Here is a 288,358-nt window from a genome sequence, read left to right on the forward strand (position 1 = left end):
AATAATCCCTTTTCTGAGGATGAATTGGTCTGGCAAGGTTGTGCACGAAACCTTTAAACTCATGAGTTTTGCATTTATTTAAGAAACTCAGGTAGAATGGAAACCTACAATTCCTGAGGTTGGTGGGAACATTAACCTACATAATAAATACTTGGCTTTAGATATGACAACCTTGTATGGGGCGGAGGCAGACAAAACTCCACTTGCTTATGGAACACAATTCTTAAACACCTATTTCAAAGGTCACAGGGATGAAATTTAAGCAGTGTTCTTCCCTGCAGATTAAGCTGTCTTGCTTTGCTGTAAATTGCAAAACTACTACTAATGGGAGAACATCGAACTACAATGCAGGTTTTGTCAGTCCATAGGTTCTAGATCTACCCTTGCAAGTCTGTAGGACATCAAAATAGATAAATATGGGTTTCTAGTTGCTTCACAGCTGGAGGGTTGTGCTAGACCCTGGGAGGTTGGTCAGTTGGATTTGTTTGAAGTGGTGTGGGGAAGCCTACATTGTTTACCTCAACAGCTTGAGACATTGCTAATACTTCTGAAAGACAGATGGGCCACCTCTGAAATGGGTGACTTTTAAAAGTCTACAAGTAAGTCTAAGGCATAGGGTGACACTCCCAGTATGTAAACAATAACTGCCTTCCTGTGGGGTGGGGACTGACAGTTGAAGTCACTGGGAATCTGAGTTCCTAGCTAAGCAAGACTTCACTAAATATTAGGGCTGTCAATCACGATTAATTTTTTTAATCGCTTAATTGTGTGATTAAACAATAATAGAATACCATTTATTTAAATATTTTTGGATGTTTTCTACATTTTAAAATACATTGATTTCAGTTACAACACCAAATACAGAGTGTACAGTGCTTAGTTTATATTTATTTACAAATATTTTCACTGTAAAAAACGAGAATATTTTTCACTTGCAAGTACTGTAGTGCAATCTCTTTATCATGAAAGTTGAATTTACAGATGTAGAATTGTGTGTGGTTTAAAAAAAAAAAAAATGTAAAACTGTAGAGCCTACAAGTCCGCTCAGTCCTACTTCTTGTTCTGCCAATTGCTCAGACAAACAAGTTTGTTTACATTTGCAGGAGATAATACTGCCCGCGTCTTTACAATGTCACCTGAAAGTGAGAACAGGCATTGGTTCACATGGGACTGTTGTAGTCAGCATCACAAGATATTTACGTGCCAAATACCCTAAAGATTCATATGTCCCTTCATGCTTCAACCACCATTCCAGAAGACATGCATCTGTGCTGATGACGGGTTCTGCTTGATAATGATCCAAAGCAGTGTGGACCAACGCATGTTCACTTTCATCATCTTGAGTCAGATGCCACCAACAGAAGGTTGATTTTCTTTTTTGGTGGTTAGGGTTCTGTAGTTTCCGCATCAGATTGTTGCTCTTTTAAGACTCCTGAAAGCATGCTCCATGTAGTCCCTCTCTGATTTTGGAAGGCACTTCTGAAACCTTGGGTCGAGTGCCGTAGCTATCTTTAGAAATCTCACATTGGTACCTACTCTGCGTTTGGTCAAATCTGCAGTGAAAGTGTTTTTAAAACTAACAGCGTGCTGGGTCATCATCCAAGACTGCTATAACATGAAATACATGGCAGAATGTGGGTAAAACAGCAGGAGACATACAGTTCTCCCCCAAGGAGTTCAGTCACACATTTAATTAACTTGCTATTTTTTAACAAGTGTCATGAGCATGGCCTCTGGAGTGGTGGCTGAAGCATGAAGGGTTATATGAATGTTTAGCATATCTGGCATGTAAATACCTTGCAATGCCAACTACAAAAGTGCAAATGCCTGTTCTCACTTTCAGGTGATGTAAATAATAAGCAGGCGCATTATCTCCAGTAAATGTAACCAAACTTGTTCGTCTTCATGAATGGCTGAACAAGAAGTAGAACTGAGTGGACTTAAAGGCTCTAAAGTTTTACATTGTTTTGTTTTTTTGAGTGCAGTTTTGCAACAAAAAAACCCTACATTTGTAAGTTGTGCTTTCACAATACAGAGATTGCACTGCAGTACTTGCGTGAGGTGAATTGAAAAATACTAATTTTGTTTTTAGAATGCAAAGATTAATAAATAATATAGTGAGCACTGTACACTTTGTATTCTGTTGTAAGTGAAATCAATATATTTGAAAATGTAGAAAGACATCCAAAAATATTTAATAAATTTCACTTGGTATTCTATTGCTTAACAATGCAATTAATCAGTTTTAATCATTTTTTTCAGTTAATCACGTGAGTTAAGTGTAGTTAATCGACGGCCTTACTAAATAGCCATGCTACTTTAAACAGTTGACTGTCATCTCCACTGAATGTGGAGTAAGGCATCACATTTGCCCAGAGCAATATCTGATTTCTACTTTTGCAAGTGTCCTTCCTGTTGTTGCAATCGGCATTCAATTAGAAGGAAGAATTAACATTTACCTCCCTGTCTTCTAATCTATCTTAAGAGCTTTGTTTAAAAAACAGGGCCCATGGGGAAAGCTTACTAGCACACATCTTTTCCTAGCTATTGAGTGGCTCCAAGTGGATCCTTTCCTTGGCCATTCTACAGTTTGATTTTACTGCCACCTTTTTTTCTCCTTGCTCCCATTTTCCACCGTCTTAGCAATCTGTTCCTTTCCTGAAGCTGTGCAGGAGAAGGACTTTGTTGCTTGCAGCTTGGGTTCACCCAGCATGCCCTCTCTTAGTAGGACAGAAGCAGCCTTGTATTCTATTAAGAGGCACCAGCTGCTCACTGTTATCAATACTGCTGAAGGAATGGAACAATTCTGCAGCAGCAAGGGAACTCCTCAGCATTTTTGTGGGTGTTAGTGTTTTTTTTTTTTTTTTTCCCCTTTCATCATCCCCCCCCACCCCCTGGTGCCTGGAGTGTATAGGGCACTATCTTGCCTTCAGTGGAGAGGGCCAAACTCTACTTCTAACTGTGGTGGTAGTTTATGGGGTATAAATTTGACTATATGCTACCATCTAAGCACATGATGCTCACTGATTATCTGAGGGAAATGTACAGGAATCAAGGGTGGAATTGGCTTGAATAAGTGCCAGTTAATACAGTGTCAATTGAGGAAAATATACCCACCATCACTACTTCCCTCTTTCATGTCTGTCTCCTGTTCTTCCCTGCAGTAACTTAAAATTCTTATCTCCTTGGTTTTAATCCAATCCCTTTTTCATTTCATTCACTAAGACGATTAGTGATGTCTAATGAAGTGTTTTAGACTTCAAATTTTATGCTCCAATTAACTTAATAGAAGACAGGAGCCCTAACATTGTCTGAAGCTGCCTGTAGACTCACAACAGCATCACTGCATTGGTTCATATTTGGAAGGCTTTTAGCAGCCTAGAAACTTCAGAATGTAGCGTCCATTATTAATAAAAACAAATGTCCCAAAGGCCACAAATACAAGCAGGTTGAATTTGGTTTCTGAGCCATCTGTTGGACAGTCTTGCTACAAGGATCAAGAGTAGCACCTCTCTCCTTAAAACATCTTTAGAGCAGTGGTTTGCAACCTTTTTTTTTTTTTTTTTTTCCTTTCGTGGGCAGGCCCCTAAATGGAGGTGTGGACCCCTTTGGAAATCTTAGACATAGCTTGCCCACTGTGATAGAAAGTGGGCAGACACTTGCCTGACAATTGAGGTTGATATTTGGGAAGGCAGCATGTTCACAGGCAGGCTAGTAATGGGGTTCTCCTCCTCTGTGATCAAAATTGCTGGTTGAGTCAGTAACCCTTTGCAATCTCATCAGCTGGTAGCTTGCCTACTCGTTAAGGTGGAGTGGGTTAAGTGTGTGTGGGGAGACCTTGTCTCTTACAGAAAACTTGTGACAGAGCAACATGTTCAAAGATTAGTACATCTACGTATTGCAGTTCAGATGTGCAGGCCTCACTCTCAGCATTCTAGTTGCCCACTAGTACTGTAATGTCAGCATCTCACAATTTATAAACTCATTATTCCCACCCTGTTCCCCTGTGAGATAGGGAAGTGCTATTATCCCTTGTGCTTTAAGTGACTTGCCCAAGGATACATGGGAGACCTTGCTCTTACTAAATCCTATGCTAGTGCCCTAACTACATCCTCTTCATTTTAGAAAGCTTGCAGAACCTTGGAGCTGAATTAGAATGTTATAAATGGTTTACAAATAATTTATATTAGGTTTAAAAACTGGCACAATCCCACTCTAATGAAATCCCAGTAGCCTAGATTGTCCTTAGCTGTAACATGGCTGAGCAGGTAAGGAGACTGCCCCCTTCCTGGCCACACTGCCTCAATTGCACCTTTGGCCACAAGTTGGGTAAACAGGATCCATGGAAGTGGTTCTCATGCTGAGGAAGTGGGTAGAGCTGTAGCTTTGGCATGTCTCCCCTTGTCCCTCTTGCACTGATTACTAGAATTGGACAGATAGGACAGAGGAATAAGTAGCACCCTGAAAAGTGCTGCAGTAACTTACATTACACTGTCCCAGAGTAAGAGGGGAGCAGGGGAAGAATTGACACTCAACGTCTCCTGGTAAGTTGTTCCCTACACAAAGTTGAGCCTAACTGCTTCCTCTAGCCATTGTTTAGGTTTGTGGACTCTCTTGTGACCTAGAAGAGGAAAGTTTCTTACTGGAAGATTTCCTTCCTCACAGCACGCAAATGCACAGATCCACACCACCCCATTAATTACTGCAATCAAGTTTCTCTCTTTTATGGGCTTTGCAACAAGTTGCTATAGTTACAGTTAAATGATAAATTTACTGTTTAGCCAGCAAGCGCTCTCAACTGTGGACAGTATTGCACTGGCAAGCTCTTCAGGAGGAAGCACGTCCCTCTGTGTCTCTGACTCAGATTTGATTTGTCTCCAGAGCAGCAAGGGAGAGACTGTGGGTATGTCTGCACAGCAGTTGTGCAGGTGCTTCCCATCATGGGTAGACAGACACATGTTAGCTCTGCTTGAGCTAGTGCGCTAAAAATAGCAATGTGCTGGTGGCGGCTTGAACTAGCCATCTCAATACGCACTTGGGGTCACATGGGATCGTACCTGGGTGACTGGGCTGAGCTGCCGCTGTGGCCACACTGCTATTTTTAGTGAGATGTGCTTGAGCTATCAATCGTGTCTGTATAATCATGCTGGGAATTTGCTGTGCTGACATACCGTGAGGGCAAGATTTATAAAGGTATTGAGGTGCCTAAAATTGAAGATAGGTGGATATTCAATCTGCAGCTGTAGGCACCTCAATACCTTTATAAATCTGGCCTTAAAATTCAGTGGTTGTTACATTAACCTTTTCCTTCTGATATTTTCCATGTTTATAGATCCGTGTTGGTAGCAATGGTGGGAATACTAATGTAGATCAGCTTTGATTGTTTCCCATCATAAAATGGGGATGATAATACTTATCTCACAGGTGTATTAATGCTTATGAAATGTTCTAAGATCCTCAGAGGGTAGGGTCCCAGATTTATCCCCAGATTTTTCTTGGCTCTGAATAGCCCTCTATCTCAGTGGTTCTCAGACTTTTCTACTGGTGACCCCTTTCACATAGAACACCTCTGAGTGTGACTCCCTCTTATACATTAAAAACACTTTTTATATATTTAACACCATTATAAATGCTGGAGGCAAAGCGGGGTTTCAGGTGGAGGCTGACAGCTCGTGACCCCCAGTTTGAGAACCCCTGCTCTACCTGCTATTGTCTATTTCCTGTATTGCCATTCTTGTCTATTACAGTGCTTTCCTATCTGCTTCATGTAGGGCCAAAGTGTGTTTAGATACTGGCCCAAATGAAGAGTAGCATAGATTTGCACTGCCACAGGGTGAGCACAAGACGGTACATTCCTTTTCTGAATGGCCCAAAGGGCAGGGGTTCTGCACTGGCTGCACCACGAGCGAGCTGCTGCACAGGAGGGCAGGATCACAGAGCTGCTGCCTCTCCTCCCTGCCCCTTTGTGTGGTGCTGAGTGCCCACAGAAGAATAGAGGGAACAGTTGCTACTCTCTGAAGTACTGGAATTGTATTTGTGACGCTCTCACCAGGGGCATCGTGGTTAAAACTGTTTGATTTATTATTTTAAATAGTTGAAAGTGGTTGATGGGTTTTGTTCCCTAGGCAGAACTTTCTCCATAGGGTGTGATCCTGCACTCCATTGACTTCAGTGGGAGTCGTTTCAACTGGGTTAAGATCACCCTCAGTCTTTTCTATTTATTTATTTTAAGAAGTGGGTTTAGGGGCCCATCCTTTATTCCATGTGCAGGGTGAACTCCCGGTGATTTTTGGGAAAAGCACCTTCCAGCTTTCAAGTGGTTTTGTTTGATTATTTTTTCTTCTTCTCGTTTCCTGCTAGGAAATCTGCCCTTACCTCTCCGTTAGAGAAACCATTTCTTTCTCCTTAAATGAACCAAAGTCATTAATGGTTTCTCTTTCTTTTTTCCCCCTTTTCTTGGGAAAAAAGCACTCAGGAATGCATTCTCATTACAGTGCCTGGTCTTCCCCTTAGCACTCTTTGATTTAAAAAAAAATTTTTTTGCTTCTTTTATTCAATCTTTCTATATTGTTATTTACTTGTAAATCCCTTAATGTTTAATATCTCCTTTGCTGCTAACTTTCTTCAAAGATTTTTGATTCTCTTTATACTTCCCTTCTTGTCTCTCAAAGTTGTCTTTATGTAGGGAGATTTAAATATGTATGTAAATATATGTTGCATTGCTTCTTCAAACACGATCTTCAAAGACTTGAACTGAATTCATTTTGCTGCATTCTCTATGTCAAACAGTTTCCTTAGCATTCTATTGGGAGCATTGCTATTTGGACCCAATTCTGTGTAATGCTAATTGCCCCTTTATTGTCATTGAAGTCAGTGGCACTTCTTACGTAAGTAAAGGTAAATAGGATTAGACCCTTAATTTGACATTGTGGCCTTTCTACATTTACATTTGTATGTCCCCTCTCTTTGAGCTTTTGCACTGACATAATTTTACCATCATCTAGTCAATTATTGAATAATAATAAAAAAAAGTGGGTTGTTTGCCAGGTTCCAGCCTAATGTGGAAATTAAATAGCCAAGAGATTAAACCCCAAGGATCTACATTTATAATGGAAAAAGCTGTTCAGACTTTTAACTCTAGCTGTGCAGTTGATTTTTCTGTAAGAAACTTTACATTTGCAAGTTACTAACAAATGTACGAGCCCTTTGTTAGAGACTAGTTAATTGTTCGTATAATGTGGGCCACAGTTGTTGGTTGTGGTGACAAAAAGGGGGGAGTAGGTTTTTTTAATGAATCTGCCTTTGCACATCCAGATGGCTCCCTAAGGGCTTTGTTAGTGATACTGACTGTACAAAAATGCACATGATCCTGAGCTGTGCAAAGCATGAGCTTGACAAAGCTTGTGCAGGTGTAGTGGGAAGGGAGACAAAGGTGTCTAAGTCACCTTTTATGTCCTCCTTGATCATCTGTCCAACAATGGCTAAGATCAGTCAGAATGCAATGGACTTGTCTCTGATCGTCCCTGATGTGCCGCCTGTGCGGAGGGTAGGAGAGCCAGCGACAATGACTTCAGAACACCTGAGGATTCCCATTGGCAAGGTGACTTTTTGGGTGTTCCTTTAGGACCATGGGGGGAAAATCTGATGCTTAAAGTATGTATAAATTACTTCTCTCTGCACTGAAGTGCCATTATATACCGAAGGGTTAAAGTGTGACAACTGTTTAAGAGTGAACAGCAACAACATAATAGACCAATTCAGGAGTTATACTGCAGAATTTCTGAATGTTCTACTCCCTCAACAGGCATGGAACTTCCCTTTGTCAATGGGTAGTTCCATATGGGTAAAGAAAACAGAAAGGCTTGGAAGAGAGCAGCCATGTGGAGAATTGAGTATTTACATTATTGTGCAGTGTGTGGAGCTTTTGCTCTTTAAACAGTGGCATGCTTTACTCCAGAAGTGAAAAATACTGTAGCCAGTTGCAAAAATAGGGGAAATTGGGGTAGGCAAAGAATGTATTAATTACATACATTGGAATTTTAGTAGGACCCTTGACTCACCATCTTTTGAATATCAGCTGCTGAAATTAAAGCAATGCAGGAAAAGTTGTGTTCTGGTGCAAATGTGTATGTGGTTAGTTGGATCTAAATGGTTACAAAGGGGTTCTCTGTTAGTGAGGGGGAGGGGACAGTGAGAATGCATTCCCAAAAAAGTACATTCCCAAAATAAGCAGCTTACATCATAGACCTCTTCAGTTTTCCCACACTTCTTTTCTAATTATTGTGCTGCAGGACAGCTGATCTATTTCAAACAGGAAGTTGTTTACAGATAACACTTGCAACTGTTCTGTCTGATTTGTTGAACTGTCCAAAAGCAAAAGACAACATCTTTTCAAATTAAAAACTGTCAGATTTCTGTAAACAGCAGCATGAGGGTCATCTGTGCAATTTCCCTGCAGGCAGAGTGTGCTCTGCAGTCCCCATTTTCTCAGCAATCATAAGGTAGGAGAGACTTTTGTGGTTTTACTGATTAGAAGCATGTAAGGAGGAAAAAGTCTGGATGTAAGATAGATACTGGACATGTGAGTGGCAACATTCAAAGTATGTCTGACAACTGGTGTGGGTTAGGTGCAGGATAAGAAACAAAGTTTGATGTACTGTATTCTGAGAGAGAATGTGGACCTTACTGCTTGCAAAAGCCTGATTTAGCTAAAAAAAATCGCTGTTTAACTTGGGGTTTGTAAGAGTGTCAAAGATACTTCTGAGCAAGAGAAAGTGAATTAAAATAAGATTTTTTTTAAATTTTTGTTTTGATTTTAACAACTGAAATTGAAATATATTAACTTTTCATAGCCACTGGTTCTGATTTTAGTAATTTTAGCATAGCATGTTTGTCTGGTTAGAACACACATGATTTAATTGCCAGAGTGGCAGGAGAGAACTGGCTGTGATTCTTCATAACATAATCAATATAGCCACGTAAGACTAGAAATGCTAAACACATTTCTCAGTCTCTCTGTCTGTTCTGGGGCACCAGGATGTCTTCATCTATTACGAAAGATGAGTTTATAATATAGCCCCCAAAGCAAATGTTAGAAGACATGTGGCAGTGGTGTCATACCGAAGTAGACTGTAGAGGATCCAATAATGACAGAATACACCAATGGCTAGTAAAGGGGTAACTCAGTAGAGATTGAGTCAAGGATAATTAGGACTGGGATTAATGGTATATTGTTTAAAGGGAAACTTTATTAAAATGAAAGGTTCATATATATGCAGCTTATAGATGTGGATATTGGCTGTGAGGTTTGGGAGGGGAAACGTTTCTTATAAAATTGAGTATCTAATTAGAGAAGTGAAATGCACCACTTTATTTTTCACTTCTCATACAAAGAAATAAAAGAAACTCCTGAGATTAAATGATTACAAATTACTAGTCACTAGTTACTCTGAAAATGTAACTGAAAGATAATAGCAATTTTTCCATTCTCAGCAGCTGGTTTTTGGAGTATTTTGGTGTTAGATATTTCATATTTACGAGCATGCTCATTTAAAGCAGTAAAGATATTGGAGGGTGTAAACCAACCATTGATTTAAAGAAAAGATCATCGATGTCATTTTTATTAATCAAATGCCCAATCTTTCTATGATATCACTTATTAAAAATGTCTGTAAAATTTTGATCAAGATGCCTAAATGTATATTCTTAAAAAGGTATTGCATTTTAATTTTAATGCTTTGAAATCCAACTGATTTTGATTAGAACTGAAACAGATACCAGGCAAAATGATGATATTGTGGCTCTGATCCTGTAGTTGATTCTGTGAATATTTTCTTCCATAATCTTTTCATTAATAGTAACCTGAAGGATTACTTGTAAGCTTCTGGGGCAGAGACTGACTTTTACTGTGTTTATTCAGTGTGTGACATAATGCAGTGCCGATGTTGGTTAGGGTCTCTAGACACTGCTGTAATACAAATAAGAGATTAAAAAAAAATGTTTCTGACAAGAAGTGGGTGGCTTTTGTTTGTGGGTTTTTTACGTTGACTACGTCCCTTTAAGAATGTTTGATTGTCTTTAGAAAATTCACCCTAGATGTGAACATCTGCCAACATAGAGTCACCTAAAAATAGCGTGTTCTGTATCACTAACACTTTTAATAGGAGTATGCAAGTCATAATCCAGATTCATAGCCAAACCTGTGACTTTGCCTGATGACCAATACAAAACTGCATTGTGGAAGCAGCAGAGTCCTATCACATAACTTGTAGTGGGGCTACCATGTTGAAATCTCTCTGAGTGAATTCATGTAGCTTTAAAAACTTCATTTTTACTCTACATAGGGATTGCTCAAAAGTTTTCAGTTTAAACTTTTTTTGGACAGGGGGTTTTGACACAACTTTTTTTGTAAAGTGTCTTTTCTGTGGAAAATTTCATTAGTTTTCTTTTTAACCAAAATATTTAAGCCAAAACTTAAAAGTATTTTGGCTAAAAATGGAAGTTGTAGTTTGCTGCAAATCCCCATTCTTCTCTATGGTCTGGGATCCCTAGCTGCACTACATCTCCTATACTACATCACCCTTTTGCAGAGGTAAACCTGTGCATTATGGGAGATGTAGTCCACCTGGTGACCTTGGCCCATAGAAGAGAATGGGGACACGAGGAGCATACTACAACTCCCCAGAGGCATTACATCTCTTGATTTTGCCCCAAAACTTTCAGTTTTGCCAAAAACTCAACACTTCGTAAGGAGATTGTCCACAAAAATATTTTTTTTCCATTTTTTGGTCAAATTTCTGTGTGGGGAAAAATACTCTGTTCTACTCTCCCACCCACCCTTTACCAGCCCCCAAATAACTCAGAAAATTAGCCCAACTCTAGTCATCAGCCACCTGCAAACTAGCCAGCCTCTGAAATGTTAGCAGTTGAAAACTTCATCTGTGTTTGGAAAACCATGTTTGCTCATAGGCAGTGTCAAATCCCAATGCTTATCATGGATTCACTTCTATCGAACTAAGGTACTTCTGTGGCCTCCAGATCCTATAGTGATGAGCACCTCACCATCTTTAACGTGATCTTCACAATCACCTTGTGAGCAGGGGCGGCTCTAGCTTTTTTGCCGCCCCAAGCACGGCAGGCAGGCTGCCTTCGGCGGCCTGCCTGCGGGAGGTCCCTGGTCCCGCGGATTTGGTGACTTGCCTGCAGGAGGTCCGCGGCTTCGGCATACCTGCCGCCGAATTGCCACCGAATTTGCGGGCCCGGCGGACCTCCCACAGCCAAGCCGCCAAAGGCACCCTGCCTGCCACCCTCGCAGGGACCGGCAGGCCGCCCCCCGCGGCTTGCCGCCCCAGGCACGCGCTTGTAGCGTTGGTGCCTGGAGCCGCCGCTGCCTGTGAGGTAGGGAAGTGTTATCCCCATTTTACAGAAGGGGAACTGAAGGACAGAGAGACTGAGGGACAGATTTTTAAAGGTATTTAGGATTCTAAAGTTGTAATTAGGTGTATAGTGGGATTTTCAAAAGCACCTAGGAGCCTAACTCCCAATTGTGCTTTTCAAAATGCCATGAAGGGTGAGATCCTAAAGGGACTTAGGGGTACCAATGCTGAGCATCCCAGAGCCTAGAAAATGAAGGAACAACACTGATCCACAAAGCCTGAGTTGGACATCTAGGTTTCCTATACAACACATGGGGGGGACAGAGATGCCTACCAATACCATCTCAAAAAGCCAGCATGCTAGGTGAGGGGGAACTGCCTAAATTAGCCATGGGGAAATGTTGAGGGGGGAGAGAGGCACCTAAGTCCAGACTGCAGGGAGATGCCTAGCTTTGCTTAGCATTACACGAACGGGAATGTGCCTCCTGACTCCAGGTGGCTTAGGCACCTAAGCTATTTTTTGTGGGATTGAGTTAGGCTCTCCACACAAAACGGGGAAGAGGAGGTGGTGGTCCCCACCTCTATAACTCTTAGCCTCGCAGTTAAAGCACTCATCTGGGATGTGGGGACCCAGGTTTAATTTTGCCCCCCCCCCCTTACCAGAAGGAGAGAGGATTTGAACAAGGGGTCTCTTAAGAGTGCTCTAACCATTGGACTTTGGAATATTCTGATGTGGGGGCTCCCTCATTCTCTCCTGTTGAAACCATTCCATTGTGGATAAATAATGAAAGAGCGATTGGAGTAGGGGTCCCCAGGGTCCTCTACCTCCCAGGGAGGGTGCCCTAACCAGCAGGCAACAGCATCATTCTCTCTCTGGTGTTTGACACTTTTGTCATTAATGGGGTCACTGCAAGTAACCTTCTAGACCGAATCACAGAAGAGAAGGATCTCATAAAATGCATACAAGAAGTTGGTAGGAGCATGGCAGAATTCATAGAATACCAGGGTTGGAAGGGACCTCAGGAGGTCATCTAGTCCAACCCCCTGCTCAAAGCAGGACCAATCCCCAACTAAATCATCCCAGCCAGGGCTTTTTCAAGTCAGGCCTTAAAAACCTCTAAGGAAGGAGATTCCACCACCTCCCTAGGTAACCCAGAAAGGGCCAGCTGAGAGAAGAGCCAGTACAGATATTAAAAAGGGACAGCACCCTATATAACCTGCACTGAGTGTGAGTAGAGCTCAAGGTGTTGGTTTTAACCTCTAAAGCCTTAAATAATTTAGGAGTGGGTTACCTGCTAGATCACCTCTCTGTGGTGCCATATTACTGCGCTTGAGCCCAGAACTTGAGCTAGAACTCTCTGCATGTAGAAAGGAGGAAGCTGCTGGTAGCTGTGGATGACGTTTCCCTGTGCAGCCATTTGGGGAGGATTCCAGAGTAGAAGGGCTTAGTTTATTAATATCCTGGTGTTTAAGCCATTACAGCGATATGGAAGGGTTGCCAACTCTCATGATTTTATTGTGAGAATTGAAATATTTGGTATTTTTTGAAAGCCCTGGCTCCTAGAGAATCTCAGCTTTCATTTGTTTTTTAAAGTATAAGTTTATAGTGCTTGGGGTTGTAGAGAAGCTTGTAAATATGACCTGCATGCACCCTAAAGGCTCAGAAATCAAGGACAAACTAAAATAAATTGGCCTAAAAATCATGAGATTTTTTTAAAATCATGATTCTTTGCAGCTTGACTCATGATTTTTGAATACTTGGGGTTGGTAACAATGTAGATCCCATCCAGCTGAAAGTGAATTTCACACAGCTCTCCCCTGATCTTGCTACACAATAAAGAAACAACCTTTATGCCAATTTATGGCCAATATTTTCAAAAGCGTCCACTAAATTAGGGTGCCTCACTCTCTTGGTTCCTACAAATAAGTGCAACTGGCTTCAGTACCAAGGTCACATGCAGTCATTTTTACAGGGTTAGGGCATACCTGAGACAATGAGGGGACCTGGTTTTCAGAAGCGTTGAGCACTTATAATTGAACCCTCGGGGAAGTTTGGGTGCTCAGCATAATTGAAAATTAGATCCAATGTGTCTCAAGGTGGGCACCCAAAATCATGGACCACGTTTGAAAACCTTGCTGCATGTGAACAAGTATCAGGGATCTTGTCATCTGACTGAGACCATGAGTATGATATTCTGAGAGAAATATTATGTAACATATATAGCAATCAATAACCAATAATTAATGAGAAATGAAATAAAATTATATACTTGTTTCTTTATATCATGTAAAATCTTTACATCTTCAGCTCACATTTAGTAGAATAAACTTATCCTAATAACCTCTACCCAGATATAACGCTGTCCTCGGGAGCCAAAAAATCTTAGTGTTATAGGTGAAACCGTGTTATATCAAACTTGCTTTGATCTGCCAGAGTGCGCAGTCCCGCCCCCCCAGAGTGCTGCTTTACCACGTTATATCCGAATTCGTGTTATATCGGGTCGCGTTATATGGGGGTAGAGGTGTATAATTCCATTGACTTCAGTTGGAGCACACCAGGAATACATTTGGTCCATTGTTTTAAAAACATTATTTTTCCTGAGAAACTAGTCAACCTCTTCAAGTTTTGGCAAGGGGAGCCATATATGCACCCAGGTCTGAACCTCACAAGCTCTGTGTTGGCAGAATAGCTCTGTTGAGGCAGAGTTAAATGTATCTATGGAGTAACCCATGACTTCCTATGAGGCAATTAGCCTTCCCAAACTTCACATCAGCTTAGATTTACTCTTTTGCCTTCTTCCACAAACCTTATGGTTCTTCAGCAGCAGAGTTCAAAGTGTGTTATATTTTTGACAAAACCTTTTCCCTTCTTCTTGTGTTGTAGAGTTTACAGTTAATTAATGGAGTTTACAGTTGGTTAATGACACCAACAGTTATGTTCCTATTTACAGAAATATGTAGCATTGACATTTAGATATTTATTCATGTCTCATTTTTGTCTTTGCAGCCCATCACACAAACCTTTTAAGCCAACCATTAGCATTTAATTTCCAAGCATAACTATGTATGAAAATGATCCACTCACCATCATTTAAACAATTTTACTAGTTAATCTTTTTCAATACATTAACATTAGTTGCTCTTATTTCCCTTTTAAAAATAATTACAATAAGAGACAGGTGGGAATCAAAACCCTGCATCAGAACATGTCAAATGTTAAAGCTGAATCTAAACTTTGTGTTTGGCCCCTATGTCTGCAGAATGCACCAATAAATCACTATATCTGAAATGCCTCAAAATCCTGGGAAAATTGAAATCCGGATCTGTATTTGAACTTTCCAGCTTGGGCTCGCCTCTAGTTTCATAATCAGAATGGTTGTACGCTGCGTTCCCTCTACACTGCACCGTTGTGTGGCTGCCCAGGAGTGAATCAAGGGCTGTGCACTTTGTTAACAGAGCTGTGCACAGCGGCAACATGTTCAAGTGCCCCTCCCCCTGCTGCTCTGCAGCTGCATTGCTCCTCTGGCTTGGAGCTCCTGGACAGCTGCTCCCAGTATCCTCCTGCTTGCTGTGCAGAGTAGGGGATGATGTCAGGGTGTCCCCCTCTCCCCGCTTTCCTCCTGCCCATGTACCCCATCTCCACAGAGCTGGGGACAGGGCTCAGGAGTAGGAGAGCTCAGCTGCTGCAGTCTGAGACTTCTGGTGTGAGTGCCTTAAAGAAACAATGCATGGTCTCCCATAGACTTCCCCAGCAGCCAGCACTCACACAATCTGTCCTTCTCTGTGTGCATGCGTGTGTGTGTGTGTGTCTCTCTCTCTCTCTCTCATGCATACGCACACACACTGTCTCTGATACACTGTCTCTGACACACTCACCTCCCAACACATACTTGTGTTGTTGTTACTTCTTGGTACTTTCTGCAATGCACATATATTCTCTGTAATTTTATTCTTTGGCTAGTCTATGCATTTCATAATTTTATTTCTCTCATGCTTAAATTTAATTAGTTGAGTAGTGAGTTCTAAAATGCCTAACCTGTCCTGGCTGGAGTAATTATCCCTATGGTAACTTTTAAAAAATATATATTATATCTAGGGTTTTTGCTTCTACTGGTGGCGCACACCCGCACGTTACCTCAATATTGGTGCCTATATTCATTCCACACATGGATGGAAAAATTTAGAGGGAACATTGGACTTGTACATGCTTTGGAGAACTGGATCTACGAGCCAGCAGCAATGACTAAAATGGCAAATTTGTTCACAGTTCTTGAAAGGCAGAGGACATTCATTGTAATAGGAATTTCTGTAGGTTTATGCAAACCCTAAATTCAAGAATATACAGGAACAGACAATCTTTTACTTGCCCTATTGTCCAGGCAGTGGCTCCAGTCAGCACAGATTTTATTCTAAGACTCTTAATTCTATGGCTGTCGTTGGGCAGACTCATTGTTGTCAGTTCCAAGGACAATTTAAGGCAAATTGGGACCACAGGCCCATCCTTACGTGGATTCCCCAAGGACCAACCCCATACTGTGGCCCTGTCCCCATGCTGTGGCCTCATCCCACTCTGGGATGGTAGTTGCAGGGGCCATCTACATGAGCGGTGTGACATGCTGGAACAGGGGCCCACCATCACTTTTATTTGGGTTGGTTGGGGCCTCCTCCCCTCATCCTGAACCACAACTCCCTCTCTTCAGGTGGGCATCATCCGTTCCAGAGGCAGGAAAACTCAGCTCCCACTCACTGAGGTGAGGAGAGAGAGAGTGTGTGTGTGAGAGAGAGAGAGAGAATGGGGGCATCACTTGACGCCACCCAAGTAAAAGCATAATGAGATGACAGGAACACTCACCCTTTGTTCCACCAGATTCCCCTGTTGGGATGGTGACAGTGGGGCTGCCCAAAGAGCAGCAGATTTCAGCACCAACAACCCATTTAAGATGGGTGAGAGCAGTTCACACCTCTTACATGATTTTAGGCTATCTGCGGAGTCAGGTAGATGTCACTGCCTCAGTTATACTCAGGTCACATTTCCAAGCCTTCCCTCACAGTCATGAAGGATAGAATGAAACTTAGATATCATCACTTGACTTCAAGAATATGCAGGAACAGACAACCTTTTAGCTATCTTATTGTATCGGTTGGTTCAGGTATTGACTCCACTCACCAAAGATCTGGAGTACAAAGTGCTTGTTGGGCCTTGCCTTAATCTGGCCTCTGGTAAGTTCAACAATGTTTTTGCAGGAGGCTCTCCTAATGAAGGTCTCTGCCTCCGTGGTTCTCTGATGGTCTCACAATGATCTGTTATTTGGAAACTTGAATGAGTAAAAATGTTCTCAGTGGCTGAGATAGTTTCCCTAAAGTTCCACAAGTCACAAAAGTTTTTCTAAAGTTGTGTTTGCGTCCCTGATTGTATTGCTTGGTTTTTTTCTAACTCCTCTTTTCCTATGATGCTCCAGCCTGTATTTTATTCCACATCACCCTGCTTAAATCTTTCATGTATGAAAAGTTTTTCTAGTCTACTGCCTTCTTTTTGGGGGGTGGAGGATGGTAGTGGGGAGAGGATGGGATTATTTTTGAAATAATTAAAATAAGAGGTTTAGGAAACATTACCAGTGAGAAAAGGTTGAAAGAACTGGGCATGTTTAGAGAAGAGAAGGCTGAGGGGAGATATGATAGCAATCTTCAAATACATAAAAGATGGTTATAGAACAAAGAAATGTCCAAACTGGGTCAGACAAATGGTCCACTGAACCCAGTAAACTGTCTTCTGACAGTGGCCGTTGCCAGATGCTTCAGAGAGAATGAATGGAACAGGGCAATTATCAAGTGATCTATCCCCTGTTGCCCAGTCCTATCTTCTGGGAGTCAGAGCTTTAGGGATACCCAGAGCATGAGGTTGTGTACCTGACCATCCTGGCTAATAGCCATTGATGGACTTATCCTCCATGAATTTATCTAATTCTTTTTTGAACCCAGTTATACATGTGGCCATCACAACATCCCTGGCAATGTGTTCCACAGGTTGACTGTGTTGTCTGAAAGAGTACTTCCTTATGTTTGCCTTAAACGTGCTGCCTATTAATTTCATTGGGTGACACTCTGGTTCTTTTGTTATGTGAAGGGGTAAATAACACTTACTTTCTCTACACCATTCATGATTTTATAGATCTCTATTATATCCCCTCTTAGTCACCTCTTTTCTAAATGGAATTGTCCCAGTCTTTTTAATCTCACCTCATATGGAAGTTGTACCATACCCATAATCATTTTTGTTGCCCTTCTCTGTACCTTGTCCAATTCTAATATATATATATTTTTGAGTTGGGGCAACCAGAATTGATGCAGTGGTCAAGGTCTGGGTGCATCATGGATTTATACAGTGACATTATGATATTTTCTGCCTTATTATCTGTCTCTTTCCTAATGGTTCCTAACATTCCGTTAGTTTTTTGACTGCTGCTGCTCATTGAATGGATGTTTTCAGAGAACTATCCATGATGACTCCAAGATCTCTTTCTTGAGTGGTAACAGCTAATTTAGTCCCCATCATATTGTATGTATAGCTGGCATTATGTTTTCCAATGTGCAGGACTTTGCACATCAACATTGAATTTCATCTGCCATTTTGTTGCCTAATCGACTAGTTTTGAGATATCTCTTTGCAGTCAGCTTTGGCCTTAACTATCTTGAGTAATTTTGTATCATCTGCAAACTTTGACACCTCACTGTTTACCCCTTTTTGCAGATAATTTTTGAATATGTCGAACAGCTCTGGTCCCAACACAGATCCTTGGGGGACCCTGCTATTTACCTCTCTCAACTGTGAAAACTGACCATTTATTCTTACCCTTTGTTTACTATCTTTTAACCAGTTACTGATCCATGACTTTCCCCGGATCCCATGACTGCCTACTTTGCTTAAGAGCCTTTGATGAGGGACCTTATCAAAGGCTTTCTGAAAGTCCAAATACACTATATCCACTGGATCACCCTTCTTCATATGTTGTTGACTCCTCAAAGAATTCTAATAGAGCGGTGAGGCATGATTTCCCTTTACAAAAGCTGTGTTGACTGTTCCCCAACATACTGTGTTCATCTATGTGTCTGATAATTCTGTTTTTTATTATAGTTTCAACCAGTTTGCCTGGTACTGAAATTAGGTTTACCAGCCTGTTATTGTCAGGATTACCTTTGGATCCTTTTTAAAAAATCAGCATTACAAGCTATCCTTCAGTCATCTCTGGTACTGAGGCTAATTTAACCAATAGGTTACATACCACAGTTAGTAGTTCTGCAATTTCATATTTGAGATCCTTCAGAACTCCTGGGTGAATCCCACCTGGTCCTGGTCACTTATTACTGTTTAATTTATCCCAAAACCTCCTGTGCTGACACCTCAGTCTGGGACAGTTCCTCAGATTTGTCACCTAAAATGAATGGTTCAGGGGTGGAATCTCTCTCACATCCTCTGTAGTGAAAACCGATGCATAGAATTCATTTAGCTTTTCTTCAATGGCCTTGTCTTCCTTGAGTGTTCCCTGACTTCTCACCTCTCCCAGGATATGGTAGCCCATGCGGGAGAATAAAGGGACCCTTTTGTGCTCTTATTCCTCTGTGTGGAAGTGTAACCAGGGTCAAATCTTAGCCATTAGCGTTGTGAGGGTGATTCAGACTGTATGCTCATTCAGTATTTAGCCTTGCTGCCGAGATTCCCACCAAATGTGCCAATTCTGATGGTGAATTGCATCTGTAACTGGATTGACACCACCTGCTCTTTTCACACTGGCTACTGAATACAGCAATCAAATGGCAGGGACTTTCAATTACAATCACATTAGGCTAGAATTAAATTGATGGCATGGGGTGAAAGACTTCATGTCCCATTACTGATCTTTTGAGCTGCCCCCATGATAGCTTGATATCAATTTGTTCAGTCTAGCCATAAACCTGCACACAGTGTGCAGTGCTACATAGAAGAACCTGTATTAGTGACAGACATCTTCTCCATATCTTGACACTTTGATCTGGTTTTCATTTTCTCCCTACTCCTACTATTACAAAGTGCTACTCAAAGGAAGAAATAAGGAGGACTGTGATAATTCTTTTCTTTCCTGAAAGAGCATTTTTGCAGTCCTCTCCTAGATCAGCTTTTGGTGACTAGTCAATCAAACTGTATTTCTGGGCAGTTTCTTTTACCAAAAGGTCTACCCACAGCATAACAGTATGAAGCCTGTTTCACTGACACAGTTGTAAGAGGCTGTGATTTCAATGAGCTAAGGGCTTGTACACACTACAACTTATATTGGTGTAACTTATGTCACTCAGGGGTGTGAATAAGCCACCTCCTGAGAGATGTAAGTTACACCGAACTAACTGCAGGTGTGGACAGTGCTATGTTGGTGGAGTGCTTCTCTCACGACATAGCTATCACCTCTCGGGGAGGTGGTTTTATTATGCTGCCGGGAGAGCTCTCTCCTGTCAGCATAGAGCATCTACACCACACATGCTACAGCGGAGCGGCTGCACTGATGAAGCTGTGCCACTGTAGCACTTCAAGAATAGACTAGTCTTAAGTCTCTTTCCAAAGTTGTTACTCACCTTGCTCAGATGTAGAGGACCTCCTGGATTTATTAAAGACTCTGGTGTATTTACACTCCACGATGAAATTGAAGATTTATTTCTAAATAAGGGCTCTTGCATCAACTAGTATAAAGATACCAGTGGCAGCTATCAAAGCTGTGAAAGGTAAAATTTATGCATTCTCCTACCTTGGGATGTCAACTCAGATATTTGTATCTTTCCATGTAAATCCCTGGTACATTTCTTCATTCGACATTGATGGTAACCGCACCTCTACTGGGCATCTTTTCCATTGACAGATATGGAAAATAGAAAATAAGTCTTACCTATCAATGGTCTTCTCCCCCCCCCCCTTTTTTTTTTTTTTTTGTGAAGAGAGGGGAATTTTACTCAGAATCCCATCTTTTTTACCTAATTTGTCTTCTGAATTTTACCTCAACCAGTGTAGTCTTAAAAGGAACTGCTGAATGACCATAAAACCCTATCGTACTGTACAACATATGTTTATTAGGCATACAACCTGTACACATTCTTTTCATGCTATTTAGGCTATAGTATGCACAAAAATACTCCATTCGTGGTGCCACACTGCATGCTCTTAGAAACTATTAGAAGCCTTTGGAATTCCTATGACTGTTTATTCATTCTTTTGTTTAGGAGTCAGTGACCTGCAAGGGCTCATTATGAAGAGAGATCTGTTTTTTCTGGTGACTCTAATGAGCCTTGCCTTCCTGTCACTGTTAAGATCTGGATATCCTCAACATATTGCAGAAGAGTCCTGCTCTGTTCAGATTCTTGTTCCAGGCCTCAAAGGTAATGTTTGAGTCTTTCCCTCTGCCTAAATATTAATCCCTTTTTTCTTACAGGTTTATTTGAACAAATTTCAAGTCATATGCAATTTCTAGCAGGGACTAAGATCTCTACAAGGTGCCTTACAATTGCCCTTTCCATAGTAGGATTTGAAATAATTTTCCAAACATGGCCAAGCACAGTTTGTAACATGATTTGTGTCCATTAAAACAACATGGTTACAAACTGCAGGCCTGATTCTGCAAAGTCCACTCATGAAGAGTAGCCCTGGTTACTCAGATGGGTTTTCCTGACGACTTCAGTGGGTTTATGCTCATGAGTAGTACTCAACGTACATAAAGGTTGCAGAATCTGGCTCTGTGTTCTGACTGTCTAGAAAACGGTTTATAAGCCTTTATTGCCCCTTTGAGAGGGACTACTTGGAAGTAATCAATAACTATATTTGCTAAACTGAAGTACACCTTTCTTTGTGGCAAACTCTGAGAATGCTGAGCACCTTCAACTTCCATTGACTTAAATAATCCATGCCTCTCAGAGTTTGGCCAGGTATGAGTATGAAAATAAAGCCACTTACTATTTGCTCTACATTTTGGCCAAGAATATTACCTGATACAGATGGTAAGACAAAATATTGGTCTCTTCATGTAAAGGAATACCTTGGCATCCGTAATTTAAATAGCACAGCATGTCTAAATTAATTATTGTTCTGAAGCAATAGCATGGGTTGCCAATATTATACATAATGTTCTGAATTAAGGGTGTGTGCAAAATCTTGGCCCTATTGAAGTCAATAGCAAAACTCCCATTGACTTCAATAGGGCCAGGATTTTGCCTGAGATGTATATAAGAATGTTATATGTGCCATTTCCAATAAGTGTGTATGGCAAGAGACTCAGTGAGCTACAGATCAGGAACAATTAACCTATCATCAGCTGACAAACTTGCATTGTTTAAAAACTATACAATTTATCTACATATGAAACCTTACAGTTTTTCTTGTGGTTGTGCCTCTATTGTCAGATGATGTCACTCATTTAAGATAGGTGCCACCAGTGTTAAGCCCAGTAATAAAACTCTTATTTTTACTGCACAACTGAGAAATGCTTTACCTCATGAGTTTTCAGATCACTGACCTGAGAAAAAAGGTAGTGTTTTCTTTTCATAGGCTGGTCCCTGAACTCTTAACCATGTTAACACCTGAGGTGGGGATGAAAAGTAGAGCAGTGTTAGTTTGATGCATTCAGACAATCCATGGTTTGATTGAGCCTTAATTATTTCCATTCATCTGCTGTCTTTAGTATGGATGTCACACAAATAACAGCATTATCAAATTTATTATTGCATAACCTAGTGCAGGGGTCGGCAACCTTTCAGAAGTGGTGGGCCAAGTCTTCATTTATTCACTCTAATTTAAGGTTTCGCGTGCCAGTAATATATTTTAACGTTTTCAGAAGGTCTCGTTCTATAAGTCTATAATATATAACTAAACTATTGTTGTATGTAAAGTAAATAAGGTTTTAAAAATGTTTAAGAAGCTTCATTTAAAATTAAATTAAAATGCAGAGGCCCCTGGAGCTGTGGCCAGGACCTGGGCAGTGTGAGTGCCACTGAAAATCAGCTTGCGTGCCGCCTTTGGCACGTGTGCCATAGGTTGCCTACCCATGACCTAGTGATAGAGACGAATGATCAAGTGGTCAGAACGCAGCATGGGGAATGAGGAACTTTAATCCTGGTTCTGTTGTTGACTTTCTCTGTGTCCGTGGGCCAGTTCCTTAGCCTTTCTCCTTTCATTTCCCCATTTGTCTAATCAGGATAATTCTATGTACACACATTCATCACCTCACAGTAGTTTTGGGAGGATTAGTTAGTTAATGCTTATAAAGCACTTAGTGCCATCTAAATGCTAAAATTGCTATTATTACAATGTAGAACTTTCCCAGCAATAATTCTGGCCTCTTTTTTTTAGTAAGGTAATCAGGAATCGAGCCATAAAACAGTGAGGAAGCCTGAAAACCAGAATGCTTTAGTGCTTTCACTCCACCTAATTAGAAACAGCCATTGACATGGTGAGGGTGATTGATGTACAATTTCAGTGAGGCACATAATGGCCTGCTAAGCTTAATGTAAAATCACTAAAAGCCACCAATGCCCAAACTAAACTGTCGAGGGACTGACTGTCAAAGAGGAGTGGTAGTGATATACAGAGCCTTTCATCTGTTGGCTCAAATCCAGCCCATGTCAGGAATGACCAAGATTTCCGCTAAACTGAGTATATGTATGGCCATATGCCCAAAACTCAGCTCCTGTGCAGAGCTGAATACTTCTCACAAGCAACACTTAGATATGCAATAGCTCCTCCGCTGCTGAGTTGCCACGGATATCTGTGGCCACAGTGGAGCAAAGCATCTCATAATGGAGCCCAACACAGCCAGCTGGGCTCTGACTACCTTAGAAGGATGTCCCAGAAGATCTCCCATCCCTGTTCCTTACTGGGAGCTTATACTTGGAACATGTCTGTAGTAGGCATTGGGGAGAATGGGGGAAGAAGAAAGGTTATGGGGAACAGAGGAAAGAGATGTTGGGGACCTGGGAAGTGTGGGAATTGGGATACCCTGGAAAGGGAAAGAGATTTCTAGGAGGGGTAGAAGAAAAAGATAATAAGGGAGACTTAAGAATGGACAGAGATAAGGAAAGAGAGAGGACCCAAAGAAAAGAACAATGTAGAGAAAATGGGAAGAAGAAAATGGAATATAGAGAAGGAAGGAAACTTGGAATGGAAATAAGACTGGAAAAAGAAAAAGAAGAGAATAAGAAATAAAAAATAAAAAAGCCACACACCGATTTACTCATTCATGTACTTACATCTTAGGTGTTTTTTAAAAAAATATAAACCTAATGAAATAGACGAGATGATTTATCCTTTGACTTAGATGGGATTGGGAAGAGGAAGGATACTGTGGTTCTGGGAGTCCACATGGCACAATGATGCATGCTTTAGAAATTCAGAAGTATAAGATTAATAATTAGAAAAGCATGATGGTACATGAGAGAAGAGATGGAGGATTAAGACCAACTACATTGCTCATTCAAACCTCTCATAAAACACTAGTACTTCTGCCAGGCCCATAAGAAGTGAGTTTATTATTATTATGGAGAAGAAATTATATATATATAAACCTTCTGAGCTATTCTAAGCTCTGGATTTGCCAATTTGTCCTGTCTTCTGTCTTTGAGACTGTAAACTCTTCAGAGCAGGGAAGTCTTAATATTCTCAATGATATGTCACGCACAAAAACAGTTGACATGAAATACATAAAAATAATTATAATAATCTTTCTTCCTGTGTATTCACTCCTGTGTTAATAGTTCTGTTCACATATAGGGAACGTTGGTAATGACAGAAAATTATCACCAGCTAATGGCTTCTCAGTAGCCTATGTGTTTATTATGACTATTATTATTTGTATTATGGTAGAGCCTAGAGACCCCAACTGAAATCAGGGGATCTCATTGTACTAGATACTGTACAAACATACAGTGAGACACAGCCGCTGCCCGAAATTACTTACAAGGCAAGGAAAAGATACAAGAAAGTGGGGAAAAAGGCAATATTATTATTGTTGCCCCCTTCCAGATGGTCAAACAAATAGAGGCAGAAACGGAACTCAGATATTCTAAATCCTAGTCTAGTGTCTTAACCAGTAAGACCAGCCTCTCTCTCTTTGGTGGTCTTAGTCCGCATCAGAAAACCCACAATAGTCTTAGGTGCTGACTGGCACATCAGGCAGTCTGAGCAGAAAGGCAATGACTTAATGGGCCTAGAAACTGATGTATTCTTTCATCCTTAGAAATGGTCCCTCCAGGTCAAGGTCACTGCGAGGAAACATGCTACTGCTGCCCTCAAACTAGGAAAAAAATGCAGGCAAGCACAATTCCTGAAGCAGGTGTGATCTATGTTAGTGACCCCGATGTGTGGCTTTCACTCTGGAATGACTCATGAAATAATAGGCTCTAGTATCCTGCTCTGCGTCTCCACAGAAAAAAAGACTAAAGGGAAAATACTACCAAGATTTATGTTTGGCAAGTAAGGTACCTATAATCAGCTCACAGGGGGGAAGATAGTAACATGGAGTCTGTTGGCCACTCAATGATAAAAAAACAAAAATTCTTTAATGTGCCAAAGACTACTAAAAGTCATACTAATTATACCATTTACTGTGAGTTGTCAGCAGTATTTTTGCATGGAGAGCAGGGGCCTCCCCCTAGCTTTGATTATCTGAAGGTGGCATTGGTAGATGGTCAGGAGCCTGAAGACATTAGTTGGAGCTGCTATCCTCTGGAGGCACAGGCAGCCTTAGAATTCTGAATGCAGCCCTTGAATAAGGAGCAGAGGCCTGTGGCGATTGCTGCTTTCAAGTATGTGAGACTCCATTTTGTTCTCAGCAATATTTCTTCTCTCTGCACTTCCCTTCCTTATGGTGGCTGTGGTTTGTGTTAGAGAACTCCATGACTACACGTGGACCATAAGCTTCATGTTGGCTACCCTGCTTTACATACAAGATACAGAGTTATTGGAAAACTTATCAATATTCACATTCCTGGGTCCACAGAGTATGATGGCGTCAGCTTTGCCTTTAGTTTCAAGATGTCAGTTCATCTCATTGTAGTCATTGGCATTGTTTTCTTTTTATGTTTGTGGTTTTCTTCTTTTTCACAGAAGCTTTTGTTTTCTTAGCTGGGACTTTGTTAAATTGCTTATCGAGATTCTTATTTATTTAATTAGTACAGATATTTGAATTGTATTTTAAGTAACGAAATATAGTAGCAGGGGTACAGAGCAAACCACTCAACCACAAATACACAGTTAATGAAAACGAGACGGCTTACATTTATGAAGGCTGCTGTTTAAATATGAAGAGTCTATATCTTATGCCCTGAGCTACTTGAGCATGAATAGAATACATAGGGGTTCAGACTAAAGAAATTAAGAGATGCAGCAAATTACCAGGAATGAAGATGAAGGCATTTCCTCCTATCAGTCCCAATCTATCATTACTCAGCAAAACACTTAAGCGTGCTTAATGAGACTTAATATGTGCATCACGTTAAGCGTATGCTTACGTGGTTTGCTGAAGAGGGATGGATTTAAACATGTGCTTACGTGCTTTGCTGAATTGGGATGTAATACAGTTATGCAGTCAAGATGATATAAGTTCGATGGTGCTGATGTACTACTGGATGTGTCTGCCGTGTCTACTCGTGGGAATAATCTTATTGGCTTCAGATGAATAAGGGCTGCAGAATCAGGCCTTTTGTTTAGGCTATGTCTAACTACAAATTACTTCAGTATAACTTACGTTGCTTAAGCATGTGAATAATTCATGCCCCTGAGCGACGTAAGTTATACCGACATAAGCCTGGTGTAGACAGTGCTATGTCAATGGAAGAGATTCTCCCGCTGATATAGCTACTGTGTTTTGTGGAGGTAGGAGTTGAATGGTAGGAGCTTTCTCCCATTGACTTAGTGTCTTCACCAGAAGTGCTAGAGCGGCGCAGATGCACCTAGCCTTAAGAGTCAGTTATGTATTCTCTGCCCTTACTGTAGGTATCCATGTGACTGGTTAATAGGCTGTGCCATGTTCTTCATGCAACACAGGAAGGCTACCAAAGTCAAAATCCTCAGCTTTTTCCTTAGTGTACATGTGGCTTTTTTCCAAAGGCAAAACAAAATGAAGTTCCTCCAGTCATTTATTACTGATGGCAATTCAGACTGAGATATCTACAGGAAGTGATGGATCAATATGTTTTATTCTTTCTTCTTCTTTCCTTTTATATTAATAGGGGAGGCTGGAGAAAAAGGGGAGAAAGGTGCTCCAGGGCGGCCGGGGAGAGTTGGACCTTCAGGAGAAAAAGGTAACTTGGTTAAAGAAGATGGGTTAAGAGAGTTATTCTTGATCAAAAGTTTTCCTGGTGGATGATGAGAATCCTTTCTGTCTTTGCTAAGACTAAGGCTTCCCTGGCCATTTCCTTGTGCCCTACACACTCCATTTGGAGACTGTGGCTACCACTCTTCTGATCAAAGAGACTCATTTTGGAACCCATGAATGCTGTTTCTTGATTTGCCAGAGGAATCCCTGTTGAGAAAGACATTACGTTATGTGGCCTCCATGTTATTCTTAGCTTTTGCTGCCTGGGCGATACTGCTGCATATCAGTGTGAGACATTAGCACTAGATCACTAGAAAAACAAGTTCAAAATCTGATTTTCAGACCCTATTCTCTACTTCTGTTTGCACACACACGTGCATGCCCTTTTGGCGCATTAATACCTGCAAATACAGGTGTTAGAATTTGCACAGGCAAAAAACGTTTTGACATTTGTTGTGTGACCTTGGGTGACTGGCACACTTCTTGTGTCACAGTGTAGCCCTCCATAAAATGAGTACACTAATACTTGTGGTGAATACATTTAATTAAAACTTACGAAGGACTTTGTGATCTTCAGATGAATGGCATTTTATAAATACATAATTATCAGAGCTGAGTGAAATTCAGAATTTCCATTCTATGGGAAATTCTGACATTTCAACATTTGATTTTCTCCTGAAATGGCATTTTTGATTGAAATTAAACATTTTGACATTCCTGAAATAAAAATGTTTCATTTCAGTTTATTGAACTGACCTGAAATGCTTCTTTTTAAATAATATCAATATTAAGCTGCATTTCCATCTGGTGATGTATCATGGCAGTCACATGACTCATTATGGCTATTGTAGTCAGGGAGCCTGATGCACCCATTCTCTACTCTGGGTCTGGCTCCCTGACTGGACGACCTCTCCCATAAAGCACCAAAAGTCACGTGACTGCCATGATGCACCATGAAGCTCAGCCTGCATGAAATCAGCTCATTGCCTTATGGGAGATACTGTTAGACCCTGCAGGGCTGGAACTTGGAAGTTTCAGGGCCGCTGATCAGGGCCGGTGCAACCCATTAGGCAACCTAGGCGGTCGCCTAGGCTGCTACAATTTGGGGGGCGGCGACCGCGGCGGTATTTCAGTGGCGGGACCTTCCGCTGCCTCTGTGGGGGGCGGCATTTTGGGGCGGGACCTTCTGCTGCCTAGGGCGGCAGAAAAGCTGGTGGCTCTCCTGCCGCTGATGCCTCTGCATTGCCATGGGAGGCTTAGGCTAGGCTCCAATGGGAGGACCCTGTGAGGCTGGGTTTGGCAGGAAGTAATGCTTAACAGGACTGGAGTGGTGGCCCCTTACAGCCCCCTGATTGGCTGATGCCAGTATATAAATCAGGAAGCCATGAAGGGGAACTGTCTGAGCAACAACACAGACTACCTTGCCCATTTCTGCTCCAGACCCTGATTGTGATAGGCCCTAGACTATGGCTTCTGACCCCGGTTTGTCCTCGACTTTACTATTCAATTGCTGTCTGTAATCTGGTGCCCGACCCCAATTTCCTGGTAACCTGACCCTGCCTGCCACCTGTTGCCTGAGCTCTCAGTTCACCCTCTGGCCTGTCTTGGACTCTGACCTCCCAGTACCTGATTCAGCCAGACTAATGACTCCTGGCTCCAACCACTCAATCTGACTGCCTTCGTCCTGATTGTGACAGATATAATCCTTCAGGGATCCTGGCCCATAGGAGAGAATGGGGCCTGGAATTATAACTCCCATAAAACAATTTGTCATGATAGGAATATGCAGTTAAATGTTGTATTGAAGTGATATGAAAAATAGAAAGGCAGGACTGGAAGGGACATCCTGGGTCATTGAGTCCAGTCCCTTGCTGTCTCAAGCAACCATGTTATATAATCGGTTCATAAATTTATCAAGCTCCAGCTTAAAACTAGTTAGGTTGTTTGCCCTCACCACCCCATTCAAAGGCTGTTCCAGAACCTCACTCCTTTGATGGTTAGAAACCATCTCCTAATTTCCAGCCTAGATTTCTTCTAATTTCCAGCATCAACATTTTGGATCAGTTCCGAAATCAATGTATTCAGATTTGGGTCAAAATGACCTGAAATTAAATATTTCATTTAGATTTTCCTGACTGAAAATACTAATAAAAAAACCTGTCTCAATTTTTTGGAGAAACTACATTTTCTGTTGGAAAAGTTGTTACAATAGAAAATTTCTGCCTCACTCTAATAATTATAATGCTTTCTCATTTCTGTGTGCCTCTGCAATTCTGATTTCCTGCCAGGCCTGGAGGAGGAAGTGCTGAAATAAAAATACCTTGCAGAAAAAACACCAAAACCATCAAGAGACAAAGGAAAATAAGAGTTTCATGGCCTATGTATTGGTATACAGATGATGCTTCCAGAATGACTGAATAGAGGCAAAACCTTTTACACCAGTCAAAAAAATTAAAGAGCAAGACATTTTTTTCAGCTTTCCTTTATCCAGCCAGGTTCAGAATAGATTGTATTGGACATATTCTCAGAACACCTGAAGATGCAAATAATTGGTTTTAGCAAAGTGTGAAGAGTTTATAAAACAAACTCCTGTATGAAATGGACTCTAATTAGCTAGTCTTTTCATTAGTATTTTATAGTTTTAAAAAAATTGTCTACATTAATTGCTCTCTACAAATGCTTTTTTTCCACACGAATACCGGTTGTTATTTAAAAAATAATGTGGAATACATTATACTAAAATTATTCAAGGCGATTAAAAACTCTATTTTTTGCGCCTTTCTTCCTCATTAGGGACCCTCCCCACCCCCAATATGGTATATTCAGTTCACCAGGCTTTAAGAAGTGCCTCACTAGCAAGGAAGCAATCCCGATTGCAGACAAGCACTCCCATTGCATCTGCTGTCTTGGGGAAGGCCACATCCAGCAAAAGTGTGGTCTCTGCCATCACATCCAGCCACGATCTCGTAAGGACAGATAGCTCTGACAGAACATTATCTTCATAATGAGGCGGCTCTTAGGCCCTCACAGGATCCACACCATGAGTCACCTGGCAGACGTCAGTCTTCCCCAGAGCCCTCTACAGCTAAAGGCTGTGGGTCGAGGAAACAGATTGCTGACCCCTCTCGCATGTCATCTAAGAAGAGAGCGGGAAGTCTTCATAGTGAGCCCCGAGATAGCTGTAAGCGGTCCCCATCTTGCTCAGTATCTTTGACACCATCGGTACTGAGACCATCTCAGTCCAGTACCCATGGCTCATGGAAACCAACAGTAGCCGGTACTGCTGACATGCTCATGGATCCTATGGGCCTGGGCACTGAAGGACAGGAGTAAGCACTCTGCTAACAAGGAGCTCCCTGTATGTGAGTCTACATCGGTAACATTATTATCGCCTCATCCAGAGAGAGCGGTACAGACAAGAGCCCCATCTCCCCCAGCACTGCCACCAACACCGGGATGGTCAGTGCTGGCGAACCAGAGGAGGTGGTGTCACAATACTCCTCTCAGGCTCCATATGGTGCTCAATACCAGCAAGGCCCATGCCCGCAGATGGCCCCATCACCACCACCCTGGTATGGCCACGTATGGGCACAACCACCGGGCTGTATGCCACCATCATCCCAGTGGTCTTATTGGGACCCGTGGGCAGCATATCACCAACATGCCTCTCAAGAACATGCCATATCACCAACATGCCTCTTGCCCAAGAACCCTCAAGGCAAACCACCTCGGCCGCAGCATCCAGCGCTTTGGAGCCTCCACAAAATATCATAGAGGAACGGGAAGGTGGGGGCAAAGAAGCAATGACACCGAAGAGCGTATCCTCCTTTTCCCTGGATGAAGCTGTCATGCCTTCCCCACCATTTCTGGCGGACAACTTGTCTCTTCCAGGGATTGGCAAAGAGAGTTGCAGACACTCTCCAAATACTCCTGAAAGAAATCAAGGCTATTCATCATCGGCTCCTTGACATCTTCCATGCTTCCTCCTCCTCAAAAATTGCCCTCCCTATTAATGAGGCCATCTTAGACCCAGCAAGAACCACCTGGCAAACCCCAGCATCAGTAGCACCAACATCCAAGCAGGTAGACAAAAAATACGATGTCCCCGCCAATGAAACTAAATTCCTCTTCTCCCACCCACCACCCAACTCCATTGTGGTGGACGCCATCAATTCCTGCGTCTGGCAACACCAGTCAAGGGCCACTCCCTAAGATAGAGACTGGAAGCTCCTAGACCTTTTTGGTAGGAAGGCATACTTCTCAGCCATGCTTCAAATCCATATCACCAATTACCAGGCCCTCACAGTGAAATATGATTATATAAACTATTCAAAACTGAATGACTTTATTGAGCAGATACTGGAGTTACATTGTGACCAATTTAAGGCTTTTATCCAGGAGGGCCAGTTAGTGTCAAAAACATTTCTGCAATCTGGCCTTTATGTGGCTGACACAGCAGCTAGTGGTGATACGTGGGCATCATGGTTCCATCTGTTGGCCTTCCCAAAGGAAGGACAGTCTCCAGTTGAGGACCTCCCTCCCTTTTGAGGGCACAAAGCTCTTTGCAGAGAAGACTGATGCTCCCTTCACACCCTGAAGGACTCTATGGCCACTCTCCAGTCACTGGGTATCTACACACCAGGATAAAAAAAGACTATTTAGTCCCCAATCCCTGCATAGACACACACACATCTCAATATTAATCTCAATGCCACCATGAGCCACAAAAAAAGAAAGGAAAATTTTCCAAGTGCAAACCAGCTGGACCACAATCTTCTTCATTTCAGCCCTCTATGTCCAAACACCAGTTCTGACGGGTGGGTCGAGGTGCTGTTAGACCACTTCCCCCAATTGATACAGCCGATCAATGCTTTACACCCATTTGGACACCAATTGGCAACATTCTGCAGTGCCTAGGAATTCAGAACATCAGGCCAGTGGTTCCCAGAGATCATTCAAACTGGGTGCTCCATCCATTTTACTTTCATACCCCCTCCACAACACCACTATTTTTTTTTCTGTGGGTGCTTGAGCCCCTTAGCATCCATGGAGTCAGCACATATGCTGCTCAGGAGTCACCTACAGTGGAGCACCCATAGGGATACTACTCAAAGAAGAAGTTACTAACCTTGTGCAGTAACAATGGTTCTTCGAGATGTGTATCCCTATGGGTGCTCCATAACTCACCCTCCTCCCCTCTACTTTGGAGTTCTTGTCTATGGCTTGGCTGTAGAGAAGGAACTGAGGGGGGTTAGCCCGCATGTCTTGACTTGCCTCGTGGCAGGGCACGAGTAGGGACAACGCATGTGCGGGCCTAATGGACACCACTACTGAAGTTCTTCGATCAACAGCACAGGGACACAAGCACACCTACGGTGGAACACCATAGGGACACACATTTCGAAAACTATCGTTACCGCACAAGGTGAGTAACTTCTTCATCTTCTGCCATCTGGAAAAGACTTGAGGTCATTCTGGACTTGATCCAGAAAAGTCCTTAAGCACATGCTTAAAGTTAAGCATGTGAGTAGTCCCATTGGCTTCAATGCAACTACTCCTGCATGTAAAGTTAAGCACATGCTTAAGTGTTTTTCCTGCCTCTTAGAGAGGAAGTGTGAATGGAACATTAGGACCAGCAATAGTAGGTGAGCTGCCTGTGGATTCTCTCCCTGTGAAAAACAGATGAGTTTTGTTTAATGAACTCTTGTGCCTGCTGTCATTTTTCCAGGGATTGTGTCTATTTATTATCTAGGAACAGGGACTTTAAGAAAAACACCAAATATTGCAAGACTCGTGGTAAAATCATGAGACTTGGTAACACTGAAATAGCCAACACATGGTAGTTTTTTCCAGTATTCTCCAAGCTAACTTTCTATCTAGTGCTATGAGCTGGTTATCACCTGAAGGATATTTATTTATTTCATATTATAGAAGTGCTAAAAGAGTGTGTCCATCCACATACTCTGAGCTGTTAAGTGCTCCACTATCTACAGAGCTCAACCTGTTACTGGGGCAGTAAACTTTTCAGCTCAGTCTTTAACCTCTTTGTGGGCCTGATCTCGCACCATCGGGGACCATGGATGTGTTAGATGACCATGTTCTTTAAGTACTAAGTTATAGTATAATTTTTAAGCAGATTTGTACTGAGGTTTATATTTAGTTATTCTTTTGTGACGAACAGACATTAAGTAAAAGAGGAGCTTTCAATTTTTGGGTCCTTCAATAGGGAAGACTGTCAGTCAAAATCTTTATAGCAGTTAACACTGTTAATGTTTATTATATTCTGGTTCTATTTGAGTAAATGGTGGCTGACTTGAGAAAGCGTGTGTAATTCCTTTGTAGTTTTTTCAGTATTTTCTATTTATAGTATCACTTTGTGATCTCGAACATTTCTGTAATTCCTTTTGTGCCCTTTATCTGTTTTATTTGTTGGGCAGGTTAATTTTAAGATAGAGTAACTACTATCTTTGGTTTTATAAGTGTTCAAAAATCAATGAATAAATAAATGAAATATATAAGAAATGCAGTCCTATTTCTGGCCTGATCAGAAGGAGGAAGTACTGGGAACCTTGTGAGAAAATCTCTGCTCTAGTGATATTTGCAGCCCAATTTTGCAGAGCCAAAAGATTTGGATAATTCAAATGAACAATCAGATGTTTGGTACGTATCTAAAATGAACCCAAATGCTAAGCTGTTTGATGTTTCCGTGTCACTAGACATTGGTTAAAAATAAATTCTTGTTACTTTCCTCATTGCTTTTGATTATTCTGCAAGTAGATTACCACCTATATAATATCAGCATTTTATAAAGCATTGGGTAAGATTTAGATTAAACACAGCTACTAGAACAATTATAATCAGTCATCCAAAGTAATTTAGACCACTGTATTACACTATATGGTATAAGCAAGAGGAAAATATTCTGTATAAGAAATTCTATGACTGACGATTAAATGTCATGAGCCAACTTCTGTCTTTGAATATTGACCTCTACTGAAGTTATGAAAACATTGCATGCATATCTGAAGGAGAATTTAGCCTTAGATTATGGTCCAAGAGTGAATAATGTAGTACAAAGGATTAGCCTTCCACTTGAGTTTAAATCGTGATGACGGTTACAAATGGAAATGAGTTAGGTGACCTCATCCAAGTCTCCGTTTGTGCCCATTATGAAATTACTGTCTACCTCAACACAACTGACATTCTCTCCTCAGAAGATGGATTACTGGTCAGGAGTGATCTGAATGATTTCATAGAGCCAAGAGCCTCTGTGTTAGGCCCAAACTTCTAGGAGCATGAACTCCTCAAGACAATTTAAATAAAAAAATATAGCAAAGCAAACATCCCCAGATCAGTAGAAATGCCCTCTCAATACAACCCAAGGTAGACATTTTAAAGCATTTAAAATAAGAAAGGGGCGGGGGAGAGGGGGGCAGGAGATAGGGAAGTAATGTTGGAAAGCACTGTCAAGCTAACTGGACTCTTAAAAATAAAAGTAGCCCTACAGGGTATTTTAATTTACCTACAGTCTTAAATATATGGAGATATACCTATCTCATAGAACTGGAAGGGGCCCTGAAAGGTCATTGAGTCCAGCCCCCTACCTTTACTAGCAGGACCAAGAACTGATTTTGCCCCAGATCCCTAAGTGGCCTGCTCAAGGATTGAGTTCACAACCCTGGGTTTAGCAGACCAATGCTCAAACCACTGAGCTATCCCTCCCCCTGGAAATATGCAGAATAAACACCTGAAAATATACAGAATGTATCTGAACTTTCTGTTATTACACTGCATAGATCTATAAATTAGGTTTCCTCAAAATGTTGTGGAATAACTTGAACCTATGAGCTGCTGAGCATTCTGGCCCTGATCTGGTGAAGCATGTTACCACATGCTAATCATTAAGTGTGTGAATAATCTCATTAACTTCACTGGATTGGGGTCCAAGTGCTCAGCAGTTTGCAGGATCAAGGTCTAAGAGAGAGGTAATAATATCTCAAGAGATATTTTAATATTACCTCCTGCTCATTAATATGCAATCTTCTTCATGTCTGATTCAATATTCACATGACTTTACTGCTCCCTTAGGGGTGTTGCTGGCAGAATTCTGTACAAAAGCCCTGGTGAAAGAGGTCTTGTGTAGACAATTATATATACACAAAGTTGCCATCTGATTCAAAAATATCTTCCAGTTCTACTTTAAAATACATATACAGTATATTTTGACAAAAGCGAGGTTGATGTTTATCATGTTAGATAAAAGTTTAGTTACATAGCTTCATTGGTACATTAGCACAGTAATTCAGTCTAAATTGTAAACCCCATTGAGAAGCTGCTTTGCTTTCATTATTGTGTTGGTAGTTTAAAGTGCAAAAATTATCACTAAAAGCCACATTTTAAAAAAATGTGTGCATAAGTTGTGCCCACAAAAGGTACATGTGTGTATGGCACAGACAGATAATTGATCATGCAGTTTTATGTGTTTTGCATATGCAACTGCATATTTGACATGCCTTTGTACCTCACAGACGTATCTTGCTGGCACAATTCAAGCATTCCATATATATATATATTTTCCCCAAAGGCTGTTGTGTAGAATTGTATTTTAGAGACCATGATCAGTTTTAAGAGCTGCTTTTTGACTTCCTATTATATCTTGCCATTTGCCACTTGCATGATTTATTATTATTTATTTATTTGTATTGCCATACAATAATAATGGGTGATTTCAACTATCCTCATATTGACTGGGTAAATGTCACCTCAGGGCGTGATGCAGAGGTAAAATTTCTAGACCCCATAAATGACTGCTTCTTGGAATAGCTAATTCTGGAACCCACAGGAGGAGAAGCAATTCCTGATTTAGTTGTAAGTGGAGCACAGGCTCTGGTCCAAGAGGTAACTATAGCTGAACTGCTTGATAATAGTGACCATAATGTAATTACATTTAACATCCTTATGGAGGGAATAGTACCCAAAAAACCCACCACTGTAATATTGAACTTTAAACAGGGGAACTCCATAAAAATGAGGACGCTTGTTAGATGGAAATTAAAAGGAGCTGTCAAAAGGGTTAATTGCCTGCAAGCAGCAAGGGGACTATTTAAAAACATGTTGATAGAGGCTCAGACTAAATGCATACCCCAAATCAGAAGAGACAATAAGAGGACTAAAAGACTAACATCATGGCTAAACAGCAGTATAATGGAGACCATTAGAGGCAAAAAGGCATCTTTTAAAATGTGGAAGTCAAATCCTAGTGAGGATAATAATAAGGTGCACAAAGTCTAGCAGGTTAAGTGTAAAGGCATACAAGGCAGGCCAAGAAAGAATTTGAGACGCAACTTGCTAAAGACTAAAGATAGTAAGAATTTTTTAAAGTACATCAGAATCAGGAAGCCTGACAAACAGGCACTAAAGGCCACTATGTGACCAAGGTGTCAGTCACTGCTTTCCAGGATACAGTCCCCCTTTCTGTTGTTATGGCCTGCATTCCTTGTTCCTTTGCATTTGGCTGTATTAAAATGCATTTTGTTTGAAGTGGCTCAATAGTTCACCTTTAGTATTTTCTGCCTTCTCTTGCTTATGGGAAGGATCTCCAAGAAGATCAGTTGGATTTTCCTCTTTTTTAGCTCCCTTCCAAGATCCTGAAGTCTTTTATCATCTGTGGAGTTCCATGTGATGCTGAGACATTGGTTTCAAAGAGTATAATCACCAGTAGAGACGTGCAGATGACTGTTTGTCCAAATTTGTAGTTACATCTCTTTTGGTCACTCCAGGGAGTGTGGACTGCATTCCCGCCGAGCTTCTATCCTCCCCAACTTTCTCGTGCCGCTTTTGGACTGCTCTTTTGGCAGTTTTGTAGTCTGCTAGAACGGACTTCACAGGTGGTCCCCAAATCATAGTTTGAGAGCCAATGATGTAGAGGAATCTCTCTTTAAATTGGTTACTCCATAGGAAGAAATAATTACACGGAGAGAGGCTTTCCCATGGGTAAATTAAATGGTTATCCCATGGGGAGATTAAATCACAGGGAAAAAGGGGTGTAACGCAAGTCCGATGAAGCCCTTGAATGACACTACAGTTTGCTACCAGCCAGTGAGTGTTTCTGTGAGGATGGAACAAGCAAACTCCTGTAGGGGGAGAGAGACTGTAGAAAAAAATCAAATCCAAACAGTTCTTTTAATGAGCACAGAATAATTAATATATGTGTTTCCTGGGTTTGAGATAAACAAACTCTTATTTCTGAGTAGAACACATAGGCTTCATTTTACTGGTTATTATTGATAAGTAGTCTGTTCTGTTTACATAAAAGGATGTGAAGTCACAAAAAGCAAATTAGTTGTGTTTATATATCATGCTATATTTATGGGCTGAATACATGTCTGTTTCATTTCAGATACAGCTGTTTGAAATGAATTATTAAGGACCCCTAGAACTGGGTGTTCAAACCTCTGATATAATCCTTTTATTATAACCCCCAGTCTTCCTATAACCAATTCATATCAGAGTGAGCAAGGCCACTTTTTGATAAGCTTAATAAGGTCATAATAGTCTAACACTTTTTGACACATTTGGAGTTCCTGGGAAATACATCCCCAACATTCATCACATTCCAGCAAATATAACTCTCTGCAGTTAATACAGTACCACAGACTGAATCCTTAAAGTGTTCAAGGAATCTTGAATCCACCATGTGAGCTGAGGCTATCTCCCAGACAGTACTTTTTCAACTGATTGTACAGATTGCTTCTGTTTTTCTACTGGGATCACATGCATTAGGAGGAAAATACCTGTGGTTTCATGTACAGTTTCCTAATTCCACAATGATTGTGTACACATCATTCCTTTTAGAACTTTTGGTCCTTTTCCATAATCATTTGGTGCATAGATAACAAGTTAAAGATGCCTAGGAGATACCATAGATAGTACAAAGCAACAGAGGGTCCTGTGGCACCTTTGAGACTAACAGAAGTATTGGGAGCATAAGCTTTCGTGGGTAAGAACCTCACTTCTTCAGATGCAAGTAATGGAAATCTCCAGAGGCAGGTATAAATCAGTGTGGAGATAACGAGGTTAGTTCAATCAGGGAGGGTGAGGTGCTCTGCTAGCAGTTGAGGTGTGAACACCAAGGGAGGAGAAACTGTTTCTGTAGTTGGATAGCCATTCACAGTCTTTGTTTAATCCTGATCTGATGGTATCAAATTTGCAAATGAACTGGAGCTCAGCAGTTTCTCTTTGGAGTCTGGTCCTGAAGTTTTTTTGCTGTAAGATGGCTACCTTTACATCTGCTATTGTGTGGCCAGGGAGGTTGAAGTGTTCTCCTACAGGTTTTTGTATATTGCCATTCCTGATATCTGACTTGTGTCCATTTATCCTCTTGCGTAGTGACTGTCCAGTTTGGCCAATGTACATAGCAGAGGGGCATTGCTGGCATATGATGGCATATATAACATTGGTGGACGTGCAGGTGAATGAGCTGGTGATGTTGTAGCTGATCTGGTTAGGTCTTGTGATGGTGTTGCTGGTGTAGATATGTGGGCAGAGTTGGCATCGAGGTTTGTTGCATGGGTTGGTTCCTGAGTTAGAGGAGTTGTTATGGTGCGGTGCGTGGTTGCTGGTGAGATAGATAGTACAAGACAGTTAGCCAGTAGCCCATCAATTCAGATGTCCTTTCTGACAGCAATCAACACCAGATGCATCTGAGGAAGGTGGAATCTGAGCTTCCTACCTCAGCATAATGCATTTACCAGTAGCTAGTTGTGTGAAACTTTCACCCAGGATAATTAGGAGATTTCTTCCTGACCCTATGGAGACTAGATTTTGCCTAGAAGCATGATATTTGATTGTCCTTATCTTAAAATTATATTTTTAGTTATAAAATTATCTAGGCTTTAAAAAAAATCCAGCCAAAGTACATGATTACGATCTGCAGCAAAGAATTCCACAGATCCTCAGCTGGCATAAATTGTCATAGCTCTAGTGACTTCAACTAAACTATGACAATTTATAAGCTGAAGATCTGGCCTACTGTGTATAGTAATTTTTCCTTGAATTCATCTCATTGAATGAATGGTTCTTTCATTGTGAGACAATGCATAAAATATGTTGCACGGTTTAAATTAAGATTGGATTTCCTTTGAGAAGAAGACCACATAGGATTTTTAGTGGAAACAGTTGTAGACCAAGCTGCCTCAGGAAATTCTGGGCCAGATTGTCTCCCCTGCTCTAGTTCACTTATGCAGACTCATCGGGCAAATGGGACTTAAAGCTCATGGAGCTCCTTAGCTGGTGTATAGCTGGCATAGCCAGTTGCTACACCATCCCCTGTGCAGTCCCTAGTATAGAGGGCTTACTGGTACGAGGAGGGTGTCTGACCAGAATGTGTTGTGCTCTGGCATGTCTGGCTGGGATGTACATGGGGGCATAGCCAGCGGGCATACTCTTTTGACCCCCGCCATGCCTGGTGGTGGGATGTGCAGCAAAAAACCAAGGCTACTCCCTTTTATTGCTGTTTACAAGTCAGGACAGGGACATTTCCTGGAAAGCCTACTTGAAACAAGTCAGCTGACATAGCAGGTATTTACCAGGTCCAGATTATCCCCCCTCCTCATCCCGACGATTAATGATCTTGCTGGCTTCAGAGTTACTACACTACAGGGAAAGAGCAACTTCCAGCTCAGACAAACTTAAGTATATATAGCACCTGTATATCTATTTCGATTTGCTTAGAAGAGTTGTGGCCTACTAACCACGGGTGGCCTGGTTTAAGCCAAGGCTTCAGTAATGTGCAGGAGTGCCCTGCCTATGCTATTAAAACAACCAGTGTTCAGCAACGGTTGTCAGACACTGGTCCCCCTAGCATTGAAAATGTTTTGGCTGCTAGTGTAGACAGGGCCAAACCATTTTCAGTATTCATTACAGAAAGCATTCTAGATACTGGGTAGCAGGAGATATGTCCCATGCTTTCGAATAGTGGGTTTTGAAGTCTGTTGACACTATCTATGCCAACAGGATAATGATTTCTCATATTGGTTGAAGGGTGTGACGGGGAAGAGCCACATTTGTGATTCTTGGCTTGCTTTCCTAGCTTAGACACATATGGTGGACCAAATTCCACTTTTGACTAGTGATGGTAGAATGTGGCCATTGATTCCAGCCAGTGGATCGGAACATCACTAATTGATTAAAACTACTTTAGTGATAAATGACATGACAGATACCTTCTGGGGAAGAGTTCAGATAAACGATACCAAGACCCACTCTACAGTGATTCATTGGCCAGATAACAGTGGTTTCTCTTCTTCAGCTTACTTTGTGTGATATATGATGATAAAGCAAGTACCTCTTACAATGCACTTGTTTTCCATGAGCTATCTGAATATTCTGTTATATGGTACAACCAGGAGAAAAGGGTCAAGGTCAGGTGAAGAAAGTGAATCAAACCTTTTTCTATTAGATTTTTGTGTATACATAATGGAAAGCCAGGATGAACACTGAAAGGAGAAGAGGGTAAATTATGGCAACTGTTGACAATTTATGTCAGCTTTTGTAATGTGCATATTTATCCTTTATTCATTAAAAATTGCTGAGGAAGATGATTTCAAGTGACTCATTTACCACAACTCTACTTTAAAGAACTGCATGGTATCTTCATTAAAATTAATAACACTTTACATTCCTGCTGTGAATTACTTAGACTGTGTGTGTGTGTATCTAGAGGGCAAATGAAAGGCTTTCACTACTTCTCGTTATGATACTGTAACCCTTCTGCCCATCTGAGTTGGCAGCAACAAGGGCCGGGTTCAGTATCTAGGGGTTCCGTTTCAATAACGCAATGCAAAACTGGCTCGAGCCCCCATCCAGTGACCTGGGACAATTACATACCACTCCCCCGGGCACCTCTAAGAGGCAATACTTCCCCTCTCACAAGCACGGAGTCTGAGTGTAGCAAAATCCTTTTAATAAAGGAGGGAAACAATGCGGCATTATGTTGGGGAAACACCAGAAACAGGATTCATAACAAACCATGAGCAAAAGACCCACCCCCAAATAAGTTTGGCAGTATCCTTTTCCCCTCAGGGTCTTAAGTCCAACAACCCAAAAGATCACCCCAAAGTCCCAAAAGTCCAACACCCCAAAAGAATAAGTATGCAACTGTCTCCACTGAATTTACAGAACACAAAGACTAAATTCTGCTCTCAGTTACTTTGTTGCTACTTCATTAGATCAGGGGTTCTCAACCTTTCCAGACACTGTACCCCTTTTGGGAGTCTGATTTGTCTTGCGTACCCCAAGTTTCACTCACTTAAAAACTACTTGCTTACAAAATCAGACATAAAAATACAAAAGTGTCACAGCACACTATTACTGAAAAATTGTGTACATTCTCATTTTTATCATATAATTATAAAATAAATCAATTGGAATATAAATCTTGTACTTACATTTCAGTGTACAGTATATAGAGCAGTATAAACAAGTCATTGTATGAAATTTTAGTTTGTACTGACTTTGCTAGTGCTTTTTATGTAGCCTGTTGTAAAACTAGGCAAATATCTAGCTGAGTTTTTGTACCTCCTGGAAGACCTCTACGTACCTCCAGAGGTACGTGTACCCATGGTTGAGAACCACAGCACTAGATGAATTGACTCATTATGCTTGAAGACTTTTAAATCTCTTAAATTCCATAATAGATTCAGCCTTTTGATCCACAAGTTTTTCTGGAATCTCCCTTTATTTTCAACAATACATTGGGACGACAAACTATCTGAGTGGTGTCATACAAAAACTTTATTTTCATGGCTTTCAGTCAAATTCTATTTTCATTTATACCTGTGCAGTTCCGTGAAGTCAACTGCACTGAGAAGGTTAAATATGCTTCTGTGTTATTTATGTAGCAGGCCGTGGATGAGGAAAGAGCTGGACTCCTGGAATTTGACAAACCTTGGTGATCATTCATTGTAATTGCAAAGAAAATTTGCTACAACATTTTCTGCTGCCTGCCATAGAAAATGATACTGAAGTGCTGCTGGACATCTGAATAAAGCAGACAATGTTTTTAACTTGTGTCTTTGATCTTTTTGTTATGTTTAGGGGAAATGGGGGACAAAGGACAGAAGGGCAGTGTGGGTCGACATGGAAAAATTGGTCCCATCGGTTCAAAAGGTATATTTGATTCAATCTTTTTTTCTCCTGTGGTGTCTCAACTGAATAATCAATGGCCATTTATCTTTGAGATGAGTCCCATTCTTATTTAAAATTACTCAGATTGTCTCAGAACTTACCAAAAGTCTTAGCAAGCCTATAATTTAATCACATTCTAGTCAATCAAAGGATGGAGATCTCTGGACTAGTTGTCTTACACCCTGACGCATAGCAGGATCAAGAAGTCTTAGAAACCTGACTTGTGGGTAGATGAAAGAGTTTTTAAATTACATCGACCTCCAAGTATAGGTATTTAAAGGAGAGTGGGTGGGAAGTAGGATTGTACTTTGGCAGAGGCACAGATTCAGAAGCCATGAGGTCTGAATTCCTTGGCCTTCCCACTTCTTATGTGACATTGGTCAAACCATTTTGAACAGCATTTTCAATGGAGCTGTCTAATTTTAGGCTTCTAAATCAAAATTTAGACACCTAAATAAAAGTGGCCTGATTTTCAGAAGTGCTACTTCCTTAGAGGTTCCACGGAAGTCATTGCTCTATAAAGTGCCTAAGCAAGTGCTGGGACAAATAACAAGAGCTGGAACAAAATGAAACTAGTTATGATGTTTGTCCCTGAATCCAGACTACACAGTTTGGGCCTGTCTTGATGATGAACTGACTGGGACAACAAATCCAAATTCTCCATCATTTGGGGCCCATCTCTACATTATGCATTTTTTTTTGCCGTAAATCTTAGTCATTAACAAAAAAAACCTGTTTAGAAACTTTCTGTTAATGAAACTGGTGAAGTAATCCATTTGCTGAGCAGCAAAATTGATGATTTTTTCATTTTTTAGGTGAAAAGGGAGATAATGGGGATATAGGGCCACCTGGTCCTAATGGAGACCCAGGTAAACCATGATAGATCTTCAAAGTGTATAGTTTTTTAAAAAAATGTATAAATCATGTATAGTACACATTCCTTTTAAAAATGCTGAAGAATGATGTTGGAACTTAAATTTTTGAATAACCTCTTCTGATTTATGCATTGTAATTTGGATTATACTGCACATCTACAAGGGTACTTTTACAAAACGTTTGTTGAGGATGCAATGACTGCTGGGAGTTGTACTGTAATTCCTTCTGGGGGTGGACAACTGCTTGAAAGAATGTGCAATAGCTCCCCACTAACTCAACATGGATTTAGTTATTCCAGAAAGCTAATGGGAGCAGGAATGCAACTTGTTCCCAGTCATTCCCACTGTGCAAAAAGACATCTCTGGTCATCCTACTTAGGCTCTAATTCTGCACTGAGAACCCTGTGGGGGACCCCTGCACCTTCATCAACTTCAGTGGGACATCTTATGGGCAAAAAGCTGTGTTGTGCATGTGGTTCTCAGCGCAGGAACAAGGCCTAAGGGACTTAGGGACTTCATGCCACAGTCTACAAGGCCAACAGGCTCAGACTTTGTAGAATTTATTGGCAGGGTAGGAGGGCATATTTTCATCTACAGCAGAAGTTCTCAAACTGCGGGGGCAGGTGCCCATGTGTGTGTGTGGGGGGAGGGCAGAATGTATTCTGGGGGGCATGAAATGTTTTTTGGGGAAAAGAACTTATTGCTTACCGCCAGCAATGGATAAATAACTAAGCTGATTCCTCCAGACATATCAGGTCCTCAGATGGCGCTGTGCATTTGACTCTAGATGGCGCTGTGCATTTTCATGGATTTCTGCTAAGCTTGCATAGCATTATACAAAGTCATCGCCCTCTGTACGTTAATCTGTTCTTTGCTACGACATGGTGTGTGCATTTAATTGTAAGCATCAACCACAATTGCAGTTTTTCTTTCGCTCTTATTACAATGGATCGTTGGCTCTGTTTGAATCAGTGCCTTACTGTTTTTAATATTTAGTGAGAGTTGCATGTGGATTTTTTAAGGGTATATGTACTTGTATGTTGGGGAGCGGGGGAGGTTGTAAACCACTACAAAAACAAAGAAGGGGACACAATCAAATACATTTGAGAACCACTGATCTACAGAACTGACCTTATTTTGGTTTTCAAGAATGCTGTGATTTTTGCCAGTTATGCTGGTGGAGAGAAGCTGTTTTGCAAAGCCTTTCTACACATCATCTGAGACTCTGAAAAACCATTGGATGATCAACGGGTATCTTGTTAGGAGTGTGAAAAGCTTAGAGCGGGTCTACATGTAAAACATTGCTGTGGCACATCTGTACCAGTGCAGCTGCGTCAGTGAAGATGCTGCTATATTGATGGGAGAGCTTCTCCTATCGGTGCAGCTAATCTACTTCCATGAGAGGCAATAGCTATGTTGATGGGAGAAGCGCTCCCTTTGGCATAGTGCTGTCTATGCAGGGGGGGCTAGGTTGGTATAACTACATTGAGTGCCATAGTTATACCAATGTAAGTTTGTAGTGTAGACCTGACCTTAGACTCAGATGATGGAAAACAATAGACTATCGGTGCTTTTAGGACAAAAATGCAGCACCTCCCCTGCATTCTAGTATCTTTAATAGATTTTATGTTAGATAATAGAAATGGAAAAATGGAAATGTTGTTTGCATTAATTATGTGTTGTTAGCAACCACTGAATGATACAAATGTAACAGATGTGGTTATTAGATAGTGAGTAATGAACAATCAATGTTTACTAAAACATCTGCTCTTAGGGGAAGGTTAGGAAGGAGCAAGGCTATGCAATGCCTTGTATGTGAAGAGAAGAGTCTTAGGGATAGATAATGACTTAGACTGTGCCCATGCAAAAGGAGAAGGAACCCCCCTTTCACTCCTACATGGGCTACTCAGACTCTGGTCCAGGCATACAGCAGTATGCAGCAAGGGCCTGCAAAGTACTTTAGCACGTGTGTAAGTTCCAAATGTTCTTAAGAGGTTTGCTGAAGTGGGATGCACTTAGACAGGTGTTTAAACGCTTTGCTGAGGCAGGGCTTAGTATGTGCTAGCTGCACTAGCCTAGGAATAGCCACAGGAGACACACTTCTGAGTTACGTTTCCTCCCCGGCTTTCTCTTTGCTCCATTGCCGGTTAGTAATTTACTGCTGATCTACACTACTCAAATTACTATCCATGTGTACGGGCCTACAATCTGGCCTTTAACCTCTGCTGTGTCTGCCATTTTAGGGCCAGATTCTGCCAATTTACTCACCTGAAGTAGTACTTTACGAGCAGTCCCATTTATTTCAGTAGTACTACTCATGGAGTAAGGCACTGCTCTACCTGCAGAATCTGGCTCAAAGCCTTCAGAGAGGAGATTTTTCAAAGGCTAGGTACCCAACTCACAATGAAAGTCAGTAAGTACCAGTACAGGTACATAAGGGTGGCAGAATCTAAAAGGGAAGATACAGTACAGGTTAAGGGTCAGATTCTAACCAGCAGTGAATTACAGTGCTCTGGGAGCAAGGAAGAAGCAGGGAAGGAAATGGGAGTGGGCACCAAACTACTATTTTTGACTTTGAAAATCCCCCCTAAGATGTGGAAAGCACCACATAAGTTTTTCTCATGGAATTACCATTTATTATTCTAATTCATGGGCCAGAATGCCAAGTTAACATAATGCAATTCTCTGACTTGGGTGTTCCAGTTTGCAAATGAGTGCTCAGATTGGCACTTCTTTACTATTTGTATTATTGTAGTGTCTAGCAGACCTTGTCATAGACTAGGACCCCATTGTGCTAGGTGCTGTACAAAGAGTAAATTATATTCCCTGCCCCAAAGAGCTTAACATCTGCATGTGAGACAAGCGACAACAGATAGATACAGACAATCAGATGAGGGAGTACAATGAGATGACATGGTCGGTATGATGGACTGCAGTATCAATGCACCAGCAGTTGTTGAATTTTTTTGGAGGCACTGTGGGAAAGGGGAGTTATAAGGAGGGTTTTGAAGGAGGACAATGAAGTGGCTTTGCAGATATTTACGGGGAGCTCCTCCACGTGTGAGGGGCAGAATTGGAGAAAGCACAAAAGTGCTTGTTTGAAAATGTAACAAATGGGCCATGGAGGCTGACATTACAGGCAGATCTGGGGCAGGAGCTGACTTGTCAAAAATATTGAATGAGAGCTGATAGGTGGGGGTGGGATTAGACAATTAGGTACCTAAACTGGATATTAGCATGATTAAATACAGGTTTGAATACCTATATGCAGAACTGGGTGCCTTACCTGGAACCTAGTTTTCAAAACTGGGCTCTCAGAAGTGACCTTTTTAATAATCTCATAAAAATTGCTTTTTTCAGACCATTGTAAATTTGGGATGATGGGCAGAATTCTAGAGTCTTAAGTCTTTTATTGGAAGAACTATAACAAACCAACACTTTTGAAATGGCCAGAACTGTCTTTTAGGGCTAATTATAAGTATTACATAATAGGAGTAAAACATCTGCCTCTGATCTGCTGTATAGACAGATTCCTAATGCAGAGCAAATGCAGAATATGCCATACAGATTTCCAGTGTGGAAAAGAGATCTGAAGTAAAGATGGAAGAGGAGAATTTTGCCTTATATATGCATCACTGAGAACTCAGAAGTTTGAAGACGTCCTATTTTTGTTCCTAGCAGACCGTTGTCTGCCACATGTTTGGCACTAATTGGCACCATCATTTGGGATCTCCTCAGAGAGGCCAAGGACTGAGGTGGCATAGAGAATGAACTGAACTCTTATAGGTAGACCCAAAGGTCAGAGTGAAGGCTGTTGGTGGGTCAACATGGGGAAGTTTGCACGGTTGCTGCCTATGATTGGACAGAGAATTTCAATCTCTGGGGTCATCAGGCTAGCCCCTTTTTGTGAGCAATACATTCACATAAATATATTTCATGAAACATTTTTATTTATGTTTGTATATACAATTTAACAGCAAGCACCCACCCTGATCTCTGCAGGCATCCCTTGTGAATGCAGCCAGCTAAGGAAGGCTATTGGGGAAATGGATATCCAAGTGGCCCAGCTGACAACTGAATTAAAATTCATAAAAAATGGTATGTTTATTTTGTATGTTTCTCCCTTTCCAAGTGCCCTATTTTTTTTAATGATGAAGCTGCTCTTAAAGAATATGGCCATTTCATATTTGATTTGTGTATCTATTTTTGTGGTGTGCATTAAGTTGGTTTATAGAAATGCGAGTGCTCACTTTTCAGCACTGCCCTCCCCCGCAGCTGTCGCTGGTGTGCGTGAGACAGATAATAAGATATACCTACTGGTGAAAGAAGAGAAAAGATATGTGGATGCCCAGCTCTACTGCCATGGAAGAGGAGGAACACTGACCATGCCCAAGGATGAGAATACCAATAGTCTGATTGCTTCTTACATCAATCAAGCAGGGCTCACCAGAGTTTTCATTGGGATCAACGACCTGGAAAAAGAGGGCAATTTTGTGTATTCTGATCGATCACCCATGCAGACCTTCAACAAATGGCGCAGCGGCGAACCCAATAATGCCTATGATGAGGAGGACTGTGTGGAAATGGTGGCCTCTGGTGGATGGAATGATGTTGCCTGTCACATTACAATGTATTTTGTATGTGAATTTGACAAAGAAAATGTGTGAGGATGTCTGCTCTGTCCCCCTCCCCCGTTTGAAGCAGATTGTATAACTTACCCCTTGTTTATAAAGTACTAGTTATATTTTACAAGTATATAACATCAGTGTTGTACAGCTGTAAATATAATTAGGTATTTCAAATATCAATATTTACCCTTCAGAAGGGAAGAGCAGAGTTAAATAAGACATAGTTTGTCTTGCCCTAAGAAAATATGTATCTAGATAAGGTCCATATTCTGCCCTCACTGCAATTAATGAATGAGATTGCATGACAGCAATGGAGGGCAGAATTTGGCTCTTTGTTGTTATAATGTTGTTTCTGAAGACGTAGATTCTTGATATTGTTTTATCTTAACAACTTTTTTAATTGTTAATGTTAATTGCTCATACTGGTTTACAAAGATGACATTTCTGGCTATTTCAAGCCATAAGGAAAAGCTTTTGTATCCTCGAGCTACTTAATACAACTATTGCAATAGGGTTCTGAATGGGCAGGCTTTGTACCTGTTTCTGTGACACATACACAAGCAAACCAACCATATCAGTTCTACCACTTTTGTAACATCTTCTTATTAAACTGTTTGCAAATAACAACACAGAGACACACTTCAGTGAGCGAACTCATTTACACTGCTTTGGGGAGTCTAAATGGCTCAGAATTCAGTACTAGACGGGGAGAAGCCAACTTTGTGTTTCTTCAGAAAATGCAGTGCCAGGTTCTGTTTGTTTTACACATTGTTTAACTGAGGGTGGGACTGTGCATAAACTATTTGAGTGAAAAAAGAATTTGCCAAAGGAAGCCAGAGCCTGTTCTCTAAAGTTGTATTTGAGCCCTGCTGGAACACCCTTGGATGGCATTCCAGCACTTTTTTGGGGAGCTGAAATGGCATTTTATGGCCCTTCAGAGACTTGCATTCTGGCACTTCATGAGTGCAGCACTCACTAGTCTATTTTTGCTTAAGATATTCGTGATTGATATTTTTGGTTACAAAACACAAGGAGGGCTTCCTGAGTACATCATGAGTCTCACAAAATCTTTGTTGTCCAACAGTTCCTTTCACTGGGACAAATGCTGAAGTCTTCACTTAGCTTTCACTCTGTCCTTAACTTAATGTCAGCGGAAGATTGGCCTTGGTAAGGACTCTAAAAAGGGCCAAATTCTCTGCAGGCATAAATGAACACAGCTCCATTGACTTCAATGGATTTCATTCATTTGTCCCAGCAGAGAATTTATCTCTGAGTAAGGACTTCAGGAATTGGTCCTTTATTTTGTTTTTGTGATTACTACTCTTCCTTGCTACTCTTCATGGCTATATCTTCTCAAATAAAATCTTATTTATTTAAAAAAAAATTCAGAACCCCTATAGGGATATAGTTCCAAAGGAATGCAGTAAGTCATTTTGCCCCACTTATTTGTGTATCCAATTCACAACTGCATGTGACTGAAAAATGTGGTATATTTTTGAAGGGTATAACTGGACAAAAAGAGTTATGAATATTGGATATTTGTAGTGGCCTGTTGCAATTCCTCTCGTCTTTTAGTCAACTGCTCTACATATGAAGGTCACTGGGAAACCTCTGTCTATTGTGTTTTTCAGACAGTGTGGTTATACAATGTTTTAAATATGTTTTAAGGGTAAACAACACTAAATATGAAACAATCACAAAGCATGTATGATCAATCTGGAAGAAATATCTAGAAGAAACTCAAACCAGGCTTGGCGTGTGATTTCAGATAGCTTCCACATATTAGGCAAGACCAAATTAATAAGCTACCGTACAGTGCTACAGTTAATGGAAGATTACTGACCATAGGACTTTTGCTTAGTTCCTCAAAGCATGACAACATTTGAAATTACATGTTAATTTTATTCTCAAGGAAATAAACAATTTCATCCTGGCATGCTAACTGTTGTGAAGTTGAACCTGTTATAAAGGTTTACTCATGAACTCCTAAAACTGGTAGAATATTATTCTAATATATGCAAATCATGCAGAACATAGTGCTAGAGAGCCATGACCCTAAAGAACAATTCAGATGGTGACTGGTTCTGCTTGCCAACATTTATTTCTGGTACAGGTAAAGTATGGCTCATGTGTGTTAGGGCTTTAACTGAGATCTCAAATAATCTTGGTGTGATTGTACACTTACATACAAAGGTTCTTAGTCTACAAAATCTGAGAAGGGCTAAAAATTTATTCCTGTGGGTCAATTTGCACCCAGGGAATATTCCCTTTTGAGTTTTGATATGGTTTGCCTCCTGCTAATAAAAATCCCCAGAGGCTTTTAAACCATCAATATGTTTGGGTCAAGTCATTGTAACTGTATGGTGATAAATAAGGGCAATCTAAGCCTGGGTTCCACTTGACTAGAGCTGCCTGCCTAGGATGGAACTTGCCCACATAAAGTATCTTGAAGACACTTTGTGTGCCTAAGCTGTCAGCTTTGCCCACTCTTTACCCATTTTTGCAAGATACTGATTGGTGGGTTGATTCTGCTTGTATGAATCTATACCCTCTTTGCAGATTCCTTCGGATGAGCTAGAAAACAGGCCTGCATGCCTAAAAGCCTTACTTGAGCTGGGCAGCAGGCACACCACATTTTCACAGATTTATAGAATGTTATAGAGTGAACAATCTGAATTTCTACTCAAATTGCTATTTAATATTAAACAGCAGAAAACCCATTTATTTCCCTCCATTTTTCTGTGTGTGGTGTTCTGTTCCATCAGGGGTGAGGGGGAGGATAGAGAGAGAGAAAATCTGCTCTACAGCCTTAGCTAACAGCCATATGGCTTTTAGCTCATGCAGTAGAAGCTCATGCACTAGGCTCCAGGTTCAGTTCTGCCCGCCGACGACCAGGGTCTGTCCGTGTTCCAAGTGGGGTCTCATCCGGGATTTCAACTGGGAAGTCTCTGAAGCTCGGGATATACTTCCTCAGCTAGGGGGATGTATGTAACCCACACATCTCCTAGGTGTGGTGTTCTGTCCCATCTAGTGGCACTGAGACCACTTAGAGAGAAAGAGATTAATGAGTCTGCTCTACAGCCTTACCTATCCGGCATATGGCTTTTAGCTCATGTGGTAGAGATTCATGTACTAAGCTCCAGAGGTCCCACGTTCGAGTCCGCTTCCCAACAACTGGGGTCTGTCGGTATTACACTTACACCATATTTTCAACAGCTTTTGAAGAATGAAATAAAAGGGAAACCAACTGGGTTAAGATCTTTCTATATCCTTGTTCACTATAGATTGTCAGAGCCCTAACTCCACTGTGTGGGGAGGTAGGGCTCAACATTACTCAGTCCTCATTGCTCAGGGTGGGTCTTTGGCTGTGCTGCGGGGAGTCACAACTCACTCTCTGTTCTGCTGTGGGGAAGGAGGACCTCTGTACTGCCCCTTACACAGGGCAGATTATAAAGGTACAGTCTAGCAAACTATGGCCTGCGGGTTGTATCCGGCCCACCAGCTGTTTTAAGGCGGCCATCAAGTTCCCGCTGGGGACCGTGGTCTGGAGCTTGCCCCGCTCTGGTGCTCCAGCCAGGAAGCAGGGTCGGGGCCAATCCACACGGCTCCCCAAATTAAATTAAATTAATGGAGATATCCCATCTCCTAGAACTGGAAGGGACCTTGAAAGGTCATCGAGTCCAGCCCCCTGCCTTCACTAGCAGGACCAAGTACTGACTTTGCCCCAGATCCCCAAGTGGCCCCCTCAAGGATTGAACTCACAACCCTGGGTTTAGCAGGCCAATGCTCAAACCACTGAGCTATCCCTCCCCCCAGCATGGCCCTGCTCTGCCGCTCCAGCCGGGGAGCAGGGTCGGGGGCCGTTCCACGCTGCTTCTGGAAGCAGTGGCATGGCCCCGCTCCAGCTCCTGCATGTAGGGGCAGCCAGGGGGCACCACTCTTCATGCTGTCCCTGCCCCAAGCGCTGCGCCCGCAGCTCCCATTGGCCAGGAACTGTGGCCAATGGGAGCTGCAGGGGCGGTGTGCCTACGGACGGGGCAGCGCGCAGAGCCACCTGGCTGCGGCTCCGCATAGGAGCTGGAGTAGGGACACGATTGCTGCTTTCAGGAGCTGCTTGAGGTAAGCACCGCTTGGAGCCTGCATCCCTGGGCCTCTCCTGGTGCCTCAACAGCCTGCCCCAGCCCTGATCCCCCTCCTACCCACCGAACCCCTCGAACCAAGCCTGGAGCACCCTCCTGCACCCCAAACCTGTCATCCCCAGCCCCACCCCAGAGCCTGCACCTCCAGCTGGAGCCTGCACCCCATCCCGCACCACAACCCCCTGCCCCAGTCCTGATCCCCCTCCCGCCCTCCAAACCCCTCGGTTCCATCCTGGAGCACCCTTCTACACACCAAACTCCTTATCCCCAGCCCCACCCCAGAGCCTGCACCCCCAGCTGGTGCCTGCACCCCTCCCACACCCTACTCCCCCAGCCTGGAACCCCTTCCTGCACCATGAACTGCTCATCCCCAGCCCCACCCCAGAGCCCACACCTCCAGCCAGAGCCTTCACCCCCTCCCGCACCCCAACCTCAATTTTATGAGCATTCATGGCCTGCCATACAATTTCTATTTCCAGGTGTGGTCCTTGGGCCAAAAAGTTTGACCACTCCTGGTCTAGCCCTATGGGCCAGGTCCAAAGGCTACTGAAGTGAATGGCAAGACTCCTAGGGTATGTCAACTCTGGATCTGAGCTTGTGGACTCCGTTTCCAAGCCTGTGCTTGAGCGTCTACACTGCATTATAAATCTGGGTTTAAAATTGTTGGACCCGGGACTCACAGCCATGCTAATTTGTTCATACTGCACTGTGTGGACCTTCTGACTTGGGCCTGTGGCTTGACCTGCACCCACACTGCAAAGTGACAGGGCTTGGACTTGAGTCACAGTAGGATATAGGCTCTGACCCATCCCCCTAGTAGGGGCCTAGGATCTAGGACCTGAGTTCTTACTGACCCAAGTCGGACTGATATGTGTGTGGACGGAAGTGGGGATTGGGCTCAAACCCGAGTCAGAGCCCAGGCTTAGTGTGCAATTTAGACATACCCTATTGAATTAATGTAGGCATGTGTCTGACGAAGTGGGTATTCACCCACGAAAGCTTATGCTCCAATACATCTGTTAGTCTTAAAGGTGCCACAGGACTCTCTGTTGCCTATTGAGTTCAGTAGTCATTAGATCAGCTCCTGTCACTAGTGATGGAACCAGTGACCACTGATTATTCTAATAAATAAGGGAGATGAAACAGTAACATTTTTTGGCATGGACTTTGTTTGAAAATAGTTGTATTGGTGAGATTTTTATTTTTTTTTTAGTTGGGAAAAGAAAAATGATTGGTATTTTTCATACACATCAAGAAACATACTGTAAGGCTAGGTCTACACTACCCGCCTGAATCGGCGGGTAGAAATCGATCTCTCGGGGATCGAATTAGCGTGTCTTGTCGGGAAGTGACAATCGATCCCCGAATTGACGCGCTTACTCCACCAGCGGAGGTAGGAGTAAACGCCGTCGACGGGGAGCCGCGGAGGTCGATTTTGCCGCCGTCCTCTCAGAGGGGTAAGTCGGCTCCGATACGTCGAATTCAGCTACGCTATTCGCGTAGCTGAATTTGCGTATCTTAAATCGACCCCACCCTGTAGTGAAGACCTGCCCTAAGTGTGAACTAGAAGGTCTCCCAAGAAGCTAATACAAGGTTCATGTCAATCTGCACTTGGTTGTCTTTTTTTCTTGTTCAATATTTGTCCATAAACATTAAAAGAAAATGTTTTTATCTAAGTGAGGGACATGTAGGGTGTGTCTTGGGAAACCTGTCAATCAATCTAACAGTCTTCTATGTAGTGATTTCTTCAGGCCCCTGAATCAATCCTTCATATGAAACACATTTATTTTAGTCAAAGTAATGTATTCAGTGTATTTTACAGAGTAAGGATGATTTGTTATGTAGCACCAGCACATTTGAAAATATGTTTCAAAGACACTTGACAGGTGAACAGCTCACTCACACTGTGGCTATTGTGTATCCATGAGTTATAAGCTTGTTTAGATCAAAAAGCAGAGGAAGACTAAAGATAAATCCATTGTATACCAAAAATAGAGCACTTTTATTGGAATTCTATAAGGAAAATGATTGACTCTCTTTACATAAGTTCAGGTAACACCAGTGGAGATAATAATGAACCTGTTACCAAATTGGTGGGAAGCTTTGGCCCTTGTAGGACTCTGGCCTGAACTGGTCCATGGCCTGGAGACTTATTTCATGGGGCTCTAGCTTTCATTTTGTTCCAGCCTATCAGCTAACTCCTAACTTTCCAATGCCCAATCCCATAGCTTTGTGTGTATGTGTGTCTCATATCTATTTAGTTTCCAGCTTTTAACTGGAGAGTCCAACTTTCTTTCTTTCTCTCTTTGGCCTCTGGTGTTGAGTGATCCTGTGCCACCTTGGAATTTGTAGTGAATTTTCTGTGCCTCCTACTTGCGTCAGGCAAGGCACACAGGAGGTGTAACCAGGAGCAGATAAAGCATCCTCTCCCTCTCAACTCTACAAGGGTGTCTCTGCCTCCCTGTTCCTTCCCCTCACTGAAGGACCCTGCAGCACCAAACCTATCCATCAGCATCATTCCCTGTGAAACAGTGCTCTTAGGGGGAACCCAAGCCTGCTGTTGTAATGGAGAGGTGCCTGACCACTATGAGGTATTGGAGGGAAAAACTGATTTTGTGTTGTGATGAGTTTTGACTGTTTGGGAGGGGAAATTTTTTTTGTTGGGAATTGATTTTATGGATGGAAAGAACTGATCATGTGAATGGGGAACTGATTAATTTTGGCAGATGAAGAGAGAACTGATTCTGTGTGGATGAAATCTTGGTGGACTGTGGAGGAGGGGTTTGAGGAGAGTTGCACCCATCCACCTGCACACTAAACACAATAACTGGAATTAGACCAGCGTATTATAGCTTTTGGAAGGCTAAGCAATTGCGTGCCACAGGTAGAGAACAAAAGGGACTAAGATGTACCAGTGCCAGACATGAAAGTTAGGAAAACAAACCAGCACTTCCCCTTCCTTCTGAGGTGAGTGACAGAGTGAGGAGATGAGGGATAGAGAAGAGATCAAGTGATAAAGCTGAAGGAAGAAGAACATATGGGAGAGGTAAGTGAAAATGAGTGTGTGCATGCTTGTGTGAAAGAAAAGACAAGGTGTATGGGTGGCGGTGTCTGAAAAGAGAAAGGGAGGAGCCCAACTGAACATCTGATCTCTGGCCACATGGGGGACATCTACACTTTGATAAAAGACCCGCGGCATGGGTACAGCTGGCTTGGGTCAGCTGACTAAGGATTGTGGAACTCAGGCCTTGGGACGATAAAATTACAGTGTAGATGTCTGAGCTCAGCCTAGAGCCCAGGCTCTGAAATTCCTTGAGGGAGAAGGTCTCAGACCCTGGGTTCCAGCCTGAGCCTGAACATCTACACTACAATTTTTAAACCAGCAGCCTAAGCCCCACAAGCCTGAGTCAGCTGACCTGGGCTCTGAGACTTGGTGGCATGTTTTTTTTTAATCGTACGCATAATTTGTGACTGTGGGACTGTGAACAAGTACCAGTGCCCTCCACACTAGTGATATAGTAGGGATAATAGAGAGACAGACAAAGTGGGTGAGGTAATACATGTTATTGGACCAACTTCTGCTGGTGAGAGCAGTGGTGGATTAATGCATGGGGCCCGAGTCCAGGAGCCTCAGCCAATTTGGGGGCCTCTGCAGGAGCACCGGAACTTGTGTAGAAGTGGGGGGCCACTGGCACTGGAACTGTGACCCTGCCTCGTGCTCCTCCTCTTCCCCCGAGGCCCTGACCGTGGCAAAGCCAGAAGCCAGAGCTGGGTAGTGGTAAGAGCTGCCCAGGAAGCTTGGGCTGCTGTGGGGAGCCCTGGCCAAAGTGCCCTAGAGCAGCCCCTGGCCCGTGTTCCCGCCCCCTGGGGTGCGCTGCCCAAGGCAGGCGGAGGGTCCAGGGCTTCCCACAGTGGCCTGGGCTCCATGAGCAGCTCTTACCATGGGCTGGCTCTGGCTTCTGGCCTGGCCAGAGGGCAAGGCCGCAGGGGAAGAGGAGGAGCAGGGGGTGGAGTCCCATGGTGAGCGGGGTAAGGCCCACCTCAGCCATCCACCAGGAAGTCGCTGGTGCCACAAGCAGGGATTATGCTTCCTGGTAGGGTACTTTATCAGTTCCCCTGCTGCGAAGCACCTCCCCTGCCCCTGCTGTTCCTCACCTGCCCAAGGCTATTATGCCCATGTTAAAAAGTGGACAGGCAGGCCCCTCCAAACCCACCTCCCCCTGGTTCCAGCACCTCTGAGCCCCTGGAGTGTGGAGAGCCCAAATAGGGTAACCAGATGTCCCGATTTTATAGGGACAGTCCTGCTTTTTGAGCCTTTTTCTTATATAGGCTCCTATTATCCCCCACCTCCGTCCCGATTTTTCACATCTGCTGTCCGGTCACCCTAGACCCAAATGCTCTTTGTGCCCAGGACCCCAATAAATCTTAATCTGCCTCTGAGTGAGAGAGACAAGTTTTTGAGTTTACACAGAGCTTTTCCAGTTCTGGGGTTCTCTCGGAGTATTTGGGTGACCTGTTCCATGATGTGATCCACTTTTCTGGTGGATTGTCCTCTCACCAGAAGAAGCTGGCCCAGTAAAAGATATTACCTCACCCACCTTGTTTCTCTAATATCCTGGGGCTGACATAGCAACAACAACACTGCATACTAGTAGGGATATGTTACTGTATTCACTTTACTAGGAGCATAAGCCAGTGCTGATAATTCAAAGGTTAGATACCTAGCATAGGTGCCTACCTGTTCTTGTAAGTATAAAAATATTAAGTACTGTCAAAAATTCAGCAGCTGCTAGTCTGGTGTGCAGTGTAATGGTCTCTGTGTTACCATACTATCATCTAGTGGCAGTAAGAGGCAACTAAGGCTATGTCTACATTACAGCTTATGTCAGCATAATTTATGTCACTCAGGAGTGTGAATAAACTACCCCCCCCCCCAAGTGACATAAGTTACACCGACATAAGTGCTGGTGTGAGTTGGTGGGAGAGCTTCTGCCCCCGACATAGTTACTGCTGCTTATGGGGGCTGGAGTAGTTAAGCCGACAGGAGAGTTGTAAACTCTCTAGGGTAGCCGTGCCTTAAGCTTTCTACTCTCTTTGCTTTACTGAAAGCTGATTTATAACAGGTTGGTGCCACCTACTAAAGGAAAGGTATGTGACACATTGCAACATCCACAAGTCAAATTTTATTCCTGCTTCATCCTTCAGTGCAGTCATAATCATAAGTAGGTGCAAAATTTCAGGAATAGGAGAATTAAGTTATGCATTCAATTAATTGTGTTTGTCTTTCACTGAGATAGAATGTAGCAAAATAAAAGTGCAATTCATTAACTTTATCATTACAAAAATAGCATCCTTTTCTACACATCAGCTCTACTGTTTTTGTCTTAATCTAGTTCCCTGCTGTTTTATCCCCATACATTCTATCCTGTTCCGGATACAAGTTTAGGGAAAATTTGCCCTTTAAACCAGATAAGGTGTGAAATCTCTTCTAAGTGCCCAAGAAGTGTATGTAGAGGAAAAGATTGTACCTGATCACTGTGCAAGGTATCACCATTGCACCCTGATTTCATGGTTGTTTCTTACCATGTCTTAAATTCATACATCTTAGGAGTAGACCAGAACTCCTGTACCCTTTAGTCTTGCCCTTGTACAAACATAGGTATCTGTCCAGAAGCCAGGGACAATATCAGTTGGATGTCTTCCCAGAGATGCATATTTAATAGTAAACAGACTGTGGGAGATTATTTGTCACAGGTTAAAAAGAAGAGAGAATATTTAAACCAGTAATGCAAGATCGAATGGAGCATGATTGAGATTATGTACACTAAATTTGTTGCTAGGAATATAATGAAAAAGAAGAGGACTCAAAGACAAACACACATAGGAAGCTATATTAAACAAGTAGCCTAGGAAAGAAGAAAAATAATAAAAAAAATCCAATATTGGAAGGTATTTTGTTTAGTAATATGTCATGTAAAAAGAGCTGTGGGAGAAATGCAATCATAGGGCATAATTAACCTAGTATTTCCTTGCTTTGAGTCGGTGGATATTGCCTTTAATTAGCCTTAACTCGTTTGTAATGAAGTTTTACTTGGGTGAATTAGATATTTCAGGTTATTCTCACATGTTTCTTACATCTTCGTTAACTCCTGAATTTATTGGTGGTAAATGGTGTAATCTGCTTTAACTGACAGTGCTTACTGTGTGATTACATTGGGAACATTATTGCAATAGCAAATGGGTAGACAAGCTGACCTCTGAGATGTTTTACTCATTTGAGGATAAGACGTAGTTTTGCCATAAACCCTGAGTAAGGGGCAGCACACTATTGCATTGCCCCATGAGCTGACTGGGAACCAGAGAGTGACTCTAGTTATGCCTATTCCTGATAGAGTTCTATGCCTGGTGCAGATTCCTTCCTCTGGCAGGCTGGCTTGGCTGTGCTGACCCGCATGTTAGAGGGAGGACCCAAGCTTCTTCTCTTATCCTCTCCCTCCCAGCCCACCTGCATGAGAGGGGACTAGTGCCCCCTGGAGGCTGCTTTTCTCCCTTTACTTGTGCTTGGCAATATATAGGAGCCAGTAGCCCCCTTGCTCATTTGTGCAGCAGCATAAGGCTAGTGATCTAGTCCTCTCGTTGGAGCACACATAGCTAAATGGTAGAGAGAGACAGGACACAGTGGTCAGCACAGCGATTAAGTCCCAAGAAGGTAACTTGGGTGCCCTTTGGATAGGGGGAGGATTGCTATCCTACATCCAGTGGCAAAAGCTTGAAGTAGAAGCATGGGGGCAGGTTCCAAATCCCACTTAGGAACCATAGTGGGAAGTGTTTATGTCTGAGGATTTGGGCCTACAAGGATTTTTAAGTTCTGTGCCTCCTGAGATTGGGCAGGGCCCTTATTGTGTGGACAATGGAAGACGTCGATTCCCCTGTGTTAGGCAGGTCCAGTCGTCTCCAGGGTCTCCTCCATTTACCAGGGTGCAGGCGGGCTGTGGACAGCTGCGATTCCCAGCATAGTCAGAGGCTGTGGCTGGCCCTCTGCAGGCGCTTCCCAGGCAGGTCATTCCCCTGTGGCCTCCAGCCCAGAATGAGGCAGTCTCCCTCCCTTTATACTACTAGAGCACTTGGAGCATGCCCAGTCTTGCCAGGGAGGTGGGACTTCCGCTATCAACACCTGGGGCTTAACCCTGTCTGGGCTAGTGCGGGGTAAGCCAACCCTGTCACAGGTAGAAAGAAGGAAACTCTCCTTGAGACCCCTATGGAAAGGGCCTGAGACACCTGTGTCAAAGGACCCTCTGAGCCTTATCTGCATTTCTTTTAAAAGGAGCTCTAAGAGACCCCTCTTTACGTAGACCTTCTGACAGTGAAGAGGATGTTGTATGGTGCAACCCCCTTTTTAATGCAAAAGAGAAAAGAAATCTTTGTGAATCTAAAATACAGGTGTGGGGGCCTTTCTCAAAGGGATGGAAGCTGCCAATGGAGGTATCCACAGCAGGGAGTCTCTCACACATGGCACCAGGGGAGGGATTGTGTTTATGTCTTTTTGGAACAGCCTGCAGGGAAAGGGTGCCTCCTGGTACAGAAGCTGCATGTGGACAGGAATCAATAGAAGCAGATGAAAGCATGGTTCCAGCAGCCGCAGAAGACACAATTGGTCTCATAATGCCAGAAAGAAGTGCATTTGGCTGCACAACAGAATCATCAAATGCTTTACTGTAGTACAGATATTGCAACTACTATATACCCTTCATCCTATACATTTTTAATTTAGTGGAGGGGGGAAAAAACCTTTGTCTACCTCATTCCACTATGTCTAAAGATCCAGAATTTCAGGTGCAGCCATGGAATGCCCAGCAGAACTTGGGAGAGAAGCTGCAACAGTAACTGCAAGTTTCACAATCCTAGGCAGTGTCTGGGGGAAGTTTGAGCAGCCTAAAGCCTGCACAAAGTTAAAATGGCTTCTATTGGCCCTAAGAACTTTTAGAGCAATCAGGAATTGCTGAGGTTCAGGGATTACTTCGACAGGACCCCTTTTCCCTAGTCACATCTCCTGTGCCAACAACCAGTGTGTGTGGCATAGCAGCCAGCATGCTGGCTCTGTACCGAGGGAAGATCACAGGACAAAGAGGTAATCCTCCTGTGGCTGGTTATGCCAGCTTTAGGGCTGTTTTATGCTTGTGGCATGATGCAAAGCAGCCAAGTGCAGCCAAGAAAATGTGCCCTGAGCTAAATCCTTCCTTGAATCAGTTAGGCTGACCATGGAATATGCTGCACAAGTCAAGATATAAATAAGCTGTGGCTGTACATGTTTAAGCTCCAAAAAGAACTGCACAGAAAAATATTTCTATCAGTCTAAAACAAGGAAAGATGAGCTGTTAATCTTTGCTTTTCAGAATCAATAAGTTCAGTGGCTGTTTACTGATCAGTTGCATCACTGTGCTTACTTTGGGCTGTAGACAAACATTTAAAGACTTTGACCTCTTAAAAATTTCTTATTTCTTTAGCAGACACGGGAGTGGAACAAATCATAAGGTAACATGAAAAAGCCATTGCTAATACATTTTATTTTTTGATAGGTTATTTACATTGCATGGGAGTATAAGGATATTTCAGATGGAATGCATCTTTATAAGAATTTAAGTATTTGTTTTCCAAAGTAAAGTACTTTCTAAGGTATCCTCTCAAACAATGTTTAATAACTTTTGGGTTGTCTAATTTATTTGTGATGGCATGCTTAGATCAGACAATGATGTGTCCATTTAAAAACCTAAATGGTATCTGAATTATGAAATTCTTCAGCACAAGAAAACTATAATTTTTCCCTTGAGATCTGAAGAGATATGGTTTTAGAAAATACCAGTTATGAAACATAAAGGCCTTACCCTGACCTTTCATCTTGTGTCTGCAATTGATTACAGACACAAATCATAGAATTCAGACCTCAAACTTCCTAATTGGAACTGTTAGTTGTACCTGCAGATCAGATAGTTAAACCCTGAAGTGTTTATCCACAATCAAATGTGACTATAAAATTGCATGGCACCAACAATCAATTGCAGGTGCCAAAGTAGAGGCTGTTATTGAAAATATCTCTCTTAATATTTTTATGGTAGCAATGTGACAGCTGTAAATTTGGGTGTAAAATGAAAGAGGTCCCTTTTTTGATAACAGAAATACTGAAGAATATAGCAATATTAGATATTCTATGAGCTTTTCCAAGAGACACTGCACCAAATTTTTGATATTTTTTCCATAATCCTGATCAGTGTCAGTGTAACTTCATGGTATTCATTTCTAATAATGGACAGTGTCATTTGCTCAATACAAGACATACAAAGAGTACTGAAGGGATCACTTTTCTCTAAAAAGTAAAGTATCCACTGTATAGTAAGGTTTTGATTGCCAGAGTTGTTCAGTAAATGCATGTTTAACAATAGGAACCTGTAGTGTAACCTGTTGGTGGCAGAATGTAGTAAAATGGAAGAAGTTAAATACATCAACTGGCTGCTGATTGCTCTAATTACAGTTGGAAAACATTAATGAGATAACTCAATCAGATTATAAAGAAAGCATAAAATAACCAACCATTATAGAGAAAAAAATCATATTTAGTAGGCATAATGGAAATACTGTTGAGGGCAACACGTGGTAAATTATAATAGCAGAACTGGGCTTAAGGGTGTGTCAAGATGGGGTGAGGACAGAGTCCTCTCCTTTCAGGTCCTGGGGGTGGGAACAAGATAATCTCCTCCCATTTTGTGGAGGAACAGCAGAACTGCTCCACAGCTCTGAGCTGTAGTCTCAGAGCTACAATAGCACCCACAGCAAGTGCATCCTCAAGCACTGAAAAGAATAAGTGATGAATCTGAAAATTCTGGACTACAGGCTCCTCTTCTTTCCCAGTTCCCAAACCCTATGCTATAATCACTTCCAGGGAGCTATTGCATAGCTGATATCTACACTGAACACAGGTGCAAACCTCTTGCACAGGCTCCATAAATCTTGCCCTTCTATCCAGTAAAAGCACATCAACTCTGCATCAGCCAGGCGTCTCCTCAGCTGTGGAGGAGATGGGAGGGTTTGCTTCTTAGGGTCCTTGTCAGTGCTCTGGTGGCAAATCACTTTTGAGTTCTGAGGGCAACCTAGAATGAAGCCTTCAGGGTTTTGTACACTCCTCTCACTGTCCTCCTCCTTCCTACCTTTCTGTGCTATCCCAAGGGATCTAGGGGTTATAGTGGACCACAAGCTAAATATGAGTCAACAGTGTGATGCTGTTGCAAAAAAAGCAAACATGATTCTGGGATGCATTAACAGGTGTGTTGTGAGCAAGACACGAGAAGTCATTCTTCCGCTCTACTCTGCTCTGGTTAGGCCTCAGCTGGAGTATTGTGTCCAGTTCTGGGCGCCACATTTTAAAAAAGATGTGGAGAAATTGGAAAGGGTCCAAAGAAGAGCAACAAGAATGATTAAAGGTCTTGAGAACATGACCCATGAAGGAAGGCTGAAAGAACTGGGTTTGTTTAGTTTGGAAAAGAGAAGACTGAGAGGGGACATGATAGCAGTTTTCAGGTATCTAAAAGGGTGTCATAAGGAGGAGGGAGAGAACTTGTTCACCTTAGCCTCTAAGGATAGAACCAGAAACAATGGGTTTAAACTGCAGCAAGGGAGGTCTAGGTTGGACATTAGGAAAAAGTTCCTAACTGTCAGGGTTGTTAAACACTGGAACAAATTGCCTAGGGAGGTTGTGGAATCTCCGTCTCTGGAGATATTTAAGAGTAGGTTAGATAAATGTCTATCAGGGATGGTCTAGACAGTATTTGGTCCTGCCATGTGGGCAGGGGACTGGACTCGATGACCTCTCGAGGTCCCTTCCAGTCCTATAGTCTATGAATCTATGAATCTATGAATCTATTCTGCTGTAAATTTGAAAACAGCAAATACTGTTTCTGTAACCAAATGAAATGGGTCATTTCTCATTATTGCAGGTTCACTGCAGAAATGTCACCCAAGTAGGTGCCGATGTTCTTCAGGGGCAGCATATTTATTACTACTAGGATTACAGTACAGCAGAGGTGCCTGGTGCTTTACAGATCAACTAGAGATGGAGTCCCTGACCTGAAGAGCTCATAGTTAGACAAGAACATAAACACAGGGAGAAGCTATGAGGAAACAAGGGTGGCCCTACATGTAGTTCCCCTCCCCAAGCTGGCAGGAGCATGAAGTATCTGCACAAGGAGTATGTGCGTATACCTCCTGACACAGGAACCATTGGCAGACCATGACACCTGGCCCCTAGACAGTGGTCTGGGATACAGTAATTACTCTAATATGATTGTTGGTCTAATGTTTATCTACAGACCAAGGGAGGGTTCCAACCTTGGACTAGAGTCACCCACACTAGATGTATATTTCCTTGCATCTGAACGACAAGGGGATTCACCCTGATGGAGGGCAGGCCGGCAACAAAAATGATTAGGGTTTCCTGGAGGGAATGAACAGGTAATCATCAAATGATCCATTCCCTGTCACTCAGGGAATGGCAAACAGAGGCTATGGACACCATCCCTGCCCATCCTGGCTAATAGCCATTGCTGGACCTATCCTCCATGAATTTATCTAGTTCTTTTTTGAACCCTGTTATAGTCTTGGCCTTCACAACATCCTTTGGCAAAAAGTTCCACGTGTTGACTGTGTGTTGTGTGAAGAAATACTTCCTTTTGTTTGTTTTAAACTTGCTGCCTATTAATTTCATTTGGTGACCCCTAGTTCTTGTGTTATGAGAAGGAGTAAATAACAATTCCTTATTTACTTTCTCCACACCAGTCATGATTTTATAGACCTCAATCATATCCCTGTTTAGTAGTCTCTTTTCCTAGCTGAAAAGTCCCAGTTTTGTTAATCTCTCTTAATACGGAAGCCGTTCCATACCCCTAATCATTTTTGTAGCCCTTTTCTGAACCTTTTCCAATTCCAATATATCTTTTTTGAGATGGGGTGACCACATCGGCACACAGTATTCAAGATGTGGGCATACTATGGATTTATATAGAGGCAATATATTTTCTGTCTTATTATCTATCCCTTTCTTAATGATTCTCAACATTTTGTTCGCTTTTTTGATTGCCGCTGCACATTGAGTATTTTCAAAGAACTATCCACAAGGACTCCAAGATCTCTTTCTTGAGTGGTAACAGCTAATTTAAATCCTATCATTTAACACTTATAGTTGGGATTATAAACTCTCCAGGGAAGGGATCTTGTTTGTTTTTACAGCATCTAACACAGTGCAGCCCCTCCTGATTGGTGCCTCTGGGTATTACTGTTAATAATAAAAATGATGTTGGTGATAATTAATAGAAGGTGAACTTTGATATTGTGATGCAAGAAGGTAAATTAAGAATCTACTATTTACAGCTTTGGAAAATATGTGGACTTTTTATTTATTAACATTTGGTTTAACTCTCACACCTAATCATATTTTTGTTTATCTCAGCTAGATGCATATTATAAATCAATAGAAATGGTAAAAGCGTATCCTGAATGTATGTGCAGTTATTTTTCTTCCAACAAGTAAATAACCCATTCCTGGAGTCCAAGTTTTCTCTGACTGCTGAGAAGCCAGGACAGAATTCAGGAAATGACAAGTTATGCTGAACACGCTCCTTTTAATTTCTCTTGTCTCTTCTTAGAATTGAATATAATACTTTACTTCTGCTTTTAGAGGAAAGATGACTGCTCATCTCAAAGGAGAAAAAACTCAAGTTTTACCTGACTTTCTACATCTGAATGACTTGGCGTGTGAAGCTGTAGAAGGAAAGGTAAATGTATGCAGTTCAAAAAACAAACTGTGCTTTTAGTGCAGATGATACTTGACATTTCTACAGCTATTTCCTACTGAGGATCTAAAAGTGTTTTGCAGACACCAATGAATTAAGCCTCTCAACATTTTTGTGGGCTAAGTATTATTATCCACGTTTTACAGATGGGAAAACTGAGACACAGAGAAATTAAGGGATTTGCCAAAGGACACACAGGAAGTCTTTGGCAGAGCCAGGAATAGACCCCACAAGTCTTAATTTGCAGTTTTATAATCTGAACACAAAGTCTTTCCTACTGTTCAAATTCTGAAGGTCTAGTCAACAAAATGTTGACCTATGTTGGAGCTATCTGATGAAAGAAGTTAGATATACCCTGTGAGATACATCCACTTTGCAACAGAGAAAATTGTCATCAGTGTTTGGGTTTTCTGGGTCACTCGTACTAGCTTCCTGTGTTCCAAAGAAGGGCAAGGCGGTAGTAATGCTATTGATGATGCATTATGACAAGGTTGTAGAAGGAGACAAAAAAGAAACCCCACATAATTCTCCAGTAGAGTGACAAAAGTGGTATAGATAACAATGACCATCTTGCAAGAATGTAATTCCTACAGATGCAAGACAAACAGGTGGCCAATGGTTCTTTTCCTCAACATGCTTGATGTTGCTGGCATTTCAAGTTTCATCATTTAGGTCAGTGACAATCCTGCTTGGCACCACACTTGCCCAAGATAAAGAAGGCTCTTGTTCCTTGTCAATCTAGGACAGGGATCGGCAACCTTTGGCACGTGGCTCGCCAGGGTAAGCACCCTGGTGGGCCGGGCCGGTTTGTTTACCTGTCGTGTCCGCACGTTCAGCCGATCGCGGCTCCCACTGTCCGTGGTTCGCTGTTCCAGGCCAACGGGGGCTGCGGGAAGTGGCGCCCAGCACATCCCTCGGCCCGCGCTGCTTCCCGCAGCCCCCATTGGCCTGGAGCAGCAAACCTGATAAATTTGCCAAGGTCAGCTGACTGTAAGAACCACAAGCAATGTGGAGAATGCAGTGAATTTGTATGCGCTGACAACTCCACACTGATGCTGATGTGTGAAAATTGCATACAGACTCCCATTGAATGAGACTCCAGCTAGTTCTTTCAATTTGCTATTTAAATAAAGATTTTTTACCTAAAACATTAAAGAATTGTTCTTAGTTTCTGAATGCATTTGGGGGACAAAAGTCCCCCACAATATAGTTAATGTAACTTTTTTTCTCAACATTGGATGAACGTTAAAGAAAAAGGTGCTCTGCTGTAAAATGAACCATGTCCTTAAGATTGTTCAGTTTAGCATATGTATGTACAAAACAGAAATACATATTCACAAATATGGGACTGTATCTCATTGATGGAGGTATCAGTAGTATACTTCCATTAGCAGGGCTTCTTGTCCTGCAGCTAAGGGGAGGTAAGAATCCTCAGTGGAAGGACAGCCTGGTTTGTGATTAAAAAGATTTTTTGTCCGCTTGTTTTTTCTGCATCATGTCATGCTTCTAGTTTGAAGAACCACTCAAGAAGGTGGAGGTTTTCCAGGTGTACGTATCATGAGTTATTTACAAAGAAAATGAAACAAACCCTTCCCTATGTCACAGCAGTAGGTAAAAATTTTGTAAATAAAAATGCAGAAAGACGAGTGAGGCCCTGATCCTCAAGCAAACAATTGAACTCAATGGGGTTCTATGCGGGTTCATTGGAGTATTGGAAAGAGAAATGCATACAAAGATGCAGAAAGAAGAGTAAGGTCCCGATCCTCAAACAAAGAATTGAATTCAGTGGGGTTCTATGCAGGTTCATTGGAGTATTGGAAAGAGAAATGCATACAAAGAAATCAATTTTTTTTAAATATGGTCTTATATGTATATGTCTATAAGCCTTTAGGCAACTTAATATTTTGTTTTTACTGGATAACTTAACATTTCACTAGGAAATAAAATAAAGTAGTATATATTTATAATTATTATTATTATTATTTTTTATTTGTGTAGGTTTTATTTGCAACAGATGACTTTTTTGCTCCTGCAGAGAATCTCTTAAAGGTATGGTGGGCTGACATTCACCACTTTGGAGGATTTTCATGGACTGTTAAAGATATTAGGCTTCAGAAGCAGGGACTGTAACTTACTGTCAGAGACCAGGACGTGGGCAGTCATGCCTAGTGGTTAGAGCAGGAGCCAGCTGTCAGAACCTAGGGTCGAGCCAAAGACAGAAGTGAGGAATCAGGGTCAGAGTTGGTTTACTTGGAGTGAGGCAGGGCTAAGAACAAGCAAGTACAGGAACCAAGGGTGAAAGTGGGCAGGTAGGGGCTGGTACAGTGTACCGGTAAGAAGCTGGTACTGGCCCGTACCCAGCCGATGCCCCCCCCGTTGGCGGCCCTACCGGCAGGGCCGCCAATGGGGGGGGGAAGGGGCAGCTGCCCTGGGACCAGCAATTTAAAAGGGCCAGGGGTTCCCAGCTGCCACCGCTGCTACTGCGGCAGCAGCTGTAGCCCCGGGCCCTTTTAAATTGCAACTGGAGCCCTGGGCGGCATGGGCCAGGCAGCTCGGATGGCCTGGCTGGGGGAGGCTGACCCCCAGCCCCGCCCCTTCTGCCCGAGGCCCTACCCCTTCTGGAGGCCTGGAGCCGGGCCCCCATACCAGTAAGAATTTAATGTTACTTTCACCCCTGACAGGGGCCAACACAGCCACAGGCAAGTTCTTTGAGCAGCCAATGCCCTGCTGCTGCTATTCGTCTTAAGAGCAGGTCTGCTGATCCCAATAGCCAGTTGGGAGGTTTGGCCAATTAGGTGATTCTGCTGCAGCCAACTGTGATTCAGTTGTGGGTCCTCTGTTGCTCACTAAGGAGGTGGAGTTAGCTGGTCCCAGGCTCAGCTGCAAGCAGGGCCGTCCCCAGAGGGATGCTGGGCCCGGGCGGAAGTGACGTTACTTCAGGCGGTGCCTCCCCAAACAGCCAGGCGTGGCCATGCCCACACCCCACCCCATCACCACCCTGCTTTGGCGGTGCTGCAGGACTCCAGAGGGCTGGGGTCATGCCGCCTGCCTTCCCAGGGCTGGGGACGTTGCAGTGGCACTGCCGCATGCTCTCCCTCCCGGCGTGCTCTCCCTCGGGTGGAAGGGGTGGGGCTGAGTGTAGCCTCCCCCAGCCAGCGGTTCACCTGCTGCCCATGCAGCTCGGGCCAATTGTGCCGCCCCACAGGACCCCCCAAAGCGCTGGGCCCAGAGTAGTCACCCCAATTCGCCATCCCCTAGGGACGACTCTGGCTGCAAGCCCTAATTTCTGACATTTATTTTGTTTGTACAGTGCCAAGCACAATATTGATGGATCTGAGCTGGTTGGCCTCTAGGCAGTGTCACAATATAAATGTTAAATGACAACTGATGTTTGTAATGTATCTCTGTAATTTCATGTATACATTACTTGGAAACGATTTCCATTGGCTTTATGAGAAAATTACTTACCTTGTAATTCTGCTTCTCCCTTTGCACGGTTCTCGGCTCCCTAGTTGAGACAGGCAGAACTTCCTTAGTTGTCTAAGGGCCGTGGGAGTGTGTAGAAGCACAATACACCCTTGGTCCCCATTGGTGTTGTGCGTGGAATGTAACTGTAATCCCTAGGACCTTCGAGTCACATCCTAAATTAGCAAGAAGCAAAAGTTCACCAAATAGCATCAAGGCAATCATTGAAAAATTAATGCCTTTGAAATGCAGAACAATACAAACACATCAAGAGATAGAGATGAACACCACCAGCTGAAGATGTCTGTGCAGGAAGCAAACCTCATTGTGTACACTGATTATGCAAAAACATGCTTGCATTATTATGAGAACATAAGAATGGCCAGGCTGCATCAGACCAACAGTCCATATAGCTCAGTATCCTGTCTTCGGACAGTGGCCGGTGCCAGAAGCTTCCGAGGAAAAGAACAAAACAGGGCAATTATTGAGAGATCCATCCCCTGTTATCCAGTCCCACCTTCTGGCAGTTAGAGATTTAGGGACACCCAGAGCATGGGGTTGCGTCCCTGAATATCTTGGCTAATAGCCATTGATGACCTGTCCTTCATGAACATGTCTAATTCTTTTTTGAACCCCATTATACTTTTGACCTTTACAACTTCCCCTGGCAATGTGTTCCACAAGTTGACTGTGCATTACGTGAAGTACTTCCCATTACTACTTCATCTTTTGCATCCCACCCATTAGCTGTTTTTGTCCAACTCTTGCCTCTTGTCATTAACCTCGATTGTTGTCTGGGGCAGTGACTGCACTTTTTTACTGTGTGTTTGTACAGTGCCAAGCACAATAGGAGCTAGTGCAATACAAATAAATAATAATAAATAGGCTTCCCTTCAAACTTTGAGGGAGGTGGGTGGATGAATGTGAATCCTAAATGATAAATCTTCTGAGAAGCAGAATTACTAGGTCGGAGATTTTTCTCTAAAGATGCCATCCAGGCAGGAGTCTCACTCCTAAGGTATGTCTACACTTTGAGAGGGGGAGGTTGAGGACACATACCCACTCCAACTGTGATCAAGCTATTGCAGAGGTATTCAACCTTTTTTCATTTGCGGACCCCTAAAAAATTTCGAATGGAGGTGCTGACACCTTTGGAAATCTTAGATTTAGTCTATGGATCCCCAAGGATCCGCAGACCATGGGTTGTTGAAAACCACTGTTCTGTGGTAATGACAACCTATCACAGACCCCTGAGACATAGTCTTCAGACCCCCAGGGATCCACGGGCCACAAGTTGAAAACCCCTGAGCTAGGCACTAAAAATAGATTGTAGTTGTGGAGATTTGAACAGCATGAGGAGCTAGTGCCCGCCCCCCACCCCCAAATACAATCCTGTCAGAGATGCTAGTGTGGCTAGCTCCTCCCACCATTTGCACCACCACGACTACACTCTATTTTTAGTGTGCTAGCTTGATCAGAGCTGGGGCAGGTATGTCTTCTCAAGCTTGGGACATATCCTTAGAGATTGAGGAACTTGACGGATGCACCAAGAAAAAAACACACGAACAATGAAACCACAACACGCCCCAAGAACAAGCCCAATGCTAACACCATGAATACAGCTGGCTGAAAAATGGAAATTCCTTCCCAGGAAAGATTGTATATTTTTTATTTTTTTTTTTAAAACCAGAGCAGGATAAAATGTTAAAAATTTGAAATTTTGTGCAGGAAGGAATTTCCAGAAACATTCAATTTTGGGAGAACCGAAATGGAAGTTTTTGGGTTGCTGGCTGCCTGCCTGTCAGGCTCGCTGGCTGGCGGCTTTAATGGGAGCCTGGGGAAGTGACTAGCCAGGCAGCTGGGCAGCCTGGAGATCAGGACTGCTAGGGAGTCAGCCAGGTGGGCTGCTGGGTAACTTGGTGGCCAGGGACCTGGCCACCCAGCTCTCCAGGTAGCCTATAGACCACGGAAGCCAGCTAATCAGGGAGATGGACATTGGCTCCCCAAGTAGCCCAGAGAGCCAGGAAGCTGGCTAGACAGGAAGTGGGCCACTAAGCTTTCCGAGTAGCCCATAGAACTGGCTACCAGACACTCAGCTCCGTTAGCAGTCTGGGAGCTGGGGAGCCTGGAACAGGCTAACCTAGTGAGCCTGGGAGACCTTGCTCTTCAACATCTCACTTGGTGGGCTGCTGGAGAGCCTGAGCCTGGAAAGCTGGCCATCCTGGGGAACTGTGCTGTCTGGCTTCCCTGGCTGTGTGGTGAGCTGGGTGCCTGCCAGTTGAGAAGCTGGGCAGCCTAGGGAGCCAGAGGAACTCTAGGCACTACAATATCCTACCAGGCAACCTGCCAAGCAGCTGGTGGGGAGCCCAGAGAGGCAGGTAGTGGGTGGGCATGCGGCAGGAAACCAGATGCCTGGCTTCCATCAAACATTAAGAGTGAATGGACACATTCCGCAGGAATACATCAATTCCACACAACAGAATTTTCCAAAAGAAAACATCTGATCAGTTTTAGACATGAAAAAGAAGGAATTTTTGCATGTGCATTTTTGTTTTGAGCAGAAAAGAAGGGCCAGATGCCTCCCTGTCTCAGGGCACCTCAGTCACTACCCCATGTAGTGCACTGCCTGGCCAGTCTGTGTGGTCTCTCAGTCACAAACACACCACACACTTTCACCACATGTGTATTTATTCGTTCCTTACAAAGTATCACAGGGTACTGCAAGGTTACAGCAAGTAGAAGATTCCACACAGCCTTCACTCCTCAGCCCAGGCTCACCCTCTGATTGCTATGTTCCTCCCACTAATATCCTCCCAATTACTGAGCCAATTGCCCCATTATCCCAGCAATCGCTACCCAAGTGTCAGTGATTCCCAAAGGAAATTGATTAATTGGCTTCAATTAAGCCTGTACTCTTCTCAATGCTGGAGCAACCTCAATGACCAGGGTGCTACTAATAGAGCCCTGTCACGTGCCCCAAAACACTAGGCTTAATATTATAGCCTGTAGACAACCAGAAACAAAGGATCTGGTTCTGCATTGTCTTTTCCATTATGAAGTCATTTACACTTGTGCAAAGTGACTGTAAGGTAGCTGTACAATGAGCCAGTTGGTAATAATGAAGCGTGGTGGCCCCTATTATCACTCTGACATCTTCATTGTGACCGGTGGCTCTTGCAACTTTTGATAAAGGAAACATTTGTACAGGCTTGATTATGGTTACCGAACTTTTTCATTCTTGATTACAGGTGTATTTCAATTGCTGTCTCATTACTACTGTAATAATAACTTCTGAGAGGTACTCAGGTGTAATCAGAATTCAGACATTATAGTACAGTGGAAACTTTTTCAGTGAATCAAGTGGGATTTCCCCTCTCCCCATGCTTCAACTACCATTTCCTTTCATCACAAACATTTAGGAACAACATTTAGGAACATAGGAACTGAAGAGTGGAAGGGACCTCCTATGTTGCAGAGTCCAGTTTCCTTCTATTTGCTGACAACCCTGCCATATAAACCTTTCAAGCGCCATCTTAAAACTAGTTAGGTTAACTAGTTTTCTTTGCACACATTCTTCCGGTGACTTCCCCTCTTTTGAGGAAGCAACTTTAAAATATATTTTAGCTCTGAGTAGAATTTATGATGAATTTCAAATACTTCCATTTAAAATACAAAAACTGTTAGCAAACTGTTCCTACCATCATTACACATGCAAAAATCCCACTGAAATCAGTGGGGTTACTCTGGATTGATACCACATATGTAACTGAAAGAAAAAAACTGGAACATGGAAGTCTAGCTCCTCAGCTGGAGTAGATCAGTATAAATCTATTGTTTGATGCATCTGATATTTTTCTAGAGACTAGAATGACACCTATATGCTCCTTTATTAATAAAATCAGTCAAGTAGCTTGAAACCTGCATGTTCTATGCTGGTCAAAATTCTGTGCTCAGTACACTAAGCTTAGTGGCGTAGTACTGGTATAAGTGGCCCGTTGTTCTTATTTATTTTTTAGAAAAAGAGTCCAGTTTTTAAACCAGATGAATTTACTGATTATGGCAAGTGGATGGATGGATGGGAGACCAGGAGGAAAAGGATTCCAGGTAATACACTTAATACTAGTCACTTAATAAATAGTAACAGTAGGGGATTTGCAGAAGAGGTGGGAAGAAGAGATGAAATTGACTGACATCATTATGAAGCCTTCCAGTTTTGAGAGTGGTGAGCTTGGAGTTGTTGGGACTGAATGAACCAGAAACTCCAAATGAATCTTTCACAGTGTGAACCACCACATGGACTAAAACTACTGGCTTGGGTTCGTCCAATCTATATGAATCCAGACCTTCAATTTTTGCACAGTCCTACTGAATGGCAAAAGTTTAACCAGTAGATAAATTCATGAGTTTAATGCAATACTGAAAAAGCTCCAGAAACAGCTTACAAACTTCCTGGGAGTTTGAGTTCTTTTTGTGCTTTAAGTGTACATTATGTGATGGCTTTTGTTATCATGACCTGCTCTTTTGTGTTTTGTTTTTATTTGAACTGTATATACACTTGTAGTGATTTGGAGAGACTCCTAAACCTGCCATTGCTTACTCCAAAATAGAGATGGACCCAAACCAAAACGCTAGATCCAAATACCCCTAAACTTAGATGTATTCAAAATCCAGACTTAGGTCTTTGTCTGAATTTTTAAAATATCCTCTATTTTTATAATGGTGTGAACCAAACTCCCTGGTACAAGCACACTCAAAATTCTGGGTTTTGAAATCCAGATCTGAATCCAAATTCTGTGGTCTGTGCTCATCTTTTCTCCCAAATACAAGCACATCGCCACATTTTGAGAAAAGGCAACCAGATAGCCAAGTTTGGAATAATTCTTTCTTAAAGAGTTGTCCGCTTGTCCTTTGATTTTCTGTCCAAGGCCTTAGGAAACCACACAGATTTTGACTTGCATCTGAAGAAGTGAGGTTCTTACCCATGAAAGCTTATGCTCCCAATACTTCTGTTAGTCTTAAAGGTGCCACAGGACCCTCTGTTGCTTTTTACAGATTCAGACTAACACGGCTACTCCTCTGATACTTTACACAGCTTTTTAAAATCCAAACATCTAATGCTCTTCAAAATGCCAGTATAACAATCAGCAAGTTGGTACTATTCATGTTTTGGCAAGTATGCTTAGTGTCTTTATGGAGTTCTTCAGGTTTTGATTACATGCAAATTCCTTCAAAAATTAATTGGAATGTGTTGTAGCTTTTTGATTGTTTTACACATAAGTTGATTTTATAAAATCACAGAACTGAACACCTCCACATTTTGGTGATATTGAGGACTGTATCTGGATCTAAAGTAAACAGCTTGAGCTCTTTTCTTAAACATATTTATAAAGCAGGATTGTACCCGCTAAATATTGTTGAAGTGAATTGCTGCTTTTATTCCCTGGTGTTATATTAAACTCGTTAGAAAAGCAGTTTGTCCTCTGTCTTTCAGGACATGATTGGTGTATTATCCAGTTGGGAGTACCAGGTATTGTCCATGGATTTGAGGTAAACACATCTTTCTTTGCTGGAAACTGTGCTCCTCGTATATCAATTCAAGCAGCATGTCTGACGCAAGGTAACTAATAAATTAATTTCTATCAGGTCTCCAGATATCTTAGCGGAAGAGCTATTTGCTCCTTACATTGTATTGCTAATATTAGAGCCTTATTATTATGGGGGAAAGTTAAGTACAATCAATTGTTTCTTATGGTAGATAAAATAGTTAAATTTCAGGCATTGCAGAGTTAGTGGTTGGAGTGATGTAATTCCTGGAAATATCACCTTGGGAAAACAGCACTTCTGGCAGTGCAGTGTCAGAAACACTGGGTGACCAAGGCTGTGAATGATGGGAGAATACAGCTGTTACTTTCATTGTTTTATATCACAAGTTCACATCACTTACCCCACAGTGTTGTGTGTGCTTAATAACAAAACACATTTTAGAGAATTACACATTTTTTAGTTCTTAAGGAAAGAAAATCCTCCAAAAAGGGCTAAATCCAGAGTCCAGAAAACCAGCCTGAGTTGTCAGGCTGGGTGTCAAGCAGATGTACCGTGGGAGAAATCTCACCACCCTTCCCACCAAGCTTTAGATGACTCAAGAACTACTCCATTAGAATGAATGAAGTGTATCCATGGCTCTGGACATGGCTTTCCACAGTGAATGATGGGAAAAATCTGGAGCAAATCTTTTAGCATCATTTCTCCCCCTTCTTGTCCTGGCTCTATCTCCTCCTTTCCCTGCCTGGTGCCACACTGGTTGCTTGAGTGGGTCCATTCTGCACTGATATTACATATCTCTGCTTTGTTCCTCCACTGTTTTCTATACAGCTCTCCCTTTGTACAGCAGAACTGCAGTGGTTCCACTGCCAGGGATCAATCTGGGGCTGGAGAAGATGAGGGAGGATTTAGCTCAAAGAGAAAAATCTGAACTATTGTAAAGCAAAAAAAATTGAAATAATTAAGCTAAATGACTTATTTTTGTTAGTAGAAATAATATATCAAATACACTTCCAGCATAATTTTTATAGGCATGGTCCACCTAAAATAAGTATTCCTACAAAATGATGAGCTTCTTGTGATAGCATTACTCAGCTGATCCAATAGTGCTTTTACTACTTCTGTCATTCTATATATTTTAGTATAAAAACAAAAATATTTCAGTAGCATTAGTTACTGATTATGTGTGTGTTTATATTGCTCCTGCAGTGGATTTACCAGAGGTTTGGCCAAGAGGGGACAGGATAGGAACTGCAGCTTCAGATGAAGAGTTAAAAGCTGTCAAGAAGGTATACTCCGTTGGAGGCTGCACGGTTCTTGGGATTCTAATGGGATACAGAAGCTTTTACTTCTAGATCATAGTTGGAATTAGGCCTAATTTGATTCTGCGTTAATGTTGAACTCTGATGGCTTTTCAGAGATCTATTATTAGAATGAGTGTTGATCTGAATCCAGATCCTTGTGAGTGGGTGTCCATAATACCAATTGTACGATGGCTTTAACGAGCACATTTAATTTGGCACTGTTAGCAAAGAAGGCAACAATTTAGTGGGCATGGAAACTGAATTATTCTTTCACACTTAGAGGAGGCATCTCCAAAACAGTGTTGAGACGTATCTGTAGGACAGCCTAGAGAAGTTTGCATGCCTGTGCTGTATCTCTGCCTTGAGTACGGGACTTCATTTTTTAGGGCTGGCACCTTTCAAGAGTTCTCAAGTCACTTATTATGTTTTAAAAAAATAAACAGGCCATTAATGTGAAGTATCTAATTGACATGACAGTTTAGTTGTCCTGTAGAAGGCTTTTCTTCATTTAATTCCAGTTTGTTCCAATGAATCTTGCTTACTTGTGGCCTCATGTTGGATGCCTCAATTTTTAGGTGTCAGACCTTAGATCAGGGATCGGCAACCTTTGGCAAGTGGTCCGTCAGAGAAATCTGCTGGCGGGCCAGGACAGTTTGTTTGCCTGCAGCATCCTCAGGTTCGGCCGATCACAGTTCCCACTGGCCGCGGTTTGCTGTTCTAGGCCAATGGGGGCTGCGGGAAGTGGTGGCCAGCATATTCCTCAGCCCACGCTGCTTCCCGCAGCCCCCATTGGCCTGGAATGGCGAACCACAGTCAGTGGGAGCTGCGATTGGCCGAACCTGCGGATGCTGCAGGTAAACAAACTGTCCCGGCCCGCCAGCAGATTTCTGTGACGGGCCATGTGCCAAAGGTTGCCTATCCCTGCTTTAGATACTTTAAACATATTAAGCTGGGTACCCAAATTTAAGGCACTTTTGAAAATTGTCACGTACAGGTCACATAGGAAGTCTGTGGAAGAGCTGGGAATAAAAATTCAGTTTCCTGACTCCTAACCACAAGATTATCCATTCTTCCTCCGTTGAATACCATGGGGTATTTGCCTGAGTAAGGACTGCAGAATCAGACCCATAAAGTCTGTATTGCATTGCATATGGATTTAAGGTTGTTCTAGGAATATATACTAGAGTTACACTAGTGTAAATCAAAAGTCACTCCACTGAAACCAATGGAGTTACTTCAGACTGACACCAAATGTAACTGAGAGCAGAATATGGCCCCTTAACTCTTTATTTCATATGCATCCGATGAAGTGGGCTGTAGCCCACGAAAGCTTATGCTCAAATAAATTTGTTAGTCTCTAAGGTGCCACAAGTACTCCTGTTCTTTTTGCGGATACAGACTAACACGGCTGCTACTCTGAAATATTTCATTTTTGTTTTGCAATGAAAATCTCAGCTTCAACATTATATTAGCACCATGTATTTATTTATTTGTAAATAAAACACTGGGAAAATAAAAAATACTTCCCTACGCATTTAATCAAAGAAAACCCCACCTTCATTTGAATGGTCAATCCTCAAAAATGGATGGTTTATTTCAAACTTTCTTAGATAACTGATGAATTTCTTTGAAAGTTCAGCTCAAAGGTAATTATTTTGGAACTGTATAAACTGCTGAACACTGGGGCTTAGAATGCAAATACCAACCCTACCTGTAAAACACAGGTGATTAATAAAGGAACTCTAGCGAGTATGGGGTAGAGAAATAAGGGCTCAAATATATCAGAACATACTGAGCTGTATTAATTCTAATTAATAAACATATGGACTAAAGAAGAATATCCGTCACGTTGACCCAGACGACTAATTAATTAATATTTGTTATCAGATGAAGTCAGATGAATGGACTCTTCTGGTTCCTATGAAAGAGTTAAAACCAAGATACCTTGATACTAGCTACAATTATTTTTCTTCCAGTTGTAAGAGGAAATGGACTCACATAAGGCTCAATATCTATCCAGGTAATTTATTTATATATATATAGATATACAGAGAGAGAGAGAGAGAGAGACTCCTGAACTATGGTATGTAACAACTTCTTGGCAGGTTCTGTCTCTATCCAATCCCACTTACTGCTGCCATCAGAACAGGAAGAGAGCAACTAGTTTGAAATAAAGTAACTAGCAAAGTGCTGGGCTAGGTATAAGACTTGGTATGATGATTAGGTTTTTGTTGCTTTTGGTTGGATAGTGGGATGATCAACCAGAAACAAGACACAACAATAGGCAGTAAAGTCTATTTGCAGGGCATAATCTTTATAAATAAAAAGCAAACAAGTTAACAAAAGCAAAAGGATTACAAACAATTTTTTTCCCAGCTAAGAGGTTAGCCTAACCTTCAGAGTCTGGGTAGGGAACCCTGACTTCCCCCAGGTATTGTCCTCTTCTCTTCTTCCCTTCTTCTTTCTCTCCAGCAGCCCTTCCTTTTTCACAGGTGTTCAAAGGGCATATGGAGTTTGCCCCTTGTGTACTGGGGACTAGATTGTGTTCCTCCATCCTGCCACACATGGGATTCAAGATTCTAAGTCAGTAGACTTAATTTGCTTCTCATCAAGTTCACTTGATGTTTTGGGGTTCAGAACCAGAAAATGTCCTGTGAAATTCAAAGTGAATGCAGCAAAATGTGCAATGAATGCTAATATTTTAGGCTTGAGTCTTTTTTGCCTTAAATGTGCTGAGGTTTCTTTATCTTTGGGTCACAGGATAGGCAACCTGTTTCAGACAATTGCTAGCTAGTCAATAGTTCCAAAATGAACACATCAGCTAACAGGGAAATAGTGGAAATCTATTTTGGGCACATAATCCTCTCTATGACAATTGGATTGCATTTAGTGATGCAAAGGTGATTTTAATTATATGAGATAGATTTCAGTCCTTAGGAGACTAGCCTGCCCTGAGCAGTTTTATACCTTCAGGGGTCTGGCAGTTTTCCAGGGCCAGAGCACTAGACTGTGAAGGAAGGAGGACCTGAGATGAAGGAGGTGCCAGAACAGGCCTTCTGAGCAATGTCAGTCCTGGCTAAAGCTGTTGTTTCTGGTAGGAAACATCATTTCCCTGATGCTGATCTCACTTATGTATTTATGGGTGAAGCATGCACAGGAAGCAGTATGGGGTGAATAGGTGAGAGAAACTGGCTGAGGGTGGAGCAGAACAGGGAGACAAAAAAAGTAGCTCTGTACATAAAAGTTGGTGGCAGGGAACAGAAAGCTCATTGCCAGTCAGAATGGGGACTTCTTGCAGCAATTATGAGGGACCAGAGGTCAGCCAGAGAAGCCTCTTTGTGTTATGTGCATATCTTGGGATTTCCAAATTTGTGAGTTTAATTCGTTTTTTTGTGAATTCAATTTAAAAAATATATACACCACTGCCTGGCAGCCATTCACACCGTCGTGTAGATCCTGTGGAGATAAACATCACAAGAAGTACCATGTCAGAATGACAGCTTCCTCTTTGGCCCCTGATTGGTCCAGGCACCCTATTTAAGCCCAAGAGGCGTTCCAGGAATTGCATGTGAAACAAGGTGGATTCTATTGCCACTGCTAGTTGTAGTGTTGGGCCTGCCTCTCTTGCTCTTGGACTCCTGGTTCCTGACTCTAACTCTGCCTTTGGTGCTGTTCCTGGCCTCTGCCTGCTCCGACCACTAGGCATGGCTGCCCAATCCCCAGTCATGACAGTTGCCTGATTGAAATTTCCTAATGCATTAGTATACATCTGGCTAAAGGATGCACTGTATAACAGCAGCTTCTTTTGTAGAAAACTGTTCGATTGGAATTTAAAATAATATTTTGGCTTTTTAACAAATTTCTGAAATGCTCATGAGAAGTAACTCTGGAGCAATCATAGAAATGTAAGGCTGGAAGGAATCTCAAGAGATCACCTAATCCATCCCCACCACACTGAGGCAGGACCGAGTATACCTAGAATGCACAAATATATCCAGAACTGTGTTGTTATAAAACTTGTTTGATGTTTCTATCAGTTTTGCCCTTTGATTTTCAGTGTGAATTTTATAAACTGCAACTCTACACAATGGTTTAAAGGGATTGACAGTATTCTCAGATTCTACTGCACTTTGGATTATTAGTGCACTGACGTGTTGCATGGATATCCTACTGGTCTTGATGTTTATTAATGACATCATAAACTACAGAACACCTGTGTGGAAACGTGTCGTGATCAGCTTCCACTCTGAAATCCAAGCTCTTTCCTTTCATTCCAAAGTCTGTAGATTAAAAGGAATGTACATCTTGCATTTGCCATCTGTGCTGTACTCTGCTTCTGAATATGTATAAGCATGGCCCTCATGGTGCTATTCATTCTTAAAGATAAAATCATTCACTTTAATTTTATTTTTTTGACAGATGGTGGGATTGCACGTTTCAAAGTGTATGGTGTTGTTCAGAAAGATTGGTCAGCTTCTGGCCCAAATGACTTGGATGACTTGGTGGCAATGGAGAATGGAGGTATTTGTGTTGGATTTAGCAGTGCTCAATTAGGCCACCCAAGAAATATTCTAGGTAAGTTAAAGGCATTACTATTTCTGGTTTTAAATACTGGAAGTAAACTGTATTCACAGCATAGAATCAATGTTAATCATTCTCCTATGCAGTTTAACAAAAACTCCCTCTTTGGTCACAGTAGTCACAATAACTGGTTTAAAGTAACAGAGTCCTGTGGCACCTTTAAGACTAACAGGCACCCTATTTAAGCTATGTATTGGAGCATAAGATTTCGTGGGCATAAGCTTTTCTGACGCATGCGTCTGACGAAGTGGGTATTCACCCACGAAAGCTTATGCTCCAATATATCTGTTAGTCTTAAAGGTGCCACAGGACTCTCTGTTGCTTTTTACGGATCCAGACTAGCACGGCTACCCCTCTGACACTTGGTTTAAAGTAGAATTTACTGAACTATGATTCAGTCCTGTAGTCTTTTCTCAAACAAAACTCACATGAGATGCAGGTCTGGGCCCTACCCACATAGCTATATGAACTTACCAATTCAGTAAATTTGTTTTGTTGACTTAATTTATGATAGATGAGATCTTCCATAGGGGCCAGGATTTCTAATGCCATCTGGTCAGTAGTAAATATAAATTGTTACAATTAGATGGCTCATTCTGTAGCCAGAGCCCAGATTATCTTCTCCTGTGGCAAAAACTTTGGGAAGGAACTTTTTAAAAAGAAGACCACAAGGATTTCCTCATGGAGAATCCCCTGTAGAATGTAGATAATACAGTTTTACTCCTTCTGCTACAGAAAAGCTGCCCCAAACATGGCAGATATCTTGGAATCAGCAGGATACATCCATATAGACGTTCTGAACTACCTGGCATGCTCTTTCCCCATACCCCTTAGCTCCCTGGCAGTGAGACTCCACTGGAGCCATGCTACCAGGGACTCCCTGTTGGCCTCAAGTGGCTCGCAGGGACCCCAGTGTGTTCTGGGAATGGTGGAGGGCGTGTTATGCAAAATAGTGAATAGTCTGGGGTGGTATTAACTCTTTCAAGGAAATTCTACTGGGCTAGGGCAGGGGCTGTAATGTTTCCACCATTGGTCTGCTCCTTCCCAAATTCCATCCTCTCTCTCACATAGACCCCAGATCATGTGAAGAGGAGGTCTGGAAAGTCAGGGAGGGAGAGGAAATGGTGCTTTGGAGGTGCCAGAGCCTTCCTTCCATATGGAAGAAGGGAGATCCATGGGTGGAGCACTCCTCCACATGTGGCTCTTGGGGGATATGATCTGTCCTCTCTTTTGATGCTGTCAGTCTATATCCCTGTGTAGAAATGTTCACATCACAAAACCCACCACCACTGGCAGTCTCAGCAGAAGCAAAGGACTGAATTGAACATAGTAACAACTATTCTGGTCCATCTAGAAATGGTCTTGCCTGGTTATGGTTGTGGTTTCTTGAGCACTGAATTCAGAAGAAACATTGAAAGCAGAGAGAAACCACAGCTGATTTATAGAGAATACCCTCCACTGTGTTACTGTGACAGGGTGCTCTTAGTAGCTATAAACTGAGCCCTTTGGAAGCCAGCACCCTGGTCTCGTAGAACACCCAGAGCACTGGTTGTAGTTAGGGCTAGTCTACACTAGACGTGCTACAGCAGTGTAGTTGCACTAATGCAGCTGCACCACTGTAGCATGTCTGGTGAAGACGCTATATGCTGACAGGAGAGAGCTCTGCCGTTGGCATAATAAAACCACCTCCATAAAGGGAGTAGCTATGTCAGTGGGAGAAGCTCTCCCACTGACAGAATTGTCCATACTGGTGCTTAGGATGGTGTAGCTTACATGTTATATCAATATAACCTGTAGTGTATAGAAGCCCTCAGAGTAGGAGGGACTTAGTTTGGGTTTGAAAGGGCAGAAGAGATCACTTGCACCCGTAGGAAACATGAGAAGCTAATGAGGTAATTAGCTCACCAGCTGGATAGCTCTGAGAAGAAAGCAAGCAGTGAAAAAGGCTGAGCCAGGGAGAAGCATGGGGGCTGGGGGCCAGCTGTTGGTGAGGTTGGGAGAGGCTGAGAGCTGGGCTTGGAACTCAGGGGCAACTTGGGCTGGTGGCTGACTGGCTGACCATAGCTGGAAATACAGACTGAAAGTGAAAGTCTGGAACTTATGTTGGAAAATGAGGGAGAAGAAGTAATGGGTGAGGAATGGTTTCAGATTAGGAAGAAGAAAAAGGAATAGAAGCATTTGTATCCTAAGAACAGGGAGCAGAGAGGGATGGATATATTCTTACACGGCTGGATAGAATATAAAGATGACATATTGAATGAAAATTTCAGCATAGAGGAACTCAAAAAAGCTATAGACAAAAATAAAAACAGTCTCAGGTAAAGATAGTATATGTAGTGAAATGCTTAAGCATTTACCAGAAGGGAGATTAAGAGTTTTACTGAAATTATAGAATAATATATGGGCACAAGGAATACTATTGGCAACAAGCAAAACATGGCAAATTATGCACAGTACTTGATGCGTATAGGCCTATTGCCCTCACATCACGAGTGGGCAAAATTATGGAACATAAGAACATAAGAACGGCTGTACTGGGTCAGACCAAAGGTCCATCTAGCCCAGTATCCTGTCTACCGACAGTGGCCAATGCCAGGTGCCCCAGAGGGAGTGAACCTAACAGGTAATGATCAAGTGATCTCTCTCCTGCCATCCATCTTCACCCTCTAACAAACAGAGTCTAGGGACACCATTCCTTACCCATCGTGGCTAATAGCCATTAAATGACTTAACCTCCATGAATTTATCCAGTTCTCTTTTAAATGCTGTTATAGTCCTAGCCTTCACAACCTCCTCAGGTAAGGAGTTCCACAAGTTGACTGTGCACTGTGTGAAGAAGAACTTCCTTTTATTTGTTTTAAACCTGCTGCCTATTAATTTCATTTGGTGACCCCTAGTTTTTGTATTATGGGAATAAGTAAATAACTTTTCCTTATCTACTTTCTCTACATCACTCATAATTTTATATTCCTTTATCATATCCCCCTTTAGTCTCCTCTTTTCCAAGCTGAAAAGTCCTAGCCTCTTTAATCTCTCCTCATATGGGACCCTCTCCAACCCCCTAATCATTTTAGTTGCCCTTCTCTGAAACTTTTCTAGTGCCAGTATATCTTTTTTGAGATGAGGAGACCACATCTGTACAGAGTATTCAAGATGGGGGCATACCATCCGTCTTATTCTCTATCCCCGTTTTAATGATTCCTAACATCCTGTTTGCTTTTTTGACCGCCTCTGCACACTGCGTGGACTTCTTCAGAGAACTATCCATGATGACTCCAAGATCTTTTTCCTGATTTGTTGTAGCTAAATTAGCCCCCATCATATTGTATGTATAGTTGGGGTTATTTTTTCCAATGTGCATTACTTTACATTTATCCACATTAAATTTCATTTGCCATTTTGTTGCCCAATCACTTAGTTTTGTGAGATCTTTTTGAAGTTCTTCACAGTCTGTTTTGGTGTTAACTATCTTGAGCAGTTTAGTATCATCTGCAAACTTTGCCACCTCACTTTTTACCCCTTTCTCCAGATCATTTATGAATAACTTGAATAGGATTGGTCCTAGGACTGACCCTTGGGGAACACCACTAGTTACCCCTCTCCATTCTGAGAATTTACCATTAATTCCTACCCTTTGGTCCCCTGTATTTTTACCAGTTCTCAATCCATGAAAGGACCTTTCCTTTTATCCCATAACAACTTAATTTATGTACAAACCTTTGGGGAGGGACCTTGTCAAAGGCTTTCTGGAAATCTAAGTACACTATGTCCACTGGATCCCCCTTGTCCACATGTTTGTTGACCCCTTCAAAGAACTCTAATAGATTAGTAAGACACGATTTCCCTTTAGAGAAACCATGTTGACTTTTGCCCAACAATTTATGTTCTTCTATGTGTCTGGCAATTTTATTCTTTAAAATTGTTTTGACTAATTTGCCCGGTACCGACGTTAGACTTACCGGTCTGTAATTGCCGGGATCACCTCTAGAGCCCTTTTTAAATATTGGCATTACATTAGCTATCTTCCAGTCGTTGGGTACAGAAGCCGATTTAAAGGACAGGTTACAAACCCTAATTAATAGTTCCGCAATTTCACATTTGAGTTCTTTCAGAACTCTTGGGTGTATGCCATTTGGTCCCGGTGACTTGTTAATGTTAAGTTTATCAATTAATTCCAAAACCTCCTCTAGTGATACTTCAATCTGTGACAGTTCCTCAGATTTGTCACCTACAAAGGGCGGCTCAGGCTTGGGAATCTCCCTAACATCCTCAGCCGTGAAGACTGAAGCAAAGAATTTGTTTAGTTTCTCCGCAATGACTTTATCGTCTTTAAGCGCTCCTTTTCTATCTCTATCATCGAGGGGCCCCACTGGTTGTTTAGCAGGCTTCCTGCTTCTGATGTACTTAAGAAACATTTTGTTATTACCTTTTAAGTTTTTGGCTAGCAGTTCTTCAAATTCCTCTTTGGCTTTTCTTATTACATTTTTACACTTAATTTGGCAGTGTTTATGCTCCTTTCTATTTACCTCACTAGGATTTGACTTCCACTTTTTAAAGGAAGTCTTTTTATCTCTTACTGCTTCTTTTACATGATTGTTAAGCCATGGTGGCTCTTTTTTAGTTTTTTTACAGTGTTTCTTAATTTGTGGTCATTGACGGGCATACTGTTGGCACAGTGTTAATTGCTTTGCAAACCTACACAACCATGATGCCAATAGTGGACTTTACAACCCCTCATTGGTTTGCAGCTGACAGGTAACTATCTGGGGTTGTTGGCTTCCACAAGGCAATAGTCACTTGGTTCTGCACTAGTATGGCTTCTCTGAATCGAGTGTTCTGGTGTGGGAGGTTTGGTGCAAGCTCATCGCACATCTCCATGAAGGTCTGTTTCATAACTTAGAAGTTCTGAAGCCACTGCTGGTTATCCCAGATTTCCAAAATGATGTGATCACACTACACCATGTGGTTCTCCTGCACCAGAAGCGATGATTCAACCATGCCAATAGTAGCATTCACCATATCTGTTCCATGGGACACAAATGGATTCACCTGGATAAGGGATGTATGCCCAGCTATGACTGTTATTCTATCCTATCTGACTCTTTATTAGGTATAATGGTGATTAGAAGGGGAGCCACATAAAACAGGAATGACTAAATCAATGAACTGTTGTTCATAACTACAGAGGTAGTACAAATGGGTATACACATTGTAATAGCATGGATTCCGGTGCATGTTGGGATACTGGGCAGTGAAATGGCAGATAAAGCAGTGAAAAATGCCTTAAAATGTGGAGGTTGATATACAGATCTCTTTGAGTAAACAGGACATAAGAAGTTTGATTAAGAGAGAACTTAAGAAGCAATGGCAAGAACTATGGGCCAAAGAGAAAAAAGAAAGAAGGTTCTATGAAATATGTTCTAAACTTGAGGATATTAGTGTACTTAATAACTATGACAGAAGAAATTAATTAACTACATTTAGTGTGCTAACAAGTCGCTGTGATCTGAATGGTAACTTATATTTGTTAAACAAGCACAAAGATGGGTTGTGTGATGCATGCAAAGTCCAAGAAAGAGTTGAGCATCAGCTGTGGCAATGCAAGGACAATTACATAGAGAAAAAGTTAGTCATAAAGAATCTAAAATGCCTTGGGATGAAAGAAGATAGTCCAAAAGGACTGGTGAGAGTACTGGGAAAGTGGGGCAACATTAAAAAAGCGTCACTTCGCTTTTTTAAGGATACAGGACATTGATGTTTTTGCTTACGTGAAAACTGAGGTAGGTGATTCTGATAGTCTCACATGCTGAGTCTGCTGCACCATAAAACGACAGGAAAAGAAAGGAGAGGGGCTACACATGACTGCTGCTATGTTGTGATGTACTTGGAATATAAAAATACCCTGCTGGTCTGTATGTGCTGCTTAATTCACAAAAAGGACTTACCAGCCAGGGTTTCCAGGACCTGAAGGGGGAGCCTGTTCAGTTACCTATTTTTGTAGGGCTAGGAAGAGCAACATCCATGGAAGATGGTTGGGAAACAGCAAGAAGACCGGACAGGCCACCAGTTTTAAAAGTAAGGAATAAATGAGTTACAGTTCTGATTTTAGATCTGTTTACAATTCTTTTTTCCCCAAGAGGTGTATATATATATTTGTGTGTGTGTGTGTGTTAATGAAACTTGAGAAGATTTAAAAGAAATTTCAAAATAATGTTTTCTTAGAGTGTCTTGTGTTCCCAGGAGGTAGCAGCAACTCATATTGTAGGCATTGCAATATATTCTCTAGGTCTAGTTCAAAGCTATTAGGCCGTATATGGTCTGTCTTTTTCTCACCATCTCTGTCTGGATTCTTAACCTCTTTTGATAATGAAATGAACTACACCAGGGGTCGGCAACCTTTCAGAAGTGGTGTGCCGAGTCTTCATACATTCACTCTAATTTAAGGTTTTGCGTGCCAGTAATACATTTTAACGTTTTTAGAAGGTCTCTTTCTATAAATCTCTAATATATAACTAAGCTATTGTTGTATGTAAAGTAAATAAGGTTTTAAAATTTTTAAGAAGCTTCTTTTAAAATTAAATTAAAATGCAGAGCCCCCCGGACTGGTGGCCAGGACCCGGGCAGTATGAGTGCCGCTGAAAATCAGCTCACGTGCCGCCTTCGGCACGCGTGCCATAGGTTGCCTACCCCTGAACTATACTAATGTGAGAGATGATTATTACTGCAGCTCTATCATCTTTGGGAATCCAGGTTCTTAAGAGAGACAAATGGATTAAAATAATAAAGTTAAAGGATGTAGTATTTATTGAGAAATGTGCAAGCAGGTTTGAAGGGAGCAAATTATTAATGGCCTAATCCTGCATCCATTGCAGTCAATAGAAGTTTTGCCACTGACGTCAAAGGGGGCCCTAAATAATGGAAAACAGGTTGAATGCTTATCATAAGAATTACATATGATGTGATACACCTCTACCCCTATATAATGCAACCTGATATAACACAAATTTGGATATAACACGGTAAAGCAGTGCTCCGCGGGGGAGGAGAGGGGAGGAGGGGGGCTGCGCACTCCGGTGGATCAAAGCAAGTTCAATATAACGCAGTTTCACCTATAACGCGGTAAGATTTTTTGGCTCGTGAGGACAGCGTTATATCGAGGTAGAGGTGTATGTGGAATGATTGGAATGCTGGCACCTGCAACTGGAAAGGGATCACTTTGTTTACTCCTTTAGTTCACTTTTCTTTATTGGAACCTTAAGATTAGGATGATTTTGGCTTTCAGAGTCTAAAAATAGGATTTCTTCTTGAAGAGAAACTACTCATCATCTTACAGCTATCCATAACAAAACATACTGAATCTCTTGTGAATTCTCTTTAAATGCATTATATTTGTATTGACCTGCAGATTCCATATCTTACTCAGTCCTATTAATAGGGCTCTAACCCATTCCGTGAAGGTAGCTTTACTGGGGTAATATAGTTTTTTTGCGGAAAAAATTCTCATTGTCAGAAGGGAGGTGGAGGATCCAGTGTTTAATCAGATTCATTCAATAGTTTGAAAGTAAAATGTACTTTTAAGAAACCAAGTTCAGCTAGTAAATGCAAAAATGTACCATGCCTTGCTTTTGCCTTTTTGATTTTTGTGATTCATTGAACCATGTAAAAGGTTTTTCCCTCTTATTTTCAGGCTGATGAGAAAGGTATCCTCCTCCTGCCAGGGAGTGAATGGGCAGTTTTCCGGTTGGCACATCCTTGTGTAATAACTCACATTGAAATAGACACTAATCGCTTTAAAGGTAAAACAAATGCTTCTTGTTTGTCCCCTGTATTTTATTGATCATACCAAAAATATATGTTGTACCACAGAAATATTGTGCAGGACCATTGGTTCCTGGGAAAGGTGGAATTAAACTGTTTCAGCAGTTGATGATCAGCTAAACTTAGGGGCACCTAGGGTGTATCTCCCTTCTGCTGGGCATATCAGCACCAGGACTGGGTACCATAGAAGCCATTATAGCTGCCCTAAGTCAGGGGAGGATTCCTCGATGCTGGGGGAATCTTTGAGGGCAGTCACTGGGTGAAATCCTGGCTCCATTGAAGTCCGTGGGAATTTTGTCATTAAAATCCTGATTCCATTAAAGTCACCCAATTGAATGGATTGGAGAATCTGAGCATTCTGTATCAATTGTTACAAAGAGTCAAACCATATTCCTTCAAGCAGTAGGTTTAAATATTTGTAGAAAATATGTATTTTATTGAACAAATATAGTATGATGAATGTGGAATTTATGGAATAAATTATGTGGATGTTTTCCATTATTGGTCCTGGTGATAGAGGTGGGTGCATAATTCACTAATATTCATGAATAAATACAAGCTTTGTGATTTTTTTTATATTAAAATATTTCTAAATAGCTTTTTAATTATTTGTCCAGCTCTACTTATTTTTTCTAGCCATAATTGCAGTACAAAGGTAAAGAATCAAATCTGTGTTTTGTGAAATTAATTACTCTGTGTTTCAGCTCTGAAAGCCCAAGTTTAGTTTATAAAATAAATTTATCTTAAGAAAATAATTATAATGCAACAAAAATATACAAAAGCATGTTACTGTTTGCTATCAGGTAACTTTCCAGATACTTGCAAACTCGAGGCCTGTGTTTTGAACACACAAGAAGAAAAAGATTGTATAACACAGAAATGGAACCTTAAACAGAATCCAAAATGGAATCCTTTGCTTTCTGTTACAAAGGTAAGGCTTTTATTTCTAGATCATATAAGCACTGTGGACTGTTAGCCTATAGCCTATTGGCTGTGTTGAAATAACGCTTTAAAAAAAAGCGTTTTGTAGGTTTTTATATGAGTAAATCAATTTCCAAACATTACAAGGATAAAACTATACAGTATAGTAAGCAAAAGTGGACACACATCTTGTTTTCATGATCTTTTTCTTTCTGTTTTCTTGGGGGATGGAGAAGCATTATACAGTATATCAAATGATAAGGAGATTATTTTGGATTCTTGAATTTTGTAGCTTCTTCTCTGTGTACCTGAATTTCATCTGTAGCTAAAGTTTTAGTGGACATATGCACCCTTCTGTCTATATATAACACTTATTCTGTTAAAAGGCAGTATTTAAGTATGCCAGTTTTACCTTACATTTTTGTTTTAGCTTAAGCCTAACAAGAGGCATTTCTTTGACGGTACTGCCCTGCAAATGCAGGATGTAATCACTCATGTGAGACTCGTTATTGTTCCTGATGGAGGTGTAAGTAGGATGCGTCTCTGGGGTTTCCCACGGACTCTGTTTTATACAAGCAAATGAATGAAGAGGATTTTCTAAAAAAGGCTTTAAGGGTTATAGAATGGATGTTCACTTTCCCCCCCGTTATATAAACTTGAATATATTAATTGAACGGTACACATGCATTAAACTAAGCATGACTTTTCCCCAGCAATAATTCAAACATAACAATTCTGTATGTATTATGGCTGTACAATAATACAATGACTTCTCTACTCCTAGGAATATAATGAATGTAATATATTTTTGCTGAAATGTATTTTTTGGGGAAAATCAATCAATGATAACACAGTGCACTCCTGGGTGATCATAGCTCATCTTTGTGAGAATCAAAATTGAAGGCCTAATTATTTTAACCACTACGTAAATCCACTAATTACCCTAAAATGCACTGCCTGCAGTGTCTTACTGGTGAAAAGAAATGGCATTTTTAAATAAAAATAAATCAGAGACAGGCTCTGCTTTATTGTTATGTCTGTCTTAATTATAAGCCAGTCAAAAAGCTCTACTTATGTTCTACTGCTTTCACTCATGTCAATTATTTTGCCAAGATTCCAAACCCTAAGAAGAAAGACAGGTTGTCTCTCTCTGTCAACCTCAAGTTTGTGTGTGTGTCAATATATTGGTGGAATTTGGAAACGTATTTCTTTATGAAAACACACAGAATGATTTTAACCCTCCTTTTCCTTGCACTTTTTTGCTGTAACCTAACACCCAAATATTGTCTGTTTCTCTACCAGCTTAGGCTAAGATTTTCAAAACTGAGTGCTTAAAGTTATGTTGCTAAATCTATATTTAGTGATCTAAATCAGTGACCTGATTTTCAAAAATGCTGAGTATCCCGGAGTTCTCTTTGACGTCAGTGGGAGCTATTGGGTGCTCAGCACTTAAAAAATCAGGTCACTGAATTAAGTGCCTAAATATGGCTTCAGAAGCATAGCTCTAAGCACCCAGTTTTGAAAATTGTGACCCTGGGCCTAGATTATACTGAATGAGGCAACATTTCTTTTGGAGAGAAAAAAGTGCTCAGCATAGGGCTGATTCCACGTGGCATGGCGAGGCTTTTTGTGTGATGGCACATGATCATGATATACTGCAGATAGGAAAAGGTGGCCCTATGCACCTCTCATTTGCACCATTGCTTCTGAGGGGAAGTGGTGTGATGGTGATGGAGAGTAGTAGTTGGGGCCATGGGCAGGCATCCTTATGGGTGTGTGTGTGTGTTAAAGTTTTTGTACTCAAGCTTATATTGTAGTAATTAAAATGCCGCATGATATATATGAAGGCAGATACGGCAAACAATTTTCTGGAATTATGCATAATAATTGAATGTAACATAGCATTGTCTGTAACAATTATGGAGGCACTTGGCAGTGATTCTATAGTTAAAACTGAATTGTCCATGAAATGGGGACTGTTTTGTCTTTATATGTAAGTGGTCTTTCACGATGAAATTTGATATAATGTATATTTTATATAGGGTCAAAACTGGGTATTATAGAATTGTGTCTGACTTTACTTGTTTAATGCACTGTATTTGGGAGCATTCAAAATATGTTGTGGCATAACATATACTGTTTGTAATCTATGCTTTTGATTTACACCTAATTAATATTTCTGACATCATTAGTATTATGTTATTTATCACTCTTATGAAGTGTCAGTGAAAAGTGCTTACTCTGTAATACTACAATCTATCCAAGGTATTTGTGATCCCCATCTTTAATGTGTTTCTCCTCATAACACCCTGCTGGGAAGGGAAATGCAATTATTCCCGTTTGCAGATGGAGAATGGAGACACAGAGAGATTAAGCACCTTGCTAAATGTCACACAAGAAACCTATTGCAGAACAGGGGATTAAACCCACAAGTGCCAGGCCAGCACCCTCCCCACTGGACCATCCTTCCTCTCATGAGTCATCTAATATGTGTAATGTCTTGTTCTAAGGATGAAGCTTTTCTCCATTTTGTTTCTTAACCCTTATAGCTTACTTTTGTATTCTATCCTTTAGTTTGCATAATAATTTGTGGCCATGCTGTGTGGTGCTATAATAAAGAAATTCCCATTTTCTATTGTCTGCTTTGTCATGTTGTGGGTTTCCACCTATCTACCCAGTCCCTCATAGACTTTAAGGCCAGAAGGGACCATCATGATCACCTAGTGTGACCTCCTGCACATTGCAGGCCACAGAACCTCACCCACCCACTCACTCCTGTAATAGACCCATAACCTCTGGCTGAGTTTCTGAAGTCCTTAAATCATGATTTAAAGACTTCAAGTTACAAAGAATTCACCCTGTATACTAGTTTAAATCTGCAAGTGATGCCTGCCACATGCAATCCTGCCACCCCGGGTCTCTGCCAATCTGACCAGGGGGAAAATTCCTTCCTGACCCCAAATGTGGCGATCAGTTAGACCCCTGAGCATGTAGGCAAGACCGTGCATCCCGACACCCAGAAAATAATTCTTTGTAGTAATTCAGAGTCCTCCCCATCTAGTGTCCTATCACCAGCCTTTGGAGATATTTGCTGCTAGCAATCACAGATCAGCTACATGCCATTGTCGGCAGTCTCATCATACCATCCCCTCCATAAACTTATCAAGCTCCGTCTTGAAGCCAGTTAGCTTTTTGGCCCCTCTGCTCCCTTTCTTCAGTTATTGTAAGATTGAATCCTTTTTGTTGTCATATTGTTTTCTATATAGCAGCATGACATACAGGTTACCAGTTTTAGCTTTTCTTTTAGTAGACCACTCCCACACAAGAACTTTCAACATCTGAGCATCCTTTTCTGTGCTATTAGAAACTGAGCACCACCCTTTTTTAACAGAAGGTGAAGGAATGGGTTAAAAGAACTCAGATAACCAAAACAAGCAATCTCATAGGGAAAGAAAATTGAGATGTGCAGCAAACGAGAAGTAAAATATCATACATATTTTGGCTAGGTATTAATCTCATTTGGAAGGAGAGAGTCCCTAATACTCAATAAATGTTGAAGCAGTTTTTAAAATCTGCCCCATAATTATGAGATTTTTTTTTAGCACCACATTTCAAATTTCTACCTACAACTATTCTGAAATTTCCCTCATTCACAGTGTCACGGCATGAGAATTTCCCACCAATAAATCCCACACAAGAGAAGCATGACAGAGTCCTCAATGAGCCTGAAAATAATTCTAAAACTGGTAACAAATAATCACAAACTGAAATGATGTATTTAAAGCAGTAGCAATCAAGCTTTTGCAGTTGGAGAACCACAGAAGTGATTGCATTATTTTTTAAAAATTGCCTCCCCCCCACCCCCAGGGACAGCTGCCAAAATGTTGTCAAGGAGTCCTATGTGACCGTATTGCAATGTGGAACCAATGGCTTTGAAATGGGTCTTCAACCAGTTTCCTCTTTAACTAGACTGGGGTGTTTTCTCTGACAAAAATTCTGCCAGTTTGCTTGTTGCCAAAGGGAGCTCTCTGGGCTTTTGGAAGGGCTACAAAGCAGGGGCGGGAGCAATGACAGTCCTGAATTTAAGATGGCATGATGGGAGAATAGTAAGTAGCAGGAAGGGAAGGAAGAGAGTTTAAGGAAATTTTGTGCTAGGGAGAAAGGAGGAGAGACTGAGGGGATTTCTGCAAAGGGGGTGAAATGATTGAGGGTCGGGAGGAAGGAAGGGGATCTGATGGGGGTGGGAGAAGGGGGTGAAGTGACGGGATGGGGGAGGAAGGAAGGGGATCGGATGGGGGTCAGGGAGAGGTGACTGGGAGAGGAAGGAAGGGGATCTGATAGGGTGGGAGAAGGGGGTGAAATGGGGGAGGAAGGAAGGGGATCAGATGGGGGCCGGGGAAAGGTGACTGGGGGAGAAAGGAAGGGAATCTGATAAGGGTGGGAAAAGGAAGGGGATCGGATGGGGGCCGGGGAGAGGTGATTGGGGGAGAAAGGGGATCTGATGGGGATAGCGGAGAGGTGACTGGGGGAGGAAGGAAGGGATCTGATGGGGTGGAAGAAGAGGGTGAAGCGGAGGAGGAAGGAAGGGGATTGAATTGGGCCCAGGGAGAGGTGACTGGGGTAGGAAGGAAGGGGATCTGATGGGGATTGGGGAGAGGTAACTCGACAAGGAAGGATGGGGTAGGAGAAGAGGGTGAAGTGGAGGAAGAAGGAAGGGATCGGATGGGGTAGGAGAAGAGGGTGAAGCGGGGGAGGAAGGAAGGGATCGGATGGGGTAGGAGAAGAGGGTGAAGCGGAGGAGGAAGGAAGGGATCGGATGGGGTAGGAGAAGAGGGTGAAGCGGGGGAGGAAGGAAGGGATCGGATGGGGTAGGAGAAGAGGGTGAAGCCGGGGAGGAAGGAAGGAAGGGGATCTGGCGCGGGGCAGACTGAGCGCGGAGGGATCTGAGCGACCGGCGGGGATGTGCGGGACGGAAGTCGCGGGCAGGAGGCCATTGACGAAGGAGAGACTGGGGGAGACCAAGGCGGGTTGTTCGCCCGCCTCCTCTGGCCGCGCTGTCCAGATGGCGGCCCAGTGGCGTGCCCCCGCTCGGCAGGTTGCCGGGGAGACAAGTCTATGCCCCGGGGCCCGGCTTGCCCCCTGCCTGCGGGGACGGGGATCACAATCCCCGCGGATCACGTCAGCCCCATGCCGGGAGGGGAGCGGGGGCCGGCTCGGGACAGCTGCTGCGATCCGGGGGTGGGGGCGGGGCCGCGCCGCGCCGCCTGGGGACGCTATGAATTAGGAGGCCTGTGGCGCAGCCCCCGCTGGTGCCTCGTACAGCTCAGCCCAGATAGCGCCTGTGACTCGCCCCCACCGCTGCCCTGGCTGGGGGCTGGGTTACTGTGTGTATCAGCCTCACCTGCCCCTCCCAGCCCGCCTTCCCCCGGGGCCATGGTGCCATCGCCACGGCCCCGGGCCAGCTACAGCCTGACGGGGGTGACCCCGGCCAGCACGGTGCTGGTGTACCGCAACGGGGACCCCTTCTTTTTGGGCAGGAAATTCGTGATCCACGATCGCTACGTGAGGACTTTCGAGGCGCTGATAGCCCAGCTGAATGAAGGGGTGGAGGTGCCCTTTGGGGTGAGGACTCTATACACCCCCCAGGAAGGGCACCGCGTCCGCAACCTGTCCGACCTAAAACAGGGCGGGAAATACGTGGCCGCTGGGCGGGAAAGGTTTAAAAAACTGGAGTAAGTATGAAAAACTGGCTCAACATTAAAATTTTGTAAAAATCTTTTATTATTACCATAGTGCCTAGAAAACCTAATAGAGATCACGGGTCCATTGCGTTAGGTGCTGTACAATTACATAATACCAGACAGTACCCAAAGAGCTACCTTTTAAATAGACAAAACAAACAAAGGCTGAAAGGGCCTGACACATTGCACAAAGAATTGTTACCTAAGATTACATAGTAAATCTATGGCCAAACAGGAATGGAATACTGTTTTCCTGAGTCCTACACCACTGCCCTCCATATCCACTGGGCTACATTGACAAACCTAAGCCAATAGAAGTGTTTCCAAAAGTTAAAATGGAAAAAAATTATATCTAATGGAAATAGTTGGTTTTAAACAACTCTGCAAACCCTGCAGAGAAATGTAATCAAAATGTTGCTACACTGAGAACCTGAAACTGACTGAATAAATGTGAAACTGACTACATTGAGTTTTACTTGTCCAAGCTGAGAAAAATGCAAAAAGCAAACAAAGTATAAATAGTGAAAAGTAATTTGTCTTGTTAAAATGTTAACTTGTTATGATTACATATAATTACTCATTTCTTTACCCGTCTTTAAAGTGTCCCATCTAGTGATGACAGTTTCAAAGCAGGTGGTACCAACACTTAGGCCTTGTCTTCACCAGGAACAAAGGTGTGTTTTTTAATTTAACTAATACATGGTAAAATCCTAGTGAAGACAGGGCAGTTTGTAGGTTTAACATGAGTGAATGGGTTAAAGCTCAATTACACTTAAAGAGAATCTCCAGTAACAGAACAAGGACAAAATTTGGATTCTACCCCAATGAGGGCAGTGGTACTGACAGGAGTTGGTAAATTACAATAAGAAGGGCCATCATGCAGATACTACAGCTTCTAGGATGTTATGCTCTATATTGAGCTTGAATGGAAATGATGGAATTGTGATTCGAGGTGTTCAAACAACTCCCCTGCCTCTGCTGTGTCTCAGAGTTTTGCCAACGAAGAACAGAGTGAAATTAACAAGATTCCAGTCAGCTTCACTGAAAAACTGTAAGCAGCACAATTTCATGCACCAGCTGTGGTTGCTGCTGCTGGTTGGGGAAACTGGAAGTTATTCCTGAGTAGATTTGGGCTCGTTAAATGCTGCAAAGCAAGTGTTCAAGAACATTTATTTGAATTCTGAATTACTGTTTGATTAGACCATGTTTATGGCCTTGATTGTGCTTTTCTTAAAACATTTGTGAATGTATTTTTTTTGCAGAAACCCATAGAGGATAGGTGCAGTTTATATAAATACCCATATTTGCCTGGGTATTTGTGCATGAACAAAATTTCATTATTGTTTGTTGTTCCAACAGCAAGTAACTGAAAGGGACATAACTGAGCACTACTGATTATTTTTTCCCTGTATTTGGAACGTGAAACTGAAATTCAAATAGTAGTTTTTAACGGAAATCAATTTATATAGTTTCTTATGAAGTCCAAAGATCTGATGTTGACACAGTTCTGGGAAGAGTGTAAGATAACTGCTGCTATAGTGCCATCAGTGGGCCCATGAACATTTTTGTTTGTTCCACATAACAGCTGCTTTTTGAACAAAACTTGGCATTTGAGATGATAATGTAATAACACAAAACAAATCAACAAAATATCACAAAACAAATAAAGAACATTATATTTGGAATCCATACGGGATTTTATAACAGTTTTAAAATAGAGTAGTTCAAATTTAGGGCCCAATCATACAAGCTGCTGAAGAATCTTCCGGAGAGGTGTTGTGCATTCTCAACATGGACTCAAGATCATGGAGAGGATCTTCACAGGATACTCAATAACTCAGCAATGGTCCCTTAAACTTACAATATCAGCATCTTAAAAAATAAAAAGCATCCAGAGACCCCAAATGAAATTGAAGCCCCATTGTGCTTTGCACGGTACACACACACACACACCGTCCCTGCCCCTTAGAGTTTACTATCTAAAATAAATAGACAAGACGGACGAAGTCTGGAAAGAGGGGAGTATTATTTCCTCTTTACAGACGGGGAGTGAATGTCCAAAGATTAAATGACTTGCAAACAAGTCTGTTGGAGAACCATGGAATAAAGCTAAATATGCTGAATCCAGGACCAGTGCCTAAACCACAAGCTCATCCTTCCAATTTATAAAATATACTAAAACTGACCAACATCTGCAATATTTTGTCACTAATTAAGGGTGTTACAACTAGGTTAAAATATTTTATGAAATTACTAATCTATTGAAACAGATGAATATATTTTGTCTAATTTTCCTTCTTTCCCCCCTCCTGCAGTTATATTCATATAGGCATAAAAAAACCACAAAGACGAAAGAAGGTAGTGGTGGTAAGTATATAACTCTTAAAACTACCCTTTTAACGTATTGTCAGGAGTTAGGCCATTAATTGGCTGTATCTTTGCTTCTTTCATAAGGGAAATTTGGAAGCCAAAAAAAAAAAAAAAAAATTGCACTCCAATACTCTTTAATCACTGGGAGTCCTTGAAATCTCTCTCGCCACAATTTCTCCAATAATTAACACCATGCAGTTTATATATGTGTTTCTCTAAACAAAGGTTCACTATTGTAATGATTATTGTTTTATATCCAATATTTACATGGCAAGGATTTGTAAACCTGTTAAAGCATCCTAAATAAATAAGTAGTTAAAAAAAATTTCATTTGCAATGTTATAGTAGAAGATCATGTACAGTCATGACACTCATGAAGAACAAGATATGTGTCTGAAATTAATTGTCCCAAATTTTAAATTCCTGCACTTACCTTTGAGATACACATCACACTTGAAGTTTGTCATGGCTTTTCTTGTTGATTAATACAGTGCTTTATAAATAATGTAAGCAATATCTAGCTAGAATATAAGGGATATTCATTTCTGTTACAAAAATAACCCATAGACATAGGGTTAAGGATTTTGCACAAGAAGATGAAAATAAAAAGGCTTAAACCCCCATATCCATATTAAATTTTTATTTACTATGGATATGGTTAATCAGGAAGACCAGGGCTACACAGGAAGGCTTAGAAAGCTACACAGGAAGGCTTGAAGGCTACTCAGGAAGATCAGGGCTTTAAAAAGTCCGCTCCTAAGCAACCAGAGGAGCTAGCGAACAGGAGCGGCTAACAGGGGAATTTTGCGAGGGAGTTTACAGGGGGAGAGTAAAAGGGGGCTAGATACACTTTCCATTTCGTAAACTTCTTTAAACTTGAGCCAAAAACCACCCCCGATTAAAAACAAAAAAGGAACGAGCTGCAGGAGTAAAAAGAGAATGCAGGCAGAAGTCCAGCAACAGAGCGGGGGCTAACCAGTTTATTGCACCCAATGCAGCATGTATGATTACCTGCCCTATGAGCAGGTAGGATATGTGTGCATTCGATGCAAGGAGCTACTGCAGAGAGAGAGGTACATAGATGAGACTTTCCGGGACACAGTAGAACGGTACTACCCCCGATCTGACAGTCTCTGTGCTGTTGTGGAGGATGAAAGTCTCAGGGAAGGAGGACATCCAACTGGAGCAGAGGGAAATGATCCCATAGTTAAAACAACGCGGAGTCTTTGTGGCACCTTAGACACTAACAAATTTATTTGGGCATATGCTTTTGTGGGCTAAAACGAAAGCTTAAGCCCAAATAAATGTTAGTCTCTAGGGTGCCACAAGGACTTCTAATTGTTTTAGCTGATACACACTAACACGGCTACCACTCTGAAACCTGATCCCATAGTTGGGATCCTCCTTCCAGATGATGTTGTGGTATCCTCTTTCACTGAGGATATCAGTTATTAGGAAGAGACAGGTATTAATAATGGGCGATTCGATCATTAGAAACCTAGATAGCTGGGTTTGTGATGACCGGGAGAACCGCATGGTGACTTTCCTGCCTGGTGTGAAGGTTGCGGATCTTTTGAGACATCTAAATAGACTTATGTGTAGTGCTGGGGAGGAGCTGGTGGTCATGGTACATGTAGGTACCAATGACATAGGAAAGGATAGGAGAGATGACCTGGAGGCTAAATTTAGGTTGCTAGGTAAGAGATTGAAGTTCAGGACCTCCATGGTAGCATTCTCTGAAATGCTTCCAGTTCCATGCGCAAGGCCAGTTAGACAGGCAGAACTGCAGGGTCTCAATGCGTGGATGAGACAATGATGTAGGGAGGAGGGGTTTAGGTTTATTAGGAACTGGGGAAACTTTTGGGAAAGGGGGAGCCTATACAGAAAAGATGGGCTCCAAGTAAACCAAAATGGAACCAGATTGCTGGCACTTAAAATTAAAAAGGTCGTAGATCAGTTTTTAAACTAAGGGCTGGGGGAAAGCTGACAGGTGCGGAGTAGCACGTGGTTTGGACAGAGACATCCCTTAGGGGAGGATCTACTAACGGAGATTCTCTATGTCCTAAGGAGGAGAGTATGGAAGATGATAAAATACAGGTAGGATCTGATGAGAAACAGTCAAATGAAAAAAAAGTCTCATTCAATTACAGTAACTCCTCACTTAACATTGTAGTTATGTTCCTGAAAAATGCAACTTTAAGTGAAACGATGTTAAGTGAATCCAATTTCCCCATAAGAATTAATGTAAATGAGGGGGTTAGGTTCCAGGGCAATTTTTTTCAACACACACACACGCTCTCTCTCTCTCTCTCTCTCTAAGTTTTAAACAGACAATTTAATACTGGTACACAGTGATGATGATTGTGAGGCTTGGTTGAGGTGGAGGAGTCAGAGGGTGGGATATTTCCCTTACTGCTAAATGATGAACTAGCAATTGGCTGAGCCCTCAAGGGTTAACTCTTTCACTCTACAAGGCAGCAGGAATGGAGGGAGATATGCACATTTCCCCTTTAAGTACACTGCCTTGTTAATTAGATCAGCTTGCTGAGACTGCAGCTGCTGCAAGCTCCCTCCGTCCTGAGCCCTGGCGTGTCCCCCTCTGCTCTATGGAAGTTGAGGTAAGCGGGGTGCAGGAGCGGGGGAAGGTGGACACCCTGATATTAGCCCCTCTCTTCCTTCCCTCCCCCTCCCCTCCAAACAGCAAGCAGGAGTCTCGGGGAGCAGCTCCAAGGCAGAGGGCAGGAGCAGCACATGGTAGTGTGGGGGGATGGGACAGCTGCAATTGCTAGCCTGCTGGGCAGCTGCTGCACAGGGAACTTAGGGGAGCGGGGAGCTGATAGGGAGAGCTGACAGGAGGGCTGCCGGTCCACTCTGGTTCCAAGCCCCCACCAGCTAGCTGCAATGGGCTGCTCTTCCTGCAAACAGTAGACAAAGCAGGCGGCTGCTAAATGACGTTAGAAGGGAGCATTACACAACTTTAAACGAACATGTTCCTAATTGATCAGCAACGTAACAACGAAACAATGTTAACCGGGATGACTTTAAGTGTTACTGTACATCATGTAATGGGTGACAGCTAAAAAGTGACAAGTTTTTAAAGTGCTTGTATACCAATGCTAGAAGTCTAAATAAGATGGGTGAACAAGAGTGCCTCATATTAAATTAGGATATTGATATAATAGGCATCAAAGAAACTTGGTGGAATGAGGATAATCAATGGGACACAGTAATACCAGGGTACAAAATATATCTGATGGACAGAACAGGTTGTGCTGGTGGGGGAGTGACACTATATGTGAAAGAAAGCGTAGAACCAAATGAAGTAAAAATCTTAAATGAACCAAACTGTACCATAGACTCTCTATGGATAGTAATTTCATGCTCAAATAATAAGAATATAGCATTAGAGATATATTACCGACCACCTGACCAGGATGGTGATAGTGACTGTGAAATGCTCAGGGTGATTAGAGAGGCTATTAAAATAAAAAACTTAGTTGAAATCCCCCATTATTACTATCCCCATAGTGACTAAGTACATATCACCTCAGGATGGGATGCAGAGATAAAGTTTCTTGACACCTTAAATGACTGCTTCTTGGAGCAGCTGGTCCTGGAACCCACAAGAGGAGAGGCAATTCTTGAGTTAGTCCTCAGTGGAGCACAGAAGCTGGTCAATGAGGTGAATATAGCTGAACCGGTTGGTAATAGTGACCATAATATACCATATATACTTGTTCATTAGCCTGTTCGTTTATAAGCCGACCAAGATGGTTAGGTAAAAATAGCAAAAACTGTATGACCCTTTCATAAGCCAACCCTATATTTCAGGAGTTGGCAAACTTTGGCTCCCGGCCGTCAGTGTAAGCTGCTGGTGCGTCGGGACGTTTTGTTTACTTGGAGCATCTGCAGGCATGGAGCCCCTCAGCTCCACTTCCCGCAACTCCCATTGGCTGGGAACGGTGAACCGCGGCCACAGGGAGCTGAGGGGTTCCATGCCTGCAGACGCTCCAAAATGACAATGTATTAGATATTCAGTTTTGGTGTAGACCTATTTATAAGCCGACCCCTGCTCTTTGATGCGTTACTTTTTTACCAAAAATATTCAGCTTATGAACGAATATACAGGTCTGTCGCATCTTTCGCGCATTTAACATGCGCAATTTCAGCTTTACGCGGTCGGCAAAAACAAAAACAAAAAAAAAGAGAAAAATAACAATTTTAATACTGTACTTGTAGTGTGGGCGATTCCGTCCGCCATTCAACTCAATGACAAGTTTCAGAGTAGCAGCCGTGTTAGTCTGTATCCGCAAAAAGAACAGGAGTACTTGTGGAACCTTAGAGACTAACAAATTTATTAGAGTATAAGCTTTCATGGACTACAGCCCACTTCTTCGGTAGTGTAATCCATAAAAGCTTATGCTCTAATAAATTTGTTAGTCTCTAAGGTGCCACAAGTACTCCTGTTCTATTCAACTCAATGTAATTTTGACTATACACAGTTTTCGCTATACACACTAACCGCGGAACGGAACCCCTGCGTAAGATAATACTCACCTGTATACGGTAATTAAATTTAACATCCCTATGGCAGGGAAAACACCACAGCGGCCCAACACTGTAGCATTTAATTTCAGAAAGGGAAACTACACAAAAATGAGGAGGTTAGTTAAACAGAAATTAAAAGGTGCAGCACCAAAAGTAAAATCCCTGTAAGCTGTATGGAAACTTTTTAAAGACACTGTAATAGAGGCTGCTCAAATTAAATGTATACCCCAAATTAAAAAACATAGTAAGAGAACCAAAAAAGAGCCACAATGGCTAAACAAACAAGTAAGAGAAGCAGTGAGAGGCAAAAAGACATCCTTTAAAAAGTGGAAGTTAAATCCTAGTGAGGAAAATAGAAAGAAGCATAAACTCTGGCAAATGAAGTGTAAAAATATAATTAGGAAGGCCAAAAAAGAATTTGAAGAACAGCTAGCCAATGACTCAAAAAAAATTTTTTTTTAAGTACATCAGTAGGGCCACTGGACAATTGAGGTGCTAAAGGAGCACTCAGGGATGATAAGGCCATTGTGGAGAAACTAAATGAATTCTTTGCATCAGTCTTCACAGTTGAGGATGTGAGGGAGATTCCCAAACCTGAGCCATTTTTTTTTTTAGGTGACAAATCTGAGGAAATGTCCCAGACTGAGGTGTCATTAGAGGAGGTTTTGGAACAAATTTGATAAACTAAACAGTAATAAGTCACCAAGACCAGATGGTATTCACCCAAGAGTTCTGAAGGAACTCAAATGTGAAATTGCAGGACTACTAACTGTAGTCTATAACCTATTATTTAAATCAGCTTCTGTACCAAATGACTGGAGGATAGCTAATGTGATGCCAATTTTTAAAAAGGGCTCCAGAGGTGACTCCGGCAATTACAGGCCGGTAAGCCTGTCTTCAGTACCAGGCAAACTGACTGAAACTATAGTAAAGAACAAAATTGTCAGACACATAGATGAACATAATTAGTTGGGGAAGAGTCAACATGGATTTGTAAATGGAAGTCATACCTCACCAATCTACTAGAATTCTTTGAGGGGGTCAACAAGCATGTGGACAAGGGGGATCCAGTGGACATAATGTATTTAGATTTCAGAAAGCCTTTGACAAGGTCCCTCACCAAAGGCTTTTAAGCAAAGTAAGCAGTCATGGGATAAGAGGGAAGGTCCTCTCATGGATTGATAACTGGTTAAAAGATAGGAAATAAAGGGTAGGAATGTATGGTAAGTTTTCAGAATGGAGAGAGGTAAATAGTGAGGTCTGTACTGGGCCCAGTCCTATTCAACATATTTATAAATGATCTGGAAAAAGGGGCAAACAGTGAGGTGGTAAAATTTGCAGATGATACAAAACTACTCAAGATAGTTAAGTCCCAGGCAGGCTGTGAAGAGCTACAAAAGGATCTTTCAAAACTGGGTGATTGGGCAACAAACTGGCAGATGAAATTCAATGTTGATAAATGCAAAGTAATGCACACTGGAAAACATAATCCCAACTATACATATAAAACGATTGGGTCTAAATTAGCTGTTACCAATCAAGAAAGAGATCTTAGAGTCATTGTGGATAGTTCTCTGAAAACATCCACTCAATGTGCAGCGGCAGTCAAAAAAGAAAACAGAATGTTGGAAATATTAAGAAAGGGATAGATAATAAGACAGAAAGTATCATATTGCTTCTATATAAATCCATGGTACGCCCACATCTTGAATACTGCATTCAGATGTGGTTGCCACATCTTAAAAAAGATATATTGGAATTGGAAAAGGTTCAGAAAAGGGCAACAAAAATGATTAGGGGTATGGAACAGCTTCCGTATAAGGAGAGATTAATAAGATTGGGACTTTTCAGCTTGGAAAAGAGACGATATGATAGAGGTCTATAAAATCATGACTGGTATGGAGAAAGTAAATAAGGAAGTGTTATTTACTCCTCATAACACAAGAAGTAGGGGCCACCAAATGAAATTAATAGGCAACAGGTTTAAAACAAACAAAAGGAATTATTTTTTCCACACAACGCACAGTGAACCTGTGGAACTCCTTGCCAGAGGAGCTTGTGAAGGCCAAGACTATATAATAGGGTTAAAAAAAGAACTAGATAAATTCATAGAGGATAGGTCCATCAATGGCTATTACCAGAATGGGCAGTGATGGGGTCCCTAACATCTGTTTACCATAAGCTGGGAAAGGCAACAAGGGAATCTTGAGGATTACCTGTTCTGTTCATTCCTTCTGGTGCACCTGGCATTGGCCACTGTCGGAAACAGGATACTGGGCTAGATGGACCTTTGGTCTGACCCAGTATGGCCGTTCTTATGTTATGTTTTCTTTACCTTGCACCTTCTATGGAAGCGAGACAGAAATGAGAATTGAAGGCTAGAAAAATTAAAGGCGAGATTATGCAAAACTATTAAATGTAAACCTGTACTTGACTAATCCTTAGTTTCTACCCACTATTTATTATGCCTTTAAGATAGTGGAGTTGGAAATATCACAGCTGCTGTTTCATGTCTTCATCATTCTGGTGGGCCAAGTAGCCTTAGTAATCATTTTGCAAACACATGTAGCCCTGTTTCCTGTATCTTGTATTTTGAATTTATCATGCTACTGTATTTTGCATTATGGGCTCTGGTATTGCACACAGTGCATAGTGTGGTAGCATGCTACATTCAGACACAATAGGGCAAGTAGTGTTAACTCAAACTGACACATGAATCCCCACCTCCTGGACTTCTTAGCCCCCTCTTCTCCAAAAATAGTTGCCACAGTTGGATCTGTGGATAAGTTCTTCTGGGCCATGGATCCATGCCAGCCAGGACACAGATGCAGAGATCAAGGGGATCTGTGATTAATTTGCCAGTGCTTGGAGGGCCTCCAAGCCTTAGTCTTCTGGGAAATTTCCCTTAATCCTTGGGTGCCATTCAAAACATGGTGAGAAAGGAATACTCACAGGAGAAAGTGGTAGGATCCAGACCATTGTCACAGAGTTTTTTCAAGGTGTACACAACTTCTGTCACATGCAAAGAAATGCCGGAACATCTCTAGCTTTAGAAAGTGTGCTTACCTTGACTTTGACTAAAAAATTCAAAAGTCCAATCCACAGACAAATTAAATGGCCTGGTGTATATTAAGTCTCTCTTCACTTCTTCAGTCCCTTCATCACCTTTGCAACAGAATTCCAGAGCATCCTAACATTCTAAACTCCTCAACATGCTGCTTACCTCAGAATCATAGAATCATAGAATATCAGAGTTGGAAGGGACCTCAAGAGGTCATCTAGTCCAACCCCCTGCTCAAAGCAGGACCAATTCCCAGCTAAATCATCCCAGCCAGGGCTTTGTCAAGCCGGGCCTTAAAAACCTCCAAGGAAGGAGACTCTACCACCTCCCTAGGTAACGCATTCCAGTGTTTCACCACCCTCCTAGTGAAATAGTTTTTCCTGATATCCAACCTGGACCTCCCCCACTGCAACTTGAGACCATTGCTCCTTGTTCTGTCATCTGCCACCACTGAGAACAGCCGAGCTCCATCCTCTTTGGAACCCCCCTTCAGGTAGTTGAAGGCTGCTATCAAATCCCCCCTCATTCTTCTCTTCTGGAGACTAAACAATCCCAGTTCTCTCAGCCTCTCCTCATAAGTCATGTGCTCCAGACCCCTAATCATTTTTGTTGCCCTCCGCTGGACTCTTTCCAATTTTTCCACATCCTTCTTGTAGTGTGGGGACCAAAACTGGACACAGTATTCCAGATGAGGCCTCACCAATGTCGAATAAAGGGGAACGATCACGTTCCTCGATCTGCTGGCAATGCCCCTACTTATACAGCCCAAAATGCCGTTAGCCTTCTTGGCAACAAGAGCACACTGTTGACTCATATCCAGCTTCTCGTCCACTGTGACCCCTAGGTCCTTTTCAGCAGAACTGCTACCTAGCCATTCGGTCCCTAGTCTGTAGCAGTGCATGGGATTCTTCCGTCCTAAGTGCAAGACTCTGCACTTGTCCTTGTTGAACCTCATCAGGTTTTTTTCTGCCCAATCCTCTAATTTGTCTAGGTCCCTCTGTATCCGATCCCTATCCTCTAGTGTATCTACCACGCCTCCTAGTTTAGTGTCATCTGCAAACTTGCTGAGAGTGCAGTCCACACCATCCTCCAGATCATTAATAAAGATATTAAACAAAACCGGCCCCAGGACCGACCCTTGGGGCACTCCACTTGAAACCGGCTGCCAACTAGACATGGAGCCATTGATCACTACCCGTTGAGCCCGACGATCTAGCCAGCTTTCTATCCACCTTACAGTCCATTCATCCAGCCCATACTTCTTTAACTTGGTGGCAAGAATACTGTGGGAGACCGTATCAAAAGCTTTGCTAAAGTCAAGAAATAACACATCCACTGCTTTCCCCTCATCCACAGAGCCAGTTATCTCATCATAGAAGGCATTTAGGTTAGTCAGGCATGACTTCCCCTTCGTGAATCCATGCTGACTGTTCCTGATCACTTTCCTCTCCTCTAAATGTTTCATAATTGATTCCTTGAGGACCTGCTCCATGATTTTTCCAGGGACTGAGGTGAGGCTGACTGGCCTGTAGTTCCCCGGATCCTCCTTCTTCCCTTTTTTAAAGATGGGCACTACATTAGCCTTTTTCCAGTCATCTGGGACCTCCCCCGATCGCCATGAGTTTTCAAAAATAATGGCTAATGGCTCTGCAATCTCACCCGCCAACTCTTTTAGCACCCTCGGATGCAGCGCATCCGGCCCCATGGACTTGTGCACGTCCAGTTTTTCTAAATAGTCCCGAACCACTTCTTTCTCCACAGAGGGTTGGTCACCTTCTCCCCATGCTGTACTGCCCAGTGCAGCAATCTGGGAGCTGACCTTGTGCGTGAAGACAGAGGCAAAAAAATCATTGAGTACATTAGCTTTTTCCACATCCTCTGTCACTAGGTTGCCTCCCTCATTCAGTAAGGGGCCCACACTTTCCTTGATTTTCTTCTTGTTGCTAACATACCTGAAGAAACCCTTCTTGTTACTCTTAACATCTCTTGCTAACTGCAACTCCAAGTGTGATTTGGCCTTCCTGATTTCACTCCTGCACGCCTGAGCAATATTTTTATACTCCTCCCTGGTCATTTGTCCAATCTTCCACTTCTTATAAGCCTCTTTTTTGCATTTAAGATCAGCAAGGATTTCACTGTTTAGCCAAGCTGGTCGCCTGCCATATTTACTATTCTTTCTACACATCGGGATGGTTTGTTCCTGCAACCTCAATAAGGATTCTTTAAAATACAGCCAGCTCTCCTGGACCCCTTTGCCCTTCATGTTGTTTTCCCAGGGGATCCTGCCCATCTGTTCCCTGAGGGAGTCAAAGTCTGCTTTTCTGAAGTCCAGGGTCCGTATTCTGCTGCTCTCCTTTCTTCCTTGTGTCAGGATCCTGAACTCGACCATCTCATGGTCACTGCCTCCCAGGTTCCCATCCACTTTTGCTTCCCCTACTAGTTCTTCCCTGTTTGTGAGCAGCAGGTCAAGAAAAGCTTTGCCCCTAGTTGGTTCCTCCAGCACTTGCACCAGGAAATTGTCCCCTACACTTTCCAAAAATTTCCTGGATTGCCTGTGCACCGCTGTATTGCTCTCCCAGCAGATATCAGGGTGATTAAAGTCTCCCATGAGAACCAGGGCCTGTGATCTAGCAATTTCTGCTAGTTGCCAGAAGAAAGCCTCGTCCACCTCATCCCCCTGGTCTGGTGGTCTATAGCAGACTCCAACCACGACATCACCCTTGTTGCTCCCACTTCTCAACTTTATCCAGAGACTCTCAGGTTTTTCTGCAGTATCATACCGGAGCTCTGAGCAGTCATACTCCTCTCTTACATACAACGCAACTCCCCCACCTTTTCTGCCCTGCCTGTCCTTCCTGAACAGTTTATATCCATCCATGACAGTACTCCAGTCATGTGAGTTATCCCACCAAGTCTCTGTTATTCCAATCACATCATAGTTCCTTGACTGTGCCAGGACTTCCAGTTCTCCCTGCTTGTTTCCCAGGCTTCTTGCATTTGTGTATAGGCACTTAAGATAACTCAATGATCGTCCCTCTTTCTCAGCATGAGACAGGAGTCCTCCCCTCTTGCGCTCTCCTGCTTGTGCTTCCTCCCAGGATCCCATTTCCCCACTTACCTCAGGGCTTTGGTCTCCTTCCCCCGGTGAACCTAGTTTAAAGCCCTCCTCACTAGGTTAGTCAGCCTGCTGGCGAAGATGCTCTTCCCTCTCTTCGTTAGGTGGAGCCCATCTCTGCCTAGCACTCCTTCTTCTTGGAACACCATCCCATGGTCGAAGAATCCAAAGCCTTCTCTCCGACACCACCTGCGTAGCCATTCGTTGACTTCCACGATTCGACGGTCTCTACCCCGGCCTTTTCCTTGCACAGGGAGGATGGACGAGAACACCACTTGCGCCTCAAACTCCTTTATCCTTCTTCCCAGAGCCACGTAGTCTGCAGTGATCCGCTCAAGGTCATTCTTGGCAGTATCATTGGTGCCCACGTGGAGAAGCAGGAAGGGGTAGCGATCCGAGGGCTTGATGAGTCTCGGCAGTCTCTCCGTCACATCGTGTATCCTAGCTCCTGGCAAGCAGCAGACCTCTTGGTTTTCCCGGTCAGGGCGGCAGATAGATGACTCAGTCCCCCTGAGGAGGGAGTCCCCGACCACCACCACCCTCCTCCTCCTCTTGGGAGTGGTGGTCGTGGAACCCCCATCCCTAGGACAGTGCATCTTTTGCCTTCCAATCGGTGGAGTCTCCTTCTGCTCCCTTCCCTCAGATGGGCCATCTAGTCCACTCTCCGCATTAGCACCTGTAGAGAGAACATGGAAACGATTCCTCACCTGTATCTCCATTGCTGGTGCATGGACGCTCCTCTTTCTTCTTCTGGAGGTCACATGCTGCCAAACCTCCTCACAATCCTTCTGTCCCTGCTCCGCCTGCTCTGAATCTTCAGAACATTGTGGCCGTAGAAGCATCTCCTGACGTCTGTCCAGGAAATCTTCATTTTCCCTTATGCAACGCAGAGTCGATACTTGTTTCTCCAGCCCTCGAACCTTCTCCTCCAGTATGGAGACCAGCTTGCACTTTGTACAGACAAAGTCGCTTCTGTCCTGCGGAAGAAAGACAAACATGGCACAACCTGTGCAGGTTACAACAGCTGATCGCTCACCTTCCATATCACCGTCCTCTTAGGAGCTTCCTCAACTGTTGCAGGAATTACTCGGAGAAACCTGCAGATGAAAGCCTCAGTGCGCTCTCCCTAGGCGAACTCCCGCTGTTAGCCTCTGCTGTTCGCCGCTCAGCTGGTTCGCTGCTGACTGCCCTTATATACCAGTCAGGCCCACTCAAGGCCCAGCTGGAACAAAGCACTCCCAATTCACACTTTTCAAACAAACAAGCAAGCAATCAAGCACACGGTCAAACTGACCAACTGTCCCAGCAGCAGACACTCAGATACTCACCAACACAGCCCCCCTAATGCAGCACTTAGCGTACCTCCTCTCGGACAGCTCCCAGGCAAACTCCCGCTGTTAGCCTCTGCTGTTCGCCGCTCAGAACCTGCATGAGCCTAGCAAAGTCTACATCATAGAGAACACATAGAGCCCAGGTTTGTCACTTGGTGTGTAAGTGAGGGAGCCCAGTTCTTCACTGGGGCTGTTAAATATGCATGTAGGTTTTGATTTAGATTGTAAGACTTTTTGGGTGACGGGACTTACATCTTTCTTTTTCGTTTTATGCAGTACTGAGCCCACTATCTGTGCTCAACAAACACTTACAGGAGGAGCTGGTATAAAGTTTGCCTAACATTTTAAATGATAAAGGATTCTTGCAACCTTTTCTTTGAGAATTGTTAACACTTACTAGTACTATGTTGCATGTAGAGGGTTGGAGAAAAAGCGAGTTTGGGTTCCCTTCATGACACACCCGGACCCAGCACATGGCCCCAACAGCCCAGCACATGGCCCCAACAGCCCATCACCCTGTCCTGTGGGTACCACATGGGCAAGGAGACCCATGAGGTGGAAAAGCGAGAGCTAGTTACATATTGCCCCAGCAACCCATCCCTTCATCTCTGGGATAAGAGGCTTCCCCTGTTGCTAGCTTATGTAATTGGTCCTGTAGGTGTATTTGTTTGTTTTTGTTTTGTTGAAGTGGCAGTTGTCTCTCCTGAAGCCTCAGGGTTCAAACAGTGCTGCTAGTGCATGATGGGAAGGTTGTTACAGTTGTACAGAACATAATTTGTTTTAATCTTTGTCCTTATGCCCACCCCTCACAGGAAATTGCATTTAAAAAGATGTGCGGGGGTGGGGCGGAGGGCGAAACATGTTTAAGAGATGTTATTTAGGTTGCAAAGTCAAGCACTCAAAAGTTAGGAAATGCCAGATTTACAGTTGCCTATGCAGCCTTAATTTGGCCCCTTAATGTGTATGCATTATGACATTTAATTACATTATCCCATCCTTTCCCCTCTTTCCCCCCTCCCCCACAGAACCCCTGTGTCATTCAGTGCACAGGTTAGATAGATGTACAAGTGGGCAAAATTCAAGTTGCATGTAAAAGTGACTTTTCCTAGCTTTTGAGCACTTGATTGTGTAACCTAAGTAAATGTTTTTGTATGCAATAGATATAACAAAATAGGCATTTGAGACCAGAGTCCACTTGAATATACAAATGCTAAACTGGACACCCTTATTTAGGTGTACAGCTTTGGCAACTGGACCTATAGCATACGGTATATATTTGTGTTGCAGTCTGCATCTACCTCTTTGGACTTCTTATTTTGCCTTACTCATAATAGGTGATATTTACACCAGTATGGAGAGCCCACAGAAAGCCTGTGCACCATTTAATTCCCAGGTTAGCCCTTAAAGTAGGTCTTAAGTGATGCATAGACCTTGTATTGGAATTTAAACCAAAGTAAACAGGATTTAGCCTCACAAAGATCAAATTGGAAAGGTCCAGATAAACATCTAAATTTTGAGATATCATTGGATTTAAATTGAAAACGAAGATTTGCAGTAGTAAATTGTTGTATTCATTGATACATTTGCAGTGAAATGTAGTGAACATGTACTAGTTTTCTTAAAATTACTGGTTTAACTGAAAATGTGTCTTTTCAGTGAAAATGAATTGGAAAAATTAAGAGGGAACTCCAGGCGACCTTTATGTAAGGAAGAAATTCCTTTAAAATTAATTTTAAAAGCACAGTATGCTTTTAATATAATCTATTAAAATCAAAGTCTGGAAAGCACCATAGTAAAATACATTTAAAATCACATTTTATTTATTGGGAGGAAAAGGTTTTCAGTAAACTCCCTTGGGATCCTGAAGCCACATATTCAAGTTTGTTTTAATGAGAATATCTGAGTCTAATTTGGACAGCAGCACTTCTACTTTTACAGCTGTTTGTGACATATCTTTTATTCTAAGTGAGGTTTGACTGCAGAGAGACTGATTAAAAAAAACACAGATGAGGATGGTGCACCCCTTGCTGAATTTTCTCACTTTCTTTACATTAATAGCCAAGGATCCAAATTCTACCTATTCAGGCATGCAGAGGAAGGCAGAGATTGGACCCCACTGCAAACCTTGTGTAGTCAGCAATGATGACAGAACAAATGACTCTGTTTAAAATGTGTGGGCCAGATTCAGCTCTTGGTTACATAAGTATAAAACTGAAGTAAAACCATTGGCTTCAGTGGAGTTATTTTGGATTTACACTAATGAAACTGAGATCAGAATTTGGTCCTATCACCTTTAAAATTTGGGAGTTTATGGAAGTACAGCCCATGTAAGAGACTGGGAATGTCTTACACACAGTAATAATACACTTTTTGGCTAATTAAAGAGCAGCGTTAAGCTCCAAAAAGAATCCTTTTCAGCCAGAAAGATGGTAGCTGCCATGTACCTTGAACATGAGGGGATTAAAAAGTGGGGAAAAAAAAAATCACTGCAGCAAGTAGTTTACGTGTGCCCAGTGGTTCTCAAACTATTGTACTGGTGACCCCTTTCACATAGCAAGCCTCTGAGTGCGACCCCCCCCCTTAAATATATAAGCAAGTGTTTTTAATTTATAACACCATTATAAATGCTGGAGGCAAAGCGGGGTTTGGAGTGGAGGCTGACAACTCGCGACCCCCTATGTTATAACCTTGCAACCCCCTGAGGGGTCCCGACCCCCAGTTTGAGAACCCCTGTTCTATACCTTGGGCTGTGATGGCACTCATTGAGGCAGTGGGGAAGGGGGAAAGGGAAGGCTAAATATGACACAAGATAACAAAGAAATTTGTGGTTTCTTACACATGGCCACCCCATCCCTTTAATATTGTTTGTTTAAAGTCCTCTGGGAGAATCCTTCAGTGAAGAAGCCTGTGCTATAAATGTTTATCATTAAGGTTAAGAATCCGTCACGGGTATTTTTAGTAAAAGTCAGGGACAGGTCGTGAGCAATAACCAAAAATTCATGGAAGCCCATGACGAGTCCCTGACTTTTACTAAAAATAGGCTGTGGGGGAATAACAGTTGAGCACTGCTGGGGAGCTGATCTCCGGCAGCTGCTCCAGGCCCGCTGCTGCTCCTGCAGCCCCAGGGGAGCTGACCCAACCCCAGCTGCTGCTTCAGCACTGGGGCTGTTGCTCCAGCGGCCAGGGGATTGCTGCTACAGAGGTCAACCTGCTCGCCAGCTGCTCCGGCAGTCCCAGGGCTGACTGCTGGCCGCTGCTCTGGCGGCCCTGGGGACTGCTGCGCTGGCAGGTCTGGGGCTGGCTGCTTGCCAGCTGCTCCAGCCCCTCTGCTGCCCCGCGGCAGGGGCTGACTGCTGCTGCTCCAGCCCCAGAAGGGCTGACCCAATCCTGGGTTCTGCTTTAACCCTAGGGCCACTGCTTCGGCGGTCCTGGGACGGACAGCTGCTCCAGCCCTGCCACTTTGGAAGAAGTCCCGGAGATCCCAGAAAGTTACAGCATCACAGAATTGTACCCTTATTTCTCATCATAGGCTTTTCTATGTTGCCAGTCACTTTCGTATCAATTAAGGGGACTGGTAAGGGAAGTGGATTGGGAAAACGTATTAATGGATCTAAAGGCAGAAGAAGCTTGGGATTACTTCAGGTTAAAGATGCATGAGCTGGCGGAGGCCTGCATTCCAAAAAAGGGAAAAAGATTACAAAGCAGGAGATTTAGACCGAGCTGGATGAGCGACCGACTCAAAGGGGCAATTAGGAAAAAACAGAAAGCGTACGAAGAGGGGAGGGATTAGTAAAGAAACTTACCTTAGCGAAGTCAGAGAATGTAGAGATAGAGTGAGAAAGGCCAAAGGCCGTGTAGAGTTGGACCTAGCGAGGGGAATTAAAAGCAATAGTAAGAGGTTTTACAGCCACATAAATAGGAAGAAAGCAAAGAAAGAAGAAGTGGGACCGCTGAAGACTATTGCCGGAGAGGAGATTAAAGACAATCTAGGCATGGCGCAATATCTCAATGAATATTTTGCATCGGTGTTTAATGAGGCCAATGAAGGTATTAGGGATACTAGCACCACTACAGAGGGGCATTCAGGATGGGGGATTACCATATCTGAGGTAGAAACAAAACTTGAATGCCTTAATGGGGCTAAGTCGGGAGGACCGGACGATCTTCATCCGAGAATATTGAAGGAATTGGCGCGGGAAATAGCAGGCCCATTAGCGATAATATTTAATGAATCTGTAAACTCGGGGGTGGTCCCGTTAGACTGGAGAATAGCTAATGTGGTTCCTATTTTCAAGAAAGGGAAAAAAAGTGATCCGGGTAACTACAGGCCTGTTAGTTTAACATCTGTAGTGTGCAAGGTGTTAGAGAAAATTCTGAAAGAGAAACTAGTTGAGGACCTGGAGGTTAGTGGCAATTGCGATAAATTACAACATGGTTTTACGAAGGGCAGATCGTGCCAAACGAATCTGATCTCCTTCTTTGAGAAAGTAACGGATTTATTAGATAAGGGAAATGCGGTGGACCTAATATACCTGGATTTCAGTAAAGCGTTTGATACTGTACCCCATGAGGAATTATTGGTTAAACTGAAAAACATGGGGATCGATATGAAAATCCTGAGGTGGATAAGGAATTGGTTAATGGGGAGAATGCAGCGGGTCGTATTAAAGGGTGAACTGTCAGGTTGGAGGGAGGTTACTAGTGGAGTGCCTCAAGGTTCGGTTTTGGGACCTATTTTATTTAATCTATTTATAACTGACCTCGGAACCGATTGCAGGAGTGGGCTGATAAAGTTTGCGGATGATACGAAGGTGGGAGGCGTTGTAAATTCGGAGGAGGATAGGGATATCCTGCAGGGAGACTTGAATGAGCTTGTGAATTGGAGTATCAGAAATAGGATGAAATTTAATAGTAAAAAGTGTAAGGTGATGCATTTGGGGATGACTAATAAAAATTTTAGTTACAAGATGGGGACGCATTGGTTAGAAGTAACGGAAGAGGAGAAGGACCTAGGGGTCCTCGTAGACCACAGGATGACTATGAGTCGACAATGCGACGTGGCGGTGAAAAAAGCCAATGCTGTCTTGGGATGCATTAGGCGAGGTATATCTAGTAGGGATAGGGAGGTCCTGCTTCCGTTGTACAAGGCGCTGGTGAGACCTCACTTGGAGTACTGTGTGCAGTTCTGGTCTCCCATGTTTAAAAAAGATGAACTCAAACTGGAACGGGTGCAGAGAAGGGCCACTAGGATGATCAGAGGAATGGAAAACCTGTCGTATGAAAAGAGACTAGAGGAGCTTGGGTTGTTTAGTCTGACAAAGCGAAGGCTGAGGGGGGATATGATTGCTATCTTTAAATATATTAGAGGGCTTAACACGAGGGAGGGAGAAGAATTATTCCAGCTTAGTACTAATGTGGATACGAGAACGAATGGATATAAACTGGCCGTGGGGAAGTTCAGGCTTGAAATTAGACGAAGGTTTCTGACCGTCAGAGGGGTGAAATATTGGAACGGCCTTCCGAGGGAAACGGTGGGGGCGACGGACCTGTCTGGTTTTAAGATTAAGTTAGATAAATTTATGGAGGGAATGGTTTAATGGTAAAACATAGTAGTCAAGGAAAACCAAGCAATGGTAGGTAAATTGTATAATGGCTGACAGGGGTCAGGCTGGAGACTCTTGCCTATATGCTCGGGGTCTTACTGATCGCCATATTTGGGGTCGGGAAGGAATTTTCCTCCAGGGCAGATTGGCTGAGCCTCTGGAGGTTTTTCGCCTTCCTCCGCAGCATGGGGCAGGGATCTCTAGCAGGAGGGTTTCTGCCGATTGAAGTCACCTAAAACAGGATTGGGGACTTCAACAGCAGAGTCCAGGGAAGGGGTAGGGACGGTTTTATGGCCTGCAGCATGCAGGGGGTCAGACCAGATGATCATAATGGTCCCTTCTGACCTTAAAGTCTATGAGTCTAAGTATCTAAGCCCAGGATCCTTGAGTGGAAGAACTGTCTGCGCCACTCCTGCTTTTGGCACTTTGCCAGCAGCACTAGTGAGAGTGGTAGGGTAGAACTGATGCAATTCTACTTGGGTTTTAATTTTTGCTTCTGCTGTGTCCTCAGTGCTGATCATATGCTATTGTCAGGGCAGAGGAGGAAGGGGGAGGGAAAGAATAACTAGCATTCCCAGAAGCAGGAGTAGGATCATTCATGTGCAGCTCCAGCATAGTGTGTCTCGCTATGGTGCAGTTGGAGAAGTTGTGAAACTGAGTAGGATAATGTCAATTATTGCTTTTTGGTGTAATGGAGAAAAGTAATAAAAATACAACAAACAGTTGCTCTTACTCCTGTAGGAACTGAAACACCAGAGTTCAAATTAAACTGATGAATTCTCTGAATCATGCGTCTGACCTAGTTTTTAACAGTTAATCTAAACTGTTATATTTTCTGTATCTTCTGTTTGTCTCCCATTATGCTTTGCAAAATCTTTCCTAGTTTATAGTGTTTTCTGAAAGTGAAACCACTGTTCAAGCTCCCTAAGGAATTGAAATTCCATATACAGGTTTAGGGCCCTGTGAAGGTATAAGGGTTATTATTTCTCTGAGGTTAGAGGCCAGCAGGGGGCTGGCTGGCTGATTAGCTCCTCCTGCTGCACCTGCAGGAAAAGACCTGCAGCTTAACTTGCTGATCCTCATAAAAGGAATAGCAGGGAATGGAGGGGAAGAACTGCAATACCTACTAGAGGCTGTAGCTACTGCTGGGAAGAACTGGTCCTAGAAACAAAAATGAACAGAAGGGAGACTGGGGAAATCCTGTTATCAAAAGGCTCTGAGGTAAGAGCCAGGAACTTTGGACTGAGGAACTACAGGGTGTGAGGGACAGACCTTGGAAAGTTTTGATCTTGTTTGTTGAGGGGACTAAAAGAATCATAGAATATCGGGGTTGAATATCCTATGCAATACAAAAGGCTGCCATCATGGACCACCCTGGTCTTTCTACAGAAGCTTACTGGAAGATATTTTGGTTGGAGACATTCCTTAATGGGGCATGCCCCTGGGCAATAGCTCAGTGGCTCTGGGACTACCCAATGGCTAAAACTAGAGGCCGAGACAGTGGTGGGGCTTATTGACAATTTTGGCCTAGAACAATACCCACCCATTCTCTGTATGGTGGTACAAGCCTGGGTTCAATGGTTTTGGCCTGCATCCATGGCAGAGGTGGTCGAGACAACTGAGGGATTCATGGAGGCTGAATTACCTACGGCTGGGAAGGCCAGACTCTTGGTCAGCTAGCCACATTTAGAAAGGCAGTGAGAGAGAACCTACCAACCCAGCGAGAGTCTACCAAAATTTTACCCCATCCATGGGACCCTACACCCAGAACAGGGGCCCCAAAGTTCCAGGCTTCCAAGGAACTACCATTGCCCTCCTGTGAATGGCTCTGGTATGTTATCATTGCAGGCAACCTGGGCTCATCCAACAGGGAATGTCCCATGATGGAATGTGACAATATAATAAAGGGGCTAGAGCCAGGGAATTCCAGTCTGGGGACCGAGTGCTCCTACTTCTTCCCAGCTCAGAGAGTGGGGTAGGGACAGACCTGGGAAAGTTTTGATCTTCTTTGTTGAGGAGACTTGGAATAAAAGGAAAAAGAAACCACAACAACTGATCGTGCTGGAAACTACTTTCCCTGGACTCGACGAGAAGGTTCCAGGCTGAGTTCCCCCAGAGAGGGCCCTGGCTCAGCAAGAGCCAGCCAGGGTCCAGTTGGAAGAGGGTACTATAAGACAGGCCTCAATCTTTTACAGGCCCAGTCCACCAAACCTTTGCATGAGTGGTCCTTACTCATGTGAGTAGTCCCATTGTTTTTGCAGGAGTGATTCCTTAGTGACTTCTGGTTTAGGACTTTGCCCTTAAGGTAATGCTAACCCAGAAATGATTGTTGGAATCAATGTTATAAGTCGAGCACCATGACATTGTTTTATAATTTTTCATTTTATTTTTTGGGAATTACTTGTTTTATTGCATTATATTTACGTGAATAAAATAACTCAAATGACCGTACATAAATAAAACTAGTGTATAAATCCATGTTTATGTATACTACATCATTTTATTAAGCACTATTCATTATTCCATGCCTTCAGGCCTCACCAACCCTATCATAGTTAGTCACCCCAAAATACTCTGGACAGCTCCTGAACACTGGCCATAGCACTGCCCCAAAATAATTCCTGGAGCATATCTTTTAGAAAAAACATCTAGTCTTGATTTAAAAATTGCCAGTGATGGAGAATCCACCATAACTCTTAGTAAATTGTTCCAATGGCATTACGTTCACTAATAAAATTTTACACCTTATTTCCAGTCTGAATTTGTCTAGCTTCAACTTCCAATCTTTGGATTGTGTTATAACTTTGTCTGCTAGATTGAAGAGCCTATTATCAAATATTTGTTCCTCATGTAGGTACTTGAAGAATGTAATCAAGTCACACCTTAACCTTTTCTTTGTTTAAGCTAAATAGATTCAGTTCCTTGAGTCTATCACTATAAGGCATGTTTTCTAATCTTTTAATCATTTTCATAGCTCTTCTCTGAACCCTCTCCAATTTGTCAACATTTTTCTTGAGTTGGACACTAGAACTGGACACAGTATTTCAGCAGGGGTCACATTAGTGTCATATACAGATATAAACTAATCTCTCTACTCCTACTCAAGATTCCCCTGTTTTATGTTTAAGGATTGCCTTTGTCCTTTTGGCCACAGTGTTGCACTGGGCTTTTATGTTCAGCTGATTATCCAGCATGACCTCTAAGTCTTTTTCCGAGTCACTGCTTCCCAGGTTAGAGTTCCCCATCCTGTAAGTATGTCCAGCATTCGTTGTTACTAGATGTATATCTTTACATTTGGCCATATTAAAAGCATTTATTTTTTGCTTGCACCCATCTTACCAAATGATCCGGATTGCTCTGTCTTAGTGACCTGTCCTCTTCATTATTTACCACTCCCCCAATTTTTATGTAATCTGCAAACTTTATCAGTGATGATTTTATGTTTTCTTCCAGGGCATTGATAAAAATGTTAAATAGCATAGGGCCAAGAAGTGATCCTTGTTGGACCTCATTAGAAATGTACCCATTTGAAGGTTCCCTGCTTACAATTAAATTTTGAGACCTATCTATTAGCCAGCAATTCAATGTGTGCCACATTAATTTTGTATTGTTCTAGTTTTTTAATCAAAATGTCATGTGGTACCAAGTGAAATGCCTTAAAGATGTCAAAATATATTACATTAACACTATTACCTTTATCACCCAAACTTATAATGTAATAAAGAAAAAAATTCAAATTACTTTGACAGGGTCTATTTTCTATAAACTCATGTTGGCATTCATTGTATTACCTTTCTTTGATTCTGTATTAATCTTTCCATTATTTTGCCAGAAATTGCTGCAGGCTGATAGACCTATAGTTACCCGGGTCATCTCATTTATCCTTTTAAAATATTGGCACAACAGTTATACCAATGTTGTTAAACTGATATAGTTATGCTGGTGGTATCCCCAGGTGGACACACTTATCCCAGAATAAGAGTGCGGGTTTTTTGGTTTAGCTTAAACCTCTTCCAAAGTGACACAAGCTAAACTGAAAAAAGGCACTTTCATGCTCGAGTGTCCACATAGGGAGTTGTTATGTTGTAATTATATTGGTTTAAATTCACACCTTTTTTCACCTGCCTCTGCAGATGTGGGTCACTTGCCAGAATTATCTGGGTATATCTCACTTAATCATTTCCCTGCCATATTAATAAATATGCTTTGATTGCGTGTGTATGTGTAAGTAAGTATACTGCTATGGTCTGCACATTGAATCAGTTTTTGTCTTTTTTGTCTTTTCACTAACCTCTGGAAGAAAAGAGCCAACTTCTGCAATGGTTTCTAATTCTAACCATCAGAGGGGTGAGGTTCTGGAACAGTCTCCCAATAGGAGTTGGGGGCGGTGGGGGGAGGGCAACTTAACTTGTTTTAAGAGAGAGCTGAACAAATTTATGAGTGTGATTGTATGATGCGGTTGCTTGAGATGGTAGAAGGCAGGGACCAGCAGCCCTGGGCTCACTTCCAGTTTGTGTCTTATGTCTTTATCTCTTATGTCTGTGTGTATGTGTATGTATATGTGTATATATATGTTTAATTTCCTTCCTCTAAAGGATGCATCAGGGATGGCCATGGCTGGAGATGAGTCTCGGGGTGGGGGAGGCATGGCTCTGAGGTGGCACCAAGAATTCTCTCTCTCAGGTGCGTGGCTGGCTGATTCTTGCTCATATACTTAGGGTCTAACTGATCATCATATGTTGGATCTGGACAGAATCTTCCCCCAGGTCAGATTGGCCATGGTCTTGGGATTTTTTTCACCTACCTCTGCAGATGTGGGTCACTTGCCAGAATTATCTGGGTATATCTCACTTAATCATTTCCCTGCCATTGTGGGGGCCTTGATCACGGGTGCACATTGGTTCCTCATGTTCACTGCCTGTGGACGTAATAGTCTAGTCTCCTATAGTCTATAATACTTGGGTCTAATTTTGGCTATTGGGTTTAGTAGTGTTGTAGCCTTTGATATACAGGAGGGTAGTCTAAATGATCCGGTGGTCTCTTCTGGACTTAAACTCTATGGCTCTGTGACTCTCTAACATTTGAACCTGGGTCTGCCACGTATATATCTGAGCAGCACTTTTAAGATTAAAATGTTTTAAACATCCTGCATAATGTGTTTTATTTTTCTTGCAGATTAAACCAGTAGTTCATAGTAAAATACGTGTGCCTTCCAGGTGGCAATTGATCAGTAATAAGCCACGTAATATCAAGTAAGTATGTTGTGAATCAAAACTCTAGATTTGGTTTTAAATATTCTGCACCTATAATATATACAAAACTCCATATGTCTAGTTCAGTGGAAAGAGAAGTGTTTATAATACATTTCAGGTAAAACAAACATAATTTGAAAGAGCAAATTCAGTCTTGATTTACGCTCCTATTAATTTAAGTGTAATTTATATCATGTGTGAGCCAGAGCAAAATTTGGCTCCCTCTGTCATTGTAGAGGGAGGGAGGGGCAAGAGAGAGGGCATTGCATTCATTATAATTATATTGATTGAATTTTTTGGCATAAACTATTTTTTGGAAAAAAATTACATATTCTAGGGAATTACGTGATGTAGCTTTTTTGTGTCTCAGATAATATTGTAAAAGGACACTTTAGATGAAAGTCGTATTTAAAAAAACAATCTGTATTAGAATCACTAAAATAGATTTTTAAAACAGTGAATTGCCATGAATGGAGGGATCAAAAATAAGCAGATTCTCATGGGGGTACAAAAGGAGGGAGTTGCAAAGGGATGGTCACACTTGATATTGGTCTGTGATGAAATATACTGCCCTCCATATGTTGTTGATAAGGAAGCATGTTGTATGGCTGCACTACCTCCAATACAAGTTTGATGCTCTGCAGGCAGTGGAAGCAGTGCAGTTCTGTTGCACAAGAAGTGGGGAAGGAAACACTGGATGTGGAGGAGAAGAGCCAAAAATGCGTTGTGCTTTAACATATGATGCCACTTTAAGTTTCATTTGAGAGAACTATAGTGGTAACGCTCATAGGTTATTTAAAGTGATGAGCATTCCAAGAAGAGCTCTTTTCAAAGTTTATGTATTTTATTTACTTATTTTTTCAACTTTTAAAATGTCCATTGTTCCTACTGGATGCATGTACAAATATTTAAGTTACAAGAAGTCACAAAATCCAAGAGACAATAAGATTATCTGAATCCCAATTAATCATTCAGCCTCTGCCATCACCCCTGCCAACAACTTATCTTTCCTAGTTGAAGCTTTGGAAAAATAAATGAGGTTGCACCAGACCTAAAGTTAACAGATTTGGGCTCTTGCAAATGTAGAATTCATTTTACACCTCCATTTGAGGATCCTACTCTAAGAATGGCCTGCCTTCCATACTCCATGCAATTAAATAAAGAGGTGTTTTTTAGTCCAGGAGTTTTGTATAATCTCAGCTGTTATAGTATCATGTGGGGAAAGAGGTGGTGTCTGATGTAATCATGATCCAATCCATTCAAGACTTTTGAGGTTAAAACCAATAACTTTTAAATTGCATCCAGAAGTAAATAGGAAGCCAGTGCAGTTTTCAGAATCCAAAGGTATTGTGCTTCTGGTGAGAAATGTAACTAACAGGCCAGTGCTGAAATGTTTAATCTTCCATAGCCTTAAAGCAGTTTAAAATAATGTCAGCGTCAAACTCAAAAAGAGTTGAGATTCAAAAATGTAGACTAAAGAGTATTTATGACATCACGTATGATTTGACTAGCTTCTTCAAAGAAAGGAAGAGGGTTTTTATTTATATACATAACTCTCAAATACTGGATGTTTTCCATGAGTAAATTAAAATAACTTAACTTAGAGATAAAAAAGATCCATTAAGTCATCTAGTCTATTCCCATGACAGTCATGGCTTGCTCCCTACAATATGTTTTCTAGTGCTTTGTCTAATCTGGTTTTAAATGTTTGGACCCTCCAAATCATCTGTTAGGGGATTATTCTACAGTTTGATATTTCTCACCGACAGGCACTTTTTCCTTTGTGTAGGTTATTTTGTTCTTAATTTTATTCTATAAAAATTACATCCATTAACATAGTTCAGAAAATAATGGAATTTAAAATGTACCATAGCAACACTTTTTTTGTAAATCGAATTCACTGTTTTAATCCATGATCTCTGTGTTTTATATTAATTTACTGAAAATTCCACTAGATGGCCCCAAATATCTTCCAAACCAAGCCTTCATTATTTTAAAATATTGTTTTAAAGTGGCATCCAGACACAAATATTTGCTCTTGGCTGAAATTTGACATACTGTACTATTCAGCTCAGGAATTATGATTATTATTATTTTGTATACTTTTTACGAGTAGTGTTCATGTTCATGGGAAGCATTGACCATACAACAGTATTAACCGATACAGGGAGTGGTACTATGGTACAGGTAACTTCAGTGTGTATTTACAAAATATAGTGCACAGATGCTCTTGAGGAAAATTAAAAGTCAAAGGGATTGGTGGAAGCCCAAGTGCATAGGGTATTTAAAGCTGAACTGAACAAAGCACTTATAAATTCATAATTGGCAATTAATTTTTACAGTGTTCAGATATGTGCTAGGTGCCCTGAATTACATGTAACTAGTACCTGGTCCCTGTTTCAAGTGACATATAATCTAAGTTCCCATGTGATGTAATAAAACAATGTTGGGATGAGGAAGGAGAAACATAAAGGTAGATTCTCACGGGCATTGCAACAGCTTTTCACCATTTGGGTAGCATAAAGTGGCTGAATTCCAGCCATAGCTGGCTAGTGGAGAACTCTCCTTGCACAGCAAAATTCTCTGCTGACATAAAGCTGGCAGAACTGGCTCCTTTCCCAGACCTCCCCTCTTGCCCCAATGTAGGGGCATGTCTCCAAAATGCTACATTCATTTTGCACAGATGCAAAGTCAATTATGGACCTTACAAGAATGGTGGGAGTTAGAGCAGGCTCTCAGCTACTATATATTGGTGTAGGATCTGGAAGCTGTAACTGGTGAAGACGCTCTGAGCTGATGGGAGAGAGCTCTCTCATTGACTTAATTACTCCACCTTTGCAAGAGGTGATAGCTATGTTCTCCCACCGACATAGCACTATCTACACCGGCACTTAGGTTGGTGTAACTTGTGTCGCTCAGGGGTGTGGATTATTCACACTCCTGAGTGACGTAAGTTATACCGAAGTAAGTGGTAGTGTAGACAAGCCCTGAGTTGAAAAGGAACAAAAGAAGGGAAGAGGAAGAAGGGAAAAGGAAACATGGTTTTAATAGGACTAACATTTATGGAGCTGGTATTACTGTGAGTGAGAGTTGCAGCATATGACCCTGAACATTCAGTTGCTACATAAAGGCCATATACTATTTGTGATCTTTATGCTAACTTCTGTTCTTGGGTAAATCTGCTTTTACGTAGTAAACAGCCCCAAGTGTATATTCCAGTCCAACAACTATACCTACAAATGGAACTTAGCCCTCCCCACAGGAGGAGTTTGACAGCCCTGTTTTAGGGCTTTTGTGTAGGCTGCAGTCACCTGATGCCAAGTCTTGTGTAGAACCTACCACATGGTTATAGCCTGGTTCTGCCTCATGCAGTTTTGGCATTTTGGATGTGCCGTACCATGCTAAGCAGAACCAGGTAGGTAGCACAGTTTGGTGCTTCAGTGTAGGCAGGTCCACAAAAAATGTAGTCAGTTTTGGATTGTTGCACTACTCCTTTTTGTTAATGGGATAAAATCTCATTAGAATGTTAGTGGCATCATGAAGAGTAATAAGGAAATAATAAAACATATTCAGACATTGTTCAAATCACCACCTGTGCATTATAGAGACGAGAGGGTCAGGTTGACTAATAGACCAGTCTTAGTCTTTTTAATTTAGCCGGTTTGAAGCAGAGAGGTGCTCTCTCTCCACTCCCTGGTTTAGCCAAGCTGTGCTCCCCCACAGCTGGTCTTCCTCCTTGGTGAGGAGGTCAAAGCTTTTCCTCCTGTTTCAATCTACTTTGGACTGCAGGATCCCTCACCCTTTCTAGGGAGATAAACCCTATTATCTCCTTGAAATTGCTCCCCATGTAATCAGCACAAGGGTTTGGGGGTGGGATAGCAGAAACTGCTTGTTCTTCTGAGAGAAAAGAACACCTATGCCTCAAAAAAAAATCTGGATGGAGTGTGTGGAGGTAGGGAGAAATATCAATGTACTAATATGTGGCTATTCAGGGGAAACAGGAGGGAGCTCATTTCACACTGTATATGTGTGACCTTGACTGCCCCCTCCTCCATCACCAAAGGAGCACATCCTCTGTCATTCCACAGAGTTTGTCCATTTTGTGTGGTAGGGATGCTGCTTTTCTGCATGTGAAGAAGCACAAATGCTCCTTCCCCTCTATAGCAAAATGTTCTAGGGCCGCTGGAGTTACTGGAAGCTGCACCAAGAGCCTGAACATTCTCTGCAGTCAGCCAGTGCTTACTCTTGGACCTGTCCCCTGCTGCTGATATAAAATACCACCCTCCCAGCAGAGGGTGAGGCTACTTTTGTAGAGGGGCCTATAGGGCTGATGGCCCAAATAGCAAAATTATTTTTAGAGAGACCAATACTGCTCTATTATTTACTGTGACTCCTAAGAAGTGAGGTGAGCCAAAAAGTGATTCCAGCCACTCTTAAAGGTTGAGTAGGAACAGCTTTCTAATATGGGCAGCAGTGAAGAAATCAATTGATTCTATTATCGCTTTTAAAGGATTGTACATTATTTCCTCTGGGATTTGTGAGGACATCTTTGGACAATATGGAGAGAAAGTAATTGAATTTTCAAGGGCTATATTCTTCTTGGCTTCTCCAAGTGGACATATTTCACTGACTCTCCCATCATGTCAGACAGAAACATATTAAAGGATACAATTCTGTCTTTATGGATGAGTTTTCATGTTTTATGAAATGGACTAAGATTTAAAACGTATTATTGAAATCTACATGGCTACACTACTAATGATCCAGATTACATAAAGTTGTCAACTGATATTTTTAGTTTTTTTGTCTGTCTTTCACTACTGAAAAAATATGGCTTCTTTTGTCTTTTGGCAGTGTTTTCACAAATGGAGATATGCTTATACCACCTATAAAATTTATCATACCCAGGTTTACTCTGAAAAACTGGAATTGCGTCCTTGCACTAATAAATGAAAAAATCTTTCCTCGCTCCGGTGGTGTTCATAGGTAAGAGTACAACTGGTAATTTAATACAGCTAACAAAAGTCCTGAGTCTGGCAATTTAGGATTCTTTTTGTATTCATATGCCACACCAGTTATTAATGACAATCTAATATTTTTGATTAGTTATGTATGAAAGAAAACGGAATATCCAGGGCAGGACTTTTTCAGGTTTCTGAGAATTTGTGTTTCCTATTGCATTTAGTTCAGTACCTTTTTATATATCTATATTTAATAAATGTTCATAGCAATTAGTTTGGTTCATCAGGACACCATTGTATGTACCTTTTTGCTTTAAAAACCTGGTGTTCTGTATTTAGTACAGACATTAATGGAGAAGATTACAAGAGTAACATAAAATACATCTTTTCTACTCTTGAAAAGGAACAGTCTTTATGGAAGGGCTGGGGTCAGGAAGATAAAATGGACTAGTGTTAACATAGTTGTGAAGATGAGATTAACCTATGCTTTAAGTGTGAAATACTGGGTCAAATTTATAACTGGTGTAACTTCAGCTGATTTCCTGTTTGGCTAAGGTTGTTGTTGTTTTATTAGTAACTGTTTATTTTTGGTAGTGATTGGAGTGTGCTATGTGGTTTCGAAGCAGAAAAGAAGGCACGAAGGAAGGGAGAAAAGAAGACAAATCATACCCTGAGGAGTTTGCAGTGTATAGACAGACAAATGAATGAGGGCGAAAGGAAGGGGTTCAACATATATGCCCAACTTAGATTTTTTTGGGTTCAAAGCTCTTGGATGCCCTTCAGATTAATGGGAAGTTTATTTTCTTTTCTGCTCACAGATCCTCTCCTTAGAATTTAAATAAAACGTCCACACTATGGGCAGACTTCTGTCCCTTCCTCAACGTAGCAGTTCAGAGACAATCCATACTGTTCAAAGCACCCACTTAGGCCTGGTCCACACTAACCCCCCACTTCGAACTAAGATACGCAACTTCATTACGTGAATAACGTAGCTGAAGTCTAAGTACCTTAGTTCGAACTTACCGCGGGTCCAGACGCGGCAGGCAGGCTCCCCTGTCGACTCCGCGTACTCCTCTCACGGAGCAGGCGTACCGGTGTCGACGGCGAGCACTTCCGGGATCGATTTATCGCGTCTAGACAAGATGCGATAAAGCGAACCCAGAAGATCGATTGCTTACCGCCGGACCCGGAGGTAAGTATAGACGTACCCTTAGGAAACAGTTTTAAACTGTGAAACCATTCTAATAGTTACACCAGAAAATATATTATATCCTCACATATGGTAATTCAAAAATGGCTCAACCATTCTTTCTCAAATTTTCCGGGAAAATGTCCCATTAGGTTAAGCGTGTAAAGTTTTGGCACTGTAAGCAGTTTCATTCAGTGCCTCCTGGTGTCAGAGCATGGTATTGCAGGGTCTTTGCCTCTAGTGCCCTCTGTTGATCTTTTGGCTCTGTTCAGCCTGTTTCTCTTCACACCTACCTCTCTTGCTAAGTCATGTATAGTCTGGACCCCCTTCAGGGATAACAAAAATCCAAACAAAAGTTCACATAAACAAAAAGTTAAGACTCACAGACTTTAAGGCCAGAAGGGACCATCATAATCATAGTCATTGCAGGCCACAGCACCTCACCCACACTCTCCTCTAATAGGCCCATAACTTCTGGTTGAGTTACTGAAGTCCTCAAATCTTGGTTTAAAGACTTCAGGCTACAGAGAATCCATCATTCACTCTAGTTCAAACCAGCACGTGACCCCATGCTGCAGAGGAAGGGGAACCCCAGAACCCTCCCCCCAGGATCTCTGCAAATCTGACCTGGGGGAAAACTCCTTCACAATCCCAAATATAGTGATTAGTTAGACCCTGGAAAAGAATTCTTTGGTAACTCTCCATCTCATTTCTCATCTCTGACTGCTGGAGATATTTGCTAATAGAAGTTGCATATGCCATTGTAGGTAGTCTCATACCATCCCCTCATAAACCTATCAAGGTCAGTCTTAAAACAAGTGAGGCTTTTTGTCCCCAATACTACCCTTAGAAGGCTGTTCCAGAACTTCATTTCTTTGATGGTTAGAAACCTTTGTCTAATGTCAAGCCTAAACTTATTGATGGCCAGTTTATATTCATTTGTTCTTGTGCCAACATTGCCCCTTAACTTAAAAACTCCTCTCCCTTGCTGGTGTTTTTTCCTCTGATGTATTTATAGAAAGCAATCATATTTCCCCTCATCCTTCATTTTGATTAGGCCAAACAAGCCAAGTTCCTTAAGTCTCTTCTTGTAAGGTAGGTAGGTTCTCCATTCCTCTGATGATCGTAGTAGCTCTTCTCTGCACTGGTTCCAGTTTGAATTAATCTTAAACATGGGATCCCAGAATTGCACACAGTTTTCCAGATGAGGCTCACCATTGCTTTGTGTAGTGGTAATAACACTTCCCTATCTTTGCTGGAAATACCTTGTCTGATGCATCCTAGAATTGCATTAGCCTTTTTTTATGGCCACATCATATTGACGGCTCACAGTCATATTGTGTTCAACCAATAGACCCAAGTCTTTTCCCTACTCTGTTGCTTCTAGATGATCTGTTCCAAGCTTTTAGCAAGAATTCTTAGACCTTCCTTGGGCTCCTCTTCAGCCTACTGTCCGGACTCTCTTCCCATCCCTTCTTCCAGACACTACTTCAGGGACTTCCACAGAAGGCCAGGTGTGGTTCCTCCTGCAAATAGTCTTCTCAGCCCTTTCATGAGGCCTAGATGTTTCAGGCTGTTACCTGATCCCAATTAGTTCTTCCCCTTCTGACTAAGATGCTGTTGATTATTGTGGAGGTGGGCTGATGGAACAGGTCTAGCTAGCGCCATGCCTCTTGACCCATAAAGGAACAGGTCAACCTACTACAAGCCTAAAATGGAAATGTTTGTCAAAGATATAAACAACTGAAAAATCTATAACTGGTCTGTTTTCTCCACTACCTTATTTACACTTCTGTTCATATGTCAGGAAGTGTGCATATTCAGATTTAGTCCGTACTCACTACAGTATTTCAGATATTCATAACCACAAATTAAAAACTTTTTTTTCTGTTAGCAAATGCACTATTCACAGAGGACTAATTCCATGCTAACTTTGAGTTTTCTGCACCATAATTTTGAAGTCTGAGGTCCATACACAAAAATATATGCAGGTTTGTGCCTTTTGATTTTGACATCCACCTATCTGCGATTGGAAATCCTGATTTGCACATATTGCAGTAATTGTATGCAAAAATGTAGGTGAACAAATTAATGCACTTTTTTTGCAATGGAACTTGGGCCTCTCCCTTTAAAACTAGAGTGCAAATCTTCAATAATTTCCAGTCCCTCAACTCCCATTGGCTCAGTTCCTTGCAAGAGGTTCCAGCACCTTCGGGGAAGTAACTTGTGGCCCTCAAGGTTCAGCTGTTTTTGTGTTACAGTATGTGCATGAAAAAAATCTTGGTCAGAATGCATGTCATTTTCCCCATCTTATTATAGCTCTAAACTGACTAAATGGATTTTCCCCTGTTTCTATAGGAAAACCCAGCGTTCAGAGACAAAGCATGGATATGTTCAGCCAAAACATGACATTTTTAGAAAATTTGACCAGCTCCTCAGCTGGTGAAATTGGGCATAGCTCCACTTAGCTACACCCATTTACATCAGCCGAGTATCTTGTCCATTGTGTCTTCATTTAATAGAAACCAGTTGCAACCTTAACTATAGCTTTTGCTTTATAATTGTAGCTGTTTCCTTTTCTATTGCATCATCACCATCATGGCTGAGCCCAAAGGGACATGGCCTTCTTGCATATCAAGTGCCACTTGGATTGATCTCTGGCTGCATCCCTAACCTGAACTGACTGAATATTCAGATTATGTCCGTTACTGGCAAACTTGTCATTCCATAGCAGCATTCCTTGATATATGCACTTTGGAATTCAGTGGTCTTCCATTCTAATGATATGTTCATACCAAGAAAGCTGCTGAAACTGAACCAGAACTGATGGAGGTGATTGCTGGGTTTGGCTTCCAATATCCTAATTTCTGATCTTGTTCTGCCGCTTGATATGAAGCAGCTGACAAGAACTGAAAATGTCAACCCAGTGTTTTTCAGCCTTCCTCAATTCCCATGTTTCATTGCAATGCTGATTTGCAACTTCATAGCAAGCTTAATGTCACAGGGACCCCAAGAGGTTGCTGAAGGGTCCAAAACATGTCACCGGATGCTGCTTCTATAAGGCTATGGCTACACTGGCGCTTTACAGCGCTGCAACTTTCTCGCTCAGGGGTGTGAAAAAACACTCCCCTGAGCGCAGCAAGTTACAGCGCTGTAAAGCGCCAGTGTAAACAGTGCCCCAGCACTGGGAGCCGCGCTCCCAGCACTGTAAGCTATCCCCTCGTGGAGGTGGAGTACCTGCAATGCAGGGAGAGCTCTCTCCCAGCACTGGCACGCAACCACACTCACACTTCAAAGCGCTGCCGCGGGAGCGCTCCCATGGCAGCGCTTTGAAGTTTTGAGTGTAGCCACAGCCTAAGTGTCTATATCTTTTGAACATCCTCTAGCACTATGTATGGTGCTCCCAAATACATAAAATATCTCTCTTATTTTATAAATATTTAATTTGCTTTCTAAGACTTAGCAATAAAATGTTGAATTGTCCTCCAGTATTAAAATAGTTACTTAATTTATGTGTATAATTCCTCTGTTCTCTGGAATCACAGCTGTGTGGGGCATTGAAAAAACCCTGAAATTTGCACTGCAAGTCTAAGTATTGCATTATACTCTATTCATTGTTATTTCATAATCTTTATTTCAATTTCTTTTGCTTAAGGCTGTACACATTGGATGGTCATGCTGTACGTAACTCAGATGGCTTAGAAGATAATCATTATTATGTTGCAGTGGGCAAAGAGAAGTTTAAATCTTTGCCATACTGGCGTTCTTCCAGAGTTTCACCAGAAGTTCAGCGGTAAGATCTTTCTTAATGTAATCTTAATTTGGAGGGCTTGATCATGCAAGATGCTGAGGACTTTGACAGTGAACCAGCAAAGAATTTAAGCATGTGCTTAATTTTAAGCATATGAGTTGTCCCATAGGACTTCAGAGTTTGGCTAGTTCAGAATCAGAGTGCTCAGTGGGATTAAAGTCCATCATTATCGTTTCTGACAGTTTTTTGGATTTTCTGGATTCAATGCATTGTCTCATATTTCTTAGTTTGACTGTTGTACCAGTAACATTCATTTCACTGACAACGAGGAGTCCAGTGGCACCTTAAAGACTAACAGATTTATTTGGGCGTAAGCTTTCATGGGTAAAAAGCCCACTTCTTCAGATGCATGGAAGAAGTGGGTTTTTTACCCATGAAAGCTTATGCCCAAATAAATCTGTTAGTCTTTAAGGTGCCACCGGACTCCTCGTTGTTTTTTCTGGATACAGACTAACACGGCTACCCCTCTGATACTTGGATTCATTTCACTAAAGTGTTTCAGTCCTTGTCAGTGTTTCTTTGTTTTGTTTTTAAATATTGAAGGCAAATGGTGACCTGACCTTGTTAACGTTCGTAGTGACTACTGTCATTGCTAGTTTGTAGATTATCTAACATATAATAGTAAAGTCAGGGCATGTGCCGCCTTTGGGAAACTGAGACATGTTTCTGCATAACCAGCCTTATGCAGCTTCACCATTAAAAGATCTGCCATTTCTATACTGGCATATATTGGCATTTATTTCTGCAACAAATGTTTGCCAAAGAGTTATTGAATGTGATACTTTTAAAACACCCTTTCATAGTGCACATTGTTATTGTGATGTATTCTCTGAATTTCTTAAATTCTGTGTATTTTAAATCCCAACCTTAGAACTGCATTCTCTCTCTCTCTCTCTCTCTCTCTCACACACACACACACACACACACACACACACACACACACACACACACACACACAAATATATATTACATTGCATTTTCTTATTACTTAAACACAGTTATCATTCATATCTAAGATGTATTTTCAATTACTGTTCCAGAGTGTTATTGCTGGATCTTTTACTTTTTTAAAATAAAATCTAAAAGTATAATTTTATTGAATTTAATTATTAAATTGGTTTCTTTCTTGGAATTTCTACGAACTGCTTTCTAGACTGTAGGAGATGTCTGTTAAAAGGCACCGACAAAGGCATTGCTGAACAGTGACTAGTTTTCACGTCTTTCAGGAATTGCTGAGTTAAGCAGTTTCTGTAAAGTGTCTCTATGGGATGTGTGTTGTTGACTGCTCTGAACTGATTGCTATATTGAAAATACGGTTGAAGTATCAGGCAATATTTGTGGGTTTTCTAGCGATCTTTGCTAAAGCTATTTTTCTGTCAAGTTTTTTAATGGTCATTATTATCAAGAGAAGAAAAATATCCATCATTTTCTCTCGGATAGTGGAACTGGATGCATGGTTCAGACTGTTAATCTTATTCATATCTGGTATGTTATAGCTTCTGCTTTTTTGTTTTTGTTGTCCTTTCAACTTCATTTTTATTTTTATACTTCACAAAAATACTACAGGCATTATTTTGAAATGACTAATTAATCTGCCGAATGCATGGATTCTCACTTTTTTCTGTAAATTGCCTTTTGTATATAAAGTGCTTCATATCGGTTTGATATTAGAAAATTGATATTTTTAGTGGGCTTGTTCTTACCAAGCTTTCTTTTATTAGTTTTTGAACTAATGTCATGAATGTTAGAACCTAGACCCAGTAGGAGTATAATTGATGTTAAGTTACATGTATCTTTTGGTAGTTTTGTAATTTTGAAATATACAAGGGCGTAATAATTTTTTTTACAGTATAATGTAAAATGAGAGCTCTAAATATTAGCTTCCCCAAAAACCCTAATAGTGAAATTCAGCCCTGGTGGAGATAGACAGCTCAAGGTTCTCCACTTTGCAGAATTCATCTTTGGGAGCACTCACCCATGAGGGTCTCCGTGCTGGTCAGATGTGGTAGATTCTCTTTGTAGCGATAGTCACAGTCTATAAAAATATATTTGGTTGATTGGTCACTGAAATACAAATTAGGTGGTGGACCTCTGCATTTTGAGTCTGTCAACTTAATATCTTTCTTTCAGACCTTAAATTGGATACACAAGAGAAGTTTCAGCTTCCGTTTCAGTCTATTGCTCTTGCTTTTTTGGGAATCGTTTGAGACTCCATTAAGTCAGCAGCCTTCCTCCTATTTCTGGGAAGTTGTTTATCCAGCATTCAGATTTCTTTCAAATGACTGTGTTGTATTAGAATGTTAGAGCTCATAACAGGGTTAATCCTAATAGATTTGGCCTATGTACAGTATGCACACATTTCATTAGTTTATGCCCACATCGTTTTTCTTCTTCCAGGAGAAATTGCTTGATCAAGACTATTCATCTTTTTCCAGCTGTAGTGAAATCAGTTAAGTGGTGGGTTCAGCTAATTAAATACATGGTAGGATTCCACTATATCAACATTTCTCTAAGGTGATGGGCAGTTCCAATACTACAAATCATTTGCTTGGTATCATTTGCTTGGTACTTTATTGCCAGTGCTCTGATACGGGTGATAAACACAATAAACAACTTTGATCATCTCATCATTCATAAGCGGTTATAGTTGAAATGTAAATGATAGATGATCAGGCATCTGCTGTTCTGGAAATTCTGGTGGCAATCTCTGAATCCTCCCACCTGTTTATATAAATATTGTGCTTGAGTTATTGTAGTCTCAATCTGTGAATCCAGCTCATCTTTACTTGAACTGTAAGAAGTCTTTATAGAAAATGGTCAGTGTTTTGAATTTCACCTGAAATTGAATTGGCAAACAGCACAGAATATGGAGCACAGAGATACTGTGGCTATCAGAATGGGGGCCGGAATATACTCTTCTAGCAAAGGCTGCTTAATGATTTTGAAGAGTAGACCCACACAGACATTACAGTGGCCTAACCTTGATGTGACAATTGCAGTGATAATTGTAGCAAGGATTGCATCTGTGATGAAAGGATGCAATCTTTTGTTGAAGAAGAAATAATCAATTTCTGGTAACCCACTGTTATCAGGAGCAGAAATTACACCAGTAAAATCCTGACATTGCAAACCACTTCGAAAATTTGTAGACAGAGGCCCTCATTTTCAGGTATTGCAGCAACCTCTGCCAACTCCACTTCTCTCTGCCAAAACCTCCTTATCTCATCTGAACTGACTCTAGTTTCACCAAGGTTCTTATCTCAGCCAAATACTGAGAACACAGGGAAACAGTCATGTTCAGGGCTGATATAACTCAGCTGTAAGCATCCTTTACATCAGCATATTCATAACACTGTAAACCATAATGCCTTGCAGTCTCCCCCAGTTGCTTTAAATATACATTGAGTAAAAGGGGTCACAACAAGATTTTCAAACTGTGTGAGACTTCACAAGTGATAACACTCATGGAGGATCTGCCCAACTCAGACTACTGGGCTTTCCCAAAAGGAATGTGTAATCACTTTAATAGCTCTGTCCACTCATTCCTAAATGTGAGTTCTCTTGAAGCCAAGAAATTCCTTATCTATAAAGCCTCTTCTCTTATACTTGCTTAGATGGGTGGTATCTGGTAGATTGCTTCTTGTTTCTTTATGTGTATTGGATTTCATTGACAAGTCTGGGTTGAAGACTAATCCATCAAAACTCACCTAGAATTGCTTGCAATTGATCTTGTAACTATTGAAGTTCTCCCTGTGAATCATAGGTCAAGGCACTTTCTAAAAGGCCTTGGACATATTTATCTACCAGTTTGGCTTCTGTGCATGATTTGGATCTAATTTAGACTTGAATGAGTTAGAAGATCCTCCCTCTGAGCCTATTAATGATTGTCATTTGCATTTCATATTCTTTATTTGAGGCAATTACATTGACTAGATGGGGAAGTGAGCTTCAAGCCCTCATAGGCCTTTTTGTTTTTTTCTGAAGACAAGGTAGGTAGTAAGGGCCCATACAAAGCCTGTTGATGGCAATGGGAGTCTTATTTTTATATGAACCCCTCTTCTAGTGTTCATTCCCAAATCTAATCTCTCCAGTGTGTAGCTGTTTATCATCCGAAGAAGTGGGCTCTAGTCCACGAAAGCTTATGCTCTAATAAATTTGTTAGTCTCTAAGGTGCCACAAGTACTCCTGTTCTTTTTGCGGATACAGACTAACACGGCTGCTACTCTGAAACCTATCATAAGATTGGTGTCAAATGAGCTCTTTGCTGCTACGCTGATGATTTGAGGGACTTTTACCAATCCCCTCGTCTCCTTTTGACTTATATTGGGTTAAAGCTGAGGGAAACTCATTTTCAAGCAACACTTGTCAGAGTGGATAGTTGAATGGACTTCCATTTGCCTTGATTTAGCTCAGATGCCTGTTCTTAAAGGTCAGTGAACTTATTTTACTGGAATGCTTCTTGTGCAGTCTGTATTATCAGATACCTATAGCTGAGTTCCATGTGGTGGAGTTCTTACTACACACTTATTCAGTATAGTGACTTGATATATTTCCTGAATAGATACTTTTTTTAGAAGACTTATTCTTTGTTTAATAAAGAACAGTTTCTTCTGATAGCTTTGACCCTTCCTGGGGGTACCCAGAACTGTGAGGCATCTCACTACGACCTGTGTATGCCATGGGTCAGCTCCTCAGCTCCACTGGCCACGGACAACACAAGCACACCCCTATAGATCTATTCAGGCCCCAATGTCTCTTTGCAGGTTAGCAATAGGCACACTCCAACCTCTAAGCATCTCCCTGGAATATCCAGTCCCTGATCCATTGGACATTAACAGTGGTCACAGATTTGCTGCTCCCAAAGAACCAATACACCCCAGCTTATCAGTTCCACCTTAGATCACTGCTCTGCTTAACAGACAGCACTTATATTTGTTTTAATTATAACCATATCTAAGTTTATTTAACAAAGGATAGAGATTCTGGTATTAGCAAATAGAAGTATTGGAAACAAATGTTTACATATAAAATACAATCATAACATACATTCCAGACCCTAGACTTATTTAACTAGATACTTTTATGTCTTGCAGAACAATGCTCACTCAAAGTCCTAGCAGAATTTTACAGCCAGGCTGGGCTGTGATCCCACTTTCATGAGGCAAATACGCATTTTCAGCTTGCTTCCTAGGTGATGGTGTCCCCTCTCCTTTTTTGAAATGCAGTTACAGACTATTGTCTGAGGGATAGCTCAGTGGTTTGAGCATTGGCCTGCTAAACCCAGGGTTGGGGAGTTCAATCCTTGAGGGGGCCACTTAGGGCTCTGGGTCAAAATCCGTACTTGGTCCTGCTAGTGAAGGCAGGGGGCTGGACTCGATGACCTTTCAAGGTCCCTTCTAGTTCTAGGAGATAGGATATCTCCATTAATTAAATTATATAATTAAAACTCCAGGAGGTCCCCTTTTCAGAAACTTATCTTGGGGTTCCTTTGTTTCTGTAAATTCTCAGGTCTGCACCTGGCTCAGATAGGAAACATAGCCTGTCTCCATGGATGTTTTTTGTTCTACATGCTGATTAAGTTAGCTCTGAGGTTCACCTCAGGTCACAAGCTTTGCTTCAACCGTTTTGGAACCTGATATTTTATATTTTACATATTTCTTGAACCATTTTCTATACAAACGTCTTGCAACAATTATGATGACCAGTGGGCTACTAGCTTTTGGCAGAGACCTCACATGCCATAATTTGGTGAACTAATATACATATCTTTGACCTTGTAAAACTGTATGCACCCCCTGTGCCCTCTGTCAATTGGCACCAGGAGGTCCCTGGGTCATAACAGTATTTGTGGCTCTTTGACAAATTGTTTGCATAGATATTCTGTTTGATGTGTGCACCATTGGTGCATAAACTTGGACCTTTTTGGAAAGCAGTGTCCACTGGTATTGGATGTGCACCCTACTTATGCCCTCCTCTTCCCCCTGAAGATATCGTTTCCTTTCACTAAATCAAGAATCGAGTATAAGATTGAAATAACAGGGACAGCAGGTAGCATAGATCTATGTAAGCAGGCAATCTTTCCCAACCCCCCACAATTTAACTTGGTAAGTAACAGTTCTTGTTCTTCAACAATTCCCCACTATAATTGATTAAAAAACAATCCCCAGACCCAAAGGAGGTGGGTCTTAGGAGCCTTACTTGGACAGATTGCAAGAGTGCTATCCCAGACCGAATATCTTAGACTCAAGGGTAGTCCAATGCTTCATGAAGGTGTGAGCCTTTTATATCTCAACAAAGGGGGCATTTCTGAGACACGCAGTGAAGGCTCCTTAAACCTGGTATAATATGCCTTAGCACCTGTTGGTACTGGAATACAAGAGACTATGCAGAACCTAATCCACTTGGACAATCTCTGAGTGGAAACTGACTGCCCTCTATTATTATCTCCTGTATTACAAACAAACTAGGTGTTTTGTGGAATTACTTGGTTTTGTTTGAATAGTAGCTAGAAAGTGTAGCCTATCTTCTCCTAGTAGAGAGGATCTTGGAAGAAACTACTGGGAAATTGATTGGGACACAGAGATCACCTTTCACATGAATGTGGAGTATGAGGGAAGGACCAGGTTATCATTATAAAACTGAATATGGCAGGTCTCCCACTAGGGCCTACATATTGCAAACTCTCCACAAATGCAATCTTAATTGAGAGAATGCAGGGTCTATTCTGGCAGTTGCTCAGAGAATGGTTCCATTAATTTGGCAATCGCCACATTTACTTATATCCGAGAAAGGAGGCAATTCCTGAAAAGGAGGCAACACTTGAAATTAGACCTTTAAAAATAACTTAATATGAGATGAAAGAAGACACAAGAGTTTTATAGTGGTTTTTGACTTGTGAAATCTCTTCTAAATGCATGAATTGTGGGAGAGACCAGATTATTTTAAAATGAAGAGATAGTCCAGATTAAAGAAAATGGAAGACTGGTGAGGATGAGATCCTTTTTGTTTTGCCCAGATGAAGAACCACTTGAATTTCACAGAGCAGAAGACTTTCTAAACTCTCTCAGAGCCATCGCAGTCCAAGTTGCACAGCCAGCTGGCATCTTTGTTCTCAGACTTGGGCACCGTGGATTGAGGTGTAGAATCTGTTCCTGGGATAAAAGTTCTGGCAGGTTGAGCAGAAGTACTGGAGTTTATGCTGCCTGGACCAGCAGGTTGAACCATCAAAATTGATAGGCCCATTCTAGCCCTGTGAGTAGTAGCATCTGTATTCTGTCTTGTCTGATCTTCCTCAGCATTTTTGGATGAGAGAAATAAAAGGTAACACATTGAAAAAACATCTGGTCCAAGAGGAATCCATCTATTGGAGACCAGGATTATTTAGAGCAGGATTAGTTGCACTTGATATTGTGTTCTTTGGCAACCAGGTCTTCTGAAGTGTTCTCCAGATTGGGAGCAGAATGTTGATGAATGACTCTTTGAGAATTCCTCTTACTGTGCACTGTATTTTCAGCTGAGATTTTCCATTAGGATTTTTACTTTTACTGGAAGACAGAGACTTGTGGTTGTGATATGGTGATGAGCATAAATTCCAAAATACCAAGCTCTTACCACATTAATGCCTTGATGGGGGCAGTTTTGCAATTTATGCAGAGTAACACACTTTTGCAAAATGATTGTACATGTACATTTTGCAAAATGTGCTGTGCATCTTTGCATAATGTTGTGATTGTCTTCACATTTACTGGAATCAAATCTGGTCTTTGTGGTTGTCTTGTTATCTGTCTTTATATCTTGGTTGTATTCTCCATCATTGGTTGTAATCTCCGTCATTGGAGATTTTAAAGAGCAGGTTAGACAAACACTTGTCAGGAATGGTCTAGATAATACTTGGTCCATCCATGAGTTCAGGGGACTGGACTAGATGACCTCTCAAGATCCCTTCCAGTCCTATGATTCTATTTTTAATTAGGTGTGATCAGTTCTTTCATTGCTTACTAGCATTTTCATTTGTAAGGCATAGTTTTTGCTAATTCTGCAAATATCTTATGTTTGCAAAGTCAAATCCGTTTCTCTCAATAACCTTGCTTTGACCTGGTTATTGGTTACATTGCAAATAATGTAGTCTTTAATTAGTGCATATGTTAACTGTTCAAATTCATATGGACTGATGTGCTCAGTGAAAAGTATATACATTTGTTTCATCTTGGTATCTCTTAATATATTTCCAGAAGCAATTTATGGTGCCATAGTAATATCCTGTGGTGTTATGGCACCATGAATGGCTCCCTGAGGCCTTTCAAAGAACCATGTGGAAAATATAAGCACTAATACAATGAACACAAATACCTCCACTATAAATACTTCTGAAACATTCTTATTTTTTTATATTTGAATAACTGTAGATTATATTGTAATTTAAATAGTTTGTAGTTTTGTTGAAAACTTGATTTTAAAAATATTTTTGTAAAGCTAATTTTGCAAATAATATGTAGATAATCTCTATATTTTTAAAATGTGCATTGCTGTTAGGTTTTAAGGAATTTTGACATTTTATATTTGAGTATTGTTAAAACTGTCTACCTCAGGTACTTCAAGTACCTGAAGAAGAACTCTGTGTAACCTTAAAAGCTTGTCTCTCTCACCAACAGAAGTTGGTCCAATAAAATATATTACCTCACTCACCTTGTCTCTCATGTACTTAAAGCAGTCTTTTTTGGAACTTGTTGAATCTGCTGTCCAGTTCAAAAGAATCTACGAAGAGAATTCACAATATTATTGTGCATTGATAGGGATTAGATGATTCAGGGGGATTTGCACTGAGATACAGAACCTTTCACCTGTAGGTAGTCAGTTCAATTTAGATCAGAGTGGTAATGACTAGGAGGGACCTAAGTAAAGGGAGTTAAAGTTCTAACTGTAGTTCCTAGTGGCCAGGTGTATACTTCACAATAATTCCAAATGCACTAACAGAAATCCATTTCAGCCTTGGAAATTGAATGTTTTCACCCTCAAGTCAGGGTTTGAAGCATATTGAGGAATCTTGTGCCATGAGTTTTTGGGCAGAATTCTTCTTTACAGGGTTCTGTGTGGACTTCTGCTCAAAAAATGATGGCATGGTATGGCCCATGAGCATGGAGCTGTATGGGATTTTTCACTGCTGCTTTTGATTCTTTGGCTTGACTGACTTTACAGTCATCAGCTACACTACAAGTTGTGATGACATGGACTCAGGGTTGCCAGTGAAGATTAAAATTCACTATGTTCTATGCCAAAAACCACATAACCCTATAACTTACAAAATGAGACTTTGATTTTGCAAACAGATGAACTGATGCAGACCCTCAGGCCTGCACTGAGTCCTAATAAAGTCAGAAAATATTAACCAAAGGGATTCTGTGTGGGACTAAGAGTCAGCACTGATACATCTGTTTGCAGGATCAGGGTCTAAATAAGACATCTTATGTTGCATTAGTATTCAGGTTCATGTCCTTTGTATGCTAACCACTAATGGAAGACATGATCACAAACATGTGAGTAGGTCTGAAAGTCCAGCTAAGAGAGTTCAGTGGTACACATAAAAGCTATCCTATTTCAGTACATTACAAACTATGTTGTAAACAAGTTCTTGGTTCCCAGCAAAAAGTTGCCATTATCTGAAAGTTGCCAATAAGCGAAAGGCCCCCATTTTCAAATGGATGTATACATGTACTGGTATGGAACAATGATGTACTATAGTCATATTTTTATATTGTATTATTGTTCAATACAACGTTAAAAATAAACAGGAAACATGAAAAAGCCACACATACAAAATTGTTTCCTTTAATATTATAATGTTTCTCTGTGTAGCTTCTGAAGTAAAATGGTAAGTTAAGTAAATGAAGTAAAACAGTCAGACTGAATCCTCCCTCCATACCAACTGTTTATGTGACAGGCACAGGTAAATTAAAGAAATTTTGGTATACTTACAGTCAATGCTTCAGGTGTGTCACACACAATAAAATGTCACACAGTTTTTTAGACCACGATTTGTCCAGTGTCATCACCGTTCTTTAGAATCTACGAAACAACAAATTTAAAGACCCCACACTTCTCGGCTACTCACACTAGCTTCTTCTGGACTCTCATAGGGACTCTAGAACCTGAGCTTTACTGGCGAGAAAGGTCCACATGTTTGAAGTTGTGACACAAAGCCGAAGTGCACAACTGTGCAGCACTATGAAGTGTGTTATGAATGTTGGCTAAAGCATGTACAGCAGTAATGTGTGTGCACTGTAGGTAGGTGTGACCAGATGTTCCGTTTTTAAACGGACAGTCCCATCTTTTGGGACTTTCTCTTATATAGGCACCTATTACCCTCACCCTGTCCCATTTTTTCACAGTTGCTATCTGGTCACTCTAACTGTAGGCCCGGGAGACACACAAACAGTCACGTACTGTCTCGCATTTGGAGCCAGCAGATTCATTACAAGTGGAACCTCTTCTAATAAAGCCGTCGATAAGTGGCATGAGAGTTGCTCATATATGAATTCTGTTAATACTAAAGTCAATGGGACATGATTGGTTCTTGGAAAAATGTTGCTAATAATTGAAAGTTGTCTTTATCAGGATTGCTAATAACTGGCACCAACTGTGTGGTCTCTTACAATGTGTTATACGCTGCCCATGTTGTATCTATTCAATAAACGGAGGAGTTCTGTCTTTAGGGCTGTCATAAGTAGTGCATTCATTTAGAATAGGTTTAAAATAGCAAGAAATGGATTGTCATGGATAGTAAATTTTTTTAGTTTAAAATTGACAAATACTCATATTAGGGTAACTGTATTTTATTTTTTAGCAGATATGGTGAGTCTCCAAAAAGGCCCAGAAAGAAAAAGGCAAGAGTAAGTGAAAAAATAAAATTAATAATTTTTATACTTTTGCTGCAATATATTTTAGTGTTGTTGTTTTGTACAATCAACACTGTAGAAGTAGTAAAATATTTTAATGTTAACAGTTTGATAAAAATAACTCATTACATAATGGAGAATGGGCAATCTGCTTTAATTTATATTTCAACTCAAATGGTCTTAATTTTAGGCTTTTGCCACATCAAGTAGATAAAATGCAAATATGAAAAACATATTGATACATTTTAAAACTGGGCAATCTTTTTTAAAATTTTTCATTCTAATCCAATTGAAGAAAATTGTTACTAAATCCCTATTTTGGCTGCCCTCCCCATCTTGGCTTTACTTGTTTTTGTAAATCCTAGTGGAAAATTCAGTAGTTTCATTATTTAAATTTAGAGAAATGAGATATTTTATGAGGAGAGTATTCATGCTATGGAATAGGGTTAAAAAAAACCCCAAATGAACCAAAAATGTATTGCTTCCTTTATCCATAGCACTGTCAATTGTCTGTTTAGATTGTGAGCACTTAGGAGCAGTGACCATTTCTATCTAGGAGTTACATTGTAACACAGGGACTACTTGAGTGAGTATCTGCTCATCAGTGGACTTATTTGTATTGCAACAAAACTAATTAGTGTAAGGTCCTATTGTGCTCCAGTAAGCACAATAGGACCGGATACTAATCTTTGTCAGGAGATTCTGGGTTTGTTACCAGCACCCCACAAGAAGGACCTGAACATGGTGTCAATTTTGGTAAAATAAAATAGGAATGTGGATAGGGAGGGAATTCATAATAAAAAGGATTCTGGGAAGGGCATTCATTTTGATTATTTTTTTCCCCAAAGGGAGAGAGGTAGTACCTGCCATCTATTTAAATCATGATTAATAGGGGCTTGACTATGTTTTTAATTTAATTAGGGAACAGGATGTCCAAATATCTGAGGTGCATCTGTTGCCATCTAAATATCCCGATAGGAGAGCTACTGCCAGCTAAATCCAATAAGATCTTCATTGTTTCTGACTTATCCCAATTTATCTTGTAGCCAGATAATTTACCAAAATTATCTATTGTTTGTACAATATTTGGACTAGCTTGATCTGGATTTTTAATTAATAGGAGGATGTCATCTACATATAGAATGATTTTTGTCTCCGGAGACCCTGATTTGATCCCTTGAATCCCTTGGTTCCCTAATTAGTTCTGCATGTGGTTCTAATGTTAAATTGAACATGGTGTGTGGGGGGGGGGAGGGTGAGGGGCATCCCTGTTTAGTTCCCCGAATCATATCAAAGAGGGGGGCTTTTGTGCTATTTGTTAGAATATGAGAGTTGGGATTGGAATATAACAGTTTGATCCATGAAATAAAGGATTTCCCCAAAAGAATTTATCCAGGGTAAGAAACAGATATGTCCAGTTCACTCTGTCAAAGGCTTTCTATGTATCAAGTGAAATGATTGCATGGGAATTTCAGGAGTCTTGATGGAATGCCGTAACATTAATCAACAGATATGTGTTGTCTGCACTATGTCTTTTTAATAAAACACAGCTGATCGGGGTGAACCAAATCACTCATTATTTTTTCAAACATCTTAGCCAATATTTTTAGAGTATTTTCATACCAGTATTGATTAAAGAGATGAGTCTATAACTGTAATACATTTGTGCAGGTTTATGTAGTACAGTAATTAGGGCTTCCCTCACAGTAGGGGGTAATGTACCTTTCCTTAAGGCATCTTTGTAAATGTTGAACATCTTAGGTGCCAGAATATCTTTGAAACTTCGATATAATTCTATCAGAAGGCCATTAGGGCTGGTGGTCTTGCCCCGACTTTTAATAAGGTATATATAGTGTAAGAGATCTTAGCCTTCACCATCAAAAATCTACCTTCATCTTTATTTACTCCTAATATTTGTAATTTGAGTCTTCTATGAAATGAAATTGCTACACTTTTGGCAGTGGATGAGAAATTGTTAAACATCCTTTCCCCCAGCCCCTCCTCCTAAATTTTCTGCCTCCAAATCATTAAGGTGGGTTTCCTGTAGGAAGATATCTTTTATTTGAATAATTAGTGCAAAGGTTAGGCATCAATTATAAAGGCTGAGCCTTTATAGTGAAGGAATGAGAAATGCCCTGCTGTGAAAGGTATACGGTTGTAAAAATATGGATCAAGGTAAAAAGATCATAGTAAATTAGGGTAGGCATACTACAGTTTGATTATAAATAGTGCAGGAAATTGATGGTGCCAGGAGATGCATTGTAGCTATTTTTATAATGTAGGAAACAAATAGAATGTACATAAGCCTGTGGTATTTTTCAGTTTAATAATAGAATTATTGTCATCCAGCTATAGTGAATTGGGAGAAGACTTGAAAGAGTAGCAGAAATGTGACCTTACAACAGTGTTAGTGATTACAGACAACATAGGGTATCATAGATGAGTGCAATGTGTTAACGTGTAGCCTGATTGCTTATTTGATTCAGATGGATGAATATCTGAAGTTATATATCGAAACCAACCTTTCAACATTCATGTGCTGTACAGTTGACTTGTTAATATGAAAATTTCTAACATAATGAAAAAAGATGTGGACAATAGGTTATATTTTGTGTTATTACACATGCAATAAGGATTAACCATGTCTAATGTGTAAGAGTGTAATCACTATTCCAGCTGCTAGAAAGAAAGATTTAGTAAGATTGTAACTACTGAATGCATAAATTAAATGTAATAAAGCTTGTTAATATAAGACTTCTGTATTAAAAACAACTAGTCCATTCACAAAAATTGCTGAAGAGAAAAATTATGTAACCTGTGAAAAATTCAGGTAAGGGTAAGATTTAATTTTTTTGCAATTTTTTGTGTACATAGCAGGGGCACTGCACCTTAATAAATTAAGGCTAAAATATAAATAAAGTTCAGTGAAGGACACATGCTTCTTACTTGACATTTTAGGTTAGTAATTTCAGGGACAAGGCAGTATCTTACGATAAATGTGAAACATTCCCATCATCAATCAACATCATAAAGAAGCAACACCAGAGTTCAAATGTTAGCAAATCTTCCATTTTAATACATGTTCAGATTAGATGTGTGTTCGATGATGGAAAACAAATACTCCTCTGCTCTGATGAAACAGCAAAATGTCTTTTGCATGCGCCTTCAGCCATTTTGTGTATGGAGATGGATTGACTTCAGAACAGGCTGCTACTGTTCTTTGTTTAGGTGGCTGTATAGTTCATCCAGGACTGTCTTGGGAAACTATTTTTGTAGTTTCGAGTATTCTAATCTATTACAATAATCCTGAAATGTAACTAGGTTTCTTGAAATAAGTGTTATTAATTATAATAAGTATAGTATTTGTAATAGAATGTTGCATGTTTAGCGCTTTCTTTCCTTTTCTGTAATTGTAACTTCTGAATACGGATAGGTTAAATGGGGTTTATTTTTAAGTGAATTAAGAACACCTAAAAGATGCCAGAGCAAAAGCTGAATGACTGGGGATGGGTCATTTGATAAATTGCCTTGTCCTGTTCACTCCCTCTGAAGCATTTGGGACCAGCCCCTGGCGGAAGGCAGAACACTGGGCTAGATGGACCCTTTATTTGACCCAGTATGGCCATTCTTATGTTCTTATTTAAAGAAATGGAAACTGAAGTCCTCTATGTATAAAATAAGCACAGTGTGGATAATTACAATGAAATCTTCCATGTACTGCCTCTACTAGTTTAATTCTACCCAACTGAGAAACTACATCTAGAAATGAGAAAGTAGTTCAAATCCCATGCTGATTTATGTCTTGGATTATGGTTGCTAGCTAGGGTGACAATTGGCATAAACTATGATACTTCACTAGGAACTATACTGAGACTACTTGCTAATTTCAGATAGGCCATGGAACAGACATCAGATATTAACAACATTCAGTCATTTCCAATCCAGTATTGACTGAGAGTGTAAGCAAGAAGTGAAAGATTCTGTATTCTAACTATTTTTATGGATTGTTATGGCAATATAGGTTAAACCTAAAAGACACATGTACTGTATATAAATCTCCTGTAAGTTTCCTGTTCTGCAGTCACTTACTACTGGGCATAGTGCTTACTATTGTGAGTTGTCTCCCTGACATCAGTACAGGGACAGGTCTGTTTGTAGAAGGAGTTCAGTGGAAGCTTGCCTGTTTACAGTAGAGCTGAACTTGACCTCTTATGTGATTTTTGACATCGTACCTGTAACAAAGTTAAAAGTAAATGTATCCTTAGGAATTTAGACTATAAAAATTAAAAATATATTCTAAAATAAAATATTTGACTTTCAATTTCTTTTCAGTTCTCCATGCACATTGCCCTAGCCCATTAGCCGAATATAATAATCTGTACATTATTTGGTCTGAAATTAAATGAGCAAATGTACCCTGCACAACGTCGTTAGTCGACACTATCTTTAGATGACATGTTGTTGCCCCATTTTGCAGCACTTACTAATGTGAGTAGTTCCAGTGACTTGAAATGACTGATGGTTGTCATTTCACAAGTATTATTTGTTAGACAACCTCTTAAGTGATGCTGATCTATACAGTAACAATGGTCAATGTAACAGCAGCACTGATGATTCTAGGAGTAAAAGAACTATGTATTTATAATTTAGATTGGGTAGATATTATAAAATCTGCATGTGGATAGTATTTGGATTCATAGTAGCAGAAGTAGCCAACATTCTCTATTGACATTTCTCTTTTATATTATGTTTGAGAAAGATACTTGTTGCACTACTCTATGGGCTGAAGTGATGCAACTTTGAAATATAGATGCAACATCCCCCCCCACATCCACACACTCCTATAATACATTGCAATGACAAGTTTCTGTTGGAAGCTGATCTAGTGAGATGAAAATTCCTGATGCAATAATAGAGAATATTTGAACCACCAAACTGAAAAGAACTTTTTAAGGTGTCACTCTTGGTCACAGTAGTTTTCTATAAAGAAGTTCCTAGTTAACTTACCAACTAAGCATTCCCCCCCCCCCCCCCCAAAAGATAAAAATGATGTTGATACAAACATAAGAAAGGGTAGGGAACAAATTAAAGTAGCTGGCAGGATGTTGTTACATCAGAGATCTAAAGTGCAACCTCTAGAGCAATATAACACATTTCTACAGAATGCTTAATATATTTTACTATCTTTTGAATCTGGTTTGAATGAGTACCTCCAGATGATGTACAGTCCATTATCACTAATACATATACAATACTTCACTTTTTCTGGATCTGTTCTCTAATATGTATTTTTAACAAATCATATATTCTCAAATTTGCTTTAAAATACACTAAAATTATATTTGTAGATTAATATTTTTCATATCTAATTAAAGCAACAGTATATCGGTTATGCTAAAGGTATAGAGGTGTTTCTTACTCTACAGTGAAATCCCTAACTTAAGAAATCAGATGAGAAGAAAATGTATACTTTTGTTTTAAATGTTGTAATTTAAAAAGATTTCTTTTAAAAAAAAAAATCACAGCTCACCATAAATTGATACATACATATGTGAATGCCACTTGAAAGAGGAAACGTGGTCATCGTAAAGTCAATATAGCAACAGGAAAGTAAGAGGTTCTGTTCTGGCTCCCAAATCATCAACCAAATCATTAACTGAGGCCAAAATTTTCAAACTTGAGTCCTTAAAATTAGGCATCTAAATCCATGTTTAGGCACCCAAATAAAGTGGCTTGATTTTCAGTCTGCCTTCACTGCCAAGAAAGGTGTATTTTTATAGTTAGTTACCTTGAATTAGCTATTTTGCTGTAAAATCCTAATGGAGTCAAGGCACAGGTAGTTTTTATTTCAGTGTCGCTAATCAAGGTCAACCTTGTATCCCTCATCTGGAGTTTACCTCGACTAGGTCCATACAGGTAAAAGCTACAGTATGTTGTGACAGGAATTGTGCAGCAAGATATCTAACTCAAGTTAAAACACCATTTTTGGTAGTGAAAAAACCTCCAAGTACCAATCACTGGGAACATCTATGAAAATCAGGCCACGTTTTTGGATTTGGGCACCAAAGTTTGAAAATTTTGACCTAAACTCCAATTGCAGGCCCAATTATGGCATTATATTGGTTACCATTGGTTACATCCTACTGAAAGCACTATTTAAAGAAGAAACCCCCAGCCTATGAAACCCCAGTTTGAGTTTTCAGAGCTAGGAATTACAATAACCATATTTCTGCTTGCAAACAAAGTGAATTTAGATCATAGAAATGTAGGGCTGGAAGGGACCCTTGGAGGTCATCTATCCAGCCCTCTATGCTGAGGCAGGATCAAGTATAGCTAGACCTTCTCTGACAGTTTTAGTTTAATCTGTTGTTAAAAATCTGCAATGATGTAGATTCCACAGCTTCCCTTGGAAGCCTATTCCAGAGTTTAACTACCTTTATAGTTGGAAAGCTTTTCCTAATACCTAACTGTGGTGGGGTATACAATCACCAGACTGGAGAGCAAAGGGTTATGGTGCTCCTCTGGGCCCAGGAGGCCCTGCCCTTCTGCACCTGCAAAACCTGCACAGGCTGGAGGAGGAGCTTAGAAAGGGGAACAGAGTACCTCAGTAGCAGGCAGTTAGTGGAGGTGAGCTGACTTACACTCTGAGCTCTTGGGAAGGAGCTCCACAGGAGCTTTAGCTGCTTGAGACCTGGCTATAGTGATGTGAACAAGCCTACAAAGAAAGGACCTGTAACTCTTTTTGAAGGTTAGAGACTTTATCTTTGTGTTTAATTCTTTACTTTACCCTGTGGGAAGAGGGGTCTGGTAGGAAGTGAACCAAGGAGGTAGCTGCGTAGCACTTGAAGGTGCAGGACTTAACTGCCTAATATTGGGCTCTGGATTAGTACCCAATGGAAAGGGTGGGCCTGGGCTCCCTTACCAAGCCCTAAAGAGGGACAGCTAAGGAAATCCATTTCTTGGTGGGGAACCTAGTTGGGAGAAGACCCTAAAGATGCAAGACCCCAACCCAAAGGGGAAGCTCTGAATCGCTTGCTTAATCCTGGTGACCTCTCTGTTATGGGACTCTCTATATATGCACCCTGAAAGTGGTGGACTAGAAAATGTGACCTGGCTGGAGAATTAAATCACTAAAAGGACAGATCACTGCAGGGTAGAGCAGTAATAAGAAAGGTGAATGCTGGGGAAGAAGTCAACCTGCCACATCCCCTCCTGATCATTAGGCGGCATTGGTGGTTAGTGTTTCCCTTCACACTAACCAAAATCTCCCTTGCTGCAGATGAAGCCAATTACTTCTTGTCCTACCTTCAATGGACATGGAATACTGATCATCGTTGCCTCCTTTGTCGTACATACACCATTTGGATTGATACATTAGTTTTTTTCTCAACTGCATCACATTGTTGACTCATATTCAATTTGTGATCCACTATAACCCTCAAGTCCTTTTCAGCAGGACTGTTGCTTATCAAGTTATTCCCCATTTTGTAGTTTGTTCATTTTGATTTTTTTCTTTGCACTTGTCTTTATTGAATTTCATCCTGTTGATTTTAGACCAATTCTCTACTTTGTCAAGGTCCTTTTGAATTCTATTCCTGTCCTCCAAAGTGCTTGCAGTCCCTTCCAGCTTGGTGTCATCTGCAGATTTTATAAGTATACCCTCCACTCCATTATCCAAGGCATTAATGAAAATACTGAATAGTATCAGACCAAGGAGAGACCCCTGAAGGACCCCATTACATACATTTCCCCCAGTTTGATAGCAAACCCATTGACAATTATTCTTTGAGTTTGGTCTTTCAACCAGTTTTGCACCTACCTTATAGGGTTCATCTAGGCCACATTTCTCTAGTTTGCTTATGAATATGTCTTAAGGGACTGTGTTAAAAGACTTACAGACATTGTCGTACCATGTCTACAGCTTCTGTCCGATCCGCTAGGCCAATAACCCTGTCAACGAAGAAAATGAGTTGGTTTGGCACAATTTGTTCTTGACAAATCCATGTTGGCTATTACTGATCATCCTATTATCATTTAGGTGCTTACAACTTGATTGTTTAATAATTTGTTCTGGTAACTTTCCAGATATCAAAGTTAGGCTGGCTTGTCTATAATTCCTTGGGTCCTCTTTGTTCCCCTTTTAAAGATAAGTACTATGTTTGCCCTTCTTCAGTTCTCTGGGACCTCACTTGCCCTCCATGTATTCTCAAAGATAATTGCTAACAGTTCTGAGATTGCTTCAGCTAGTTCCTTCAGTACTCTAAGGTGAATTTTGTCAAGCCCTGTTGACTGGAATACATCTAACATCTAAATAGTCTTCACATATTCTTTCCCTGTTTTGGCATGTGTTCCTTCCCCTTTGTTAATATCTGTTGACAAGTCACCTTTTTAATGAAGACTGAAGGAAAATAGTCACTAAACACCTGAGCCTTCTTGAGGTCATTCCTTATTAGCTCTCTTTCCCCAATAAGAAGAGGACCTACACTTTCTTTTTTCTTTCTCTTGTACCTAATGTATTTATATAACCTCTTGTTATTGCCTTATGTCTCTTGCTAGGTATAACTCATTTTGTGTCTTAGCCTTTCTGATTTTGCCTCTATATACCGGTGCTATTCTTTTGAACTCATTCTTAGACATTTGTCCATGTTTGCACTTTTGGTAGGATTCCTTTTTGATTTTCAGGCCATTAAAGGGCTCCTGATGGAGCTATATTGGCCTCTTCCTTTTCTTTCTGTCTTTCCTTCACATCGGGATAGTGTACTGTTGCTCCTTTAATACTGTCTCTCTGAGAAACTGCTAGCTCTCTTGAACTCCATTTCCCCTTAGATTTTCTTCCAATGGGGCTTTACCTAAAATTTTCTGAGTTTGTCTGCTTTTTTGAAGTCCATTGTACTTATTCCACTGTTCTCACTCCTGCCTTTCCTTAGAATCATGATTCTGTCATTTCCTGCTCACTTTCACCCAAATTGCCTTCAGATTTGCAACTAGTTCCTCCCTGTTAGTCAGAATGATGTTTAAAATTCCTGTCCCCCTTGTTACTTCCTCCCTTTTGAAACAAAAGGTTGTCCCTAGTACATATCAAGAACTTACTGGACATTTTGTGTTATGCTGCATTAAAGTCTCCTATTACTACCACGGCTTGTGTGATTTTGCTATGGAAGTCATTGGGTGATTTTTAACATGGAACCTTCAAGACCATTTTCACAGTAGCTTTGCAGAGTAGTACCACACCTTAACTCTTATTAATAAATGTGCTATTTTGTTTGTTCTTTTACTAGTGTTTGCTTTAGCAAAGCTAACCCAGGGTAAGCTGATGGGCTGTCTGTTTAAAGTGGCAAAACCAAAGGGGTTGCAAGTACAGCTGGTTGGGAACTGGAATTTCCATTCTGTGGGAAATGCCAACATTTTTAAAAGTATTTTTTTCTTCCAAATTGGAACAAAAAGCAAAAGCTAAACTTTGAAGTTTCCTATGAAATGAAACCCCCCAAAAATGTTTGTTTGGAACTTTTGAAACATTTCATTTAGATAAAAACATGTTACTGCAATAACAAAATGTTTCATCTTTTCATTTTGACTCATTTAATTTAGACTTTAATATTAAAAACAATGTGCATACTTATATTTCATATAAAAGTCTAAATGCAATGAATCAAAATGATAGTTAAAACAAAACATTTTCACCTTATCAAATGAAACATTGTGACCTCATGAAACTGAGAAAATCTAAATTGTTTTCACTTTTTCCCTGTTGAAAAACTCATTTAAAAACTATGCATTCTCACAAAATGTTTTCTTTGACAGAAAATTGTTCTGTCAAATTTTTCAACCATCTTTAATTGCAAGTCTGATTAGTCTTTCCTGGTACCTTCATGCTATCACTACATAAGGACTGCTGTATTAGAAGTCTCATAAAGATATGTTTATTGTCTATACCAGGGATCGGCAACCTTTGGCATGCAGCTGTCGGGGAAATCCACTGGCGGGCTGGGACGGTTTGTTTACCTGCAGCGTCCACAGGTTCGGCCGACTGCAGCTCCCACTGGCCGCAGTTCACCGTTCCAGGCCAATGAGGGCTGCGGGAAGCGGTGGCCAGCACATCCCTCGGCCTGCACCGCTTCCCGCAGCCCCCATAGGCCTGGAACCGCGGCCAGTCGGAACTGCGATCGGCCGAATCTGCGGACGCTGCAAGTAAACCGTCCTGGCCCACCAGCGGATTTCCCTGAGGGGCCGCATGCCAAAGGTTGCCGATCCCTGGTCTATACATATGTAAGTACAACTTCTCAATATTATGTCCCTGCCTACTGTGGAAATCTAATGAGCATCCTCAGTGAGCTGACCCACACACAGAAACGTAGCAGCTTCTTTGAAAAAAGCATAGTCATAATTTTTAGACACGTGCATCTAAAATTACAACTATAACAGTATGAAAATTTACATTATAACAGCAATAATCATGATTTGGATTATTTTTTTGCCATTGTAAATTATAGTCATGGTCTGGTCATGGAAAAAGGCTTTATAGGCTAATAGAAATATCTTTTATAGTGCAGTAAAAATTGATTAAAAGCCATTTAGTAATTTTTAATAGTATAAAATCCATTTAACCTCCCGAGTCCAGCTGTTGCTCCTTGTTCAGCCCTCTAACAGCAGCAGTGCAGGAATGCAAGTGGAAGGGCTATTTTTCTTTTCCAGCCTTTGCAAAGTCAAAAGGCCGTCTAAGAAACTAAAGCAATAAAGCAGATATGTGTGAAGGATGCTGAACTGCATTGTTGTTAATGCTGAATGTTCACAGTTGCAAACAAATTATGTGGGCATAGTTAACAGTTAATATAAAAGAGATTGTTAATCATTTGGATGTTCTCTGTTTAATGTTTCATTTAGTCAGAGAAACACAGTGCAAGTCAACCTTCATGCAAACATTCAGCAAAATCACAAAAAAGTCCCAAACCAGCAGATGGAAAAGCACCCTCAGTTTTTTATGCCAAAGAAAGCAAAGAAGTCAAGAAGGCAAGACCTGAAAGGACTACACCCCTGGGATCTGATAAGGGTAATATGAAATGCTGTTTCTGTTGTGTAAGGCAATTTTGTTTAAGAATTTTGTTTTGATGAACTATTTCCATTTTTCTGTTTTTTAAAGTCTATGGAATGGTTGCTGAAATGTTTCTATTAAATACTGTATAATGTATGAGGAGCAGAGAAGTGAAAAAATTTATTGCTCCTTTGGAAGTAGTACAGAGAAAACACACAAGCCAACATTTAAAAATATAGGTGCATGTAGACAGGCTTCTTAATCCATTATTTCCTCGCAATGTCCAAGTCATTTGGTCAGCCATTTTAGAAAGGATTATGATTAACATAACAGTATCAAAATCTATCAATTTATAATATTTATATCACTTATTTCTTGTATAAAATCATACTTTAGGAAAAAAACTAGCAGTTGTACTGTATACATACTATGTATATTTGTGTGTATATTTCTAAACATTTCTTAGGCTAGGTCTACACTACCCGCCTGAATCGGCGGGTAGAAATCGACCTCTCGGGGATCGATTTATTGCGTCCCAATGGGACGCGACAATCGATCCCCGAATCGATGCTCTTACTCCACCAGCGGAGGTGGGAGTAAGCGCTGTCGATGGGAAGCCGCAGAGGTCGATTTTGCCGCCGTCCCTACAGCGGGGTAAGTCGGCTGCCATACGTCGAATTCAGCTACGCTATTCGCGTAGCTGAATTTGTGTATCTTAAATCGACCCCCCCCCCCGTAGTGAAGACCTGCCCTGAGATTGTAAGCTTATTAGACTTGGATGTCAGGACCGCAGCTATTGGGGTGCAGGGTTGAGGCTAAGGCCCGGGTTGGAGGGGACTTGAGAAATTGGTCTGAGGTCAGTCTAGAGGGTTAAGGCCAGAAGCAGCAGTCTGTACCAGTGTCATGCCATAGGATCAGGTCGTAGTTGAGGTCAATGAGCTGCACCGGGTTGAAGTCAAATGAGCCAGCCAAAGTAGGGTTAGTGGAACCAAGGCAGAGGGAGGCATTAGAAGTGGAGCAGGGGATCAGGAACTGAGGTGCCAGGAGCAGAGCAGGGGTCCAGCAGCGAGGCCAGGTGTCAAGAGCAGGGTTAGGGTCAGAAACCAGGAGCAAGGTAAGGTATCAGGAGTGTGCAGCACAATCTGTTTGCAGCAGCAAGCCAGGGACCCAAATAGTTGTGCAGACAGCCTCCAGGTGTTTATCCTAGACCTTAAATAGCATTCTTGTGCCAATCAGGGAACACAGTAGGCTTTGCCACTCAGGACTTCTATAGATGGGACATCCTGTATGCTTGAACCTGTAGGGCTCATAATCTGCTGTTCCATGCTTCACTGGATCTGTTGGGTAGCAGTGTGGATGGAACCAGCAGACCTGGATTCCAGAGTCCCAGCTCCTCACATGGGGATTATGTCCACCTGCCTACCTCTGTTTATATGCAAGTTTCTTCTAAACATCTTAGGTTGTAAGCTCATTAGACTGGGGGTTGTCTCTACCTGCCTACTTATATTTGTACAAAACCTAGCACAGTAGGGCTAATCAGGGCCTCTGTATACTTTAATATTAAATTATGCAAATTGCTGATCTTCATCCTGCCTCAAATTTCTGAATGTGTATTCTTGCTTTTTATTAAGAAATAAAACATAATAAATATAAATTAACAAAGAGAAGACAAGAAGAAATTATGTTTTGGCTATTTGATTGCCCTTTATTCTTCTAGGACATGAAGACTGATAATTCAACATTTTTAGTCTGTTTCTGTAATAGTTTTAGTTTACTAGACATTGATATTTGCACTACTACATAACCCTTTCTTGGCCAAGTGTTCTGCACAACACTTTCTAGTAAGTCCTTTCAGGCAAAAATAAAATATTTCAACAGGAATACATTTTTTTCTTTGAAACTGATTAGGTTGTGCAACTTTTGGAAATAAAGCCAATAAGATGAATGCTTTTTCTTATAGAATTGATTCTTTTCTTACTAAGAAAAATAATGAATTTTAATAATCCTAAGCATGAATTTGATGAACAAGGAACTGTGACATGTTCATGGAGGTATACAAAGAGTATTTTTTTTCATTACTTTCCAGCACCAAGTATTTTTAAAGCTGGTAAACCCCGAGGAGAAGTTCAAGGGGCAGCAGAGGTACAAGAAGACAAAAATCTGAAAGTGGAGATGCCTATCGATCAGGTAAATTCAGGGCAAACTTATTGCCCTCTAATAAATTTATTGGTATAAAATATTCTTGGTCCTTTAACATAGGAAGAAAGAATTTAATTAGCATATCCCTTCTCGCCCTCTGTCTGTCTTTGACAGGAATAAGGTAGAAATAGATTTCCTGGAGTCTCTGGGCAAAAGCAGCTCTTTGTTTAAATTACTGTAACTATTATATTAGAAAAATTAGTGAGACCTGACTAAGCTATTAGTCTGTAAAAATCCCATGGTTGAAATAAAGATAGAAGTGAAACAATTTGTTGTATGATCTTTCTCTTTCCTTACAGCTTGCTGAATTATACATATTAAAGCATATGTCTTCTCTATTAGTCTTAATGGAAAAAAATCAGCAAGCTTTAAATAAGGCCTTGTCTACTTGGGGTCTTAATTTGCACTGATTTTTCTTGCACATTGATTGGTGCATATTAGACAGTCTACAATAATTGTGCATCCACTGTAAAATATTTTCTGCTTCAGTACGGATCGGTGTGTATACATGGCATGGACTTTGGGCAGAGTAGGTGAGCAACATTCTGTGCAAGTATCCCAGTGTGCTTTGCTTTGCTGCTGTTCTGTATGTATTCTTTGTGGGGGACGGATAGCTCAGTGATTTGAGCATTGGCCTGCTAAATCCAGGGTTGTGAGTTCAATCCTTGAGGGGGCCATTTAGGGATCGGGGGGAACCCCCCCACCCCAACAACAACAAAGAAGTCAGGGACAGTACTTGGTCTTGCTAGTGAAGGCAAGGGACTGGACTCGATGACCTTTTAAGGTCCCTTCCAGTTCTATGAGATAGGTATATCTCTATGTATTATACTATTCTGTGACTTCTCTTGCTCTGAGTTGTGGGATATTGTAGCACGGCGTGCACTCACCGCCGCAGCACCTCCTGCTGGTCATCCAGGAATTAGCTCATCCCAGCCTCCGAGCACCTCCTGCTAGCATCTCTCTACTGATACCTGCTTCCTGGTCAATCTCCACCACTTATAGTACTTCTGACCCCACATCCCTCACCGGCCTGCAGTGCCCCTTCTCCTGGGTACTGCCCACGACAGTACCCCCACACTCAGGGCTCCTCCCTTCCCCAGGGAACCCCAACTCCTTAAGCCCACCTTGCCTCAGTGACCCACTCCCAGTCTTTATCTAGCCCCTTCCCTCACGGGCAAACTGTAGTCTGAAGTGGCCACTCATCATCAGCCAGGGGGTTGGACCTGCTGCCTCTTCCTTCCCTGGCTGCTCCCCACAGCTCCAGTACCTCCTCAGGCCTAGGAAGCAAAGCCTCAGCCTGGGAGTTCGCCAGGCTGGAGCGCCTCCTGTTCCTCCCACCACTACGCTGTCCAAGGTACCCCCTTCTGCTTGCAGGCAACCAGTCTTTCCCTCTCCAAGGCTGGAGAGAGACGGACTACCTTCTGGCCCTGCAGCCCTTTGATGGGGCCCACGTGGCCCTGATTGGCTACTTCCCAGCCTTTTCTGATTGGCTCTAAGCCCCAGCCCTTTCCAAGGGCTGGCTTTTAACCCTTTCTGAACCAGAATGGGATGACTGCCCCGCTTATAGATACATAGCAGAAGTTAGCTGGGAGTGAGTAGAATTGTGGGACTTGGGGATAAGCTCAACAGTGCCCGTGATTCCTCTCCTGCCATCTCATTCATTTCTTGTGGGCAAGCCTGTTCCATTTTCAAAACATCCGGCATTTTGTGTCTGCTATCCTGGAATAGTGCTCCAAGTTGTGATGCTGCCAACTGCCAACACACAGAGACTGGTGACATTTATTTGAGATCTCATCGCCAGGTGACTGTGGCTTTGGATGCTATATGCTGAGCACTTTTGGCAGCTGCAACAGTGGCTGTACCAGCAGCAGTGGAAGGAGGAAGAGGAGGATGACACAGAGCAGCTGCTTTGGATGAACTTTTTTTGGAGCAGCTATACTCAATGCAATGCTGTTTCTGGGCTTGAGAAACAAGTGCTGACTTGTGGGAAAGGATTGTTTTGGAGACCTGGGGTGATCAGCCGTGGTGGCAGAATCTGAGGATGACAAAGGGCACTGTAATGGGGTGCACTTCGTCCCTGTTTGCAGATACCCCAGGAACCTCTGAGACTCTCCCTATTGAGTGGTAACCTCAATTGATTTATTTACATTTCCAGCACCAATATGGTAATGCAATACAATGCAGCAATATTATAAACAGTGCTTCTCTACATTTAACCCTTTTCCACCAGGCCAGACGTCTCCCTTCCTTGAGATCTCAGGTCACACTGGAGTCAGCTAGCCCAGGTCCTCTCCTGACACCTTCTTGTGTCTTTCTTATACCCCTCAGCTGATGGGCTAATTGGTTCATCAGCCGCCTAGCCTGATCGGCTAATTAGCTTGCATATCTCCAATCAGCCTTTTCCAAGGGAACTGATTAGTGCCAAAGTTCAATGTAAGCCCAGAGTTAGCAGAACTTGAATTAACAGACCATGGGCTTATTAACCTAGGGTTTGAGCATCTACACTCATTTATAACCCTAGATTAGGAATTGGGAAACTACACTGCATTATGTGGGCCCAAGTCCCAACCCCCTATATCCGAGACTTCCTAGTGCCCTCCAAAAATGTGACCACTTCAGTCCTTTGTTTGTGGTGCAGTGAGGGAAAACTTGACTATCCACCAAACTTAACTGTCCAGAGGACAATAAAGTTGTCCAGTGGAATTGTGGAATACTTTTGGTGGGGTCCCCGAGCATGAATCCAGCGGGTCTGTGTTTACACTGCAAAGTAAAAGGGCTCAAGCCAGGACCCAGGGTTCAAGCCCTATCTCCCAGCTTGACTCAGGCTCAGACCTTTCTCATCTGTGGGGTCCTGGGACCCTAGGTCTGAGCCCTGGGTTAGTGTAGTTTATGTGTAGATAAAGAGGAGTTAGGCTTGACCCTGAGTTTGAAACCAGGGCTTATATTGCAGTGTAGACATACCCTAAGTGATTAGAGTGCTGGCTCACCTGTTAGTGTCCAGCATTCTGCCACAGGCACTTTCCTGAATCTGCGCTGGGCTCATCCCTGAGCTGCAGCTATGACACTTTGTCATGAATACTCCCAAAACCATTCAGAAGCATGTGGCCATCATCAGCTGGAAGCTTGCCACCCCAGACGGCTACTGGTCAGTAGCAAACCAAGTAGTCAGAATTACAATTTTCAAAGTTCCTGTCCTGTTTCTCCTTAACAGACCAAATATCAGTCAGTACAGCTCTCTTTTGGGCAGCAGGACTGGGCTTACTCGAGAAAATTTATATGTGCACCAAGCTATGGTGGTATTCAGCACAGGAATAGAAATGTAACTTGTTCTTTAAAAAAAAGAAACATTTCACTCTGTAAACTCTGGCACTTCGAGGGTTATTAAGAACATAAGAACAGCCATATTGGGTCAAACCAATTGTCCTTCTAGCCTGGTATGCTGTCTTTCAACAGTGGCCAGTGCCAGATGCTTCAGAGGGAATGAATAGAACAGGGCAATTATCAAGTGATTCATACCCTGTCATCCAGTCCCAGCTTCTGTCAGTTGGAGGTTTACGGACACCCAGAGCATTGGGTTGCATCCGCGACTATTAATGGACCTATTCTCCATGAACTTTTCTAATTCTTTTTTGAACTCAGTTATACTTGTGGCCTTCACAACATAACCCTGGCAACTAGCTGAACAGATTGACTGTGCATTGTGTGAAAGTACTTCCTTATTTTTGTTTTAAACCTGCTGCCATTGGTGACCCCTGGTTTTGGGGATTTATATAGTGGCATTATGATATTTTTTGTCTTATTACCTGTCCCTTTCCTAATTCTAAGCCAGCATTCTGTTAGCTTTTTTTGACTGCTGCTGCATATTGAGCAGATGTGTTCAGGGAAATATTCACAATGACTCCACAATCTTCCTTTAGTGGTAAAAATTTAGACCCATCATCTGGTATGAATAGTTTGGACTACATTTTCCAATCTGCATTACTTTGCACTTATTAACACTGAATTTCATCTGCCATTTTGTTTCCCAGTCATCCATGTTTCTGAAATCCCTTTGTGACTCTTTATAGTCAGCTTTGACATTAACTATCTTGAATAATAACTTTGCCACCTCACTTTTTATTCATTTTTCCAGATCATTATTGAAAATGTTGAACAGCACTGGTCCCAGTATAGATACCTGGGGGACCCTTCGATTTACCTCTCTCCACAGTGAAAACTGACCATTTATTCCTACGCTCTGTTTCCTATCTTTTAACAAGTTACTGATACATGAGGGAACCTTCCCTCTTAGCCGATGAGTGCTTTCTTTTCTTAATAGCCTTTGGTGTGGGACCTTGTTAAAGGCTTTCTGAAAATCCAAGTACCCTATATCAACTGGATCAGACTTGTCCACATGCTTGTTGACACCCTCAAAGAATTGTAATAGAATTGGTGAGGCATGATTTCCCTTTACAAAAGCCATTTTGACTCTTACCTAACATACCATGTTCATCTATGTGTCTGATAATGCCTGGTTAGCCTTACTGGCCTGCAATTGCCAAGATTACCTCTGGAGCTGTTTTAAAAAATCAGCGTTATATTAGGTATCTACCAATCCTCTGGTACAGAGGCTGATTGAAGCAATAGGTTACATACCACAGTTAATAGTTCTGCAGTTTCGTATTTGAGTTCCTTCAGAACACTTGGGTGAATACCATCTGGTCTTGTTGACTCCTTATTGTTTAATGTACCAGTTTGTACCAACACATCCCTCTAACACCGCAGTCTAGGACAGCTCCTCAGATTTGTCACCTAAAAAGAATGGCTCACATCCTCTGTAGTGAAGACTGATACAAAAAATTCATTTAGCTTCTCTTCAATGACCTTGTCTTCCTTGTGTGCTCCTTTAGAACTTCGATTGTCCAGTGGCCCCACTGATTGTTTGGCAGGCTTCCTGCTTCTGATGTACTTCAAAAAAATATTAGTTTTTTATTAGTTATTTCAAATAAGGTAATATTTTAACTTCTGTGTCTCCAGGTGACTGTGTATAATCAGGGAGCATTAATAAAATGCATGTGCAGCCCATCAATTATGTTTATGCTTTATCCAGGCCGAGAGCCTCTGGAGTGGAGATTCCCAATTCATTCAAAGTTGGTCTAAGTTCCTGGATAACATAAGAGTAGATTTCCTTGTGAGGGCCTCCCTTGTCCTTTACAACTTCTAGGATGCGGACTGCAATAGCAAAGTCATTTAACCATCTGCATGCTCTCAAAAATTATTAGTTTTTAGCTGCTCTTCAGATTCTTTTTGGCCTGCTTATACTTTCGCACTTGACTTGCCAGAGTTTATGCTCCTTTCTATTTCCTTCAGTAGGATTTAACTTCTAGCTTTTAAAGGATGCCTTTTTTTGCCTCTAACCACCTTTTACTTTGTTTAACCATAGTGGCACTTTTTTGGTCTTTGTTTTATAAGTTGGGGTATACATTTAATTTGAGCCTCTACTATCGTGTTTTTAATAACATGCAGCTTGCAGTCATTTCACTTTTGTGACTGTATCTGTTAATTTCCATTTAACTAGCACAGTCAACTTGTGAAACTCCTTACCTGAGGAGGTTGTGAAGGCTAGGACTATAACAGCGTTTAAAAGAGAACTGGATAAATTCATGGAGGTTAAGTCCATTAATGGCTGTTAGCCCCGATGGGTAAGAAATGGTGTCCTTAGACTCTGTTTGTCAGAGGGTGGAGATGGATGGCAGGAGAGAGATCACTTGATCATTACCTGTTAGGTTCACTCCCTCTGGGGCACCTAGCATTGGCCACTGTCAGTAGACAGGATACTGGGCTAGATGGACCTTTGGTCTGACCCAGTACGGCCGTTCTTATGTTCTTAACTAGCATCCTCATTTTTGTGTGGGTCCCCTTTCTGAAGTTAAATGCTAATGTGTTGGGCTTCTTTGATGTCCCCCTCACCATAAGGATGTTACATTTAATTACATTATAGTCACTATTACTACCACTATTACAGAGCAGTTCAGCTATAGTCATCTCTTGGCATTTAGGACTAAATGAACAATTGCCTCTCCCCTTGTGGGTTCCAGGACTAGCTGTTCCAAGAAACAATCATTAGTGCTATCTAGAAATTTTATCTTTGCCTCCGGTCCTGAGGTGACATATACCCAGTCGTTATGGGCATAGTTGAAATCCCCCATTATTATTGAGTTTTCGGTTTTTGTAGCCTCTCTAATTTCCCTGAGCATTTCACAATCACTATCAGGTCAGTAGTGTAGTCCTACTGCTATGCTCTTATTATTGAAGCATGGAATTTCTATTCATAGAGATTCTATGGTACTGTTTGGTTTAAGATTTTACTATAGTTAACGTCAGGCTTCTTTCACATATAGTGCCACTCCCCAACCAGCACAACCTACTCTGTCATTCCTGTATATTTTGTACCCTGGTATTATCGTATCCCATTGGTTATAACATAAAGTTTCTGTGATGCCTATTTTATCAATATCCTCATTTAATACCAGACATCAAGTTCACCCATCTTAGTATTTAGACTTCTAGCATTTGTATACAAGCACTTATAAAATTTATCAATATTTAGTTGTCTGCATTTGTGTGATGTATTGAATGGGACTCTTTTTTTCTTTTGACTGTTTCTCTTCAGTTCCTACCTGTACTTTATCAACCTCTGTCCTCTCATCTGTACGAGACTATAGAGTATCCCCTTTAATAAATCCTCCCCTCAGTGATGTCTCTGTCCGAACCATGTACTCCTCTGAACCAGTTGGCTTTCTCCCAGCCCTTAGTTTAAAACCTCTTCTAAGACCATTGTAATTTTACATTCCAGCAATCTAGTTCCGTTTTGGTTTAGGTGGAGCCCATCTTTCCTGTATATGCTGCTCCTTTCCCCAAGGGTTCACCAGGTTCTAATAGACTTAAATACCCTCTCCAAACACCATCGTTTCATCCATGCACTGAGACCCTGCAGTTCTGCCTGTCTAGCTGGCCCTGTGTGTGGAACTGGAAGCATTTCAGAGAATGTTATCATGGAAGTCCTGGATTTTAATCTCTTACCTAGCAGCCTAAATTTGGTCTCCAAGTCCTCTCTCTCATCTTTCCCTATGTCACTTGTACATAGCTGTACCATGACAACCATCTCCTCCCCAGCACTGAATGTAAGTTTATCTAGATGTTTCGAGAGGTCTGCAGCCTTCACACTTGGCAGGCAATTCACAATGTGGTTCTCCTGATTATCACAAATCCAACTATCTATATTTTTAATCGAATCCCCTATTACTATTACCTGGCTCTTCGTAATAACTGAGGTCTCCTCCACTGGGAGGGGATGAGAGGATGACATCATCTGTAGGAGAGTTCCAATTATGGAATTGTTTCCCTCCATTCCAGCTTGATGTTCTCCTTCCCCCAGACTTTCATCCTCCTCAACAGCACAGAAGCTGTCTGAGCGGGGGTAGGACTGTTCTATTGTGTCCTTGAAAGTCTCATCTATGTACCTCTCTGTCTCTCTTAGCTCCTCCAGTTTATCTGATCTCAAGAGTGCACTGAATGGACACCTACACCACCTGCCCACAAGGCAGGTAATCGCTCATGCTGCATTCAATGCAATAAAAGACATTCCAGAATGCATCATTCTGTTCTGTCTTTGCTGTGGTATCGACAATGTTTTCAGTAAATCAAAAAGTTTTATGATCTGATAGATAAGGGTTGTCTTGATACCATTAAGTTTTTAGAGGAGCATGTATTGAAGGCAGCCACATAAAACTTTTTCCTCTGCTACTTAAATACGGTTCCTTAAATTTTTAAAGCATCAAGGTAAGGAAAAATGCTAAAATCAATTTCATTCATTCATCTACCAAAAAACTATAGGCTAAGTATTTGCATGTAACTCAGGGATATGAACCATGGATTTAAATTGCAGTATATAAACTATAAAACATGTATTTATAACATTTTAGTCCCTCTGATGATAGAAATGAAAGAAAAAGCTGCAGCCTTTGAATTTAAAATAGCCTTGTAAAGGGTCGCAGCTTTTTACTTGCTCCCTTGCACTACCTCCTCCAGTGATTCAAAACATAGCTTCCACTTTATACTCCTGAGCAAGGGTATGCCTTCTAATCCCTGACAGACGCTGGATCTGGGAGATGAGGTATGGATACTTGCTGAAATTCTGTGTCCTCTGGGAGAATACTCTGATTTCCCAGTGTGTATATTAAATTTTTTTTTATCTGGAATCTATTAGATTCCCTGGAGATAAACACTGTCAGATTTTGTGTCTACTTTCTGCACAGCACATGTAGGAAGGGGGATGTAGCCAGTTTTATTGGCAAAATGAGAGCAGAGTGGGGACTTGGATCTAGCTGAACAGCATATCAAGTGGCAAGATTCTTCTAGTACTTACACCCAGTTACTTTGACACAACTGCACCTACAGATGTACAGACTGACACAGTCAATTGCATATTATTATGCAGGAATGCAGACACTCCCAAACAATATAACAACACAATATTACAAAAACTTACTACTGGACAGTTGCTGAGCACAACTGAGTGTGAATGCATTATTCATTTCAAGTGAATTTCAGCCTTTTTTTGTAGTATGGGTAAGAATCATTCAGCCTTTACTGTACATGTGAAAAACAAGCTTTATTGTCTATAGAGGAAGGGATTAGACCAGTTCCGTGTTTTAAACATCTGGATAACAATACTTGCACAGTACCCCAATAGACTGGTTAAAACACCAGTGTTGCTGATATTTTAAAAATGAAGCAAGGAGAAGTGTTTACCAGTCAGGATCCATAATATAGGCTACTTCATCTCTATCTTGATCTTCTCCAAATACAAATAATGGCTTTTATGTTTTTTTTGTATAAACATAAACAAATCTGATTAAAGAAACCATCATCTTTCATTTTCAGGAAGAATGAGAGAGAGATTGCCTAAGGGCAATGAACTATTACCTCCTGTCAAATCTCTCATTCAGTTCATTTATCAGGTCAAACCACTTGTGACAGCAAAATCTTTGTTTGTATTTTAAATTGAATTTAGAGTTTGTGAAAGGTGCCAGATGGACAGCACAGGGAAGTGAAGTCATCTGTTTATTCATGGAACAGATGCTGCTCAGGATTGAGCAGTGGTCTGCTTCTTACTAGCCCACCAATATGTATGAACTGGTTTGGCGTGATTAGCTCAGGTTAGCTTGCTTCATGACCTGACACTTCTTTGCCTCTCTGTTCATATAAATTCCACTCATATAGAGACTGGTGTATTTATGTCATACTCCTCCTTAAGACATCCCAGTGCCAGCTGCTGTTATAAAAGGAGACATAGTTTCTTCTAATTTCCCCACAGGGTCCCCTAATTCTAGTAACAACTGGAAGTTACTAGAGTAAGAGATAAATTTGGTCCTGCCTGCACTCTAAGCTACATAGCGTTACTTTTGGAGACTGAGAAAAAGACAGCTGTTTGTTGAGGGCATGCTAGGAGCTTACAAGCTTTCTCTTCTGTTCTGTGACTAGTTTTAATTGGCCTTGGAAAGGAAGTGGGTTCACACACTCTTGCATAGAAAATGCTTTATCATCACCGCTCTCTGAATTTCCCTGGATATTTCACCGGGCACTTTTTTTGTAGCTCTGTATATAGGTGCAGAATAAAACCTGACTTTATAGGTTCTATTAACTAGGCTTCCCATATATTAGTGCTCCATTCAGAGCCAAACACTCCATCACCAACCTGGTAAAAAATGGCTTTTGTACAGACCCATTATTTACTTTTAACTATCAGTCCATCTAACTGCTAAGTAGATCAATAAAAAAAATTTACCAAAATACTTTTGGTCTTCACTGTGAATACTTAAGCACAAGAACCATGTGCTCATTGGTTGAGAGACAAAGATCATACCTGTGTTGTTCGCCTCTATGATAGTAATACTAAAAGAAGTCTGTAGTGACTCTTGTTCACAATTTGCATGGGTATGCATATACATTTCAGCTGTCTATTCATGATGTTTTATTAACTCTACTAGCCATATAGAGATTGGAAACTGGTCAGCTATTGTAAGAATTTCTTTGCTGCCATCTTTGAACTCATATAATATTTCAGAAACTGGGCCTGCCTGTTAAACAGCTTCTTCCTGATATCACAAGATAGACCTCAACCTGTTATATATGAAAAGATTATCCTGAAAATAAACTGGCTTCATCTGTCTCTTTTGCTAAGAAATTAAATACAACTTTGGAGTCTCTCTAACTGATACTATATTTACAATGCTGAAAGTTTTTGAAGATTTCATTCAAGAGACTGGCAGGGAGTAAGACTGCATTTCCATTATTCTACCATCAGTGGACACTTTGAAATTATATTTTAGGGCAAAAAATATGGGTAAGTGGAATTATGAAATCAGAAATATTAAACTCTGTTTCTTCACCGTTTAGCCACACTAAATCATTAGGTTGACCTAACTACAATGCACAGGGTGCAAAATGTTTCACAGGCCTGAGAAATGTAGCTAGGTAGATCCAATTTTTAAGTGAAGACTAGGAATAAGACTAGCAGGAAAAAAAATTCAGCTAAAGAATACAAATATCATTCCCACTGAAATAAAACCAAAAAGTGAAATGTAATCACCAGTCAAGAAATTTTGTTGGATAATACAAGGCTTTGGGACTTGTGGTAAAATTTGCAATGGGGATAGTTAACACAGAACCAACCTAGCTTGGTAAACATGACCTTGTGGAAAGATGGAAACAGAAAGCTTATCTGATTTCCAAATCTTGCTGCAATCTTAAAAGGTGTATCTTGGAAGCCCTCCAAGCAGTCTTTCAGAAGAGAGTCTGTTCAGTTTTGCTGAAGATATCAATGCAGAACACCACTGCAGACTTTACTAGAAAAGTCAGACAGGCTTTTGACATTAGAATGCAGTTTGCCCATAATTAAAGGGACACCAAAAATTTAAAAATCAAACTTATTTCTGAAGACGTTTTGTCTATTGTTGATACAAGCAACCCCTAAAATCAGTATAATTGAAAGAGTTTAGGAAGAAAATACCCCACAAAAATTCTCTTTATGTTGTGCATTTCACAGCCCGTTGTCTAAAGTTAATTATCATTGTCTCCTCTGTATAGTCCATTAGTTGGTCACTTCCCTCTTTTTGTGTGTGTGAATCTTTTACACAGCAACAGGGAAGAGAAATGTATTTTTAAAAATAAATAGGGCTCTGAAACCACAACTGGCAGGGTACTCGGGTGCCCTTGTAGTACCTGAAACAACTTTCAACACATTTTTTAACTGAGAATTTCAAACTGATTTTGTGCCTCTAGTGCTAAAGTACTTGGGGTCAAATCCTGGTCCACTGAAGAAAACAGGATTTTTGCCACTAACTTCACTGGCATCAGGATTTGGTCCAGTGGTGAAGATGAAAAGCTTTCAGCAATCAGGTTTGGGACTCCTGATGTGTTAGGCTTTGTTTAAACACTTAGGAAACCTTGGTCTGCGGCCTGGTCTACATTTAAAAGTTTTGCCAGCATAGCTATGCCAGTTAGGAGCACAGACACAGTGATAATGACCCAAAGTCCTTTTGCTTATTTTTTCCAGGGAACTGGTATAAACTATACTGGCAAAATAATTAAAATAAAATAGACTGTATCTATACTAGGAGAGGTTGCTGGTATAACTCTTCTGGTATAGATATACCAGCAAAGCCTATCTAGTGTAGATAAGACCTATGTTTCAAAGAGTTTATAATATAGAGCAGCAAATACCAACACTCCAAACTACTTTATATTTTTAAATAATCACATGCAGTGAGCATGCATTTCACTATATTTAGTCATAAAGACTTTTAATCAAATTGCATGGCTTTAAATATTAAAATATATTTTAATTTTAGATCATATTTCTGAAAAAAAAAAAAAGTATTTAACAGGGCAGGTTGCCATTATTGAGGCCCTGCTCCAAAAAGAATTTCATGAAGTTAACAGTCTCAGTCTCTAATTTTTCATTTTTGGGGAGGTTATTGTAAAGATGTTTTTTGAATAGCTCCGGTTATATCTTGAACTTGCAAATGTTGCAGATCACCGTCAGTTTTGTTTTAGCTGTAGGTGCAATGCACTGGTGATTTTGTTGATATCTCTAGCAAGAGTGTACAGGCTGATGAGGATCAAAAGCTATCAGCAGCCTTTGATACTAATAACTACTGGGCTTTGATGACTTGCCTGTGGGATCTTTCAGGAAGATAACCCTTCAGTGGACTCTTTTCTTCCTCTTTGAAAGGTGCTAAAGGGTACAATGAAAGCATTATTTTAGTTCCCCAAGGTCTTTTACAAGCAGAATACTGCAGGGTTCCAACTTGCCAACCATCCTCTCCAATATGTATGTCAAGACTTCAGGGGAAATAGTGAGAATTTTGTTTTGCAGTGTCATCAATCTGACAAATGTGGTGAAGTGGTTGGGAGGAAACTGGTTTAAAAGGAGCCCAGATAAGATGGAGGAGATGCTGATTTGAGGAAGAGGAAATATCTAGAAGGCATGGTCTTGGCTTTGGGCAGTTTTCTATTTGAAGTGTCTTTGATCTTCATTATTCTCATTCTTGGGGAGGAGGAGGGAAGTATTGGATGCATCTCTGCTCTTGGTGATATGCGATGCTATTTCAGATACAACTAACCTGGACTGCCATCCTTTCTTTCTGATTGTTTGTAGTTTCATAGAATTTAAGGGAGGGGTTCTCAAACTGAGGGTCATGACTCCTCAGGGGGTCGCAAGGTGATTAGTTGGGGGGTCATGAGCTGTCAGCCTCCCAAAGCCCGCTTTGCCTCCAGCATTTATAATGGTGTTAAATATATTTAAAAGGGTTTTTTTTTAATTTATAAGGAGGTTCGCACTCAGAGGCTTGCTGTGTGAAAGGGGTCCCCAGTACAACCACTGGTTTAAGGCCAGAAGGTACCATTAGGTGTCATTTAGTCTGACCCCCTGTATATAACAGGCCATTACGTTTCATCTGGTTACCTAGCATTGAACCAAATAACTTGATTTGACGACATCCAGAGGTGGAGAATCTCCACCACTTCCTTTGGTCAGTGTACCAATAGTGAATCACCCCCATTTAAAATCATCAGGCCCAAATAGCTTGCACTAAAGAGTCTTAAAAGAATTGGCTGAAGAAATCTCTGGCACACTGATGTTAATTTTTAATAAATCTTGGAAGACTAGGGAAATTCCAGAACACTGTAAGAGTATTAATGTTGAAAGTGGCAATACTCAAAAAGAGAGCAGGATGACCCAGGTAAATATAGGTCAGTTAACCTAACATCAATTCCAGAAAAATAATGGAAAAGCTGGTACTGGATTTAATTGATAGAGAATTAAAAGACAAGAATATAATTGTCAGTCAACATGATTTTATAGGAAATAGGTCTTTCTTGTCAAACAAAGCTGATTTCATTGTTTGGTGAGACAGCAAATTTGGCTGATAAAAGGTAACTGCATAGAAAGCAGTGACTCTGACAAGGATTTAGGGGGTTACAGTGGACAAGCAAATCAACACGAGTCCCCAGAATGATTAGATGGCAAAAAGAGCCACTGAGATCCTTGGATGTATAAACCAGGGGGATAGAAAGTAAAAGTAGGCAAGTGATTTTGCATCATGTACAGCATTGGTGAGACCAATATTTGAATATTGCTTATAGTTCTGCCACCCACATTTTAAAAAGGATGTTGAAAAAAATCAGAGAAGGTACAGAAAAGAGCGACAAAACTGATTCAAGAGCTGGAGAAAATGCCTTAAAGTGAGACATTTAAAAAGTTCAATCTCTTTATCTTATTTAAAAAAAATTGAGAGATGAGTTAATTACAGTTTATTCATACTTTCATGAGGAGAAAATACCAGACTCTATCAGAAAAAGGCATAAACAAAAACTAATGACTGGAAACTGAAACCAGTCAAATTCAAATGAAAAGTTAGACACACATTTTTAACTGTCAGAGTGATTCACTATTGGTACACTTACCAAAGGAAGTGGTGGAGATTCTCCACCTTTGGATGTCGTCAAATCAAGTTATTTGGTTCAATGCTAGGTAACCAGATGAAACGTAATGTGCCTGCTGGGGTTCGGGGCTTCAGCAGGAGCAGGGCTGAAACCCTGAGCCCCGGCAGGTGCCTCCCAAGGTGCTGAAGCCCTGATTCCTGGCAGGTGTCCCCTGGCTCACAAACTTCTGAAAATTTTTGTATGCTGCTCAGGGGTCTGCAAGTTTGGCCACCCGGTAATATACTTAAAAAAGCTCCTTCCTATTGTCCTTAGTGAAAAATCCATGCTGACAGGGCTATGTGACCGGAGTCACATTGGGGGCCAGCTATGGTCACTCAATTAGGGTGAACTGCAATGAATGGGGCAGACAATCCCCATAAAGCTGGTGGATATTGCAATACTTAGATTTACCAACACAGCATAAAACAGTCTCTTTATTACCTTGCTGGTTACTCAAGTCCAAACAACACAGTTCCCTTAAAGTGATCCAGCCTCAGGCCTCCATCCAGGTATCTAAGTCAAATATGATGATTTCTGAAAATTTTATTTCATCATATAAAAGAAAAGGTTCTACCAATCCCAAAGGAGTGGACACATTACCTCCCAGGTTACTGGATATTCCAGATCTTGCCCAAATATACGCCACAGCCAATTCTTATTAACTCAGAGGTTCTCAAACTGGGGGTTGGGAGCCCTCAGGGGGTCGTGAGGTTATTACGGGGGGGGGTCGTGAGCTGTCAGCCTCCACCCCAAACCCCACTTTGGCTCCAGCATTTATAATGGTGTTAAATATATTAAGTGTTTTTAATTTATAAGGGGGGGGGGGTCGCACGCAGAGGTTTGCTATGTGAAAGGGGTCACCTGTACAATAGTTTGAGAACCTCTGTATTAACTAAACTTTATTAAAAACAAAAGAGCGAGAGTATGGTTAAAAGATCAATATACATACAGACATGAGTTCAGTTCTTAAGATTCAGATTCATAGCAGAGATGTGAGCTTTGTAGTTGCAAAGAGTTCTTTTGGAAATAATTCGTAGGACATAGTCCAATGTTCAAATCTCATATTCAGGGCGTACCAGCATAACTGGGACCTCAGTCTTGTGATTCAAACTTCCCCAGATGACGCTTAAGCAGATCTGAGATGACAGAATCAGGACCCAAGGAGCTTTTATACAAATTTCATGTCCTTTTTGACAAGTTGGAGTTCAAAAGGTAATTAGGATGATTTTGAAGGCGGTCCATCACCGGTACTTAGCTATAGAATTAACATGAGGCAATTCGCTTATTTCTCCACCATTCACAGATTATTTGCTATAGATCTCAAAGACAGATGTATAAAGAGATATCCCATATTTAGAATTAATTTAAATGCTAGGATGTTCTTTTGTTTTCTGAATTATCAGAATACAGCATAGACAGGGACTGTTGATTACATCGTTGACCCTATTCATACATATGTAAATATACAAAAACACAAACATTCTCTCCCCACATGTCTTGAGGGTTATTTATTTTACAGGATGTTTAACCCTTTCCAGCCTTGCATCACACCCTAATTCCTTCAGCTTCCCGTATCAATTTTCCACACTTCAAAATTTCTAATTTATATTGATTGCTATCTCTTCCCCCCTTTTCCATTTGGTATATATTGCTTTTTATTTTTCATTGCTGACTTTATTTTGCCACTGAACCTGGGTGTGCTTTTCGCCAGTATTGTCCTCTTTTATGACTGTGGAATTGTGGCTTTTTGGCCTGTAATGGGTTAGCGGTGGATCCTCCCACTCTGGATCAGTGGGAGGCCACTCTGCCTCACTACATCAGTGGGCATTGCCCACAGTCAGGGATTTAGCAGAAGAGTAAACATTTGAAGGCTCTGGTCCTTAGGCAGGGCAGAGCCACAAAGGCATATGGCTTGGGCCATTGGCAGGGCAGAGTCCTAAATGATCTAAAAATTTCCAGCCCTCAAGCACGGCAGACAACAGCCAGTCATTGGTTCTGGCCCTCAGCTGGGGGCAGAACAACTGGGCAGTATATGAGCTCTGGCCCTTAGGCAGAGCAAATGAGCAGTCTGAGTGCTGGCCCTTAGGCAGGGGCAGAGACGCAATTTAATCTTGGGACCCAGGCCCTCAAGCAGGATGGAGGACCAAAGAGTCTAGGAACTCAGGTCGCTGGCAAGGCGGACAACCAAACAGTCTAGAGGCTCAGGCAGGGGAGTTCTCTGACCTCTGAGGCAGGCAGAGAAGTAGGCAGTCTATTACCTGGTGGGTCCCAGCCCAGGGCAGAGTGTTCTGCTGCTGGGTCAGTGGGGAATCCAGCTGGAATATGCTGACCGCATTTCAGGCAGCAATGCAGTCAGACTGGTGTCAGCTATCCCTGGACCACTTCCTCCCCTCCCCTTGGGATGTACCTGGATCCGTGAGGTCCTCTGCTTCCCCAGGGTAGATAGGCAGTGGCAGTCCCGGCCACTCCTCAGTGCCTCAATTGGCTGCTGGCTCCCACCGGTCTGGCCAGTCTTCAGCGGGGTAGGATCCTCCTTGGGCTGCAGTCCCCGGAGCAGGCAGAAGGCATCTGTCTCCTCCTGCAGCTCCCGCCCTACTGAGCTGCAGGTATCCTCCTTTATACTTCCTGTCCTGCCCCTTAACCAAGCCTGGCCAGACTCCACCCACCTCAATTCAAGGGGCATCAGTGGGAGGCCACTCCACCTCACTACATCGTCATCCAAGAAACTCATCTTAAAGAACTCCCAATTTTCCTTCATGTATTTTGGTCTAAATTTTTCCTTCCAATTAGTTTTGCCCATAATTTCCCTCAGCTTCGGAAAATAAACCCTTTTGAAGTCTCCACCACAATAATCTATGCCTAAGTAACTATAAGGCTAGAGTGCAATGTGCTTTACTGGGGAATATTCTTGGAAAAGGCATACCGGTAGTTAGGCTTCTAGGAAATGGTGCAGGATGAGTGAGAGAAGGGCAAAGGGTAAAGAAAGACAGCTGTGGAGAGTTGGTGATTCAGGGAGATGTGTGATGGAAAGAGATCAGAAGATATGGGGATAGCCTTAGGGGGGGGAAAATGATAAAGGTCCTAAGGAAAAAGAGAGAATGGGACAAACGGAGGATGGGAACAGAAATAATAAATGATAGAGAGGAAAACAAAGAAATGAAATATGATACAAAAGAATAGAATGTGTGTGTAAATGAGAGAATGAGAGAGAGATAGAAAAAAGAAATGTGTATTTACTGCTATTTGCCAGGTAGGGTTGCTCCCATTATAGATATGATTTTATATTTGTAGTATAAAATTCAGATGATTTATTTTTGTTTGGTTTGGGGAGATGCGTTGTGGGAGGTGCAGCAACATTTTTCTTTGCCTGAAAAAAACAATACATCTAAGGTTATCCCTACTCTAAAGCTACTTTGCACTACTCTGGCTGTTAATTGTTTTCCTTCTCTTATATATTTTTTTAGAATGTATTTAATCAGGTAGTTTCCCAAAATTTATTTTACTCCAAGCCAAAATGAAATTCCTCTGCTTTCTGCAGAGCATTTGCAGCTTTCTGCTCTCACAAACCCTCCTAGATAAGTTCTCTCTCTGCCCCAGTCCCTTTCACTCCCCATGTTCTGTTAGTGTTTACAGTTAGTTCTTGTTTTAAAATTCCAAAGCACCTGCTAAGCTGGTACTTGCAAAGTTAAATACCTATGTTTCCAGGGAGAAGGTGGTGGTATAACATTGAAAAGGAAACTAAGGTGTCCTGACAATGGATCAAGTGCTGCTTGCTTTACTCACACAACTAGTCCCTACATAGTCAATATAACTACTTATGTGAGAAAGAAGTGCAGATTGTGTCCCAGTGTGTTTAATCTATATCCTCATTGTATAGCAGGAAAAAATGATTTACTTTTCTTTGGGTACATCTATACTTACCTCCGGGTCCGGCAGTAAGCAATCGATCTTCTGGGATCAATTTATCACGTCTTGTCTAGACGCGATAAATCGATCCCGGAAGTGCTCGCCGTCGATGACAGTACTCCTGCTCCGTGAGAGGAGTACGCGAAGTCAACGGGGGAGCCTGCCTGCCGCGTGTGGACCCGCGGTAAGTTCGAACTAAGATACTTCGACTTCAGCTATGTTATTCACATAGTTTGAAGTTGTGTATCTTAGTTCAAAGTGGGGGGTTAGTGTGGACCAGCCCTTTTACTTTACTTTTTACGGTATACTGTGGAAAAGAGATTTTTCCTTTTCATTGTTAGAATTGTTTCCTGAAGTTTTTTATTCCATATTCAGTCTAGTGTGGATTTAAATTTCTGTAAACTTTATAGAGATTGTCATAACTATGCTATTTTGTAAACTTCCTTAAATGACCTGTTTACTCAGTAACCTTCTGCTAAGCTAACAATTAGCCATTTCAGCATAATGGAAGGAGGTTTTGGTATAATGTTTTTGGTATTGTAAATGTGACGCTCATTCCTTGTGGTTGTACTAAATCACTTTCAAACATCAATGTTAATTATGAGTTCATATAAATTATTTATGAACTGACTTTCTTTTACTGATATGAAATACACATTTCGTTATTTAAATACTTTGAGCCAAATCCTTCAGCCATAACTTAGGCAAAAGTCCCATTGAAGTCCATACTCAGTCCTAAAGTCAAAGGGAGTTTGGTCTTAAGTAAAGTATGCTGGATCAGGGCTTCTATTTCTTAACAAGTACATCATTTTTTGTGTGTACACATTCTGAAGCATGAATTATTAAACTAGTATTTCTCTATTATTACTTTTTCTAGTGTTGTGAATATAGGGGGAAGGGTAGCAACCTTTATGTATCCTTGGCAGCTGTATTGGATTGCCTTACCTGTAAAGGGTTAAGCAGTTCAAATAACCTAGTTGGCACCTGACCAGAAGGACCAATGAGAAAAGAAGATACTTTCAGATCTGGGGGGAAGGATTTATTTGTTGTTCTGTGTGTTGTTCCCTCTTTGGACAGAGGGAGAAACCAAGCAGGTACAATATCTCCTGGAATAATCCATCTAAAACCTCAGAAACTGTGAGTAGGGCAAGGAAATGCGTTAGGTTATCTTCTGTTTTGGCTTGTGAATTTTCCTATTCTACAGAGGTAGTTTCATTCCTGTTTTTGTAACTGTGAAGCCGAGCCCAGAGGGGAATGCTCTGTGTTTTAAATCTTTTTATTACCCTATGAAGTTACTTTCCATCTTTATTTTGGAAGTGTTTTTTTACTTTTTCCTTTATAATAAAAGTTCTTCTTTTAAGAACCTGATTGATTTCAGTGTCCTGAAAGCAAAGGGTCTGGTTGTGCTCACGTTGCTGAAGCAACTGGTTGGTATTTTAGTTTTAAGCCTCCCCAGGAAAGGGGGTGAAGGGGCTTGGGCGGGGGAGATATTGGGGGGAATAGGAATTCCAAGTGACCCTTCCCTGAATTTTTGTGTAAATCACTTGGTTGTGGCAGCAATACCAGTTCAAGGACAAGGAAAGGGATTTGTGCCTTGGAGAATTTTTAACCTAAGCTGGTAAAATATAAGTTTGGGGGTCTTTCATGCGGGTCCCCACATCTGTAGCTCAGAGTCAGGGGGAACCCTGACACGTAGACTAAAATTTTCTTTTAAAATGTATGTTAAAATGAAATTGAAACCAAAAGAATGTAATAGAAAAGTAGTTAGTATCTAGGATACAAATTCTGTCTGTTAATTGATTTTTTTCCCCCTAGGTTCCAGCTCAGATTGTTCAAGAAGAAGAAATTGTGGCACCTTCCAGTACTCCTGCTGATGAGGTTAGATTTATTTGTTTTCTCAGTAGGGGGGAAAGTGTATAAATCTGTAAATTAAGAGTGGACTAGAATTGGAATCCTTGAATCTAACCTCTTTTTGAATTTCAGGGTTGAATGTGAAACAATTATATTTGATTCTGAGATTCAAACCAACTAATGTAGCTTTAGTCCTATGTTGGATCCCAAACTGGGCTGGATCTATTTTCTTCTTTTGGTTTTGATGCCACTGAACTCTTACAAGAGCATCTGATCTTATGAGATATACATTATTCAAAGATAGTGGAAATCTTGCAGGATCATCTGAACTAACTATATTTCTGTCGTTTGGGGCTGCAGCTTTACAATATCCGTTCATAAAATTTCAGTTGCTCTTGAACCAGCCTTGACTGAGACTTGAACCTAGCCTATATTTGATCATCACTTCCTTAACTCATCTGCACCATAAGTCAAAATGCATACATTTGTAGTAATGTAATATGTCCTTAATTTTCAAAACCAACCCTAAAGTTAGGTTCATAAGTCCATATTTAGGCACTTAAATAAGTAGTTTGATTTTCCAAAGTGCTGTGCATCCAGCAGCTCACAGAAGCCAAGGGAAGTAGCTGGCTGTTGAGCACTTTTGAAACTCAGGCCATGTATTTTTGTCCCTAAATTTGGATTCACGAACCTGACATTTGGCACTTGTTTTTTAAAATCCTGGCCTAGATTTTTATTCATATTTTATTTAAAAAGATTTTAAGAGAAAGTATTAACTCTAAGCCTTGTGCAGTACAGTGTGGCAGAAACCCTAGCCCCATAGAAGTCAGTGGGATTTTGCCATTGCTTTCAATAAGGTTAGGATTTCATCCAGTAAGTAGTTTTCATTCTGAGGGAGTTGTTAATCTGCAAAGCATTGCTCCTGTATCAATGCCTTCCCCTTTGGGCACTATACAATGAAAAATGGAGTCAGCATGGTCTAGTAATTAGAACAGAACACTGCTCAAAGGATACCAAAGTTCTCTTTCTAAGGACAGCTCTACACTACTACTTAAGTTGATCTAACTTACGTCACCCCTGCCCTGAGCCACACAAGTTTTGCACTTTCCACAACAGCGCTATGTCAGTAGGAGATGCTTTCCCACCAACATAGCTTCTGCTTCTCACAGAGGTGGAGTAATTTATGCCGACGGGAGACCACTCTGTCAGCATAGCGCATCTTCACCAGATGCACTATAGTGGTGCAACTGCACTGATGTAGCACTGTAGTGTAAAATTGCCCTAATTCTCCCACAAAGTATGACCATGGACAAGGTCTCTGTGCCTTGCTTTAGCCATCTGTAAAATATATGTAATAGTATCTACCTCACAAGTATGTTGTAAGGTTTGCTTAATTTGTGTCTTTAATGTGCCTTAAAAACTGACAATCGTCAAAGAATGCTCAGCACCTAGAACCTAATGCACACAAATTCCACCACTTTCAAACCCAGAGCAGCTGTGAAAGACAGTGTATGCTGGCTCCAAGGTACACTAACCTGTACAGATGAAAGGTTGGTCTGCTACAGTTGTGATAACTACAAGATTTTGGTAGGATAGCTTTACTTTTAATTAAGGCTCAGTGCACTCAAAAATAATATTCTTTATTATAGGCCAAAGGAGTGTGGTGATGTACAAGACAGTTTTTTCTCAGATTAATTAAACTATATAAAAAAAGGAGTAAATAGAAGAAAAGTGTTTTGTAATCAATATCGTTTAATCAAAATGGTTCAAGCCTGTATTAAACACACATTTGCTTCTGTTTTTATTTCAATGCCACAAGTAAGCCAAAGGCTGGTTTGTAGGCACTGTGCCCTTTGCAACATAAATAATAGGTAATGGTTCAGTAATGGAGTAAGTAGCTTTGATCCCAGATTCCACAGGATAATTAGAAACAAACCTTTAAGATAATTATTTGTAAGAATATGCCCAATAATTATTAATCACTAACACACATACCCTTCCATAGACTTATAACCAATTTAAACCCTGTAGCTAGAGAACTGGACATACTGTTAAAATCTGATACATTATTTTAAAGACCTAATGCAAATCTAGATATTATTCTCATAGTGCTTTCCATTTTCAAATTACTTTACAAACATCAGTTAATGTTCACAATGAGCCTTTGAGTAAAGCATTATAGAATCATAGAATCTTAGAATATCAGGGTTGGAAGGGTCCTCAGGAGGTCATCTAGTCCAACCCCCTGCTCAAAGCAGGACCAATCCCCAACTAAGTCATCCCAGCCAGGGCTTTGTCAAGCCTGACCTTAAAAACCTCTAAGGAAGGAGATTCCACCACCTCCCTACGTAACCCATTCCAGTGCTTCACCACCCTCCTAGTGAAAATTTTTCCTAATATCCAACCTAAACCTCCCCCTGCAACTTGAGACCATTACTCCTTGTTCTGTCATCTGGTACCACTGAGAACAGTCTAGATCCATCCTCTTTGGAACCAGGCTCGTAGAGTTTATATGGAAGAAACAAAGATGCTAAATGATATGCCTGAAACACAGAGTTAATCAGTATCAGAACAGGAATTAATAGTATCACAAATAATAAACAATTAATAATTCTATGAAATAACTGTTCACTTCCAGCAATTTTTTTTCTTATAGTGGGGTTTGCAGAATGAGCAGTGGGGAGGAGGTATTTGCAAACCACAGTGATCACAAGGAACAGTGGTGAAAACTAAGGCCAACTATGGTACCTGGATCCTGAAACCTTTTGTTCTGAATGTGTTTGCTGAAGTTATATGTGGTAGATACACACTCACTTTTTCCTAGCTGGAACTGGAAGATATATCTTTTTGGTGGAAAAAAGAAAAGATTATGGGTGAGGCAGTTACTACTTGTAATGACTCAGCAGCTGGGAGATGCATTGCCATCTGCTGCTAAGGCAGTTTAATGGCTCAGTCCAAGATTTTAAAAAAATGGGTGACTAAGGTTAGGGCCCCATAATCCTTATTTGGGTGCCTTAATATGGATTTAGGAGCCTGATATTAAGCACCTTATTTTGCAAATTTTGGACTTAGAACTTGAAGTCACTGTCAAAACTGATCAGGCCCAAGTCATATGAAGGGAACATGGAGCTAGGAGTTTGGATCTGCCTACATAAAACTATTTTGGTTTTATCATTTCAAGTGTGAAGGACGCACACAAATGAAATAGAGTGTCTCTTATTTCAGTAATAACTCCAATAAAGTCAGGATATGGGAGTTCTTTACCAGTATTGTGTGGAAGGAAAGGGGAATCTAGATTTATTGTGGCATTGCCCAAAAAACCCAGATACTGGGAAGAGGAAGCTAAATATAATTTTAAATACAAATCTACTGAGAGATCTGATATCAAAGGAGTGCTCTGATTAGCAAATCTATAAATGAATAAATCTGAAAGTTGTTAGGGATTTGTGTCCTCCAAAACAGTTCTGAGTAAGAACATCTTCATTTGTGAAAAGAGCATTTGCAAGAAACTGAAAATCATCAGTCTGAACATTGAGGACTGAAATAATGAAATGAGTGACCTTGTGGCATTTGAAGGGACACTGTTTAAGAGGAAGAACAAATAATTTTGAATAAACATTGAGTGTTTTTGCACCTTTATCTGACCTTTAACAGTCATAACAGATCAAATCCAGAAGTATTTACAGTTTTGTCTGAGAAAAAAAATAAGTAAAAGCTGAGTAAGGACTTTAGGCTCTGTCTGTCTGATCATACTTCCAGTGTACTGTACTGTCACTGTTGTACTGCTTCTAATATAGTTGTAACGGATATTTTTAAATACCCTTTTATTCCAAGTTCTAGTTTTACATTTTTAGATCCATATTGCAGCTTTAAGCCTTTCTTAAGGTGCAGTTTTGCCAGGAGTGTCAGGGGAGCAAAGTGTGGCACTTGTTATACTCTTTGAAAGGGGGTAGTATATGTTCCACTCTGCAGTCTTCAGCTGCCTAGCTCCTAGCTCTTTGCCACTGTGGGGAGAGAAGACTTCTCCCTAGTCCCTTCCAGCCCCATAATCAGGGGCTGAGACACAAGACTCTAGCAGGCTATTCACAGGGTGATCGCAAGGTTGAGATTACAGAATGCTTCTGCTTGAGAAGAAGATGAGCTACTTGTAGCTTTCCTTCTCTTTTTACAGTTATGCACCTTCAAAGGGCTAGTCCCAGTTTTGCCCTGAGGGCCATATTCTGCCCTTAGAATTGAACACAAAGGGAATTGTGCCTGCATATCTGAAAGCAGAACTCAACCCCTTGTATTGTGATTAAAAAATAAAGTAAATGACAAAACATGTATAATTTGGCATATTGATCCAAAATGTTAGGATACCTGAATGCTTGTGATCATGTCATTATATTCTTCATGGAAAAAAGATTAAACTTGTTTGTCTTTGTAATTCTCCAAGCACTATGTCTCTTGGAAAATTGATGCCTATAACTTACTTTTAGTAAAAATGTACAAACACTGTTCAGGTCATTAAAATACAGTAAAAAAGTCAACTTGAGATTTAATAGAATTTACAGTAAAGGAAAAAGGTATGCATGTCAAAACTATTCTTTATACATTTTCAGTGTGTGAGATTAAAACTGAGAGCAAAGAAAGAGTGATAAATGTTAGTAATGTGATTGCAACTGAAAGTGCAAGGGACTGATTGTTATATCTTTTTTTTATAGGTTGAGGAAGGTGGCAGTCCCTATGAGGATATTGAGAAAAAGGTTTGTATAAAAAAGAATGTCAGGTTACTGTTTTTCTGTATAGGAAAGGAAATATGAAACAATAAGCTGAGTACAGTACTGTAGGTTAGAAGGAAATTTATATGTATTTCTAACTGTTTGTTTGAGCAATAGTTCAACTAGAAAACAATACATCTCAAGTGCAATAGCACTCCTAATTACTGTGGGCTAGATTGTATTGATGACCACATAAGTAAATGAGTAACCATGGACTATTCATATGAGTAAGAACCCACCATAAGAACGGCCATACTGGGTCAGACCAAAGATCCATCTAGCCCAGTATCCTGTCTTCCAACAGTGGCCAATGCCAGGTGCCCCAGAGGGAATGAACAGAGCAGGTAATCATCAAGTGATCCATCCCATAGCCCATTCCCAGCTTCTGGCAAAGAGACTAGGGACACCATCCCTGCCCATCCTGGCTAATAGCCATTGATAGACCTATCCTCCAGGAATTTATCTAGTTCTTTTTTGAATCCTGTTATAGTCTTGGCCTTCACAACATCCTCTGGCAAGGAGTTCCACAGGTTGACTGCGTTGTATGGAAAAAATGCTTCCTTTTGTTTGTTTTAAACCTGCTGCCTATTAATTTCATTTGGTGACCCCTACTTCTTGTGTTATGAGAAGGATTAAATAACACTTCCTTTTTACTTTCTTCACACCAGTCATGATTTTATAGACCTCTATCCTATCCTCCCTTAGTTGTCTCTTTTACAAGCTGAAAAGTCCCAGGCTTATTAATCTCTCCTCATACAGCATCCGTTCCCTAATCATTTTTGATGCCCCTTTTGTGAACCTTTTCTAATTCCAATATATCTTTTTTGAGATGTGGTGACCATATCTGCATGCAGTATTCAAGATGTGGGCGTATCATGAATTTATATAAAGGCAATATATAACCATGCAACAAGGTTGGGACTCACCACCGCAGCACCTCCTACTGGTTATTCTGGGAATTAGCTCAGTCCAGTGGAGCGTCCGCTCTCAGTGGTATCCCGCCCATTGTCTTGCCCTTGGTTGACTTCTGAGCCCACGTCGCTAACTAACTCACGGCGTCCTCTTCAGGACCACTGCCCTCCGGCAGTGCCCCTTAGTCCTTACACACCCCCTTCCGGGGGGGGGTGGTGGTCAATCAGCAGTCTCTATGTCCAGCCACTGTGGTCAACCACACACCCCAAACTCTAATCCCTCCTGTCAGTGATCTGGTGTGGTCTATAATGGCTGCTCCCTATGACCAATGGCTGGGCGTGGGGGAAGTGGGGGGGACCCAGGCCCACCCTCTACTCTGGGTCCCGGCCCAGGGACCCTCTGGCGGCAGTCTCGCTGTCCTCCTTCTCTCCCCTCCGTCTGTCCATTTCCCTGGGCTGCTTCCCCTACGGCCCCTTACACCCGCTAGGCCCTTCCCTTCAGGGCCTGCAGCCTGGCAGGCCTAAGGCTAGAACTCCTCTTTGCTCCCCGAGCCTGGCCAGCACTGCGCTGTCCATGGTGCTAGTCTCCCTGCTCTGGAGACTGACCTTCCCCTCTCAAAGGCCCAGGACAGACTGACTGCGCCCTTCTGGGGCAGCCTTCTTATAGGGATGAGCCTGGTCCTGATTGGCTGTCTCCAACCTTGGCCCTGATTGGCTCCCAATAAGCACTTCTCCCATTGGCTGTGCGTTTTCACAGGCCCACTGGCCTGCCGCAGCCCATACTCTCACGGAGTGGGGCAGCCGCCCCACTACAAACCACCATAAGTTTCCCCTTCTGAGGCAGAAAGACAGCTTGATTGCTTATAGATTATAAGTTCTTTGGGACAAGGACCATCTTTTTGTTTCATTTGCCAAGCACTAGCACATCAGAGTCCTGGTGTATGACTAGTAATACAAAGTATTATAATAATAATAGCAGAGGCAATGCTTGGGAGGCACGTTGGGTCATATGCCCCCTCTCCCCCGACCCCGATTTGCGGCTTGGCTTGTACTGAGCATGCTCACACAGACTGAGCATGGTCAGTAACACTGCTGAAGTGGGCTGCCCTCACTCTGCCCCTCCCCCGCAACTATCGGCAGGCATGGGTCCTCTCTGAATAATAGATTTTCAAAAACTTTTGTAGTGTACGATTATCTTTACCACATACTAAGATAGACTTATCAAGTCCCAATGGAAGATTATGAAACTGTATGAGCAATATGCAGTTACTGCTGAAATTCTGTGACAGAGTTTCTGGTAATATGGGGAAAAAACATGTATATTCAAAAACATAATACAACTTTTTGCAATGAGAAGACATAACTAAAAATTGTATTTTGAAATGAAATGTCAAATTGTTTCGTTTTGATGGCAAATGTCAATATTTTTTCTTTTGACATATACTCAGACTTTTTGGGAATATTTTGATCTATGGATTATTTATTATTTCATTTATTTATTATCCTCATTGATATTTTGAGTTTCTGTTCCAGTTTAGAACAGAAACTAATTTCAAAATGTTGAAATTTCCCCATGGGACAAAAATTCCATTTCACATCCAGCTCTAGCAATAAGCAACTAAAGTATCGTTCCTGTTGTTAGCAGCAGTGTGTTTAGTTCATGGAGGATGGGTCCATCAATGGTTATTAGCCAAGAAGGTCAGGGACTCAATCCCATGCTGAGGGTGTCCCTAAACCTCCAAGTGACGGGGAATGGATCACTTGAAATTGCTCTGTTTTGTTCATTCCCTCTGAAACACCTAGCACAGGCCACTGTCAGAGACAGGATACTGGGGTAGATGGACCATTGGTCTGACCCGCTATGGCCGTTCTTACGTTGTTATATTTTTCACTCTGTTTTTTAAACTTGAAGTGGGGTTGTACTCTGAAAAAATGGCACCATGGAGTTCCACATTTACTGCCTGTCAGTGATTTTCAGAATCAATTTTCTCATTTTACAAATAAAAAGGAGGCTTATCTAATTGCTAGTTCTGTAAACTTAGCCTAATATCTGAAAACCAAGCTAATTTTTGCAACATCATTAAAAATAAAGATTCTGCATTTGGAATTCAAGGCTTGATCCCGTAAAACCTTAATCATGTGATTACGCCTCACTCATATGAGCAGTCATGTTGACTGAAATAGTATTACTTTTGGGGGTAAAAGTTTGCAGGAATGGGCCCTAAATTAGAGATTCTGCTGATATCCATAGAGCAAAATAAAGTCCAGGCCCTTCCCCATAGCTCTATTGGCTTTTCAGTACTAATTAAAGTAAAAGGTAATACAAACTTAATTTTGTCACACTAAGCAGTTATGACTCAAGTTATAATCAAGGAACAGATATATTGAGTAAGATTATGCTAGGTCAGATTTTCCACTATGTTACACCAGTTTTACATCGGTGTTACTCTATCACATGTCTTCCCATTACAAAGCAGATCAGGTGGGCTAACACAGGGGCTGCTCTATTGGAGAGAGATTTAGAGCACACTTCTGATCTCCTGATTTCCAGAGGATTTTCAGGGGCATGATGAATCTCATTCATGGCTATGGAAAGGGTAATGTTGCAGGCAGCAAAGAAACTGGGTTTTCAAATAGGGGTAGAAACAGAGGTTTTGTGGGGGCAAACCCTAGGAATAAGTGAAGCTTAGGAGAAAATTTAGGCTGAAATATACCGTTAAGTTAACAATAAAGGCAAATCCCAGGAAGGTGAGTTTGGACACCAATCCATTGTGCATGTGTGCTGTGAAACAGGGATTTTCCCATTTTACATACATGGAGGATTCAAAGAGACTTTCATCTGTCACTTGTGTCCCCTGTGCACCAGCTGGTTATAGTAATCATTCCTCTGCTCTCTTCTTGTGCCCCAGTGGTCACCAGGAGGACAGGAAGTGGCAGGGTAGGATGAGCCTACTACACTTGGTTTAGGGGTGTAGCAGCAGGTGCACGTCCCCTGATCACTGGGAACTCCCTGAGGCCTTTCTGTGCTTCCACTGGGTAATGGGGCTCCACTGTTCAGATACCACAGTTTGTTATACAAACTTAGACCAAAGGGTCATACGCTTCCTAATTGCTGTAGGCTGAGTTGTGCACCCAATGAGAGAGAGCAACATATGAAGCTGCTGCCTTTGACACATATAGGCAACTTCAGGGTGGGGCAGATTCCTTTGTCTGCAACAGTTTGGTGAGGGGGATGGGATGTGTAGGGAGTAGTGTAGGCTGGGGACCAGTAGTGGGCAATGCTACAGATTCTAACAAGTGCCCCTTCCTGGCCACCCACTAGGACTGCTGTGAGGGGAATCCAAGCCCTTTTGCTCTGGATCCCCAGGGTGTTTCAAGTTCCTGGAGTCTGAATGCAGTCCAGCTACTGCTCTCAATCTTAGGCGCACTCTCAGAGTGCAGACCTTCTATCTAGGACCCCCTCCACATGTTGGAATCTGCTGTGCCACTGCCTGGCCTCTCTGGGCACAGCTCTGGCCCTTCAGACTTCCCTGTACTTAAACACACCACTCTTCCAATAGTCCTCTGAAGAGGGGTGAAGCTTTTGGTTTACAGTTTAACACTTACAGAGGCGGTCAGTAGTTAATGGAATGCTTTACGAAATTGCATGTCATCCTTAGGCAGGGACCATGCTAATCTTCTGTGTATCATTCCAATTTTAGTATATGTGCTGCTGACACAAGCAATGGTTGTGAAACAGACAAAACACACACACATACTGTGTACAAACTATCACCTCTATGCTTATTACTTAACTGATAAAGCACCGGAGAGAACAGATCATACAAAATAATAAAACATCCAAAAAGCAACGTCCCTCTGTTGGAATTCCTTGGGGGATCATCTGTGTTCCGGCCAGTACGTAAGCAGGCAGGCAGCATCCTCCATCTCCTTGACAACCCTGGCCCTGCAGCAGCCTCCCTTCACCTTAATCTGGTGCAAAATGGTTCTTAGTCTCAGGTCTAGTCCACCCTACAGACTGTTGACCCGTTCTTTCCCCACTACCTAGAACACACAAGTTCACAGACTCTTGAGCTGAAGAAATATGTTGATTATTTGCTGCTTCAGTGAGTGATCACTCCACTGTGTATTCCACCTATCACCCCCACAGGCTATTCTTGCAATTGGGGATTTGCTGCTACGCAGGGAGGCCTCGGCTATACCCCTTTTTTCCTCAGATATAAGGGTGTTGGTCTGTTATGTATGGTGGTTCTGTGCCATCAGAGGAGACCCCTATACAGAAAGACTCTTCCACTGACCAGATCTGCCAGCTTTTAGGTAGCTGTGCACCAGGAAAAAAAGCACAAAGCTACCTTAATGGAATTTGTCTCAATTTTTGTTTTTTTGTTGGAATGGGCACAAAGGCCAAAAAACTACATGACAGGTTTCATTTTAACCAATCTCCATCCAGCTGATCCACTGCCTCATATTAGGACAAACTTTTACTTTTCAACAGGGGTTTTACAGTTCAGGGCAATTGCATCTGTATTCCCCTTCTCTGGTCCCTTGAGGGCACCCGCTGTAGGCTCCAGGCTCCTCAGCCATTACCTCTCCTGAGAGTGTCTCTCGCTTCTGACTGGGGATTTCTCCAGGCTGCACAGCTGGCTGCCTATACTGTAATGTTCCCAGCAAGATAGGCTGCCTAAATAGGCCAGCGTCTTAACTTTGCTTTTTCTTTGAAGACGATGGAAAGTTGTAACTGCCAGAAGTTATAAGTTACCACACAGCTCTTTATAAGCAAGCACATTTATTCTTAAGGTGAAATCATTGCAGAGAAATCATGTTTAAAACAATAAAAGAACCTAAACACATGCTAAAAAGCTTACCAAAGGTCACCCCAACTCTAGCCTCAGGCTCTGACAGGTGTCAGCTCTTCTAACACTTTCCTAAGAATTGCCCCTTCCTGCAAAAGGTTCTGTCTGTTTGCTGAATCAGACAGAAAACACTGTCAGTTTAAACTCAGGCATTTATCGAAAAGTCCTTTCTTTGTCTGTTGGCCTGTGGAGAATCCACTTTGAACTAGTGTAGGTGAACCTCCCCAGTAGGTGGTACTTTCTGGAGATGTTACAACCTGAGTGAATTTTCTGGACCCCCCCCGCACCCTCCCCCCACACACACTGTTCTTAGTATCTGGAGGACTGTGGTTACTCTCCCTCAAGGAACTACATACAATCCCTGGCTCACAGTGACAAAGTTAATATAATAAGATCTCCTAGAGATATTGCAGGAAATTGTCATATTTGGCACAAGGGCTCTCTCTAAATACACACAATAATACTTAGCATTATACAGAGCTTAACATCTTTGCTTTACAAACATTAGCTAATACATGCATCTTTTTTTCAAATTAATTAACAGTAGTAGATTTCACTGTGCTATTGACTACAGCCAATCACGTTTTAATGACTAGGTGAAATAGATTATATGTAATACTTGAATAATTTTTATGAGGTGCAGTGCATCAACATTTGGAAGCCTTATCTTGCATTACTGATGATCAGCATCAGGAACATACTGTAGAACTTGAGCTTGAGTGTGACAGGGTATACCAGGCCCTTTGAGGTCCCCTGCTGGAGGCCTCGCGGTCCTATCACACCCCGCCCTAGAAAAGAAGCAGTGAAGGTGAGTCCTCCAGTCCAGCCTAGACAGGCTGCAGGGAAGCAGCCAATCAGACAACAGCAGGCTCAGTTAAAAGGAGCTGCAGGGCCTGAGCAGATCAGTTGCTGGCTGGGACCAGAAGGGTAAAGAGGAAGGGGTTATGTGGGAAGCGGCCCAGGGAATAGCAGCAGCAATGGAGTCAGCTAGCCGAGAAGGGGCTGAGGACTGAGCCCAGAGACAGGCTAAAGACTAACAAGGGCACAAGGATAGGAAGGGATTTGTTTGTGCATAGAGACTGTGTGTGACTTGGCAGAGGCTGGGCCACTGAAGTCCCACCTGACAAGGTTAACATCCCACAGGGGGTGTCGGAGTAGAGAGAGATAGATTGAGTGCAGGTTCACATGGAACCGACAGGACGTGCTCACAAGAAATGAGTGCGTCCCATCACAGTGAGTTGTCATGATATGTCATGTTCCAGGAATGATTTGTTTAAGTCTATTCACTGTATTAGAAACATGATCATACATGCTGTCCCCTATGGGAATTTTGGCATTGAAACTTGGCTAATGCTTAGGAGAAATGTACAATTACCCATTGTTAAGAGGTAATATCTTCCTATAGTATACAAAAATCACTTAATAAAACTCATTAGGATTAAAAATATGATAGAGAAGCTGTCAAACATTTGTAGAGTTCAGAGTGAAAAATTTGTGTTTCAGAAGTAGTAAACAAATTAAATATATATCCACCAGCCCATTAACAGTCACCAATTCAGGAAAGCATCTTGATTCAGGAAAGCATCTTGATTCAGTGTACCACTTAAGCATGTTCTTAACTTTAAGCAGGTGCCTGAGTCCCATTGATGTCAATGGGACTCAAATACACACTTAAAGTAAAGTATGACTATAGGTTCGGTCCTGACTAGGGACAGAGTAGAGCACATGCATAAGTTCTTTCCTGACACAAGGCCTTAAACAACTTTATGTTGGAGTAAAATGTTATTAACCTGAGTAAAATAGTTTACATCTTTTACTTCTGATTCTAATGAAGGGAATGTGTGTGTGTGTGTGTGTGTGTGTGTGTATCGCTAATGTATATTTAGTTTAGTTTCATGTGACACCAGTACTCTAGTTTAACCTACGTCAGCATGATTATCCTTTAGTAGTTACAATTCATTATGTCCTGTGGACCAAATTCTGCTTTCAGCTATACCCTCTATCATTTATGGGGTTTGGATCTGTGCATGTTACTAGCTTTTAAGAATTCTAATTCAGATAATCTCTGTAATATGTTGTAGAACACATTATATATAAAATATTATTAATTTGCAAAAACAACAGATATAAGATACATAGATGCTTCAAGGAAACTCTAAGGGAAAAGTGGAGAAGAGTTTAATGCTCAGAAAGGGAATATGATAACAATTGTACACCTCTACCTCGATATAACGCTGTCCTCAGGAGCCAAAAAATCTTACCGCGTTATAGGTGAAACTGCGTTATATTGAACTTGCTTTGATCCACCGGCGTGCACAGCCCCGCCCCCCCGGAGCACTGCTTTACTGTGTTATATCCAAATTCGTGTTATATCAGATCGCGTTATATCGAGGTAGTGGTGTATTTGAAATGTATATTTGAAATAGGTTTGCGGGCATGTAACTTAAAGCAAAACTTGATTTTTGGATGTTTAAAATCTAATACCCAAAATAATTTTATAGTTTGTTTGTTACAAATCTTCCTTTATGAGTATTAAACTCTTCCCTATTTTTTGTGTCTAAAAATATGAAGGTTAATGTTTGTAAAATGCTTTGAGACCCTCAGCTAAAGGTGACAAGTACCATGGAGAAATTATTATTTTTCCCTCTCATGAAAATTTTAAATTGAAAATTAGATATTTGCACTGGCTATATTATCAATGTGTACAGCTGTTTACATAGGTTTAAACAAGTTATGGGACTTGAGTATATGCAAAAAACTATAACAATAATTGATTTTTTTGGTTGCTTTATTAGTATAGTAGCAAAGGGTTTCACTTTAATTAATATTGTTTGAACTGCCAATAAAACTCAGATTGTTTGATCAAGTGTCTCTCGCATTGAAATTTTGTGATTAAAAAAATCAAAGCCACATTGATTCTGTTTATTGATTTAATAACATGTTGCCCTTACAGTATCTTAATTTTTTTTCTCCACTTATTTTCTTTATACTGTTCTGTGGCTACATTTAAGTATTTTAATATTTCCCACCTAGACAAGGTCACCATTGATCATCTAGAAGTCGTATAAACTAAGAATCAGTTATCAATAATGCTAAACAGGAAAACAATGGAAAGAACATTCAAAACTGAACTTTTAAATGTCCTATCCATCCATTTAGGTTTTTATCCATATTCCTTAGTGAAGGAACAGAAGTTCGACACCATGTTGAGTCAAGCACAAGGGTTTATTACGCACAGCGCTGGCGGAGTGTCACTTTGCTTATTAGGCTCAGTGAGACACTGCTAAACAATTGATTACAATAGATTATATAGGGTGCCAATGGGCGGAGAGAAGTGACGGGGTGGGAGTTCTCGAGCCCCTGCATAGGTTCTAGCAGCAAGACAAGATTAGCATAATAAGCCAATAGTCTAAAAGATTACATAATAGCTCCGCCCATAGGTCAGGTCAACATGTTTGCTAATACACAGGTGTTATTCCTCAGAATTCTCCTCTTGCAATGTGTAAGTTAAATCCTGATTTCAGGTCCATAGCGATGACAGCAGCTCTTTCCAGACAGGTTGGTCCACAGGTACATTTCTGGAGGGTTTAAAGCAAAAAGAACAGTAAACAGTACACAACTATACACAACTGTGTGTGATTCACCCTTGCATTTCTACAAACTAGGATTGGCATCTGTGAGGGAGGATGCATCTGTGAAAGGGAGGATACTATAACTCACGCTATCATGTTAGGCCTCTCTCTGAACTCTGGTTGGCATTTGGGGAGTATGTACCATTACCTTCTTCCTGAACCAGGGAGCAGACTTTAAGGCTCTTCTCAGTCAGTTGTGTGCCTGTACCTCCTGATAGGCCCCCCAATTACTGCTCTCCATCTGCGATTATGCTGACTCAGCTTATCTCATGTATAGTTGAAACAAACAAGGTTGTCTCCTGTTTATCCCAGCTTTCTTTTAGCCATGGTCAGGCTTGACAAAGCCCTGGCTGGGATGATTTAGTTGGTGTTGGTCCTGCTTTGAGCAGGGGGTTGGACTAGATGACCTCCTGAGGTCCCTTCCAACCCTGGTATTCTATGATTCTATGTATTGACCATTGTTAACTAGGCCTCAGACCAAGCCATTGAATTTAGGCCTATGTGAAAGATTCTTACAAAGACTGTGGTCAAGATCTTACATACGTATTATTGGGATTTTGGATCTTCACTTAGCATATCATCCATCTGTAGAGGAATATCAAGTCATTAATGCAACAATGAGTTAGAGCAGTCACAGGCGCCGGCCTCTATTTTTCTAATGAGCAGTGGTGCGCAAACTAGGAGGCACACCCCTCTTGCAGGGCACAAGAGGTTCTTTGGGGAGGCACAAAGGAACTGGGATCCTGCAGGACTCGCTGCCATAATAGCAGGACTTGGATAAAAAATAGAGTGGGTATTGCAGGGTGGTACGGGAGCAGGATTAAAAAAATATAGTCCTCCCATGCCACAAACAACATGAATGTCCCGATCAGCAGCCGCACCTCTCCCATCACCCAGCTATGAAGGCAGCACTGCTGCCAGCAGAAGCAGCATTGCCACCCTTACTTCTGCTGACCTTCAGAACGGGCGATGGGGGAGTGTGGGGACAAATTCTGTGAATCGTAAGGGTGGCACAACTCCAAAAGTTTGCACACTCACTTAGGAGTTCTTTTACAGCCTAATGCTGTAATAGCTCCCCATAAGGAAGTTTTTCACTATATCTAACCTTCCTTGATTCCATCCAATTACTCCAAATTACACCTAAGTAATTCTCTTTTATCTTTTGGGACAAATTCTTCCTTGGAAATTATTCTGGACATTCCCACTAACTTTGGTGGGAATTGCATTTGTATGTCCAAGAAAATAATTTAAATTGTGTTTGAATTTGGTTTTTTGTATGCTTCAGATATTTGTAGACTGCTAGCAAGTCTCCCCTCATTTTCTTGTAGCCATTCTATCCACGTTAGCTGTTTTAATTTTTCCTTATAAGTCAATCCGTCACAGTCTCTGAACCTGTTGCATAGAAAAATATTGATTATTTTTATTTCAGGAAAAGAAGAAAGAATGGAGCTTCAAAAATATGTTTGGATTCTTTCTCAAAAAGCCTGGAGAAGGTAGGTTATGCAGTTATTGATGGATTAGAAAGAACTCCTGCACAAGACAAATTTACAATGGAAAACTAATACAATCATCCTAATTTTGTGTTAGATGTAGCAGACTTTCACCTTCCTGCATAAACACTCCCAGTCAAATCTCTGATTGTAGGTTTCATACACTGAATGATGTCGATTAGGAATCTCTTGAATCAGCAGATTTGAAATTTGAGCTGCAAGCCAGCATGTATAAGTGTATTGAACTGGCTGATGAGGGTCTGAGTGAAAAAAGGACTTAGCAACAGTTTTCCCCCTGCTGCTAAATTATGAATTTGCTCTTTGTCAGATTATTAGCCAACTTTATTTCAAAGTTATTTTTATGCTGTCTCATATAGCTAATAGGTTGGCTAGTACCTAGACTCTGGCTGTCAGCCTTGGTGTGGCAGCAGCAGCACAGAAGTAAGGGTGGCAATGGGGAGTTAAGTTTGCTGTGAAAAGTGATATTGACAAATATCAGTTTTCACATTGCCTCCCTTACTTCTGTGTTGCTGCTGACAGCGGCGCTGCCTTCAGAGCTGGGTGCCTGGCCAGCAGCCGTTGCTCTCTTCTCTGCCTTCAGAGCTGGGTTGCTGTATGTGTACTTGGTGTGTGTGTGTAAATGACGGCAGACACAAAGAAAGGGGGCCCAATCAAATAGTTTGAGAACCACTGCTATAGAGGGCTCATGGAATAATTCCACGTTGACAGCTATAGCCTGAACCCTAACTCTTGCCAGTTCTCTTGGGAATGCGTGCCACTGGAGCACAGGTGAATGGAAAAGAGCGTGGATGGTATGACACAAGCCATCACCACGGAAAATAATTCATGCCCTGATCTGATGATGGAGGAAAGTTTTACAGTGAGGGGAAAGGGCAAAGCCACCGGTATAGTGATGCTGGTGGTTGTAGTCACACATCTGAATGTAGGTGGCTCACAACACCAATTATAAATGTTTCATGGAATATTAGGACTTTATGCAACAACTCTACCACCAGCCGACCTGAGAGAGGCACAGCACTTGTAAGGAAACTGGCGAGGATTAGGATTGACAGTGCTGCACTTGGTGAAACCAGACTCTCTGACAAAGGGCAACTGGCAGAGATCAGTGCAGGGAACATATTCTTCTCATGAGGTCACCATCCTCAGAGCCACAACAATTGGGTGTTGGCTTTGCCATTAGCAACTCCAGTGCTTCCAAGTTCGAAAGTCTATCTAATGGCATAAGTGATAGTCTTATGGCTCTGTGGTTGGCATTGAAACATAAGTGGTATGTTACTATCATTAGCGCTTGCACTCCTATCATGACAAATGCCGACAATGAGAAAGAAAAGTTCTATAGTGACTTAGACAAACTTATTGTGTCTACATCAGTATCAAACTGATTATCATGGAGGACCTTAATACAAGGGTTGGCAGTAACATGGAAATCTGGCAGCCTGCCATTGGACAGTATGGCACTGGAAAAGAGAATAGCAATAGAACTCTGCTACTTAGTGACTGTTAAGTGGCAATTAGTGATCACAAATACGTTTTTCTACCTACCAGACAAAAAACAAAAACAAAAAGAGATCATGGATGCACTCAAGACCCAAACAATGGGATCTTATTGACTACCATCCATCCATAAGATCTACAGGATGTACAAATCATTGCAGCCATGCGTAGGGCAGACTGCTAGACAGACCATTACATGATCTGCTCCAAACTATTACTAGTAAGTCGACCAGTGTGTCATAAGTCATCTAAGCCAATCAGACTACTTAACATAAAGCGATTACAAGATGAAGCTACACAAGTGGAGCTCTGTAATAATATTACTGCAGCTTTGTCTGATTGTGCTGGCTTGGCTACTGCTGCTAATGTAAACAGTGGGTGGGCTACTTTTCATGACATGGTACATCAAGCTGCTCCTGACAATTTGGGTGTAGCAAAATGACATCATCGATTAGTTTGACAAGAGTGGTCCAGAAATTCAACAGCTACTCACTAAAAAAACATGAGCTGCATCCTCAAATTGTTGCATCCCATGTCCCTGTAGGTAGTTATAATATACAAGAATCTGTGTCATGAGTAGGGATCCTGATTTTCCATGTTAAAAAACACAAAGTTCTCCAATTAAAAAAAAAAAAAATCTTCATTTTTCTGTGATTAAAATGAAACACCGAACTTTAGTTTCCCTAGCTACAATATATAAGGTATCAGTTAAACACAATATTTTATTGATATATTTACAATTTTTAAGCAAGTTTGAAGCCTACTAGTGCCATCAATCATAATAAAATTAATAGAATTGCAATGTATATTTGTCTGCATTCAAACATAATCTACAGCCTTGCTGTATATGGTATAGAACAGCACATTAACATCAATGTGAAATTTGTCCTTGCCAAACTCAGTCTTTAGGGGTGATTTTTAAAGTTTTCAGCATCTTTTCATAACTTTAATTACTCATGTCTGGAGGCTGAAGTGAAATTTGAGATGCATTAAATTCCTATATGCTATGGAATAACCTTTATACACTGGAAGCAGTTTATTGGTGTATGTTTAGCCATGTAAATTTAAATCACATTCAAAAATCAGCCACAAGAGGGGGAGGTTGCTCACACTGAATAAGTGACACTGGTACTTTCAGTAAAATTTAGTTAATAGATGTTTTTATTTTTTCACAAAATGTAAAAATTAAAGATTCTATACAAATGCAAATTCCACATTTTTCTGTGAGAAATGGATTTCTAGGATCCCTGCTCATGAGAGCCAATCTAAGCTTAGAGACATACAGAATCAATGGTGGAATGCCAAGACATATGAAATCCAGGGCTATGCCAACCCTCCTGAGAACAAAGACTCTGTGCTGTTTTGAGGACATATATGTTCCTACACATACCACTACAGTGCTCGGGGGTGGTCCCGTTAGACTGGAGAATAGCCAATGTGGTTCCTATTTTCAAGAAAGGGAAAAAAAGTGACCTGGGTAACTATAGGCCTGTTAGTTTAACATCAGTAGTGTGCAAGGTGCTGGAGAAGATACTGAAAGAGAAACTAGTTGAGGACCTTGAGGTTAATGGCAAATGCGATAAATTACAGCATGGTTTTACGAAGGGCAGATCGTGCCAAACGAATCTGATCTCCTTCTTTGAGAAAGTAACGGACTTATTAGATAAGGGAAATGCGGTGGACCTAATATACCTGGATTTCAGTAAAGCGTTTGATACAGTACCCCATGAGGAATTATTGGTTAAAATGAAAAACATGGGGATCGATATGAAAATCCAGAGGTGGATAAGGAATTGGTTAATGGGGAGAATGCAGCGGGTCGTATTAAAGGGTGAATTGTCGGGTTGGAGGGAGGTTACTAGTGGAGTGCCTCAAGGTTCGGTTTTGGGACCCATCTTATTTAATCTATTTATAACTGACCTCGGGACCGATTGCAAGAGTGGGCTGATAAAGTTTGCGGATGATACGAAGGTGGGAGGAGTTGCAAACTCGGAGGAGGATAGGGATATTCTGCAGGGAGACTTGAATGAGCTTGTGAATTGGAGTATCAGAAATAGGATGAAATTTAATAGTAAAAAGTGTAAGGTGATGCACTTGGGGATGAATAATAACAATTTTAGTTACAAGATGGGGACGCATTGGTTAGAAGTAACGGAAGAGGAGAAGGACCTAGGGGTCCTTGTGGATCGCAGGATGACTATGAGTCGACAATGTGACGTGGCGGTGAAAAAAGCCAATGCGGTCTTGGGATGTATTAGGCGAGGTATATCTAGTAGGGGTAGGGAGGTCCTGCTTCCGTTGTATAAGGCGCTGGTGAGACCTCATTTGGAGTACTGTGTGCAGTTCTGGTCTCCAATGTTTAAAAAAGATGAACTCAAACTGGAACGGGTGCAGAGAAGGGCGACTAAGATGATCAGAGGAATGGAAAACCTGTCGTATGAAAAGAGATTAGAGGAGCTTGGGTTGTTTAGTCTGACAAAGCGAAGGCTGAGGGGGGATATGATTGCTATCTTTAAATATATCAGAGGAGTTAATACAAGGGAGGGAGAGGAATTATTCCAGCTTAGTACTAATGTGGACACGAGAACGAATGGATACAAACTGGCCGGGGGGAAGTTTAGGCTCGAAATTAGACGAAGGTTTCTGACCGTCAGAGGGGTGAAATATTGGAACGGCCTTCCGAGGGAAACGGTGGGGGCGACGGACCTGTCTGGTTTTAAGATTAAGTTGGATAAGTTTATGGAGGGAATGGTTTAATGATAAAACATAGTAGCCAAGGAAAACCAAGCTGGTACATGAATAGCGTAATGGCCAACAAGGGTCAGGCTAGAGACTCTTGCCTATATGCTCGGGGTATTACTGATCGCCATATTTGGGGTCGGGAAGGAATTTTCCTCCAGGGCAGATTGGCTGAGCCTCTGGAGGTTTTTCGCCTTCCTCCGCAGCATGGGGCAGGGATCACTAGCAGGAGGGTCTCAGCCAATTGAAGTCACTAAAACACAGGTTTGGGGACTTCAACGGTAGAGTCCAGGGAAGGGTCTTGCGGCCTGCAGCATGCAGGGGGTCAGACCAGATGATCATAATGGTCCCTTCTGACCTTAAAGTCTATGAGTCTATGAGTGCCTTTGAAGAGTGTGGACAGCCTAACACTTAAGCAAGTTCTTAAATAAACTTCTGAATCAGGACTTGAGTTAGCTGTTTCATGCAGCCTTTCATGTCATATCACAATCATATCTGATTTATAATACTGTGTGTATATCCTTCATAATTTCATAACATAACAGTAGGACACTGTGCCGATGCTTTCTTTTTGCAAAGTTATATTGTAAAAGTATTACAACATTTTGACCTTTTATTACATGAACACACCTCACTGGAAGGCACATCTGGAAATAGTTTGTTATTAACTGTATTGTATTTTAATTATATGAATTATAAATTACATATTTTGGGTATTTTTAGATGCACATTTTTAAAGAAGTAGTTACATGTTCACCTGGCTGGTGTACATCAGGTGCATGCAGAGTTGTGCCTTTAAAAATCTGTTCTGTAACTGCTTTGTGATAGAGAAATTTGCAGAGACATAGGGTCATATATTATTTTATATTCAAAATAACAATTTGTTAACATTTGCTGACTGTGGTTGTGGTGCAAAGATTTATTTCCTTGTCAAGGCAGTGGACTCAGGCTTTTACTTACAGCAAGAGGGCTGCTTTAATGCTTGTCCCAGATAGTTATTTCATTCATCTAATTCATTCTGAACTGTCTTCTTCTTTTTTTCTTCCAATAGTGTGATCTTTACTACTACTACCGTATTCTAGCCATTAGCTATTCAGTGTGAGATAGACCTTCACTGTTTCACCTTTTCATGAGAATAATTATTTTTCCTACTGTCAAGGCTATTATGAGCCATTTTGTCAATGGTGAGGGTGTATTAATTTGGAAGGACAAGGAGTAGTAATAATATCTTGATCATGGGATATTTATTTCTAAGGCTGTGGAGAGGTTATTAAATATTTCTGGCCAAAAAAGTCAGTTCAGAATATGAAAATCTTGTGTGCAATACTAGCTCTTTGCTGATGTTCAGAGAATTGTAATCCTTCGCAGACATTTCTTCATCCAATCATTCTGATTTTGAGGGTGACTTCGACAGTCTTAGTTTGTATTAGGGGATGTTTGCATGGATTCATAGACCAGTTTGGGAAGAACAATGTTTACCACACTGACCACAGAGCCATTGCCTGGTTGTGTTGACAACTGCATGTTGTTTCTGTACCTGGTGCTGTGCTTCCAACTGTGCAATATCTTCTCAAAGTTGTGGACACCCATCCTTACAGCATGGTGCCATGCTATGTGGTCAGCTGCCAGTTGCTCGAAGATCAAATCAGATCTATTCATCGTGTGCAGATTTTGTTTTGAGTATATTTTGAAGCATTTCATCTCCCCTCCACAATTGCCAGAGCTTAATTTGGAATATAGGATTTGTTTTGATAGACAGGTCTCAGGCATATGAATTATATGACCAGCACATCACAGTTGGGCATAAATCAAATGAGCCTCAATACCAACCAAACCGGCTTTTGCCAAAACTTCTGTGTTGGACACCCAATCCTGCCATTTGATGCCCAGCATCTGCTGTATGTGTCACAAATGGAAACTGTCAAGCTTCTTAATGTGCCGTTGATAACAGGGTCATGTTTCACATCCATAGAGCAATGTTGTGAGGACAATAGCATTATACACTGTGATTTTTGTCTGTAAACAGGTTTTGTGTTAACTTCCAGATTTGGTGATAAAGGCAACCATATGCAGCACTGGCTTTCTTAATTCATGGGTCTGCAAAGATGTACTTACAGGCTTATTGCATTTTTAACCCTGATAGAGTCCTACTTTATATACTCTATGGGAGAGGGGGCGGGTTACATTAAAACCTATTGTGTATCTTTCTGAAAACCCCTTAATACTGCTGAGTTGGTGTTTGTCATTTTCCATACTGTTTTCCAGTCTCTTTTGTTGAACTGGAGTTTTTAGTTCATTTGCCTGTTTGATTTTTTTACATTTATGGCAACAGATTTGATAGAATTCAGCTATCAACATATATTGTACATAACCTGCTCTATTTCCAAAACTCTTTCTTGTATGGAACTCCTAGAGGTTCTGAACCTGCATTCTTTATACATCTAAAACTTCCACTGCTTCCAGTGATGGTTTTTGGTGCTGAAGGAATGCAAGATTAGGCTAATAGTAGAGCTGTCTGAAATTTTTTGGCTGAATTAAAAATAAATAAATGCAGATTTGGTGACATGGAAATGTTTTGCAATTTCACTGAATTGTTCATGTGGAAAACAAAACAAAACTCTCCCCCTCCAAAACAAATTTAAACATTTTATTTTATTTTGACATTTCCAAAACAAAACATGTAGATGTTTTTTGGTGCAAAACAATTCTTTAGAAATTTCTTTCAAATTTTATTTAAAATACCTTCAAAGCAGCTCTCCCTTCCACTTGAAATCTAAACAAAAATTTTAATTTGACCTTTAATTTTTTTTTGACTATTCACTTTGCTGAAAATTTCATTTTCAGTGCAGTCTGAAAGATTTTTTTTAAAATTGTCAGCAAACTGAAGAATCCATTATTTGCACAGCTCTGGCTACTAGTGGTAAAATGGGTTAGTTTTCAATGCCCTTCCAATACCATTCGTTCTCTATGTTGGCCACCTTACTGATGTGCAAATACTGTATTACGGAACATACATCATTGGCTGTTCTTCTCAAATGTCGATTTCATACGTCTTCAATCTTTGGTTGACTTACTGTGAGTAGATGACTGATGAGAGGAATGTGTCATGAATGTAGTAACAAAATAAAGTGTGCTTTCATTGATTTTTTTGTAAACTGTGAAAGCAGAATCGTATATGCAAACAGTATATGTCCTGTGTATATATTTTTTATGTATGTATACATATTACATATACAATGAACTCTATATATTTCATATGCCTGATGAACATATAATGTTTTTAGGTTTTGCTTTTTTGTCTTCCCTTTTTATTTTAGTTTTATATTATTTTCATTATTAGCTTGGATATTTTGTATCAACTATGATCAACTATGCCTAGTTGTTCGACTTCTTTAGGTGAATCTGCCTACTCTCTAAGCGTGCAAGTGAATCACTTTAACATGCATTAGTTTTGTTGTATATTCTTGGTTGTTACTTGGCAGATCTTCTGCAGCAGGAAAAAAAAATCACCTCTTGCCATTTTCTTTCACAGTAGCACAGAACACACAAACAATGTCTGCTCAAACTATCATTCAGGTATCAATATCAATAAAAACTCCTCCCAACTTCTGACCTGCAAAAGGTCATACATGCTGTGAAAGATTACATCTTGCCTGGGCCTATGCACCATGAAAGGACAAGAGTTGTTACTGAAGCTGACCATATAAATAACTGTCCTTAAAGAGATGATAAGAGAATGGACTAGATAGACAACCGTGAATTAGATGACTAGATAGCAGTGGTTATTCATAGCTTTTAGGGGATTTATCTGTTTGCTTATTAAATTGTAAATCCTATTTTTGGCATCTATGACTTCTACTGGAAGTAGCTGTACTTAGGCTTCCCCGCTCTTGGAATGCAGTGGAGATGTGAGTAGCCTCCCCCTCCCCCCTTAATTTCATAGATAAAAAGACCCTTGTAGCCCAGAGCCCCTACACTGGCCCCTCTGGAGGGGAAGAGAAGAAGCCCCAACTGCTCTTTTTTTTTTTTTTTTTTTTTCTAATTACAAAGCAGGAAGACAGAAAAAACATAGGCAGGGGAGGGGCTGCCAATGAAGAGTGAGAGGAAGAGATAAGATAATCCAATCACCTTCTGCACTCAACTGGACATGTGGATGTCTCACTGAAATCAATAGGAGCTCTATGTACATATCTGGGTACAGAATTGAGTCCATCATATCTAGTGAACATTGACACATGGTTATTTAACATGGAAGTTGTTTTCACTTTCTCTTCCTGGAGCTACAAATGTTATTTCTTGAAAGGGTACTAGTTACTTTAATGAAACCACAAATTAGTATTTATATAGTATTTTACATAGTTTAGGAAGACTATAGCTTATTGCAGTCAAAATCTGTATTATTTTAAAGGAAAATAAAGAATCTGATTATAAAATGTTTTATAACATTTATTCATTTTTTAGACAAAACGGGAGAATCCGAACAAAACCAGCCTGCGGAGGAACCCCTTCCAGAACAAATTAATGAAAAAAAAGGAACATAAAGAGATGATTTCAAATGTCATGTCATGTGCTATAGAGGTACGAAAGATGTTAATACTTAATTTTCCCCTTATATTCTTCCTTTCTGATTTGCAAAATGAGCTGGATTGAAATGATTGACTTTAAGATTTTTTAAAAAACAATAGAAACTAAAGATTAAACATCCCTGATATAGAAAATGTCTCATTAATGTGCTGGAATATAAGGCCCATGCCTGCACTATGAACGTACACTGGTATAACTAAGTCGCTGAAGGGTGTGAAAAATCCAACCCCCAAATGACGCAGTTATACTGACCTTACCCCACTCTCACGGAGATGGATTAACTATGCCTATGGGAGAAGCTGTCCCATCAGCATAGTAGCAGCTTCACTGAAGCACTACAGCGGCACAGCTGCACTGCTGCAGCGTTTTAAGTGTAGACCTGCCCTAAGACTCTGGCATTTGTCCAAGGATCAAATGAAAATGTTCCTTTATTCCTAAATTGATCTGGGACACAAATTTTTTGAATGCAGTTTTTTAATTTCACAGTAAATTTATAGATTTTGAGGCCAAAAGAGACCATGATAGTCTAGTCTGACCACCTGCATAACATCATAGAACGTCACCCCACTCATAACTTGTGGCTGAACAAGTACATACCTTTTAGAAAGCCATCCAGTCTCGATGTAAAGATTCCAAGTGGGGGAAAGGTTACTGAATTCCTTAGTAAGATGTTCCACTACTTAATTATCCTCCCTGTTAAAAATGTCTTCTTTCCAGTTTGAACTTTTTTGACTAAATGAAGGAAATATATTTTGCCTAATAAATATAATACTTTACTTTGTACCATAAATGTAATAACTATCTGATATAAAATCATGGTGTTTGATCCATATTATTATTGCTGAAATTACTGCTTCAGGGCATGGATTTCCCCTACCCTTTTCTTGAGGATACCATCATATCTGGTAGCATCCATTGATTCAGCGTGTCTAGTATCCTGTTTGCAATGCTGTTCCTGAGGATGGGAAGGTGAAACAGTCATAACTGTGCTACAGTCATCTCACAGTAGCTGCTGGACACTGGCCTGATCCTCAGGGCTGGCCAAGTTCTCCTGGACACAGAACCTGAGTGGGGGCCTGAGGGTGGCTTTATGCTGTCCGTGGGTTTTCAGGAGGAGTTTAAGGTACAGGTTTTGATCTATAGAGCCCTAAATGGCTTAGCGCATACTGACCAAAGAAACCACCATCCCAGCATGCCATGCATTTGTGTTGTAAATCAGTAAAGGTGCTTGAGCTGATGCAAGAGGCCTCAGGGCTTAGGAATCTCCCTTGGTCTATAGTAGCACAGAGGTAGGGTATGCTGCAAAGCTAGTCTTCGATCTTTTTTGAAAAAAGCCGGAGGAGAATTGTGTGAGTGGTGAATTATTGGAGAGGGATGGTGATTTGAAGTTTTAAGTTGTCTAGCTTGCTGGTTATGGGATATACTGAATAGGACTGCTGCTATTTAAGGATACTGAAGTGTTATTTTAGAGGTGGGGTCTCTAATTTATGGGAAGGACTCCTAGAGTATATGACAGCTCAAGTGCCTCTGCTGACATCCACTATGGTAGTGTGGGGTGGGTTTTTCAGGTAGGTACATCCTAAACCATTAGCTTAAATTCCATGGGAAAAACCACAGGCAGCATAAAGCCACCTTTTTAGTTTGTGTATAAATGCAAATACATTAATAAATAATTCTTAAAAGTGAAACTCATAAGCAGATGTGGGGGGGAGGAGAGAAGGGAATGGAGATAAGCAAACCTGATTTAAACATTAAGTAGTTAGTCCTGATTGAGTGATCATAATAGTGCATCTCTATATAACTAGTAAAGCTCGCTACAGTGCTTGCAAATTCATATGGCCAGTGAGAGAGACAGTGTTGTCTAGTGATAACAGTATTGGACCGGGAGTCTAGAGACGTAGAGTTCTACTACTGATTCAGCCACGGACTTGTTATGTGAACCTGGGTACGTGTGCCTCACTTGTGTGTAAAAAGACGGTAATAATTATACCTACTTTTGTATATTATTTTTAAATCCTTGAATGAAGGAGCTTATATAGGTGCCAATGAGTTTTATTTATCTGTCAATGAACTCTATCTCAGATCAGGATTGAGCTTTAAATGTCCAACTGTTTTAGATTGGGATTTTAGTAGGTAAAGTGGCGAACTCTTCAGTGCTTTACAGTGATAGTTTTTGTTTGCACACTTTCATATACATTTTGTTAGTCTCCTAACCTGCAATTTATAGTGTGATGCACTGTTCCAGAGCCTCACTGACTTCAGTGGGGCTCTGTGTACGTGTAGCCATTTGCTTGTCTACTGTCACCTATAGGACCAGAGTCTTAGGCCCCAATCCTGCAAAGACTTTTATGCCTGTTTAATTTTATGCACTGTGAATAGTCCAACTGAAGTCAATGGGACAGTTCACAATGCATAAAGTTAAGCACGCTAGCAAGATTGAGGCTTTAGATTGTAAATTGTTGTTTGTAGGGATTGTGTCTTTCTGTATCATATTTTGGGGGACTTCAGTACTAACAACAAACAACAACAGTCATCTATGTTTTGACATTATCTTTTCATTTCTCTGTTTCAGGATTTTAATGTTGCAGGCCAGGATGTAGTTTGCAACTCATGAAATATCATGTTTACTACAGGGGACTATCTTCCACACCATCAGTTAAGACAGTTCCTCATAAAGAAACAAACAATAAATTCCTCCATCTTTCTTGCACAATTAGAAGTGTAAACCTTTAGTGAGTGGTTATGTGATCTTTACTCATTCATTGGGTATGTATACATGCTTCCCATTAAGCCTTGGCTAGTACATTTGAGAATGAAGGAGTTTAATTAGTGACTGCCAAGTACTGTAATCTTTACTATACATGTTGTTGATGATTAATTCTTTTTGTAATTTTCTGATGAGTTATTTCTCTGTTTGTGCCTAATCAGCAGGCATACTGTGAAATATAATTGCACTTGCAAGAAAATTACTGTCTCATGAGATGAATACGTTTGATGATTAAATTAGGTAGAATAAAGTAATAACAGTCACATACTCAAGCAGAATGACATGCGGATACTTTGCTGTGGTTTGATGACCTTTATAAAAAACAGAATAGCATTTTAGAAATAATCCAATCTATTTCAAGTCAGTCCCAACATAACAAGGAAATGTAAAGAATCCTCAATCAGCTATATGCTTTTGGAAAATGAAGGAATTTCCCCTTAGTTAAATTAAAAATACCAGCCTTGATTTGAGGTCAACATGACATAAATCACTGAGGTAGCAAAAAATTCTCAAACCTGATAAGAAAACATATTTGCTGCTAAATTTAATTACTAAACTTGATCAGAAATGTGCTTACAGCTTAGCATTCATATCAGCAAGAGACAGACTTCTGTGCAAACAAAATGAAATATCTGTTGTTTCCTGCATATAAAATAAATCCTTTCCTACCCACATTTCCCCTAATGATAAGCACCAGTTTTTAGCCATATCTTTGCACAATGTAGTATACATGAATTCGTAACTGTTCTTCCATGAAATACAAATGTTTGATGTAGGGCCAGCACAATTCTGATTGAGAACTAACATGCAGGAGATGAAAGATTTGGAACAACTTTGGCAATATTATTCCTTGAGCTGTCTGTGAGTAAGGCCCTGATTCAGGACAGTACTTCAGCAAATGCTCATGTGCTGTCCTGAACCATGCTTTCCTGAATCAGGGCCTATATGCTTGGTGTTTGGAGAACAGAGTGAGAGAGCATGTATTATGTATTCACACCCAGAAGGAAAAAACAAATTTATGGCATCCTTGAATCTCAGATTTGTTTCTGGTGTGATGGGATGTACAAACTCTGCACTAGAATTGAAGGGGTTAAAGAGCAACTCCAGGCCCAGACGACCCCATCCAGCCACACCTGCAGAACATGCTCCAGCTGGAGGTGGAGCTAAACAGCTCAGAAAGAGGCTGACAAGGAAGGGAGAAGGAGCTGCCCTGAGAACTCCTAGGCAAGGGTGCTGCAGAAACCATCTCCTGGAGGAGAGGATCCTACCTGCTGAGCCCAGATGGACTGAAGGTTCAATCAGCACCTTGTTCTGTTACTGTTTTGGGACAAAATGCAGGACTTGGACAACAGCGTGAGTGGTAGGAAGTGGCCTGGGGACAGCCTTAAGGTGCTCCTGGGTACTGGACATTTAGTAACCTTTATAGGGCCCTGGGCTGGAGCCTGATTGAGTGCGAGGGTCCAGGCTCCCCTACCAACCCTCTCCCAAGTCTCATTAAAAAGGGCCCAAAGCCCCTTACATTCTAGACTCTATCCTGGTGGGGAGGAGGGGAAGGATAAATGTCTTTTGAAACCCATAGCTGGGGTTGTATTCTTGGGGGGGGAGTCAATAACCAAGCCCCTATCTTCCCAGGTACTCTGCCACACTGGGAAGAGATAGGATTGAGTGGATAACTCGACCAGAGGGTTGACTCCATCCCAAACAAAGACAAAGACAGACTGGCACCAGATGTGAATATGATCCAGGGGGAAGACTAGGAATGTGGCGACTAAAGGTCCGACCCCCCCCTAACTACTAGCCAAGGCTTCCAGTGAGCACCTGGCCATCACACTGGGATTCTAATGGAAGGAGAGAGTATCAGTGCAATACTGAGGGCTGTGAACTGCCATTTTTTTATGTCCAAAGGGCAGTTCAAACTCCAGAGTGAAAACCCTACGATGGCTAGGCTGCTGGTGTGCTGAGACTACTGCCCATCATGCTGACCCAATATTGTCATCTTGTTCCCTGTCAGTCTTTTTGTATCCATATATTGTAAGCTCTTTGGACTGTCTTTCTCTTCTGTGTCTGTACAACTGCTAGCATAATGGGGTTGTGGTCCATGACTGGGGCTCCTTGGCATTACGATAATACGCATAATACATAATAGTAGAGTAGTGCTTGCACTAATTAATTCTCTTCCCAAGAAGTAAGACAGGAAATGAAAGAGAGGTCTTTGTAGGGTATTGGTTTGGTTTGGCAACCTTTGATGCAGGAATTATGGTGGTAAGAGCTGTTGCTTTGAATTAGATATCCATGGCTGCATACATGTATCATTCATATGAGGAAGAACAGAAGCTAATCCACCCCGCATTCTGTGGAGAATCATTTTGGTGAAAAGGCTGAGGTCAGTGTACAGAGTTAAAGGAAATCAAGGTCCACTTTGTTCATTGTATTCCACAAACTCTTCTACTATAGAGAGGCTAAGGGGAAAGTGCTAGCCCTAAGGGACCTTACGCTAGTGGAGGCTCACCGTAGTGGAACAGAATTCCACCTCAACATCCTCCCTCCCTCAGCTCCCTCTACACTGCAATCAGGACAGCTGGGGGCAGGAAATGTTTCTGACAGCATTCCTCCAGTGAAGAGTTCGCCTCCTTTATGGAAATTCTTTGCTGGTGAGTTATGGTTAGAATTTGGTTCCTTTGTGTAGCTCCAGGTGATGGGAAAGGGCTGGAGTGTAATGCAAAATCTAGCCTTCCACTCACCCACATGTCAAACCAAACTGTGCTCATTACATTGATTTTTGTTCATCCTGTCAGATAGCTCTTGTGTGTTTGTTTCAACAGTGTGTTTATGGGAATTTTTGCTTGCTGTGTTGTCAGGAACTTACTGGATGGTTGTAAGGGGGACCCTGGCAATTGGAATGGAGGGATTTGGGTGTGGGCTCAACTACCAGTACTACAGAGGTCCTAAAAGCCAGGAAAATTCTTGGACATTGTGCTTCCAACATAAGGGGCCAAGAGTCGGAGGTATTTGATGCTGTCTTTACAGAAGTTATTACAGGTAAGCAATTTTCTTTTCTAATAAGCTGAAATGTAATTTGAATGTAGAAAAACAGTACTAACTTTGGGATACACAATGCAGCATAAAGTACAGATATTGGTCTAATTAAGTTTGTTTCCCATTATAGCATAATAAAAATAGCTCTGAAACGACAAGCTAGTGCAACTCTGAACTGCATAGCCTCCTTAAGTAGCTGTCAGACCTTGCATCTTTGGCATGAAGTATAGGACAGTTCCCATTCTAACTTGTGAAATTTGTATTTCTGTAGCTTTTACTAGATTTAACCTTCATAAACTCAGATGGCTTAAGAAAATGGAATAGAGGGTAATATCTCATGTTCTAGACAAATTTCTTTAAATCACAAGATCACCTCATGCCTCAGCAAATTAAAAAAACTCAAATTACAAGAACAAATTAACTTAAGGAAAAGAAAGGTACAAATGACATAACTACAGAGCACTGAACAGGAAAGCATTGTTGTGTAGCTTCTGGATGCCAAGTATATGTTTAACACAAGATCTTGCATGGAAAAGCTGAACCTGCAGTTTTTTGGTAAGAATCCATTTATCGGGAGGGTGAGAGAAACTGGGTACGCTATTGACATATTGACTGAAGTAATGTAAACAATGAGATGTTGGTCTTAATACTATCAAAGATGAGAAGAGCTCTCAAGTTGCAGGTAACAGAGAGATGAACAAGATATCTACTAATTATGCAGAGTTTATTTGACCCAGATGTGAGATCTTTTTTTTTTTTTTAAAAGAGCAATCTCACTTGATACTGGTAGCTAGTGTTTGATATGGTTGAATAAGGCCAAGATACCAGCATGGAGGATATTATATTTTGGGTATGTTTAATGTGATTTAAACATTTTACACATGTACCCCAGCCACGTTAGAAACAGAACACATTAGCTATAAATAAAAACCTCATGAAAACCAGATTTACTTAACATTTAAAATGAGTGTAAAAAGATACGATTAGGGCTAGCACGGTCACCTTCCCAGAGTTCCCATAAAGTGTCAAACATCCTTGAAAAACAGGTTTAACCCTAGTGCCACTGCTTGCACTGCTAGATTTGTCAAGAGATGTTGGAGTGGGGCTCAGGATCCCCAAACTCTTCTGCAGAGGCCATTGTCAGAAGCTAGCATGGCAGAAAGGAAGGCAGTACATGCCATGCCTTGTTTCAGAGTACAGCAATGGCTGCATGGTCTTCTCCCTGACAAGGCTACTGTGCATCTCTGTGAAACATCAAGGCAGTTGAATTCCTCTGGAATGATGTCAAGGAGAAAGTGCATGAAAATTGGAGATAACTTGTTCTTAGCTGAAAGGAATCCAGCTGGGTCCAGCATTCCAGCAGAAGCCTGAGAAAGACAACCCAATATCTATCTTAACGCTGTCCATTTTTCAGATATTGGATGCTAATCCTAGATTCAGAGCCAAGGGTATGTCATTTGACAAAACATGAAAGACAGGCTAGGGCCAGTGGTGTGCAGAGTGAAGGGGTGAAGAAATAGAATTACTCCTTTTTGAGAAATGGGCCAGAGGCTCAGCTGGTGTAAATTGGTGCAGCAGCAAATAAGTCAATGCAAGTAGGCCAATTTACACCAGCTGAGGATCTGGCCGCATAACTCTGCATTTCCAATGTTAAGGCCTGTACTCGTTTTAGGGCGATCTTAACTTAGAGTGTTTTTGGATTTCAAATGTTTTATTTTTAAAGAAGTTATAACTCTAATTAGAGATAGGTCCAAGCCAGGCCATTTGATCTGAGCATCACTGAACTTTTGTAGGGGAGGGGTGCTAGATCACATATTCAAACTATAATGGATGGTTCCATTCTCTACGACTGGCTAAACCAAAACTCTGGAACCAAACACTCCTGCCATTTGGGAGTTTTCAAACTCTGGATCTGAATTTCATAGCTCTGGCTCATCTATTGATCTGAAAGGTTTGGATTATTTTCCTTATATTATTGATACAAGTTTAGTGTTAATCCCAGTTTAGCAAAATCTTTTGTCTAGGGCTGAGACCCTTGAGTCCTGATTCCCAGTCCTGTTAAATAATCAGTAGATCACAACAAAGATAGACTTTGTTTTCATTCCTGATTCATATGAATTACATCTGTTCCTTGCCATTATAGCCAGGGCCGGTGCAAGGATATTTTGCACCCTAGGCGAAACTTCCACCTTGCGCCCCCCGCCACAAAATAAATCACATACATTATACACAATACACTGTCACAGAATAACATGTTATAATTTAGAATTTATGTTTCCGCGCTTTAAGTTTAGCAAATTTAGAAACAAGTTCCTCCAAGTCAATGCTGTGAGCAATGTCATGTTCTATTGACAAGATAGATAGCCCAACAAGTCTTTATTGCAACATAGATGTTCGCATGTATGTTTTTATCAACTTGAGCTTCGAGAAGCTTCGCTCACCACTGGCCACAGAAACTGGGAGAGTCAAGAGGATGTGAAGAGCAATAACTGTGTTAGGGACACTATCTGTCAGCTTATTTTCCCATATGAAGTTCAATACATCTTGCGGTGATCAACTCCTTTGGACTTGTCTTGCAATAGCGTGCAATTCGCTGCACAAGTCAAAGGCATCAATATCTTTGGATTCACCATGTTGCAAAGCTTGCTCCAGATTCAAACAAAGTTCCATAATTTGCTTTGGTGTTTTATTTTGCAAACTGTGAACATCATATATGAAGCCAAATACTGAACTAATTTGCTGCATCAATGTGAATCTTTCTTCAACTGAATGTATTGCTGTGTCACTGACTGCAAAGTAAAAGTTCATTTTGAATTTTTCTTTCGGATTATAAATAGGTTTGTCGTCTGCTTCATATGTGAACTGCTTCCTCTTCTTTCTCATATGGATTGGATCTGGTTCAAAAAGTGTCGGTACATCAAACTCCTCCGCAAGTTCACCTGCATCTACCAATGTTTTCTCAAAGGCTGCGTCACTTCTGCGGCCCACAAGAAACTTCTTGGTTTCTCCAAGTTGATTAATGGCATCACATATGTCGAATTCTTTTGCCTGATGTTGTTTGCTAGTCATGTTGATCTCAAACAATATGTCATACCACAAAACAAGAGAAACAAAAAACTAGAAATGGCTTTTGTAAGAGCCTTTGCATCAACTCGTGACGTATTGCCAGATGATCGTGTTAGAGTAGTGTCTTCATAGATGTCTATCAGAGCATCATAGATGTCACCAAGCTGATAGCGAAGAGGTTTCAAGGCATCGATTTGACTTTCCCATCTTGTTTCACTCAATGGTTTAACTGTGAGATTAGATATGTGGCGTGTTAGAACTTCCCAGCGATGTGTAGAAGCTGAGAAATACACACACACACGTTGAACTAAATCAAAGAAGGCGGTTGCCTCCAAGCAACACTTTGGAGCATCATTAACAACCAAATTCAATGAATGTGCACTGCAAGGAATGAAAAAGGCTCGTGGATTAATATCCAAATTCTTCGCTGGACACCATTTTCTTTCCCTTTCATATTGCTCCCATTGTCGTAGCCTCGACCACACAAGTTTTCTATAGGCATCTAGAATGACATCATTTCTATATGACATCTCTTCTAACAGGTGAAGAATAGTTTCTGTCATACAAGCTCCAGTTGTCTCCATAAGCGACACAAATCCCAAGAAGTGTTCCTTTATGCATACTGATTCAGTCTCATTCTCCGTCTCTGAAGTAGGCCTATCCACAAACTGAATGATCATGGTCATTTGTTCAATGTGACCTGCATCTGGTGTACAATCTAGAATGATCGAAAAGTATTTTGCAGCACGAGCAGATGCTAGGATTTTTTGTTTGATGGCATTGGATAGAAGCTGAATAAGCTCATTCTGTATGTCTTTCCCTAAGTAATGTACATGCATCTCCTGGTCCTTAATCCTGCGAAGATGCTCATCCATAAGCGGGTCAAACAAAGCTAGATATTCTACAAATTTGAGGAAGTTCCCATTTTTTCATGTGTTCCCCGAAAGGCCAGGTTTTGCATACCAAGTATTCTGACCAAAGCAATCAGACGTTTTAGTATTTGCTGCCAATACTTTTCTTCTTGCTTAATCAAGCGCAAATGTTCTTCATCAATTGTTCTCTTGTATTTCAATCACAGTTCAAGTTCCTTCCATGTTTGAACATTCGTCCAAATGTTCACTGCTTTTCTCTTGCCATGAAAGAATTGCAGACATGTTTTTCCAATCCCTTGAGCCTTTTTCAGAAAGAGATGATGTGCCAATAGTACTACTGCCAAACAACTTGCAGCAGAAGCAAAAGACAGAATCACTTGATGTGGAATACTGCAGACACTGACGGTGCATTTCTTCTCCATTAACAAGTCTACATTTGTAATGAATTGTCGAGAATTTTCTTTGCTTACTATCTTTGGGAAAATCGAACTGCTGAACTTGTTCCGGCCCATGTTCCACCAGAATTTGTCAGACTTGATCATCGCATTTGGCCCAAGTAGCAGGATCACTAAAGCTCAAATTCAAACGAGTGACATTTTAGCTTTCACGGTCTTCCAAGTTTTGATCTTCGCGTGTCTCATTTGATTCATCTTCAATATTCAGATTATGTTCTTCAAACTCTTATTCAACTTGTGAAACTCTCATCCCCACCTCCATCTCTGCTTGATCCTTTGGCATTGAACTACCTTCATCTCTGGCCAGTGGATGGAGATATTTCAGAAACGAACTTTCTTGCTTTCTTTCTTCTTTTTGCTTATCAGCCTTCTGCTTACGAAATTGTGCCCCAGACAATTTTTTTTTATCTGCCATGAGGCTGCATCAACTGAAAACGAAAAAAAATGAAATTTTATTCCTATCAGTTCTTTTTCTTGTTCACTATTAAAAGTAAAGGATAGAGAATACATGTCACTTACTATAAGTCACTATTTGAATTTCATCAACTGTTTGACGTAAATATTAATTAAGAGATCAAGATGACTTTCCCTTAAAATTAAGCAATGTTGATTGTAATCAGATATACACCCTTTTTAGTCATGTATACTTCCTTCCTTCATATCAAAATCTGACTGGGAGTGCTGCAGAACCTATTCTGTCCAACCAGCCATGCACCTCCAAATGATTAAAAACATCAAATGGTACAAACTCAATTTGAATGAAAAGTTCCATTTTCTAACTAAATAGGTCACACACTCTCAAATGGTTGCCAAGTGCTCTCTGTGGTGGTATGCTCATCTGCTCTAAATGCCTACTAACTTCCCTGTGAGAATAATCTTTGACTTTGATCCAATGAAAGCAGGATGGAAAAGCCCCCCCCCCCCCAGAAGACCTAAGACATGATGGCTGGATGACATAAACAGACACCTGTCCCTCATGGGCACTACCTCATAACATGCCAATTTTGTTCAGGACAGAACATCATAGAGGAATATTATGCATTCAGTGGTCTCTACTCTGGCCAAGCAACAGCATGACAACTAACCTAACCTAACGAGAGCATCCAACTTTTTTGACTGCTTCTTGGGCACTGGTGAGGGGTAGCAGTGCCAGACTGAGCCTGGTGACAGGGGTGCACTACAAGTCTACAAACCGAGGCGAGGTGCTGGGCCTAGAGTCCTGCTGAGACTTCAGTCCTGCGCCAAGTGGAGCGCAGCCTCCATGAGGAGAGAACTCAAACAAATATCATGCTCCTTCTGCGTGATTCCTCCAAGCACTTCTTCAGGCAGCTGCTATGGGGGTCACTCACAGGCTTAGGCCTGCCTGTTGCAGGCATAACACAGCAGCAGGGCTTAAAACCGAGATACTGGGCATGACAGAGGCTGGGGCAGGGAGAGGGGGGCACTGGGGCAGCTCAGCTCTGCAGGCTGCCATCCTCTCCAGCCAATCATGCACAAGGAGAGCAGGAGCACGGACCAACCACGGACCAAGGGGAGCAGGAGCACAGACGCCTGAGGTCGAGCAGTGGGGAAGCGCTTACCTTGCCCAACGCACGGGTGTTGGGGTCCTCTTTCTTCCTCCACCAGACTGCCACCCAAGGCTCTTTTGTTCTCCGTGCCCCCTGCTGGGGCTGACTGTGGAGGCTGAGGCAGGAGGCAGCCGCCCGTTTCCTTGCGCGAAGCCCTGCTGTTGCGCCCGTCGCCGGGCTCGTGCCACATGAGTGCTAAGCGGAGCTGCAGAGCTCTGCCCAGCCGCCGGTGCCCCCGATGACAATGGCAATAATTGCATGGAGCAGCCGCTGCGCTGGGAGAGGGAGTCTGAGCCGCACATGTCAGCCCGCCGCCGGCAGCCCAGCCCAGGAACGCTGTAAAAAAAAAAAAAATTGGGGGCACCACTTTTTGGTGCCCCCAAATCTCGGTGCCCTAGACAACCACCTACTTTGCCTTAATGGTAGCACCGACCCTGATTATAGCTACTATAGAACTTGGATTCTTTTTTTTAATACATGTAGTTTAAAGACAAACTGATTATAACAAAGATAACAATGGGAAGAGAGGAGCATCTTTTGATATAAAAATATTGAAGAATTTCCAAATATTAAAAAATATTCTTTAAACTCATAATAAACATTAAGCTCCTACCAAGCAAGCTACAGGAGAACGCTCGTTCTTTCTGAGCTGTGATGTTAATAAGCTATTGTCACTCAAGGCGCATAAGTGGACAGTGAATTATGAGACACTGCTTTATTTGATAAATGACATTTCCAACTAGTATTTAAAAAATCAATTTCTACATAGTAGTTGTCATGTTTCACCTTATATTTGAACTGAAGTGCGTGGATGCTATGGTGAAACTCATGAGAATGCAGATTATCAATCATTTTAACCTTCTTCACAATTTTTTAAACTCCCAGTTTAGCAAATATTGAAGATAGTGGCAGATAAGACCGTAAGGATTAGGTGGAAAATGTGAAACACGTTAGCTGATCTTTACATATAAACTCTGTTGTTGCAAGCCCCACACACCTTTGAGCTGCAAAAGAAAGTCATAGATTCTTGTGGAAATAAGAAAAAAGTCTGTCTGTCACACACACACACACACACACACACACACACACACACACACACACACGCGCCTTTTGGAATATCCTCTGTGGCAGTTGCTAATAAATTCTGGACTATAATAAGTAACATAAAACACTTTGAATGAAAACAACTGTAGATACAGGTTGATTTATTTTATAGTTGCTGTATCTATTTTTGAGCAGTGAGTGCATTTGGAGAAGAAGGGACCCAATCATGTGAATGCTCAGCTCCCAGTGGCTTTGTGGAGGTGCTCATCCTCTTACAGGACTGGAATCAAAGGGGAAATTTAGTTTAGGAAGGGAAGGAATTTTGCTTTGTCATCATTTAGACTGTAGATAGCCTTATTAATCTTTGAAGCCACGAGGTATTTAAAATATAGTATTGCTTATGAAAGCCCAACAATTGTAAGATAGCGAAAATACATGTTCCTTTTACAAGTGGTAAATATATGGGCATAAGTAGGCCAAAGAGCTAGCTATGAATATGACAAGATACTTCTTGTTAATGAAAAAATAGGACTAAAACTATACTTTGCTGAACTATATCTGGACTCATTCTGAAAATTAAGCTTCAACTTTCATGTGAGTGTCACCTTAAATTGATCTCTAGGCTTTTCCAATCAATCTTCACACATTAGATTGCTAATTCTGAGTTATAACATCCATTTGACAGTCTACACTATGGATTAAGTGTGAAATCATGCAAATACAAGTCACAAATCACAAAAGAAGAGGTTAGCCTCTGGCATGCTTAGCTGACATCTCTTGAGAAATTTCTCAGAAACTGCTTATAGTATAGATCTTTGCCAAGATCGAAGTGCAAGATAACAAATCCCTCTGGTCCAGCCTAACTCTTTCTACCTTAGTGCAATAATTGCCAGCAGGTCAGGAAAATTTGGTTTCTATGGGAAATAATTTATTGAAACACCTTCAAGTGATTTCCAAAATGGAATTTGGAATTATGACTCTCTGGCTTATTAAAGTATTGATAGTTGTGATATTGACTTGCATCTAGGAAGTTTTACGTTATATTGCTAAATAACACTATAACATGTAGAAGTAAAGGACAGACAAAACAGAAATTTGCTGTTTTGGTTGCAAAACAGCTTTGTTTGAACTATTGATTTCCCCCCAGAATGAAAACACAGCAGTCCAGATGCTCAGCTGCTGAAAATCAGTGCAGCTCCATTGTCTTCAGTGGAGCTATATGTCAGTATACCAGTTGAGTATGAGGTGTTTTAAATAAATAATACAAATACATCCTAAGTAAGCTTCCATTTTACATTGTGCTGTCAGCCTAAAGTATCCTGAAAGTCTTCACATACTGAGGGCGAATGCCTACCCTGTGGTGCATTAGTGCGCAAGGCTGGGCAAACGGGAAAAGGGAGCCCTTCCCACTGCACACACAGCCCGGCAGCTCCCTCCATAGTTCACAGGAATTGTGCTTGGTTAAAATGCTGGAGGATGCACCATGTCCCCAGGCTGTGCCTTGCCAAAACTGGCCTCAGGTGCAGGAATTCACTGGCAGATGGTTGGATATGCTCATCTCCCTTGCTCAGAGAAGCAGCAGAAGATTCCAGCCTGTGGATTCTTGTCTTCCACCCAGAACTGACCTTGGATTCACCTTTGAAAGAAGTGTTTGCTGCCCATCCTTGCACAAAAACTAATGGTAACTAATTCCTTTTCACCAGAGTCCTACTGCTATACACAGGGCTGGCCTAAGGATTTTAAGGAGGGTGGGAGAGATGATGCGTTGGAATACATATCAAACGTAGTAACTCATTTTTGTTACAAATGTGTGTCTTCCCAGCTTTCTGCTGCAGAAATGGAGCCCAGTTACTTTCCCCTTTCAGTCATAGGGATCAATTCATGTCAGTGTATATTTATTTATTTATTATTATTATTTAGGGCTGTCTTCACTTACTTAAAAAAAAAAAAATAACAAAGGGAGGGGACCACAGCTTCTGCTGTCACAAGTCTGAAGGCCAATGCTGAGCATCCCTGTGCCAGAAGATGTGCTGGGTAGCATATATTAATTTCATTTACTGAACTAGCAATGTGTGGTGCTGCACATAAGGCACTGGACTGGGAGGCAGCAGACCTGGCTTCTATTACTGGCTCTCCTGCGGATTTGCTGCGTGACCCTGGGCAAGTCACTTCCCTTCTCTGTGCCTTCACTGAGGTCAAACTAGGTGATCTAGTGGCCCCTTCAGACCTTAAACTCTGTGAAAATGGACAAAGTGATATTCAAGCTTATACATATTTATGTATAAAATATATCAAAAAGACACTTATGTACTCCACGGCTGCCCCTCTCTGCACAGTTGTTCCATGGAGCGGATAAAGTGCAACCTGTTTTTGCTCCTGATCACAGGGCTGTGATTCTGGGGAGCCATTATATAGCTCAACCAAGGTCAGCTTTATTCCTCTCTGCTTCCCTGCACTTCCCTTGCATAAGGCAAGGGCACAGTCAAGCCTCAAGGCTTTTGGAGAGGGAGGGGCTTGATGGAGGTCAAGGCTTGAGTGAAGGTTGGGAGCTTTGTAGTCATTGATTGATGGGTGTCTAGCTGGTATTTATTGTTAGTTTCTTTGAATCACCTGCCTCCATTGATTTTCGTGGGGCATTGCAGCTTCTATGCCAGCCTTTACTTTGGCCTGTGCTTGGACACAGCACAAGAACTCCCTTGATAAATAGCTCTTGCTGCATGCTCTGCAGTGAGCAGGTCTGGGCTCAGACCAAGGAGGGAGCTGGTCCATAGCTGACAGTCCTACATAGAGAACATTTTGCTAACAGCTCCCTGTCTTTTAAACTAAGGATGATCGAACTTGAGAGCTTCCACTTATTTGTGGTAATATGGCACAGGGAAAGAGGCATTGCCTCAAGTAAGAAGACCTGAAGCCATTTAGGGATTTAAGGGTCAAAATCTACACTTTACACTCCATCTAGAAACTAATAAGCAGCCAGCGCAGACCATAGAGCACCTTGGCAAATGTCAGGAAATTTGTCTATAAGAGGCAAAATAAATGTTGTCTTTGGCAGGTTTCAAAGTCAACAAAGCATGCGCTTCACCCATAGAGGGATGAGAGGATTCTTGGCATTTATCAGACAAATTTGCAAGCTTGAAAATCCATCAGGAACTGGCCACTTGCCTACAATAATCTGTTTAATTACACTATGAACCTTCTAAGAAAGATAGGGTATAAAGCAAATCTTGGTTAAGCAAACTGCTTAGCTGAATACCCAGGCCACCTTTCTTCAGGTTTTTAGTTTCGATAGTGTAACTGTCCTTAGCAAAAGCATCCAAAAGTATAGGATATAAGGAGTTAAAAATAGTATTGGACTACAATTTTGCTAATATAAAAAAAATTGGTCGATATGATAACCATCCGGGTTTTCAGAATCAAATAACACAACCACAATAGACAATAACTGCTACTTAACCACTATTCTGGGAATGGATTTTGTTTAGGCTTTTGACTAAACGTCCCTCAAAATAGGACCTCACTTGTGTCAATTTAATTTGTTATGAGCTCTGCTGTTGGTAACACAACAGAGGAAAAACAATCCAAAGTTAAAGCATAAGACAATTGCTTACATACCAGTTCACTAAAGTCTCCATCCCAATGGGTCCACAGAAGTCAACCCTTTTAACCTACTTCCCAACAAGTTACATTAGCCCCAAGATCTTATTAACACATCTAGACACAAAGAACTTGAAAGGTTGTCTGTGTCAGGCACTGCAAGTCTGAAGCTCAGGCCCCTAGAGCTGCCAAGCAGGTGCCTGATCCTCTGAGCCATGAAGCTCCAAGGACTAGTTAAGGGTACTGCTGCTAATACACGATCAGGAGAAGCTACAACCACTGACTTAGCAGGGTCAGATGACTAACAGCAGACTGCTGATTGGCCTCCACTTCCTCTTCCTGTCCCATCCCTTGTCTGAGCAATTAGTTGTGTGACCTGTTCCTGTCCAGAACTCTGAGACTGAGTCCCTGGTTCCTGCTACCATGCCTTGTCCCTGTCACTATGCCTGATTCCTGTATCCTTGCCCTGACCATAATTGTTGACTCTGGTATTAACCCTGGGTGTGACTTTGGATCCTGACTCTCTGGCTTTGATCCTTGGTGTGATTTCTGTCCCTGATTCCACTCCTGGCTCTAACCAAGTTGGTCAGGCAGCCTACATTATGGGCCCTAGTTGTCCTCTCACCATCCAGTCAGGGAACGAGGCATCACCTTTGAGTTCCTGCAACTGGGGCTAGAATTTTCCAGAGTCTTTTCCAAAACATCTTGTCACCCCTCTTGTGTCAGCCACATTAGGCGATAGCTGTTGGTACAACCACCTTAGGCCATACATTGAACACTGGCTGGTTTGCTTTGGTCAGCAACTTATCTCTGTAAGTACTTTTCATGGGCCCCTCTGCAGTGCATCAAATAGCCAACTTTGCATGAAATTCTTGGTCAAGTTGCAGTGTCTCCAACAACACTCTGCTAGTTGCTGAAATGTCCAGTTTAAAGTTCATATAGTTTATACAAAGTTCCTCCACATTCTTTGAACTTGTTTTAACAGTCCATTATACAATGCAAAGTCACTTCAAGAACTGTTGTTCTCCATCAGGTTGGAACAGCTGTATAAATATTCCATTTCTGTTCTCCTTGTTTTAACAACAATGGTGGGACCTTTTCTATGTATGGCTGAGTTGTGTCTGTGCCTTATTGATCAAACAGTTACATTTCTGAAACAACGAGGAGTCCGGTGGCACCTTAAAGACTAACAGATTTATTTGGGCAGAAGCTTTCATGGCTAAAAACCCACTTCTTCAGATGCACGGAGTGAAAATTACAGATACAAGCATAAATATATATTGGCACATGAAAAGAAGGGAGTTACCTTACAAGTGGAGAACCAATGTTGAAGGCCAATTCACTCAGGGTGGATGTGGTCCACTCCCAATAATTGATGAGGAGGTGTCAATACCAAGAGAGGGAAAATTGCTTTTGTAGTGAGCCAGCCATTCTCAGTCCCTATTAATTTCAGTTCATTCATTTCTATTCATATTTCAATTCATCTGCAAAATTAACACCATCAAGTTGGGCTTGAATAGGGACTGGGAGTCCAGGTCTTCAAGGGATGAGAAGAATGTCCATTTAATGCCTCTTGGCATGTCTTCTGTTGTACGCCGCATTACCCAGTCGATGACAATGTTGAAGATAATGTAATATAATTATAATTAATTAATCTTAATATTTTATACCAATATTTCAATTCCTTCATTCAATTCCTTCATTCCCTCAATTCCTGAAGAAGGAAAGTCTCTTCAGCTGCCCTAGTAGTACATTCTTGTGAAAGGCTGCAGAAACTCTGAGTTTCCTTGGTCTATTTGAAAAGTCTGATGAAACCTTGTGTTAGATTAGATTTGATTATTTTTATTCTCTCCACCCTCTGTCCTTTCTTTTCTAAAAAGCCTGAATGCCTGGGTGATTCAAAAATAGTAATAGCTAATAATTTTGGGTCCTTAGTTACTACAACCTCTTCTGCATCAGGTCTATCTATGCTTTTCTCTAGGGCTGAGATTTTGTGCTGGACCTCTAAGCGGTGTAGTATAGAATTCTCATCACAGTGGAGGGATAGCTATGATGTATTTAAGCCATCACTGTGCCCTCCTGATTCTGGGTTGCTCTGGGGACTAGAGCTGCCCTGATGTAACTACAACTTTGGGGGACTTTCTAAGTTATGGCAGCCTCCCTGGAGTTGCCTTATGGGCCATAACACTTCCTGGAATCACTGTAGCACTGAGTGCTGTGGCCCCTCCAACGCTTCCTGCCCCTGCCTTTGGGGCTTGTGAAGGGGTCCTTGGACAGTTCCTGGACTGGGGCATCCTTATCCAGCACTAACTGGGACATCTCAGGTACATTTATGCTGCTCTGGCCTTCTTAGGTGGTGTAAAGGGCTGCAGGGATGGGATTGATGATCTCATCCAAGGTCTTTAGAAAGAGTAGGTAAATTCACACATGCTGATCTGGTCTTCATTATTTTGCCTTTCGCTCATATATAATGAGGTATAAAAATTCTCAGAGACTGTGTATTTCTTCTGTTTAGAGTAAACTTTGCCTTTACTACCCCTTTTTGCAAGTATGTTTTTCTTTTTGTTCTCTAGCTTCAGTTTATAAGTTACTATTTTATGAGATTTAGTACCCAACATAATTAGGTGACTGCATGAGCATTATTGCTCGACTTGAAGCAGTCAGCACACCTGGTTTCAGAAGTAACCATTTTTTTCCAGACTAGTTTGGTTCCTCTTCTTTTATCTATATCAGGGGGACGTTAGCAGGTTTCAGGGGGTCTGCCAAGCCGGCCAATGTTAGACTCACTGGGACCCAGGTCAGAAAGCCGGAGCCCCGTTGTGCAGGGCTGAAGCCTGGGGCTCCGAGCCCTGCCACCTGCGGCTGAGGCCAAAGCCTCAGCAACTTAGCTTTGTGGGGGCCCTGTGGCATGGGTCCCTGAACAATTGCCCTGCTTGCTCCTTCTAATGCTGGCCCTGGCTTTTATATGCAGAAAAACAGTTGTTGGGGCACTGGTGAGCCATGGACTCTTTATAGCATGTTGGGGGGCCCTCAGAAAGAAAAAGGTTGAGAACCCCTGATCTAGATAACATGTCAAACCCATAAGGTTGCAGAATGAAAATGTAATAGTAATGGCATTTTTTATTTTAAAAGAATTTCTGTTTAATATTGCTGCAGCAGCATGTCACATTTGAAGAGGTTCCTGCGTTCCATACAGAGATGAAATTCATACTGGTAAGTACTAGCATGTTCAACCTCTTAGTTTCAGTGGCTAAGAAAAAATGCAGGCATTTGGAAGCTGCTGCAATATAGGCACAATAGAAATGATGATGGTCTATTGCAGTACCTCTCAACCTTTTCAGGTTGGCAATCCCTCATTCCAAGTCAAATGTTCATGACCCTCTTACATTTACTGTAAATGTAAGAAAACACATGTGTCAATGACAGGCCTATCTAATTTATTTGTGTGTGAGTATTTCAAGAGGATGACAGCGTATTGAACCTTGAAGGATAAAGGTCTGAGGGGAATGGAAAAGTGAGATTTTCTTTGCTCTAGAATGTAATAAAATTTTCAACACCATTTAGTGGTCGCCTGGGGGTCACGATCTACTGGTTGAGAAACACCAGTCTATAGATTTGTTAGCTGATCTGTGCATTCTAAACTATTGGAGATTATTAGGTAAAGTCTGTAAAGGTAAAATAAGGTGTACTACCATTTTATTTTAAAGCAAGATTTTATTTAGAACTTGTCTGAGTGCCTTACTTCCTACAAAATATGATATAGTTTACTTTAAAATTCATGTTACAACAGAATCTCATTTGACACAGCTCTTTCCCAAAATGACAAAACTTAATTTCAAGGGAAGTTTGAGCTGTCTATCTTTGTACTTTTCAATAATAGCCATGTTTCGCAGACTCTATTGTGTGATAGCTCAGTTTTGGTGTACCGCACAGAATAAGAAAAAAGGTAATATAACGGAGAGGAATTTATATTTCTATCAACCCATTTCTGACATGCCTCATTCGAGAAAATGATTGTTCATGCTTCGCAGCTTGGTCTGTGTCCCTATCAGGCTGGGAGAACTGCAGCGTACGATAATAATTGGGATGACGATTGTGGGGAACTCTCTCTTTGACCCATGCTTTAGCAAAGAGGCTTCTATTTGTCACTCCAGTGTTCAAAATGCTCATTTCTGATCTCCCAAGGTGCACATTTATTTAAAAGATTTTAGTACAGGTATAAAAACAATGCTTTATCTGCAGATTTAGTACACCATCAGCTGGTGCAGCCTTCTTTTGGGATTATACATTTCAGCAATCACCATTCTCTTCAATGAGACTGTGTATAATTGTTATACCTTGGGAGACAGGCCAGTCCTCGCCTACAGACAGTAATTTTCTCAGGTGCAGGGCCAGATGTTAAAGGAGCAGTGCAGATCTTAGGAATTTGGTTTGTTTATACGTTTAAAGGGGAAAACTGGCAGTGTCTGCATGCAATTAAAGATCTTCTGATATGTTCCTGCCCCCGCAAAAAGATCTGCTTCTTCTCCATTTGTGAGTTATCAGAATTTCTCAAATGGATGTGGTGTGAACATGTGTCTGGAATTAGCAAATCTCCCCTCACTCTCCATTATTTGGTGTCATACTATCAAGAAAAAAAGGCACATTTTGTCCATAAATTACATGCAACGTTTAATATTTGTCTACATCATGTGGATTCACGAGACACTCTGGAAACAAAGCAGTGGCCTTGATCCTATGCTACGGATGAGTAGCCAGTATTGCCAACACCAGGTGCTCAAAAATCATGAGTCAAAATTGGAATTATGGGAGTTGCTCTGTACACCAAACTCCTAAGATTCCAGGTGACTGCTGGTTCTTGTGTTATGTGAAGGGGTAAATAACACTTCATTATTCACTCTCTCCACACGATTCATGATTTTATAGACCTTGATGATATCCCCTCTTAGTCATCTCTTTTCTAAGGTGAACAGTCCCAATCTTTTTAATTTCTCCCCAAATGGAAGCTGTTCCATATCCCTAGGCATTCTGTTGCCCTTCTCTGCACCTTTTCCAGTGTTAATATATCATTTTTGAGATGGGGTGATCAGACCTGCATGAAGTGTTCAAGGAGTGGGAGTATCATGGACTTATATAGTGGCATTATGATATTTTCTGTCTTATTATCTGTCCCTTTCCTAATGGTTCCTAACATTCTATTAGCTTTTTTTGACTGCTATTGCACACTGAGTAGATGTTTTCAGGGAATTATCCATGATGACTTCAAGATCTCTTTCTTGAGTGGTAGTACCTAGTTTAGATCCCATCATTTTGTATTGTATAGTTCGGATTATTTTTTCCAAAGTTCATTACTTTGCACTTATCAACATTGAATTTCATCAGCCATTTTGTTGCCCAGTCACCCAGTTTTGTGAGAGACTTCGTAACTCTTCACAGTCAGCTTTGGACTTGACTATCTTGAGTAATTTTTTATTGTCTGCAAATTTTGCTACCTCACAATTCACCCCTTTTTTCAGATCATTTATGAATATGATGAATAGCACAGGTCATGGTATAGATCCTTAGGGGACCCTGCTATTTATCTCTCTCCACCGTGAAAACTGACCATTTATTCCTACCCTTTGTTTCCTATCTTTTAATAGTTACTAATACATGAGAGGACCTTCATTCTTATCCCATGACTGCTTAGTTGGCTTAAGGCCTTTGGTGAGGGAACTTGTCAAAGGCTTTCCTATGGAAGTGTTGCATAGTTTTTTAGGTCTGAACTTAGACCCAGTATTCCTGCTTTCCCCTCACTTATCCTATAGCTCACGATAAACTGTTGCCAAAAAATGGTGTGAATAATAACTTATAAAAGGGTGAACTTAAATCTGAAAACTCATATTTTTCTACAGACGTGAGCTCTCCCACATTGTTTTTAAGTGAACATGAATGTTCAGAAATGTGGTCTTATATGAATGCAATTGATAAGCATCAAATGTCAAAATAGATTGAAATTGGGGTTGGAAGGATGGGCAAGCTGGAGCTGCAGGGAGCTGTTAGCTAGACACTCCTTCAAGTATATGGAACGCAGACCTCTTTCAGCTGTTGTTCCTACTACCAAGTCTACTTTTTCAAAATCTAACCATCATGTATTGTTAAACTTTATATTGTTTTAAGAAATACACTGAAAGTGACTATATTTTTAATTCTCCATTTTCAGCCCTCATCTCCATTTCCTGAATTGAGATGGGGGTGCTGCCTGGATGACCTCATAACCAGGAGTCTTCAGAGCAGAGAGATTTTTCCAGTCTTATGCCACATGCAGCTTGGCTGGACTGGAGGATATAGGCCATATTTTACTAAATGTATAGTAAGGATTTTAAAAGTAATGTAGTCCTATGATAATCTTTAGGTGTGTCAGAGTTCTGTATGTTTTCTAATTGTGTTCATGGAATAGAAGTGTAAACCCTATGGCCAGAAACTCCAGAGGGGAAAGCACTTTTTACTCCCTCTACTGGTGAAAAGAGAAAAATGCTGCCATTGAACATATTATATGCATAGGCTACCTACCCACAATTCCTTTAGTGAGGAATCACCATAACTGTACATAAATTTGGATTTTGGGGGTAGTGAGGAAAAAGCTGTGAGAGTGAGGAATGATGTGGAGGAGAGTATCAGAGCTGAGTGGACTCTGGTGAGGTCCTGTTTCCCCAGCACCTTAAATAAAGCTTAATCACTAGCTGGGTTAGGAGGTGGTGCTTCCAGGCAGACCGAGCAAGCCGCTCCTTTGGGATTGGAGACAGAGCTGTAAAGAGACACTTGCACTTCTGCTACTTGCTGATCCAAACAGTGAGTTCAGGTTGGTGGATGGGTGAGGTCAAGGGACTATCACATTCTCACCAGTGAGTGGGAAGAGAGTTAGATTACTGCCATGTTACTGGAAGGGGCATGGTATTTTACTCTTTTTTTACATATATTTTGTTACTGGGTTTTCCCAAATTTATTACTCTGTTTCCTTTCCCTAATAAAGATTTCCTTGTTTGTCTTGGAGTGCTTGAGCATGGGGAAACCCAGAGAGGGCACATTTAGTTTTGCCAGGATTCTGGGTGGTGGGTCAAGCCAATTTAGCTATTTGTCAAAAGGGACCCTCGATATATTGAACAAAGCCCTTATTTGCTGCTGTTAACCACGTCACAGAAGGGTTATAGAAGAATATTTTTATGAACAGAATTGGAATGATTTATCTGTATGATGTTATGAAACATGTACATTACATGGTGTTTTAGCTTTATTTAAGTGTCTATAGACCTTGCAAGTTTGTGGTTTTTAACTATATTGTGTAGAAGCCTAGCTTCAGCCTTAATTTTGGAATGACTAATTGAACTAACTTCATCCCTGGCAGAAATCCATTGTTTTCCACAGTCGTACATTACTGCATAAGATGAGTTTGGCTCTCAAACTCCAAAAAAGATAAATGAAACCCTAAATTCAAAGGAAAATATCGCTTTCATTTGCTCAAAATAGAAAACATACAAGAAAATCTTTTCAGTTGTATTTATTTTTGCTTTCAGTGTCAGGGAAATGTATTTAATGTTTTGTATGCCTTAGCGTATCCATCTTAGCTAAGAGGCTGGAGGGTGTATGATTGATCCCGAGAACAAATAGAGCTCTGGATTTCAGTGTTCAATTGCATCACTGAGATCTTCCTTCAAAGTGAACTATGCGGAGATACTGGTGTCTGCATTCTGAGGAAAAAGAGGTCTTTTCAGAATCCTTACTGCTGGGGTTCTCAATTGCTATCAGAACTTATCTGTAGAGCTACTAAGTTTCTGCTAATCTTAATAATTTTTAAGGACTTTCAGACTAATTATTATAGTTTGACATTTAGGGTATAGTGCTACTATTGTAGTTTAGAATATAGTACAATGGTTTCAAATTGTGCCTGAGTATATATTAAAAAAGAAACCCCAAAGACCACAATGTGAGGATACGTGCACTGTTTCTTTAACAGGAATCTAGTCTGGAGGGGCTAGGGATGTTTCTAAGGAGATGCTGGACAGAGTAGCTTTAGGGGTAATACTGTTTTCCTTATTCTAATGCAGTCCCTTGTTCAGTGAAAAAGTTCCCTTTTCTGTGATTCTTTGTCATCGTCACATGAGGCTGCATGGCTATTCCATTCTGAGGCCTTGTCTACACTGGCAAGTTACTGCACAGTAAAGCAGCTTTCTGCGGTGTAACTCCCGAGGTGTACACACTGCCAAGCCACTAAGGGCATGGCTTACACTTGCGAGTTAGAGTGCATTAAAGCAGCCCTGTGCGCTCTAACTCATGATGCATCCACACTGGCAAGGGCACCTGGACTCTGGCTGGAGTGCTCCTGGTAATCCACCTCCATGAGGAGCATAATGCTTGCTGCGCCCCGGCTGGATCCAGTGCCCTTGTCTATTAATGTGCTCTGATTGGCCTCCAGAAGTGTCCCACAATGGCTGATCTGGCCACTCTGGTCATCACTTTGAACTCTACTGCCCTGCCCAACCATCAGACCCGCCTCTAAATTCTATGGGAATTTTGAAACTCCCCTTCCTGTTTGCTCACTAAGGCGTGGAGTGCTCTCAGTGAATCTTTCCAGGTGGTCAAGCTTCCATGCACCAGGCAATCCCCAGTATGGAGCAATGGTAAGGTGCTGGACCTCATCAGTGTTTGGGGGGAGGAAGCTGTCCAGTCCCAGCTGCACTACAGCCGTAGGAATTATGATACCTTCGGGCAGATATCAAGGGACATGATGGAAAGGGGCCATGACCGGGATGCACTGCAGTACAGGGTTAAAGTGAAGAAGCTGCAGAATGCATACCACAAACCGCCATTCTGGTGCTGACCCCGCAACCTGCCATTTCTACAAAGAGCTGGACGCAATACTTGGGGGCGACCCCACCTCCACTGCAAAGACCACCATGGACACTTCAGAGCCCAGTTCAACAAGGCAGCAGGAGGAGGAAAGCGGGAGCGAGGGTGCTGAGGAGTGGGGAGACAGCATGGCATCCCTAGATGCATGCAGCGAGGAGCTGTTTTCAAGCCAAGAGGAAGGTAGCCAGTCACAGAGGATGGTGCTTGGGGAAGAACAGACACCAGAGGAGGTGCCCGGTAAGCGGCTTTTATTTTGGGAAGGAAGTTGTTCAGTGCGGGCTCTTGTGGTGAGGAGGGTTACAGCTGCAGGCATGCTTAGATGCAGAATAAGGCATTGATGTGCTCTCTCACATCGTGGTAATCGGCCTCAGTGATCTCTTCAGAGGTCTCATGCAGAAGCTGGGCTATCCACTTGCACAGTTCCTTGGCAGAGCTACTGTGCTCCTTGTCCCAGTAAGGCTAACATGTCCACGCCACTGTGCTGTGACGGGCGGCGGGAGCATTGCTGCACACAGGCAAACTACATATGGGCCAGGGCGGAAGCTGCATTGTAGTAGAAGACCCTCCCTTGCTTCCCAGGTCACCCTCAGCAGCGAGATATCTTCCAGGATGAACTCATCCTGTGGAAAATGTGGGGACAGTGTTCAGTATAGGGGCCCCCTGCAGCTGTTGGCTCTCTCCAGGGCACAGAACCCCAGAGGACAGTACGGCCGTGAAACAATTAGTCCCCCTTGTCCCTGTGCTTACTCACCATTTTGGGGCTCCTGTGGGTTATGTGTGCTCGCTTTGGGATAGGCAATTTCTGCTATTGTGTACACTGTGCTCATCTTTAAGTACAGTTGAATCATTGCTCTGTCTGGTGTGAACAATGCTGCCTCTGTTAAGTGTTGCATTTTGGCTTTACAGATGCAACCTTGAGATCCCAGCGGTCCTTGTTATCAACAGCCGAAAGACTCCAAAGAATCACTTCAGGCTGGCTAAAATGCATGGTGATGGGGGTTGAGTGCAGTGGGTAAGGGTCGTAATTTGCAGGGCTGGGTGGTGAAGCTACAGGTGTTGGAGGCAGCTGGTGGTGATAAGAACAGGAGTTTGTTAGTCTCTAAGGTGCCACAAGTACTCCGGTTCTTATCACCACCAGCTGCCTCCAACACCTGTAGCTTCACCACACAGCCCTGCAAATTACGACCCTTACCCACTGCACTCACCCCCCATCACCATGCATTTTAGCAAGCTTGAAGTGCAGCACTCATTGCAGGGCACTCCAGACAGGAAGGCTGAGTATGATAACAGGACATATGCAAATCTGTGATTGTCCCGTTCCCCACCCTACCTCCTTCCCTCATCTCACATGGCACAAATGTCTCATCCCTTTTCCGTTTCCCAAGCAGTTGTGTTTCTTTTCAATAAATGAATTTTTTGGCTTTGAAAACATTCTTTATTATTGCATTAAGTAAAAAATACAGTAGCCCAGGAAAGCAACAGGCACTCCAAGTCAGTGCATCACAGATGTAGCAAACACAGATTCCTACTAACATTGGAACCACTGCACTTCACTCCTGGACAGGGCACCAAACATTACTGGTGGCTCTCAGCATCAAATTGCTCCCTCAAGGCATCCCTAATCCTTGCAACCCCGCGCTGGGAACTTCTATTAGCCCTGCTCTCTGGCTGTTCAAATTCAGCCTCCAGGTGTTGAACCTCCGAGGTCCATGCCTGAGTGATCTTTCACCCTTCCCTTCACAAATGTTATGGAGGGTATAGCACGCAAATATAACCGTGGGAATGTTGTAATCGGCCAGGTCCAGCTTCCCATACAGACAGTGCCAGCGGTCCGTTAAACGGCCAAAAGCACACTTCGCAGTCATTCAGCACTGACTCAGCCTGTTGTTGAACCACTCCTTGCTGCTGTCAAGGCTCCCTGTGTAGGGTTTCATGAGCCATAGCATTAAAGGGAAAGCGGGGTCTCCAAGGATCACAATGGGCATTTCGACTTCCCCTATGGTGATCTTCTGGTCTGGGAAGAAAGTCCCGACTTGCAGCTTCCTGAATAGGCCTATGTTCCGAAAGATGCGTGCATCATGCACCTTTTCAGACTGCGTTAATGTCAATGAAACTCCCATGGTGATCCACAAGTGCCTGGAGAACCATAGAGAAATAACCCTTACGATTTATGTACTCGGAGGCTAGATGGGCTGGTGCCAGAATTGGAATATGCATCCCATTTATCTGCCCTCTGCAGGTAGGGAAACCTATTTGTGCAAAGCCAGCCACAATGTCATGCATGTTACCCAAAGTCATGGTTCTTCTGAGCAGGATGCAATTAATGGCCCTGCATACTTGCATCAACACGATTCCAACGGTTGATTTTCCCACTCCAAACTGGTTAGCAACCAATCGGTAGCTGTCTGGAGTGGCCAGCTTCCAGATTGCAATAATCACCCGCTTCTCCACTAGCAGGGCAGCTCTCAATATCGTGTCTTTGCACCGCAGGGTGGGGGCGAGCTCAGCACACAGTCCCATGAAGGCTTGCATCTGAAGAAGTGAGGTTCTGACCCACGAAAGCTTATGCTCCCAGTACTTCTGTTAGTCTCAAAGGTGCCACAGGACCCTCTGTTGCTAGTCCCATGAAAGTGGCTTTTCTCATCCAAAAGTTCTGCAGCCACTGCTCGTCATCCCAGACTTGCATGACTATGTGATCCCACCATTCAGTGCTTGTTTCCCAAGCCCAAAAGCTGTGTTCCACTGTCATGAGCATGTCTGTGAATGCCACAAGCAATCTCGTGTCGTATGCATTATGCGAGTTGACATCCTAGTCGGACTCCTCACTGTAAGTTTGTAGCTTAAGGAGTAACTCGACTGCAATTCGTGATGTGCTGGCGAGACCCATCAGCATATTCCTCAGCAGTTCGGGATCCATTCCCGCAGACCGAAAGGGAAAACAGAGCGCGCAGTATAAAAAACATTGAAAGATGGTGCCAAATGTGGACGGAAGCACAGGGATTGCTGGGATGCGAAGCGATGCATCACAAGGCATTGGGACAGGACCCAGAATGCCCCCCCCCCTTCCCACAAGCCAAAGCACCAGAATGGGAAGAGGTGATCTGTGGGATAGCTGCCCATAACGCACCGCTCCCAATGCCGCTGCAAATGCCGCAAATGTGGCCACGCCAGTGGGCATACAGCTGACAGTGTGAACACACTGCAGCGCTTTCCCCGCTGCAGTCTCTGCGGGCTGGTTTAACTCACAGCACTCTACATCTGCAAGTGTAGCCATGCCCTTAGTGCACAGAAACGCCTCAGTTGTAGCATTGCAAAAGAGTCGTAAGCCTTACAGCGCAGTGGGTCCAGCATTATATGTAGCGTAAACTCATTACAGTGCAGAAAGCAATCAATTGGCCTCCAGAAGTGTCCCATAATCCCTTAAGTGTCTACTCTGCTCATTGTTTTGAACTTGGCTGCCCTGGAGACATGCGCCCCTCCCCTTTCAAAGCTCCGTTTCTGACAGCCCTTGCGTGCTATGCTGATCTGCTCCGGGACACAAAGCAAAGCATTAATGTGAAATGCTCGTGCTGTTGAACACAGAGGGGTGTGTGTGGGTGTGGGAGAGAGAGAGAGAGAGAGAGAAATTGCTGTGCAGAGAGCTGGGGAGGGAGCTGGGGGCTGACGTTGGGGTTTCCCCCTGCCTCAGGACTGGTTGCTTCCTGACGCTGTCTGAACTTACAAGACAGCATGCTGACACACTCTCTGTCCCCCAAAACACACTGTCTCCACACACACACACACTCTCTCTCTGCCTCTCTCCCTCCACTTCAGTTGAAAAGCTGCTGGCAATGTAGTAGGATGCATCATGTGATGCTGTGCCTGTCCCATGAGGCATTGCAAACCCTTCCCATAGCACGCTGCCAGTTGCACAGTGGGATAGCTACCACAATGAACTGCTCTCTTTGCCATTGCAAGCTCTACTAATGTGGATGCGCTCCAGCGTCACAAGGGGCACAGTGGGGACACGTAACAGCGGTTTAATTCCAGCACTTTAATAAAAGTGGTATAACTTCTTGTGCAGAAACTTGCCAGTGTAGACATACTTGTAGACATACAAGTCAAAGACTTATAAGCAAAAGCTAGAGATTAAAAGCGATTCTGACAACCTCTGGAACTTCCCTGGGGAACCGATGTGATAAACTGGGACATTCCTCAGATCCATAATATTCAATTAGCGAGGGGAAAAAATAAACATATGAGTCACCAATTACCAAGTTCAATTAAAGAGCAGCGAATGGTATGAATACAAAAAGGGAAACTGGAGATATTTTCATTTATTACATTCACTTCAATAAATGGTCAATTAATCTTAAGAATGATAAAACTAGTAAAGGGGAGCAGATGAGAGGTATTGCTCAGTGATGTGTGCATTTCACTTTAACCCAGTTCAAATAGAGGCTACTTCATGACTGATAACCCTGTCAGTTTGTGATTAGGGACAAATACATCATCACATACTTATAACAAGATATCTAGCCCAGTCACAGACAAAACAAACATTCCAGATTAGACCAAACCAAAATGCTATTGGAGACAGATTAATAAAAAAGCTCAAACCTATGAGAATCTTGAAAAAATGTCCCTTCTTCTCTGGCAATGTTTAAAGTGCAGTAGGAAGCAATTGGTGCACATTTCAGCAGAGAGGGACATGTTCTCAAGAACAACCGGCCCCTCTGGAATAGAGTTGAGAAGTATTCATGTGGTCATTTGGGCAGCATTTGCATGGCAGGATCAGGCAGCATCTATATCGATTAGGAGAAGTCTGACTCCAGGGCTGTCATGCTGAACCCTTCTCAAGCACTAAAATAGACTTTCACTGAAAATTGTAAAATGGGGAAATGCAGAAACGCTCGTCATAGGCCCAGATTTTTAAAGGTATTTTGACACTGCACTCAGTGCTGCAATGCCTAATTTATTGAGTAGCCTACATCTTATTTTCAAAAAGGCTTTAGGCGCCTAAGAACCTAAATTCCTTTTGAAAATGAGATTTAGGGCTTGTCTACACTGGCACTTACAGCGCTGCAACTTTCTCACTCAGGTGGGTGAAAAAACACCCCCCTGAGCGCAGCAAGTTTCAGCGCTGTAAAGTGCCAGTGTAGACAGTGCACCAGCGCTGGGAGCTACACCCTTCGTGGAGGTGGGTTTTTTAGAGCTTTTTAAAGAGTTATTTTAGAACTCTCTCCCAGCACTCTGGGACTACACAAGCCACGTTAAAGGGCTGCCGCAGCAGCGCTTTAACGTTGCCAGTGTATACTAGCCCTTAGGCTCCCAAATCACTGAGTGAAGCAACACCTACGTATCTTTAAAAATCCAGGCCACAATCACTGAAGCCCAGGTGTCCGTAATAGACTTGGCAAATGGACAAAGTGCTGGAGTTTCTCTTTCTGAAACCTAATTAGATGGTGCTAATTCCATTTGGGAGCTCTGTATATCAATTGTCTTTAGTTTCAGGCACCAGTTAAGTAATTCTGCTATACCAGTGCCATGCCTCCCTTCCAAAATTGACATGTGGGAAGCTGAGGGACAATTTATAAGCCAAGTTTTTCATACTTATCTATAAAATACCAAGCAGCTGCAATGATGGACAATGCAAGCATATATTTAATTGTGTGTATAATTCTGATTTCTGCAAGCAGAGTGAATTAATAAACTCTCCTACTTACTAAGAATATTAGCTAATTCATAATTTATAGTCTGGGGCCTGACAAACACACACTAGAAACCTGCTTCTGACCTCAGACTGTCCATGGAAAAACAAATCCAGCCTGTTTCATCATCTACATGTCCAGTATATGTTACAAATCTGGTCTTACCAACAAGGTAAAAATACATGCAGGATTTTTAAAAACAGAGAGAAAATAAGTAATCATGGTAATTTGGATTTCTCATACATATAACTGCTCCTTTGTAAATAATACATATCTAGCCCCTGATCGTGCAAACACATGCTTCACTTCAGTTACATGAGTAGTCCCATTTTCTTCAATGAGACTACTCATTTGCCTAAAGTTAAAAGCACGATCTGTGTAGGAGACAGAGCTTTCACAGGGGCTGGTGTGAGACTGTGGAATGAACTGCCCTGGGAACTAAAGAGCATCACAAACCTCACCATCTTCCGTTCTGACTGCAAGGCATAATTCCCCATTCTTGTCTACTCTAACAAACACATACCAATATTTACACATTCAAACAAAAAATACAACCTCCAGCCTACTAAGGCAAAACACTGCAATGCACACACAATTCTCGCCCTGGGAAGAGGATACGAGAGAATGAACCACATGTGACAGATGTTAGTCAATGAATATTAACGTGCAACTGGAAAGTGTTCAGAAACTATGGTGATGAGGGCAGTATAAAACCCGATCTAAAATAGACGTATTTTTAGGATCAGGGCCAAAGATTGCTCTTTGAGGGAGAGAGAGAGATGCTGGGGCCAGATTCTGATCTCTATTATGCCAGTGTAATTCTAGAGAAATGCCATTTACTTTAATGGCATTGACAAAGATTAGATGAGATTAGAATCTTGCCCAGTATTGCTGCCTCAAGGAGCTTGTAATCTTTTATTGTTCTATGAAGTACTACACATAGCTGTGGTGTTGTATAAATAAATAATAGTGCTTTGCATGAGATGCTTTTCACCCTTCTTTTCAAAGCACAAAAGAATTTTGAATCTTCAGATCTGTTACATGCTAATTTATCAAGCTGTATATACACTTTCTTTAAATAGTCTGCACCTTTTCCCACAAGATTTCAATGCCATTTCATTGGTGTGGCAACTATTTATCTTAAGTCTAGCCTCTGTGTACAATTATTGCAATATTTGTTTATTTTAAAAATCTGATTTAAGGAAAACTGAATTCTTATTCTTTTAGCTTAATACTGCAGTATTTATAAATGACCCCCCCCAAAGAGCACAACCTTCCTGGTGATTCATATGACCTATGACTTTTGCTCCTCACTCTGGGAATTCAGTGACTGTGAAAACTAAAAAATTAGCACACTTTAAAAAAAGCAGTGGCTTTTTTAAATTAGGCTGCAGGCTGCAGATTGTAAGCTTTAATACATTTGCTGAAATAAATGGTTATCTTTAAGCTGTTTAGATTTACCTTGTAGTGACTTCATACATGGGAAAATATCAGCTGAAATCTCTCTTGTTAATTTTTAAGTGGTTTTATCTCTTAAACTTTACTAGCCTATTAAATCAATAGGTGAACCTTGGATATGAGACTAGTGTAAAATTCCCATGTAGATGTTGGGTTGGTGGAAGAATTCATCATATGCGTCAATATAAGCATGTCTCAGAAATTCACGGTTGTAATTTAATTTTATGGGGTGGGAATCATGCAGCTCTTCTTATTTCTAAATTTAAATTAATAGGTCTAATCTCCAACTTCCACTTCCCAGTTTCAACTGCAAAATCAACATGCTTGAAAAAAACCTCTGAAATATATTTTATCACTTGTATAGAAACTGTCATTTTCCTCTTTTAAGACCAACAGGCAGTAGCTTGTGCTATGTAACTATACTGTGGTTTACATTCACTAGTAGTAATGGAGATATATACATCAGGGAAAAATGCAACTATATATATACATACCAAAAGGTAGGCAAGCCTCATCAGGAGTATTATTCTTGTTTATTGTAACATTTAATATTGTGCTAGTGCACAGAATCAGAGCCTCATTGTGCTAAGCACTTTACAAACCTAGGTCTCCATCTAGGGTGACCAGATGTCCTCATTTTATAGGGACAGTCCTGATATTTGGAGCTTTGTCTTATATAGGCACCTATTGCCCCCCACCCCCATCACACTTGCTGTCTGGTCACCCTATCTCCATCTTGCAATTGGATCTTTGCAGGCCCTTGTGTCCATGTTGAGAGCCCATTCATTGACTTTAAGGGCCATTCCTCTTTAGTGGTGACTAACTCTAATGCTTGAACTAAAAGACTCGGGCCTGTTAGCCATGGCTGTCTACTAGCGATCACTATGTGGTGGCCTACCCACCACTAGAGGGGACAGTGTCACACCAAGCTGGTGTGGGTTACATAGCATAAAATCCTTTGTGTTTAAAAGTAAGAATGTGTTTAAAAGCTTAGGTTGTTCTGCTCTCTTACATCTGTGTTGGATTATTTTTATTAATTTTGTTCTTGGATAAATTTCAGGGGAAATCCTATTCATCTTTCTCTTGTGAATAGTTTAATGGACTACTTGTCTGAGATATACAAGGGAGCAAATCCTGTTTACCTAATTTTTTGTTTAGATAGCAAAGACTTTTTCTTTCCTAACATGACTCTAGTCAGGTCATGTGAGCTAGTGAGGTTATGACCACCAGTTAAAGCAAATGCATGTCCACTCAAATGTAGATGTTAACCCCAGTAAGTAGAGTGGCTCATTGACACAATTACAAATCATCACGCCCAGCCATGCTGGAAAATAAAGAGACTTTCTATTATATTTCTCTGTAAGACAGACCAAGATCCTGAAGGCTAATCATTCACATGTGCAGCATTCAATGAAATATTGTTCTCTGCTATTCTGTAAAAAATGGAGTGGAAACTGCAAAAGCTGAAGGCACCATTATCTTCATTATTAGTCATATTTATACTACCGGGGTGCCTAGGGGCCCTAATTGGTATCAGGGTCCCATTGTACTGGGCATTATACAAAGACACGGTCCCTATGCCAAAGAGCTAAAAATGTAAGAAATCCTGGACTAGCATGACATTTTAATGCTTGATGATTTTTAGACAGTATCTATCGGATTTAAACATCGAATCCCTAAAACTTTTTTTTTTTTGGGCCAGTTTATGGGCTGCATCATACTCTATCGTTTTAGCTGGAAGCAGAAAGCAGGCACAACACATTTGGCATTACTGAGTTAAAGTGTGAGATAATTGTTTTGCAACCAGTCATTCCACCTACTGAAAACTTGAAGCAAAATGCTCAGCTTGATGATTCTTTTGTCTATCAGGCAAGCTGTTTATAAATCTTTTAAACTGCGGGTAGAGTAAATCTTAAAAAAATCAATGTATATTTGGTTAGTGAGCTTAAAACACAGCCTTAAAGCAATCTATTAACCCATCTCAAGAGGAATGTGTATATTTATGGTTACAGTGTGACATAAAAGCATTGGGGAGAACAAAAGCCATGCTGCATGTGGAGGCCCAGGAGAAATTCTGGCTGACTCAGCCAAAATTCTTCCTGGTGGACAGCAAGTTGAAGTGGCAGCTATGTCACTATTTGAATACTTTGTACTGCTATGCCTGACAAATGCAGGTGGTGGATGCATGTCTAGCAAACTCGTCAGTGTGTTGCAGCTTCTCCTCTGTGCTCAGTGCATAGAGGATGGTAAAGTCCATTACAGCCCCCAACTATAGAGGCTGGCTCTTTAGCTCAAGCTGTAGCAGTTGATGCTTTCAGCTCTGGAGACATCTGGCTCAATCCCTTGTGGTGACTGGCATATAAACAAAAGGCTCTACTCTTATTCAACCCTGCATCAGGAAGTTAGCTCCACCAGAGAGCAGTGGTTCCACTCCCAAGCCATAGTATGGCTGGACACTGTACAGTGTTGATGGAGGTGGGCGCAGGGAAATCTCATTGTGCCTGTCTCCTGCATTTCTTCTGCTCCCCGTACACCTGCACAGGGACAGCCACAGTCTTGGCCCACATGTACAGCATGTGTAAGGCTTAATGTTTGCAATTTAACATTTATTTCCTTCTGGATTCACTTAGACATGTTTTAACGTTCAATATATTTTCCTGGATTTAAAGTGTGTCTTAGTTCTTGATGGATGTGAAAGAAAAAAAACAGAGAAAAATGTGTGAGTGGAAAAAATAGAAATAGCATGTTTGTGCAATCTATGCTTTGTAATCTACTGTGGGGGAAAAGGTCTATTTGAATTCAATATCTCATTTCAGCTCTCGTTTCAGCTGGTTGTCCATAATGACATTCATTTCACAGCCATTATTTTGTCCTGTTAGAGCTGCTGTTTCAAGTAGATGAGTACATGTACTTGACCAAACACCACATTCATCCAACCCTGAAGATGCTAAAGTTACCTCTTAGGGGACAGTTCAGCCCTTATTGCTGTCTTACATCTCTTTGTAATTCAGAATAATGATCATAACTGTCACTTTGATTGTGCCTTTCATCCAAGGCGCTCTTGGGGTTGGATTGTCGAAGCTCTTAGTCACACAGGGGAACAAGGAGGAGTAAGGTCTACCATACTCTCTCACATGGTCCTGCTCAGAGTGTCTCTGGCCATAGTTGAAAGCATACACCTTTCTGTGAGCAAGCGGGCCGTGGAGGTGAGGCGGAGCCGTGGCTCTGTCCTCCTTACTAGCTGGTCAGGGTAGCTGGCTGGGTACACAGCAGGGAGTAAGTTGCCCCATGAAAAAAAAATGAAGGAACTTACTTCCTCTGCAGAGCACAGGAGGAAACATGACTGTTTGTTCTCTGGCCTATTCCTGGGGCACTGTAGCTACGTGTGCCCCTCGCTCACGGAAGAGTGTAAAGCTACAGTTTTGTCCTAATTGTTAAAACCATTAATTAGGCCTCACAGAAACCCTGTGAAGTAGGTCAGTATTAGCCATGTATTAGAGATGGGAAAACAGAGAGAGACTTACCTAAGGTCATGCAGCATGGCAGAGATTGTTATAGGGGGCTTAGAGAGCCATGCACCTGCCTTCCAGCCCTTTACCCCTCTGTCAGGGCAATAGAGGTATCTGTTCCCAACCTTAAGCTGGGGATTTTCGGCTTTCCCCCCACATCTGGGCCTAGGCCCTTAAGGAGTGGAGTCACTGCTCTCAGGGGGAGCTAACTTCCTGATGCAGGGTTGAATAAGAGTAGAGCCTTTTGCTTATATGCCAGTCACCACAAGGGATTGAGCCAGACGTCTCTGGAGCTGAAAGCATCAACTGCTACACCAGCAAGGTCCTCCCTGAAGTGAGTCTTAATTGCTTCCCTGGGCTACTTCCTACCCATAGATCCCTTCAGTTTGGGGCATAGCCCCTTAGTCCAAACAGTCAATCATCTTACAATAAAAGAGACAAAGGAAGCAGGACCCTGCAGGACCTACTGGTTCTCAAATGTGGTGGTGGCTAGAGAAGGCTCCGTCTATGGGTCTTACTTGTTCAGTGATCCCTTCTCAGGCTCACTCTTCTACCTGGCTTCCTGAAGAAGGATTCCTCTTTGTTCCAGCCTGTCCACCACCCTTTGCCTCGGCTTCTGAGCCCCTTTTAATCCGCTCCGCCAGTCAGAGCATGGTCAGCAGGTCTGGAGGCACATGGCTATGTGGGCCCATTATTGCCTTTTAACCCCTTAGGGTCCAGTGTAGGGTTTGTATATCACACCATACACCCTCCCCCTCAGCCCCTGAGTTGCTGTGTCACAGGGCTGATCTGGGTCTCCTCCATCATATTTGCCATGCCTGTGTGATGGGACACTGGAAAGCTCTCCCGCTGCAGTGAGAGGTACTACTGCAGGATTCGTAGGTTATGGTCTTTCTTGGAGTTCAGCCATCAGAGTGGTGCACGGTCAGTTATGGGAGCAGCCCTTCTGCCTAATATGTAATATCAAAGAGCATCAACAGCCCATTTTACTGCCAAGGTCTCTTTCACAATGACCAAGTATGCTATCTCCAAGGGGAAAAACTTTCTGCTGAGAGAGAGGATGGGATGCTCTTCTCCTCCTCCAAATTCTTGAGACAGCACTGCTCTGAGTCCGATGTTGGGCATGTTGATCTGTACAATCATTGGCTTTGTGAAGTCTGGGACAGCACTAGTTTCTGGCTCAAACTGTCTTTCAGTGCTTTGAGTGCTTTTCATCCAACAGATTTTTTTGGTCACCAAATCCTTTACCAGGTCCATCAAAGGGGCAGCAATGATAGTGAAGTTCAGGATGAATCACTGATACTACCCCACCAATCCAAAGAAATGGCAAACCTGCTTCTTGGTGGAGGGGACAGGGCAGTCATTTATGGCTTAGACTTTGCCCAGCAGAGGTTGTAGCTGTCCCCCTCCCACTGTATACCCCAGATAAGTCACTTTTTGGGCGGTCAGGTGGCACTTGGTCAGGTTGTCCATCATCAGCCCTGCTTCCTTAAGAGCATGTAGTATCACAGTAAAGTCACTTATACAGTGAAGGGTGGGCTGACCATATATGATGATGTCCTTGATTAGGCAGCTGCATATGCCCCATATGGTCATAGTATTCTACCTATCAGCTGCTGAAAGGTGGCAATGGCCTTGTGGAGCTCAAAAGGCATGGTCTTGAATTGATACAATCCAAATGGGGTGGATAAGGTAGTCTTCTCTTTAGACTTGGGTGTCAAAGAGATCTGTCAATACCGCTTCATTTGGTCAAGAGTGAATATATACTTGGCCACCCTCAGACAGACTCTCGTGCACCTTTCATATGGATTTGGTGTCAATATTGTGGGACATCAGAGGCATTTGACTTGGAAACACAAAGAATACCTTTAGAAATGAGGCAACCAGCTGACAAACTTGTTGCTCCTAGTCAGGCTGCAGATGTCACCCTACCAGTACAGGAGTAGGATCTTGGGTCATAGAAGCCTGTGGGCCCCAGTTTGGGGTTAGGGAGGGAACAGGGTGTTGAGGAGACCCACCTGGTCCTTCCATGCCTTCAACAGGCTGACATGATAACCTGGGAGGAAGAAGCTGACTCGGGTATGTCAGACCTCATAGTCAACTTCCCCCACTCATCTCACCATCTTGAAATGGCAAGCTATTGGGCGAATAACTTTGATTCGAATGTCAGCAGCAGGAGTAACACTCAGTCTCCTGGCTGGTACTCGTATTGATGGGCCCTCTTGTTACAGGTCTGTTGTTCAAAACTCATTTCCATTTCACAGAAAATTCTGATATTGAAAATTTGGTTTCATTCTGAAGCATAATGAAAAACCAAAATAAAAATGGAAAGTCCCTTCAAAATGAAATTTGAGAAAAAAAATCATTTGAGGTAAATTGAAATATTCTATTTCAATCAAACAGAAGCATTGTTCCTATTTTGACTTTTCTTATTATAATTATATTTTGAAACAAAAAGCTATTTTGATATGAAAAATCAAATGTTCTGTTCCAATATGGTCAAGATGGAATGTTTTGATCATATCAAAATATTTTTCAATTTTTTTTAAAACAAAATTTCATCAAAATTAATATGTTCAAGCAAAAATTTTAGAGTTTGACAAATTGGATGTTCTTTCATTGGAAAATGGAAATCGGAAAATTTTCGACCAGTTCTAGTAATTTTATATATATAATATAATATAATAAATTATTTTACTTTGTCATTTGAACATCAGATAGATCTGAATCACAACAACTAGAGCTGGCCACAATTTTCATACAGAACTCTTTCCCATTGAAAAATATAGTTTTCTCAAAGTAGAATTTTTTCACAGGAACATGTCAATTCAACAAAATTTCAGTTTTCTGGCAAGAAGTATTGAAATGAAGTTTTTCATTTAATTGAGATTTCAAAACATTTGTCATAAATATCACTCTGTTTTTCAGTATAAAAAATTGACCCATTTTATTTAACTGTCTATACACAAAAAAAAAAAAATTAGTTTCAATTTAAAACTGTTGACATTTTTCATTTTGACATTTTTGATTCAAAACTCTTCAGAATTTTCATTGCGACTTTTTTTTTATATTTCAACTTTCCATTCTGATTCTGAATGGTAACTAATTTTTGAAATGTTGAACTTTCCTACAGGACAAAAATTCTATTTTCCAAAGAGCTATAATTATAATTAGGGCTGTCAAGCAATTAAAAAAATTAATCGCGATTAATTGCACTGTTAAACAATAATAGAATACCATTATTTAAATATTTTTGAATGTTTTCCACATTTTCAAATATATTGATTTCAGTTACAACACAGAATATATATATGCATCCATGCTGATGATGACGATAACGAGCCAAAGCAGAGCAAACTGACACATGTTCATTTCCATCATCTGAGTCAGATGCCACCAGCAGAAGGTTAATTTTCTTTTTTGGTGGTTTGGGTTCTGTAGTTTCTGCACTGGAATGTTGCTCTTTTAAGATATCTGAAAGCATTCTTCACACCTCATCCCTCTCAAATTTTGGAAAGCACTTCAGATTCTTAAACCTTGGGTCAAGTGTTGTATCTATCCTTAGAAATCTCACATTGGTACCTTCTTTGCATTTTGTCAAATCTGCAGTGAAAGTATTCTTAAAACGAACATATGCTGGGTCATCATCTGAGACTGCTATAACATGAAATATATGGCAGAATGTGGGTAAAACCGAACAGGAGACATACAATTCTCCCCCAAGGAGTTCAGTCACAAATGTAATTAAAGCATTATTTTTTTAACGAGCATCATCAGCATGGAAGCATGTCCTCTGGAATGGTGACCGAAGTATGAAGGGGCATATGAATTTTTAGCATATCTGGAACATAAATACCTTGAAATGCCGGCTACAAAAGTGCCATGGGAACTCCTGTTCTCACTTTCAGGTGACATTGTAAATAAGAAGCAGTCAGCAGTCTCTCCCATAAATGTAAACAAACTAGTTTGTCTTAGCAATTGGCTGAACAAGAAGTAGGACTGAGTGGACTTGTAGGCACTAAAGTTTTACATTGTTTTGGTTTTGAATGCAATTATGTAACAAGAAAATTCTACATTTGTAAGTTACACTTTCATGATAAAGAGATTGCACTACAGTACTTATATGAGGTGAATTGAAAAATACTATTTCTTTTGTTTATAATTTTTACAGTGCAAATATTTGTAATCAAAAATAATAATATAAAATGAGCACTGTACACTTTGTATTCTGTGTTGTAATAGAAATCAATATAATTGAAAATGTAGAAAAACATCCAATATATTTAATAAATTTCAATTGTTATTCTATTGTTTAACAGTGCAATTAATTGTGATTAATTTTTTTGAGTTAATCGTGTGAGTTAACTGCGATTAATTGACAGCCCTAATTATAATCAAATGAAATAACTTGTGGCATACCTCAATGAGCAGCACTGAATTTCTCAGTAGACAGACTTCAGATGGACTGTTTATATAGTAACTATAGAAACTACAGTTACCAGTAATGGAGGGAAATGAATCAAATACTTTGAGAATAGCATATAGAAATTGCCTACCACTGAAAACCATCTCTCTGCTTGTCTACATATTTTGCTGGTCACAGGGCAAATTCAAAACAGATGAGTTTGACAAAGAATGAAGACTGCATCACACTGACAATGCTTTTGGCAGAAAGTCCTGAATTTCCTCTCTTGCCCCTGGAAAATTATACTATCATGCAGTACAGCAATAACATTTTTCCAAGTTAACTCCCTTACTGTTGTGTAGTTGGAACAATATACGAATAATATCTTCTGCTTGCAATAATAGCAAAGAAAACCATGGACTGACGCACTTTACAAGATGCCTTGTTTTTTGTTAGCTTATTTTGGTTGTTATTTTTAATTTTATTTAGGGGCAATCTGCAAGAAACAGTTTACATCTTATCTAGAAGTCCCAATCTGTAGTTAATGGAGAAAGATTAAAAACCTACCTCCTAAATCCCCAGCTGATGCCCTGCTGTCCTCAGGCTGTTGGAATGGCCTGCTGGGGGATAGGCCACCAAGTTAGAGCAGCTCTGAGGCTGCTGCAATTTATTCTTGAGGCTGAATTGTTTCTATTACATGGAACGCAAAGAAGATGTAAAGCTGCATTTACCCATTTCCCCACTCCAAACTCTTTAAAGAGGGCAATTTCAAATTATGTGACTAATTTGTTGTGTGGAAAAGAGAGCAAGCAATATTATAACGCTTTTACATCATCTTGTATCATTCATAAATACAGTAGTGTAAGGGACCAGGGTGTAGGCAGCCTGGCCTAGAAGTCACAGTTAGGCTAGTGACTGGGAGGGATAGCTCAGTGGTTTGAGCATTGGCCTGCTAAACCCGGGGTTGTGATTTCAGTCCTTGAGGGGGCCACTTAGGGATCTGGGGCAAAATCAGTACTTCGTCCTGCTAGTGAAGGCACGGGTCCCTTCCAGTTCTATGAGATAGGTATAGTGTCTACGGGTCAAGGACAGCCAGAAGGCAGTAGTCAGCAAGCAGGGATCAGTGTAGTTGCTAGAGCTGGGATCAATAAGCAAGAGTCAGGCCTGGGTTGGAGAGCAGAGATAGTTACCAGGCAGGAATCAGAAGGTCAGGGTTAGAGTCCAGTTGGGGTCAGAGACTGGTGATCAGAAAGCAAGGTGAAGTCTGAAGCTGCAGCAGGCCCAGAGTCTTTGTTGTTGCCCAGACAACTGCCTGGGCCACTCTCCAGGGTTAAATAGTGAGCATGCCCAATTAGAGGGCATCAAGGTGCTATCACTCTAGACCCTTTAGGTGGTACTTCCTGCAGTGCCAAATCTCCACAATGTTTCTCGGTTGCACCTCTGTATGACGTTCTGGTGGTGATACACAAATATCACCTATCCTAGGCTCTACAGACCTGGGTTTTAGTCCCACAGATCCTTACAAGCAGGAACAGATAATCTCACCAGATTGATAATAATGTTTTAAGATCTGCATACTGTGCATGATTTCTTCCAATGACACAAACAAATTTTCTGTATAAATGTCTTCATGCCCATTCATTCCCTTAATATAGCTGCACTAACTGCACACAACCTACTGGACACGGCAAGACCATTTTACTGCTCATAACATCTCATTTTAATTGATAGTTTGATGCCATTGAAACTGTATCTGCCCTGACCTGTCATCATAATTTCTTCAGTAGCTTCCTTTGAACAGCCTGTTATCAGAATACAAAACAGATCATTTGGGCACCTTACTGATGATTGAAATTGTAATAAGAATAAGGTTGGTGTAGCGAGGAGGCGTGGCTGCCCTCAGAGGTGGATGCAGAGGGAACACCACAAGCCTCCTGGTGTGCACAACTAGGAGGGCCATGCCCCGCAGACCAGAAGCAGAGGGGCGTGACAGGAATTGGAAGTATAAAAGGCCGGCCCAGCAGCTCAGTTGGAAGGGAACAACTGAGGGAGACAGATGCTTTTTTCCAGCTACTGTAGTGGGATGCTGAGGAGAACCACAGCTCCCCAAGGACCTGCCTGAGCTTCCAGAGAGCCCTGCCACTTCCAACGCTGAGGAACTGCTACCGCTACCCTTGGCGGTGTATCCCGGGGAGACTGAGGACGACCCCTAGATCCAGGTACATCTGAGGCTGAGATTAGGAAGGAGCCCAGGGGAACCAGACTACTGTCTGGTGTGGTGCCTCTGGAAACATGGTCAATGTGTTGTGGCTGGATTCCCCGCTGACCCAGTGGCAGACCACAGTGGAGTTAGGCAGACCCATGTTCCCCTACTCCTGACACACCACCCATGGAGTGGCAGTACTCCTTCTCCTTATGCCAAGAGGCCTGCGTTTGTCTTTCACTCACCAGAACCAGGATGACGGACTGTGCTTGGTGCTCACCCTGGCTAGAGCCCCATAAACTGTTCTTGGTGCTCACCCTGGCTGGAGCCCCATAGATTGTGCTTAGCAACAAGGAGTCCTGTGTCACCTTATAGACTAACAGATGTATTGGAGCATAAGCTTTTGTGGGTGAATACCCACTTCGTCAGACGCATGTGGATTGTGCTTGGTGCTACAGCTCTACGTGACAGCAGGCCAGAGTTCTGTATGCGACCCCGCCTTGCTTGAAGGTGTCGCCTGACAACTACTGCTAATTCCCCCCTTTTCTTTTGTTTGAGAGTACTCCAGCAGACCAGACTGCGAGGCGGCATGGCTTCCCTCAGAGGCAGACACAGAGGGATGGCCACACTCACTTACAGTTGGGTAATTGGATGAGGAGTTATACTTTCCGTGTGGATACACTTAACTTCCATTTCTGCTGCATGCAAGCTGAAAATATCATTGAAATTTTAAAGGCCACACTCCCACTGAGCAGTTTTAATCCTAATCCACAGAGAGCAACCCCATTGCAGTCCTGGAGTGATGAGTACAACTACTTTCCAGCCATTAAGAGATATTCAGCCAGGCTGTGGGAGTTACAGATCATCCTAACCTCTCAAGGGCCTAAAATTCCAGTAATAATGAATCAAGATTTTTATATTTCATATAGTTTAAAGCCAGAAGGCACCATCTAATATGACCTCCTGTATATCACAGGCCATTAATTTCATCCATTTACTCCTATATTAAGCCCAAAAACTTGGGTTCAGCTGAAGTAGGTGAGTCCTCTGGAGACTTAACTGTTGTGTGCCACAAAGAACAGAAGAGACAGAGTCGTGCATGTTAGAGACCCATACGGGTCTCTAATACAGAGCAATGAAGACACTCTCAGCCAGAAAAACATAGGGAGAGACATACTTCCTAAAGGTGGTGTTATTGCTGTGGAACAATTACCATCCTCAACACTATCCACCAGAAATGTCAGGAAACAGTCCCTGCCCCACACCTTGTGGTAGCCATCCACAGTCTTTGAAATGTTGATTAGAAATGAAAATTTGCATTACAAAATTTCCCCCATGGAAACATTTTTCCCCCCTTCGAATTGACATTTTCATGCAAAAATTTTTGGTTTCAATTAAATGGCAGTTTTTCAACAGGAAAGCTTTTCACACACACAAAAATTAACCAGCTGTAATAAAGATCAAATGAATTAAAGTGTTTTTTTATTTCAATCTGAATTATGTAAACCCTGATATGTATCCTCCATCCACACTTTATCTACTAATTAGGTTTTGTGAGATACCCTGGTAATTTTCTAGATGTACTATTCAAGGCCTGATCTGTAAGGTCCAGACACCTCCTCCAAGATGCAGAATACTCTCAGATCTCAGTGACTCATGGAATGGGACTTGAAGGTGCTGGTCATCTTGTAGAAGTTGCTCAGCACCTAGTGGGATTGGGCTTTACGTTAGGCTTTCCGGGATGCATAATTTAACTTCCCCTGTCAGGGAGTCTTACTCACTATGTTCCTTGAACCTCAAGTTATATAAATAACTGAGGAAGAAACATAACTGTCACCAATGCACAAAAGAATGTTCAGAAAAGGACAAAGATCAATTATTCCCATTAGCAAATGAGGGTTGAAGAAGAAATGTTCTTAAGCTGCAGAAGGAAAAGTGCAGGGTAGATATTAGATGAAACTTCAATAAAAATTAATTATAACCAGAAATTCAATGAGAAAGAGAGTGGAGGTTACAATGGAGTACAAGGTTACAATAGATACTCAGCTTTAGGGATGAAATGCTGGTCTTATACAGTGAGTGGGTAGATTAATGACCAACTAGAAGTTTCTTCATACCCAAATGATTCTAGAAATTGCATTAAATCTGGTGACTATAGCACATGTTCACAAACATGTCTGTGGTGCACTTATAATAAAGCCAGCTATAAATAGCTTCCAACGGCAGTGAAAGCCAAGATCCAGAATCTAAAGAATGTCAGTCTTTCTGCTACCTCCTGCAGCTGAGGCAGATCATGTATAATGACATTCCATTTGTTTGCATGCTCTTTGCTTGTACACTACCACTAACAAACTTCATATAGTAATAGGTTCAGAGCTGTGCTTTGTGTTACATATGATGCATGGCACCCCATATTTTATGCCACAGAATGTGCTGAACATGCTCCCCATCTATCTCTTGCCACAGATTCCTCCCTCACACATGTGACTCCTGCCTAAATGAGGAGTTGACAAATGGAATCTAAAAATAGCTGTCTGATACCACCTCTCCACTAAGCCATAATATATGCATTTGAGAGCATCCTCTCTCTCAAAAAAAGAAAAGAGAAAAAGAAATGAAAACATTTCTGTATATAAGTACATTTAATTAGAAGGATCAGGCCTTACTAGAGAACAAACTGTGTCTTAGATTAAATGCTGAGAGGACAAGTCAGGCAGTACTACAGCTTTCTCAGGTACCTTCAGTTATTTAGTTGGAAGGACACCAGACAAGATCATGGTTCAATGCCAAATTCACTTTACTCCTAGATAAAGATTTGGGCATTCATTACTCTGGCTTATTGGGGAGATTTACTATCAACCCTATTACCATTTATTAAGCTAGTGATTTTCAAAATGTGGGGTGCACTCCTCTGAGGAAGGGAGTGAGCTAAGGACTAGCTGAGGGTATGTAGACTGAGCTCTCCTCTCAGCTGCTCTCTGGAGCCTTGGCTTTCATTTAATGAAAAATTAGTCTCTGGCTGTAATGATTATGAAGAAAACCTTCAAAATGTGACCAGAGTGTAAATAATGCAACCTGACTTTGCAGAGAGCCTGAAACAATAGTTCTCAGGTATTGTGATGTCCTGTCTCTTTAAATATTTGGACTCTGTGCTCACTTAGACAAGAACATCACTTTAGTTTTCAGTTTTGCTGCCAGAACAATAAAGCTATCACAGTAGACAGCTGTGTTTCTATCTGCCCCCTCTGTGTCTATCTCCTTCTCTGCTGGATCCAAATATCACATATTGACAACATGAATCTTGTATCCCAGAAGTCTCCTGTGTTCCTAGTGTCCGACTAGGAAGAAGAAACAGTAAGCAAATAATATATTAAAAAGGGAGGAAAAATCACCTAGAGGCACAAGGTGGCAGACGGCTGCTTTTTATGCTGCAGGGACAATGGAGAAATAGGCAATTAAAGGCAAAACAAAGGAGGTGGTTTCTGCCATTGCTATCCAATTTCTGGAAAGACAAAGCAATGAGAAAGCAAGCAGCCATCTTGGCTGACCACCTGCAAACCTGCATTAAAGGGTCTATAGCCAGCAGAAGGAGCCCAACTACAACCAAAGGAGTGAATCTGCAGTTTGCAATATAAGCACATTGACAGCAGAGGGAAATCAAGCACAGGTAGCACTTACTTAAAAAAAAAAGTTTCCCTGTGCCAGCGAAGACATCCAGGAGGCCCAGAGTCTGACAAGAGCGAAGAGAAAAGGCAACTTTTGTGGACAAAGTTGATGAAAACCGCAAATCATAGGTAGTATACTTTGAACATTTAGAACAATTTGTAGCTTGTGATTCTGCTCCAGACAGACAGTTTCAACATTGCTGACAGTGATGGGTTCGAAGGCATATGGACTGCTGCATGAACTATTGTCTCCAACTGTGTCTGGAATTGCTACATACACCACAATTATTACAGCAATACAGCAAGATTTTTCTCTGATCCCATCAATGAGAGTGGAATGCTATTGGTTCCATCAGCAATATCAGGGAAGTGGAGAATCGGTAGCATAGTTTGTTGCCACTCCAAGGAAGTTGTCAGAATATTGTCAGTTTGATCAAATATTAAGTGATGCCCTGTGTGACCCATTTCTCTCTGTATTATGCAATGACCTGATCCGGAAAAAGTTACTCACTGTATCAGTGCTTACATTTAAGAAGGAGGTTGAGATAGCTATTTCCATCATAGAAACCACAGAGAAGGATTCTCTGTAATTTAGTGTGAGACAAGAAGTTCACTTCCTGAATTGGTGAGACAGAGGACTATGGGAATGTAATGATTTTCCCTGTGGCGATTGTGCACAAACTATGCATACGGAGAAGGACTGCTAGGCATATTAAGTCATTTGCAGAAAGTGTCAGAAGAAAGGACACATCACAGTGACCTGCCAAAGTTCAGTGACCAGCAACACAGAGTAATTGTCCTTCCAGGAAGACACCTATGAAGACTGCACCTAAGGAATGATGGAACTTGGGAATTCATAATGGGGAAAAAGACAAAAGCCCTAGTGACACTGACCAAGACCTAGCACTGTACATGTTATTAGAAGCTGGAGTCAGAGATGGCATCTGGGTCATACCCTGGATTGAGGGAGTTCCTACAAGAATGGAGCCTGATACTAGAGCTGCTACTTCATTGATTTCTGAATCTGCCTATCACCTGACCTTGTCACAAGTTCCTCTGGAAGAACCCTCCATGGCTTTGAAGACTTATTTCAGAGAAAAATTGGTCCCAAAAGGAGTATTCCAGGTGAAAGTTCAACTAGATGAATAATCATTCATTTTACCCTTGTATGTGATTGAAGGAAAGGATTCACCATTATTTGGCAGAACTTGGCTTGAGAAGCTTAAAGTGAACTGGATTGATATCAGTGTGATCACAAAAACACATCAAAATTTTCAAGGAATACTGGACAGACACTCCAAAGTTTTTGAAAAAGAACTTGGACAGATGAGTAACATGTCAGTGAAGTTCACTTGTAAGTTTGACAACCAATCAAAATATTGACTCATATCCAGCTTCTCATCCACTGTAATCCCCAGGTCCTTTTCCGCAGAACAACTGCTTAGCCAGTTGCTTAGGCTATGGCTACACTGGCGCTTTACAGTGCTGTAACTTTCTCGCTCAGGGGTGTGAAAAAACACCTCCCTGAGTGCAGCAAGTTACAGCGCTGTAAAACGCCAGTGTAAACAGTGCCCCAGCGCTATAAACTAATCCCTTCGTGGAGGTGGAGTACCTGCAGTGCTGGGAGAGCTCTCTCCTAGTGCTGGCGCGTGACCACACTCACACTTCAAAGCACTGCCGCGGGAGCGCTCCTGTGGCAGCGCTTTGGAGTTTAGAGTGTAGCCCAATCCAGAGTGAACTAGACAGTCAGTCAATTTAGCCACTGAGGATTTTCCAGCAAGGAGTGCACAGGGTCAACTTCCCCGCAATCAAATACAAAAAGAACAAAGGAATGAACTTAAGAATTAAGTACCAACTGTATAAGGATAAACAAAACATAAATTATAACGACTAGAATTTAATTTCTCCAATGTAACATGGCTACTTTATAATCCATAGACATTATCCTCGCAGTTATACATAAACATAAATAAAGAAAACAGATTAAATCTAAACAGGTCAGTCCTTACAGAAACACAGTGAGAAGAAACTCAGAGTTCCCAAAAGCTTAGGTTGAGTTCACCTGAGTCTCAGTTACAGTCTTTGATCACCAAATCTATACAGTCTGCTCACTTAGTCAAAAGCACTGCAACAATATCTTCTCTTCTCTTGTTTGTAGAAACCTTGAACTGGGATCCATGCAGACTCTTCCGCCTCCTCCACTGAAATCACTCAGTTTAAGTATATAGATTAAAAAAAATCTGGTGACAAGGAAAATGCAAACTGAGAATAGCAAAGTATAAGTGAGTCCCCATCATCACATGTTAATAGGGGAAAAGTTGGTGAATCATACTCGTTGAGACAATTTAACTAAAACAGTTTGGCTGAAATCAAATGTTCAAAGTATAAAATTTAAATCAAAAATTAAGTTTTCCTTATCACTAACCTGCTGCAAAATGCTTCAGAGTTAGGGGGGAAATAGCCTGCTTTCTGCTCCTGAGGCTCAGTTTCTCTGACTCCACACTGGACACATGGCCTTTTGCAAAGCAGCTGCCCTGACTGCTTGCTTCATGGAGTCTGAGTCCACCAATAGGGAACCTATACAGCATACCCAAAACTATCACAACTAATTCCAAAACTTCTGAGTGTGGAGAGCTAGTTGTGCATCTGCCTAGCAACAATGAACCAGACCCAACTCATTCCTACCCCTCAAATAGATAGCGTAAAGAGATTTCTCCCTATTAGGCAGGGGGCTAGATATGCTCTTTTGTTGATGCCAAAATATTTCACAGAGATGAATCAATTTTGACAAAATGTTTGACTTGAGGGTTTTTAAGGTCCTGGGTGGACTCTCTCATCTCTTCCAAATTGGAAGGGGGGAGAGAGAGACCCAAATAAAAAATCTGACCTTTTTGATCCCAAATGGTCATTTTGATACAATTCTATTTTGTGAAAACATTCCAAAAGTTTTGTTTTTGTTCCAATGTGGAATGAAAACAAACATCAAAAGTTGCTGCAAAACATAATGATCAGTCTCTGGCCAGCTCCAGTGCTTTGTTTAGAAATAGGAATCAGCTTCAGGTGCTTCACAAAACTTGTTTAATTTGTTGTGACGTTTTTGCAACTGTTTATATAATACACAGTAGTTTCGTTTCTTTAATGAAACAAGTAGCTAGGCAGGCAGCTTTTTTCTAATATGAGATAATCATTAGTGCCACTGCTGTTTTCTGGGGGGAAAAATTCCCACCAAATATATATAGTATCTAAGAACTTTTAAAAACATGAATTATTTGACAGACTCTTACTATGTATCCTGTAAATAAACTAGACAACTTTTTAAAGTTACCTGATAAAATGCAATAAATCTAAGGAAACTTTATTTCAATGCATCACATATAGACATGGTTAAGGTCTTTAAACAACAAAATAAACAACCCATGTGGCTAGTCAAAGTTCAGGGCTCTGGGGATGTTCCACTTCGAAGTAGAAATTGATGGAGTCTGTTATTTTCTTTGATACTATCTTGCTTATTTACAAAGAATGAACTATGTTTTTTGAATGCAGAAGGAACCTAGAACAAAAGGAGCATTTCTTAGTTTATAGCCCTTAAGCATCTTTAGCCAATGCCAGACCCAAAAGCTCTCTGTCTAGCCTTTTTCCCCAGTGTCATCTTGTCCCTAAAGGCTCCTGCTTGGTTTTCTGGCCTATCCCTCTCTCTTCCTAGCTGTTATCTGTTTCTGTGTGATGTCTCCCCCCCGCCAACCTCCACGCCCCCTCCCCTCAAAAAACCCAACACCAAAACAAAACCAAAAAAAAAACAAAATCAACCCAAAGCCCCAACAACAATATTTAGCCAAAAGCTCCTGGGTGGGTTCATTCACACCTTTTGTTTTAGGTGTGGGCTTATGTTTACAATTATGTTAACTGAAGGATGAATTCACACCTATCAGTCTCAATGGGGTTTTAATTCAATCTATAACAGTGGTTCTCAAACTTTTGTACTGGTGACCTCTTTCACATATTCACAGCGCTGCCGTGGCAGTGCTGTGAAGCGCGAGTGTAGTCGCGCCACCAGCGCTGCGAGAGCTCTCTTGCAGCACTGCAAGTACTCCACCTCTCCAAGAGGAATAGCTTGCAGCGCTGCGAGCGAGTGTGCAGCGCTGCAGGCGCTGATTACACTGGCGCTTTACAGCGCTGCACTCGCTGCGCTCGGGGGGGGGGTGTTTTTTCACACTGCTGGAGGTGGAGGCTGACAGATCGCGACCCCCCATGTAATAACCTCACGACCCCCCGACTCCCACTTTGAGAACCCCTGATCCATAACAAGGTTTCACCCGCCTCAGAACAATAACATATTATTTACTCAGGGGAGAACATCAGCTGCTTCAGAGCTGTTCCAGTTTATTACGTTAATCCTTGTAAAACAACATTTGACAACATTGTTACCAGGAATGGAGTCAACTATAACATTTTCTACATAATGGAGAAAAACGTGTCTGACATGATGACTGACTTTGGCTCCATATAATATCACTCCTTGGTGTGGAATCATTAAAATTAGTGCAAAATGTCAATTTTTGGGAAAAGATATATTTTTAAAGCATTCAAAATGAGAAATCCACCCCGACCCAAAAAAACCACAACACTTTAATTTTTATGTCTTCTTCCAATATATGAAAAATGGCCTAAAATTCAAAAGATTTTTAAAAAAATAAGTAACATTTTGAAATGCTTGTAGGCTGAGGATTTGTGTAATCCAAGTTCCAATACACAGTGATTTTCTTTTAATGGAAGAGTTAGGAACCCCTAAAGATGTTTTATAAGTGAAATGCTGATAGACTGGTAAGGTGAGTTTAAAGCTTAGTGAGCCACTTAAGGCTTTTATCATGTAACTGCTTCATTGGCTTTCTGTGTGGGCACAGGGGCCGAACTGCACAGGTTAGATCCCAAGAGCCTGGCTCCAAAGTGCTTTGTTTTCCTTGTACATTATCACCTGAAATAAAGATCTGAGAATCTACTTAGTCAGGTGTCCGGTGTGAATATTGTGTTTGCAAATTTGAAGATAACTCCCTCTGAATATTATCCAATCCTCACTTATTATTTTCACAAACAGTCCTGCCAGGAAACTTATTTGCTAGAATATTTGAAAAAACAAAACACAAACACAATGGGAAGCAAATTTGCTTACAAATCTGAAGGAAAAAAAAATCTGTGGATTTTTTTTGTAAGTACTCAATCAATTCTGTTTATTAATTTAGGTCTGATTAAGGAAAGCACTTAAGCAAATGCTGAACCCCAACCCTATTCAAGAAAGAATTTAAGCTTGCACTTAATGTTAAGCATGTGTTTAAGTCCCATACCCTTCCTTAAAGGAATGCTTTCCTTTATTGGGGTTTTAAACTCTATTTCCAGCTGGTCAGTGATTTGACTATTTTGGCAAGTATATTTAATTTATTTTATATCTCATTGATCTTACAACTTTATTTTTTCTCTTACTTTTCCATTGTTGCAATTTTCCAACCTGAGCACTGTTGCTGGTGTTTTTTTTTTTTTTCCAATTTAAGCACAAAACATCTGTGTTTCTGGCTTCTGCTTTTAAAGCTTATGCCATGACATCTCTTTTTTGCAATATTTTCCTGCTCCTTTCTGCCTGCATCTACAGAGGGTTTTACTGGTTGACTGACATACCAATTATATTACACTAGGAAGTTGGTGAGAATTTTTTTTAGCATCTCTAGACCTTTTCCATTATTGTTCTCTCAGAACCATTCAATATATTTTACAAGAATTTATTTTAGGAGTGCTGCATGTTCTGATACATCACATTTTCACAGATTGGTCAACATGCCTAGAAACCTATCCTATTTTCAGGCAGTGGCATACTCAAAATTGCATCAATTTTACTTTTATCACATTTCAATCTATCAGAGTGTATGACCAAATTATGGTATTTTACTTCTTTGAGATCTAGCCCATTTTTTTTATTCATCTGAGAGGGACACAGTCAAGGTTGTCAGGCCTAAAACTGGTCCTATTTTTTTTATTACTTATCTGCAAGGTCCATGTAATCAGTGATATTACTTTTCTTCTCCAAAATAAGTACACCAATTCTTTCCTTTACTATCTCCCTCGCAAAAAAAAAAAAAAAAAAAAATGATGTTAATAGTTCAGCACTCACAAGCAGATTTCAGTTTCAATTGTAGGTATCTAGAGACTTAGAAGCATGTGCAGCAGGTACTATAGGCTGGGAGAGCCTGTGCCTCCCCAAACAGCCAGGCATGGCCCTGCCCATGCTCTTCCCCCAGCCTCCGCCCCACTTGAATTTCCCGCTTTGCATGCCGTGCCACTCCAGAGTCCAGTAGTCCCCGTGTGGTAGCCCCAGCTTGGGCTGGGGCCATGCCACCTGCCCTCCTGGTGCTCTGGGGCTGGGGAGATTTGGGCCACATCACCCCCTCCTGCCGCTCTGGGGCGTGGACTGGTGGCTCCGGTGGGGAGTGTGGGACGGCTCTGGGCTCCGGTGGGGATGGTGGCGCAGAAAGGATGGGGCCTTGAGAGGAAATGGGGAGGAGGGGCGGGAGCTAGCCTCCCCTAGCTGGCGGTTCACACACCACCCATACTTAGAAGGACAGTGAGATTTTTTTTTTTAATTATGAAAAGTACCTCAAAATCATTTCCCCTGACTTAGGTCTCAATTCAGCAGAGCACTTAGTAAGCATTGGTTTAATGCTAATAAATATGCTTAATTTCTAATGGACTCAATGAGACTTAAGTAGATTCTTAAAATTAAACATGCTTAAATGCTTTGAGGCCTGATCCATAGCCCATTGAAGTTTATGGGAATCTTTGCATTGACTTCAATGGACTTTGGGTCAGGCCTTTGATGACCTGGGATCAATTTAAGTATGACTTTAATGTTAAGCATGTGTTTAAGTGCTTTGCTAAATTGGGGCCTTATTCTTAATTTGATTTATTTTGGGCTTATGATGCTTTTCAACATTAAGGCTTCTATGCATCCCTTGTGTGCTTTTTTCTCTCATATATGTCCTCACATGGTTGAATTACTCTTCTGTGAAACCATTTTGAGTCTGAATGGATTCTAAATGGCAGGTTTATAAGAAGAGTATACTGTCCAAATGGTGTAGCAAACCTATAAAGTCTCATATGAGAAACATTTGGACATAGTATAAATAATAACAAATAAGAATAGTAATAGCAATTGTTAGAACGTCAAACTTGCTTCAAGGTGTTAGCATTATTTAACATTTAAACGTTTGCTTGTAACACTGGTCTACAATTTTTGAGAAGTCGTCTGCTTCAGAGATAAAATGTGCTATTTATTATGTATTTTGATGTGCTAAATTCAAATATGACAATTAAAACAACTGATTGGCTACTGTTTATAAGATATTTAAGTTTTTACACTTTATGTCTATGTATATTGTATAGATAGTAGAGTTTTAATCATAAATTGTAAACCTACGTCTTTTCATGTGTTTATGGTTGCTTTACATGATAATATTTCACCTGTCCCATTTATGTAACACTTTAAAAATCAGCAAAAGGGTTATATAAATAAAATGTATTATGAAACAAAAGGCAAACAACTATTCTGTACATAGTTTAGTCCTATTCAGTGTCTACTCGGCGCTTCTTGGCTTGTCTCTTGTATTCATTAAATGGAGCATCTCTTGTCACTCTCCAGCAATAGTCTGCAAGCATTGATGGGCTCCATTTGCCCTGATAGTGTTTCTCCATTGTTGCAATGTCCTAGTGAAATCGCTTGCCATGCTCGTCGCTCACTGCTCTGCAGTTCGGTGGAAAAAAATCTAGATGAGAGTGCAAAAAATATATCTTTAGTGACATGTTGCAACCAAGACTTTTGTATGCCTTGAGGAGGTTTTCCACCCACAACCTGTAGTTGTCTGCCTTCTTGTTTCCGAGAAAATTTATTGCCACTAACTGGAAGGCTTTCCATGCCATCTTTTCCTTGCCACGCAGTGCATGGTCAAATGCATCATCTCGAAGAAGTTCACGAATCTGAGGACCAACAAAGACACCTTCCTTTATCTTAGCTTCACTTAACCTTGGAAATTTTCCATGGAGGTACTTGAAAGCTGCTTGTGTTTTGTCAATGGCCTTGACAAAGTTCTTCATCAGACCCAGCTTGATGTGTAAGGGTGGTAACAAAATCTTCCTTGATTCAACAAGTGGTAGATGCTGAACACTTTTCCTCCCAGGCTCCAATGACTGTCGGCGTGGCCAATCTTTCTTGATGTAGCGGGAATCTCTTGCACGACTATCCCATTCATAGAGAAAACAGCAGTACTTTGTGTATCCAGTCTGCAGACCAAGCAAGAGAGCAACAACCTTCAAATCACCAAAGCTGCCACTGATGTTGGTCATAGTTTATGCACCTCAAAAGTTGTTTCATGTTGTCATAGGTTTCCTTCATATGGACTGCATGACCAACTGGAATTGATGGCAAAACATTGCCATTAAGCAGTAAAACAGCTTTAAGACTCGTCTTCGATGAATCAATGAACAGTCTCCACTCATCTGGATCGTGAACAATGTTGAGGGCTGCCATCACACCATCGATGTTGTTGCAGGCTACAAGATCACCTTCCATGAAGAAGAATGGGACAAGATCCTTTTGACAGTCACGGAACATGGAAACCCTAACATCACCTGCCAGGAGATTCCACTGCTGTAGTCTGGAGCCCAACAGCTCTGCCTTACTCTTGGGTAGTTCCAAATCCCTGACAAGGTCATTCAGTTCACCTTGTGTTATGAGGTGTGGTTCAGAGGAGGAGGATGGGAGAAAATGTGGGTCCTGTGACATTGATGGTTCAGGACCAGAAGTTTCATCCTCTTCCTCTTCCTCGTCTGACTCAAGTGAGAATGAGTCTGGTGCATCAGGAACCGGCAGTCCTTCTCCGTGGGGTACTGGGTGTATAGCTGATGGAATGTTTGGATAATGCACAGTCCACTTTTTCTTCTTTAACACACCTTTCCCAACTGGAGGCACCATGCAGAAGTAACAATTGCTGGTGTGATCTGTTGGCTCTCTCCAAATCATTGGCACTGCAAAAGGCATAGATTTCCTTTTCCTGTTCAACCACTGGCGAAGATTTGTTGCACAAGTGTTGCAGCATATGTGTGGGGCCCACCTCTTGTCCTGATCTCCAATTTTGCAGCCAAAATAAAGGTGATAGGCTTTCTTAACCATAGTGGTTATACTGCGCTTTTGTGATGCAAAAGTCACTTCACCACAAACATAGCAGAAGTTATCTGCACTGTTCACACAAGTACGAGGCATCTCTGCTCACTTTGGCTAAACAGAAATGTGTCCCTTTGCAAAATCAAACACTGACAAATAAGAGAGCACGACACTGTATGATTTCTAGAGCTGATATAGGGCAATTTGTTCAGCAGAGTGATGTAAGCTTCGTTATGATTGCATCATCCATGACTTCTAGGAATAACATGATGCAGTTCATATCATGTATGATGCAATACCAGCTTCAGATTGCATCATTCATTGTTTTGCCTAAAAAGCAAGTACAGTCCAAACCCAGTCATAGATTTATTCATAGATCCAGTCAAAGATGTATTTTAGTCATTTCTGGTTTAAATTGAGATCCCTTCCCTTTATAACTCACTTATCCTCTGCCATTCCCAAGTCAAGGGTCGTATATACTGACCCAATAGCATATCTTGAAAACTAGAGCCAATCAACAATTTTAAGCATCATTTTCGTTCTCAGTGACCCAGAATTAGTAATGTTTGACTACATTTATTTCAGAAGCATTTCGGCTGTAGAGCAGTGTAATTTTTCTTGTACTCAGCTGTATTTTTAGTTTGGACAAATATGCTGCAGTCTCTTGGGTGAAACATCTTGCCAGTTCTGTTTTATCCCTGCAAATATAATCCCTGCCAATTCATGGGACACACTGGTCTTTGTATCTGCTGTATCTTTGTACTGCTTGCTTTCTGATGGCATGATTCTTTAAGGCACTTAAAAAAGTTTTGCTGGCATAGCTATGTTGGTTAGGAGTGTGAAAAAAAACATCCCCTTAACCAGCAGAGCTATATCAACAAAAGCCTTAGTGTACTGTGCTTTTGCCAGTATAGCTTATTTCATTAGGGGTACTGGTATGAGCTATCGTGCCAAAAGCACGCTTTTGCCAGTATAAGTTGTGTCTACACTAGGAGAATTTGTTGGTATGGATTTACTAGAAAAATAGCTTTACCAGCTTCCCTTGTTGGTGTAGACAAGGCCTAAGTCCTTGTGCGGCGCACTGCACTGTTTCTTTGGTCTGGTACACATGTAAGTGGAGGCTATAGCTGGACACTAGTGGGGTTAAGTGCTAGACGTACAGTCCAACAGGCATCCTAGGGGTATGGCAGTAGGGTTTGCCAGCAGCCCACAGATAACAAAGGGGGGACTGTGATTCTCAGCACTCAGGGGGAAGGGTGGAAGCCCAGGTCTCTCATTCCTCTGAGACCCGCCTCCCCCAAGGGATATGGTATGACCTGGCAAAATCATTGGCACTGGTGGTTGATAGATTGAGCAGCCTTCCTAACAAGAGTGGGCCCCTCTCTGATGAGGAAGTAATGATGTTGCAGGTTTGGGGTGGGACTGATATCCTGCAGTGGAACATGGAGCAATCAGGGAGGATCACCCTCTACCCCATTGCCATGTCGCAGCATTCCTAAAAAACCCCAGCAGGAGACATGGCAGATGATGCCCTAGAGCTTATGTGGGATCCAATCGCTTGCTTGGGAAGCATCTAACAGGGTTAAGGATAAGATTTGGAAAGGGGTATTTGTGGATTTATTTACCTTGCTGTTCAGGGAGGAGGAAGGGGGGGAAAGGACAAAAGAAGGAGGGCAAACCCACAGACCTAAGGTGTCTGAAACTCTTGAGAGATGGCCTGCAGCCTTTTGCATTTATGAGAGTATAATTTGTATAAAGGTGTTATGGCGTTTGTTATTAGACAACCCCAGGAAGGTAGCGTATTTATGGAATGGATTTTTGGCTGGTTTCAGGTGTCATTCCTGGGCAGAGAACTTGAAGTCTGTTAAAGGCTTTGAGCATGTAGTAAGGGCAAAGATTGCCTCGGAGGTGGCAGCAGGGAGAGTGGCAGGCCTCTTTCCAAGGCTTCCAGTGCTGGAATTGTGCATATCTCCCCTGGGTGAGGTATCAAAGAAGGCAATCCATCATCTGTCCTACCCCCAGGGCTCATCAGTAAATGACTTTATTGACCCCCAGCTGTGTTCAGTGAGATACTCATCTTTTGATGCGGTGGTAGCTATTGTTGCATCCAGTTGCTTCTAGTGTATCTCAAGAATTTTAACTTGCTTTGGACTTTCAGTTTGAAGGCCCCTGTTATTTTGATAAAGCCATGCCCATGGGGTGCTGGATGTCATGTGCTGCTTTCAAAAGATTCATCTTCATGTTGAAGTGGGCAATTGTGAGTGAGACTGGTCTACATCTCAATAACTTCTTATATGCAAGAAGATTGGTGACAGGCAACGGTAAGTACATGTTTCATGTGTTTCAGAACCTAGCTGAGTGTCTCAGGGTCCCCTTTGCCACAGAAAAAACAGAATGCCTTGCCCAAAGTTTAACCTATCTGGGCATTGAACTAGGCACAGTCTGGGGTGTTTCTATGTTACCCACAGAGAAACTGGAATTGGGAAGGACACTGATATGGGCTCTCAAAGGGGCAAAGAAAATTTCACTGAGGGAGCTACAAGTGGTGCTGGGGCAGCTAAACTTTGCATGGCGGGTGGTGGCTACAGGTCAGGCATTTTGTGCCCATGTGGTGTGTGGCTCCTCTGACGTGCAAAAACCCCACCACCTTGTTAGAATGACGAGAGAACTGAAAGAAGACTCAGAAGTGTGGGAAAGATTCCTGGAAGAGTTTAATTGGGTTTGTATATGGCATTTGGACCGGTTGCTCAAGACTGAGCTCCAGGTGCAATCTGATTCCTCAGGAGGCATAGGTTTTGGGGTTTACTTTTAAGGAGAGTGATGTGCGCAGAGGTGCCCAGAAAGCTGGGTGGCTCAGGTTATTACAAGGGATATGCCCTATCTGAAGTGTTTGGTGGCAGTCTCTATTTGGGGAGAAAACTTTGAGAAACAAAGTCTGTTTCTGGTGTGACAGCCAATTTGTGGTACATATTGTGAACTGACACTTGGCTAAGACTGCTGAGGTAATGAGGCTGGTGAGGGCCTATGTTTTACACTGCCTGCAATTTAACATCCTTTTTCATATAGTGCATGTACCAGGAGTGGATAATGGTATTGCCAATGCTCTAGCTTGATTTCAGGATGACAAATTCTGGGAACTCGCCTTGCTGACCCTCAAAGATCCATGGGCAATGCCCCAACAACTCTGGAACCTTGGCTTCTGACAGCTGTGGGACTAGTCAAGCACTTGGTAGCTCTGTGGACTCTAAGAGCCTATAAGGCCAGTGCTCAGAGTTGGTGGAATTTAGGGCACAGGAAGGGTTTCATTGGGGGGTGGGCCATACCCACACCAGGTGGTGCAATGTGTAGCGTCTTTGACCCACCACTGGTTGACACACTCCACTATCTCTAGCTGACTAGTGGACCTGTCCTACTGGACTAGGTTGGTGGGTTTCTAAAACTCATATGGACATTTCATAGTACAAAACCCTTAGAAGGTGGTCATGGAAAGGCAAGTGCTAGAGGGACTACAGGCTACTCATAACACAGGAAACCCTGTCAGGGTTATTAAAGCCTCTATAGTGGGTCTGCAGCTGTGTGAGGGAGGCCATTTTATTTAGGGGGGTGTATGTGGTACTGAAGGAATGTGCAGACAAGCACTTGTGCCCTGTAAAGGTGATACAAGCCTTATTAAAAGTCCGGGGCTGCAGCCGGACCCACTGTTCACACACAAAAACCTTGAGCTACTGTGGTCTTCACCTGGGAAAATTTGGTTCTCATTCTTGTAGGATCAGGACAGCAATGTCAGTGGCTACAGAGAGTTTGGCCCATGGCAGGTGCAGGCACGAGGGTGCTGGAAATCAAGGTGTTACAGGACTTAGGTCTGCACCAAGGAAAAGATTGCAGGGAGCAATAAAACGTAATTAACCCAATGTGCTTGTTTGTTTCAGAGGGTACCCAGAGCGTACATAATGTTTGGATTTGTGGGCACTCTACAGTGCACTGGGCCCACAAGAGGGAGGCCAGGATGGCAACCAGGTCTCAGCTGGGCTTCAGGGCTGAAGCTATTTGCAGCCAATGATTCAGCAGAAGAGGCATGCAGTGTGATCTGCTCATGCCACTTGTGCACTCACTGACGAACAACGAGGACTCACCTCACATCCTGGCTATTCACCTTGGGGAGAAAGATCTCAAGGGCTGTACAAGGGTCAGCATAAGGGACAGAATCCAGGGAGTGTTAGCCAGATTAGGCAACCATGGCCAGAGGTGAGGTCAGTATGGTCAGAAATGCTTGCTGCAAGAGAGGTTTGTCAGGGAGCCGCAAACACAGCCCACGTGGACAAGGCTGGAAAGAAAGTGAATAGGGAGGTCACCAAGATGTTCCTGGAAAAAGGGGGTTCAGTGATATAGCATAAGGATACTCCTATAAATTGGCCTGAAGTTTTCATAGAGGGTAGCATACCTTTGTCAGATGGAGGTGCTAACATATGGCAACGGAATGTGAGGGAATGGATTGGAAGGAATTGTGACATGAGGCAGTGTGGATGAGGGGGAGGGGAGGTAACCAAGCTAGTCACTGGCAGCCCTTGTGGCTGGTTTCCATGTGGTTAAAGGTATAAAATGAACAGTTCCCACAGGTAAAAGACCCTGGGATTTTGGTGATGGGCCTTGGACTCATGAGATAGGAGACCTTGTGGCCTTGGCAGGCTGCGGTCCCCACCCTTCCATACTCTTTATCTCCCTTGCAAGTGGAAAGGATGCTAGGACTCAGAGTGAGCTGAGTCCTGGGCATAGGCTGAGGAAAGCCCGCCATGGGCTGTGGATTAGATAGTACGGAGCCCTGCAACCACCACACTGGAACCAATTAAATGCCTGGTATAGGAGAGTATGGGTGATGGGCAGGTAGCGCCTCTCCCTTGTGCTAAAGTTTAATAAAAGTTGCAGCCTGCTGCTTAATTCCATGCATGTATCCTCATTTCACCGCTGTGTCCCTATTAATAGATATTAAGGTCTACCTGCTCATAGGTCAGGTTTTCTAAATCTTTTAGCATTTTTGTCGCTCTCCTCTTGACTCTCCAATTTGTTCACATCTATCTTAAAGTGTGGCATCCAGAATTGGACACAATACTCCAGCTGAGGCCTCACAAGTGCTGAATAGATCGGGACAATTACCCCCTGTATCTTATTATGACATTCTTGTTCGTACAACCCAGAATGCTTCATTTTATGAACACTTTTTGCCTTTCTTTCTATGAGATGAACATAGGTCTGCACCTTTGACAAATAATTGCCTGGGATAATATTCGGTGAGTCTTGGCACTTGAATATATACCTTTGTTATTAGGGACTGCTGATTTTTCTGCTTAGATCTACTCATATGTTCCTTGTCAGTGTCACTCATCATTTGCATTTAACTTAAGGTGGCTTTATCTGTCCTGGAAATATTCATGATTTAGTCAGGTCTGAGATGACTTTTTGTAGGGAGCGGCTGACTTTCCCACAAACAACCCAGTTCTATATTGAAGGCTACTCCAAACCTCCAGAAATCAGAGTGCAGAATTTAACAAAGAATCCTTGAATGATTATTCAGAAAAAACACAAGCTTCCTCACAGGTAATAAGTCCAAAATATTTGAGCAATGGAAAAGACGGGGGGCATGTATGGAAGTGGAAACAAGGACTTCAGATACCTACAATTCTGATAGGAATAGCTGCAAAATTTAATATTATACCCTTCATCTGCCATTCACAGTGAAACTTAATAGGCTCATAACCAGATTGGAAATAATTAATATAACAAAACTAAATCAATCCTTCTGGTTGCTTTCCAATAAACAGGAACAATATTTCGCGAAACTTGAGACTTATATTGCACACTCATTAGTGCACTATGCTTGGCCAGTTCTTTCTGCCACACTGAGCCCTTCATTTTATTGTTTTCTGTGTATTTATTGTCCTGTATTGCAGTAGTGCCCCTAATCAGGATCAGGGCCCGATTGTATTAGGTGCTGTAAACACATGCAGTATAAAGATGTCCCTTACCCCCAAAGAACTTAAAATTCTCCACATCTCTGTATTTTTTTCCCATGTTGACCCCTATATCAGGAGCAAACTTTCTTATTCAGTATACCTACCCACTTTGATCTCCTCCTTCCTGGCCTTCCAGGCACTCCCTTCTTTCACTCCCTTCCAATATCTTCTACCACTAATTATCTTCTCCTCTCTTGCTTAAAAAGTAAAAAAACAAACAAACCCGGAAAGGGTCCAGCAACTACAAGACGTGCTCAGATACTATGGTGATGGTGGCCATATAAATACCTAGATAAAATTGACTACAACAAAGCATATTCAAGTGTTTTGGGAACATCTTTTTCTCTCTTCACCTGTTCTGTATAGCACAGACCTTGACTTCATATGTTTATGTGTGCAACACTACATACTATGGTAGTGGTGGAAAAAGACAACAATGTCCCATGCCCTAAAAGGACTAAAGATTTAATGGCAGCTAGCTGGAAACAAAATCAATATTATCATTTTCATGGATGAAAAGCTAAGTTTACCCAGAAGGAAAATGTAAAGGGATTGTAATAAGCCAAATTCGCTATACTCATTAGCTCTAATTAGTACTGACTTACACCCCTATAGAATCCCATTCAGGACAATGGGTTTGTCATTACTGAATTTCATACATTATCTAGAGATGCACTAGCAATTTTTAGTGCTCTGCTGCTGTTTCTTTTATTCCACTCACAAGGATTTTTTTTTTCAGATACAGCCGTACCTGAGTATTTCATGCTCCTTTGATCTCCCCCAGGTTTCAGACTGGTGCTGGATTCCTGAAGGAATGTTTGATTAAAACTAGATCTCCTCTAGAATTCTGAATCAAGGTCCGATGGAAACAATCTATTTTTACTGTTTGAGGGCTTGTCAACATGATGCATTATTCCGCACTAGAGAGGTATAAATTCTAGTGCGCACTAGCATGTTGTGTACTGACTGGCCTGGATGGCCCTGCTGGTGCACACTAAGAGTTCCCCATGTATTCATGTAGAACCGCTTGGAAGGCGACTACATTAACTGTGCTAGGGAATGTTTAGGGCACACCAGCAGGGTCCACACACGCCAGTTCGTGCACAACATTCTAGTGTGCACTAGAATTTACACCTCTCTAGTGTGGACTAGTGCAAAGTGAAGCCAAGTCCTGAATCTCATTTTCCTTAGAGAAAATTGTGTGTCTGTTCCCAGCACCTTAGTCTCCTTCATGTGTCTGTTATGACAACTGTCATGGACATTTTGATGGACTGGACTGTATGTTGAAGACAATGTATTACTGTATGTTGAGAGCTGAATTTCATTTGCTCTCTGAAAGAGAATTCAAGCTTTTTCCCAAGACCATAAAATACAAAGGCTAAGCTGTGTCAATTTTGAATGCTTAAGTCTGGAAATGATACAGCTAATATGGGTGTGCAGTTGTATTTGTATCAGCCAACAATTTAAACAGGTGGGAGCTTAACTGAGAGTCTCAGAACAATTTGAGATGGGCGATAGTCATCTATTTAAATGTAAAATCAAATTACGCTCATAACTGAGTGTATTCAATTTTATTTGAATGCTAAAAAAGTTCGTTTTTTATTTCAGAAATAAAGGATGGTGACCATATTGTCCACTTTATTTCCATGAAATTAGCAGAAAATGACTTTAAATTCAAGAAGCATTCTTATATTTGCAGAGGTCAATTCACAAGGCTCTTTGCAGAATTGCAACTTGCCGATCATAAGCATGCAGTTTCCTACGAAATTCTTTGAAAGCAGACACTTGAGTGTTTTTGATTAAATATGGAAAAGCTACATTTAAAGCTTGGAAGTGAAATTTAAAAGGATTTTATAAGACACTTTCATACCAAAAATGTTTATTTCAGTGATTAAATATTTTGGGGTTTAAAGTTAATTCTATAGCCAGAAAAAAATAAAGACTAATCCAGGGAACATGAAAGAGATTACCTGCAAGGAAGCTGATAAAAGAACCCAAGGGGGGGGGGAAAAAAACAAGTGGGAAATGTAACAGCATCCTGTTCTCTCTGTTGTGGAAACATACAACAAACGCTGCATTAGGAAATAATATGTTACCTATTGTGGTGGGGCCAGGCTACCCCGCCTTAACCCAGAAGGAGTTAAGCCCCAGGGGACTAGCAGCGGAAGTCCCGTCTCCCTGGGCGGACTGGGCATGCTCCAAGTGCTATAGGAGTATAAAGGGAGGGGGACCAGCTCATTCTGGGCTGGAGACCGTAGGAGAAGGACCTGCTGGGGAAGCTCCTGTGGCGGACCAGCCACAGCCGGTGGCTGCACTGGGAAGAGATGCCGTCCATGGCCCACCGGCGCCCCGGTGGTTGGAGAAGACCTAGGGGACGACCGAATCCGCCGAGTACCAAGGACCCGATGACTCCTGGAAGACCCCAATGGAGAGCCTGGTAGGAAGGGACCCCGGGAGGGTGACAGAGTGGTACCTTCCCCCCCGCCGCCGGGGGGAAACTCAGCGTGTTTTGGTCAGATCCCCCCGCTGAATTGGGGGAAAAGCACTACGCTACTGTTAGGGCCCTGGGTCAGGGCCCCCCTACTGGGGCAGTTGCACCCCAATGACCTGGACTCTGGCCGCTAGGCCCTGCTACCTGCCACCCGAGGGTTGCTTCCTGGACTCTGGCCACTAGGCCCTACAGCCCTGTAACTGAGGGCTATGTTACAGACTCCTGCCATCAGGCAGCATCTCCTTGAGGAAAAGGGGACATCATAGACTCCGGCCGCTAGGCCATACTGCCCTGGACTGAAGGGCTATTTGACGGACGGTGGTGGATAGTCCACGCCGCTCGCAACCTTAGGGGCATGGACCGTCACACCTATACTGCAGCTATAGTGCATATACATAGCAAATCTTTTCCAAGTTTATGATGATAGCTTGGGCCAGCTGGAAGAAGCTGATTGAGGGCCACAGCTGCCCTGAATTATAATTCATCTCTGAAAGGAGGGCTAAGAGATTTAAGCAGAGGAAGCCTACCTGATGGTGACACAGGCCCCAGAAGGAGGGCTGTTGGACTGCTAAACTTAGGAGAGGAACCCTGTCTGAATTATCAACCAGGCCCCAAAGGCAGGGTTGGATTTGATGGACTAAAGAAGAGTTTTTTACTCTGTAAAGGAGTTGACTAATAAGCCCTCAGCACTCAGGTTCAGGAGTAAATTACCGCTGGGCAGTTTGCCTGCAGGGCCATGCTGTGCCACAAGGGAGCAGCACCCTGTTACACTGACTAAAAGACACTGAGCCTTTCAATTATTATAAATAAAATAAGAGGATTTGTGACTTTAAAATTCCAGGGCATTTTGGAAACCCTAATGGGTGAATAAAAGTTTGGCATGCAGCTACTGGCCTGACCATGGAAATTTCTGTGAAGGACTGTGGCTCACAATGGCACAATCCCTCCCTGAGCACCATTGTCTTCAGGAGCGCTGTGCTGTTTCTTTGGACAGTGCCGCCTGCTGATAACCCCACTGTGAGCCTGGATGGAAGAGGGAAGGCCATGGCCTTGTCTCCCACAGGCCTTCCTGATCCCTTTGGAAAGTAGAAGCGGTCCCTGAGCATTGGAATCACAGGCATGACAGGTACTTGGGTGGGCTGTGCGAGGGTATGTGTGTGGAATTCTTTCCACACATCCCCCACACTCTGTCCAAGCACAGTCCTCTTACAAGCTGGCCCCCAATACCAGCCCATACACTGGGGCTGCTATCTGCAAACTTGCCCCATTCTTCTCCTTCAAAACCCTCGTTAGAAACTTTCCTTTGCTGGGATGCTGACAGAAAACTTGACAACAGTTAGGTAGCTGGTGTGCTGAGACCACTGTCTATCTTTCTGACCAATATTATCTCATTGTTTCCTTGTGCTCCCCTGTCTGTTTCTATCTGTAGTTTCTTGTCTTATACTTAGATTGGAAGCTCCTGGCTGCAGGGACTGTCTTTTTGTTCTGTTTGTACAGCACCTAGCATAATTGAGTCCTGGTCCATGACTAGGGCTCCTAGGTGCTACAACTATACAAATAATAATAATGCATCCTGCCACCCTTACCGATATGAGTATTCCTTATTCACACAAGTGTCCTTTTGACATCAACAGGTTTTGTAATGTGAGCAAGGATTACTCACATGAGGAAGGGTGGCAGGATCTGTCCATAGCACTTGTTAATCTATATGCATTTAATAGTGCTAAACAAAATAAAAATAAAACCCAACAAATAACGCCTCCCCCTCCTCCGTATTCCCCATTCATTGATGGGTGAATTACTAAACTGGAAGTCGAAGTCCAAGCCTTTGAACAATGGTTCAGAGAACAATGCTAAAAGCAACAGAGTCCCGTGGCACCTTATAGACTAACAGATGTATTGGAGCATAAGCTTTCCTGGGTGAATGCCCACTTCGTCAAACATTTAGTTCTCTAAGTGCTTTTTAGAGCTATTTTATTCCATTGTAACAATAATTATAATGGATTACTTCTGTCCCAGTTCAGACCAGAGCCTTCACTGGTGAATAGCCCAGCAGTCTCTGGGATGGATACAAAACCTAATGGGTGAATAAAAAAAGAAGTGCTGAACTTGAATCAACTCCACGTTTGGTAAAGTTCAGAAATGATTTCTGCATTGGCTTGGCATATAATTACCTATGTGATCAGTGACTTTATGATCCATGAGGATCAGAACTTCTGTTACTGAAGTAATGCAGTAAAATATATATTTATCTAGCTACATGAGATGCTATGCTCAAAAACTTTCATCCAGTAAACTATCGTTTGTACTAGGAACTGTTTCAAACCACTAGAAACAAGATTCATTTTTATCCAAAGGGCCCTTGATCTCAGACAAGGCCCTTAAGTGCTACAATAATAGAAATAATGACACTAGACTTTCTTTTTAAACATTGCTTGGAATATTACAAAGATGTAGTATTATGATTTTTTTACTAGGTTTCAGTACAGGCAACAATCTCATTCCTTTTTGGTAATGGTACCTGCACTGACTAGACTCTGTATGCTGTACATATTCTTCAAAAGTATCAGAAGTTCCACTGATAAGTAAAACTTTGCTTCGGGCCTAGACATACCTGGTGACATAATCCATCCCGTTTAAACAAGGTCACTATAGCACATGCTGCAGTCAAGCTACAAGTACTGTGTTCCATCTCTTTTGAACTTTAAGAATATTTCACCTTCTGTTCCCTTATATCCAGCAGGGACATCCAGCTGGGTCGAATTTATACAGAATAAACAGGAATTTTAGGAAGGTGGCAATTGCCATACTGGATCAGACCAGAGTTCCAGTATCCGGTCTCCAACAATGGCCAGTATCAGATACTTCACAGAAAGGTGTTAGAATCTTCAAAACAGGCTGCTCATCAGGTAAGGTTTTTTTAATGACCCCTGTTAGTGGTTGGTTTATGGTTGAAGCATAATGGCTGATATATTAGAAATGACAAAACATAGCAGAGATAAGTGTGGATATTCTCATTATTCATGTGTCAATTTTTTTTTAAAATCCTGCTAAGCTCTTGGACTCATCAGAGTAGTCCACAGGTGGATAATGAGTTGTGAGAAAAGATCCTTGTACTAATTTTAAGTTTTGCATTTTCACTGATTTCCCTTTATTGTTGTATCATGAGAAAAATGGTATCCTGACTTGCCTTCTCTAGACTATTCATTATTGAATAATTATCTGCCTTGTCCCTCCTGATTCATCTCCCCTCATAACTACATTTCTAGAACCTGATTCTCCACTGCTTTGCACCATGGGCCATCATTTTCTCCTGCGCAAAGTGAGTAAAGAATTCTGATCTGGTAGCATTTAACATTCAATTTGAACATAAAGATGTTTGTATAAAAGACTCTCTTCATAGGGAAGTCTCCGGTCCTGTAATATTTTTGTTACTTCTCTGGTCCCTTTCTATTTTTCTGCTAGATTTCTTTTGAGATGAAATGAGATGACCTGAACTGAACATAGTATTCAAGGTGAAGGAATACTATCTAATAGAATATTTAATTCCATTACCTGCATGTTCAGCATTGTAAAGGTCCCATTCTATGAAATTTTTCACGTGAATAGCTTAATATAAGACAGGGAGAACATCTGAGGAAAATTATAGAAGAGTACTAAGGGTTATAAAATATATATCCCAGTATTTCATTCTTCTTCTTATGTGGCATCTCTTATTACTGGAAGTTTGCAACCACAGTATCCCATTCTGCATGATCCACTGCTAATCTCTTTGTGGATTAATAGTCCTTTTGATCCACCCAGGATATCACATCATCTATGTGAGATATTTGTTTTTTGCCTCATATTCTTCTGCCATCAATTTTCCCTTTCAGAGCTGGTGAACATGCATCGCCCGCTGAACTCCTAAAACATGCCCTGCAAATCAAATCTTTCTTTTCAGAGGATCTCTAACTAGTGTTCCTGAGTTCCAATCATCTCCAGTACTTTTTCATTGGTTACATGGCCTATCCATAATCTTTTTGGAATTCTTCTATAACACCATCATTTGAAGGGCTGTAGTTTCTTTATTGATTTTTTTTGAATGTTCATGTCCCACAGCCAAATTTTAACACAGACCAAATGTAATGTTTTAAGAGCTGGAATTTAGTCTTCAAATTTATTCCCTTCTCATCAGAAGTTTAGTCTTCCAGAATGTCTCTTCCTCTCTTGCTAGTCTGGTGCTGAGTTCAGTGTCTGATCTTCGATCTTCTGTAATAAGAAGTTGCTACGTAGCAGCAATTTCTCACTTGCTGTATGACTTAATGTTTTCTTCAGTTCATGGGAATCTTGCATGTTTTCCAAGGATACTTGCATACCACAATTTTTTGTCTTGTCCTCTTTTAACTGTAGATCATATTCTTTCATATATTCATATTCTTAGGTTGGGAACTCAAATATTACCAATCTGATTTTCAATTTTTAAAATTCAGAATTCCTCAGAAGCTAAAACTAGCATGTGATCAGATCTGATAAATCTCTTTGAGAACTTTTAAGGCCTTTTCCCCCCATGCTGATGCTTGTATGATAGAATTTGCATTATGGCTGTTTCAATGAGATGACAAAAGTCTCATTCCTTAGTTTTCTGAAATTTCCCTCATTCCAGCTGTTAGTTTGACTGAATTACAGGCTCTGTTATAGACCCTACACTGACAAACGCAATTAATGGTATAATCTGAGAATACTGTTTTCATGCATATACTCTAGAGCCTGTCTGAACAGGAAAGTGGAAATTGCTGAAGGAAGATTGTAACGGGGGAGAAACTAGTTTTCCACAAGAAAAGATACAAATAAAAATGCTACTTAATGCTAACTCGTGCCCTGTTAAATATTGGGAAGTGTTGACCTTTGATCCATGACCTGATCTTGGAACTTTTCATATAAAGGCATTTTATATTATTCATATGTTAGAATAAGCTAAGTTGCTTCAGGAGCTGCTATGCAAATAAAGGAAAATATTATTTAAACCATTTTTGGAAATAGGCTTTGCCATGAGCGGAAGGTCTAGTAAGGCCTGACAGCATAAAATGGCATAAATTAGCATGACCTCGGTAATAAGGGCTGCTTGCAATATTATGCCTTGTAATAAACAAGTAAACCTCAAAAGAACAAAGACAAGCTTAAAATAATGGATTTTTAGGGTTATTTTGGCATAAGTAACTACGAGGTTAACTGCATTAACGTGTTGGAAATATTGGGAAATGTATTGATGCAAATAACTTGCTATCAACAATTGGAATCCAAGTTATAGTTCCCTGGAATAGAAGGATGGGAGGTAATATAAATATGGCCACTGGACATGTGTGACTGTATGGGGAAAAAGGGGCATAAAGTAATGTGTATTTTTAACCTCTAGTAGACATATTGGGGTGATGGGATGGCAGAATCCTGGATCATCCCTTACCACTTATGGTGTTCTCCACTTAATGATTTCTTCAGTTTTTGTTTCTAACAGTCTTCACAATGTTGCATGTTAATATTTAGAGTGGTCATATTCTGCATATCTATTTTCTGTGTGCTGATGCTTATGTTTGGACTTATTTGGGTGCTAAGTTTCTATATATGTCCCATCAATCTCATTCTTCATAATAAATACAGGTAGCAACCTAACTGAAGAACCTGTTACTAGTGACTTGTGCAATTTGCATCTGACTAGATCAAAAGGCTATAGAAGTGTTGTACATAGCAGGTACTTTACTTATGACTCATTAAAAAAACCTCAAACCAACAACAAACATGGCCCCCTCCCCCAAATACTACAGAATACTCTACCATTTCTTCTCCCAATCATTTTAGAGACAACTTTCAGTATTTACACACACTGTGCCTATCACAACTATTATTTTACTACTAGCAGCTGAAAGCCCATGCTGTCCACCAGTTGTGGTGGGTTGGCATAGTAATTCACCTTCTGTACAGTCTCCATCCTATGATCAATGAAACTGTTGCATATAACTTAGCTGTAGGGTAAGGGCGGTGATTGATTGAGTTACGTCTGATATCAAAATGGTCTAGGACTCTTGGCCTGACATAGATACATGCCTTCCTGTTGCACAAGTTAAAATGGCCAAGAACTTAAAAATCAGATGGTAACAGACTGAATCCCAGAGTTGAGTGAGCCTAGTAATATTCTGAACAAAAACTGCTTTCAGCTATACTTGTAGCTGTTTCCATCACTTCACACAGACTCAACAGGCATCCTAGACTTCAGAGTCACATCAAAAGTGACAATCTTTGAATCCTTATATAGAAGACAAGTGGGGTAACCAACTTTCATTTCCAGTATTCCTACTGCTTTGGTTCAAAAACTAGCAGAATCACCTTGCTTGGTTGGAGGCTTTATTATGTCCTCAGGTGGAGAGTTTGCTTTCTTAGCAAGATCCAAAGGCTCAGTGGGTTTGTCAGCGGACAAAGGAGAGGTTACCAGCTCTCTACCTTGTCCTTCACTTCTGACGTCCAGAAAGAGCAACAACGCCAAAAGGAAAGATAGACTGATCATCAGTCGGAGAGTCAATACAGTGAGAAGCATGGGCAGGTAGTCAATTCTCAGCACTTCACAGCAGTGCTGATAATTAACAGGACTCTATAAGGGTCTTTCAGCATGGGGTGAGGGCGTTTTCTCACTGATGGACCTCCGTGTCTTTTGGTTTCAGCGACTGGCAGGGCTGCTGTATATAAAAAGACCTAACACATTTCATTAGTGCTTGACTATTGTGTAATTTATTAAATGACAGTCTGTCTGAGCCAGGGCCAGCAAGGCACTGCCGGTAGTCGCATCAGGTGTCCTGGTAGAAATTTTATGAGGGCTGAGTCCAGTCTTTTGATTGGGAGTGGCTTTCAAAGGGCCTTTGGCCATACTGGATCTGTGAAGCCGCACATAACTTTTTTTTTTTTTATATACTCAGTCCAGATATGCCAGATTGTGATACAAAATCCTTAAGCAAAAGTTTTACAATAATTTTGGCATTTGCCGTTTTACAAGGAAAATACATTAGTAAAACTAACACATACTTAACTCTGTAGTTACTGAAGGAAATTAACTTTTTACTTTTTCTTTCTTTTAACTTCCTTAAACTGCGGTTGCCTGCTTGTTTGGGCCTAATCCTTTTTTCTTGCTGCATTATTTCTTTTTACAGGCACAGGCATTGTTTTACTATCAATTTAGCAAGGAGGGTGGGCTTTTTGGCTAATCCCCCTTTTATTTATTTATACTTCAGCTAAATTAAGGAGGTGATTAATTCCTTCCTTGGTTTATTTTGAGAGAGGGTGCTACGGCACTTTGGGAAGGGGTTTTGCTGGGTCTGGGTAAATTTCAGCTGGCTGGGCAGACCCAATGTGCGCAACCAGGTTGGCATGATCAGCCCACAATAAGGGGGGGGGTGTCTTAGCCAGCAGTTCCTGTTGCAACAAGGAAGGGCTGGGGTCAGTCTCCCCCTCCAGAGTGTCTTTGGCAAAACTGCCAGGACCTTATTGTAAGTGGGATCAGGCCCATCCAGATATACCCCATTTGGGGTACAACAGATTGTACAATTCTGTGGGAGACCAAGGTGCATGGACAGACTCCAAGATCTCCTGACCCAAAGCGCCAATGTCCGGGAAATGGCGCAAGGGGAACATTTCCTCAGTACGGGGAGACACTGTTTGAGGGGTACATGTAAGGGCTTTCGATACTTAAGGTGCTTAATCTTTCTTGCCCTTGGGCCTGTGGGGGCTGGACAGCAGCTCCCTGCCCAGTTCCGTCTGGGGGGGAATTGCAGGCTAGGGTTATTTTTAGTATTCTTATTCCAAATTTGTATAAACTTGCAAGTTGAGGTACCATAATTTGAATACAGGCACGCGGCAGGAGTGCCCTTTTCCGGCATGGGGCCCTGCTTGGAATTAGAGGATCCCATTGTAACGCCGGATGGACCACCTCCTTTACTTAGCTAGGTCCCTCTATGATGAGTTGGGTACAACCCACCTCCTTTCTTTAATTGCTATATTACCACCAAGAACCACATTAGACAGGTTACACATAACACGTAACTAGCGCTATTAGCCCAGGCCTTCCTCTTGGCAAGGCCTTTTTCAAGCCCAGGTCTCCTCATTTAGGCGAGACTAAATTTCCCAGGCCCCCTTATCAGGTGAGGCCAACAACATTCCCACCAATGGGGAGGGCTTATAAGGGAGGTCCTCAAACACACCCCTTCTGGCAAAGAGCACCGGCCCGCCTTCAAGAGAACGGGACAGGATACTCTATTGCCTCCAGTATGGCGGGCGATTTCCAGGGACACACCTTGTCTCCGAGCAAGGGGAGGGAGCCCACCACTCCAAGCAGAAAATCAAGGGGGGAACTTGGTTGCAGGCCAATCAAACAGAAAATTAGGAAAGGCATGGTCCCTGCACACCCCTCCCTTAGCAGAGAGCACCGTCCTGCCTTCGAGAGAACGGGGTAGGTTATTCCGCTGCCTAGGAGTTTGCGGGCAGTATCCCAGGGCCTCCTCGCCCTCCGGGCACAGGGCATCAACCCGAGGCACCAAGAGGGAAACCAGGGTAGGGCCACCGCATGACCCACACTTACATGACACACTTAGTCTGGGCACCAACCCGGATGCAGGCACCAACCCGCACGCGTCACTCTGGGCACCAACCCAGGGTCTACAGTCACCATTCTTCGCCCGTCGGGGGGACCAGTGCCCGAAGTCGAATACACGTAGCAGACAAACAAAACCCATTCAATACAAAACACACTACCATCAGTTACTCTACCTATTACAATACCAACAGACATTCACTCTTATAAGACAGACAAGTGACAAGACGAACACTTATTGACACAAGACAAACAGGCGTCGGGCAAATGAGTCTAACAACAAAGGTTCAGATCACAGCGTGTCCTCACCTAAACCCAGAGCCTATGGGCAGCTTCCCACCAAAGCCCAAATAGAGACAACCGTCTCTTACCTGGCGCCTGGGGTTGGTGTGGAAGTGGTCTGCGGTCCTCCAGTCCGGGGGGACGTTGAGTGATCCCGGACGAGCACCCAGATTGTCGTGGAAAAAGTCACCCACGCATCATTTTGATCAGAGATTCAAGCCTGAGGCCCGTTTATTGCAATACATACCAACGCGTTGGGGGTAGCAGTTAGAAACCACTCCCCCGCTTCGGAGTACGCTTTGCCTTTTTAAAGCCAAAAACCGCAAACATATTACACATAGCAGAGTCTTCTTGGTGGTTTCCGATACTGTCATTTCTTTACATCATTTGGGGTTTCTGTTATTTAAGTGTTCCAAGCAGGGTACAATTACATAATGGGGTATTTAATGCAATTGGATTGGGGGGGGCATGGGTACACAAATAAAGAGGGCATGATTAGTCAGTTTAGCTAATTACTGCATTGCTTATTGCTCCACACAAGCGGTTATTATATTTCCCAAGCCATAAACACACACTTTATTATTGCTGCTGCTGGGGCTTTCCATTCTTTTCCTTCCCGGCCTCCCCTCCTCTGGTCATAACCTTTGATTGTTACTGGCAGAGAACATGACACTTAGTTTGGTTCAGGCCTGTGTCCTGCAGGGCGGGCCTATGTCGATTTAAAGCCTAAACTAATAGGGCTGGCTAGATTTTTCCCCACAAACCTTAAAACTAGAGATGGAACCAAGTCCAAAATCTGACTCTGGATCCCAGCTTTCACAGAGGTCAGGGATGGGTCGCTGGAGTCGGCTGGATCTGGGGTTCTGCTTCAGCTCAATCTGTATGTGAAGTTCCATTAAAGGAGTTGAGTTTAGTTTTCTCTATTTTGGGGTTGGTTTTTTTTGACTGACTATGCAAATGTTTAAAGTACATACGTATTTTCAGTTTCACTGTATCCTTTCAGGGTAAGTGTGTATATTTTATAGCCAGGGAAACATGAGTGGTTGACTGATCTGGCCACTGGATGTCACTATTTCTCCATGGACACACCACTTAAAGATCCTTCACCTGGACATAAAAAAATAGCTCTTGAAGCAAGTCCATATATGTCTGTCTCAAACAAGCCCGTTCATCATTCAACTATGGGGAAAAAACTAAACATGCTAATTTACTAAATTCAGAATATAGTTGCTTTGTTTTTCATTCAGAACTGAAGAGAAGGTTTAGATCTTTAGCTGGACAATACCACCCCACTTGAAATTTGAAACGGAACATGATTTGTTTTTGCTTTGAACAGTAAAGCAGCTCAGAAATTAAAGCATTTATTTACAGTTTATTTTGCCATAGTATGCATTCAAATTTGGTAACCTCAATACAATTATTTGCTTATTTTAAACTTTATGCTAGGAGGAGAGAGGAGATGTTTGTAATAGACCTGAAAGTGCAGCAGATCTTGGTAAAAATATAATAGAAGATTGCCGCATCAAATTTCAGTCAGTCAGTCAAAGATAAACTTATATTGCTTATAACAGCCCATTGCAGCGATGGGCATAAACTCACCTAAGAAATTAACTTTGACAACACATAGATGTTAACTCTTCTCCTGGCTGGTAATAAAGTTTCTGTGGCGAATGGGGAAAAATATTACAACTAGTAAGTTCAGCCCATGAGAGAGATACTCCTCTCATGATTTCCCAGAAGATATGGATGATTGCTGCCCAAAGTTTGATTAATGCAGCAAATGTACATCACATGGCAAAACAGACAGTTCTTCATGCAGCATTCTGCATTCCATGGTGTATATTTTAGATGGGAGTCAGAAGATTGTGACAGGCCTGTGGCCACCTTGGACTTCATGTTCATCACCGGGTTGCACACCATGGCTGCTTGGAATGTCACTGCAACAGTGAAGATAGTTTTCAGATCTCCAGCTCCACACAGCTGAGATTTTGCATTATAACCAGTAGAAGACTGTGGCACACGTATACCAGTCAGTAAACTACAGCATATTGAATTCAAAACAAAGGGTTAAGGGTCAACATATTTATCTGTGAAAATGGAGGGGGGGGGAGAAAGCTGAATCTAGGGGACCCTCTGTACAACTTAGTTTCACAGAGAGAATTTGCGCACATTCTTGTTACGATGTTAGTAGCAACCACATGTTGTAGGTGCACCTTCAATTAAAATGTCACATTGTGTTTATTGATCATCCTAGGGTTTGCATTGATATAAAGTAAGAAAAATATCATGGGAGTAAACTCTACTCAGTATTGATCAATAATGGGCACTGGAAATGAGTCAACATGGACTGAAATTGAGGCACAGTGCCCAAATTAATATAGATATGAGATTACATTTCAAATATGGGTAGAGGGAATTACCTTTAATAAATAGACACAAGAAAACAAAATATTCATAGTTAATTTTATTTAATTAGTTACCAACTTTGTAGGTTTCAAATAAATTAAACTTTCCTCAAAATGTTGTTGCAGGGACCGTTAGTGGGCAATTCTTAAACATGTTTTTATAAAGGTAGGGACATTCATAGGGGAAAACAAAGAAAAAAAAACCAAGACCCACAAGCAAAAAACAACTTTAAGAGTGGAGTTAAGTTGTAAATATGTATCAGTCACTTAAAGAGAACCTTACAGGAACCTTGTAGCAAATATTGGAAGGCCAGGGAATTCTAAATCAAGATTAAACTGTTAAAAATGTTGGAAAGCAGTTCCACCTCATTTATGTCCCCTCTAGGGTTGAACCCAATGCTATCCAGCGAGATCTTACCCTCATACTACTTTCTTCTTTTCCAATCCATTTTAGAAGAGTGTGTGATTTTCTTTCTTAATATTAGTTCCTTGGTTTACTAGGAATAGTATTTAGACCTAATGGACAGTCATTACCAGGACCATTCTTTCCTTTTTAGAAACTTGGCACTACACTCACTTTTCTCCAATCATCTTCTCCCCAGCTAATGGTAACTTTTCATCATCATCAAATTCCTTTAATACCCTATCCACCCAGAGTCATCAGTTTGTATTTGTTCAAATTGCCCTTTCTCTGCTCATTTCCAGTAATTATTTTGTAGGTTCTTCCTTTTTGCCTTAATTGTGCCAACTTCTTTTCTTTATTTTTCTTGTTAAAGATAGCTCTTAAAGAGTTCAATGTCTAGAATTGCCATTAATTCACCTCCTTGTTTATTAATGAGCTTTCTCTAAGTATTCGTTCCCTGACATGTTAGTATGAGTCTTATTTGTTATAACTGTTGAAAATATCAATTCACAAATTATCATTTTTCTCCCAACATTGTAGTCACTGAACTTCCCGAAACTAAACTTCTACTGTTGTCATTATTAGGAATAGAATAGACCTGCTAGGTCACCTAGTTCCTGTCTCTGCTTTGCATCCTCAAGTCTTTTGTTTTGAATAACTCCAGACTGTGATGGAACTTCAATGACATCCTATAGGATATTAGTCCATTGTCTAATTGACTTCAATATTAATTGACTTATCTCCAGCCAATGTTTTCCTTTACCTTATTTCATGCCATTAATTCAAGGTCCTCCCTAAACCTTTATTAAGCTTGACTCCTTTCAATAGACAGTTGTAAGGGGGTCAAGCACCCACCTCCCATGAGCACCCCCTCTAGTTGGGTGTGTGTACATTCTTTCAGTTCTGGTGACCCCTTTCAGTGGTTCTCAAGCAGTTTTTTCCCCACTGATTCAGTCCTCCTGCCAAATCTCACCTACTGTATGTGAACCAGAACAGACCCCTTCTGGGATACACAGTCCACCAGGGCCTATCTCCATACCCCTTTGGTTGTGTCGCTCTAGCCCTCCCTGGACCCAGTCTTCATGTAGTCCCAGACCCGGTATGGGACTATGTCCCCAGGGCTTCTTCCTTGGAGATACTGTCTTCCTGCATCCCTGCCCGGGCTGAGTCCCCATAGCCAGCCAGGAGCTCCTTCATTGCTCTCTCAGTCTCTGCTAGCAAACTCTTTAGCTCAGTCTAGCAGCCAACAGCCTCTCGCTCCCCCTGTCTCTACCAGGGGACTATCTTTAGTCCTGCTACTTTTCCAACCAGACACACAAGCCTTTTTTCTCCAGCTCTAAGCAACAACTAGCTACTACACTATTCTGCAGCTCCTTTTATATAGCCCTCCTAGCCCCTGATTGGCCGTTCCAGAAGCCCCTCTGATTGGTTGCTTCCTCACAACCACTCTAGGCTGCATGGAGGACCTCTCCGCTGCTCTTTTCCTGGGATGGGTGTGGCAGAACCCTGGGGCCTTCAGAAGGGGGCCTTTGGGCCAAGTCCACTGCATCACACCAGTATGAAGAGGGACTTCCTTTTGACTTTTGGTATACCTCTGTGAATCTTTTCCCATACAGCTTTGGGTTTTTTTGACACTTGTCTGCTTTCTAACCAACAATCTAACTAACTCCTTTGTTTAAGATTTTTCTTGCCCATATGTATTATTCTTTTTTTCCCCTGATAACACTCACTTTATTAATTTGGATACTTCACAATTGTCTGTAGATTTGCTTATATTTTCTCTTCATGTTGTTTTTTGATTCAGCCTCTCCTACCTTAGCCTGGTATTGTCTGTAAATGTAATTCTTGTTCCTTTTACTTCCTCCTCAAGGACATTTATGAAGCTGATAAAGAAAGTAGGGCCCTTCCAGCTTCTCGCTAGATACTTCACCCCATCTAAATGCAATGCAGTACTATTTGGACCTATTCTATGTTACAGTCTGTTAACCCATCTGTCAACCATTCCTTGATCCATTTCAGTTTATTGTCTCCAATATATCTTGTATGGCACTATGACAGGGTAGCTTGCCCCTTGAGGACTGGAGGGCCTGGGGCTAGTCAACTCTAATTACTAAAGAGGCACACCTGGGTTGGATCAGGTAATTCCCCATAAAGGTCAGCAGGTGGCTACACTGAAGGGGTAGGCTGTGAAGTTGTATAAAGAAATGCCCCTGCAGGAAAGATCCTGATACAAGGGGGGTTGTAGGTACATAGCTAGAAGCCTGAGGTTCTAGCCTGGTTGGGCCTGTGAGCAGAGTGGGCTGACAGGAGAAGGAAGCTAGTGGGTTGAGCCCTGGCTAGAAAAGGCTGAGGCTGGTGGCTTTCGGTGGAGTGAACTAGGACAGGAAGAGCTTTTGTGTGGTAGAAGAACCAGGGCTGACTATGAACCTTTGTGTTATAGTTATAGGCTTTATTTTGGGGAGCTGAGGATTGTTTGAACCATTTCTATAACTAAACTAGTTCTGCGTGGGCATGCTGTTAGCTATGAGAGAGATGGTGGTGTTACTAAGGGGCATGCAAGAGGCTAAGAGGGTCAGGGTGCCTGCAAAGTGACCCCAGGCTATGAGGGGGTGCTCAGTTAATGACAACCCAACTACAGGCGCTGTGCTGAATGCTTTGCTACAGTCTAGAACTTAATAGGTTATATCTATTGCAGTCCTTTCAGTCACACATTTTATAATGTTAACAAAAGGCTTTGAGATGGTCTGGGATTGCTTTTTTAAAAGCAATTTATTTCTTATGTTGCTGTTAACCTAAAAGATCTGTGTGATGAGGTTTAAAGGCACTTCAGCATATAAGGGGTTAATGGGTTCCTAACTACCGTATCACATGCCTGCTCAGGCTGTGTTACAAAAAGAAAGGGGAAGCTGATACAAAGGAGGCTACCCTGGGTAAAGGTATGCTTTCTTCTCCCCGAGTTGGCTGACTCTGGAAAGGTTGTGGGTGGTTGGTATTCAATGGTCTGGATTGACTTGTTCTGGTTTTGAGTTTGGGATTTGGAAACAAAGCAAGTCCTGAATAAAGGGATGTCAAGAGAGTTGAGCCTTTACTCTCCTATCCCTAGCTGGTCAGTCTGCATGCTGGCTTACAACTGTCACCTTGCAATGAGCACTCCATGAACCTTCTGCCTGCATAGAGGCCAACTGATTCCAGTGAAGCTGTGTGGGGTTTGCCTGTATGGCCCTTGTTGCAGGACTTGGGCCTGTGTTCTTACTAACATTTTAATCTTTTTGTCATTTAATTGCAATTATAGATCCTTAATGTCTGGGGATGGTGGGATGGGGAGAAATCACTAATCAAATAATATAGCATTATTTAGTTACTCTTGTAGCCCAGCAGCAGGTGCTGGCTATGAGTCATGCTGATGACCCATATGTGGTTCTTATTTCCAAGGGCTCTGATGGATTCTTCATTGCTTGAAGTCTTCAACACAAGACTGGATGACTTTCTGACATCTATACTCTAACTCAGCCTCAGAGTACTGGCCTTGATGTGGGAATTGAGGTTCTATGGCCTGGGTTATGCAGGAGGACAGACTAGATCATAAACGTCCTTTAAAATCATGAATAATTCTTCTGTTCCAAAACTCAGCAGTACAGGGCCCCATTCAGAGGTGATGTAAATGGTAGTGCAAGTTACGCACTGATAAGTCTCTGAGGGTGTGCATAACAGACTGACTGCCCACTTAACCTGGGCTCTCCTGCTAGCTGCTTTTTCTGCTACATGTGGGTATGTAAATCATTCCAGCTTACAGTGCCTTTCATGCACTTCAACTGAGACACCTGGATGTTACATACATGGCCATTTGTGTCACCCCTGAACTAGAGTTTATTTTGTTATTGCTTCCTTTCTTCTGTCTCTGTTCAATTGCCTTCAAATTTTTAAACTGCTCAGGAGAACCCTAAACTCACACCAGAGCTTTTATAATGGTGGTGTATTATCAGCCCAAAGGCTCGGTGTTCCAGATGGCGTACCAGAGTGACAGACGCATACTCTTTGTAGTTCATAGTGAGATTTGTGCTTGTATTTCCACATGTGGCATTGAAAATTTGTCCTAGAGAGTTCACATATCTAATCTTTAGTCCAATGTTTGTGAATTAAACTTGAAGGCAAATTGCAAACTAAGTTATCAAAATATGTATTAAATCTATGTCCAGTCCTTACACTAGCAGTTCCCTCCCACCCCCCGGAAAATAGGGTTACAGTACACTCTTATGCCATGATACAGAAGTGGATTATTTAGTTGCACCTTAAATACTTCTTGGGAAAGATTAAATGGTTAATAAAGGAATCCATTTGTTTCCTTGTTTGTGAAAAATGTGAAGCTGTAAGCCTGGAATTCAACTTGTATTTAATCACTGTATCTGAAAGGTAAGACATGTTGTAAAAGTGGACATTAGGCCAAAAATGTTAGAAGCTGCTGTAGATCTTACTTCTAGACAAAACTTAGAGAGGTGCAGAAGTTGTCACACACCTGTTCCTACTGCATGGTTTCTGGGAAGCAAGCATCTTCTGTGCAATCAACTCCTCACTTCTCTTAACACAAAGTCACCAAGAAGGAAAGTGTGAAGACCAAAATGTTCAAAACAACTGCTGCTGCCTTAGTCTGTATGGTATTAGTTTTGTATAAGAGACTACACGATTATGCTAACCAACTAAGCCTTACATTGTATAAATTAGACAAGTAGGGCTAGTTTGTGATCTTCCCAGAATAAGGGGAAGGAGGAAACTGTGGTAGGTCGCATTGTGTGCCCCAACATGCTGGCTTAGCTAAGCCACTGGGCATGTTGGGGGTGATGGAGTCAAGGCTCTGCATGCTCCTTGCTGCCTCCTGCCCAAAATGTGGGAAATAGTTCTGCAGCGCCTGCTACCTCCGGCCTAGAAATGGGTGAATAACTGGCTTCAGTTCAGTGGCAGTTCCAAAATGCCGAGACCTCAGTTTGGGTTGAACTGAAACAAACTTCAGAATTTTTGGTGAATTAGAGAAGTTGGGGGAACTTCACTTCAGGTTCAACAAAACACTTTGTTCAACCTGAAATTAAACACTTTGTGTTCAGGCATTTCTCACCTCTAATAAAAGCAAAGGTTATGAAAGGTTAGCTGCATCGACAACAGCCCTGTGTTGTAGATGCTTAGCTGGCATGGGGGAGACCTAGGTTTGAATCCCCACTCTGAAACAGGGGTTCAAATCCCTGTTTCAATCTCCTAGGTGAATGCCCTACCACCTCAGAATAGCCAACAGCCTGGTGACGTTTTTCTCAATGTCTCCTGCTGAAGCTGTTCCACCTGGTATGTATAAATAAATAAAAATTGGGACAGAGAGTGACCCTCTATCTGAGAGGAAGAGCCCTCAGGTTCCAATCCCTGCTCCAGTGATGATTTAAATAAAGTGGAACAGCTTCCACAGGGACACCGAGAACCCCACCCCAGAAAGGAGGGTGAGTAAAAGCTGAGTAACAACTTCAGGGTTTAAAGGCCCAATCTGGCAGGTACTAAGTCCCTTTTGAGGGGTGTAGAGCACCCTCAGCTGTTTTTCCTGCCCTGCCCCACAAAGTTCAGGAGAAGCTTTGAGAGTACTTGGCATCTCTCAGAATATGATCCTGTAAATATTTAATTCAAAGCAGCTGATGCTAGCACAAAATCTCTCTTCCTGTTCTCTTAATAACATCTAGACTTCTGTTAAAGCAGGGATGATCCCCATAAGTTGAAAGCTGCTCCTCTAAAGATATCAGACAAAATTTGGCTGTTAAGGATATCTTGGAATCTCTTAAGAGAGAAAATGGAAGCTATGTAGAGTATATGAAACATGTCATGGCATGAATAAGATGTAAATGCAGTGCTTGGATGATTGTAACAGTCAGTGTTATAGCATATGACTGATCCAATTGTGAGAACAAGTTCCAAGTGTCCATATTCTATACTAATTTCAGTCTTGGCTGAGAGTGGAAAGGCCAGTGTTTCATTTTGTTTTTAAATCTTTTAACTAGATTTCTCCATAGCTCACTGATACCAGGCAAGGAATGTAACTTTGGAAGACTGTGGGAACACAGGGAGGGGATGACGCAAAATCCAACAACCCAAGATAAAGATAGTGTGAATTTATTTTTGTTTGTCTCAGAGCATTACTGGTTGATCTTGTACAACTGCAAGATGTTAGATCAAATTATTCCAGGGAATCTGATGTTCTCAGTCTTTCCTCAAGAAAAAAGCAGCTGGAACCAACATCCTGGTTTCAATTTATCCACTAACTACTCACTATTTTTATCTACATGGTTTACTCAAGCATGTGAAGAAAAGTAAAATATAGTCTAATATAAAGGGACAAAGACCGGACTCCACTGTAAAGTGGCTTGAAATGTATTTTTGAATGGGCATTCCATGTCCTAATTTTCTAACTGACATACTATTCTCTATTTTAGCCACTTTTCTGGTTCTGTGGGGTGGTAGTTGGCCATTTGGTGAAGTATGGGATATGACTCCCTCAGAGCCCATTGAGGTTCCTCCTTTGTGCACTGGGATTGTTGCTTTGGAGCAATGTGAGGAACTGCCACAAATGGTAAATACCCTGCCTTCATCGCACACTCATATTTTACTGGGCACGGGAGGAAGTCCAGGAGTGGGGATAATATGTTTGGTCCTCTGCATGGCAGCAAAGAGCACTATCCCAAGCCCATTGGGCTGATGCAATGTGGGTGTGGTTGAAGGTCCGATCTTCATTACATTAAACATTTTTAAAAGGCTTATGCTAAAATGGTTGTGCCGGGGTGCAGATAGCACATAGGTTTGTTTAAACACGGTAACAAAGACTACCTTTTTTTTTAGAAACTCAGTGTAAAAATAGTTTCCTCACATGGCAGTGTAACAGGCCAGAACCGTCACCACTGTAAATAGATGCAGCTCCAGGGCATCAGTGGAGCTATGCTTATTTACACCAGCTGAAGAGCTGGCCTGTTGTATAGCTGGGGCTTTGGAAGTAAAGGTATTTTTCAGTCGCAGGCGGAGAGGAATGCACACACTGTCTCTTTAAATGTAAACCTTGTGCTGCAGTAATCTGGACACAGATGAGACCTTTGCAATCACAGTAAGTACTTGTGGTTTCTGACCCTGAAGCTATAACCAGCTGCATCTGCTATTTGAGCGTGACACTACGGGAGCAATTATGCACTAGCCCTCCATGTAATGGTCAGTCTAATGGCCACTCACAAGGAACATTACAATTTTACCCTATGATACCATGTATTAAAATAGGCAGGAAACATTGGCTTTGATTGCTGTTATGTTTAATGATTTGTGAAATCATTAGCCACAAAAATTGTCCCTTTTATCCAGGCAGCAAGTTGAGATTATTCCTTTTTATCCATAGTTTGGCCTTTTACTTGTTCTATTAGAGACTTTTCAAGCAATGCATTTGGATCTAATACCCTAAAACTCTTAGATAAAATTGTTTTAACCAACGTTCAATGCAGAGCTGGGGAGGAGTTTTGAGCTTAAATGTTACGAAGTAACAAAACAAAGGGTTTTTTTAAGCAGGAATTGGGGTACTAGCTTCATAGACCTCTTGCTGATAGGTTCTGCTGCCAACAGTCATTTAGCTTTCAGATAATACAAGCTAGAGAGAAGGCTCATGTTGCTAGTGAAACGCTTCCTATTCCAAATGTAAATAGCGATTTGCAAAGCTCACATCTGGATCATGGTCCAAACTCTTCCTTCAAAATGTAAAAGCATTAAGATCCAAGGCCTCAACTGGGGTTAATCTCTCACTAAATGTGAACTGGAGTCCTTAATCAGACTGGAAACATAGGGGTCAGATGACAATGTTCTGACCTGGCCTAATGTCGTCATACAGAAAGGGTTGACTTTCCCCCTTTCTTTTCTAGTTAAGAATGCTTAGCAATTACATAAGACTCTCCATCCATAGATCTCAAAGCACTTTACAAGGGCATGTAAGCATCATTATCCCAGTTTTACTGATGGATAAACTGAGGCACAGATGTTAAGTGTCTTGCCCAAAGTTACACAGTAGATCAGCAGCAGAGTTGGGAATGAAACTTAAACCTTTTGATTCCCAGCCCCATGCCCTATCCACCCAACCATGGGCTTGTCTGCGTGATGAGATAATGTGCTCTATTGGGCTTTGATTTCTAAAGCGCACTAATGTGTTGTGCATAAATTGGTTGATGCACAAAGGTTCCCTAGTGTGTGACATAGCACAGTTTCAAACAGCACTACTTAAAGTTTACCAGTAGCATCTACAATAGGGTGGCCAGATAGCAAGTGTGAAAACCCCTCACCCCCATCCCAATAATAGGAGCCTATATAAGAAAAAGACCCCAAAATCAGGATTGTCCCTATAAAATTGGGACATCTGGTCACCCTAATCTACAAGGACCACTTAATTTGCAACACCTCTGTACCACTAGAATGGATATGCTGCTTGTGTGCATGTGTCCAAACTAGCTCAAAGTACACCAAACACTCCATCTTCCTGCACTTCAGCTTAACTCAGTGTTGAAGCACAGGACAGGGTCTCTCAGAAAGTATTACACAGAGTTAAACCTTAGGGCTATTGTATATAAAATCCTGACAAGTAGGTGTTAATAGTTCCCAGTCAGTTTAAGAGTAGCATATAATTTAATACACACAACATTGTAAACAGTAATTGGAATACTATGAATAACTTTTAAACAGGCAGTAAGTAGACTATTCTTTATACAGACATCCCCACTTTGTAGCTGTTATATTTAAATATAAGGCTCCAACATAATATTTATATTTTTGTACATTGGCGTCAGGGCTGGCTTTAGGACCTGCGGGGCCCGATTTGAATACCCGGCGGCGGTCTGGGTCTTTGGTGGCACTTCGGTGGCATAGGGTCCTTCAATTGGCTCCGGGTCTTCTGTGGCACTGAAGGACCCCTCCCCCGTGGCCGAAGTGCTGCCGAAGACCTAGAGCGGACTGCAGCCAAGTGAGTAAAAGAAATTAAAAAGGCGCCTAAGGCAAGGGGACCTCTTAGGCGCGGGGCCTGATTCCGGGGAATCGGCCTAAAGCCGGCCCTGATTGGTGTGCACAAACACATTCTCCTTTGATTTACTTTCAGAGATTTGTCAGTCTTTATAGTGACTGTAGTATGTAGTGTGTCACTTGGATTCTTCAGAGTTTGAGGAGAATAGCAACACTTCAATCCTTTCAAGTACTTCAGAAACCCAACAGTCTGGGGACGTCCACAGCTAGCAGTGGTCCAGCCATAGGTTAATAGTTGACTGGTCCCCAGTTGCTGGTGAAGCTGAAATCTGTAGCCTATATCCAAAGTGGTACAGATGTTGGGATCCGTAGACACATCTCTTGGTCCTGGTCAATCAGCGGTTGAATAGAGGGATGCCTTTAACTGTTATTTATAACCTTCCTCCCCCTCTACTTTTGTTGGGCTGAGCTTTGTTGGGCTGCAACGCTCCTTGCCCACGATGCAGCCTTTCTATGCAGTTTCAGAAACAGCTACTGAGTATGACTAGTAACTGCCAGACCCCTACTTCTGGATGTTTCTGTGCCCTTCTAGCTGAGTTGCCCTGCTCTGTGCACATGTGCAGAGACAGATTAAACCAAATACAATCCATCTCTCCTCCCCATGGCTTCTGTTTCTTTGGGCCAAAGTAAATGCTACAGAATAAATCATATGGGTTATTCTATGCTGAGTGCTAGAATTTCCATGTTTTAGTATATGCTAGAATATAACCGTAGTATGAGGGCTGTTTCTTATCCTTCCTTTATATAATAAGTATTGTACAGTTACGGATTTGAGATTATTTAACATTGAAAAAGGATAACATTTAAATCACACTCAGAGGAACCTCACAGTTGCAACCAAAATACCTTTCCCTTCCCATGTCTTGTGGTTACAGCTCATTGCATAAGGGGAAGAGCATCTTCAGAAATTCAGGATTTCATAATCTGAGAAAGCAACTAGATTTCTTGTCTATGGATACTACTACTTGCAGGGCACAGTTGCATATACAGCTTTGTGTTGCAGACCTACTTTATGACTCTGATTATGCTTTATTTTCTCTCTTTCGTATCATTTGAGAGGCAATAGGATCTAATGGATGGGGCACTGGATGTGGAGTCAGGAGACATGGGTTTAATTCTTATCTCTGTCATAAATCTTCTGTATAACCTTAAGCAAGTCATTTCTCCATATATCTATTTTCCTTCACACTGTTCATTCTGAGACGAGGACTGTTTCAGGACTGTATAGGGCCAAGCACAAAATGGCCCTGACATCCATGTTTTTGACTCTCCCAATGGAATAAATCTCTTGGGAGAGCACCCCTTCACTCTTTCTTTGATTAAGCCCACCTCTGCGGTTGTTACTGCTAACCAGTCTCATAAGAGTTGAGATCTGCAGAGGCAATCCTTTCTGGCCAGCAGTGGAGCTCTGAGTATATGGCCCTTACATTTCAACACTCACTTTCCCATTTCTTTGGAATCCTTCAATAGAGTTTCATGTCATTGAGTGGCTCGGGATGCTGACTTGTATGTAGTATTGCATGATCTGTTTGAATGTGTACATGGGTGTGCTCGTGTGCCTCATTGATTACCACTCTCAGTAGAGATGAGGAGCTTCCATGAAGTAGATCTGGAGGAAAAATATATTCCAAGAACTCCAGTTACAAGTGAGTAACTGCTGTTTAATCAGTATATGGTGTGGCAGGAACAAATTGCCTATAAGGAAGCACTGGGAAAAGCTGGCACCAAACTTAACAGTACTCAAAGGAATAACAATAGAATGAGGGTGGGCTTGAGCACCTTGGCAGGAGCCCAGGAGTAGGTTCCTGGCCTTTTGGAGTACATCTACACTGTAATAAAAGACCTGCAGCATGCACAGATCTGACTTCGTTTTTCAGGGGTTGGGCTACGGGGCTATAAAATTGCAGGTTTTTTTTTTTATTGCAGTGTAAACATACCCACAATCTCTTAATCACAAATTGGTGTGAAAAGTGGTCTTCCTGGAGCGAGTCATTACAAACATTCTCTACTGATGGCAAAACTAGAACGCGAGAGAGAGAGCAGGATGAAGGCCAGTCTTTGAGACAGCATTTAGTATAAATAAAACTTTCTGGTGACAATAGCACCTACTTCTTTCCTCTGCCATAGTTTTTTACCACATTTCTGCTCACAAGTCTTGGTGCAGATCCTCCACTAGTGTAAATTGGAATAGCTTCATTGATTTCTAAAAGCTGATTTAGATTTGAGGTCAGTGGAGCTATATGAATTTACACTAGATGAGAATCTGGCCTTTTAGTTTGAAAGTAGCCCTCTATGTATTTAACAGATCTGCAGTTTGTACTTTAGCAGACATGAAAAAGAGGTTGACAAGCCATCTAAAATTAGAGCTACACCCTTTGTGATACGAGACAGGATTGGCCACACTGAATACTTAACTGGTTGAAGAGGACTGTTCTACCTTATAGATGGAAAAGACCTGTTAAGTCATCTTATTCACACCACTGCCAATGCTGGGTTGTTTTATACAGTATGTTCTCTACTAGTTTGGTCAGTCCAGTCCCAGCTGACCCTGGAGATTGGGTTTTTATTCACTTCCCTTCATTCCATAGTCTGATAGGACTTTTCCTGATATCTGATCTAAATGCTCCTCTTTAATTTTATCCCCTTATTCCTTACTACACTTTCTAGGGCCTTCCTCAATAATTCCATTAGCTCTTTGGTGTTTGTCCTTCAAATGCTTTGATGCAATTATAGTCCCCCATAGAAATGAGTCCATAAATTCTACAGTGGTGTGGATCAGTAATATAAAAACTTCATTAAAAAGAACTGTCAGGGGTTTTAGCTTCTGGGAACAGCAGCCTAAGATATGGCAGCTAAGTTTATTTTTTCTTTCTTTTTTTGTATGATTGTACACTTTCCAGTCATTATTGGGATCATAAATGTAAAGCTAGTTATTAACACTACTAAGCTCATGTTCATGCTTTCTGTAAAGTTCCTTGTTCATTTGAACACACATTATCTGTAAGTGGCTTCTTTAAAGTAGCCATTGGGTGCAGTCCTCAGTCTAGGGATATTTATTTCAAAAGCAATATTACAGACTGTCTCTGCAGTATGTAACTTGACCTTGTTTGAACTTACTTATGAAAGCTTTAAAGTAAACAGATCCTTCTTGTCATTTTCTGTATAATTCACTTTAATTAATCTGTAGAGATGGAAAAACTTGTTTCCAATGAGGACAAACTGTTTTCCAGTGAGGAAAAACTCTTAGACATGCCTGTCTTTGCAGCAGTGTCCTGCTAGTAGTATAATCCACAATATAAGGAAAATTATCCAGAGTAAACCAAACTGTTTGCAATTGTCTAATAGATTGGGGCTAGTGGCACCTGGAGCCTGATTGTTCCAGAATCCTGACTAGTGCTTACCACTGCAATTGAAGTCAAAGGGAGTTGAGTACCCAGCACTCCTGGAAAAATCAGGATCAAGGCTTCCAGAAACTGAGGCACACAAAAGCAGTGTCCTCTTATGAAATTTTTGTCCTTAGTATTTAAAGAATTGATGAGACTGAACTAGGTCTCTTACTACAGTTCTTACTGAGTTCTTAAAATAAAACTAAGAATTAGCATAACCAATAAATCTTCACTTAAGAGAGGTAAGTAACCAGTTTTAATTAAAGTGGGTCATGGCGTATGATTGCTTACTAATCATTATTCTAATTCCTGAACTACTTTTAGTCTCCTCCTCTGAACATTATGCAGAGGTAGAATTGTCAAAAATAGCCCTGACCTAGCAAAACATTTAAGCACATGAATAGTCCCATTGACCCTACTTGCACATTTAAGTATGTGAGTAAAGTGCTATGCTGGATTGGGGCCTTTGGATATGTCCTAGGTTTTATTTTTGTTAATTAATGGAGATATCCCATCTCCTAGAACTGGAAAGGACCTTGAAAGGTCATCAAGTCCAGCCCCCTGCCTTCACTAGCAGGACCAAGTACTGATTTTGCCCCAGATCCCCAAGTGGCCCTCTCAAGGATTGAGCTCATAACCCTGGGTTTAGCAGGCCAATGCTCAAACCACTGAGCTATCCCTCCCCCCACTAAAGTAAATGAAAATCTTTCCACTGATGTTAGTGAGAACTAATCACACTCTAAATGAACAGAACTTATTGCATAATTGCAGGGACAGATCCATGTGTTTTCTGTGAAGCACCTCACACAATGGTGGGCACTATAAAAATAGTAATTAATAGCATTGACTAGGAGAAACATTTAAAACATAAAAAGAACACAAATAGTGACCAGTGCCAGTTCACTGGACTCAAAATACTGAAAGTTTATGGAATTATCACTTCTAACCATTTTTCTAGATTTAATAGGGATGTGATTAAACATACCTGTTACAGCGCCTTCTCGCACAGTTAGTCTGTTCCACTTCCCTTAATATATTTCAATGCATTGCCCCAAATATATATTCAGCACTACACAACAGGATACAAACATAACCAAATATTCACGTTACAGCTTATGACTTTCCTTAAGTGATTTCCCATTCTAAAAATGGGACAGGGACCATCTTTTTATTGCATGTCTAGATAGTACCTGGCATAACAGGGCCCTGATCCTGACTGAGGCCTTTAGGCATGACCGTAATACAGGGGTTCTCAAACTGGGGGTCAGGACCCCTCAGGGGGTCGTGAGGTTATTACATGGGGGGTCGCAAGCTGTCAGCCCCCATCCCAGACCCTGCTTTGCATCCAGCATTTATAATGGTGTTAAATATATTAAAAAGTGTTTTTAATTGATAAGGGGGGTCACACTCAGAGGCTTGCTATGTGAAAGGGGTCACCAGTACAAAAGTTTGAGAATCACTGCCATAATACAAAATAAAGTTCCCTGACCAACCTATATCTAACCATATTATGCAATAAATTCGGTTCATTTAGGATGTGATTAGCTCTCACTGACATCAATGGAAAGATTTTCATTTACTTTAGTGGAAGCTGGGACTTATCCAAAGGTCCCAATCCAGCAAAGCACTTTACTCACATACTTACGTGTTCAAATAGCATCACTGAAGTCAATGGGACTATTCACATGCTTAAAGCTTGAGTGGCCACTCATTTTAAGCATACACCTTTTCTCAGGGATTCAAACATGGTCCATGAAAAGGATGCTTTGGTGTCAAAATAATACAAAGGCTGAATAAAAGGAGACCCAAAGAAGCAAACTTGTGGAAGACTTGAGACCCAAAGAGAAAGGGTGGTCTAGGGAATAGGATGGTGGTGTAGGCCTTGGGACACAAGTGTTCAATTCCCTGCTCTGCTATAGACTTACTGTGTGAGCCCAGGCAATCACCTTGGCCCACATCTTCAAAGGTATTTAGTTTCTTAAATATCTTTGAGGATCTGGACTTTAGTCTCTCTGGCCCACATGCTCAGATATATCCAGCTGCCTAACTCCCACTGATTTCAATGGGAGTTAGGTACCTAAATACCTCTGGGGGTCTGTGCCTCCATTCCCCATATCCAAAGTGGAGATAATAGTACTTCATATGTGCATTGTGAGGATAGATACATTAAAGATTGTGCAGTGCTCAGATACTATGTTTATGGGAGGCCATATAAGTACTTTTAGATTACAGTGCTAAAGAATAACAATACTCATATTTTCACTTTCTAGAGCAGAGTTGTCTTCCTTTGTCTTTGGAAAAGCCTAGCACATTTTGGGCAACATTAAAAAACACTAAGGATAATTAGAGCTGAAATGAATATGAAAAGGTGATGCAGAGAGAATGGAGCCCATTTTGTACTTACCAAATTCAATATAATGAAACAAACGATGAAATTAAAATTGCTTCAGTACATTTCAGTGGGCTTTCATTCCATTTATAGCACAGAGTTTTTCTCCAACTATAAATAGGTTCCACTGCTATAAGCAGCACTTGAAACCTACCCATTGGATGTTCTATATTTCACTCTAAGGTAATTAGCATCTCTCCTGAGCCAGAGCCTTGGAAGGAGAAGCTGCTGGCTCCCAAATGATGGTGGAGAATAGTGGGGATAACAATGCTGAGCTCACAGGGGTGTTGACCATAAATTAATTCATTTATAAGAACGGCCATATTGAGTCAGACCAAAGGTCCACATAAGCCCAGCATCCTGTCTGCTGACAGTGGCCAATGCAGGTGCCCCAGAGGGAATGAACATAATAGGTGGTTATCAAGTGATCCATTCCCTGTCGCCCATTCCCAGCTTCTGGCAAACAGATGCAAAAGGCACTTCAAAGCATGGTTTTGCATTCCTACCTATCCTGGCTAATAGCTGTTGATGGACCTATCCTCCAGG

At 41.6% G+C, this 288,358-nt stretch overlaps 3 protein-coding genes, 1 non-coding gene and 1 pseudogene across 9 annotated transcripts; 3 read left to right on the forward strand and 2 right to left on the reverse strand.

The window, feature by feature from the left end:
* Positions 1–6,718: 6,718 nt before the first annotated feature.
* Positions 6,719–49,326, forward strand: COLEC11 (collectin subfamily member 11). 4 transcript variants are annotated; one of them, XM_034766442.1, is made up of 7 exons: positions 6,719–8,501; positions 20,616–20,771; positions 26,610–26,681; positions 41,792–41,863; positions 42,697–42,750; positions 46,759–46,854; positions 47,014–49,326. In XM_034766442.1, exons 2-7 carry the CDS (start codon positions 20,642–20,644, stop codon positions 47,421–47,423), a joined length of 834 nt encoding a protein of 277 aa, XP_034622333.1. In that variant the 5' UTR covers positions 6,719–8,501; positions 20,616–20,641; the 3' UTR covers positions 47,424–49,326. The 4 variants fall into 4 exon arrangements, with proteins under 4 accessions (XP_034622333.1, XP_034622336.1, XP_034622334.1 ...); XM_034766445.1 differs by having other exon boundaries at positions 6,729–8,501; positions 47,032–49,326; XM_034766443.1 differs by lacking the exon at positions 6,719–8,501 and adding an exon at positions 8,511–8,581.
* Positions 49,327–59,973: 10,647 nt separating this feature from the next.
* On the forward strand, positions 59,974–90,626 carry ALLC (allantoicase). The gene is made up of 12 exons (XM_034766446.1): positions 59,974–60,055; positions 64,245–64,341; positions 66,358–66,408; positions 71,841–71,928; positions 73,316–73,441; positions 74,575–74,654; positions 76,557–76,689; positions 79,089–79,244; positions 85,252–85,325; positions 86,938–87,046; positions 87,872–87,999; positions 88,420–90,626. The coding sequence occupies exons 2-12, from the start codon at positions 64,252–64,254 to the stop codon at positions 88,570–88,572; spliced, it is 1,188 nt and encodes a 395-aa protein (XP_034622337.1). The 5' UTR covers positions 59,974–60,055; positions 64,245–64,251; the 3' UTR covers positions 88,573–90,626.
* A 2,636-nt stretch (positions 90,627–93,262) lies between these two features.
* Positions 93,263–202,160, forward strand: DCDC2C (doublecortin domain containing 2C). 3 transcript variants are annotated; one of them, XM_034766448.1, is made up of 13 exons: positions 93,263–93,721; positions 96,046–96,097; positions 118,934–119,010; positions 123,865–123,996; positions 128,816–128,953; positions 139,815–139,857; positions 150,745–150,910; positions 152,979–153,079; positions 172,841–172,903; positions 177,580–177,621; positions 188,462–188,525; positions 197,238–197,354; positions 199,933–202,160. In XM_034766448.1, the coding sequence occupies exons 1-12, from the start codon at positions 93,423–93,425 to the stop codon at positions 197,315–197,317; spliced, it is 1,257 nt and encodes a 418-aa protein (XP_034622339.1). In that variant the 5' UTR covers positions 93,263–93,422; the 3' UTR covers positions 197,318–197,354; positions 199,933–202,160. The 3 variants fall into 3 exon arrangements, with proteins under 3 accessions (XP_034622339.1, XP_034622340.1, XP_034622338.1); XM_034766449.1 differs by having other exon boundaries at positions 123,919–123,996; positions 139,812–139,857; XM_034766447.1 differs by having other exon boundaries at positions 93,267–93,721; positions 139,812–139,857; positions 199,933–202,156.
* LOC117875679 lies at positions 182,166–182,272 on the reverse strand. The gene has a single exon (XR_004645318.1). It is a non-coding gene; the product is annotated as a U6 spliceosomal RNA (small nuclear RNA).
* A 3,556-nt stretch (positions 202,161–205,716) lies between the features above and the next one.
* LOC117875523 lies at positions 205,717–209,314 on the reverse strand (annotated as a pseudogene).
* Positions 209,315–288,358: the final 79,044 nt, after the last annotated feature.

This window comes from Trachemys scripta, chromosome 3 (assembly GCF_013100865.1).
Source record: "Trachemys scripta elegans isolate TJP31775 chromosome 3, CAS_Tse_1.0, whole genome shotgun sequence".
NCBI classification, from domain to species: domain Eukaryota; kingdom Metazoa; phylum Chordata; order Testudines; family Emydidae; genus Trachemys; species Trachemys scripta.

Bases quoted from the DNA above. Each gene is read 5' to 3' on its own strand.
- COLEC11 (XM_034766442.1), top strand. From the start codon at position 20,642: ATGAAGAGAGATCTGTTTTTTCTGGTGACTCTAATGAGCCTTGCCTTC. The intron at 41,864-42,696 runs GTATATTTGATT...TTCATTTTTTAG, and splicing joins TGGTCCCATCGGTTCAAAAG to GTGAAAAGGGAGATAATGGG. The intron at 42,751-46,758 runs GTAAACCATGAT...TGATCTCTGCAG, and splicing joins TGGTCCTAATGGAGACCCAG to GCATCCCTTGTGAATGCAGC.
- ALLC (XM_034766446.1), top strand. From the start codon at position 64,252: ATGACTGCTCATCTCAAAGGAGAAAAAACTCAAGTTTTACCTGACTTT. The intron at 71,929-73,315 runs GTAATACACTTA...TCTGTCTTTCAG, and splicing joins CAGGAGGAAAAGGATTCCAG to GACATGATTGGTGTATTATC. The intron at 87,047-87,871 runs GTAAAACAAATG...GTTTGCTATCAG, and splicing joins AGACACTAATCGCTTTAAAG to GTAACTTTCCAGATACTTGC.
- DCDC2C (XM_034766447.1), top strand. From the start codon at position 93,423: ATGGTGCCATCGCCACGGCCCCGGGCCAGCTACAGCCTGACGGGGGTG. The intron at 93,722-96,045 runs GTAAGTATGAAA...CCCCTCCTGCAG, and splicing joins GAAAGGTTTAAAAAACTGGA to TTATATTCATATAGGCATAA. The intron at 96,098-118,933 runs GTAAGTATATAA...TTTTTCTTGCAG, and splicing joins GACGAAAGAAGGTAGTGGTG to ATTAAACCAGTAGTTCATAG.